The sequence below is a fragment of the Lynx rufus genome, unplaced genomic scaffold (assembly GCF_022079265.1).
Source record: "Lynx rufus isolate CCGP_SWC_20201006 ecotype Redwood Valley unplaced genomic scaffold, mLynRuf1.p SCAF_1, whole genome shotgun sequence".
Lineage (NCBI taxonomy): Eukaryota > Metazoa > Chordata > Mammalia > Carnivora > Felidae > Lynx > Lynx rufus.
The window spans coordinates 105,182,626-105,470,983 of record NW_025814823.1 but is presented as its reverse complement, the minus strand read 5'-3'; the positions used below and the strand labels follow the sequence as shown (position 1 = coordinate 105,470,983).

Genomic DNA, 288,358 nt, shown 5'->3' with positions numbered 1-288,358 from the left:
TGTACTAAATTGTAAACCTCCACAGAAAAATGAGGGTTTGTCTTCAAACAGGAGTGGGTATTATACTCCTCAAACAAAGTCCCACAACTAAGTCTTCTTTATTTACGTAATCAACATTTACTGAGCAACAACTACTGCTAGGTCATACCAGCCACAGTGTGTGTGTATGGGGGGGGGGTGATACATATATGAATAGATACAGTTCCTGTCTGCTATTTTGAATAAAAAATCATGTCAACTTCTACATCTGCTGTTTGTCCTGTGAAATTGCTGGTGTTCCTTAAATTATATTAAAATTATGTTTGGTGCCTTAGTGAATTCTTTTTTTCTTCTTATTTTAAATTTCTTTTCATATAGACAGCAGTTGAAGTAACGGTTTGGACTGGGGATAGGCCAATGTTTTGTTCACCTTCAAAGAGAAGAATGTGAGGACACAGAAAAATGTGCCTCCTAGCTAGCATAACCTCCAGTTATTGGTTATTGTGGTTGCATTCAATGTAAATCTTGCCTAACATTCCATCTTAGAAGACAAAGTGTTCCTAGTTATATGTGACAGGACCTGGAGACTTAAGTTGTACCTCAGGCTGCTTCTGAGTAACTTGTGAACTGATAACCTTGTTCACATTGCATAAGTAGATTCAATTGAGTATAAAAAAATGTCTGGATTTAATTAATGAACTAATTAATTTGAGAATGAGCACCAGTGGGGGAAGGGCAGAGGGAAAGGGAGAGAGAGGATCTCAAACAGGCTCCATGCCCAACACGGGGCCTGACGCAGGGCTGATCTCACAATCGTGGTCTCAGGACCTGAGCTGAAATCAAGATTAGGATGCGTAACTGACTGAGTCACCCAGGCACCCCCAAAATGTCTGGATTTATTATAACTCTTGTGAAGATTGATCAACAATGGAGGCCATTTTGTTGGCATTCCACAAAAGATGATTTTTTGTAAAGCTTGCTCTGCAGCAGATATTTGGGGCTGCCTTCCAAGATGACGCAGCTCGGTGAATCAGTTACCTGGAAAATAATGTAAATGATTCTTACAATGGTAAGGTACAAGTAGGGACAACTAGCAAACAGGTCATTAGCATGCAGAAAAAGCCCTATCTATTAAGGTAGGCATTTAGGTCAACAGGTCATGCTGTGGAGGCAGAGTTATGAGCTTATACTAGTATGCATGTGTGTGAGTGTGTCATGTTCCATACTCCTCACAATGCCTTGACCATAGGCGCTGACCACAATCTTAGCTCTGCTAGCTCTGGAGAGGGTGGAACAAGGTAAGTATAAATTTATGATCAATCCTAAAAAATAACTCCCAGCTCTCCAAATGCTAGGACATACCATGTGGCTAAACAGCTAAATTACATGCTGTGTCATGTTTTCCTTAACTTGTTCCACATAGGACAATATTTGGTTTCCAAATAGATAGTTAGAAGGCATCATTGGCGGCAAAACTTGGAATTGTGGGGAGCTCGTGTTACAGTCTTCCCTCCTCTCTCCTGGAATCCTCCACTATGCCCTGAGTCTCCCAGGCTTAATATCATTAGTTGTGTCCCCTTTCCTCTAGTAGGACACCAAACTCCGGCTTAGCCAGTATGACCTTTACAGTTAGGCACATCTGGTTAGAGTTTTACCTCAGTACGTACTGCATGACCGGTGGCAAGTTCGATGTCTCCTGTGTTTCCTCATCTGTATGAGGCTAAAATGACAGGGTGGTTGTGAGGATTAAGTCGAGTAAAGTATTGAAGTGTCTTATGCAACGCCTAGCGCAAGTTAACAGCAAAACAAATGCTACTCTCTTGTACCTCTCCTTCATGTCTTATTCTACCAGTAATATTCTACCAGCACAGCACGCTATACTCACTGGGTCCTTCCTTAGGCCAGCTCTCATAAATTTCGTCTAGTAAAAGAAAATGAAGTCTTCCTGGATATGAAAAGTCTTGAGACGACAAGTTTTCCAGGAGTATTCCACAGGGCCTCAGGTGCCTGGGGAGAAGCCTACAGCAATGCCCAAAAAGTAGTGGTGATGGGGCTCTCTGGCCCTTGACTTCCTTTGACCAGAGAAACCTTGTTTTCATCAGTTTTAAATAGTGACATTTTTGTAAGATTTCATTTTTTAGAAATTTTTTTTAATGTTGGTTTATTTTTGGCAGAGAGAGAGAGAGAGAGAGAGAGAGAGAAACAGAGAGTGAGTGTTGGAGGGGCAGAGAGAGAGGGAGACACAGAATCAGAAGCAGGCTCCAGGCTCTGAGCTGTCAGCACAGAGCCTGACGAGGGGCTCAAATTCACAGACCGCGATATCATGACCTGAGCCTAAGTCGGAGGATTAATAGACTGAGCCACACAGACGCCGTCATAAGTTTCATTTTTAGGATTTAAAAGTATTCAAGAGAAAGAAAGAGTTGAAAAAGCTGCTTTGGCCAGTAACTTCATTTTGTAGGTAAGGAAAAGGGGACTCAGAGAGGCTACAGATCACCACCCTGCTCCATGCACCCTGTGAAGTCACTGGACTCTCCCCCCTGGACTTCTTCCTTTGGGCTTCTTTGATGCCACTTGACCAGACTCTATGTTGAACTGCGTTCATGGAATCCTTGTTCAGTCACGATTGATGAAATTTAAATTCCCTCAAAAGTTTGACAACTAGGGGCGCCTGGGTGGCGCAGTCGGTTAAGCGTCCGACTTCAGCCAGGTCACGATCTCGCGGTCTGTGAGTTCGAGCCCCGCGTCAGGCTCTGGGCTGATGGCTCAGAGCCTGGAGCCTGTTTCCGATTCTGTGTCTCCCTCTCTCTCTGCCCCTCCCCCGTTCATGCTCTGTCTCTCTCTGTCCCAAAAATAAATAAACGTTGAAAAAAAAAAAAAAAGTTTGACAACTATCTAGCATTAAAGCCCGTCTATGAGTGTTGACATAATTCTTTGTAAGACATTGAGGATTATACCAGGACTCTAAGTGTCATTGATCATTATATTGAAATTTAAAAAGGTGAATGGATCTTTAAAATATTTTAAGAGAATTGCTGAAGCAATACATAAGTATATGTTATGAAACATTCAGACAATGTAGAAATGTACAGAGTTAAAAAGTAAAAGTGCTTCTTTACCACCAAGTCCCTACCTCACTGTTGAACCATTATTAAACATTTAACATACAGCTTACCAGATAGTATTCTATGTATCTACATATGGTCACATATAGTTTTATTCTGCTCCGCATAAAAAAGCCAGACTCCTCATAATATTTTATGACTTGATTTTCTCCCTCCTAACAACATCATAGAGATGTGTTCAAGCAAGTACATATATATCAATGTCACTATTTATGTGCTCCTTATATTTCTATTATATTTTATGATGTGTCACTAAAAATGCGCAAGTAGATGGTTTCCTTTCTCCCCCCATTACAAATATTCTTGAAATGAATCTTATTTTAAAATTTTTAAGGAGTTTTTATTTACTTTGAGAAAGACAGTGTGAGTGGGGGAGGGGCACCTAGAGGGAGAGAGAGAGGATCCCAAGTAAGCTCTGCACTGCTAGCACAGAGCTGGATGTGGAGCTTGAACCCTCGAAACCACGAGATCATGACCTGAGCAGAAACCAAGATTTGCACACCAAACTGACTGAGCCACCCAGGTGCCCTGAAATGAATCTTTTTTATCTCCATGTACACATTTGAAGGGGTATCTCTAAGAATTTTCCAGATACTTATTCAATTTACTTAATTAAGAAAATTAAAGCATGGATATGTTGCCCTCAAAATTTGCATATTTATTTAAATTCTCACTTATAGAGTATGAGAGTATGTATTTCCTCATAATCTCAACTATTACAGAAGAGATTTGCTTATTTTTCTTTTCAGTTTTACAACTTTACATTTTTTTCCAGTCAGAAAGACTAAAGTGATACTTTGTCTTTATTTATTTGTGGGGCTGAATATTTTGGCATATGTTATTACCCTTTCTAATTTACCCTATCTGTTTATAATGTAGCATATTTTTCTATTGGGTAGTTTATATTTTTCTTACTGATGTATAGCTTCTTTATTTTGGATATTAATCTTTTTTATACACTCCAAATATATTTTATCTTAATCCTTTGTTGTATACGTTACACATATTTTCTCTTAACTTATCATTTAGCTTTTGATTTTGTTGATGGTCCCTTTGATACACAAGATTGACATTCTCATACAGCCACATCCATTGATCTTCCCATGGATTCTTCTCCCAAATCCAAACACTTCTCTTCATTTTTCTTTTTCCCATTCTTGCCTAAGACACTCTCCCCTCTTTCCAAACCAGGGAAGTAGTCCTGAGCAGCCAGCTTTCACTCTTGCCTCTCTGCAGCTCATTCTCCACACCTGTTCCATTTGAAAATGTGTGCCCGATATTACTCCTTTTCTTAAAATTCTTCAACTGCTTCACATTACATTTAGAATGAAACCCATGCTTATTATCACTCGTTACCTATAAGTCCATTCAACTACCTGTCCATTCATCTATTTACCTATCTGTTCACCTCTCTGTGTACTTATCCACTCATCCATCGCTCCATCTATCCATCCACCCTCCATCTGTCCACCTATCCCTCACTCCCTCCACCCCTCCATCTATCCATCCATTCATTTATTCATCCATCTCTTCTCTTGGACCATGTGACTAATATTTAAAAAATGTATTTACTGCAATTTAAGTGGGGTTTGGGGAAGGAGTAGAACCAAGTATATATGATTCATTGTAGGATGGACAGATCATTCATCATTCAAACCGGGACACTTTGAGAGTAAAATAAATTATAATTACACTGGTACAAGAGATGTAACCTGCAACTGTGTTAAGTATATACTTATCTAATTAACTATGAGAAGTTACTTTGTTTAAATTATTGAAACTTCATAACATTTTTTTATATCTGGTATGCTTTTAATTCCTTTAGTCTTCATTTAATAAGGCTATTGTCTATTCTAACACATTCTTCATTATGAACTTTACATTAATATTATTGAATTCATATAACTATGTTGAGCCTTTTTTAGTTGGAATTAAGTTAGATTTTTTGGGGAAAAAATATTGTTAAGAAACATGATGTATTGAATTTGCTCAGAAATGACACTATGAAGAACCACAACATTATATAGCTCCCTTTTATTTTAGCTATCAAGCACATTTCAGAATATTTAACATTATCCTCATATGAATACTATATAATTAATAACTTATTTTAACTGATCTAAATTTGCCATATTTTTTCCACTTAATTTTTTTACCTATTATAGTTGATATGTAGGAAAACTCTTAATATTTGCTTATTTGTTTCATAATTATTTAGAGCCCCACTTCAGATATATTTGTCTTTCATCTCACGTTATTTGTGTAGAGAATATATTTGTGGTGACTGTGGAAGACGTTAGTTTTCACAGATGGCTACAATAGCATCTCCCATTCTGTGTACTCTTAGAGTGGTAAGGTCACATTCTTAAGAGTCCCATTCTATTGAATCTAGGCTTAATGACTCAGTTGGAACTAACAAAAAACACTGTGTACCATCTGAACCATTCAGCTTCTGCCTAACTCTTTGACACACCCTTCTTCTGGATATTCCCTTTTGGGATGCTCATCAATGCATAGATGGTATGCTGTGAGGAAGCCAAACCACATGGTGAGGCCATGGTGTATAGATATTCTCATTTACAGTCTCAGGTGAGTGTTGTAGTTATGCTGCTAGCGTGAAGAAGCTTCTAGAGAATTCCAACCCCAGTGATTTTAGTCACTCCCGACATTCTTTCTGGTTGGGGCCCCAGACATTAAGGAGCAAAGACAGGTCATCCCCTGCTGTGCCCTGTCCATATTCCTGATGCTCTGAATCTGTGAGCACTAAGTTTGGGGTTGTTTGTTATACAGCAATAAGTAAACAAAACACTCCTGAATCCGTGCATGGAATAAGAAGTTATAATACCTTTTTCACTTACTAGCCTTAAAACCTTCATCATATCAATTAAACTTTCTTGGAGTCCAGCATTCTTATCTGTAAACTAGGGACAGTGTTACCTGCCTTTCCAAAACCACAGAGAACTGGTGAGAATCAAGTGATAAAATGATGTCAAAGCACTCTGTAAAAATGGATGTGACAGTGTGAAGTGCTCTCCATAAACATGAAGAGATGCGTAAACATAAAGACTAACTTTGAGTCAAATATATAGATATTTTTTCTAAGCTCAAACAGGCTTACTGATTTCCCTGGGCACAGCTGGCCTAACAATATGGGACAGGAGACTTTGATCCCACGCAACTGCATGCTGTGTCTCCAACGTGAAAAGAGCTCTTCAGGGTATCAGAGAAACGCAGAAATTTCTTCCCAGAAAGTTAAGATTTGTGTGGGTCCACTGAGGATTGAAGAAATCCAGACATCTCAGACATGACCTGAGCTAAAACCAAAACTGCTAGAGAGACTGGCACCCGTGATGAGGTTTTTCTTGACACACTAAGGTTACCGCATTAAAAAACGGTCAAAACCCCTTATCAGGTGAGCTGCTTACTGTTGTTACTCCATGGCCAATCAAGGCCAGCCAGAATGGCTTGAATGTCTGACAGAAGTGCCAGACTGACGGAGCCATGCCCCCAAGGCGATCAGAGGTTCATAAAGAAAGCGTTTGACTTTTAGAAAAACCGTGAAAGAGGGATCTCCCACTTGGTTTGACTCCGTTTTCTTGTGAATCTAAGAAAGGACAGTGTTTACAAAAAGTACAAAGACTTGAACTTGCTGATTTTAATGCCTAGGTTGTTTTCAGGCCCCGATGTTAGTAACCCTCTTTTTGATGCTATTAACCGTGCTATACCTAAAACGAATGGAGCAGGGCACCTGGGTGGCTCAGTCATTTATGCATCCCACTCTTGATTCTGACTCAGGTCTTGATGTCACAGTTCCTGAGATTGAGCCCCATATCCAGCTCCACAATAATAGCACAGAGGCTGCTTGGGATTCTCTCCCTCCCTATCTCTCTGTCCCTCCCCTATTCAAGTTCTCTCTCCCTCTCTCAAATGAATAAATAAATAAATAAGTACTTTAAACAAATACTTTTAAAAAATTAAAAGGGAAAATGAATGGAGCATCCTTGCTAGTTGCTGGTTCATTTTAGAAATTTTCCAGCTGTGAATAGGCAAATGAAAAGGATTTAAGGCTTATAGGTGGTGTCACATACTGGAAAGGACATTTGCTTTTTAGCAAGACCTTGGTTCAGATCATATTGTACACACAGTAGCTTGAACTTCAGCTATCTGCCTAAACTCTTAGAAGCTCAGAAATGTGGTAAACAGGGGTAATGTTTCCCTCCTTGTCCTACTGTGAGGATTAAATGGCGTCTTTCGTTTGGGGGGGCCAAGTCATGTCAACATCTCTATTCCAACTTCACTGGATCAGGTCCTTTACAAACACTAGTGTTCAGTATTCTGATTGTCTCCTTCCTCTTTCTCGCTTTACTCTGGATATTTCTTGCATTTCTTGGGTGTTTGTACCTGTGCTCATGCATCGATGTCAGGCCTCATAAAGTTGAGAAAAAAAACAGTCTCTCAGCTTCAGCCTCTCAGACCATAGGCTTAAGGCTTAAGACTAGACATAATTTCCTCTCCATAATCCTATTTTGCTTTTCCTTCCTTGTTTACCTACATCCTCGTATTCATAACTCCCTCTTACTTGTATGCAAATCAATTCATGATATAGACTTGAGAATCACCAGACTTGCCAGTTCCTAAGCACAACCAGACCCTGAATCCTGACCTGGGCTTACTGGGATACCTGACACACAGATTCTCCCACATTGTCTCTTTTCACCCCATGAAAGGCCAAGTGACCCATCTAATATCGCAGTAATAATTCAAACTCCGGTCTTGGGGTAACCACAGAGCCTCATTGATAGGCAGGATTGGCTCTGGAGCTAGATTGCCCGGCATCAAAGCTGGGATCAGCCCTTCTGTCATCTGTGACTTAGGAAGAGTGTACTCTGTGTCAGTAGACTCTGAGTCTATTTTGAGGCTTAGCCTTGTAGCTGCCCTCCGTGATACTGACCTCTAAGGGTCACCCTGAAAAACCTGTGACACCTTCTTGGTAGGAAAAAAAAATCACATCTTTATTTTTCAGTCTCGGCAAATATGTGAGTGTACTTTTCCTGAGTAAATAACCGTTCTTTGTGTTTGATTTCTATTGTGTATTCAGTTTCCGTTTATGGGCAGAGTCATGGCTTAAATTAAGCCGACCTCCTAGGATTTCATGTTCAATACTTTCCCTTTCCTCTCACGTGTTGTTAAAGTTGCTGGGATATTTTTGGGGAACGCTGGCAGAGAAGCTAAGTAGTGCTGTCACACACATCCATATAAAACCATCTGGTGATTTTTTGACCCTCCCCCCAACCAAAGGAGCAGACCAGCTGGCTCCCAGATTAAGGTGCCAATGACATGGAGTTAGCGTTTGTAGGAGTTAGCTAAGAAGCGGGCTGACTCTCATGAACACTGCCCTGTAACTGGGGAAACTGACAGGTTGCAAATCAATAGAGCATTCCTTTCTAGTAAAGAAATTAGTAACTGTCAAACTGTCATAAGAGATGCAGAGTCAGTTAAAATAATCCTTGCAAGCCCCTCTTATGCGGGAGATCTGCAGGCCTCCCCAAGTCTCGGGCAGATACTTTCTACCTCCGGAGGGTGTGGACCACAGGCAGCAGAAAACGACATGAAGCTGTTGGCTCTGTCCTGGGGACTTCGGAGAACTTAGTAAAAAATCTCACTTGTACTACTTTGTGTAAGAAGAAAGAGGATTCATGTGAATGGAAAGACCATATAACTATTAAGTTATAACCAGGATGTTTATTATTAGGAATATTTGGTAGGAAATGTCTTCTGAAGAATTTATTTATGCCCTTCCTCATTTATATTAAGATGTCACTTAGTTTTTGATTCTTTTTAGACTTTTGGGCAGGAATTTAAACCAAACTGAAACTTACATCAAAAACCCTAACTTGTGGGGCCCCTGGGTGGCTCAGTTGGGTGTCCACCTTTGGATCGGGTCACGATCTCAGGATTCATGCATTCAAGTCCCGCATCAGGCTCTCTGCTGTCAGCACGGAGCCTGCTTCAGATCCTCTGCCACTCTCTCTCTCCATTCCTCCCCTGCTTGCATTCATTCTCTCTCAACAATAAATAAAATATTTAAAAAAAAAAAAAAAAACGACCCAACATGACTACCAACAAACTTGCTAACCCTGAACCAAAGATAGATCGGTCAATCAATATTTGCTTCAGATACAGGTGAAATGAAAGGGTTTGTTTTAATTTTTTCTTTTGTTCAAGAACATCAAAATATTTTCAGAAATTAACTGAACAAAACACAGGGAGTTTTAATTCCAAGGTCTGTAATCACAGGGACAGATTGGAATCCCTGCTTAGGCTTTCAGAAAGATACATCCTATTACTGGGAACGAGGGAAGATTAGTAAGTTTTTTGTTGCCATGGCTCATTTCTTGCTAGTGCCCCAACTTCAGGAAGTTGCTTATCTGAAATTTGGATTGACTTCTACAACTCTCCTTGTGCTGTCTTGACTAGAAAATCCTTGGAATGGCTAGGAAAGTGTTAACCAATGAAATCATTGTTCTAAGCATTCCTTTTAGCTCCTGAAGCTTATAAAGGAGATTAGGTACAGCTCCGGCTTTCTGAAAAAAGAGAAAAAAAAGTCTCATTTCAAAAGGTATTATAGGAAAGCTCTCCCTCTTAATGCTTGCATTATTTAAAATAATTACTGTAACACCTGCACTTTGCTTTCTCTAAGGAGACTTCAATTTTTTGTACTAGGTAAAAATAAATCCCAGGTCCACTTTGTATGCTGAAATTTGCAGGGAAATGAGACTTTCCGTTCAGCCTGACGTTTCCATTAGTGTTCAAATGAGTGATAGTCAAGCAGCTCACATTAGAGCCCTCCAGCCTCCACTAAATGTGATATGAAATTACCCCTGACACTTCAGGGGACAATTGTTCTCTACCCCCTACCCATCTCTATATACTGGAAGTCCCACTGTGTCATCACCTGTGTTGATTTTGGTTCAATTTGTGCCAGAGATAAGAATTTCCATTTTAAAATAATGAGAATGACTGACATCAATTGAGTGCTTACTGTGTGCCTGTTATTATGGCAAATACTGTGTATATATATTAACTTACATAATCTTTCACAGAACCTCATGAGGGAGGTGACATTACTCCCATTTATTTCACACAAGGAGAAAATAGAGGCGTGTTTTAAATTCCTTGAGTATGCTAAGCTCTGTGAGAGCCTGACTTGTTTTGTTCCCTGCTGTACTCTTTCAACATCTAGAAGAATGCCTGGCTCATAGTAGATGTTCAATAAATATTGCAGAACATGTAGGGGAACAAATGAATGCACAGACTGCCCCAAGGTTGCATAGCTAACTAGGACCCAGATGCACCCGTCTGACCCAACACCTGTATCCTTTGCAGCCTCAGCACATGGTTTCAGGCAGTGTGGCTGTCATGTGACCTTGTTCCGTTCAGAAGAAGAAAATGTGGCTACCTTCACACTGACATAGGCTTTTTGAAGTCACCAGCCAAAGCAAGAAGATTTAGGTCCTTAGGGCTGTCATTGCTACTTGTTTGGGTTTAATATAGCTGGGTGACCTGAAGAGATAACACCACATAGTGTGGTAGAATGAGATAGAACTCAGCATCTCAATGTTACTGTCCCATCACCTGTAAAACAGAAATAAGTATATTTACTTCATATAGGTATTGTGAGGAATAAAAGGAAAAAAATGTAGACACAGTATCTAGCACCAATGTCCTGCACACAGCAAGCAGCCAGTAATAGTTTACTTCTTTCTTCTATGCAATGTGAGACTGTGTCACCCAGTTTTGTGAGTAGGCAAGAAAATTGTCCGCTCTCTTCTTTTCAAGGAGAATATGGAGGGCAAAGCCTGAACAAGGACAAGGGCCTTAGCTTATAGAGGAGCAAATGTACTCAATTTGTACTGACTGTTCTCCTGCAGGTATGAATGTTCCTTTGCAGATATTTCAGCCTGTGTGTAAAATATTCTGAGATAATGCTGGCATTTGTGTAGATGGAAAAAAGGCCAAGCTGACTGAGGGGTTGTGGATGCTGGATTAGAGCCTAATTAAATAGGTTATGAAACTTTGTAGGTGATGTACGAAGGCCCTCGCTGTTTTGAGGTTAAGGAAGGCAGCCTTTTCAGAATTTTTATTAAGAGGGGGGATTATAATTAAACATTACAAAGGATTTGCATTTTAAGGACCTGGATTTTAAAAACTGTATTTATGGAGCTAAAAATACTTACCTGAAAATATACCTTACCAAAAAAAAAAAAAAAAAGTGGCTTCCTCAATTTAATGGAAAGGCCTTTGACCCTTTTCCTTGAAAACAACATGTGAGCCTGTATAGGACTGAAGAGGAAAGGAGAGGATTGTGGGGAAAAGAGTTAAGTGGGGAGTTCTTTGAAAGTGGGGTCACCTGTGTTGCCTAGTCCTGAGCCTGTCACCTGAGCTGAGCCCTGCAGTGGGAGCTGATTTGGGAAGTGATTTTGAAGACCTTAGTTGGGAAGAAAAGAAAAAGGATGCATGTGGAAGCGTAGACAGGGGCCCTGAAAGACCTGCTTATGAGCTGCTGCTCTGGCTCACGAGGGCGGTGCTTTGAGTTTGTAGCATGTTGCAGTCCAAATCCAGAAGAGAATGTTACATCCCCAAGAGGACACTCAGCCAGAACTGAAGCACACTTCCCCAGACTGGGAAACGAGCTCTCCCCTCTTTTCCTGTTCCCTCCACTGTGGTCACCCAAAGACTCAGCACCGTTGCTGGATCTCTTAAACTGGCTTGGCGAATCCAACAGCTGAAAGAAGGCCTGTAGTGGAATGTTTTCCCCTTGAGATGACGGGTAATAAAGCCAGATTTAGGAATGGGATTTAGGAATGGGAAAAGGAAAGTAAACACAAAGTCCCATTTGTCTCCTATCTCCCGCAGGATGACATCACGTAGCAGTATGAGTTGGGGGGGAATGTCTGCTGTGTTTGTGTCTCATTTCCATGGCTACTTTGTGTGCTGTCCTTTTGGCTGCCATCTTCTTTTATTCTTGTCTTTCCTTATCTCTGTCCCTTTTCCAACTGTTTAAATTTCCATTCTTCTCTTTTTCTCTAATACATTCCTGCTATACTTTCCAAGCTTGATAGTTTTAGTGATAGCCCTTTTCACCTCTCCCAAAGGGTTAAATGCAAGAGTTGTGGTTTTTTAGAGGTAATTTAAAAGAATACTTCTCTGAAAACTTTTTTTTTTCATTGGAATCCCTTTTGAGATAACTTAATATGGATTGGGGTGTAGCAAAAGGAGGGCCTGTGCATCCCAACACTGGAGATCTTGGTAGATCCCAAGCAAGGTAAAGTAAGTTTGTCGTCAGTTGGTACTCTGATAGCCTTAGAGAAGATAGAAGTGTAACTTAGATGGGGCTGAACATGTTTTCTGTGAAGACAGCAGCTGAGTAAATTATCAACTCTGTGCCTTCATAATATAATTATCAAGTTTAATAAGAATTTGAAAGATCTCTATTCATGTCTTAGTCCCAGGTACCTAAAACGAACTTTAAATTATTCATGTATAGTTAAACCAAAGCATTTGGCATTCTCCTATCAGCAAGCCCTCATCTCCTTCTATGACATATTTAGGCAAAATCCTAAATATGTTGCCAAATCCATAATATAGTCTCCATAATTCAACTGCACCTCTATTCATTATTTTATTGGCTGAGTAACTGTCTTTGGGGATTATACCCTTTTCTCTTTCCCAGTAACCTTGTTCACTTCTTTTTTCTTCCCAACCTGACTTGTTCATTTATTTCACACATGCTAAATGCCTGCCAGCACATGGTGCTCTGTGCTGGGCGTTAGTAATAGAGTGGTGAGCAGGCAGAAATGGCTAACATTGACGTGTTGCCTCCAGTGCATTGTTTCTTAAAGCGTCTCACTGACTTCAAATTAAAAAAAGCTCATTCCTTGACTTGGATATCAAGACTTTCAGACAAAGCAATGCCATTCTGCCAAATTCAATGAATATTACTTGGAGGATGGAACAGTTTGGCTTGTGAGAATATACCTTGAAATCAATGATTTATCAAGCTTTGTAAAATATCTACAAAAAGGGTGCGAATCACTGATTATGGTAAGATACACCCCAAGTAAAATCCAGATACAATTTTAGGGGAATGTATGGCATATATATGTATGTATTTGTACTTTTTTTCTCCTTTTGAGTTAGTTTCATTTTTAAAGTTTTTTTTAGAGATACAATTTACATACAACAAAATGGATACATTTTAAGTTGTCATTTTGAATTTTGATAAATGCATATGGTTTTGCAGTGCCTACCTCTGTTAAGATAGAAAACATTTCCATCAACCCAGAAAGTTTCTTTCCTCAATCTAGTCAATCCTCTACCTTTTCCCAATCCCAGAAACTACCTCTGCTCCAAATTCTCTCACCATGGATTAGATTTATCTGTCCTTCAACTTGATGTAAATAAAATCAAGATAGTATATACTTTTTGGTTTCTGTTTTTTTTCCTTTATATACTAAGTTTTTGAGATTCATCCATATCATTCAGTATATCAATATTCCTTTCTTCTGAGTAACTTTCCATTATTTGGATATACCACAGTTTGTTTATCCATCCAATTATTGATGGACATTGGTGTTGTCTTTAGTTATTACAGTAATGCTTCCTATCATATAAGTCTCTTTGTGGACTTTCTTTTTGTTTTGTTTTAATTTTTCTTGGGTAAAGATGTAAAATGGGACTCCTGGGTCATAGAATAGGTTTCTGTTTAACTTTATAAGAACCTGCCAAACGGTTTTTCAAAATAGTTATTTCACATTACCATCAGCACTGTATGAAAATTCTAGTTGCTCCACATCTTTACCAAGAATTTGTATGTCAATCTTTTTATGGCTGTTTTTATGAACACTTACATACCATGATTTAAGTCCTAAGTTGGAAATACTTACATGAATATTTTTTCCCAGTCTGTGGCTTTTTCTCATTGGTGTTCTCCCAAATCTGTTGCTATGTGCTACTTATTTCTATGTTTCATCCTCAATTAATTTAGGTTTTTGAAATAGAGAAGCTAAGAATTCAATTTTTCTTTTTTGAAGATTGTTGTAGCATCTGTCCTCTGAAGAAAATAAACATAAGATGCCTTTGCTAATTAAAATGAGGAAAGGCCAGGGAGTATAGAGCAATTAGGAGTTAAAATTTTTAATGTTTTCTTATCACATGGGGTTAGAAAATATTTATTTAACGTTTTATTTTTTATTTTTTTATTTTTGGGACAGAGAGAGACAGAGCATGAATGGGGGAGGGGCAGAGAGAGAGAGAGACACAGAATCGGAAACAGGCTCCAGGCTCCGAGCCATCAGCCCAGAGCCTGACGCGGGGCTCGAACTCACGGACCGCGAGATCGTGTGACCTGGCTGAAGTCGGACGCTTAATCGACTGCACCACCCAGGCGCCCCGAAAATATTTTTTTAAAAAAGAGAATGGAAAGACCCATACACGGTTGTAGACAGAGAACAAAGAGAGAGTGATGGGAAAGACTCTTGAGAGAGATTCATGAGAGGAGAATGACTGATGGAGCCATGTGGATGAAGAAGTGGGAAGAGATAATCCAGGAGATAGAGATGAGGTTTATTTAGGAAAGATACCTGGCAGTTTACCAGAGAAAGAGGAAGAGAAGGGAAAAGTGAAAATACAGAAATACATAGAAAGAGAAAAGGGAATTTGTAGGATATCCTGTCAAATGGCTCTGTACTAAGTAAAGTATAGGATAAGACTTTGTAGAGACAGAAAAAAGCATAGTTGGACTAGGAACTTGAAGATGAGGTATTGCAACTGTAAGTCTGAAAGAGATGAGGGAAAGGACTGTCCATCAGAAATTAAGGGCAGTAATTTAAAAGGTGACCCATGGGTTCACTGGCCAGACCATGCATAATACCTGTTTTCAGATAAGGAGAAGGAAGGGGGTTAGTGTAGATGTGAGCACTTAAACAGGTAGACAAAGTAGTATAGGACAAAATGGTGAGGAATATCAACCAATAAAATGGCAGACAAAAAAAAAAAAACCAATAAAATGGCAGACAAAAAGTCTGACTGTATCCTGAGGAAAGAGAAGTTCAAGAGCAGAAGAAGAATACAAAGTTCCTAAGAGCAAATGTGTTAAATGATGTTAGAGTTAGTTTGATTATGGGCAACCATACGTCTTGAAGCCCTATTTCTTTTTTTATGGGAAATTTTATGTAGGTGTGGCCGACTCAGACTTTATTATGGCATTGTGGACATTCTCTATTTCAAGAAGGAAATCAAAAATATATTTTTGGAAGTAGAATAGAGAAATTTTGCTGCAGTTCTATGAGCTCCAAGTTTCTCTATAATCTTTTATATGTAGGTCTAATAATTATATAAAAATGCAGTCAAGTGAATCTAGAAAAGGGCAAAAATCGTTTTACACCATGACCCAATGTTACTTATCTCAGGTATGCAAGTCTGGTTCACCATTCAAAACTCAATTAATGTAATCCATCACATCAACAAACTAAAAAAAAAACCTCACATGATTGTATTAATAGATGCAGAAAAATTAGACGAATCCAACACCCATCATGATAGAAAGCTCTCAATAAACTAGAAATAGAGGTCTCTCAATCAAATAAAAACTACAAAAAAATGTAGATCACACTTACTGGTAAGAAATTCAAAGCTTTGCCACTAAGATCAGGTACAAGGCAAGTATATCTCCTTTTACAATTCCTTTTCAATTTGTGCTGGAAGTTACAGCTAATGCAAGAAGATAAGAAAATACAGACTGGGAAAAATGACACAAAATTGCCTTTGTAGATGACGTGATGGTCTATGTAGGAAATCCCAAAGAACTGACCAAAAAGAAAGCAACAAAACAAAAACCTAGAGCTAATAAGTGATTTTGGCAAGGTTGAAGGATATAAGGTTAATATGCAAAAGTCAATTGCCAATCCTATATACCAGCAACAAAAAAGTGGCGTTTGAAATGAAAAGTACGATACCATTTATTTTAGCACCCCAAAATATGAAATATTTGGGTATAAATGTCACAAAATACGTACAAGGTATGATGTATGAAATCAAAGAAAAACTAAATTCATGAAGAGATACTCCATGTTTATGATAGGAAGATTTAATGTTGTCAAAATGTCACTTCTTTTCAACTTAATCTATAGATTCAAAGAAATCTTAATCAAAATCCCAGCAAGTAATTTTACAGGTATGGGTAAACTGATTCCAAAGTTTATGTGCAGAGGCAAAAGACCCAGAACAATCAATACAGTTTTGAAGCTGGAGGTCTAATACATGGTACCTGACTTTAAGATTTAGTATAAAGCTACAGTAATCAAACCAGTGTGGTATTGATGAAAGAATAGACAAATATATAAGTGGAATAGAATAGAGAGGTCATAAATAGACCCCTATAAATATAATCAGCTGGTCTGTGACAAAGGAGTAAAGACAATATAACGTAGCAAAGATAATCTCTTCAAGTGGTGCTAGAACAATTGGATATCCATATGCAAAGAAATGAATCTAAAAGACATCATACATTTCAAAAAAAAAAAAAACCTCAAAATGGATCATAGACCTAAATGTAAGACATAAAACTGTAAAACTCTCAGAAGATAATATAGGGAAAAACCTAGATGATCTTGGGTACGGTAATGCCTTTTTAGATGCAATACCAAAGCCACTATCCGTGAAGGAAATACTTTATAAGCTGGACTTAATTAAAATTAAAAACTTTTGCTCCACAAAAGACAATATGAAGAGAACTAGAAGATAAGCTGTGCTCTTGGGAGTTCAGGGGAATGTGTTTTCTTTATCGTTCCAGTATGTCACCCCTGTGTTCAAGCCTCCTCTTTTTTAGAAACAGCTTTAGTGGGATGCCTGGGTGGCTCACCTGGTTCAGTGTCTGACTTTGGTTCAGGTCATGATCTCATGGTCCATGGGTTGGAGCCCTGCATTGGGCTCTGTGCTGACAGCTCAGAGCTTGGAGCCTGCTTTAGTTTCTTTCAAAAAATAAACAACCTGATTAAAAAAAGGGGCTGAAGACGTTAATAGACCACCTCACTGAGGAAGATAAACAGATGGCAAGTAAACATGAAAAGATGCTCAATGTAACACATCATTAGGGAAATACAAATCAAAATAACAATAAGGTACAACTACATACCTACTAAAATAGCCAAAATCCAGAATACTCACACCAATAAATGCTGATGAGAACGTGGGACACAGGAGCTCTCACACTTTGCTGGTGGAAATGCAAGATAGTACAACCACTGTGAAAGACAGTTTGACAGTTTATTAGAAAACCAAACATACTCTTAGACCATACAATCCAACAATCATGCTCTTTGGAATTTACCCAAAGAAGTTGCAAACATATGTTCACATAAAACCTGCATATGGCTGTTTATAGCAGCTTTATTTATAATTGCCGAAACTTGGAAGCAACCAAGATGTCATTTAGTAGGCAAAGGTATAAATAAACTGTGGTGTATCCAGAGAACAGAATCCTTTTTGGCATTAAAAGGAGATGATCTATCAAGCCATAAAAAGACACGGACAAAAGTTAAATGCATATTACTAAATGAAAGAAGCCAGTCTGAAGAGGCTACATATTGTATGATTCCAACTATATGATAGGCTGGTACAGAGAAAACTATGGAGACAGTCAAAGATGAGAGGCTGCTGGTGTAGGGGGAGGGGCAGGGAGATGACTAATTGGAACACTAGGATTTTTAGGGCAGCAAAAAATACTCTGTATGATAATATAGTGGTGTTTGCATGTCCTTATATATATGTCCAAACCCATAGAATTTACAACACCAAGAGTAGACCCTAGAGTAAACTATGATAAATCAGTGCAGGCTCATCCTTGGTTAAAAAAATAAGTACCGTACTAATGAATGATACTGTTGATAATTGTTGATAATGGGAGAGGCTGTGCATATGTGGGGGCAGGCAGTATATAGCAAATCTATGTACCTCCTGATAATTGAATTGTAAATCTATAAATAACTGCTCTAGAAAAAAATCGAGTCTTTAAAAAAGCCAAGTGTGCCTTCCTGAAAGTGGTTCTCTCTTGCTGGTCCTACCCTTTTGAACAATCCTTTCCCGCTGGTAATTCTGTTTTATATTTGGTGCTAGTGAGCTTGCATATTAAATTTCCTTTTGCTCAGCGGCACAGCTCCGTATGTCTTGTAGAAAATGAGATGCTAAAAATAGAGGGAGAAGAAGAGGGAAAGCAAGACATATGGGATCTTTATGGGGCTCTAGGTGAAACAACTTTGTTCATAATGAGGCTCTCCTGGAAAGTTGAGAAGGTTCCTTTAAAAACTTCTCATCTCTTTAACATTCTTCATGTATTCATGTCTTAAGTACAAATTTCTAACAGTCATTGAACAAATTTCATCATCTGCTTGCTGCTTTTAATTTTCTCTCAATCTCACAGTAAATACACTTAATTATTCTGCCAAAACATAGTCCCCTGTGAAGGTAAGAATAAAAGTGAAGGCAGGAAATTGAACTTACTTTAGCTCTGGCTTGGTTGCAGGAGAGCCTCAATCTGATTTTCCTCTAATACTAGCTGACTATGCTTATTCATTACAAAAAAATTAATAAACCTCTGAATCAGTGTTTGACATGATAATAACCCAGAAGATTCCTTGACTAAATGTTTCCATTCCTCAGTCAATGGTTATTGTTATATGAACCCACGTTTTCCATCCAATTTATGTTTGGCCTAGGAGAAGTGGCTTGTCAGTTGTGTCTAATTTGAGAATTTTAGCATCTTTCTGGAGTCTGGTGTTATTATCTATCTGTTATTTATTATTACCCCTCTGGAGTCGATTATTATGTTTCCAGCTTTAATTATTCTTTCTATAGATTGTTTCAGACCAATGGACAAGTCTCCTCATCTCAAGGGAAGGACTTGGTGTTGGGATTTGATCCAGGGAGGCAATAAATTGCACTATTCCCGTTTAATAGTGAGGGGACATGCAAAGTCTGAAAATCTCAGTCTTCAAAGATGCAAGCATCTAGTTGGGAAGGCAAAACGCATGTGTGTGGAAAAAACAGCTAACCCATTAGGTTGTTAAGTACCTCACATTGGCTTTTATATATGTGCTGTAGAAATTTAAAAGCAAGAGAACTCAGTGACAGTTGGAGCATTCAAGAAAGATTTTGTGAAGAGATGAAGACTGGAGGACTGCAGTTCAGGTGGAAGGCATTCCACAAGTACGGCACAGAGAGGGAAAGGCATATGAGTACTTGGGAAATGATGACTGCAACAGAAAAGCTAGAGAGGAGCACCTGGGTGGCTCGGCCGGTTGGGTGTCTGGCTCTTGATTTTGGCTCAGGTCATGATCTTGGGTGCGTGATTTCAAGCCCTGCATCAGGCTCTGTGCTGATTCTGTGGAGCCTGCCTGGGATTCTCTGTTTTCATCTCTCTTTGCCCTTCCTATGCTGTACTCTTTCTCACTCTCTCAATATAAATAAATAAAAAATTTTTAAAAAAAAAGAACAGAAAAGCTAGAGAGCAAGATCAGAAATTGGGAGATGAGATTGAAAATCTGAAGTGAAATAAACAGTGGTGGATCTTGAATATTAATAGTCCAGGGGATTTGGAGTTTGTTGTGTGAGATGTAGGAGGCTATTTTTAAGCAGGAGAGAAAATGATAAACTTAAACCCACTTTCTGTAGCATTCTCAGTGGACAAAAAATTGCTCTTTTGTCTTCTGTGTACTAAAATCTTCATTTCCTGCAACATATTATTAAATTTTGTTTATCTGTTCCTAGAATTAGATGCATCTCTGAATCCATCTCGACTATTATTTTAAGGGTACATTCACCATAATGAGAGCCTTGAGAAGGCATTATATTTATTGTTGTGCAGCTGGAGGTGTTTATGTAAGAACATCTGAGTCAAAAGGCGCTTGGGTGGCTCAGTCGGTTAAGCGTCTGACTTCTGCTCAGGTCATGATCTCGCGGTTCATGAGTTCACCCATCAGGCTCTGTGCTAATAGCTCAGAGCCTGGAGCCTGCTTTGAATTCTGGGTGTTCCTCTCTCTCTGCCCCTCCCCCGCTCATGCTCTGTCTCTCTCTCAAACATTAAACAATTAAAAAAAAGAACATTTGACTCAACTGTCAGTTATTAAGCTGATTCAATAAGTCAGTGTCCCTGAGGCATGAACCATAGGATCCTAATGCCTGGTATTTAGTTTTATTTTACTATTGTTTTGTTATAAAGAAAGCTTTTTAAAAAAAATTTTTTTGATATTTATTTATTTCTGAGAGAGAGACAGCGTGAGTGAGGGAGTGGCAGAGAGAGAGGGAGACACAGAATCTGAGGCTCCAGGCTATGAGCTGTCAGCACGGAGCCCGATGCAGGGCTCGAACCCACGAACCCAGAGGTCATGACCTGAGCCTAAGTCGGATGCTAAACTGACTGATCCCCCCATGGGAGCCTATTCTATAGAAAGCTTTTTAAGGGGGTGCCTGGGGGCTCAGTCTGTTGAGTGTTTGTCTTTGGCTCAGGTCATGATCTCACAGTTCCTGAGTTCAAGCCCCACATCAGGCTCTGTGCTGATAGCCTAGAAACTGGAGCTGCTTCAGTGTCTGTGACTTCCTCTGTCTCTGCCCCTCCCCCACTCACACTCTGTCTCTGTCTCTCAAAAAATAAATAGGCGTTAAAAAAAAATAGAAAAAGGAAAGCTTTTTGAAGATTTGGTGAACTCTTCATTGGAAAGTAACAAATCAGTTTTCTTTGGTTGCTGTGAAATCCTCCCATATTGATGATACTAGTGAAACTCAGATGGCCCAACTGAAAACTTCTTGTGTCTCAGAAGAACAGAATTGTCTGAAAGCAGTTGTTCATGGGAAGGGGGGCAGGGAAACAAGGGCATACACTCTTTTGGACCTGCTATCTTTTGCAGTGACTCAATACTGGCAGTCGCAGAGATAAGCAACCTCTTGGTCTTAGCTAGAGAAAACTTCCTTTTTATTTGACCAGCCCTGTACTAACCAGGTCACTGCATCCTGTATTCATGGCTTCACAAAGCCCTGCTTTCATTCTTACTGTAGGCTGATCTCTATTCAGGACCTTTGTTGTTGATGACCACCGAAAGAAAGAACAGAAATCTGATGTTGGCCAGGCCAGTACCATCAAGTGGAAGCCTCTTGGTCTCAAAATGTGCCCTCTCCCAGCCCAAGCATTGCCTCTTGCTTCTACATCTAGTTTCTCCTAAGCTTCAGGTTCTAGAATAACGTTAACCCTGCTCTGTTTGATAGTGAAGCTATAACCCATCTATGTAATTTTGTTGAACTGATGCTCAGTGATTTAAAAATGTCTTAGATATTGGGGTTGCCTGTGTGGTTCAGTCTGTTGAGCGTCTGAATTTGGCTTGACTCATTATCTGACAGTTTGTGAGTTTGAGCCCCACATCAGGCTCACTGCTGTCAGTGCATAGCCTGTTTTGGATCCTCTGTCCCCCCTCTCTCTGCCCCTCCCCTGCTCACACTCTGTCTCAAAAATAAATAAAATATTAAAGTTTAAAAAAAAAGTGTTCTATGGCAGAGGCTGCATATTTGAGTAGATTGCTCTTTTGCTGCAGGGAAGACTGTATCATGCAAGCAGCCTCCTTTTTTTGGGGGGGGGCATGTATAATTTACCTGTCTTTTGACATTTTAGACCTGAGAGACTTTATAGGTCATTGATTCTAGTCATTACATTTTATGTGAAGAAATTAAAGTTCAGAGATAGCAACTATTGTGGTGACCAACCAACCATTATGATTTGCCCTCAGCTGCAATGCATTCAAATGCTAAAACTGGGGAAGTCTCAGGCCAATGGGAAGAAGTTGGCTATCCCAACAACCAAGTAATGAACTTAAAATCTCAGAGCAATTGTTGATACACTACAGAATAAAATCCATGATCTCTAACTTCTGATATACAGTCTTTCCCATGACAGCCTAATGCAATAAAAATACTTCGTAATTCATGAGAAACTTATTAAGATTCTGGAATATAATGATCAATTTTACTTTATGTTCTAGGATATTTAGGAAAGTTTTCTCCCACTTCTGATTTGGACCAGCTCATCCCTAAGAACTCAGCATTAGCACATACATTTTTAACCTAATTTAAATTTAATAAGGATAGTAGGCTATTTCTGTCTTTAGTGGAATGAGGAAAAAAAAAATCAATGAAGCATATTGAGGATAGCCAAAGGAAGCATTTGTCCTGGAAATTCATTTAGGCCTATAGTTATGGGATCTAAAATATACAAGGCTTGGATAAAAGGCATAAGACAATGGATAAGAGTTCTTCATTAATAAAAATGAGGACAATTAACCCCAGTGCTGTTACTAACAATTCTTCCAGCTCAAATTCTTGTGAATGTAGATATAAGTAGTGAAGGTGGTTGATACATGCACCTTTCAGATCACCTCCTGCAACTCTTGTGGCTCTTTGTGATAAGGATGGATGAAATGCTTCAAAACCCTTTCATAAAATGGTTGTTAAAACTTGCTAACCTATGTGAACGCCTTCTTTCATTCCTCCTTAACTATTGGTGATCCGTTGGAGTCCTCTTAACCACCATTTTCTTCTCATGCTATGTGCTGTCTGGGGCGCGACTCATCTTCACCCGTGACTTCAACTACCATTTATAACACGGTGAGTGAGTGTACAACCTGCTTGCTACCACACCTTTATCCTGTGCCAATGGCACCCATGGCTGATCGCTCCTCATACCCATTCCTGCTCAACCTTGACTTGGTCTCATAGTCCGTTCAAGCGTTTGCCTTCAGCCTGAAACACTACAGACTGCTCAGAATGGGCATTAAATAGAATCTTGGACCACAGTTAATCTTACACCCAGAATACACTAAACTTGTTTATCTAACTGAGACCTCCTCCACGCTGTGTATCTCAATGTTCAACAGCCCATCTCTGCCTGGATGACTCAAGAGTATCTCAATTCCAACATGCCCAAACATGAAATCCTCATTTTTACCGGCAAACCTGCTTCTCGTCTGTCTCCCTTACACCTACCTTCCAATTAGTCATCAAAGCCTGCACTTTATTCATTCTTGAATCTTTTGTGACTCCTGATACTTTCTATCCTGATTGTCATTGCTTTATTCAGGTTCCTACAAAACTTGCTCGGCTGCCATCTCTGACTTTATTTTCATTTTCCTATCTTCTCTGCACATTGCTGTATGAGGGATTTCTCTCAAACCGCAAATCTGACCCAGTCATTCTTCTCCTTACAAATCCCTATAGTGACTCTCCCATTGCCTTCGAAATACATGTCAGACCTCTTAGGTCAGCGTGAAGATTCTTGTCATTCATCGGTGCCTGTCTTTCCAGAGGTGTTGACATGTTACTCATTTTTGTATTTGCTGCAGTTTTCACTAATTGGCCTTTCAGAAAGACAACAGTGATTTATTTTACTACTCAAGTCTTCACTTACTAATTTGCAGTTTTGTATTTTATAACTATCTTCTTACATTCCTAATTTATTTGTATTTTTCCTCTAATAATTTTCTAAACATGATACTTAGATAATTTATTTTCAGTTTTAATGTTATAAATATTTTCAAGGCTCTGGATTCTCTTGTGCACGTTGCTTTGGCCACATCCTACAGGTCATTGGCATTCAGCTCTGACTTGTTTATACTTTTGAGTTTTACTTTGGTTTTACTCAGGATTTTTAATAGAAAGATATTTTTTTCCTTTGTTACTCTTCTTTTGTTGTTCATTTGCTATGCGTTAGGGTTAAAAAATGCACCTGAAATTTTCCATTTTGAAATGTATTGAATAGTATATGTGTGTATGTCAACTTAATACATGACCAATTTTTGAAAATATTCTGTGAAACTTAAAAAGAATGTATTTTCTCTTACTGTTAAGGATATTGTTCTCTCCACCACACCTTTCTCCTGTGCCCATTCATGGTGATATTCAGATACTGTTTTAGAAAGAGTTTGTTCAATGGTACCTTTTCTGAGTAGGAATACAAGTGCATGCTTCCCAAAAATGTACCTTGTTCTTACCTTTCTGTGAGACCTAGGTTAGGTATGGACTTCTAGGTTCAGTTGGCTTTCAGAATTCTGATGATATTCTTCCTTTGTTTTCCAGCAACCCTATTTTCAGATAAATTCAGTATTAATCTGATTCTGTCATCTTACTGATATGCTTTACGTCTCTCTGAAGTGTTTCCAGATAATATCTTTATTTTTGGGTGCTGAAATTTGACTAGGTTGAGCCTAGTAAGTTTTGCCATTGTTTTAATTTGGGGCTTTTCCTCTGAAGATTTGGTAAGTATATTTTTATTCTTGTTATTTTTATTGTTTCTTCCCATCCATTCTCACTCTTCTGAGTTGGTTTGTAAATTTAGAATTCCTACTAAATGGTTGATTGTTCTTCCAAATCTCTTCTTCTTCATGTTCCTTAGGTTTCCCCCCATGTTACCCACCTCTCTATTTTTTTCCACACTACATGGATGGGCAATTACTTGTCTCTACCACTGATTTTTGACTCTTGAGCTATGTACCTTTTACTATTTGGGCCATCCTATTTTGATCATATTTTCAGAGATCTCCTTCATTGCTTTTTCAATTCAATCTATTCTTTTGAACATAATATCCCTTCCAACCAATTTGAGGAAATTAATTATGTTTATTTTGCAGTTTGATTTCCTGTGTATATATGATTATACTTTAATTTGCTGCAATTCCATCATTTCCCCAGGATTCATCCTCCTACTTGTTGAGTTCAGAACTTTGTGATTATTATTATTTTTAAAAATTATGTTTGATGTCTTTTCTGTTGGTCTTCCTCAAACATGTAGACATTCAGGCTGTCTGTTCCCAGCTGTAAAAGTGAGTCCTAACTAGAATGAAAATCACTGCTTATGTAGCAATGAAACAGGTTCTGATTACAGGAGCCTAGCTCCAGCAGTGTTGGTGGAATGGTGGGGAAGCGTGTGTGGGATCTTAGTGCCAGGAGCCCCCGTCCCTCCAGTAACCACAGGCTGACTGGAGTATTGCTCTGCTTCTCCAGTCTCTGCTACTCTGGAATTTCCTATGCCTCAACTTGAATCTGCAGACCAGTCAAGAGTCTGTAGCTCTAAGAAGTAACCACTCCCTTCATGACAACAGGGACGTGGGTGGATACTGATGTAAATGTTTTGTCATTCTTAATTAGTCACCTTACCAACTGCCTTCATCCTGCTCTTTCCCCTAGTTCCCACTGTTACTGCTCTTTGGATTATTTTGGGGCACAGTTAGGAAAAACACACGGTGTTTGACCTTTTCTTCCATAGGAGGCTGTGACTTCCTTAATTCTCAAGTTTTACTTTCAACCTCGCCTGAAGTGCTGGGTGGGGATCTTCCAAAAATAGAGATGATGGTATCTCTTTCAAATCTATCAATCGAAGAACTATTCTTTTTATATGTACACATGTTTTTCTGTCATTTTAATGAGATTTTTTTTTTTAATGAGAGTAAACCTAGCATTTAGTTAGCCGTCTTGAACCTGAAAGCCAACTCTGTTTAAGCCTTTAGTATGTAACCACGATTTTCCATTTTATTGTTCCCTCTGTAGAAGACTTTATAACAAATGTCTCAAGGTCATGTCAGAATTATTTTGGGTTTGCTCCTGAATCTCTTCCCTGGTCTTGATCACTCAGAGTCCCTTATGAGGCACATTTTAGATGTCTTCCTCCTCAGGGTGAGAATTTGGAGACCTACATTATTTCACCATTTAAGGAATATGATTACAAAGGCTCAAATTCAGAAAATGTCTTTGAAAATCTACGTCACATTTATCTCAGGAAGTTTCAAGACCTTTATACAGCAAGGATTCCTGGTTATCTTTTCATCCCAGAGTTTCCGAGGAGGCTATACAGATCATGTTCCCCTTACTTCACTTCTGCTTGTGGAACACTTGTCACTTTGTCTGGACTTCCACAATGATATGTCATTCAAGCATTTTGACACATTTTCTCCATAGACATGGAATATTATCATTTAGCACATAAGGAAATTGATTCAGGCAAGTTATTCCCTAAATTAGACAAAAATGAGGATTCTGTCCTCAAATTGAAATTCTTTTTAAAAACATTTTTTAATGTTTATTTATTTTTGATTGAGAGAGAGCAGGGGAGGGGCAGAGAGAGAGGAAGTCAAAGACTTTGAAGCAGGCTCCAGTCTCTGAGCTGTCAGCACAGAGCCTGACACAGGGCTCGATCTTGTGAAGTACGAGATCATGACCTGAGCCAAAGTCAGATGCTTAACTGACTGAGCCACCCAGGCACCCCAAACACTGAAATTCTTTGCTTGAGTCCTCCTCATGTTGATTTCTTTAATGACCAAGATGAGACCAGGGCCCTTAGACAAAAACTGATTTCAAGTCTAGATAAGTATTCTTTAGGCCAGATGGAAATTAAACTAGACTGTAGGGGTTGAATTCAATATTTATTGAGAGCAATGTGTCTGACTATGACAGATTAGGTTTTTATATTATTCTAAAGAATCATAGAACCAATTATTCCTTAAAAACCTCCCCTGAGAAAAACAATTTCAAGCATGATTATAGGAATTATTTTAAGATGTTCAATTAAGTTCATATTTCTGTTCATTTTCCCTCTATTGAGTGTATCAGTTATTTATTGTTGTTTTTAAATGACTTTTTAAAGTTTATTTATTTATTTTGAGAGAGAGCACAAGCAGGGGAGGGGAGAGAGAGGGAGAGAGAGGGAGGGACAGAAGCCCAAGCAGGTGCCATGTGGGGCTTGATTTCACAAACTCAGACATCATGACCTGAGCCCAAATCAAGAGTCAGATGCTTAACACACTGAGCCACCCAGGTGTCCCTATTGTTGTTTTTAAAGCTTTTAAGGTTTTTAAACCCCTCAAGGTTTGTGGCTTAAGACAACCACCATTTACTCTTGCTCTGGAGCCTAACCGTTTCCGCGGGGCACTTCTGCTGACGTGTCTAAGCTCAGCTGATCTTAGCTGGGCTGGCTGTGGTGTCTTTGTTGAGCTTGAGTGTTGATTGTGAGCTGGCTGCTTCCCTCACGTGACTGGCGACGGGCTGGCAGGCTGTTGGCTGGAGCAGCGTCTTTAATTCTTTGGGCCTTCACAGTCTTGTTCACGAGGTGGCATCAGCATTGCTAGAGAGCCTGTGGAAGCTCACCGGGCTTCCTCAGCCTTAGGATTAGAACTAGCGCAGTGTCACTTCCACTATATTTTGTTGGTCAAAATAAGCCCGAAAGCCAGTCCAGATAGACAGGGTGGAGAGCTGCAAAGTCATATTGAAAGGAGCGCGGACGCAGAGAGGAAAGTAACTTCTTGCAAGCAAAAACAATAACATTTGTACGCAACCTACTCTCCCCAGCCATGGTACCAGTTCCTCTGCTGCTGAAGGCCTGCAGATGCCTCTCCTTTTCTGGAGAATTGCCTTCGGCTGAGGGTCTGCCTCCTTCTACCAATTATCCCCCATCTTTCACGGGAGGGGAAGGAGATGTGGTCCTCAGCAAATGACTGATGGACATTGGAACAAAAAAGGCCAACCCCTTCACCTCACACTGCAAATACTCTGTAGTATGATGTAAGCTTCGGAACCTCCCTATAGAGGCAAGACTAGACTTGACCTGAGACCGTATTTTTGCTCTGCTTTTACCCTTTCCCTGTCGTACTTTCTTCATCCCTTGGCATATTTCTCATGAAGAGTACTCCCTCGGTTTATCACAGTCTCCCAATTCCCTGACTCAGGCCCTGCATCTAGGGGTCCCTCCCAGGATAGATGTTAATAAAACATGATAATATTAATAAAATACAATAATAAAAGACAGCCGACCCTCACCATCAATACGTATTTATAAACGAAGTTGCATGCCTATTTTTAGTTTAGTGGCACTCTCGGGGAGAGATCAAAATGCCCTCTTACACTTTGGTGAAAGAGTAGCAGCTAATGTTTGCAGAGTGCTTATGATGTACTAGGCTTTGTGCTAGGTATGTAATATATATGATGTCATTTAATCTTTACCATGACCATATGAAAGAGCTGCTATTATCAGTTACTATACTTGGAGTGTTTTTGAAATCATTTCATGTCTGAGATGGTGTTGTACTATTCTTTAGGAACAAAAGACTTCTGAGCCTGCATAAATATAGCCTTTGACACATGACATAAGGAAACACCTGATAACTGTCACAAACCAGAAAGACAAACTTGACTCTCCCTCACCTGGGAGTATCAGGCTTCTCTGGTTCATCATTGAACAGTATTGATAGGAAAACCTGATAGGCAAGGGAACATCCCCGTTCACAACACTAAATCATTTTGTTAAAGTCATTTGATCATTTGCTGTGCAATATTGATGTTGCAGAGTATTTTGCTAAATCATGCATTTGTGGGTCCAGGAGTGTTCGTCTTAGTTTTAAAAAACTTACGTGCTGTCACATTTCCATTAAGTAAGTTGTGTTTACCAATAACAAGTATTTACTAAGTTTTCACCACGTTAAGTATTTTCTCTCTATTTACATTTGTCTATAGATATCTACATAGATAGGTATAGGTAAATATATACACAGGTACATATAAATATATATAACATGCAAGTAAAAATATTAAAAATGTATAAATATATAAAATAAGTATTGTGGATGTCACAGGAAGATGAGAAATGAGTCAATAGTAACCATTCATGTCAGTGGACCGCTAATTTCAGCAGCTGCAGCAGGAAATAGGAAATCTTATAAAGGGAGGGTCAAGGAACAGGCATTAATTCTTTGCTAGTTGCGTGGCAATGCTTTGTCTTTCTCAGTTTGGGTGGAAATGGCCTCTGACTCCAAGGGAAAACCCAGAGAGGAAGACCAGATAAGACTGTTTGCCATGGTACTGAGCCAGAAACAAAGGCTCGGAGACGTAAAAAGAACCATCCCCTTAGTCACACAGGTAGCAAGTGGTGCTGTCGAGATTTGAACCTGGCTGCTCTGTTGTCTGCCGAAATAGCAGGAAATGAAAGAGTTGGGCTAGGTGCTGTTGTGTGGGGGTGCCTTCTGGAGAGCCACTCATGCGGTGTGGTTTCTTCTATAGTAGTAACAGCGAAGAAGACAGCAACAGGTACCATCCCACGTAGCTGTTGTCATTCCACCAACCCGAACCATGCCTCTGCAAGTTTCATTTTTGGGAGATTTCAACTGGATTTAAAAGTTAACCATAAAAGAAAGTTAACCATACTAGTTACTCAGAAGCAGAACAGATACTCCAAGAGAAAGAGAGCTTGAGAGACAGAACTGAATAACGAATGTGTCTCTGAGTCCGGCTCATGTGAAACGTCTGTGAAAACTGACAAGAAACTTCTAAGAAGCTTACACTTTGGAACTTTGGTAAAGAAAGCTTCTCTGCAAAGTGCTGTGAGGACAAAACTCTTTCAGTGAAAACAGCAGAGCCTAATTGAGCAGGATCTTGCTTACCTTGCTCTGTAGGGGACCAGAGCTTAGAAGCTGCCACTGGGACTCCCTGGTGTTGAGCCCATGAGGGGCCCACTGGTTTGTGCACCACACAGGAAGGATCCACAGGAAGAACTCAAGTTTCCAAACACCAGTTGTTTCATCTAAGAGAAACACAGGTCTCTGTGCAGGTCGCTTCTATTACCTAACATGCAGGAGGAACCTGAAAGAGGAAAATGAGAAAAGAAGTGAGAGCATAAGGCAAAAGGACTGGAAAAGATCAAAAAAGAACAATAGGGGCCTGGTGAGCAATCCTTGGCAGGATGCCCAGAGCAGCTTCAGGAGAGGGACAGAGCTCAGAAAGAGCATTTCCTGCTCTGGGTTAAAAAAATAAACCCAACCATCCTCTAAGAGGTGGTCTATTCATCCTGGGCAGCATTAGGTCATGAATTTGAAAACTGCAGGTAGTAATAAAAACAGCGGTCGGTTTAACACCTCTGTGAATGACTTTCTCCCTGTATCACCCTCTGCACACCTGGGTTATTTTAATATTACCTTGTGTGTGAGCAGTTTCCCCAGAAAGTTTCAGTCTTGGTGACAGCCTGAACAGCCTGTTGCTTTCTCTAAAACCTCTCCTATGTTTCCTATCTTTTATTTTTCTCAGCCTACCCTTATCTTTGATAGAAAAGAAAGGGTAATCACTGCAAAGGCTAGGGAGCAGCAATTGTTTATGACCACGATTATTGCTGGATTTAGCAAAATCATAAGTCTGCTTTTGTCACAGAACCCAAAAATGACTTCATGTTTTCCCTGCTCTTTAAAGTTCATCAGTCTCTCTCATCAGCCGTACTTTGGAAGTTTACAAAAACGCTTCACCCTGTCAGTCTCAATGGCTTTCCTTCAGGAAGCTGGTAGGACTGGCTTTCTCTTTCCAGTTTGTCAGACCAAGAAAGAAAACTTGGACTTGGGGGGAGGATTTGCCTTCGACCTCCAAGTTTGTTACTATGAACCATTTTCCACGTAAAATTCCCCTGATGCTTATACAAACCTGTATAAGACCACAGTCCTTTGAACTCTGAGCAGGTGTATGGTTTTACAGCGCAATATTTTAAGATAGAATTTGTTTTAATCTCCCAGTTAAGCCTCTTTATGCAAACAGAACTGCCAAGAGAACAAATACAATTCACTTACAAGTTGTTTGTCTAGTTAACAGTAAGTACGCAAATCAGTTTCCTGTTCAGACAAAGGATTTTCTTGTGTTTGAAATCTTTGACCAAGGGGACATTGGCTTGGATTTTTATAGGGAATTCGCAATGTTAATGATCTATAGTACTCTGTGCACCAGGATGTGAGGTGACTTAGCAAGCAGCTGGTTAGCACCAAACAAATATGTTGCTGGAACTTCTGAAAAGGACCTTTGTGTGTGTGGTGCAAAGGCATCACAAAGGGTCTACATGGAAATAGAGGTTTAGTGCACAGTGAAAGATGTCAGGAAGTTGGAGGACGCACAGAAGAAAGGAAAAGGAAAGTCTTACTGTCAAGATAAAATTAAGACAAGGGTTTGCAAATGAATGGCCCATTTCCCTCAGGGTTTGTGTTCAAGGTTTTCCTCTTTTCTTTTCTTTTTTTTTCCACATGTATTTCTTCCTTTCTCTTCAAGAAGCATGAAAACATTCACATTCATAGGTATTTCAAAGAGTCTCTTCTGTCTTGAGGTTCCTGGCAGGGTTAGATTATTCTTGAAAGACAAACTGTATACAGCATTCACAGCTGAAGACCTGCCGGCTTTCAGAGGGATGGTGTCTTGGGAGCGCTGCTGAGTTATACCCTTGATACGATACAGTGCTACTTTATTGGTGTGATCCTCACCCACCAATGCATTAATTGATGTACTTTGTCCTTTTTGCTAGGTTCTTTAAATCTCTTCACTTGTTGACTCAAACATACTCCCCTTCAGCCTAGATAAGTTAGAAATAAGGTGCCTATTGCCTTGGGGAAAGGAAGATATATAGAACCTGAAAAACAAAGGTAACATATTTTTATTTCTTATATTCAAAACTGCTGGTTTTGATGGAAAATGGCAAATTTTACAAGCATCCATGTAGAACCAGTTTCTCTTGAGACCAACTCTAGGTGGATACAGACATGAAGGAACCACTTATAAATGTGCAGTTTGGAAAATAGAGACTTACAACCAGGATTCGGACCAGGAAACAGAAATTGTCAGGGCAGTGACACTTTCCCCCAACCATGCCATTTTCATGTGACAGCTGGCAGGTATCGGTGAAAACTGGCAGCACAGCAGATCTGGGTAGGAGCGGGGGCATGGTGGGGACAGTTTCCTCAGTTTTAGGTGCACTTGAAGTTGTGGATGAAGATACTCAAAGTACCCCAGATCTCCAGAGGAGATCACTGTTGTAAGCTGAGGGGAGCCCTTAGGTTCTGTAGGTCTAATGGCAGGAATGAGAGGTCATTTCACTACCAGGAGATTGAGGCCACAGTTAGCAGATAGATGCCAGGTTGCTATGTGGGAGCCAGATCAACATTTGCAGCCCCTCTAAGCCCCATGGAAATAAGATAGGGTGAGCAGGAAGCCAGGCCGGATGGGCCTGACACAGAAGTAGAAGCCTATTGCCTCCTGCTGCTTACATCCTCTCAGGGCTCATTAGCATCTGCCCCAGGAGGAGGATAAAGAAGAAACCATCCAGAGCAGACTGAGGTTTTTTCCTGTTAAATTTTTTATCTGAGATAATTGAAGATTCACATGCGATTATAAAAAAAAATACAGAGAGATCTTGTATATCTTCTATGCAATCTCTCCAGTGGTAACAGCTTGCAAAGCTAGTATAATGTCATAACCAGGATATTGACATTGGTACAGCAAAGGTGCAGAACATTTCCGTCACATAAGGATTTTCATGTTGCCCTTTTGTAACTATCCCGACTTTCCTGTCCCATCCTTAACATCTGGCAACCGCTAATCTGTTCTTCATTTCTATGATTTTGCTATTTTGAGGAAGCCTGTATTCCTCTGTCACCTTTGAGAATAATATTGCTGATATAAAATGCTAGGTTGGAAACTTGTTTCTTTCAACAGTTTAAACATTGCACTCTACTCTCTTCTTGCTTGTGTGGTTTCTGATGAGGAGCCCAGTGTAATTCTACTTGTTTCTTTGTAGGTAAGGTGTTTTTTTTGTTTGTTTGTTTTTGTTTGTTTTTATTTTTGTTTTTTTACTCTGGCTTCACTCAATGTTTTGTCTTTTTTTTTTTTTTTTTGCAGTTTGATATGACGTGTGTGTGTGCGCACGTGTGCATGCATGCACGTGTGTATGTTTTACATTTATCTTGGTTGGCATACTCTGATCTTACTGCACTTGTGATATGGTGTCTCTTGTTAATTTTGGAAACTTCTTGCCCATTGTTACTTCAGTCATTTTCAAATGGTTCCAGTTCTTTTCCCTTTACATATTTTAGAACAATCTTTTCTTTCTTTCTTTTTTTCTTTCTTTCTTTCTTTCTTTCTTTCTTTCTTTCTTTCTTTCGATGTTTATTTATTTATTTTGAGAGAGATACTGCACATGCAGGCAGTGTAGGGGCAGAGAGAGAGGGGAAGAGAGAGAGAGAGAGAGGGAGAATCCCAAACAGACTCCATGCTTCCAGCACGGCATCCAACACAGGGCTCGATCTCATGACCCATGGGATCATGACCTGGGTCAAAATCAAGAGCTCAATGCTTAACTGACTGAGACACTCAGAGGCCCCTAAAACAATCTTTTCTATATATCCAAAAAATCTTGCTAAGTTTTGATCAAAATTGCATTAAACCTGTATATCATTTTGGGGAGAGTTGGTGTCTTTAGTGTGTTGAATCTTCCAATCCATAAGCACAGTATGTCTCTCCATTTATTTAGTTCTTCTTTGATTTGTTTTCTCAGCATTTTGGTTTTCGCATATAAGTGTTATACATGTTTTGTTAGATTTACATGTAGAAATTTTTAAAAAATTAAGTAATTTTTTTTGATTTTTATCTTGTATCCTGAAACCTTGCTGAACCCAGGTATTAGTCATGGGAATTTCTACACATCTGCACTAAGGACAGTTTTATTTATTTCTTTCCAGTCTATAGGTCTTATATTTCCTTTCCTTGCCTTATTATACTGGCTATAACTTCCAACACTATGTTGAATAATAGTGGTGAGACTGGACAGTCTTGTCTTGTTCCCAATCTTAGGGGAAAAATGTCCAGTTTCTCATGACTAAGTATAAAGTTATCTATAAGTTTTTTTTTGTAGATGCTCTTAATCAAGAGAATAAATTCTTCATAAGAGAACAAGTTGAAAAGGTTACACTCTATCACTATATCTCTGAGAGTTTTTAATTGTGAATGGGTATTAAGTTTTACCAAATGTTTTTTCTACATTGGTTAATATGGTTGTGTAGTTTTCTCTTTGGCTTATTAATATGGTGGATTACGCTGATGGAGTTTTCAATACTGTATCAGTTTTGAATCCTTGGAATAAATCTCACTAGGTCATGGCATAATTATTATTCATTATTGCTAAATACTACATTGCCAATATTTTGTAAGAGTTTTCGAGTCATTATTTATAAAGGCTATTGGTCATAGTTTTCTTTGTCTGGTTTTGACGTTTTCATATAAGTATGAACTTTATAAAATGAATTGGAAAGTGTTCCTCCTTGTGATCATTAATTTCCTATGTCAATGTGGCTAGTCCCCAGCACTCTGGTATTTGGTCAAATATTATCTGAGAAGTTTCAGTGGAAGTGTTTTAAAACTGAGATTAACATTAGGGTGCCTGGGTGGCTCAGTCAGTTGAGTGTCCGACTTCAGCTCAGGTCATGATCTCGCGGTTTGTGAGTTCGAGCCCCGCGTCGGGCTCTGTGCTGACAGTTCGGAGTCTGGAGCCTGCTTCAGATTCTGTGTCTCCCTCTCTCTTTGCCCCTCCCTGCTTGCTCTTTCACTCTTTCAAGAATAAATAAACATTTAAAAAACTGAGATTAACATTTAAATCTATAGATTTTGAGAAAGCAGATTATTCTCCATAATATGGGTGGTGGGCCTCATTCAAACAGTTAAAGGCCTTAATGAAAGAATATTGACCTTCTTTAAAGGAGGTGGAGTTTTGCTAGTAGACTGCCTTTGAACTTTAATTGCAACATTAACTCTTCCTGGGTCTCCTGATTGCCAGCCTACACTGCAGATTTTGGACTTGCCATCCTCTTTAGTCACATAATTGAGTTCCTTAGAATAAATCCCTCCATCTACATACACACACACACACACACACACACACACACACACACACCCTGTGAATTCTATTTCTCTGGAGAACTATGATATACTCCTGTATTCTGGAAGAGATTGCATAAATTGGTATTGATACTTCTTTAAATATTTGATAGAATTTGCTGGTGAACACTTTGGCACTCCTCTGTTTTCTTTCTCTTGCTTTCCTTTGGGTTATTTGAACATTTTTTAGAATTCTGTTTTGATTGATCTGTACGAATTTGAGTATACCTCTTTGCATAGCTTTTTTAGTGGTCACTCTACATATTACATTATATATATAACTTAACAAATTCTTTTGTTTGAAGGGGGGAAAGTATTGCACATTATCAAATGCATTTTAGATGATAGTTCTCTGAATCATGTGTGGATTATTTTCAAAGTGAGAAGTATGAGAGTGCCATTTCATTATTGAACCCATTGTGGGTTCAAAATTCTTTCAAAGAAATTTTATCCATTGTGATTCTCTAAAATTCTTTTGAAGAAATGAAACAGAATGAAGACTCTGGTACTTCAACTGGAAGGAAAGTTAAGTTGTTTATTTTATAAAGCTTCCATAGTACTTTTTTAATTTCAGTAAAACTGAGGTCACCAGGAAGAATGAAAAAGCATCTGTGATGACCTAATACATATAAGACATGTTCTTTCTCAAGTTGTCTCACTTTATGGAAAATTCTAATTAACTTTACTCTGGGGAAAAATTCGACCAAATTCATCTTACAGCAAACCTCACTATTACTAGCATTGGCTGGGAGTGATATAAAACATGAAGTTTTCTCTTTCCCTATATGTGGGGAAGGGCTAAGAAGTTCAGATTGGCAGTTGCCTGTCCAGTCTTTAGCTATCACACTTAATTATGCATATTCAAGACACATCTGAAAGACCCATAACTTAATCAAACATATAGATGGCTAACTATGGTAGTGCCATTGGCTCGGAATTGGGGGGACTTGTATCTCAATTTGTCCTTTAGTAACCTAGAATTTCTCATTTCATCTAAGGACTTATTACTCCTACAGAATGTTCATTAAAGCAATAGAAAGTTTGTGGGGACTTAAAACTCTTACAGATTTGCCACACATTTTCTTGGGGGAAAAATAACACAAATACTCCAACCTGTTAACGGTTAACACTAGTACAAAAGAGAACAGGATTTTGGGGGAGGGGGTTCATCCTCTGAAAGGGCTTTCCATCCTTGGTTTGTAATTCAAGTATTTTTTTTCCAATTTTCATTACTAAAGAAAAGAAATTTCAATATAGACACAGGCTTACTTTTTAAATCTAATTCTCTTTTCTTAGTATGTGTTGAGTTCTCCAATTCTTACTAAAAAAGTTAACAGATGGGAATTTGTTCCCTGAAGCTATACATCACTCCAGAGGCCTATTCAATTTCAATGTTTGATTAGGTCCCAAGGATCTGTCAATATTCTCTGATGCTTGAAACAGCTCCCACCATTACAGATACCCCCTTCTCTGAGCCTGAGCTCCTGATTCTGATATTTTAGGAGATAACTGCTGTGTTCCAAAATTGTAAAGTGAATAACAAGATGGAAAAAAAAAATTTTTTTCTTTCTTAGGATATCCGTTTGTTACAGTTCTTAGCAAAAAGCAATCTAGAAAAACAACTGCATGGAATGGGTCTAAGTTTCTATGGTAAAATAGTAGGATTGATTATCCTCCCAGAGGATAATCAGATTAATTTAAATTCTTGGCATCTTTGTGAGGTTGGAGGTAAAGTGAACAAAGGGAACCACATCCCTTTTCCATCTGGAGACTTTCCTGTAAGCTTCTGAATCTGTAATCTAGTTCAGATTGCACATGGCCTGCCTCTCTGAAGGTCGTTCACTCCTGCAAAGGAGCATTCATCCACTCAAGAAAGTCCATGGAGGGTTTAAAAAAATACCTGCCACCAATTTCAAATGTATTTAGAAAAGGAACTGTGGCATAGGAAACCCGCCCCTCTCCTGATTTCTTTTTACCAGCCATTTCTTGAACTTATTATTTAACAAACTTAACAGGTACAGCAAATGCCTCTGAAGCAGTAATAAACTCTGTATTTTTCTGTATATATTTGGGCTAAATCTACACGTCTGATATGACTGATAGAGCATACAACAAGGAAAAGTTCATAAAAAGTATGCAGTAAGTGTCTGTTGAAGAAGGGAAAATATACTTTGGATATTAATCTATTAAAAAGTGGGAAATTTTACCAAAAATGAAATGTGGGGCGAAGATTTTGACAGAGCAGTGGTATTGCTCTGTATCGTCTTCTAAATGGGAGAGGATGGTATGGCAGAGAAAGAGACTTTGTTTTACTATAAAAAACCCCATCTAAATTAGCAGCTGCATTTCTAGTGTTAGAATTTTAGTTCATCTTCGGAGAATCCTTCCTGTATATTAGAAAAATCACAAAAAGGCCCTTTAATTATAGGAATGTAAAGCCAATACCCAGTCTTCTTTTTTGAGGATCAAGTCACTGTATCTATGACTATAGATGTGCAGGCTAAGATATGTAGCATTTTATGAAGTAGTGTATATATTTTTTTAGATTTTTAATGTTTACTTATTTTTGAGAGAGAAACAGAGTGTGAAAAGGCAAGGGGCAGAAAGAGAGGGAGGCACAGAATCGTAAGCAGGCTCCAGGCTCTGAGTTGTCAGCACAGAACCTGATGCAGGGCTTGAACCCATGAGCCGTGAGATCATGACCTAAACTGAAGTCCGACGCTTAACCGACTGAGCCACTCAGGCGCCCCTGTAAAGTAGTGTGCATTGAGAACATGTCCTCCTCAGGTATAGAAAGTTAAAAGCCTGTCAGTATCCCACAGAGAGTGTTATTTAAGCTTGAATAACTCACGTTCTAGGACATATGGTTGGAGTCCTTGGAGTCAGACCACACCTTGTAGGTGGATGGAGTTATGTCCAGAAGAAGAATATTGTCACAATTAATCATCCTGGGATTCCAAATGAACAGCTTTGGGTTGGGTGAACCGGTGACCTGCTCCTCTCCCTGAGGAAGGAACAGAATGTCTGTAGTAAAATGCCAACAGTAGTAGCAAAGCTGATGTCCACCACTTGGAAAGAACATAGCAAGAACTTGAACTAACAGTGTAGTATTTTGCACCATGTTTTGGTTATTCCCAAGAATTTAATGAAGTTTTGTTAAATACCCCAGCCTAATATATTTGTTTGTGTCTTGGAGAGTTGAGGAAGGTGCTTCTCTTTGAGGCCTGAGCCCAACCCGGTACCAGTGGAGGCCTGGGGGCAGGAGGCAGGCAGTCATAACATGGCAGGGGGTGACAGCCGTTCTCTGAAGCAGCAGAGGTTCAGGGTGAGGATGACAGACTGAGGTGTTGAGAATGGTGGGATCTTCATAAATTGTTAGGGGAACAGAACTCAATGGAATGTTGACTCCAGCAGGAATTTTTGGATAGATATATGGAGGCTTTGTGATTTGAATTTTTAATGGGGACTTTTAATAGTATGGCTCATGTGAATCTCAGTCTGCAAACTCATGTCTGGACTAGTTCCTTTTCTTTCTTTTCTATAAATTATTGGAATGTTGACTCTAAGTCCTTAACCCACTAGGGAGGCAGGAAGTTTAACCTCAGTCATTTTACTATTTTTTTTAATGTTTATTTATTTTTGAGACAGAGAGTGGGGAAGGGGCAGAGAGAGAGGCAGATACAGAATCTGAAGCAGCCTCCAGGCTCTAAACTGTGAACACAGAGACTGTGCTTGAACTCATGAACCACGAGATCATGACCTGAGCCAAAGTCAGATGCTTAACCGACTGAGCCACCCAGGTGCCCCCCAACCTCAGTCATTTTGAATCTTCCATTTCCCTGGCCCTATGCCAGGATTCTTGGTTCTGAGATCATTCTCTGTCACCTGATGATAGGAGTTCCCTGTCTTCCCAGTCAGCTTGGTCTCCTCAGGTCTACTGCTTGGTCATATCCAAGGCACACACTGGTATGGGCGCTTAGCAGGGCCTAGCATCCTGGGCCTTCAGAACCCAACCTCCTTGGTCCTTCTGAGATTCTGCTACATCCCTAAAGCAATGTCCCAGAGCAGGGTCAGGCTCCTGCTGCTGCTGAGACACACATAACTCTCTTGTTCTCCTTTCAGCAGTGACAAGAACTGCCTTCCCTGTCTCCCAACTTCCTGTCAGAGGCAAATTTTCAGTCATTCTTTCTTCAGTGGGCTTAGTCTTTGGAAAGAAAAATCTAGAAAGGAAGTATCTCAAGGTCAGCTTCTCCTTATACTCTGCTCCTTTTACACAGAGCTTCTGGGTCCTAGGCAAGTTCACACAGAGCAAGCTACCTGTCTATTGTGGGAATAAAATAGATCCATACTTGGAGAAAAATGTATTAATAATCTGAAAAGGCTTTCTGCTACAGGACAATAAAAGACATATGAGCCTTTATTTTTAGCCATAGTCTAGTGAGATTTGAGGACTCCTAGGTGCATACAGACACAGACACACACACACACACACATATATATACATATACATACACACATATATATACACTGTATGTGTGTATGTGTGTGTGTGTATACACATTTTTTATAAAGCCAAGTTGAGAATGAATCTGTGTAAAAGCATTAGTACTCTGATCACAAAGAATACTCCAACTAGAGTGAGAAAATCAGACTCAAGCCTCATTCTGAAACTTACTAGCTATATGACTTGGAGTATTTATTTAAATTTACCTTATTTTTATTATAAAGTCTCAGATATTTAGGCTTGCTGGCCATAGGTCTCTATCATAACTACTCAACTTTGCCACTATAGCAGAAAAAGAACCAAAACAGTATCTAAATGAATGAACATGACTGTTTTCTAGTAAAATTTATGGACAGCAAAAATTGAACATCATAGAATTTTTGTTCCACAAATCTTACTCTTTGATTTTTTGTTGTTGTTCAATCATTGAAAAATACGAAAACTATTCTGAACTCACTGGCCCTGCTAACAAAGGTGGGAAACTGTATTAGGCATGCTGACTTCTGTTGTGGACTCTAAGATTGTAATTCTAAAGTACAGAGTTGTGTTTCCCACTTGTAAATGAGAAACCCATAACTCACAGGGTTGTCAGGATAAACAGAAGCATAATTTTTTACTTTGATTTATAAATTTAAGGCATAATTGCTAAATATGGTAAATGTGCTGAGGAGACCTAAAGCCTACCTTTTTGTCGAAGAAGGAGACAAAAGCAGGTAGAGCTACAACCAATAATCTTTGCATATGTCACTGAACTGATGTTCTCTCTTTCTCCATGTACCATAGAATCCATGCCAGTGAGTTGAAGGGAGAATTTTGTTGTTTTAAAGAGTAGACTGTCTAGGGGCACCTGGGTGGCTCAGTTGGTTAAGTGTCCACCTCTTGATTTCGGCTCAGGTCATGATCTCACAGTTTGTGAGTTTGAGCCCTGCATTGGGCTCTACACTGACACCACTGAACCTGCTTAGGATTCTCTCTCTCTTCCTCTCTCTCTCTATGTCTGTCTGTCTGTCACTCTCTCAAAATGAAATAAACTTTAAAGAAAAAAAAGCAAGTAGACTGTCTATGTGTGGGATTCCTTCCTTTAGAAAATTTCAGTTCTGATAATCATTTACCTACTTACTTGTGTTGGTGGTGTGGACAAGATGACTTTTTACCATCAGTATTTCCTTTATCTACACAGCACACACATCAAAACAGAAAGATTCAGAAACTGTCTTGACCTCATGAGGAAAATGCAGTGGACTCTGGGTTAGTTACTTTCTTTAGGTCTTTGTTGTGTTGTCTCTGTTATGCAGAGGAGAACAAGCCTTAACACTGAAAGTGGGATATAAAATACTTTGAATGTATATATTAGATTATAAATCAAAAGATCAAGATGCTGTAATTTTTGGTGGCAACCACAAATTACAAAATTCACCTGGTATACACACTGTAGTTTGGGTAGGAATTCTAAACCCATTTACTTATAGGCCAGGTAGGTAAGATAAAGATGTTAAGGAGCCTTAAGGTATGTGACAACTAGAAATGGTGAGGCCTAGTGGGATCTGTAGAAGGCAGCCTCATCTTCTTAAAAGCATTTACTTTAAAAGAAACAAAGAGGGACACTTGGGTGGCTCAGTCAGTTAAGCATCTGACTCTTGATCTCAGCTCAGGTCTTGATGTCATGCCCTGCATTGGGCTCCATGTTGTGTGTGAAGCCTAATTAAAAAAAAAAAAAATGGAAGGGAGGAAGGAAAGAAGGAAGGAAGAGAGAGAGAAAGAAAAAGAAAAAGAAAGAAAGGAAGAAAGATAAAGAGAAACAAAGGAAGGAAGGGGGAGGGAGAGAGAGAAAGAAGGAAAGAAAATGAGCAAACAAAACTCAAAACCCTGTTCTCGCTAAACCCAGTAAGTAGGTCAGTTGAATACAGACAGCTTTTTGACTCTTTGTGTGGAATAAACCTGAGAAAAAAGGTACCTGTAGAAAATTCTTTTTCCTATAAATGGAAATGAAGACTGACCTGGGAAAGAGGTATAGATGGTGAATGTGTTTGTTTCTGTAACTACACAGAGATGGTGAGTGTTGGGAAAGTTCTGCGGTCCTGGGGGCCACAGGTCTTTGTTCTGACATCACCTAGTTGTAAATTTGAGATTATTTAGCTACAACCTACCTCATGAAGATTAAATAAAATCATCCTTTTGAAAATACTTTAACTATAAATTGTAATGTAAATGTTAGGTATATTCCTATACACATAATGGATGGCTAGTAAATGCAGATCCCTAACAAGACAGTAGGGCTTCCACTGTTTGTGGTTTCTTTCATACCAATTTGATTTAAATAGCAGCTAGGTGTTAAGACATACCTTGTTATTATAAGATCAACGCTTTTGTTAACAGCTTTTTTTTTCCTTTTCTTTCTTTTTATTAAAGTTTATTTATTTTGAGAGAGAGAGAGTGTGCACATGTGCACACTCAGGGGTGAGTGAGCAAAGGAGGGGCAGAGAGAGAGAGAGAGAGGGAGAGGGAGGGAGGGAGGGAGGGAGGTAGAGAAAATCCCAAACAGGCTCCGGACTGTCAGTGCGGAGCCCCACCAGGGGCTGATCCCATGAGATCAAGAGTCTGACACTCAACTAACTCAACTACCCAGGCACCCCAGCTTGTTTTCTTTTAACAAGAACTCACTGTTATCATTGTTTGCACCCCATGTGACAAAGAGTTAGTGCTAGGATAAGTCTTTCCTCTCCTATTCTATCATCCTTTGCCTATGCTAGCATCATACTGTGGAAAAGCTGATACCAGCTAATAAACTCTTGGCGAGACTTATTTGTGACATTTAGGAAAAGGGATTTAGGAGTTATTAGATAATATGTCATGTGATTTTCCCATCCAGGAATAAAGAATTGGGTGTTTTGGGATTTGAGTCCCAAAGGTCCTTCTTGGTTAAACAAAAAACAAATGAATATAAACCTTATAGGTGAAAATGATCAGACAATTAAATGTCGTTTTGCTGCAGGTTCATGTTCCTTCTTGGTTAAACAAAAAGCAAATGAATATAAACCTTATAGGTGAAAATGATCAGACAATTAAGTGTCATTTTGCTGCAGGTTCATGTTGGGAATGTATAGAGGATCTGACTCCAGATGTTCATTTTCTTTGGGAAGCTGGGAATAAGAACTGTTTTTGGTTTTGTTTTGTTTTACCATAAAAGTTCTCATTTCATTAGGTAAGGAAAATGTCATGGCCAGCCCTATCTTTGGCTGTGAACTTTATCCCAGTGTGCTAGTGCTTTTATTTTAAAAAGGTTATTTCCTACTTGAACTTGATTCTCCTCTGTTAAGCAAAAAGGTCTCTTGTGTCTGGGAAATCTTAATAAAAGATGTTTTTGTCCTAGCAGGGGAAATTGTTCATAAAGATTTACTCTTTACAATTTCCTTTTCCCTTTTTTTTCCCTCTAATTTTTTCAAATTTTAAGAGTCACACTTAGTCAATCTCAGGCGGTTGATTTACCAAGTCCTTTAAAAATAGTTTTCTTATATCTTTTGGGATAGTTTTGTCCCTGAATCCCTATACTTGATAATTGCCAATAAATATTAATTTGACTTAATCTGCAACATTCATGAACACTTCTCTACTTGCTGCATTAAACCAAAAATTCTTTGCTTCAGTGTAATGTAGAAGAAAATGATTGGATTTGGGGATAAGCAGGGAAGAGTGTAAGAGACAATGAAAACTTGATTCAATTCATTCTTTGCCAGGAATACATTTAGGCAGAAAGCATTATCGTTTCTTTGCTTTTGCTGAACTTCATTGAATCCAAGGGTCCCGCCTTCACATTTCTGGGCTGGTTTCTCCAATGGCTTGCCCTCTTGATAGTCCTTAACAAGTCCTTTGCTGTAACTGCAGCTGGCCATGAAAGTATTTGGGAGCACACCCACATAATAATGACACTAAATTATGAAAGCCAACATTTATTTAAATTAGACATGCCACACATTCAGTTGTACTTTCTCTCTGAGAAAAGTTAGTGACTGGTGGAAAAAAGAGCTAAAACTATGCATGCATTTCCATGAGTGTCTTTAGAATGTTAGAGAATGGCTTGAGTTACTTGTTAAATGTTTTAATTTTTTTGAAATCTAGAAAATTACTTTTTCAAGCAGGTATGTTACCTGATGATTCATCACATTTCCATTAAGGAATAAAGTCCTCAGCATGCTACTTGTCTCATGATATTTACACCAGATATTTGAAAGATTATCAGGCTATTTCAGCAACTTAGCATGTTTGTAAGCAAATAGACTTTGCTCCAGTGTAGGGGTATAATCTGATATTTAGTTCATCTGAACCAGGGGTTGGCTATTTGGAGGAATGGCAGAAAATGGAAATGAACTCTGAGGGCATACACTGGTGTAAATATCCAGCTAGGAATATGAATTTTTTACTTAGGAATGCATCAGAAGCCAGCAATACCCCATCTTAAAACACCCCTTCCCCCAGCCATCCCCATACCACCCCATAAAATTTGGATATTTAAAGAATCCTTGTTACTAAGATGTCACTAGTAGAGATTAGTCTTTTCATCTTTGGGTGGAATCTTCTCCCCACTTCGGATTTGGAGATCCCCTGGATCTGAGTCTAGGTAACCCAGATCAGCTTCTTGAAAGGATGGTTTTGCCAGGGAATGGGAGCCTTGATGCTTTCTTCTTCATTGACTTGTCTTAGATATTTAGAGGGGACAGGCTCAGTTAATTATTAACAGAAGTTCCAGTTCCATCTATTATTTTATCTCCACTATCAGTCTGCTTTCATACTGATGGCTAGCCAGGGCATTAGCCATGGGAAATTTACCTAGACGTTAATATCTGCCTATCTGGGATGTGATGGGATTTTCTTTTCTCTCTTTCCATATTTTCCTTCTATGTTACACCCCCACCCCACCCCCCATATCCCTTGGGATTAAGACAATCTCTGGTAAAATAAAGGGATGGAAACTTGATTATGATAACAGATCAAAATTATGGAGATAGTGGTTTACCTTCGAGACAGTCCACTCTTTAGAAACTGAAAGGTTTAAAGCTTTCTTACAGAAATACACAGTGAGGACTTGCCAACTGTCAGCCATGTTGTAAAAAACAATGGGCAAAACCTCAAGGCTGGAAAAGAGAGACCTAGTCAGGGCCAGATACATAGATCAAAGAGATCTTGGGGTGGAGGAGATGAAAAGGAGAAGGGAGCAGAGAAAAGGGATTTCTGAAATGAATTCGGTAAGGGCTGAAGCACACTCTCTGGAAAAGGTTCTTTTGGGACCATGGAAAAGTGCCTTGAGTCACTTTTTGGGGGAGGTGTGTATTCATGATCTGGGAGTTGTAAATTGCTTTTATTTCTGATCATGGAGTGCACCTGTACATACTTGCTGACCTTGCATGTGAAACTCTGAGATTACATACAAATACAGGAAGATTCTAGCTTTGTATGAATCTATGGTTTTTGGGTTTTTTTTTGTTTTTGTTTTTGTTTTTTGTAGTGAACATCTAGAGTCAATATCATAAAGCTATTAGGAGCCCAAAACTCAATTACTTCCTTTTTCTTTTTTTGAAGTCACATTTGGAATCTTTGTTTTGTTGATAGTCAGATCCATAATTAGATTATGGGCTGGTTGCATTTGGTAAGAGACTCCTCCCACTGGTTTGCAAGGAAAAATCTCCTTCCGGGATTACCAAAGACTGGGAATATGAATTTTTAGTGATTACTCATGTTCAGTAAATTTGAGGACTTTTACTAAAGCAGTGCTAATCAGGTTTACTCTGTGTTCACCCACATTCCCTCTTCCATTTCATAACTCCCTTACATTTGAGGAGACTCTTGTGTGTCTATAAACTCTTGGATGATAAAGATGGTGATTCTCATATTTGCTATGATATTTCTAACATCTATTGTTGTCTCTTGTAGATAGAAGTGTTTCAGGGAGTATTTGTTGAACTGGTTGAATTAAATCAAGAAATAGTGATACAGTCAGATTCACGGGAGAGCTGGAGCTATTTGTCTGAATCATACAGTTCCAGAACAGTAAGAATTAAGTACCAAAGTCTTCCCCAAAGTTAGTGCCTAGCTGCTCCCTTTGTGTGGGAAAGTTTATTTGAGGGGGCTGCATAAAAGAGGAATATGGTTTGATTTCTTGTAGCCCGTTAATTATAGGGTAGCTTTCCTTTGCCCATCCTCTATTTTTCCTGACATGACTTTGTACTGTCCACACCTCCTTGTTATGCTAATAACAGAACAGTATATTTTGCTTTGGTCTTAGTTTTGATCCAACAGGAAAAATCAGTGTTGTCTCTTTTCCCAAGGAGATGTCCCAGGACAATTTTCCCAAAGGACCACAGTACTGATTCATCCATTCTTTATTTATTTTTATTGCTTTGATTTTATGTCATTTCTACTCTTGCTAAATGTTAATAAATTACATGCCATGAAGAAATATATTCTAGAGGACATGAAAAAACAGATCTCATGGCTGTTTACTCTCTTGGCAATGATTCCACTCTTCATTACCCTAACATTCCCCAGTTTCCCAGTTGCAAGCTTGCCTTCCATGACAGTTTTCTGTTCACGATGAGCCACTTACAGATACAGGATTGGTGGTACCTTGCAGTGTGACAAACCTCTGGTAAGAAAATGATAACTATGTTCTTTAGCCATCTGTCTACTTGTGTGTTTTTCTCTCTCTCCTACAGTTATCTGGGATGTCTAAAAATGTAGTATTCCACAACTATGTGGGTTACCTGACTGCTAATGTCTGAAGGGGAAACATTCAGGCATTGGTTCTGAAAAGTTCCCTTTGTTTTCCAATAGGCACATTATAGGATACATTCAAACCCATCATCTTGAAGTTGAGTTCGACAATGACGAGACTAGCTGGGTTCTGGACTTCACACACGTGACCCTTAATAAACATTTATTATTTTCTTATTGGGAATCCTTACATATCCTCATGAGAGACCACAGGGGTGACATTATTGTTAAAGAAAATTGGGGCTTCTTGTAAACATTCTGGAGACTCCTCAACTTCTTGGAGAGGATGGGATCCCCGCTCAGCTTCCAGCTGCTGAATCTTCCTTTCCTTCTCCTCTAAAACTTCTTCCAGCTGGGTGATCTTTTCAGTCTGAAGGGAAACCTGCATCGACAACTCCATAATCAGGTTAATTTTTTGATCACCTTCTTCCACAGGCGGGAGACCGCCACAGGACTCTTCCCGAGGGTTGTCTTCTAAAGCAAACAAGAAAAACAAAATCTGAGCAGTTTTAATTGGATTTCCCAGAACTCAAAGACAGGGAAGATGGAAAAGCTTTATTTCTCACGTTCTTAAAAGGGAACACAGATGTTGCGTCATCTGGTCAGATAGACCGAGAATGGAATCCGGGTCCGGTGAGGGAAAAGATTCTGGGTCCTCATGAAAAAAGAACTTGGAAACCTCTAGAGAGGGAGGAGAATCAGTCTTTGCCAACTCTTTTTTGTACACATTTAACTTTTAATTAACCATGGGAATGAAGCGTCCTTGAAAATCAAATCTGTAAACAACAGCATCCCAAGTTTCATGGTATCCTTTTGCCTAAGAATCTCACAAGAGTGACAATCAAGTAGAAATGGACTTTAAATTGAATTTTAACTCAAATAGGAAAAAAAAAGTTGTCATTGCCCCTTCTGGGGGAAGTGATGAAAAAAGACATGTTACTTAACCCAAGTCAGCTTTAAAGTTGGCAGAGGTATAATTTGAGGGCATCTAGGAAAATTTTTAGCCTAATATCTTCCATAGAGATTCATTCTCTCTCTCTCTTCTCTCTCTCTCTCTCTCTCTCTCTCTCTCTCTCTTTTTCTTTCTTTCTCTTTGTCTTTAGGTCTGAAGGGTTTATAGCATTTCTTTCATAAAATCTCAAATATCCCCTGTATATAAAAGTTTATGCTTTATAATTTCTGACCCTTCAGATAAGGATAAAAGCCTGAATAAGGAGAGAGAGAGGCTTCAACAAAGAGATAAAATATTAGTGGCTGATAGCAAGGAATCCTTAAAAAAATTCTGGTAGACCATCACAAAATTTACCTGCTCAAAGAAGCAGGTAAATCCTATTAGACTTAAGCAAGACCACCCTCCTTACCACTCTCACCCAGAGAGTGAGATTTCCACCATAAAATCATTTCTCTGAGTTATATAGAGGGAAGACATCAACTATAAAAGGGATGTCAATGACTTGGGTATCACTGTAGGAATACTCGAACTAATGGTGTATGAATTAACGGTATTGACAGTTAATCAGTATAATTAAAGGTTCAGCATTTACTCAGTCCTCAGTGTAAACCAACCCCACAGCTGCACCCGAAGGCAACATAACTGCCAGTCCAGGATACAAATGCCTGCTACTATTGTATACCTATACACCTGCTAAAGATAGGGCACCTGTGCTGTGATTTTCCATGTAGGTGGGGAATCACCCCCTTCTCAGCAAATAAAACTAATTTTCAGGGTTTTTTTTTGTAATTTTCCCAAATGATCATGAGACAAAAGCTTGAGCATGGAATTACACAGTGGGCAGGATAGTTTTGGCCTCACAAAAGTGATAAGAGGAAAGATGAGATGTTTTCTGCTCTTAGAAATTGTTATTAGCAATATACTACATTTCAAGATTCCATGGAGATGTTTTTGTTCTGAATATTTGAACTTTTACCATAATATTGATGGAGATGGTAGTTGATGTACGTTTCTCTAAAAGCAATGAAAAACATCTCCATGTCTCAAAGGAGCATTTAGTTTGTTGCCTCTGCAATAGGCTTGTGCTTTTAGGCCCAGGAGAGTTAGTCCATTTGGCAGGAGGCCTTCATTATCTGCCGTTACACCAGGGCCTCACCTTTCGTTTCATCTGACCAGAGCTATGCTGTCCGATACAGTAGACACTAGCCACATGTGGCATTAAGCAATTAAATGTGGCTATATGAAATGAGATGTACTGGAAGTATAAAATACACATTTGAAGGGATCCTGGGTGGCTCAGTCAGTTAAGCATCTGACTTTGGCTCAGGTCATGACCTCACGACTCATAGGTCAAGCCCCACATTGGGCTCTGTGCTGACAGCTTGGAGCCTGGATCCTGATTCAGATTCTGTTTCTCCCTCTCTCTCTCTGCCATCCCCTCTCACACTCTGTCTCTCTCTCAAAAACAAAATAAACATGACAAAAAATAAAATGCACACTTGATTTTAAAGACTTAATTTGAAAGAAATGTGAAATATCCCATTATATTTTAAAAATTGGCTATATATTAAAGCAATAATATTTTGGGGATATATTGTGTTAAATAAATTTTATCTTATTTTTCAGAGAGAGAAAGAGCACAAGTGGGGGAGAGGAGCCGAGAGACGGGGGAAAGAGAGAGAGAGAGACAGAGAGAGAGAGAGAGAGAGAGAGAGAGAGAGAGAATGAGAATGAATCTTAAGTATGTGAAGCCTGATGTGGAGCTCAATCCCATGACCCTGGGATCATGACCTCACCTGAAATCAAGAGTCACATGTTTAACTGACAGAGCTATGCATGTGCCCTAATAAAATATATTTTAAAACAGTATTCACTCATTTATTTTTACTTTTTAAAAAATGTGACTACTAGAGAATTTAAAATACCAGTATCAAATGTGGCAGGCATTTGTGGCTCTCATATTTCTGTTGATTAGTGTTGGGCTAGAGTTTCTTTTGGAGGAACACTTTCTAAAACCCACATAGATGGGTTCCTCGTAGATGGTCCTGTTTAACATGTACAGTTGTTATTTGGGAGTGAGGGCTGTTGAGGCTTTCAACCATTAGCATACAGATCATTTCTCTGTTACCATTGAAGGTGGATGCATGGAAATCTGGGCTGGGAGAATACGTTCTTAGGGGTTGAGGTGAGTTCCTACAGAAGAGGAAAGAAAAGACAGGAAGTGGAAGTAATAGACAGTGAGAAGACAGGAAGGAAAGGAACAGTGGGCAGTATAGGGAAGGCTGGGCATTGGTGAGGCTCAGGGATGGAGAAGGTAATCAGGAGCCTCCCTCCCTGATAGATGTGCCTGTCCCCTTTCTCTTTGACCTCTTCTTCAATCATTTCTTGCTCTAGTTGTTCCTCTGTTTTCCAGAAGAGTTGTTTTCCACCAATTTGCATAATAAAGAAAGGAGTTTAGTGCCATTACAAAAGGTAAACTGGTCAAAAGTGCCTGTCTTGTTTTGTTTTGTTTTGTTTTTTAATAATGCAATATAGGTGGAATAATGTGTTCATCTAATTTCAGTGATAAAGGGGTAAAAATGCAACAGGATGCCATTACATAGGCCATCACTGTTACTAAGTCTATATCCTCTGTCTCTGCCCTCCCAGGAGAGAATAGTGTAGACAGAAGGTAGAACGAGAAACAGGGTGTCTTGGTCAGCCTAGGCTGCCATAACACAGAACCACACCATTAACTTGGTGGCTTAAATGACAGAGATTTATTTTCTCACAGTTCTGGAAGCTGATGGTTTGAGATCAGGGTGCCAGCATTGTTGGGCTCTGGTGAGAACTCTGCCTGGTTTACAGAGAGCCACCTTCCCACTGTGTTCTCACTTGGTACTGAGAGAGACCACAAGCACTCTGATGTTTTCTTTTAAAGGCACTAATCTCATGACCCCACCCTTATGACCTCATTGAAACCTATTTACTCCCAAAGGCACCATATCTCCAAATCCTATTACATTGAGGTTAGGGCTTCGACATATGAATTTTGTTGGGGATACAATTCATACTGTAGCACAGAGAAAAGACAACCGAAAAAGAGAGAACCTGAGGGCTTTGATTCCCTCTGTATTGTTTTCATGCATTACGTGAAAATGCTGATGAAGAGATAAGCCAAAGTACATATATACACCAGCTCCTTTAGATTCCACATTTAAGTGATATCATGTAGTATTTGCCTTTCTCTATCTGACATATTTTACCAGGAATAATGTACATAAGAGCTGAACTCATAGAAAAAAGTTGAGTGGGGGTTACTAACAGGATGGGGAGTGGAGGAAATGGAGAGGTGTTGGTTAAAGTGTGCAAATTTCTAGTTAGAAGCTTCCGAGTATCTATTGTGTTGTGTAATGATTATAATTAATAATACAGTATGGCATACTTGAAAGCTGCTGGGAGAATAGATCTCAAATATTCACTCCACACAATGGAAATGGTAATTATGTGATGGGTTGGTGTCCTTAGCTAACACTATGGTGGCAGTCATTTTGCAAAATACACATGTATCCAGTGAACACATGGTACATTTTAAACTACACAATGTTCTATGTCAATTATATCTCAATAAAACTGGGATGGGGGGCGCCTGGGTGGCGCAGTCGGTTGAGCGTCCAACTTCAGCCAGGTCACGATCTCACGGTCCGTGAGTTCGAGCCCCGCGTCGGGCTCTGGGCTGATGGCTCAGAGCCTGGAGCCTGTTTCCGATTCTGTGTCTCCCTCTCTCTCTGCTCCTCCCCCATTCATGCTCTGTCTCTCTCTGTCCCAAAAATAAATAAACGTTGGAAAAAAAAAAAAACTGGGATGGGGGTAAGTATATATACCAAGAAGGGAATTTCTCATACAGCTGTATTTTACCATTCAGTATTTTATCATTTAATGACCTCTTCACACATAGAATAAAAATATTTTTGTTCCATTTCTAAACACATTACAAATCACAAAAGTGTTTAAAACCTCTTCAGTAAAGTGGGGGACTCCAGGAGTCTCACATCCTATTTGTAGTGGAAATAGCCCAAGACCACCAGTGATTTGTCCAGAGTCCACCACTAACCTTTGCATGATCTGACCTGCTCTGTTCTCCTGGAGTCCAGGCTCCCTTATCTGAAAGCTCCCCACAGCTCTACATGTCCCCACATCTCGAACACTGGTGGTCTTTCCTAGATTTTCACTAGCAGATCAGATAGTCTTGCCAAGGTTGGGTCTGCCTGAAGCATGGAAGGTTCTGTCACCTGACCAGATAATCGAAGGTTTATCCCCATACCCAAGGGCTCCATGAGACAGAGAGCAAAGAGAAATTCTTCTGCCTGCCAAAGGGAGGGAGCAAACCTGATTAGCCACAGTCAGGGTATGAAATCATAATTGCTATAGTTGTAGAGGTTTTTACCAGCACATGCCATTTTTCATGATTTCCCGTTTTTCTGCTTCAACTTAAAATAAGTGTGAATGAGGATGATGGCTTAGGGTCATGGCAAAGAGGAGGCCAGAGAAAAGATGGTGACAGTTGTGCGTGCTTAAAAAGGTTCAGAAAGAAGACCGACAACAGGAGCATTCTTCTTTCCAGAGCTGGGGCAGACTGTGCTCACTATTTTTTCTTTTTTTCTTAAAATTTGATATAAATCAAAGCTAGTTAAGATAGAGTGGAGTAATGGTTTCAGGAGTAGAATTTACTGATTCATCACTTACGTGTGACACCCAGTGCTCATCCCAACAAGTGCCCTCCTTCATGCCCATCACCCATTTAGCCCATCCCCCCACCTACCTCCCCTCCAGCAACCCTCAGTTTGTTCTCTGTACTTAAGAGTCTGTAATGGTTTGCCTCCCTCTGTGTTATCTTATTTTTCCATTCTTTCCCCTGTGTGGATCTGTTTTGTTTCTTAAATTCCACATATATATGTTCACTTTTCCACGTAGCCTTGAAAAGACAAAAGGCCCAGAAGAAAATGTGACATTTGCCTTTGGCTATTTCCAACTTCTCCTTTTTAATACCCTTAAAATTTTCATGCTGTTAGCAAAGTGCCACATGACAAGTTATGTCAAAAATACTAATAACTAGGGGCGCCTGGTTGGCTCAGTCAGTTAAGCATCTGACTTTGGCTCAGGTCATGATCTCACTGTTCATGGGTTCGAGCCCCACGTCAGGATCTGTGCTGACATGACAGCTCAGAGCCTGGAGCCTGCTTGGGATTCTGGGTTTCCCTCTCTCTCTCTGCCCCTCCCCTGCTCACACTCTGTCTCTTTGCTCTCAAAAATAAACATTAAAAAAATTTTTTTAAATGCTAATAACTAAATAGATAACAGCAGAGGTATTAATTCTGTAGTTTGAGTAGCTTCTTAGAAACTTAGACTTCTCTTAGAATGTGTATTTTGGGTCCATCCGATCTCACCTGTGTAGGAATTATATCTGCAGTATCCCTAATTTCTGCTTTTCTAAGGGAGTGGCTCTCAGGCATTGGGGTCCCTCAAGCTCTTTGTAGGTCAGCTGCCACTTGTAATCAATGAGCAAAATTTGCATTTTACCTTCAGTGCAGCTGCACGTTGGTAGAGAAATATCTGGTGGATAGAAAGCTGTAATGGACAGACTGGAGAAGAACAGGATACAGCTCATTAATTAGAGAAAGGACATGGGGTGTAACGCTAGGATGGAAGACCTCCATCATGTGAAAACGTGGCTTCGTGCATCTGGGAAGTTAATAGTCTCATGTCAACAGTGATAAATTATTGAAGGTTGACCCAGTGAATGTCTGGGAGGCTGTTTTTAGATTTTCTAAATACTTGTATCTAAAAAGGGATGTTCGCCTTTCGATCCCTTTGCTAATGCCACCGCCCAAAAGCATTCAATGAACATAGAAATGCTAAGAACCACTGATCTAGTTTCTTTTTTCTTTTTCCTTTCTTTATTTTGAGACAGAGAAAGAGAGTGAGAGAGAATCCCAAGCAGGCTCGGTGCTGTTAGCACAGAGTTTGATGTAGGGTTCGATCTCACAAACTGTGAGACCATTACCTAATCCAAAATCAAGAGTCAGACGCTCAACTGACTGAACCACCTAGGCACCCCTGATCTGGGTTCTGCTTGACATGCCTCGAACAATGGGAAGCACACTTCTCCCTGTCAGGTACCCATGGTCATTTTAAACATTAATTCACCTGTAATTAGTCTCTGGGACCCTGCACATAGAGAATGAGTCAGATGTGTTGTTGACTCCTGTAATCACCATTCCACGGCTGGGTAGGGGAGAGGCGGCTAGGAGTAAGGCCCAAAAGGACATTCAGGATTTAGCCTAAACAAACATCTCCGCTGGATACTATCACGTGAACGTTTACTTTTCTCTCTGCTTTTCAAGCTAATGACCAAAGCTGCCAAGTATTTACTCAATAAGAGAGACTCTTCCCAGTGAGGTGATTAAATACCTTATTTCATCAGAGCCACCCAGGATTACTGTTTGGCCTAAAAGACTATGTCAGCTTCCTCCTCTGTACGAATGCCCATCACTCTGACTCACCTTCATGTGGTTTTGGAAGCTGTATATATTTCTCAGTAACCACACGGGAGTCCAGTTTCATCTATTGCCATACTTGGACTTGAAAATTGGCTCATCCTTGTAAATATATTTCTATCATTACTTGAATAATAAACAAAACTTCAACAATAACCTTCATAGTTTTCTGTCCTTCTATAGATGTTCACAGTTATCATCTGAGAATAGTAAGTCTCTAAAATAAAGGATTCCCGCCACCTTTTTTTTTTTCATTCTTATAGCACATGTTTTTATGTCTTAAAAATCATATTAGTCTTGGGGCACCTGGGTGGCCCAGTCAGTTAAGCATCCAACTCTTGATTTCAGGTCATGATCCCAGGGTCCTGGGAACAAGCCCTGCATCAGAGTGAAGACTGCTTGGGATTCTAGCTCTCTCCCTCTGTCCCTCTCCCCTGCTTGTATACTTTCTCTCTCTCTCTAAAATAAATAAAAAATAAACCAGGTTAGTCTTACTACTTGAAGTTTCCTCTCTTCAGTGTTTTTATTTATACATGAGATCATGATCTGAGCCTAAATCAAGAGTCAGACGCTTAACCAACTGAGCCACCCAGGCACCCCTGCCCATCTTAGTGTTTACTGAAATGGTTAATTCTCTCTTGCCCAGTACCATGTACTACAGTTTAAGTATTGCAATAGCTTTATGTCTGGTCAGACTGCCTCTGCTACTTGCCCTTTCAATTTGGTTTCTTTTCTGCTCAGAGAGGTCTCATTGAAATACAAGTTGGGTCTTAATAGTCTTTTGTTTAAAATCTTCCAATGATTTTTCATCTCATATAGACTCAAAACCCACCTGCTTATACACTATATAATCTGGTCCTCTTTTGCCTCATTGACACATCTGTCCTTCCTTTCATCATTCCTAATAGACCAGGCATGTTTCTACCCAGGGCCTTTATATTTGCTGTTTCCTCAGTCTGGATAATTGTACCTTTGATGCATACATGACTAACTTCCTCAATTCCTTCCAGTCTCTCTTCTCCAAAGTCAACTTCACCCAATAAAGCCTAATTTCAACCCAGCCCCCACTACTGGACAAGTCAAATCCCTGTTCCCTGCTTTGTTTTTTTCTGACATGCTATATCTGTTTCATTTTTATCTTCTTGGTCATATCTCCCTACCTCACTAGAACAAGAGCTCCATGAAGGCAGAATTCTTTGACTGCTTTGTTTACTACTGTAATTTCTGTACCTAAAGCAGTGCCTGGCACATGTGTTAGGTCATTTGTTAAGTGAATAAATGAATGAAAGTTAAGTGTATATATGATATAAAACCATTGTAGGAATGGCCAGTCCAAATGTTTCCACTGGTGCATCACTAGGATGGTTCCTAGATTTCCTCCCCAGGTACCTATTTTCTTCACACAAAGCTTTTCACAACTACATTTTCCCCAGATAATAAACTTTTGTGATTGGACAACATTGCACTTAACATCTATGAATTTAAGTTTTTGTTTAAATAGAAAGTTGGAAAAGTTAGAATAGATCTCTTCCAGATCTGACTTAGCTTCAATGAGCTATCAAAATGGTTCTCCATGCTGGCACCTAGGGACTTGCATCAATACAGAGAAGCCAAAGTCTCACTGCTGAAATTCTGCTTGAGCAAATCTAGGAGGGTGTCTGGGAATCTGTGGCTTTACAGGGCGCCCTAGGTGATTCTGATGATCGGCCAGGTTTTGACAGTTGAATTTCTGCTGACCTGTAATAGGCATGGCAAACTAAATTTTTGGCTAAATCCTAAAAGGTAAGTCGGAAATCTCCCAGGCATGCCTCTTCTTGACAAGGTTGCAGTACACACAACAGAAGAGCAATCACATCTTTTATACTCTCACTGCCTCTCCCTTGTTACCTGACAAGGCTCTGCCTGTGAATGTTACCAGCTGACAGGCTGTATCCGTGGTCCTCCCCTCCCTTCCCCCACAATTTGCTTAAATCTCAGCAACATCTTGCCAGTTTTCACTTGGCTGAGTCATCTCCAGAATCCAGAGAAAATGATGAATGTTTGGAAGTTTGTTTATATTTGTTTTTGCTTTTGTTTCTGTTTCTCAGTGGATAGATGGATATATTTCTTCAAAAATTGACCTGGAAAGGAAAAGTCTCTCTTAGGAGATTTCTCTGCTTGAGAGATCTTCCCTTGGGAGCAAGTAAAGTGAGTCACAAACTTTCATAAGAGTTTAACGTTTGCAACCACCACAGAGGGGGGCAAGCGAAATCCCCTTCTCTAGATCTGAATCCAGGATTTTCTTCCTGGAACTTGATGGAGTCAATTGATAATGCCCAAGAAGACTTAGAGAGATATGAAGGTACTAGCTTGGGAGGTGGGAGGAACTCGTTGGTGTGGAAAAGCAAGTGAGGACATCTCAAAGATGATGCCACAAAATGAACATAGGCTGCTACGTGATGGGAGATGGGGGAAACACCCAGTGGCCAGATGTTGGATGGTAGGCATAGTGCCGCTCTGTGTCTCACTTTCCGTCTATACCACTAGGGTAAATTGTTATATCTGGGTAAAGGTAGGACAATGTAGGACAACTTAGTCCATTGCTGCCTTTCAGGGCAGGTTGCCTTCCCACCCTCTTCAGGGTCTCAGATCATACCAGATTATTCTACAAGAAGGAGTTCTTCAACACGATTGGGGAAACAACAGAAACACTGTTAGCATCACAATGCATGTGAGTTATGCCAACAGGTAGTCAATCTAAGTAAAAGGAAGGTTTTTTTTGGAACCTCTTTTACCTTTTCCTGCAAGTAGGATCTGAAGTTCCCTCCTATAAATCTGCCTCCTTTGAAGAGGATAGTGGGTTAAGCACAATGACCGACAGCCTGGCTAGAGGCCCAAAAGTGAAAATGGATCCTGGTAGGAGAAAAGGAAATTCACAGGAGGGAGATATGTAGGAGAGTATGAGAAAAGAAGAAAAAGAAGAGATAATATTTGAAGGATTATTTCTATGCTTATCTGCAGGATAATCAGTATGGACTCGAAGTTAATTGGAGGGATCAGCATAAAGATGATTATATATCATTTGGACTACATTGTTGCACTAGGGTCTAACAGTGAGACTCTTCCCTACTTTTCTTCTTGATGCACAGAGGTTATATGAGGCTAATTCTATAGAATGAAGAATGCCAATTTAGTAGTTTACATTGATTTTCAAATAGTTCTTTGTTATAGTTTCTGGTATTGCATGGTTTTGGAAATTATATGGTGACATAGTAAGGATATTATTGGCAGTATTATTCTTGGAAAATGACAATAAAAATTGGTGATTTTTTTATGGAAAAAGATAGGATAAATAATTCTTCATTTCTGCAGATCAGGATTTTGCTTGTATAAACTATGCAGAAGAATGGGTTTTGTGGACAGGAGGTGCAGGTCATTTTGATAGAGTTGACGGTGCCATTAAATGTCCCTCACAAAAGGACGCTTGGATGCAGTCATTTTTCTGTAAAAGTTTGAGTAACATGGCAGCTAGACCTCATGACATAATGGCTTCTTCTCTTCCTTAAGTTTTATTGTGGCCCTCATTTTCTTCCTTTTTATTAGCCCTGGAATGATCATAATTGCATCACTGAATTTTACCAGCCTCCTAGGTCTAGACTCAGCCCTTGTTGGATGAAGATAAGAAATGTATGCTTAAGAGGTAATAAATTGCAAAAAATACTATAGTGACAAAGACTCTATTGACCAAACTTTGTTTAGGTTCTTCTGATCCCTTTTCTCTACTATTCCTCATCCTTAAACCTTGTCTTCAAGAGCCGGTGGCAGAGAGAATTCTGCTAAATCACTTTATCGAGAATCCCCACCCTTTGTGTCTGATCATCCTCCATATCTGATCAAATTCCTCATCCTTCACCACAGCCCAGGTGACATCTGGTCGCCTTGGCCTGCCTTCCCTCCCATTCATTTCCTCTCAACACCATGCCACCCCTCCGCTATAAATCCCAACTTGTGCTTGTCATATTCAGCATCCTCTCTCCTCCTATTGTGTTATTCTCAACACTAATTTCAGTAGTCCTCAATAAAGTCTTCCTTATTTTTTTTAACAAATGTCAGGATAGTTTTTTCTTCCTCCTTAAAAAATACCAGTTGAAGGATCACACAGGATTGATTTAAATCATTGATTTATTTCACCCTGGAACACTAAAAATGATAAAATCACCTGCTGCTGGTACTGGCCAGGTTGAATCTTTACATCATGCAGAATAGTTCTCCAAGCGGTGAATGTTCCTTCATTAGAGAATGACATTGATGAGTTTAATTACTGAGATTTTTAATTATGTAAAGCATCAACCAGAGGAAGCTCTGAGGGCTCCATCCATAATTCTCAGCAAGCTTGTCAGAGTACTTTAGAAATAGGGAGGTATGGTAGTCAGAATAGTGCCCTCCCCCCAACAAAGATGGCCACAAAGTTATACAGAATAAGTGACCCCAAAGATGTCCCCCAAACTGTGAATATGCTATCTTACATGACAAAAGGGACTTTACAGATGTGTATAAGTCAAAGATTTTGAGATGGGAAGATTATTCTAGATTATCTGGGAGGATCTTACATAATCAGAAAGTTCCTTAGAGGAAGGAGGTAGAAAGTCAGAGACAAAGAAATTCCTGAAGATGTTACTGCTGACTTTGAAGACAGAGAAAGGAACCACATGCTAAGGGATGCAAGTGGCCTATAGAAGCTGGAAAAGGCAAAGGAACAGGTTCTACCTTAGAGCTGCTGTAAGGAACACAGTCTGTTGATGCCTTGATTTTAACCTAGTAACATCTGTTTTGGACTTGTGATCTCCAGAATTATAAAATAATAAACTTGTGTTGTTATAAGACACTAAACTTGTGGTAGTTTGTTACAGCAGTAATAGGAAGCAAATATAGAAGGGAAAACTAACAAGTATCTGAGTAATGAGAAAAATCTATCCATTATAGGATTCCCAGAAAGCTCATTTAGGTGTAAAGTCACCAAAGACTTGGATGTCCACAAAGGGCAACTGAAGGTGTCCAAACACCCAGAGAGTTCTGGATTCCAGACCTTCTTGCATCCTCTGGAATCCTATACCATTGTTATTCTCTCTTCCTTACAAATGTCAACCTTCCTACTGGCTCCAAGCCATTATCGCTTAAATGTACTCATTTGGTACCATCTTAAAAAGGAAATAAAACCCTTTCAGTGCTTAATGCCCTTTCATCTATTGCTCTATCACTATTGTCCCCTTTACTGTCAGAGAGTTGTCTATACTCTGACTCCCTTTCCGCATACCTTTCTCATTGTTAACCCGGTGCACTCTAGCTTTTGTTTTCCATTACATTATTCACTTTGGCCTTGCTGAGCCTACTGGTGTTACAGAATCCATCGGACTTGCTTTAATGTTCATCTTGAATGGCCTCTGAACATTTGCAATTGTTGACAGCCTCCCATAACACTCTTCCCTTGACTTCTGTAATAGGACACTCTGTTTTCCTCCAAACTTTCTGGCTACTCCTTTAGTCTCATTTTGTGGGTTCCTCTTCAGAGTAATTACTGCTTGGAGATCCTTGAACTCTTGGTTTTAGGCTTTATTCTTACTCTCTATGGGTGTTCTCTGTGGCCTTGGTTGCAATCTATTTGCATGAATGCTCCCCAGTTTACAACACGAGGTGAGACCTGAGCTCTGAACCTGGGGCTCCCTCCATTGAACTCATTATGTTACTTCCAAAATTAATTTCCTTTCTGTATTCCCTAGCTGAGTAAAATGGCAACATCACACATCTTCCACTAAAATCAGAAATCTGAGCATTATTTTGGATTTCTCCCTTACTCTTATCCTCTTCCATCTCTCTTGTCACTAAGTCCTCTTGATTCATATGTCTAAATAGCTCTTAACTTTGTCTAATTGTCTCCATACCCATTAGATCAGACAATATACGCTTGTAACATCCTTCAGCTTGTACTTGTCATTCAAAAACTGTGTTCTTAATTTCCATAGAGTACTATTTTATGAAGAACTTTCCTAGACCTCATTATTTCTTCATGTTAGTCACTTTATGGAAATATAATAGATGGCCATAAGGAAATAACGGTTGGTGGTACTCACTTTTCAGATGATACAAATGGACTTTACAGTGACACACCTGAGAATTTGGACTTCTATTGTTGGGATCTCCAAGGTTCAGCTCAGAAGAGATCAGGAAAAATGTGGGTTTTAGAGAAGAAGTCCTGTAGTTAGTTGAAGTACATGAGAGACAATGGCAGAGTTGAAATGGGTAGGAAAATATCAAAGTGCATCCTTGAGAGGAATAGTTCACAGAAACAGGCACTGCTTATCAATCTTACCTCCTATACAAGTGTAACTCCTTTTAATTGTTTTTTTACTTTTATGCAACTTGCCTTTGGTTTACATTTCACAGTAAGAAGATAGCAGTAAGAAATGGACTCAGGGAAGGGTGAATGCCCAGGGATGTCTCTGCTAAGGTAAATTAGAAGCATGAAAAAGCTCTGTTCTTGGGGCACCTGGGTGGCTCAGTCAATTAAGCATCTGCCTTTAGCTCAGGTCATGATCTCACAGTTCATGGGTTTGAGCCCTGCATTGGGCTTTGTGCTGGTATTTCTGTGTTGGCAGCTTGGGACCTGGAGCCTGCTTTGGTTTCTGTCTGTCTGTCTGTCTGTCTCTCTCTCTCTGCCCCCTCCTTGGCACTCTGTCTCTCTCTCAAAAATGAATAAACATTAAAAAAAAATCTCTGTTCTTGATGACAGTGTATGGAACGAGGTTCTTTCAATTCCTCCTAATGGAATGCCATTCCAATTTTATCAGCTTGATTTCATTTTTTGAAATGTCAAGATGTAATTTCATCTTCAAATTATAAAACACAATTCAAAAGTGATGGAGAAATTCCCTATGAGGGAATTCAAACAAACTTTTCTTTATTAGGAAATCTTTTGATATTTGGTACAAATGTTAATTTTCATAGATATTTTCCCCACTAGTTACCTCTTTCATCACATAATTTATATGCCTTCAAAACATTATCAAAGCTAATGGCAAAGGAGTTATTTTCAGGGTGGGCTTAAACTGAAAGCACTATAGAGAAGCACAAAAAGATGCCTAGGCAACTATTGAAATTCTTAGCAAAATGCTTCTATTCTGATACTGGAAAGTTTTGTAATATTTTTTAAATGTATTATATATTAGTATTTGAAAAATAATATATATAATTTTTAGAGGTGTCAAATAAATTACATAACTATGATTTCACTTTGTCTCCTCTTTCCATATCACTCCCCTTCATAATTGTAAGAAATGAGGGAAAGAGAGAGAAAAGGTAAGTGAGAAAGGAAATAAACATTTACATAACACCTACTGTGTCACTTTACTAAGAACTTGCTCAGCAAATCACACAAAGCACAATAAATGTTTATATCTGGTTTTCATTATTACAACCAATACCACCACAATTCTTGGATAGGCCATGGGTATGAAATACATTGGCCACTTTTTGTCCTCATCGACCCACCTACCCTTACCATCAGGTACCCATGCAAGCCCAATGTAAGCCCTGTCCCATTGGCATCTCCTCCAGGTCTGGAGTCACAACTTATCCTTTGGGAAATATTCTGAGCATTTCTCAGTTGTTTATGGAATATTCCTGGCTTTGAAATAAGAAAGCAATAGGCTGGGTGTCTCATTCATTTTTGTTTCCATCTATTATTAATTTCTGATCCAGAAAAATGCTAAGATAATAGGAATGCTAGGAACTGGCAGCAGGATTACCATTAAGACTTGTGGGCATTTATTCTGGCTACTTTCCAAGATGGCCCTCCCAGTGTCTTCTGGTTCTAACCACCTGGATAAATAAAAGCTTAGGGGCACATTAATTTTCATCAGGGTAAGTTCTCATTTTGTCTCTAGCTTAAGATATATCATTTAATTATTATTTAAATTATTTAATGTGAACTAATTAGTCAGCTCTTTTCTTCACACCACTTGAAGTGAATCTTGAAGTGGCAAAGTATACCCAAAATTGTGAAAGTATTTGTTACTTTTTTCTTTTAACTTTTTTTTTTTTTACTGTTAATTTATTTTTTGAGAAACAGAGCGAGACAGAACATGAGCAGGGGAGGAGAGAGAGAGAGGGAGGCACAGAATGAGAAGCAAGCTCCAGGCTCTAAGCTGTCAGCACAGAGCCCGACGCGGGGCTTGAACTCATGAACCATGAGATCATGACCTGAGCCGAAGTGGTATGCTCAACTGACTGAGCCACCCAGTTGCCCCAAGTATCTGTTACTTTTTAAGACTCAGTTTGGATTTAATCAATTATGCAAGATTATTTTCACTAGGAATTAGACTCAAGGAATTAATATTATATTATGAATACAGATAGTACTCAAGTTATAATGGCTCACCTTTACAGTTTTTGACTTTATGATGGTGTGAAAGTGATATACATTCAGTAGAAACCATAGTTCAAATTCTGAATTTTGATCTTTTCTGGGGCTAGCAATATGGAGTATGATACTCTGTCATGCTACTGCGCAAGGGACTGTGAGTCATAGCTTCCTGTGAGCCACATAATCATGAAGGTAAATATCTGATACGTTTACAATCACTCATTACCCATGTAGCCATTCTTTTTTATTTTTATTTATTTATTTATTTATTTTTTAATTTTTTTTTCAACGTTTATTTATTTTGGGGACAGAGAGAGACAGAGCATGAACGGGCGAGGGACAGAGGGAGAGCGAGACACAGAATCGGAAACAGGCTCCAGGCTCCGAGCCATCAGCCCAGAGCCTGACGCGGGGCTCGAACTCATGGACCGTGAGATCGTGACCTGGCTGAAGTCGGACGCTTAACCGACTGCGCCACCTAGGCGCCCCTACCCATGTAGCCATTCTGTTGTTCACTTTCAGTACAGTATTCATTATATTACATGAGATATTACAAACTTGGTCATAAAGTAGTCCTTGTGTTAAATGATGTTTCCCAGTTGTAGGCTAGTGCAAGTATTCTGAGCACATTTAAGGTTGGCTAGGCTAAATAAACTATGATGGATATTCTGTAGGTGAGTTCTATTAAATGCATTTCTGACTAACAATGTTTTTAACTTAGAGTGGATTTATCAGAACATCATATCATTATAAGCCAAGGAACATCTGTACATGAGTCAGGGTGATTTCAACTCCAAGAAACAGATCAGGTGACTATCACCAACTTAGACAATGGAGAGTTTATTATTGCATGTAAGGTGAAATCTGGGGAATTGCAGGGTTAGCTCACTTTGTGGCTCAAGAAAGCCATGTTGGCTTCTCTTGTTTGTCCTTCCTATTTGCAAGATGGCTATATTCTTCACAGGATGTTGTCTAAAAGTTGGAAGAGAAAGGAGTCTTGGTCTGCCCTTTTTAAGTATTAAACTTTCCATGATGCTCTCAGCAGAATTTACCTTATTCACTTTAGTCCATAGTTATATCATATTCCTAAAGAATCCCTTGACAAGGAAATAGAATGACTATGGTTAAAACTGATATACATGTTCCTTGAAGTACATTATCTGCCTAAATGATGAATAAAATTGGAGTTGTATTAAGAAGGATGATGAGGGGCGCCTGGGTGGCGCAGTCGGTTAAGCGTCCGACTTCAGCCAGGTCACGATCTCGCGGTCCGGGAGTTCGAGCCCCGCGTCAGGCTCTGGGCTGATGGCTCGGAGCCTGGAGCCTGTTTCCGATTCTGTGTCTCCCTCTCTCTCTGCCCCTCCCCCATTCATGCTCTGTCTCTCTCTGTCCCAAAAATAAATAAAAACGTTGAAAAAAAATTAAAAAAAAAAAAAAGAAGGATGATGAATAATGTCTTTTATGCAGGTGACTAATAGCATCTACCGCAGTGAACAAAATTGTTAAAAATGCCATAGAGGGGTTCCTGGCCGGCTCAGTCAGTAGAGCAAGTGACTCTTGATCTCAGGGTCATGAGTTCAAGCCCCACATTGTGTGTAGAGCTTACTTAAAGAAAAAAAAAAAGCTAATAATAGTGTATTATTCAGTAGTATTTATGTGTCCAAAAAGCTGAAAGCCTAAGTCTAAGTGGCTTAAGTAATAAAGAAAATGTATTCACTCCAGATATAGGGCTAGTTTCTGAAAAGAATTGAACTAGTAGTCCCAGTGATAGAACTGAAGATCATCTGGTCTTTCTGCTCTTTCTTTACAAGGTCTGCTTCTTCCTAAGCCTAGCACTACTCTGGTAGCCAGATGACTGCCACTGTCTTCCTGGGATGACTCTCCTTCTTCTGTCTAGGGTCTCTACCCTATCTACTAAAGAAAAACAGGAGGCTTTTTTCCCCCTTAATCTTAAGCAAATATCCCTCACATCCCATTGGCTTGGATTACTAGCTCATCTCTCAACCAGTGGATGGGCTAAGCAATTGATGTTTAAGCTTATAACATTGTACATTTAAAGCAATGCTATTTATAACAGTAATTTTCCTTCTTTATTTTAAAAAAATATTTAGTTATTTTTGAGAGAGAGAGAGAGAGAGACAGAGCACGAGTGGAGGAGGGACACAGAGAGGATCTGAAACAGGCTCCAGGCTCCAAGCTGTCAGCACAGAGCCCCACACAAGGCCCAAACTCACAAACTGCTAGATCATGACCTGAGCTGAAGTCAGACGCTCAACCAACTGAGCCACCCAGTTGCCCCATATAATATTAATTTTCTGACAGAAGTGGAAAAAAGGAAGGCAAAATGTATGAATGAATGATGAATAAAGAAAGACCTCTCTCAATTATTATGAGTTTAATGTTGTAGCCATTTCCCTGGCAAGAGTTTCAATAAATTGAATAATTCTTGTCTGGAAGATAGCTTAAAATTAAACACATCATAAAAAATCAAATGGATAGGAAATATGTAGTAAAAGCACACCAGCATCAAAATTCTAGCAGAAGAAGAAGCTGGTTGTTCTGGATGCAATTTGTTGGTTTTGAGAAAGATGATGTTACTCATTGTGACATTTTGATATTGAGGAAACTGAATTAATAACTTCTTGGCTAAAGAACACACACAGAATTCAGTTAGTTTAGGCTTAAATTTGCCTTGGATACTTATCATTTGAAGAGACTTTTAAAATCTAAATAATAAGAGATATTTTTAATAGCGTATATTTTTTAGTGTGCAGTGATGTTTAATGCCCAGGATGTCAACATTTCTAAAATGACAGCTACACACATCACAAAGTAAAAATACAGATATATTTATAGTATATTATATTCATATATATATTTATACATTCTAAAATATACCCTTGGACAAATTAATAGTGTCCAAGAGCCAGGAAGTGAATTATATAATTCAGGGTGGGAAGGGAGAGTAGCTCCCAAAAGATGCAAGAGGAGGGTTTGGAGCCTACAACTACATAGATCGTCACTGTAATAAGTACTTAAACTTCTGGACAAATCAGCCCCTCTTTGTATCAGCCTCATCATTTATAAAACAAAAATATTAATCTATATAATCGATGAAATTTTTTTTTTTTTTTTTTGATTCTAGAGTCCTCTGATTGTATTAGGGACTTTGAACTTCTGGGCGTAAATTCTAAACTATTTTGCATTGTTTACATGTTGTTAGTTTACATGTTGCCATTTAAGCTCCTTATGCCTGGTATAACAGCCCATACTACATCTGTATTGCCCAGTAGCGGGTACATGATAAGTGCCAGATTCTTGCTGAGTTAAATTGGAAACAATGATGGTGACTATGACTCTGTCTTCTTTAAAAATGGATGGGTAGGAGTGAAGGGCTTATTTAGTATTCTTCTAATGTCACGATGACCCCAAAACTTCTCGTCAGTCTTTTCTTATAGAAAAATAGCCAAAAGGGCCAAAGTTGAGCAGAAAAAATACTTCTTAAGGTTTTTAGCTTCCTGGAAATTATGAGCCCTATTCATGGTAAACCACCAAGTTAGATATTTGCATATGAGCATGAGTCTCTCAAATGTGGAAAATAAGAATACTGCCAAGTAAGAATTTCAATTAAAACTGTAAAAAAAAGATTTTTAAAATTGGTTCTATATTAATAACTGCTATAATAAATGTTATTAAAACTTAAATCTTCAGATTATCTTCTCTCTGCAAGGATGATACAGGGATGCAGGTGTGTTTGTATCTGTGCTTGTATAAACAAATGTCTTTATGGTACAAAAATACCAAAGAGGAAGTAGATAACGTGACATGGGAAGTAATAGAGGGTAAGTGGCTGCTATCCAACGGGGAATCTTTCATCTGGAGTTAGCCCACCTGAAAGTCGAACTCTCTGTCTAAATAGCCCATGCTGCCTCTGTAGTACAGGGTATATAGAAGTACAGAGAGACAGAGAAATAGACAGAAAGAAGGAGAGAAGGAAAATGAGACCTAGCAAAGGAGCCTAGTAAAAGAAAAAGCTACAGGACTGAGCTTTTGCTGGGCAAATTTTGCAGAGGATGCTTTGGAAAATAGTGACTCTTTCTGGGTGTTGTATGGAAACCAATTTGACAATAAATTTCATATTTAAAAAAAAAAAGAAAATAGTGACTGTTTAAAGTCCCTGCACAGTCTTGTGCAGTAAACAAAGTAGAATCTGCTATAAAACTTCAGTGACAAAAAGACTCTGTGCCTTGAGAGAGAACCTGGTACAACTGCAGATAGGGAGACTGGGAATTGTATGCTTTGTGCACACAAGCTCTGATACAAGAGAGTGACTCTACCATGTACAGTCTGAAACTGTGACAGTGCAAGGGGTAGGAAAGAACAGGGAATCTTGCAGGTCAATGGTAATGGTGCAGAATATGGGCAGGAACAGGAAGGAGTTGTTTCCTTATCCACAAATTCCTTAAATTGGATTGGAAAGTAATACAAGAACTACATGGTTTGCCGGGGGGGGGGGGGGAGGGGGGCGCCTGGTTGACTGATCGGTAGAGCCTGTGACTCTTGATCTCAGGGTTGTAAGTTCGAGCCCCACATTGGGTGTAGAGATTACTCAAAAATCTTTAAATAAAAAAAAAGAACTACATGGTTTACTGAAAGTGACTTTAGAAAACTGTATATAGTGTGTCCCATACTTGGCTTTAGGCCTTCCCAATCTTTCATCTTGACAATGTTCTGAGTCAAAGAACCCTTTAGATGTTGTTAGAGATAGGCATGGGAACCAGGTGGAAGCATCTGACTCTAGCAATCAAGTATCTAGAGTGGTAGAACTGGATGAGCAGCATCATTTTCCAAATGCTGGTGGAATCAGTTGTGATCCTATCTGGATGTGTCACACATTCCGTGTGCATACGTACATTCTATATACACATACAGATAAGCGTGGCCAGAAGTCTGTAGAGACCAGGAGAATAATACAATCCACCCAATGCAAGGTTGTTAACTGCCTTTCCATCAGTGCTATATACTTCTACCCAAAAACAAATTAACATAAAAGTTTGATTTCATAAAACATTGTAATGGATTAATATTGATGAGGAGAGAAGTGTAAACAAATGGAATAATATAAATTAGCATTTCTGAATGGGGCTTATTTGTTTTGGAGATTTGGACAAAGTTGTTTATCCTGAAAAGTGCCTCTTAGGCCTTAGGGATAAAACAGTCACTAGAAACTAGTCTACTCTCAGGGGAAAATACAAATAAATGCTCATTTCTCCTTCTGTTATGTGTAAGAAGTTTGTTTGTATCAACAATCTGTTAGTTGTCTAAGTTGCAAGACCAAGAATTGCAAATATTCTCTAACACCACATACACTCCATGATGAAAGCAAGCATTTTGAGAAGTATTAGAATAATTTTACATGTAATATACCCACCTTCGTTTCCTATAGAGTTAAACAGGATTGTGGGTAGAATGATATGTAAGAATTGTTTTCTTTCTGTGGAACATAACACTATAGTGTGAGTATTTATGGAAAGGAGCAATCTTTCTTCAAACTGGGGCGCCTCCAATGAACTTGCTGTATGAGCTTGGCAGAATGACTAAAACTTACTGTGCTTCAGTTTCTTCATCTGTAAATAGGCCTATCAATACATCAATATAGTACCTCATAGGGGCGCCTGGGTGGCTTGGTCGGTTAAGCGTCCGACTTCGGCTCAGGTCATTATCTCACGGTCTGTGAGTTCAAGCCCTGTGTCGGGCTCTGTGCTGACAGCTCAGAGCCTGGAGCCTGTTTCAGATTCTGTGTCTCCCTCTCTCTCTGCCCCTCCCCGTTCATGCTCTGTCTCTCTCTGTCTCAAAAATAAATAAACGTTAAAAAAAATAAAGTACCTCATAGAACTGTAAGAGAATTATGTGGGTTAATAAATATTAAGCTCTTAAGATAGTGCCTGGTACATAATAGTTGCTAAAGAAATGTTAACTGTAGTAGTATTATTGTATATCTGCAGTTTCTAAGGACATTCCCTGAATGAAAGTTTCCTTGATTGTTTCCCTTTAATAGAACAGTCAAATAGAAGTTTCCATGTGTATAGGTTGACAATTCCATAGCTCTTTTCCCAAAATCCTAGAAGCTCTGGAGAAAGAAAGTTTTTCATAGCTCATCTGGTGGCAAAATCTGACCTGACCTGATCTGAATTCATTTGGCAGCAAAATCTGATCTGAGCTGATGGAAAGCTATTTATAGTATTTAGATAACCCATTCGGTGTAAATATTGTATGAATATATTTGATTGTGGAATATTGTCCCTGTTGGGATTACCTTTCAACTTTGAAAAATTCTGCATTTTGAAATATATTTGGTCTCCCAGTTTCAGATAAGAGATTGTAGACCTATACTAGTCAGGATAGACAGGATAGAAGAAATTTCCATCTGTGGCTCTGCAAGGCAAGATTTATTAAGCAAGGTTGTGAGTGTCTCCAATTATAAACATCCTGAACCAATCAGCCTTCCAGATCCAAAAAATGTGAAACTTATTTCCTCCATGACATTCATTATCACTAGATCAGTCTTCTCTCCTACTTGTCCTTTCTGCTATAATTTCCAAGGGGCAGTTATTTTGGTATTGGAACATTTATTCTAATAATTCTCCTTCCAATTGTTTTAGTCTCTTCCTTACCTTCTCTAACCTCTGTCCATATTCATACAAACACACCAATAAGTACAAGTCAAAAAAAATTCAAATGTGCAGTCACTAGTTTGTATATCTGAAACTAATATAACATTTTATGTCAACTATAGTTCACTAAAAAAAAAAACACCTCAAATTGTTGGTAGTAGGTATATATTCCCTCAACCGTATTCTTGATTGCCTTTTCCACCTTCCTCAACTTGGGATAAGTGAAGAATTTCAGACGGATGGGTCTTGCTAACCATATTAACTCCCATTTTGCCCTCTAGCAAATGTCCTATTAGTGCGAGCCATTGGTTGAAGAATTGTCTGGTCTTCAGGCAATTCATCTGGTTTTATCTCAGGAAGTTGCCTGGCGATCTCAATCTAAAAGGCCTGTAGTTGTTAATGACTCCTAAAATCTTCAGAGATGTCTAGGAGAAAATTCTACACCTCCTTCCTCTGTGTCTCCAGGGGACCTAAAGTCATGGGACTTACAAGTCTCCAAAATAGACCATCTCCACATCGGATTTAACTACAGTAACTACAGCTAGGTTTCAAAACTTGATCTCACAGTACTTATAGAAAGCAGCAGTCTAGGTGGAACTGAACCTGAAAATCTTTTTGTTCCAGTGTGCTTAGGAGGTGTTCTGTCTTTTGTGTTCAGAGAGGCCTCAGGATGTAGAACTACTTAGTTACCAACAGTAAAGAGGTAAATGTAGGCTTATAACAGTTACTAATTCAAAATAGTGAAGCATTCAAGCCCCAGTGAGGTAAAGACTCAGTTTGGAAGGAAGTATGGTAAAGTGTTGTCTGTATCTGAACACTCCCTGGGCCGTTTACCCGTTATGTGTCCTGGAGTAAATGACTTCTTCCGACCTCATTTTCTTGGTCTATATAATAGGCATCATAATACTGGTTTTATAGAAACCCGCCCCCCCCATCACAACAAAAAAATTACTCAGCTGGAATTCAAATTAGATCTGTTTTGACTCCAAAACCACTGATCTCATTCCTGCATCTTGCTATCTCTGGAAGGTTCACACATGAAACAGAACATTTCTTCTGCTGCTAAACACCATAGCTAGGTATTAATGTAGCATGAAAGAGCTTTTGGACAGTGTAGCTTTTGATGATAGGACAAGGTATTTGATGAAGGCTACATGCAGAACACGGCTTTACTAAAATTCAATTTACTTTTAAATTTCAAAGACTACCTTGTCCTAAGTAACAAGCTGACAGGAGGGACAATCTGGAGCTGGTTGTGGTTCTTTCATGGTTAGGTGTCAACCTGGTTATGTGGTACCACAGAGCAAGCCTTAGGAAGTCTTCTAGGAAGCATTGCGGAACTCAATGAGAACTGAACAGGGGAGAAGAAACCGTACCAGAGATTTTAGTTACTTATAAAAATCTAATCAGAGAGTGAAAAATCCTTCTTCCCGAAAATACCACGTATACTGGATATGACAGCTCCATTGAACACCTTATTTATTACCCAAAGGGATCAGATCCAGATAAGAGGCTGCACCCATTATCAAGGAGACAGTTTTTTTTCCTGTGCTTTCTGTAAATGCACAAGCCGTTGGCTTCCTGGAAGACTTCAAGTTCCACAATCCCTCTATATAAACTTTAGATACCATACTTAAAAGAAAAAAAAAATGGGGAGTACAATTATTTTTTTCCTATCCCCAGGAACTTGTTTCCATTGGTCATAATAGGAGAACAGCTATACAACCTGTTGGTAGACCCTGTCCATGAAAATGCACAACTTAGGCTTGATAGGGAGCCTACTGGAAGGGCAGCCTGAAGACACCACCTTATGTTAGTAGCATTTCCTTGCTTGATATTTTCTTGTTTCCTGACAAAAACTTTTTTTTGGTAGGAGGTGGTGGAGGGTGGGAGATAAGTGGGCATAGGGCTTAAAATAACTGGGTAAAGCACTTAAAATGAGGCAAGAATAGGGAATTGTGGTATTAATACACTCCCTCCTTCTCAGTTTTACCCTATGTAGTCATCCCCTCTGGGGTCCAAGAAGACAAAATTTCTCTATATGTGAATATCCGTCCATAAATATAAATCATGGAGCATTCCAACTTAGGCTGAGAGGAGTACCGTACATGCGTGCATTTTTAGCTTCCTACGATCAGTGTATGGGAGAAGGTGTAGGAAACGTCCATTTCAATTACAAGTAAGTGACTACCTCTGGAATCATGAAGAATTCCCAAGTTTAAATAATAGCAGCAGGCTTGTTGTCCAGTTTTTCTTCAGGCATCGGAATGCAGTGGACAGTCTTTAGTATTTGCTCATCTACGTCTGTGTCCTCTCCTCTGGCATGTAAACTCCTTGGGGATAGAGATACAGTGTCACCTGGCTTCCCGTCTTCAGGGCTTGCACACTTAGTGGCTCACACTGGTGTTTCACAAAGGTTGGTTGATGTCTTCACAATATTGTAGGGCTCAACGTATGCCTTGCGAAATTTAAGAAAGCGATCTCCGTTGTCGGATTTGATGATGGGACTAGTTGTAAAGGGGCATTGTTCACAACTATTTTGTGTCCTTGTTGGATGATGTGCTATATATAGCTTGAAGGTCACATTTTGCTTAAAAGTAAATATCTCAGCTGGCTCCTATAAGCCATTCAGAGCAAGTTTGTTTATGTCCAATAAAATTACACAATGCATGAAGCTACAGGAAACTCATATTCTATCTTCATTTTCCAGCTAAATTAGGCTCTAAGAAAGGAAATAGGCTTCTCTCTCACAGCCTACCACTTTTAAACAACCTCAAAGGCCTATTCCCCATGGGTTATACTTTGGCAGAACACTGATGTTAGCTTGTATATGGGGTCATGTGAAATAATGTGATCTGGACAGTCAGTGGTCCACTGTTTACTACTGGATACTACCTTTCTTATGGCTCCTGCATGAGAACAGAAAATCCCATGTTTACCGCAATGGGGAAACAATGGGAATGGTAGGGGGAGTTGTGTTACATACAACTATTTAAACTCCTGTATATTTATTCGGTTCTGAACAATTACTAGATCAATGCTGGGAGTTTACTGTTGTCTAGATTTCCCTATTACACACAGAATCATTTAGAAGCACAAATGGAAGGTTCCTTTTATATGACATCATTCTGCCCCACTCCCTTGCTAATAAAGATGGATACGTTAACCAGCAAATCTGAGAAAGGTACAGCATTGGTTCATTTGAACATGACTTCTTTGTAATGACTTAGGAAGCCAGTATCAAATGCTGGCAACCTTGTTGTCTTCTGAGCTTTTGAATTTTCTGTTAGGTGAGGTTGCCAAAGGCTTCTAGGGACCCAGTACATAAGGATCCAGTTTAAAGAGAAATCAACAGAGAATTTTACTGCACATCACCTTGAAAGCCATACAGGCATATGTCATTTTGCAGATGGACAAGCAGGACAGAAAGGGTCTAGCCTCTAGCTTCAGGGAGTAGGTGCAGACCTGAAATCACCTTGGGGCTCTGGAGACGCAGGAAGGTCAGCTTGTCTTTGTAGCACATGCTGATTCTCTCCATCATCTTAGCGTCACGCCCTCTGTGTGATCTGTTTGACGTGTCTCTTTCACACAGGTGTTTGGCTTGGCAGACCCAGCGGAAGTAAGGAAACTGTGCCAAAATTAAAATGAGCACGTTTTGAAAATACTGAAATTTGATCCTTGTACAGATGTTCTTTAATAGGAGAGCTAATAAAAAACATCTCAGAGATGAATTGAGATTTTGGTCTTCCGTAAGAAATGAAATAATATTTATAAGCCATTTTATCAAGGCTTGAGCTTTTCCATTTCTCTCTCTTGACCAGAAAAATAAAAAGAAACCATTTGTCATTAGTACAATAAAATTCAGTGTATCATCATCTTTGCACTTTATAACTTAAACTTAAAAACAAAACAAAACAGCCTCTTTATGAGAAGGCACCTTTGGACCTTCTGGTGTCAGAAAAATACAAGTGCTGCATCCAGTTCTTTCGTTAAGCAGCCATATGATGAGGGACAAATTGTTTAACTTTACAGCATGTACAGCTGTTGAGATTGGGCCCATCGAATACTAATGGCACAGAAGACTACAAAGAAGGCAGAAAATCAAAAAGTTGCAAACAGGTTCAAAAGGGAAAAAAGAAAATGTTTCTTATATGCAACCCATCTTGAAGAACATATTTATCCATGTCTAGTGTGGTATGCCTCAAAATTTAATTGATTTCTTGTTTTTTTATCCATCTCCCATTGTCACTTGGAAGCCAGGGGAAGATAATGAACCTGAACTTGCCCGCTCAGGGTTTTTACATCCCTGTAGTTGAAAACTGTCGCCTCTCTGTCCCCACAGCATTTAAGTCAGTTCTGGGGTCTTCTTGCCATTTTATCTGATACTTTGCCATAGTAAACACCACACTGCTGAGGTTTGACAAAAAGGTGCCTGATACTTAGGTTGTCCTGCTGTCAGGTCACTGTTGTCCCCATGCTTTCTTGTATCCTTTGCTGATTGCTTTCTGTTGAGCTGGTTTCAGCTGCTTTTCAAATGTCGCAGTGGAACTGGTCATTGAAGACCCTGGTGTCTTCTCTAGGTCTCAAACCAGTCTCCTTGCCCCAACCCTAGCTCTCATGGAGTTTCAGCTCTTTAGTCCCTCCCTCCTCCCCCCAGATGGGGCACAAGAGAATGCCTGTATTTCCTGGACTAGTATCTGAGATATGGGGAATCAGAGATGCTGGCCGGTCAGTAAGGGATACCTAGGAGGACAGACTCATCAGGCTATGTAGTATAGCATTGAATTCACCATAGTTCAGTGGGGTGTTTATACTACTGCCCATTGCTTTCTCCCAGGGGTTTGGCCTTGTGTCTTTGTGCACACATCCTTCTCTCTCTTCTCTCTTTGGCATTTCCTTGTCAGGACAGTAAAGTAAGAATTATTTTTATGCCACATAACCTAATCTCCTTTTTTTTTCTTTGGTGCGATCTTGAGCCAGTTCTCCAAGCTTCTGTTCTTAATATATGTTCTAGGATGAAAAATAATATTTCCTTTCTTATTGGTAAAAAATGATTGAATATTAGAGGTTCCAACCTTTGAAAAAATAGGATTTTGAGAGATTGAGAAAATTACTCTTCGTATTCAAAGCGTGATTTTCAAAACTACTATCTTCTTATGGAGCTTTCAAAAATCTCAGTTTGGGAGCACCTGGGTGGCTCAGTTGGTTAAGCATCTGACTTTGGCTCAGGTCGTGATCTCACAGCTTGTGAGTTCGAGCCATGTGCTGACAGCTCAGAGCCTGGAGTCTGCTTCATATTGATTCTGTGTCTCTCTCTCTTTGCCCCTTTTCTGCTCATGTTCTGTGTGTGTCTCTCTCAGAAATAAAGACTTTTTTTTTTTTAATCTCAGTTTGAAAGCCAAAGTTAAACAATTGCTCTTTGTACTATACAGTTGCCACTGCCTATTTTGTGGAATAAGTCTGAGTCTCAAGGTCTACACTTAATGGCAAAAGGAAATCCGAGGAGAAATAAAAGTAAATCACTAAAACTAGCACTTATATCAGGGTATTTCAAGCCACTTTTTTAGTACTACAAAAATTCAAATCAGAAACCAGTGTGATATTTCTAAGTTTTCCTTGAGCAAGTGATATGATAGCACTAATGTACTTAAATTTTATCAGGTTGTAGTGATGTTAAAACTTATTTGTGATATACTTGAAGTTTTTATTTTGTTTTGGGAAAGTGAAATGAAAGATGAGACAAGAATGACTGACAATGTTTTAGGAATAATTCTCCTTTATACTTCTGTAAAAATTGAGTTTAGAAAACCTCTTCTTGTAAACTTTATTTCATTTAGTACTTAATAGAAATCCTTAGACCTTTAAGTTTCTAAGGGAAAACCTGACCTGGCCCAAATCAAAGAGTTCTCAAATTACATCACCAGGGGAAATGGTTGGGCTTAGAGTATTAGTATGTTTTAAGTATTTCCCTCTTTAAAATAATCTGTCCTGAGAAAGAACCATAAAGTTTGCTGTTCTAGGGATGAACAAGCAGTGAGATGTGTATAGTCAGTGTGTGTGTAAGACGAGGCATCAGATGGCATGACTCTTCTTCAGAAGAGCAAAATGATGGCATTAAGCCACCCTGAATTTTGAGTATATTCTTACACAACACCAATGCTGAGTAGACAAGAAGCACCTATATTCCCTCCCAAATATACTTCCTAGTTATTACAATTTGATTGCCTTGTCTGCAGAGTTAAAATTTTTTTTAATGTTTATTATTATTTATTTTTGAGAGAGACAGACAAAGTGTGAGCAGAGGAGGGGCAGAGAGGGAGGGAGGCACAGAATCCGAAGCAGGCTCCAGTCTCTGGGCTCTCAACACAGCTCGACACAGGACTCAAACTCATGAACCGCGAGATCATGACCTGAGCTGAAATCGGAAGCGTAACCAAACTGAGCCACCCAGACGCCCCACTGCAGAGTTTATACACTGTTGCTATTATGTCTAGAAGCGCTGTGGACTATGAATCAAATATCTAGATTCTAACTTCATATTAACTGGTTAAACAAAAAAGGATAAGGATTATTATAGGTTTCCTTGGCCATGCTATTTAGAGAAGAGTCACCACAATACCAAAGATTTTGGTGACTTACTTTTTTCATGTTTTACCACTAGTAATAGATTTAATGGAAATTCAAAACCTCTTGAAGTAAAATTGAGGTTAAATATTTATTTGAGATAGCTAATTAATAGAGAGCCAATTTAAAGTAAAAACAAGGGGCGCCTGGGTGGCTTGGTCGGTTAAGCGTCCGACTTCGGCTCAGGTCATGATATCACGGTCCGTGGGTTCGAGCCCCGCGTCGGGCTCTGTGCTGACAGCTCAGAGCCTGGAGCCTGTTTCAGATTCTGTGTCTCCCTCTCTCTCTGCCCCTCCCCTGTTCATGCTCAGTCTCTCTCTGTCTCAAAAATAAATAAACGTTAAAAAAAATTAAAAAAATAAATAAAGTAAAAACAAGAAATAGTTGAAAAAATGTTTTCAATGTAAATTACTTTAGATAAATTTATAATCTAAATCTAAGGTTTTAGGTTAGATGAAACAATTTGTTCTAAAAGAGAATATTTGAAAACGAATGTTGCCCCGATATAAATGAATTATTTATTTGTCTCGTTTTAAAAAGATTAAAATGCTAACTTGTACATTAGTTCAATATTGTTCATTGGTAGGATTCCTCTTGTAAGCAGCAAGTCAGACATTTTTAATTTCAGAAAAAAAAATGGAACACACACACACAGCCAGTGGTAGGATTTCTCAATGGTAAAAAGATGTCATTTTTTCCAAAACCACAATGAGATAACATTTCATACCCATTAGGATGGCTGTTATGAAACAAAGAAAAAGCACCCCCCAGAATACCAGAAAATACCAAATGTTGGCAAGGATATGGAGAAATTGAACACTTGCACATGGTTGGTGGGGGTGCAAGATGGCACAACATCTGCAGAAAACAGTATGGCAATTCCTCGACAGGCAAAAAAGAAAATTACCATATGATCCAGCAATTGTGATTTTAGATACTTACCCCCCCCCCAAATTGAGGGGGAAATTCCAACAGATATTTGTACACAAGTAGTCATGAGCAGTGTTATTCATAACAGCCAAAACATGGAAACAACTCCAATGTTCACTGACTGATGAATGGCTAAACAAATATGGTAGATGCATACGATAGAATATTACTCAGCCTTCAAAAGGAAGGAAATTTTGACACCTGCTCCAACATGGATAAGTCTTGAAGACACTGTGCTTAGAGAAACAAGTCAGTCACAAGAGGACTAATAGTGAATGATTCCGTTTACAGGAAGTACCTAAAATAGTCAAATTTATAGAGACAGAAAATGGAATAGTGGTTACCGAGGGCTGGGGGAGAGGAGTGAGCAGTTAGTGGGCACAGAGTCTCAGTCTGGGATGAGGGAAAACTTCTGGAGCTGGATGGTGGGAATGATGTCATACCACAATGCGAATGTATTGTGATGCTACCAAATTACACACATGAAAATGGTTAAAATGGTGAATTGTATATTGCGTATATCTTACCACAATTAAAAAGATAGGACTTTTGCTTACTCTTAACAACATAACTACTTTCTGACTGCCCTTAGATTTGCCCTCAGGTATAATCTCTGTTCCTGTTGGTTGCTGGCATATATTACCCAATAGTCCTCAATTTTGTCTTCCATCCACTGAAGGAGAGGAATTGGGCAATCTTTCTCTAGCTCTTCTTAAGCTGTTATTATCACCCTGGATGATTAAATGGAAAATATTAAGTCATTACTCTATTTAAACTTGACTATATTTTGGGTTTACTTTTTTTTTTTTTTTTTTTTTTACATTCTGGTTCTCTTAGGAAAGCATTTCAGATTGAGAGTTTACTTTTTCTTGTCAGTTAAGACCTTTTGATGGCCATAAGTGTGCAGTTTTCCTGAAATTGATTAATATCTTTGTAAATGTCTTTTTTTAATTTTTAAAACGTTATTTAATTTTATTTGAGAGAGAGAAGAGTGCTTGAGAGGGGGGAAAGGTCGGGGAAGGGAAGGAGAGAGTGAGAGTGAGAGTGAGAGCAAGAGTGAGAGAGACAGAGAGAGAGAGAGAGAGAGAAAGGGAAAGAATCTTAAGCAGGTTCCATGCTCAGAGCTCTCCAATGCCAAGTTCGATCCCACGACCCAAGTCAAAATCAAGAGTTAGATGTTCAACTGACTGAACCACCCCAGGTGCCCCTTTATTTAAGACATAAATGTCTTAAATGTAAAATTTTGGTAGAACAAAAGCAATTTTCATGATACAAATACAAATCTTCATCGTATAAACTTACCGTGAAAGCATAGAATCTCCATTATCATTACCAGTCAATGACAGGAAAATGAGAATATTATTTCTCACTTAAAAAAAATACAAAACTTCTTTTTATTTTCTAAATTAAAATACATTATTGTATGATGAAAACAACACAAATAAGAGGAATATTTTCCCACATGCTATATAAAATTATATATCTCCTAATTGTATGTACAGAGAAATTGAAACATAAATGATACAGCTTAATAGGTTAATAAGAGAGAGGGAATTAGAAACTAGTTTCCATAATAAACTTGATAGGTTGGATCCTCTGTTTCCTGAAATAGCATTATTCCAAGTAACTATACCAGTCAAGATAGTCTTGATAAGTCTGCAGAAACAAACAAACCTGGAAATGCCGATAATTTAAAATACAGAACTTTATTTTTCAGTCGTGCAAAATCTTTTGCAAGTCTAGTGGTTCTCCAGGCAGCTCCTTTTTAGCAAAATCTCAGGTATCTGGGCATATGTTTGTGTCTTGGGGCACCACCGTTTAAACAAGAGCCTTCCAATTTGCCCGGGGAAGAGAACTAAAGAGCTGGGCAGGGGAAGAGCAGGGGCATTTCGTTGTCTCAGCCTAAGACGTGGAATATGTTACTTAAACTCAAAATCATATGACTCTCTCTGACTGCACAGAGCCTGGAAAAGTTTGGTGACACATGTGCATTCAGTGAGCATGAAATGTCTCTGCTAAAATGAGGTCTTCATTCGGAGCTATTCCAAGTGGTGTGAACTGACCACGTCCTGAGAATTTAGGCCACAGGATATGTCAGAGTGCCAGAATAATGGCCGTATTAGTTTTCTGTTCCTGCCTAACAAATTGTCACAAACAGCAGCTCAAACAACACAAAATTGCTGTCTTAACAGTTCAAAGGTCAGAAGACTAATAGAGGTTTCACTGAGCTCAAATCATGGTGATGGTAGGGCTATGTTCCTTCTGGAAGCTATAGAAGATTATCAGTTTCTTGCCTTTTCCATTTTCCAGGGACTGTCCACATGCCTTGGCTCCTGATTGCTATTCTCTGTCTTCATCCTCAGTAATGTTACATCTCTCTGACCCTTCATGATGACATTTTTCTCTGACCACAGCCAGGCACGGTTCTGTGTTTTTAAGGAGTCATGTCCGTATGGCCCACCTGGATAATCTAGTATAATCGCCTCATCTCAAACTCCTTAATATTAATCACATCTGCAAAATTCCCTTTGCCATGCAAAGTAACATATTGACAAGATCCGGCGTTTAGGATTAGAATACAATTGGCAGGTGGTGGGGATGATTCATTATCTGTTCCGGCCACTTTTTGTCATGATGAAATTCACTCATTTGAATTTAATGTTAATAACTGGTTGCCATCTTAGAACAAAACAGTTTTCAATAGAAGTTTCCATTCCTCTGGATTTTATTTCTTTTTAACAACGATCGGTTTAAATATGGTCCTGTAAATCAGGACTTGAGACCAAGTTTTTATCGTGTCTGCTTGCACTGTCTAGCTATTGTGTGTTTGTCTGTTCCTGTTAGTGCTACTATTAGGAAAACCATTTCAACTTTGTTGGGGTAATTTCCCCTTTTCTGCTCTCAGGCTATATAACTTGGGTGCAGCTGACCTTGCTGAAGGGTCCACTGATGCCCACATAAACCAAGCATACCCATCTAAAAATTTGCATTATCCAATCATAACTGTTTATCCAAAAAAATTCCCTCCAGAGAGTGAATTGCAGGACTTAGGTGAGACGGCTCTGAAAAAGGAATTCTTGTCCGACTGGGGTTGCTGAACATAGATGTTGCAGGTATGGAGCTGCTGGTGTCCCCCTCAATCCAGCAAGTGGGGAATGAACCCACTGTAGAGGAAAGTAGGGTTGGAAGACAGAGACAGAATCCTGAATCCCATTGACATTATCCAAACATCTCGATCTAGCCACGCTTGAGATTTTTATTACAAAAATCTATGCTTGAACTCATGACCCTGAGATCAAGAGTTCCCTGCTCTTCTGACTGAGCCCATCAGGTCCCCATTGACTCACCCCCTTAAAATAAGCCCTGAAGGACTGGGGTACTTCATAGCCTCTGCCTGCCCAGAATAACTAGTGTTACCATTTATAATTCTCTCTGTAATGCCACATAAACCCAATATTGCTAATAGTTCTGACAAGCAGCAATCTTTGTGGGTATTTACTTCTCACTTAATAGTCATGCCGGGTGTTGAATGCTCCGTAGACAACCAGTCCAACAATAGATACATCAGTTGGCTTTTACTGCCACGTATGATCTGTGTTCCACAAAGGCATACAGAGGTATGTGAAAATGGGGGAATCATCAAGTAAGCAATGCTTATGAAAGTCATTTGAAAAGCATTTAATAAACTGAATGATGGCAGAAAGGTTTTTTTTTGTTTTGTTTTGCTTTTTGTTTTTTTTTTTTTTCCCCTTAGTGAGCATGTTGTCCCTGTCAGGATGCAGCTTCAATAATGGAAAAAACTGTTATAGCTTCCTGCTGTTACTAGATTTTTAAGTTTTTGTTAAAAGAAAGATTTATATTCCTCAATGATTATGCTCTTGTATGTACATTTTATTCACCATATTTGGGATCCCCATAGTACTAAAGTTGGAAAGATTTTATTAAAGGGGCACCTGGGTGGCTCAGTAAGTTAAGTGTCCAACTTCGGCTCCGGTCATGATCTCACAGTTTGTGGGTTTGAGCCGCACGTCAGGCTCTATGCTGACAGCTTGGAGCTTGGAACCTGGAGCCTGCTTTGGATTCTGTGTCTCCCTCTTCTCTCTGCGCCACCCCCCCCCCTTGAGCTCACTCAATCTCTCTGTCTCTCACTCAAAAAAATAAACAAACATTAAGAGCTTAAAAAAAGACCTTAATAGCAGAATACAAAATAGAGTATTTTGATTATAAAACTATATATGTATATAAGTGTATTTACTTAGGTATTATGAACAAATAATTTGGGACAATAAGATGGGTTATTTTTATCTTAAAAATTTAGTTAATATTATTAATGAAATAGTCATTAGGTACTGTATTTTTGGTAGAGGTAAGAATAAGCAGCTTATCTGTAGAATGCTTATCTAAATATGCTCTGATTGTGTGGATATAGGTAAGAGTTTCATGGGTAATTGATTTTAAGTGGACTATCATTAATTTTCAAGCAGTGTTGCCTTTCTCTTACTCCTATGACATTTTCTCCTGACCTCTGTTTCCCAAGGGTCAGAATTAACATGGTCTTGGGAAAGAATCCTAAGGTCACCTCTGATATTCCCTAATGACTTCTCTCTCAGCAGTTGTAGAAGTGACATAAAGATAGCTTATATTGATCCCCTTGTTCCAGCCATCAAAGGATAAGGCTCTGGGAGTCACTTCTTAGACAGCTTCCTGACAGCAGTTTGGTGTAAAGAGAAGGGTCATAAGCTTTCCCCAAGTCCCAAGAGGCTAAATGTAGCCATCTGTCATATTAGAGTCACTACGTTTCTAACTTTTTTTTTTTTTTTTCCTGAACTGAAGTAAATTGGGCAGAAGAGGTTTCCGGAAACATCTCTAGCAAGTCTGATTTATCAGAGGCTGCTGATCACGTACCTCTCATCACACAACCAGGAAGGCTTTCAACCATGGGTTGAAAACACAAACTCCTATATGGACCAGTCAGATAAATGTGAGTGAGTCAGAGGGGCCAGTGAGGATTGTAGTGAACTCTGGAACACAGACCCAAAGAAAGGGGGCTATCCAGCCATGCCTTGCTGTGCACGAAAGCAGCCTCGTGCATGAAAAAACACAAAATCTGAGAATTGCTCGGAAGCTTGTTGAACAGGTGGATTCCAGGCCCACCCCAGATATTCTAATTTAACTGGTCTGGGATAGGCCCAGGATTCCACATTTGTGTCTCTCATATCCCAAGTTACTTTGATGAACACGATCCCAGAATCATTCTTTGAAAGACACTCTTAAATGATACAGACTGAATGAATGAACAGGAGTTTTCAGGTTTTAACTGGTAGCTAGTGAACACTGCTTTGGCATGTTGGTTATTTGGAACTGAAGGAAGTTGAGAAACAGCAGATGGAGGAAGGGCTTTGTCCTCTCCCTCTTTCTCACTAAGAGCAGAGTATAAATATCCCATGAGAAAGGTCCCTTCCTTGTACCACCAGCCTTATCACTGGGGAGGGAGTTGATGCTAAGCTGAATCTGTACCAAAAAAACTCACTACATGACCCTAATCCTTCATTAGTTTCCCATATATATTCACCTTCCCACAATTCACTGCTTCTCAAGGCCCAAACCCATTGTTCTTTGTCTCCAATGTATCACCCTTTGTTAACATGTTATCAAAGCTCTCAGGACTAACCACTTTGAGGTTTTCACTTCTTTCCTATGAAGCCCCGTATCACGTAAAAACATTAACATAAAATACATTTGTATGCTTTCCCCTATTAATCTGTCTTTCAGTTATTACTGAGAAACTAATCAGTTTATTTTTTAATATTTTTTAACACTTCCTTATTTTTGAGAAAGACAAACGCACAAATGGGGGAGGGGCAGAGAGAGGGAGACACAGAATCTGAAGCAGGCTCCAGGCTCTGAGCTGTCAGCACAGAGCCTGATGTGGGGCTCAAACTCACGGAGTCGAGATCATAACCTGAGCCGAAATCTGACAGTTAACTGACTGAGCCACCCAGGTGCCCCTATCTTGTTTCAGTTACATTTACACCCTCCAGTTACAAAACCTAAGAGGGTCGAGATATAGCTTTTCCTCCCCTATACTAATCTTCACGTAGTTAAGGAGTAAGCTATCTGCCAGCTCCTTGGCCACCTTGCCTAAACCATTTAAGACCATTGTCTACTTTTGGTGCAGCCCCGGGCCTCCAACTACCTGAGTAAGATGTGTGTAGGCAGGGAGGTCAGGCAAAACTGAATTTTCTTTATTTTTGCTGGTCTAAGGCTAGAGATGGTGCCGGTTGGGATTGTGCATTTAAATCTATGGCTTTGGTGCAGGAATGTGCTCCAAGAATCTTTATACAGACCACCTTGAAGGAATTTCATGAAGCAGATTTCATCCTGCTTGCCCTGATACTCTCATTTGTACCTCATTCCACTTGACACATTTCCATGTTTAGAAAACAAGGTTGCTCATCGCTCCTCTGACTGTGTGTGGTTGACCAACTAGTCCTAAAGATTGCTTACTTTGGGCACTGGGGAGTTGGCACAAAGCTTACAGATATGACAATTATGGAATGATAGAGAATCCAGCATAATCAAAGGCTAAATAGGAAGCATAGGATCAGGACTATAGGTCAATGAGGGACCAAGTTAAAATAGGATTGGAATGTTGGAATAGCTTCAGGGTGGTGGAGTTTGAGATGAGCCATCAAAATTGTGTGTGGTGGGGATACATGGAAGGTGAGGAGGGCCTGATTTAGAGTATGGAGGAAGATTCTTGGATGCCAGCCTCTTCTTGCCTTAGACTTTCTTTAAAACTGGTGTACAAACTCCCTCCTTCTCTTCTTTTATTCTTTCTGGTCTGGGACAAGTCAGGATTCCACATTTGTGTCTCTCATATCCAAAGTAATTTTGATGAAGGTGATTCCAGAATCATTCTTTGAAAGGCAGTCTTAAAAGATACAGACTGAACGACTGAACAGAAGTTTTCATTATTTTTGGCTTTATTTTTAATCGTGTTTGCCTTTCATATCTAAACTAATGATTATGATTTCTCTGTTAATTTTCAGACTGTTTATATTTGTTTACTTTTCTAATCAAATTCAGTAGGGATGTCAATATAGTTTTACAAGATATGCAGCACCTCACACAGATATTTTTTTCATCAGCAAAAATTTTACAAATCATTAATAAAAATGCAAATGAGACATCAATCTGGCAACAACCTCCTAAGCACTCTTTATTTGGCCTAGGTCTAGCCAGAAGAATGACAAATCATGGATGATTATTCATGCCATTTCAGTTTTTGGAATGGTTGATTTTGCCATTTGGAATGGAACGATTTTCCATGCCATTACCTATCAATGTTGTCATTTAACAAAATGGTTTAATTTCTTGAGGAATATTTCAGTGAAACAACACGGAATGAGTTTCACTACATAAGCTTCATGAAAGCACGGAACTTATTATCTGTTTTGTTTGCTTCAAGTAGATTTTCTTTTTTACTGTGTGAAATAAAATTGATGATAATCGTGTCTCATTGTTTGGACTATTTATATTTCTGCTTAAAAAAATAACCTATATAGACTTAAACATATTTTTAACCAAAGTATGTGTTGTCTGGGGAAAAGTTGTATTCTGAACCCAGAAGTTAAAGTTTTTTCTTAAATCTGTCCTTATGCAGAAGAGATACCCATTGTTTAGTTAAGACTTGAGCCACACAGCAATATCAGCTTTTATATAGTACTGCTTTAATAAAAAGTAATTTGAAAGAAAACCTAATTAAATAAAAGGAAATGTTCTATCTCTCGTATTTGATACCTAAGTCTGTAGGAAGCCAAGGAATTATGTACATGAAGTCATGGCTCAGAATCCGTATCAGTTTATCTGAGTCAAAGGTCCATTTTTGAGAATGTTTTACAATATTTAATGTGCTTTTCTCTTTTGTCTTCCTGAATCCAAAATCCTTGTACTCATTCACTCTAAGTATTTATCTTCCTGAGGAGAAATTGGAATTTGTTAAAAAGAAAATGCCAACAGACTATACTCAGCTTTTGACCTTCACACTTTGGTTATGCAACAAGTCATGTACCACTGACCATATTTGCCAAAGATGGCCACATCAGTATGTCCCATCCCACATGCTCTTCTGAAACATAAGCTGACTGGGGTGCCTGGGTGGCTCAGTCGGTTAAGCGTCCAACTTTGGCTCAGGTCATGATCTCACAGTTCGTGGGTTCAAGCCCCGCATCGGGCTCTATGCTGACAGCTCAGAGCCTGGAGCCTTTTTCAGAGTCTGTGTCTCCTTCTCTCTCTGCCCCTCCCCCATTCATGCTCTGTCTCTCTCTGTCTCAAAAATAAATAAACATTAAAAGAAAAAAAAAACATAAGCTGGCTACTCCCCTCAAGTAGAATCTCACTTTCCTCCCCTTGAAACTGTACTGGCCTTAGTGCCTCTTTTGTAGCTAGTAGAATAAACATAATTCCACTTGACCTGTACCACTGAGTTTGGGATGAGTTGAAATAAACCACACCACTGTATAGATGTAGCATCTCTAGGAGAAAGAGACTTCCATGAAAAGGAAGTGGTGTGGAAGTTTCCATATGTTTTTTTTTTTTCCCCCAACAAACTCTTACAACACTATTGCAGTTTTAGAGCAATGAGGAACCTGAGGCACAACCAAAATACTAAGATTAGCACAGCTGGGATTCAGATCCCTGTTTTTCATTTTCTATTCGTCTCCTGAGAATTAGATATTCCAGGCAAATGTTAATATGTCTCTGGCAAATAACAGGTAAAATTTCATATTATATTAAACAACCTGTGAATGCAGGTGCTTATTGGATCTGGATGGACAGTTTTCTCCAGGGATCTTAAGCCACTACTGATCATCAGTGGAAACATGAACTTAAGGGTAACCACTAAGGAGACCTGCTATCTCATCCAGAATTTAGAGCCCATGCCCCCTTGTTATGCCCATTGCCATCCCTTTGTGATGCACACATATCCATGGGATTTGGGTAAATATTCAAAGATAAACATGCAGGTTATTTTGAGAACTTACTATAATTTTGAAACCACTGCAAATAGTGAGTCTGCTCCTGCAAGATCATGATCAGAGCTGAGTCTTCAAGCTGGGTTATCACAAGCCCACAAGTGACACTTGAATCTGCAAATTCTCTGCTAGGTGATTGGGCTTGAATGGATAGTAGGTGAAGTCCCTTTTTTCTCATTGATCCTTTTTCTTTTTTCTTTCTTTCTTTCTTTCTTTCTTTCTTTCTTTCTTTCTTTCTTTTTGTGGGAGGGTGTGTAAGGCAACCTTTCATATTTATGGATGGCATTTGAGAAGCTGTGTATATGCCTTGTAAGTTCAGAAGCAGGCCTTATGCTCGTTGACATTGGAGCTTTATGACTAAGCCAGCCCTTTTTTGTTCCAGATACTCGCTCCAAACATTTCCTTTTCTACAAACATTGTGTGAGGTGATGGGGGCTCAGTCAGCAGCCTCAGAGCAGGGCCTGTGTTTCTGTTTCTGAAGGTATCTTAATCTTCCCACTGCTTGTCTTGTACATCTTTTCTCCTCAGGCAAATGTCTATTTAGAACGGTTGCTTGTTAGTCCTCTTTTAACCTCTGTCTGAAAGCATTTCATTTGTTTTAATGGAAAGAATTCTCCCCCACCCTACATCCATCTTCTAAAAAATGCAGAACAGAAAAATAAAGACATAATTCTTTTACTCCGGTGTTTAAAATCACCAGCATTCTGTAACATTTGGAACTAAATTTCAAAACACGTCTATGACTCATGACTCATTCATAAAATTTTTGCTTTCTTCCTAAAAAGCTAGCTGACTCTATGAAACCCACTCTCTGGATGTTATCACTTCCCTGGAATCCAGAGCAGGCACCACCGAGAAGGCACAACTGAGGTCAGGGACCCCTACTCACAGAGCGAGTCTGTCCTCCGTAAATATGACCCATGTGCCTGAGAACCCCAAGTCTTGTTTAGAAACCATAATTCTGATCTAAGTACTGAATTGCTATAGACTTACCCTGGAATCTTTTAAGCCACAATGACCTCCATCGTTCTCCCTCCTTGGCCTCCCCAGTCAGCTGGTAGGACAATGCTGAGGATGAAGCTCTGGGAAGGGGGCTCCCCTGTAAGTCTGGTCCTTCTGTATCCTGGGTATTTCATGGGTCTAACCTCTCATGCTTGCTGTGCTGTGTTAATGTCCATCTCCTTCCTGTCTATTCTACCTGTCCATTCTTCCCCCACTTCATCATTCAAAACAGGATTACTTACTGCTGCCTAAAGTAGAGCATATTTTTTTTGTCTTTTCTTAAATTTCTGCACCTATAAGTAAGCCCTCTATTATATAGGGAACTCTGATTCTAGGAACTAACCCACCTCTCCTTCTCTATTAACTAATATTTTGGACCATATTAGGATTCTTTCAGGCCACTAAAATATTTGCTAGCATGTTTTAAAGCTATCTGATTGCTAAGCTCCTATGTTAATGATAAAACTGAAATTATTTTTTTTTGATTTTTTAAAATTTTTTTAATAAGAAACTTATTGTCAAATTGGTTTCCATACAACACCCAGTGTTCATCCCAACAGGTGCCCTCCTAAATGCCAATCACCCACATTCCCCACGCTCCCACCCCCCATCAACCCTCAGTTTATTCTCAGTTTTAAAGAGTCTCTTATGGTTTGCCTCCTTCCCTCTCTGTAAATTTTCCCCCCCTTCTCCTCCCCGCTGGTCTTCTGTTGAGTTTCTCAGGATGCACATGTGAGTGAAAACATATGGTTATCTGTCTTTCTCTGTATGACTTATTTCACTTAGCATAATACTCTCCAGTTCCATCCACATTGCTACAAATGGCCAGATTTCATTCTTTCTCATTGCCAAGTAGTATTCCATTGTATATATAAACCACATCTTCTTTATCCATTCGTCAGTTGATGGACATTTAGGCTCTTTCCATAATTTGGCTATTGTTGAAAGTGCTGCTATAAACATTGGGGTACAAGTGCCCCTATGCATCAGCACTTCTATATCCCTTGGGTAAATTCCTAGCAGTGCTATTGCTGGGTCATAGGGTAGATCTATGTTTAATTTTTTGAGGAACCTCCACACTGTTTTCCAGAGCGGCTGCACCAGTTTGCATTCCCACCAACAGTGCAAGAGGGTTCCCGTTTCTCCACATCCTCGCCAGCATCTATAGTCTCCTGATTTGTTCATTTTGGCAACCCTGACTGGCGTGAGGTGATATCTGAGTGTGGTTTTGATTTGTATTTCCCTGATGAGGAGTGACGTTGAGCATCTTTTCATGTGCCCGTTGGCCATCCGGATGTCTTCTTTAGAGAAGTGTCTATTCATGTCTTCTGCCCATTCTACACTGGATTATTTGTTTTTTGGGTGTGGAGTTTGGTGAGTTCTTTATAGATTTTGGGTACTAGCACTTTGTCGGATATGTCATTTGCAAATCTCTTTTCCCATTCTGTTGGTTGCCTTTTAGTTTTGTTGGTTGTTTCCTTTGCAGTGCAGAAGATTTTTATCTTCATGAGGTCCCAATAGTTCATTTTTGCTTTTAATTCCCTTGCCTTGGAAATGTGTTGAGCAAGAAATTGCTGTGGCTGAGGTCAGAGAGGTTTTTTCCTGCTTTCTCCTTGAGGGTTTTGATGGTTTCCTGTCTCACATTCAGGTCCTTTATCCATTTTGAGTTTATTTTTATGAATGGTGTGAGAAAGTGGTTTAGTTTTATTCTTCTGCATGTTGCTGTCCAGTTCTCCCAGCACCATTTGTTAAAGACACTGTCTTTTTTCCATTGGATATTCTTTCCTGCTTTGTCAAAGATTAGTTGGCCATACATTTGTGGGTCCAATTCTGGAGTCTCTATTCTTTCCATTGGTCTATGTGTCTGTTTTTGTGGGTTTTTTTAAACATTTATTCATTTTTGAGACACAGAGACAGAGTGTAAGTGGGGAAGGGGCCAAGAGAAAGGAAGATACAGAATCTGAAGCAGGCTCCAGGCCCGAGCTATCAGCCCAGAGCCCGATGTGGGCCTCTAACTCACAAACCATGAGATCATGACCTGAGCGGAAGTCGCACACTTAACCGACTGAACCACCCAGGTGCCCCAATTTTTTTAACCTTTTTACAAAAGTATTACATACTACCCAGTACCTGAAGCATCTCCTTTGACATTAGGGAGGGCTAAATTACTGGATAGAATCATGTCAGGTAATGAATTCTGAAGCAGTTTAACCTGTTTTAGTATTATTTTAAGTTTGTTTATTTTGAGAGAGAGAGAATGAGAGTGGGCAAGCAGGGGTGGGGTGGAGAGAGAGAAACCTAAGCAGAGAGAGAAACCTCAGCACAGACCCTGACTCAGAGCTTGATCCCAAGACCCTGGGACCGTGACCTGAGCCAAAAGCTAGTCGGAGGCTGAACTGACTGAGCCACCCAGGCACTCGCCTATATTTTAGTATTATAAAAGTTACATTTGAAGTAAAACACATTAGAAGTTGAAAGACTCAAGTATTTTCATATTCTCAAGGAATTTCTTAAAGGGCTTTCCTAAAGTAAAACATCTATTCTAATGCAAAAGTTTGAAAGGTAACATGGGAATGAGAAAATTCTCTAAAGCCAACTCCTAGGATGAAAACTGAGAAAAGAAAACATTACATATGACCTTTTCTTAATACTCTATAATTCCATGCAGGCATAAGTTTGGTTTCCATTAAACGATATTAAAAAATGCTCCAAAGCCTTCCTCTCCTTAGAAGGGTGGCCTGATTAGATATGCCTGCTTTTACATCAAGAATTGCTCTGTTGTTAGCATTTAGAACCTGAGAACCCGAATTTACACTCAGAACTACCCTACTGGGAATACAGCTTCGATGAAATTTTTCTTCTTCTCCTTATCTGCTTTAATGTGGTGTTCCTTCTGTGGAATTTCAGTGTGGATTAATTGGCGACGGATACTATATCCCTTTTTGGCAACCTCTTCCAAGAAACTAATTTTTTTATTTTCTTTTTCGTTCTTTATTTTTTTTTTTGGACTGAATATAGAATTTTTCTCTTTAAAACTTAAGTGGATAAGCTTAAGTGGATTCTGCTATAATATAGCATATGAAATCTCGTGCAACTAGGTGGAATCAAATGGTGGTTACATGCGAGAGAAGTACTGTATAGCAGTTTGTATTTTGCTTGTGTGGTTATATTAAAACTATTTATAAAAACTATTTTCTATTTATTTATTTTTTATTGTTCCCATTTTTTTTAATATGAAATTTATTGTCAGTTTGGTTTCCATACAACACCCAGTGCTCCTCCCAACAGGTGCCCTCCTCAATGCCCATCACCCACTTTCCCCTCCCTTCCACCCCCATCAACCCTGTTTTTTCTCAGTTTTTAAGAGTCTCTTATGGTTTGCCTCCCTCCCTCTCTAATGTTTTTTTTAATCTATTTAAGAGGTGTAGGAGACAAAGTATGAACCCTTTAAAGGACACAAATTTTAGGGAAGAAGCACAAAACAAGTTGACATGAAGTTTCAAAGCATAGTTTCAAAAACTCATGGTCCACTTGGTTCAGAAAGGATATTTTTTTTTTCAACTCAAGTTGTATTTTTTCAATTCAAAGGAAGCATTCTTTAGAAAGAGGAGCCGAGTCAGTAGAGTGGGTGGGAGATACTGTAATTATTAACCTAGTCACCATGGAAAAAAACATTCCAATTGAGCAATTACATTTAGGCAATTATATTCAGATCCCTCATACTCTGTCAGTCACATCTTCTTTGGGTTTTTCTTTTATAAACCAACAGGCAGAGAACACATAAAAAATAAGGAAAAGAATGTAGGGACCACAGTAAACTTCTTTTCTCTGAGTGAAGGGGACAGAGGCACTTGATTATGGTCTGGAGCTTGAGACCAGAACTGAATATGTGAAAGTGACCTCTTACTCTGATGAGTAAGTATAATAAATTACCTGTGATAGTCATCAAAAATTCAAATTCCTGCATTTCACCATAGACACACTAAGTCAGGGCCTCCTTGAAAAAGGGAGGAATTAAAATTCCAGTAATTCTCCATGTGACTCCTAATGTATGGTGACATTTGACATCCAAATAAAGCCAGTTTAGAGATTAAAAAAAAATTATAGGAGCCAACTGCCTGATAGTAATTAGGACTCCTTCTAAGAATATATTTGTAACCTAAGATTAAGCTAAATTGCATCTGATAATCAATAGTATTTTTTCTCTGGTGCCCTTACTTTTTACCGAGGTGTTTCTTAGGGTTACCGCTCTGGATAGTATTTTATATGATCTCTTAGGAAGTAGCCAACACACTAATAGTCATGAAAGACTTTCTAAAAGGGGAAAATAGAAGATCTGGGTTCTGGAGCTCGCATCAGTCTTTTGATCTCTCTGGGCTTTGGTTTTTCTCATCTCTCAGATATGGTTTGGGCTTTATCAGGAGCTGTGAAGGTAAAGTCAGCAGGTGGAACTGGCCTGGTGAAGCCCCTGAGAAGAAGTGGAGATGGGGACACTGGGGAAAACTCATTGCATTGAAGTGGGCCACCACTGTCCAATTCTCACCAAAGGTTGGCAGGCAAGAATTGAGACCCAGGATTGCCACAGTGTCCAACTTTTCCAGAGAAGCCGGAAGTCCCGTTTATAATGTGAAATATCCTGATTGTGAAATGGCTGAAACTAACACAAAATATCTAACATATAGCACAGGCCCATACTTTAAGGGATAAATAGAGCACGTTGGTTCCCTTGATTTAGTCTATAGGCCTTAACATCCTTTCTAGTTATAAAATCCTTGGCATCTCATACCTTTCTCACCTCTCCCTAGATCTAAGTTATCATATTGGCAACTCTAGGCACATACATGGAGACAACCTAAATGGTAACTAGGAGAAACCAGTAACAGGGTATTTCCTTAAAGACTTAATCCTGTCTCAGCATAAAAGATTCCCATTCAGATTCCTATTCATTTTTTTAACATTTTATTTTATTTTTATATTTTTTTAACTAATTAGTTTTTTGAGAGAGACAGCGAGTGAGCATGAGTTGTGGAGGCGCAGAGAGAGAGGAAGAGAGAGGATCCCAAGCAGGCTCTGCACTGTAAGTGCAGAACCTGAAATGGGGCTAGAACCTGCAAACTGCAAGGTGATGACCTGAGCTGAAATCAAGAGTTGGATGCTTAACTGATGGGGCCACCCAGGTGCCCCAGATTCATATTCATTTTTAAAGGGATGATCCTAAGAGTGCATTCAACATGGCATAAGCCTGGTTGTAGAAACTTAAATTGTCCCTCCTCACTTAACATGTCATGGCTAATGACTCTGTCTGTACAGGTAAATTAGAATTAGGACTAAAAGGTCTCAGCAACCAGGTTGGCTGTGATTGATTAAGTCTATTGTGTCAGTGGTAGGGCCTATATTTCCACTTTATGTACACTTACAATGGAGATAGCTAAAGATCAATGTTTCAGCTGTGTCTCACTCTTTGGCAAATCATAAAGTCTTCAGGAATCTTCCTTTACCTCCCTATAAATTCATTCAATCTTTGAAGTTTTAGATTTTGTTTTTCTATCTTAAATGTTGTTGAATTAAAATCTTGTTGAATTTGGGGCACCTGGGTGGCTCAGTAGGTTAAGCAACTGACTGTGGCTCGAGTCATGATCTTCCAGTTTGCAAATTCAAGCCCCGCATAGGGCTCCATGCTGCTGGCTCAGAGCCTGGAGACTACTTTGGATTTTGTGTCTCCCTCCCTCTCTCTCTGTTCATTTCCCGCTGTACTCACTCTCTCTCTCAAAAATAAGGACAAAAAGATTTTTTTTTAAGTCTTGTTGAATTAAAAAAAAGGCCATGTGGGGCGCCTGAGTGGCTCAGTCAGTTGAGCTTTCGACTTCGGCTCAGGTCATGATGTCACAGTTTGTGGGGTTGAGCCCCATGTCGGGCTCTGTGCTGACAGCAAAGAGCCTGGAGCCTGCTTCAGATTCTGTGCCTCCCTCTCTTTGCCCCTTCCCCATTCTCACTGTGTCTCTCTGTCTCTCAAAAATGAATAAATGTTAAAAAAATTTTTTTAAAAAGGTCATCGTGTACTTACAAAACCTAGTTTGACATCCATATATGCAACATTGACACTCCATCCCCATGCATATTTAAGTATGAAAGATTAAGTTCAGAAAGATTCCTTCAGTAGTATTTAGAATGTTTTCACCAAGTTATTAGATTTCTGCTCCTTGTATTCAACTCTACTTTGCTATGTTGAAGAACTGGAAAAATTTGTAAGTTCCATTTGGCATTTTATACAATACTGACTCATTAAATATTTCCAGATTATTAAATGCCCAAGTGAATGAATGGTATCATTCTCACCACTATTCTTTACTGGGGGGAGGAAACCTGACTGGGCATCTCTGAAGGTATATTGAACATACACTTAGATTGAGGTGATCCAGTAATCCTAGCATGGGGGTAGTAAGATTTAGCATTTGTTGGTTCTCTCTGTATCAGATATTTTATGAATTTTATTTCTAAATTCATCACCACCTTCCAAAACAGTTATTCCCATATTATAGTTGAGGAAAATGGGGCTCAGAGATAGTAAGGCCCAAAGAAAGTAAGTGACTTCTCTGAGTCACTAAGCCAGGATCCAAATCTAATTCTGTATGGCTCCAAAGTCCGTATTTTGTCCATTACTTGCTGGTGTCTCCCAGTGCTACAGAGTGGAAAGGGTTTTCTCGGCCCCATTTTTCTCATTGGTAAAACATGGGAGTTGGACAAGATGATCACTACCTTCTGTTTGACTTCTAACATCCTATACTGATGTTTTAGGGCTTTCTGCTGCAGAGAGTATGACTCATTCTTAGGCGAAACCCCCTTTGGATGTTTTCAGATACCTCTGATCCTGGCTAAGATTTTCAAACAGGATGTTGACAGATGTACTTAGTATTAATCTTGTCTCCCGTGGCATTTGGATGTCTGCCAATTCTTTGTCACTCTGAACAATGGAGAGCATTATTTTCTCTGTTGGTTTATTTTCACGTCAACCTACTCTCTACTGTTTCTTTTCCTAACCCTGAGCCATGGGTTTATATTTAACTAGACGCTTGAGTTTGTTTTTTATTTCTTTTAATGTTTATGTGCCCGTTTGGCCAACTCTAATAAAGATTTCTAATTTTTTTAAACAAAATCCATAATTATCTAGGTTCTCTTTAGAATATCATGTAAGACAATGCCACATCTTCATAAAACTGGACACAAATGATAACATGATGTCAGAGGACCACTGCTAGTTGTCAAGTGAACTGTTAGATCAATGAAGATTAAGTTCTCTATATATCACAGACATAACTGAAATCTACATACACACTTGGAAGTACTTCTCATTATAATAGGAACACATTTTAAGTTCCCATAGATTATTTTAAGGCATTTGGAAATCTAAGCTGCATCTTCAACTAATGTAAGCAGCTTAGATACTAAACCAATTTTGATAAAAGTTAGAAATGACTACATCAATAATTTTCTTTACTGCTAGTTTCATTTCAGGAATTCTTCTTTGTGATGATTATATTTACATGGTCACAAAACTAAACAATGGACATAGGAAAAAAAAAAACAACCCCTTAATTATTTCAGTATTGTCTACCTTTTCTTTTGATGTAATAAGTTCCTATGATGTTTACTCTGTCACTTGGGGGCTGTCTCCACTGCTCCAAAACTGTAATAACATCAGATAATTATTTAATTCTGATATAAAGAACTCAAAAACTTCAAATTGGGGTGCCTGGGTGTTTCAGTCAGTTGAGCATCTGATTCTTGATTTTGGCTCAGGTCATGATCCCAGGGTCATGAGATCTAGCCCTGCATTGGGCTCTGCAGTGAACATGGAGCCTTCTTGGGATTCTCTCACTCCCTCTCTGCCCCTCTACCCTGCTCACACACACTCTGTCTCTAAAATAAAAATTTAAAAATCTTCAAATAATAATTTTTGGAACCCATCTTTATAGCCTCTTGCCTTGTTTTAGGCTTAGTGATTGGCATAACCTTTTTAATTCCTATTCTTCACAATGATATTCTGCTAAAACCAACACATGTTGACCATCTTTTTTATGCAGGGTGACAATACTGGGTATGGTGGGAGGATACAAATATACTAAAGATGTAATACATGCCTTCAAAGGGCTTATGGTAAATAGGTAAAAAATGGGCAAAAACTGTTATATAAGCCAAAGGAGGGTAAATGCTATTAAAAGAACATAAGTAAGTGCCTAAGGAGCTTTGAAGAGTTGGCATTTCACCTGAGACTTGAAGATCAGGACAATTTTAGACAGGGACATGAGGAATTAGGGAAGGATGTTCCTGGTAAAAGAAATAAAGCAAAAAAATCATGAATTTTACCATTTGATCCTTTCTTTGAATTTTCTTCTGTATCCAACCTCTTCCCATGCATTGCTCTCTATGTGGTTAATTCACATTTAGCATTTCAGACTCAATGGAGACCTATCCTTCTGGAATCCTCCTCCATCCGGTAGGTTATGAATTCAGTTTGGGATTAAGGAATGTCTTTCTCAAGTGTTTTCCATTTCCATAAATTAGTCTCCTACAACTTAATTTCACAAGCTGGAATCCTAGGAATCATCCTTTTTACCTTCATCTCCATCCCTACATCCAGTTCAACATATGTCTCACTAATTCTATTTCCAAAATAAAGATTAAATGGCGCCTGGGGGGCTCAGTTGGTGAAGCATCCAACTTTGGCTCAGGTCACAATCTCACGGTTTGTGAGTTTGAGCCCCAGGTCAGGCTCTGTGCTAATAGCTCAGAGCCTGGAGCCTGCTTCAGATTCTATGTCTCCCTCTCCGTCTGCCCCTCCCTTGCTCATGCTCTCTCTCTTTCTCTCTCAAAAATAAAAATAAACATTAAAAATATCAAAATAAAGATTAAATAAATTTTAGATAAAATATGTGTCAGATACATACAATGGAATATTATTCAACCATAAAAAAGAATTCTATTTTAATGTTTTCTATGACATGGGTTGACCTTGAAAACATTATGCTTAGTGAAATAAGCCAGACACAGAAGGATAAGTATCACATGATTCTACTTATATGAGTACTAATAATAGACAAATTCATAGAAACAGAAAGTAGAGGAGAGATTACCAGGGGCTGGAAGGAAAGGGCAGCTATTGTGTAATAGGTAAAGAATTTTTGTTGGACACAATGAAAAAGTTTTGAATATTTATAGTAGTGATGGTTACACAACATTGTGAATGTACTAAATGCTACTGACTTGTGCACCTATAAATAGTTAAGATGACAAATATTTTATGTATATCACAATCAAAAAATTTTTAAAAAGTTAATTAAAATCCTTTTTCTGAAATTCTACTTGTTTGGTCCCAGTCACCACTACCTCTCACCTGGACTACCGAAATGCTCACATTGGATCTAGTCTCCACCTATCTGTACACACTCATCGTCTGCTACCTTTCCCTTCATTTACTTCTCTCTAGGGATACTCAATTTGTTACTATTATGAAAATACACAAAACTGTTATTCTGAAACAGTTGTAAACTTGCCATTTCCTTTTGGAGTATGCTTTTCTTCTGCCTCTCTGTTTGCTTGACTCTTTAGCATAATTTGTATTTCAGTTGAAACATCCTTTCTTTCTTAAGGAGGTTTTTGCTGACCTACCTCATCAATGTGTTCTCTACTTCTTTTCCAACCTTTATTTTATATCACAGAACTCCATTTACTACTGCAGTGATCTCATTCTGTAGCTTTTCTTTTTACCAATGTATTTAGCTTGAGTAACCAAAAAGGTGGTGATGCCATTGCCTAACATGGGAGGAGATAGGGAAAGACCATGTTTGGTGCACAGTTAAGTTGGAAGGTTAGATAAACAAAAGGAAGGCTAAAGTTCACCTTTATGAATCTGGAGTTCAAAGAGCAAAAGATGGATTGGAGATACAAATGTGAAAATTATTAAACTCTCAGTGATGTTTAAGGCCACGAGAATGAACAAAATAATCCAGAGAAAAACTGAAGATTCAGAAGAAGAGGAGGCCTTGAACTAGGTCTTGAAGATCTTTAGAGATCCTATAAAGCAGAATTCAACAAATTAGAGAAGTAACTATTAAGAACAAAACCCAGAACTCTGTGGTTTGATGTAGGCCAAGAATGGAAATGTGTCAAGAAGAAAGGAGTGGTCCTTTGTGTTGTATGAAGCTCTGGATTCAATTAAGGTGAACACAGCAAAGTTTACACTCAGTCTAGTGTCATGAAGATTGTTGTGGACCTTGATTAGAGTGCTTTAGTGGAACACCATCATCTGAATAGGGTGGACAGAATAAGACCATGGTGGAGTATAAAGCAAATCGGAAGGAGGTAAGGAAAGGAAGACTGTGTGGAATTGTTTACCTTAGAATAAGAGTGGGGAAAAGTGAGTGATGAGAAATCACAGGCTTTTGCACAGGTGTGAGACACCAACCTGTTCCTATGAGAGGAAGGAGCTGCAAGTGTGAGGTAAGGTAAATAAGTGACATACCTAGAAAGGTGACAGCCACAGGCTTGGGAGCACTAGTAGGAGAAAAGAGCCTTGAATGGGAGGAAGCACGCTTTTTCCACTGATACAGAAGGCAACCAGCAGAACATGTGACAATATGAAGCAAGAATTTAGATTTGATAGTGGAAAGAGGAGGGAGTCCCCATTTGACGACCTGTGTCATCAGTGAATTGTAGGCGAGGTCATCAGCTGGGTTTACATGTGGAGGAGGGGAGTGAAGTTTGAGAAGAGATATGAGGATACAGAATAGTTGTCTTGGAAAGTGAGAAAGCCATCTCCTGGAAAAAGAATTGTGGCTGTTTTGCTGGGAGTTAAATGCTCATGTAAGGTCTATAATCAGGTGAAGTGAAACCAATCAGGCAGGTTTTGCTACTTTGTAGGCAGGAGTGGAAACCAGAGATGGAGGGCTTCGATCCCAAGTTTTATCAGGCAAGTGATGGAGAGAGGGAATACGAGTACGTAAAAGAAAATTTTAAGAAATAAATCTAGAAAGATGAGCTGAGGCCAGTTCATGGAGTGCTCTGAATGTCAGGCTAAAAACATGAATTTTATTTCATAGGCAATGGGAAGCCATTGATGTTATTTCTGACTATGGAAGTGACATTACCCAAACTGTACTTCTTTATAATTAAATCTTCTTTTAATGTCAAGTGCTGAGATGGTTGAAGGACAGGAATAAATAAGACCATTTGTGAAGGACCAAAGATTAGATAATCATGATCTAAATGAAAGTAAGCAAGAGTTGACTTGAGCCAGACCACTGAAGGATAAATTCCTAAGAGATCTTGGTATCTATCTTACATCTTGGTATCTAAGACCAGCTTTATGGGAGCATTAGGTCACTGGGGAGAGAATCATAAGGGCTAGGGTAGGATTAGGCAGGATATTATCTAAATATCTGTCTGGAATCTGTCTGTTTATTAACTAAACAAATGTGTGGAAGCACATAGGCATCAAGTGGTATATTGATCAATCACTAAATGAATAAGAGCCCAAGATGTAATCTGGAGTATTGAAACAAAATTAAAAAATCATACAGTTGTTGACCAGTAATGAAGCCACAGGATGTCAGGAAGAATTCAGGTAATGGTATGCAGGATGGGCAGGGTCAGGGTGGCTCAAGGCACAGAGTATGGCTAACACAGAAATGCTGGGTACTGGTCCAAAGTGCTAAGTGGAGCAGGGAGACCAGCCAGGTTAAAGAGTAGATGTAAGGGACTTTGGAACTAACGTTCAGTTCAGTTGTACAGGATTGGCCAATTTAATGACAAACTTCTGACGTGAACCATGAGTGTGCCAGATTTTAAGCCATCTAAGTATATGTACATGCTAGCGGTAACAGTTGAAATGCTAAAATGAAAAGTCACAAAAGAGCACAGTTGGAGATACGTCAGAATCAACTGGCTATGATACAGTGTTCAACAATCAGTAATACTTCAAATCATTCCTAGGATTTGACACTCTATTTCAACCTTGAATCCAGAAGCTGAGCTAGTGTCTGCATGGGTATCACTGGCAATCTGAAAGTACAACTGATTTTCTGGCAAATCTGTGATGCAGGTTGGTTTTGAATTTTTCATTTAATAAGCAAACTCATTCCATAACCTAGCAATTCATGAACATACTAAACAATAGAACACCAGGACAGACTCCCATTAAGTTTTATTCAGGATCCATTCATCCATCCAACATTTCATGACTATCAGGCATCAGGCACTGTGCTAGGCTATGGATACAAAGAAAAATAACTATCTCTTGTTTCTCTTCAAGAAAGCTCTAGTCTGTTAGTTAAAAAAGAAAAGAATAAGCAAAGAGATGTTTATAATAGATGTTATGACTTTGGTGTACACAAGTTTTATTGGTTACATAATTCATGGGAAGGCCAAGGAGTGGTTGGGGAGATAGTAATGGTGATGGAAATAGTTGCAAAAGACTTTGTGAAGAAGGATCAGAAGAAAAAGGGAGCAAGGGTAGGGATTTGGGTAAAAGGTTATGACATCTTATGAAAAGGATATAGCTGGTGCAAAGCCTTTAGGTACAAGCACAATGGTAATTTGTGGGGAGGGAGGGAAATTCCTAGTAGTTGTATATGGCTATAGTATTTCAATTATGTTCAAATTTGGCTCATTCCATGTAGATTTTATTTTTCTAGTGTAATCTTTTTATTATGTTTTTTCCCTTCCTTGATTTGAAGTTCAATCAAGATTTTTTTCACTCTTGCTTAACTTCCATAAGCACCAAATAATGTTTAAAATAATGGATGCATATAATAAATCCAGGAATAATATAAATAAAATTTCACCAAAATAGAAATATACATGTGAAACCAGTCATTAGAAATGGTAAGAGTATTTATTTATTACTTTAAATTAACCAGAAGGGAAGCTCATGTAATTGAGGCAATAAAAGACTGTCGGTCTATCACTTTTCTTTGGGAATGTTTTCAAAGAACCAAAGCCTTTGATATAACATAAATAAGAGTGTTCATCAGCATGTGCTCATGGGGAAGGAAAAAATAAAACCTCAAACCAGTTTCTATTTCCTTAAGAATTTATTCTGAACTGAATTCTTACCATCTTGGTACTGCTTTATTGACAAATAAATGAAGGTACTTTATTTTGTTTGCCAATATTCCCACATATACATCATTGTTTAGAGGCCACAGCTTCTGCTAAATAAATTACTTCCCTTTGGCTTTAGATCAAAAGCAACTTCAAAAGAACGACATCTTTTCTCAAATTCAATTACTGGCTCTTGGGACTTATATGGAAAAGTTATGATTATAAAAAAGAAAAGATAATTTGCTTGCATCTGGAAATGTTTATAGTATTAAGATAGATGGATTGTATAAGGTCTGGTTCTAATATCTTCTTAGGATACAATTAATGAAAGAAAAGCCCAAGCCTCACTTGTAGAGTAGGGAACTCTGTATTTCTCTCAATGTCTCCTGACATTCTCCTGGATTTGTGGTGTTAATTACATTCCACTAACTTTCTCTTCTAAGACCCCACTACTGTTAGCTGAGAAGGTCCTCAAGTAAAATCAATTAGATAAATGTGGCTTCCACTATCTCATGAAATCCTTTTTGAACCCTAGGTATGGTGATCATATACCTGGGATTCCATAGCATAATCTGATTTCGCATATTTTTTGAGTATGAATATAAATTTATATACTAGATCTTATGTCAGTCAGTATCTTGATTTTTAGTTCCAGTAATAAGATCATTATAGATAGGTGAGATCTTACAACTTTGAAGTTAAAAGTTTATTTTAAAACTCTAGGTAATCTTTGAAAGATAGTAAACAAAATTAATATATGGATTAATATTATATGTAGTCTTTAAATGAAACTAGTGTCTGGTTGTGGCATACCTTATAAAAAATAAAAGCATATTGAAAATCATCTACCTTTTTATCAGAAATTTACCTAGCAACCTAGGATAAGACCGAAGATTTTGGCACTCATCCAGAATCACAAAGACGTTTTTACTATACAGTGCCATCAAAATTGTTTCTCTGTAGAGCTGGGATAAAGAGACTGGAAGGGCCTGTTTGTCAAATAGTTTGTTGACCTACTGGGATTGGCTTAGAGGATGAGACTTTTACTTGAAGTCAGAATCCTATTATACATAGCTCAGTGTGATAAAACTTTTATTACCTATTGTGTTATAAACTTAGGAATATTAGAGTTAAAGAAATGTTAGGATTTTATACAACTGAGAAAGTTTTATCCTATTGACCTGATTCTTTTAAGCAATTTTTCTGCTCTTGAGGACTCATAATAATTCTTATTTTTGTCCATACATGGTGTCTGTGTGTCTCTACACCATCTCTCTTGCATCCTTTTATTTCCTTGGCCTCAGAAATTGACCTTTTTGAATTCTAATCAGTTTATAACAATACAAGTTCAGTTTGTGACTGAGAGATCTTCCCACCTTTGTTTGCCAAGTTCTTTTCAGAATCCCCTGGAATGGGAACAGAGCTCTTTCCTTATTCAATAGGGATGGCCAATTAAAAAATGGGCCCTTGGACCATGTTTAGACCATCTTTGTGGAGCAGATGTTCTTTTCTTTTTTTTTTTTCATTATATGAAAGTTATTGTCAAATTGGTTTCCATACAGCACCCAGTGCTCATCCCAAAAGGTGCCCTCCTCAATACCCATCACCCACCCTCCCCTCCCTCCCACCCGCCATCAACCCTCAGTTTGTTCTCAGTTTTTAAGAGTCTCTTATGCTTTGGCTCTCTCCCTCTCTAACCTCTTTTTTTTTTTTTCTTCCCCTCCCCCAGGGTCTTCTGTTAAGTTTCTCAGGACCACATAAGAGTGAAAACATATGGTATCTGTCTTTTTCTGTATGGCTTATTTCACTTAGCATCACACTCTCCAGTTCCATCCACGTTGCTACAAAGAACCACATTTCATTCTTTCTCATTATCACGTAGTACTCCATTGTGTATACAAACCACAATTTCTTTATCTATTCATCAGTTGATGGATATTTAGGCTCTTTCCATAATTTGGCTATTGTTGAGAGTGCTGCTATAAACATTGGGGTACAGTGCCCCTATGCATCAGTACTCCTGTATCCCTTGGGTAAATTCCTAGCAGTGCTATCACTGGGTCATAGGGTAGGTCTATGTTTAATTTTTTGAGGAACCTCCACACTGTTTTCCAGAGCGGCTGCACCAGTTTGCATTCCCACCACAAATGCAAGAGGGTTCCCATTTCTCCACATCCTCTCCAGCATCTATAGTCTCCTAATTTGTTCATTTTGGCCACTCTGACTGGTGTGAGATGGTATCTCAGTGTGGTTTTGATTTGTATTTCCCTGATAAGGAGCGACGTTGAGAGCATCTTTTCATGTGCCTGCTGGCCATCCGGATGTCTTCTTCAGAGAAGTGTCTATTCATGTTTTCTGCCCATTTCTTCACTGGGTTATTTGTTTTTTGGGTGTGGAGTTTGGTGAGCTCTTTATAGATTTTGGATACTAGCCCTTTGTCCGATATGTCATTTGCAAATCTCTTTTCCCATTTTGTTGGTTGCCTTTTAGTTTTGTTGGTTGTTTCCTTTGCTGTGCAGAAGCTTTTTATCTTCATAAGGTCCCAGTAGTTCATTTTTGCTTTTAATTCCCTTGCCTTTGGGGATGTGTCAAGTAAGAAATTGCTACGGCTGAGGTCAGAGAGGTCTTTTCCTGCTTTCTCCTTGAGGGTTTTGATGGTTTCCTGTCTCACATTCAGGTCCTTTATCCATTTTGAGTTTATTTTTGTGAATGGTGTGAGAAAGTGGTCTAGTTTCAATCTTCTGCATGTTGCTGTCCAGTTCTCCCAGCACCATTTGTTAAAGAGACTGTCTTTTTTCCATTGGATGTTCTTTCCTGCTTTGTCAAAGATGAGTTGGCCATATGTTTGTGGGTCTAGTTCTGGGGTTTCTATTCTATTCCATTGGTCTATGTGTCTGTTTTTGTGCCAGTACCATGCTGTCTTGATGATGACAGCTTTGTAGTAGAGGCTAAAGTCTGGGATTGTGATGCCTCCTGCTTTGGTCTTCTTCTTCAAAATTACTTTGGCTATTTGGGGCCTTTTGTGGTTCCATATGAATTTTAGGATTGCTTGTTCTAGCTTTGAGAAAAATGCTGGTGCAATTTTGATTGGGATTGCATTGAATGTGTAGATAGCTTTGGGTAGTATTGACATTTTGACAATATTTCTTCTTCCAATCCATGAGCACGGAATGTTTTTCCATTTCTTTATATCTTCTTCAATTTCCTTCATAAGCTTTCTATAGTTTTCAGCATACAGATCTTTTACATCTTTGTTTAGATTCATCCCTAGGTATTTTATGCTTCTTGGTGCAATTATGAATGGGATCAGTTTCTTTATTTGTCTTTCTGTTGCTTCATTATTAGTGTATAAGAATGCAACTGATTTCTGTACATTGATTTTTTATCCGGCAAGTTTGCTGAATTCATGTATCAGTTCTAGCAGACTTTTGGTGGAGCCTATGGGATTTTCCATGTATAATATGTCATCTGCTAAAAGTGAAAGCTTTACTTCATCTTTGCCAATTTTGATGCCTTTGATTTCCTTTTGTTGTCTGATTGCTGATGCTAGAACTTCCAGCACTATGTTAAACAACAGTGGTGAGAGTGGGCATCCCTGTCGTGTTCCTGATCTCAGGGAAAAAGCTCTCAGTTTTTCCCCATTGAGGATGATGTTAGCCGTGGGCTTTTCATAAATGACTTTTATGATGTTTAAGTATGTTCCTTCTATCCCGACTTTCTCGAGGGTTTTTATTAAGAAAGGTTGCTGAAGTTTGTGAAATGCTTTTTCTGCATCGATTGACAGGGTCATATGGTTCTTATCTTTTCTTTTATTAATGTGATGTATCACGTTGATCGATTTACAAATGTTGAACCAACCCTGCATCCCAGGAATGAATCCCACTTGATCATGGTGAATAATTCTTTTTGTATGCTGTTGAATTCGATTTGCTAGTATCTTATTGAGAATTTTTGCATCCATATTCATCAAGGATATTGGCCTGTAGTTCTCTTTTTTTACTGGGTCTCTGTCTGGTTTAGGAATCAAAGTAATACTGGCTTCATAGAATGAGTCTGGAAGTTTTCCTTCCCTTTCTATTTTTTGGAATGGCTTGAGAAGGATGGGTATTATCTCTGCTTTAAACGTCTGATAGAACTCCCTTGGGAAGCCATCTGGTCCTGGACTCTTATTTGTTGGGAGATTTTTGGTAACTGATCCAATTTCTCCACTGGTTATGGGTCTGTTCTAGCTTTCTATTTCCTCCTGATTGAGTTTTGGAAGCGTATGGGTATTTAGGAATTTGTCCATTTCTTCCAGGTTGTCCAGTTTGTTGGCATATAATTTTTCATAGTATTCCCTGATAATTGCTTGTATCTCTGAGGGATTGGTTGTAATAATTCCATTTTCATTCATGATTTTATCTATGTGGGTCATCTCCCTTTTCTTTTTGAGAAGCCTGGCTAGAGGTTTATCAATTTTGTTTATTTTTTCAAAAAACCAGCTCTTGGTTTCATTGATCTGTTCTACAGTTTTGTTTTGTTTTTTGATTCTATATTGTTTATTTCTGCTCTGATCTTTATTATTTCTCTTCTTCTGCTGGGTTTAGGCTGCCTTTGCTGTTCTGCTTCTATTTCCTTTAGGTGTGCTGTTAGATTTTGTATTTGGGATTTTTCTTGTTTCTGGAGATAGGCCTGGATTGCGATGTATTTTCCTCTCAGGACTGCCTTCACTGCATCCCAAAGTGCGTGGATTGTTGTATTTTCATTTTCGTTTGTTTCCATATATTTTTAAATTTCTTCTCTAATTGCCTGGTTGACCCATTCACTCTTTAGTAGGGTGTTCTTTAACCTCCATGCTTTTGGAGGTTTTCCAGAGTTTTTCCTGTGGTTGATTTCAAGCTTCATAGCATTGTGGTCTGAAAGTATGCATGGTATGATCTCAACTGTTGTATACTTATGAAGGGCTGTTTTGTGACCCAGTATGTGATCTCTCTTGGAGAATGTTCCATGTGCACTCAAGAAGAAAGTATATTCTGTTGCTTTGGGATACAGACTTCTAAATATATCTGTCAAGTCCATCTGATCCAATGTATTATTCAGGGCCCTTGTCTCTTTACTGACCGTGTGTCTAGATGATCTATCCATTTCTGTAACTGGAGTGTTAAAGTCCCCTGCAATTACCACATTCTTATCAATAAGGTTGCTTATGTTTGTAATTGTTTTATATATTTGGGGGGCTCTGCATTTGGCACATAGACATTTATAATTGTTAGCTCTTCCTGTTGGATAGACCCTGTAATTATTATATAATGCCCTTCTTCATCTCTTATTACAGCCTTTAATTTAAAGTCTAGTTTTTCTGATATAAGTATGGCTACTCCAGCTTTTTTTGACTTCCAGCAGCATGATAAATAATTCTCCATCCCCTCACTTTCAATCTGAAGGTGTCCTCAGGTCTAAAATGAGTTTCTTGTAGACAGCAAATAGATGGATCTTGTTTTTTTATTCATTCTGATGCCCTGTGTCTTTTGGTTGGCACATTTAGTCCATTTACATTTAGTGTTATTATGGAAAGATATGGGTTTAGAGTCATTGTGATGTCCGTAGGTTTCATGCTTGTAGCGATGTCTCTGGTACTTTGTCTCACAGGATCCCCCTTAGGATCTCTTGTAGGGCTGGTTTAGTGCTGATGAATTCCTTCAGTTTTTGTTTGTTTGGGAAGACCTTTATCTCTCCTTCTGTTCTAAATGACAGACTTGCTGGATAAAGGATTCTTGGCTGCATATTTTTTCTGTTCATCACATTGCAGATTTCCTGCCATTCCTTTCTGGCCTGCCAAGTGTCAGTAGAGAGATCGGTCACGAGTCTTATAGGTCTCCCTTTATATGTTAGAGTGTGTTTATTCCTAGCTGCTTTCACAATTTTCTCTTTATCCTTTTATTTTGCCAGTTTCACTGTGATATGTCGTGCAGAAGATTGATTCAAGTCACGTCTGAAGGGAGTTCTCTGTGCCTCTTGGATTTCAATGCCTTTTTCCTTCCCCAGATCAGGGAAGTTTTCAGCTATTATTTCTTCAAGTACACCTTCACCTCTCTCTTCCTCTTCTGAAATACCAATTATGCATAGAATATTTCTCTTTAGTGCATCACTTAGTTCTCTAATTTTCCCCTCATACTCCTGGATTTTTTTATTTCTCTTTTCTCAGCTTCCTCTTTTTCCATAATTTTATCTTCTAGTTCACCTATTCTCTCCTCTGCCTCTTCAATTCGAGCCGTGGTTGTTTCCATTTTATTTTGCAGCTCGTTTATAGCATTTTTAGTTCCTCCTGACTGTTCCTTAGTCCCTTGATCTCTATAGGAATAGATTCTCTGCTGTCCTCTATACTGTTTTCAAGCCCAGCGATTAATTTTATGACTATTATTCTAAATTTACTTTCTGTTATATTGTTTAAATTATTTTTGATCAGTTCCTTAGCTGTTGTTATTTCCTGGACATTGTTTTGAGGGGAATTCTTCCTTTTCGTCATTTTGGATAGTCCCTGGAGTGGTGCGGAACTTCAGGGCACTTCCCCTGTGCTGTCTTGAATAACTTGAGTTGATGGGCAAGGCCACAATCAGACCTGATGTCTGCCTCCAGCCCACTGCTGGGGCCACAGTCAGACTGATGTGTACCTTCTCTTCTCCTCTCCTAGGGGCGGAATTCACTGTGGAGTGGTGTGCCTCATCTGGGCTACTTGCACACTGCCAGGCTTGTGGTGTTGGGGATCCGGCCTATTAGCTGGAGTGGATCGGCAAGGTGCACAGGGGTGGGAGGGGCAGGCTCAGCTTGCTTATCCTTCAGTGATCTGCTTTGGGAGGGGCCCTGCGGCACCGGGAGGGAGTCAGACCCACCGCCGGAGGGATGGATCCGCAGAAGCACAGCATTGGGTGTTTGGAAGGTGCAAGCAAGTGCCCTGGCAGGAACCAGTTCCCTTTGGGATTTTGGCTGGGGGATGGGTGAGGGAGATGGTGCTGTCGAGCGCCTTTGTTCCCTGTCAAGCTGAGCTGTGTCGTCCAGGGCTCAACAACTCTCCCTCCAGTTGTCCTCCAGCCTTCCCACTCTCTGAGCAGAGCTGTTAACGTATAACCTTCCAGATGTTAAGTCCCGCTTGCTGTCAGAACATACTCCGTCTGGCCCCTCGGCTTTTGCAAGCCAGACTCGGGGGCTCTGCTTTGCCGGTGGGCCGCCCCTCCGCCCCGGCTCCCTCCTGCCAGTCCGTGTAGCGTGCACCGCCTCTCCACCCTTCCTACCTTCTTCCATGGCCCTCTCATCTGTGCTTGGCTCCAGAGAATCCATTCTGCTAGTGTTCTGGCGGTTTTCTGGGTTATTTAGGCAGGTGTAGGTGGAATCTAAGTGAGCCGCAGGACGCAGTAAGCCCAGCGTCCTCCTACGCCGCCATCTTCCTTTAATCCCTCTGGAGCAGATGTTCTAACAGCGGGCCTCGCTCAAGATGGCAGCTTGACGTTGCAGGACTTCCGGGTCTTACCAGAAAAGCAGAGCAACATTCTCAGCTCTAATTTCTGGGATGAAGGAAAGCACCTATAGAAGAGCTATAATGTTTTCAGATCTTATAGACACGAATTATTATGCCAGCATAATTAACACCCTTCTCCTGGTTCCAGTTGCATATTAAGCAAATCAGGACTGATGCTGTTCCTCTTACATTCACTGTTTATTTCTTCTCAGTTATATGGGTTTTTTTTGTTGTTGTTGCTGTTGTTTTTGTCTAGCACCAAATTGTGGTTTTATTTGATTGAGGATTTAGTAGGATAATCTGGTACAAGGCAGTATATCTTTAAAAATAAATATTCTTACAGACCACCACAATATGCATGGGGCTATATATCTAATATATACACAAGTGTATGTATCTAACACTATCCTACTGCCAGAAATCAATCCTGTGCCTTCAAAGAGAAGACACCCACTTTGTTCAGCAGACTCTCGTTCTATGCATTCTTTCTAGAGTATTCATTCATTCCTCCAAAGTTATTCATATTACCAATATAGTTATTCTCTAACTTCAGCCTTGTATCAGGAAACACTGGGTCATCAAAAGAAATAATATTGAGGTTTCTGGGGAATGCAGGAGAGAACATCATTCACTTTTTCTACTTTGGCATCAAGATGTTTGTACCAGGAACAGCTCCAGTGGTGTTCCAACTCTCTGACAATTGTAACCCACAGATTCTCCCATTTATCTTATGTTGACAAATATCCATCTGCCAGTGTTTGATAAGGGTTCAACTACTTCTCTGCAAATTTCTAGGAGGAAACACCTTTCTTCTCAGCTCTAGTCTGGGTTCTTTAACAGCATTGCCAAACAGCACATGCCCTTCTGGTGATCATAGCAGTCTCCATGGTTAAGTAGGAAAACTTTGAAGTTGATCAAGTTCCAATTCCCATGTGCCTTGTTTGACATTAGCTGGCGGTTTGCACTATTATCCCACCTCTCAGGATACAGAAGCCAGGAGACTTAAAAAAAAATCCTAAGGGATGGATAGAAGGAAGGATACCATTTCCTGATAATAGTATAATTCCAAAATTAGTCTTACAAACAAAGGAGGGAGGGAACCTTGACATCATTGAATTCCCACAGCTGGTATAGCTACAAAGGTCCAAATTTTGGACCCCTACCAAAAATTTCAGAATGGATCTTCTTACCCTTTGTTAATTATAAAATAAATATATTTCCAGACCTTTTGCAAAGGAAGGGCCTAAATACGCAGTTGGGAAATGATACAGAGAGAAAGAAGATACATTTTGTACTTCACTGACAAGATAGACCTTATCTTCATCTCCTGGGTATTTTCTACAAGTTTGTAAGCATAACTAAGGTAGATTAAAGAGGACAATGAGAGGTTTTTTTGGTCTTCTGTCCAGAATGTTTTCCCATCTTTTTTTCTGATACCATTTCCTAACCCTTGACCTCTGGCATGTGACACACTTGTGGTCCATGAAAAGATCCCACTGTCTTGGCCATAGCCATCAATCCATGGGTAAGAATATGATATAAGTAGGGTCGATAAAATTCCTGTGTAAGATTCTGAATAGATTCTGTGAGAAAGAAGTTCTGTTCCCTGGAGTTGGAAATAAATTTAGGTTCTTTAGCTGCAAGTATTATAAGCCAATACTGACTACTTAAAGCAAAAAAGCAAAAAAAAAAAAAAAAAAAAAAAGAATGCTTATTAGGAGAGTAAGATGGCAAGTCACAAGGATCTTCCTGGGCAGGAGGAAAGGGACATTGTGATTAAACAGTCCCATAGGACTTCAGAGAATGGGAGAGGAACACATCTCCCAAGGAAAATCATGCTTCTACCAAAGACAGAAGGAAGTGGCTGTGAGCAGTCAGAAACAGATGTTCACTATAGACCAGGGCAGCCAGGGCGTCTCCGGATCTGTGCCTGCAGTAGCTCAAGTAGAGCTAGTATCAAAGAAGAGCCGAATGAGCAGTCCACGAACCCTGTGCTTCAGCCTGCTGAAAATAGTTACAGTTTGGTTTTTGTCACTTGCACCCAACAGAGTCCGGAGCAACACCTAGTTTTCATGGGAGTGATTTTCAGGACTAGAGGTTTCTAGAATGTCCTTTTGAAAATTAGAAGCACCCTAAATTTGCACGTAGTTAATAAGTCACATTTCTTGGGATCTTCATGATGCATCCCCAGCTTTTCAGACTCCTGGCGCAGTTGCTTGTCCTTGAGGGGACTTCTGAAATCAGACTTCGGCTGTCGAGTTCTATTTAAGGAAGCCAGCCTATTTCAGGAAGACTTCAGTGGACAAAGGAAGAGACAAACTGACAGGCAATCTCTGAATGAGAACTAGAGATTATAAAGATGAGTATAAGCTATTCTCTGCCATAAATAATAAAACTCCTTAGGAACTTCTTAGAAAGTACATCTCGAAGTTACCACTCCTACACTCTCTCACTGTCCCTATTATGACTTGCTGGTGTTTCCTGGTCTACATGTAAAATATCTCACCTTGGAATAGCTTCTGGTATTTGAGGATTCAGTGGGAGTGCTTAAGAGAATACTCTTTTCTGCAGATGCGGGGATAATCATGTGTATGTTTGAGGGGGAAGATATCTACTTTTTGTTTTCCCAAGTTCTTGTCAGTTTCTGTGATGGCAGTAACACCCTTGACAGCAGTAGGGAAGTACAGGCAGTCTGTTTATGCTTTGACCAAATATCAGACTGAACCCCATGCAGCCTGATGAAATGGGTGGTGAACAGTGCATTTCGACAATGTTCGAGCATTTGCAACAGTGAGATCCCAGGGCCTTCTTTGTTACATTCTTCGAAAATTCTGGTAAGATAAACATCTGTGTTCAGTAGTGAAAGAATGTTCGTGTAGAACTATCGATTAAGTAATTGGTTCTTAATATGAGGAAGGACAGGCTTATGAAGAGCTGTGCTGAGAGAAAGTCAAAAAGGGCAGGATGGCATTGTTGAAAAAAATCTGGACACAAATGGACAGCTACTCAAGATTGGCCTTACTCCAGCAAATCGGAATATAACCTCTCTCTAAATGCTTGGAACTCCACCAAGTCAAGATTTTATTTGGGCCCAAAGCACTCTCATTAAAATACACTTAAACTTGACAAGGTGTTAGTCATTACATCCCAGTGAGGATTGTTTTAATCACCGTTTTTTTCCCAGTTGAGATTTCATAGAACATGAAATACACCACATTAACCACCTTAAAGTGTAAAATTCATTCATTTTCCTATATTAACAATGTTGTATAACCACTGTTACTATTCAATTCCAGAATGTTCTTATCACCCTCAAATCCCAGGGTTTTTTTTGTGTTGTGTTGTTGTTGTTTTGTATTGTTTTTAACACCAAGTTTCTATAGGAGCTTTGATCCTAAGGAAGTTTACAGGAAGAGAGAGAATAAGAGGGTTGAGTCCTTGGGGTGGACATCATGATAAAAGATACTCTTGAAAATTTTGGTCCCAGTTGACTGATACAGTTGGTTGATAAAGAGATAAATCTCTTAAATTTTATTTGAACAATATAGAACAGCAATAGTCTAATCATTAAAATGACTAGTGTTTAAAAACAGCCTTGTGCCAAGTGGGTGATGGGCATTGATGAGGGCACCTGTTGGGATGAGCACTGGGTATTGTATACAAACCAATTTGACAATAAATTTCATGTATAAAAAAAACAAACAAAAACATCTTGTGTCACTGAATATCACTGAAATGTCATTCCTTTTCCATGCCTGCTTGAACACAATGGCTAGCTCTATTCAGACACTGAGTCCTGGATAAGCTTGTCCTGGGATCTACCTGCACTAACTGGGAGAATCTTCTGAACAGGAGTAAAATTGAGAGATGACTTAGAATTGATATTGCTGTCACTGGGGCAATGGCAACTTGTATGTGTAGGCTAGATACCTTACTTGGTATACTAGCTGTGCATATTAGGAGAAAAGAATGAAAAGGAAAAAAAATCCAGAACAGTACATTTGTACACTGGCTTGAAATCTCTGAACCAGGTCTCTGATGTTCTGTTAAAAGATAGGTGTTCCATCACAGCAAGTGATTTCATGCTCATGTACCAACAAGGGGACTTAGTCACCAATGTCTTTTGCATAGGAGCTTTGTCCTTTTAAGCAAAGGAAGCAAAGGACACAAAGATTGTTTCTGAAACTTAACTTTAGGTTCTTGTGTACTAAGGTTTACCCAAAGGCGAGTCTTAAGGGGTACAGTAGGCATTTTAGTGAATTATGGTGGTAAATAAAGCTGTAAGCACTTCAGATGCAGGCTGTGGAAATGACGGAAGGAATCTGCCTTGGGCTGTGATTATTTGCACAAAGTAAAATCCACAAACAACGCTCAGGCTGTAAGTTTCCTGCTGTGCCAGTTTTATAAGAAAGGTGTTTTTCTTTTCGGTTGAACTTTCCATTGACTTAAATCATTTATTTCCTTGGAGGTAATTTAAGTACACAGCCAATGAAGTAGTTTACTGTGTTGATGTAAAACGAAAAGGAAAAAGTTTGGTAACTCACTGTTTGATCCGTGAGAATATGCTTAAAGGTATTCCTAATATTCTGATCAGGAACATCCCTCTGATCAGAAGAGCTGAATGCCAACCTACTGTAGATACAGATTTACTTAGAAAATGAACCAAACGAGGAAAAAAATTGCACACTTGGGTAAAAAATATTCTAATTTATTTGGAAATATCTCCATCTGCTTGTTAGAACTACAGACATAATCTGTAATTATAACAGAGAAGTAGGTTTACGTCAATCCAAGTAGCATGTCATTTAGAATAAAAACTGTTTTGCCCTCTTGCAATTTCAGTTGTTACAATAAGGCAGGCCTTTAGAGTAGGCACCCATGATGACACTTGGTGGAGGATGGAAGGGGATTCCTTTCCCATAGTAGTTTGGTTCACTCTCCATTTTTATGGGGTCTGAAATTGTACCATTGGGCATTTATTTCTTGGGTCATGAAGTCCTTTTGTTCATCAAGAAGAATCTACTTAAAAATTGCCACTACTCATGGGTGGGTGACTCATGAGGCAAGCATTGCATTATATTTTAACTTGACCACTAGTTGAGACTCTATTGGACACGTTGGTTTTGTCCCTTACTCTTTCTTTCTAGTAATGGGTTATCACTTCCTTTAAGGGAGTGCTTCTCTCCCAGACCAGCCCAGTGCTTCTGTTGGGAGTTGCCAGTCAGAACATTCTTCTTTTCCACCCTGATTTCTGTCTATCATGCCACCCAGTGGCAGGGTGCATGACCGGAACCTTGCCCAACCGTAGTACCCCACCCTTGGCCACAAAGATTGGGTCATGTCCCTGCATGGGTATCCAACTCAAGCTAGGAAAGAATGCTTTATTGTACTTTTTCTAACTGGGAGTTGGTGGAAAAATGCTTTCTTTTCTCTCTGGAGGAAAGATGGGGACAGCCTCTAGTTGCTTATGGCCACGTTTCCAGTCTCTTCTGACATCCCACTTGAGAGAATGAAGTCTCAATGGAGACAGAAGCAGAGATGAGTGTTGTCAGAATGTTTTGATAGTGTCTGAGACTCTGTATCCATTGGACTATAAGGCTAATAGCATGCCCTTTCTTAGTTTGTTTATGCCAATAAATCACCCTTTCTCCTTAAGCTATTATGACTGGGACATCTGTCATTTGCAAACAGAGGTCTGAGAACTGAAAACAAACATTTTATAAAAGGATACAAGATAACTAGAGGAGGGCTATTGTTCTGGTCTAGACATGTGTGTGGGAGGTGGGTCAACCCTAACTGGTGTGTGTTTAAATGGAGGGCATTGTGTGTTAAAGCTACCGACATCTTTGCAGACTTTACTTTCAAGTGTGTTAAGACGTAGGACAAGGTGACCACAGTCTCTGCGAACGAAAGCCAACATGACTCTGGGGCCACAAGTGCTTTGACAGTCTCCTGGACTATTGAATTCAGGTTGAGGAACATGGGAGTAATGGGAGAGCAAGAAAGTGCAAATATTTGATTTAAGTCAGTCCACTGACTCACTTTTTCGGCCAAAAAAGGAAGCAACATATAGGTCCAAAACGAGTCACTCTTTTCATCCCTGATTGACCTTGGAATATCTGCCCTTATTTAAATTTGTAGCTGTTCCTAATGCATTCAGGTTTTGTGGATTTTTCTTCTAGTAGCTTAAAAAAAACAAATACAGAGAAAAAAATGGGCACAGAAGGTGGGACTTAATGTTTTCTACCCTCTTTGAACCGTGAGAGTCCCAGTACCTCAGGATAATTTAATTTTGACCTACTCAAATATCAAAAGGACAAAATTAGACAGGATTTTTCATTAGACAGGATTTGTCATTAGACAGCAAATGATATTTTTGTCAACGATGAGAATTATATACCTTGCAGTATTATCTCTTTCACTAGATGAAAAATATAGTCGATAAGTTGAAAGCTTCTCTCAGGTGAATTGGAGAACTTTCTCCAATGTGCTGTACAATTATCAGTTTCTTATTACACAACTAACCTGAAATCTGGCTATGGTGCCCTAGGATAAAGACCTTTAAATGGATAATATCGTTGAGTGGATTTTATTCCCTAGGTTTTCATGGTGGCAAAGCAAATTCATAAGCTATCATTATGTTTTGTGGAAAGAGAAAAACAAATTGACCTTCAGCATTTTTTTTTTCAAGATGACTGTGTTCCATGCCATTTCATCCCCAGGATAGCACTTTTCAAAATAGAAAATTAAATCCAAACTCATATTAAAAGCTTTACCACATGGCCGGGATGCTGATGTGTCTCCCTTTCTGAAGCCACCACATCGCCTACTTTCCCCTCCTGCATTTATTTCCACGGTCCTCCTCTTTTTCCAGAATTATTTATGAATAATAAAGGAAACCAGAGGAAGAATAAGAGCATGTTTCTGGTTTTACAAGAATGCCACACACGAGAGGAAGACATTTATCCAGGGGCCCACGGTTTTGCAAGAGATCCACCAGCAGAATGAGGATGGATAGCCCTTCTGTAGAAGAGAGACAAAATAACCTTCTGTTCAGAGGTGCATAGGCACACTGGGTAGTGTAAGTGGCTGTCTGGAGGCTGATGGCCTTAGGTGTTGCTCACACTAATCTGGGGCAAAGTAACCAACATCCCTAAGCCTCTGTTTATTCTTTGGGGATCCATAAACGTACTTACTTCAGAGCTTATTCTGAGACTTAAATTCATGTGAAGTGCTTAGCAAAATGCCTGGCATAGAGTATTAAATGGTAACTCATATCATGGCTAATGATGACGGTCTGAGAGGTCTTTTTCCCCCAATGTGTGTTTATAGTCTCTTAGAGAAGACTTGTTAAAGATCTACACCAAAGCGGCTATTAAAATCTTTCTAAACCACCCAGATTTCCTCCTCTCCCAGCCTTGCCTGCTTGGTTCTGGCTCATTCACCTATTGTTTAAATGCTCTTTTTTTTTTTTTTTTTAACTTCCCTGGGCCTGCCTTAGCCTACAGGCCTGTCCACACTCATCTCCTTGCTCCACTCAAGAGCTTCATCCGTCGGGTCCCCCTTTGGCTCACCTCCCTCCCTGCCGCCCAGCTTGTGCAGAGACGCTTATCAGTTCTACCAAGTCCAGCTCTTCAGCCTCAGAGACTTTGCTTTAAGGAACTGCTTATTCATTCTCTGCCTCACTTACAGTGAAAGTGAACCCAGCCTGGAGTCAGTAGTTTGTGTAATATCACTATTCATGTGGAAAGGAGGTCAGGCCAGGCCAGACCTGCATGCTGTTGGGTCAGTATGCTGCCTGGCACTGTGGCCCTGCTTTTAGCTCTGTTGCCAATAAAAACCATATATCTTGCAGGATCGAGGACCGGCGTGCAACTGTCACGTGGTAATACTGACCTCTAGGGGCTGGCTTTCCTTCACACAGAGTCTTTATCTTCTCATTCAGTTCCAGGACTGTGATGGCAGCCTCTTGCTTAGCTGTTGCCAAATCAGTTTGCAGCTTTTTCAGTTTCCTTTTGTGCTTTAGTTTCTTAAAAAAAAAAAAAAAAAAGTTTCCATCACTAGAGACCGATGGATCAAAGGAATAAAAAGAACTAATGAAGTCAGGACAAACATGGCCTCGAAGTCCAGCTTACATGAACTGCTCTTGGATTATCTAGCTGAAGCCCTTTCTGAGGTCTGTGACGTGGAGTGCTTGTGACCCTGTTGAAGCATTGCGGTAATAAAAGCCACTCTCTACATTCGAGTATCTTTTACCCTCTTGAAAGGTTTTCATGTGCATCTGAACCTTGTATTTTGGTCACTTGTAATAGAGGCAATTGGAGATCAACTTCAGTTGGCGGTTGGCATTTTACCACTGAGGTGCCAGTGCCTAAAACAGTCTGACTTTTTTTCCCAGTCTGCAAGTAAACTCCCGTGAAATGGAGACTTGCTTCTGTGTCATGTTCCACCCTAACACCATAATGGTTTGCATTCAGATAAACTCTGAAGAGTGTGATGCTAGCATGAAATGCTGATGTTTGCAGATATTTACCATGGTATCTATACAGGGAAAGTGATCAGGGGTACAAATGGTTAAGCAATAGAAGACAGGAATTGCTTGCTATGAAATAATCTGATTGATGACATCTAAACCTTTGAAAGAACTACTTTAGGAAGGTGTTACATAACCCAAGGGTTCACCTTGAGACTTTATGACTACTCCTTTTATGGGTGGCAAAATGAATTTGATTTGTCAAAACCAAATGTAGCTGTCACTACAGAGAAGCCGTCTATTGTGAAAAGTTTCATATTTGCACTTGGGTGATGCTATCTTTCCACTGATGGGCTTACTTTGCCAAGTCTGTATGGACTGGTAATTAGGAATCCCAGAAAATAAATGACTAACATTTCTTATCAGACCTAAATCTTGAGATAGAGGAAAAGAATGGCTTTTGCACACCAAGGAAAACTTCACATAGAAAACATCGGGTGGTAGGGAATGGCTCCCTTTTTTTTTGAGAGTGAAGCCAGTAAAATCAGTTTTTCAAATATGGGATTAGATAGTCATGGACATCCCATTTCATTCATTCATTCATTCATTCATTCATTTTTTTAGAGAGTGAGCTGGGGAGAGGGGCAAAGAGATAAAAAAAGAGAGAAAGAATCTCAAGCAGGCTCCACGCTGAGCCTGGAACCCAACACAGAGCTTGATCCCACAACCCTATGATCATGACCTGGGCTGAAATCAAGAGGTGGACACTCAATGGACTGAGCCACCCAGGCCCCCCTAAGCCCCCCATTTTAAAGACAGATCGTCTTTTGGACTGAAGCAGGATTAGGATTTCACGAAAGCTGAATTAACGACATACATATGGCTAAGACAGAATGTGTTATTCAAATGAGCATGGTAGTCATGGAACTTCTAGGGAGTTGGAAGGGTAGAATCTGGCATGGTTCCCCAGCATGGTTCAGTTGAGAGGTGCCCTGATCCACAACGTGAGTTCCTGGTTGGTTCAGCAGTTCTCCTAGAGTGTAGTTAGTAATCACAGACTCATTCCATTATGCTAATTATGAAGCACCCTTGTGGTGTCAGTCATGATGCTGTCCAGTTGTTGAAACATCATTGCTGATAAGGCTCCATGGCACTCACAGCTTCTAACTACTTCCAAGCCTCTGAGTCTGTTCATCAAAAGCCTTCACCATCTGGCCCACCCTTAGGGTTAGTTCAGGGAGAAACTGAGCTGATCAAGAAATGCCTGGGTTATTTGATAGCTTTGTTTCCCAAAGTAAGTTATTAGATTGGCATGTTCATTGTTACCTCCTTATCTTATCAGTTGGTTTCTGTTTGTTCATGAGGACCTCATCCATTGCAGGTCTGGGGTGATAATGCCTCTGAGGCCCTGTGTGATTTTCCATGTCCTGTCCTGATGCTGCTTCAGGACTGTTCCATGCTCAGATTTTTCACCCTTTGTTTTTATCATTTAGAACTTAGGGGCTAGAAAGTGGGAGGAATGATGTTGAAAGTGAGAAAGTAAAGGAAATGAGGGAAAGAATGGCAAAGGGATTCTTAAGACAGTGTTAACTGAAAGAGTCAGAAAAAAGGGCACGTGGGTGGCTCAGTTGTTTAGGCATCTGACTCTTGATTTTGGCTCAGGTCATGATCTCTTGGTTTGTGGGACCAAGCCCCACATCCAGCTCTGTGCTAACAGTGGGGAGTCTGCTTGGAATTCTCTCTAACCTCTCTTTCCTCCCCTCCCCCGCACTCTTTCACAGCGCACATGCTCTCTCTCTCAAAATAAATAAACTTAAAAAAAGTGTCAGAAAAGAACCAATAATGGCATGCGTGCTGACACATTAGAGATTAAGTGTGAGGGTGAATGTACCTTACACTGACCTATATAAAAAAGTTAGGGTGATAGATAGAAAGAGTAACCAATAGACAAGTGACAAATCAGAGTTAGCAAAACAGTAATTTAATCTAGTTATTAAGTATATAGATGTTTACTGTAAAAGTCCTTTAACTTTTCCATGCTTGGAATTTTCTATAAGGAAACACTGAGAGGAGTAAGAAGAAAAGATTTCATTTCATCACATTGCTTCTCCCTTAATTCTTTTTTTTTTTTTTATCACTTTAGGTTGTTTTATTTTGTGCCCCCCCCGCCTCGCTCCCTCCCCACCAAAGAAAAAAAAAAAACACCCCACAAATCCTCTAGTAAGAATTGCAGGTGGTTTTCTTGGGAGGTAATGAGAAGCTGGAGAGGATGTGGAGAAGCAACACTTTGAAGATACATAACATAGAAAGAAAGTAAAGGTTGTGCTAATGAATGGATTTCCACTGTTGTCGAATTGGTCTCTGTCCTACTGGAAAACTTCTTTTTTTTAAATTCGGGTTAGTTAACATATAATGTAGTATTGGCTTCAGGAGTAGAATTTAGGCATTCATCAGTTAGATACAACACTCAGTGCTTATCCCAACAAGTGCCCAAACCATTGCCCATTTAGTCCATTCCCCACCCACCTCCCCCCCAGCAACCCTCAGCTTGTTCTCTATTGTTAAGACTCTGTTATGGTTTGCCTCCCTGTTTTTATCTTATTTTACTTTTCCTTCCCTTCCCCTATTTTCACATTTTGCTTCTTAAATTCCACCTTTGAGTGAAATCATAGCATACTTGTCTTTCTCCGGCTTAATTCACTTAGCATAATATACTCTTGTTCCATCCACATTATTGCAAATGGCAAGATTTCATTCTTTTTGATTACTAGTAATATTCCTGTGTGTGTGTGTGTGTGTGTGTGTGTATCATATCTTCTTTATCCGTTCATCAGTTGATGGACATTTGGGCTCTTTCCATAGTTTGGCTGTTGTTGGTAATGCTGCTATAAACATTGGGGTGCACGTTCCCCTTCTAATCAGCATTTTTGTTTTCTTTGGATAAATACCTAGTAGTACAGTTGCTGGGTCATAGGGTGGTTATATTTTTATCTTTTGGAGAACCTCCATCCTCTCTGCCAAAGGGACTGTACCAGTTTGCATTCCTACCAACAGGGTAAAAACAGTTCCTCACCAACATCTGTTGTTTCCTGAGTTGTTAATTTTAGTCATTCTGACAGGTGTGAGATGGTATCTCATTATGGTTTTGATCTGTATTTCCCTGATGATGAGTGATCTTGAGTATCTTTTCATGGGTCTGTTAGCCACCATGTCTTCTTTGGAAAAGTGTCTATTCAGGTCCTCTGCCCATTTCTTCACTGGATTTTTTTTTTTTTTCGTGTTGAGTTTGATAAGTTCTTTATAGATTTTGGATATTAAGCCTTTATCTAGTATTTCATTGCAAATATTTTCTCCCATTCTTTTGGTTGCCTTTTAGTTTTGTTAATTGTTTCCTTCACTGTACAGAAGCTTCTTATCTTGATGAGGTCCCAATAGTTCATTTTTGCTTTTGTTTCCCTTGCCTCTGGAGACATGTTGAATAAGAAGTTGCTGTGGTCAAAGTCAAAGAGCTTGCTTCCTGTGTTCTCCTCTAGGATTCTGATGGTTTGCTGGCTTCTCCCTTAATTCTTAATAGATGGTATTCACATTCTGAAATTCATTTTGCAATGATTTATATGCAGATAAGTATTATTTTTTGAAACTTTTCTCAAAGTAGGCATTGATAGTAAATAAACCTAAGCAAAAACTAAATGTAACTTGGAAAGACTCGGTGAGGTGGCCAACAGGGGCTGGCATGGTGTCACCAAGAAAAAGTCTTTATCAAGCTACATTTCTGTTCTGACAGGATGAATTGGTGGATAGAGTGACTTGATGAATATGTGTCAGTGGAAAGACATAATGCTTCTCAGTATCAGTTAAACATTTCACCTTTTCAGTTAAAAGAACTTCATTCCTTAAAAAAAATCAAATTTCCAGACCACCTTTTTATCTTCCTCTTATGGTGATTGTATGTTTTGCCTTTATTATTGTTATGATATTTGTATATTTGCCTTATGATCTGAAAAAGTGAGAATATTTAGTTTGGAGAAGACAGTATACAGGAGAGTCATGACATGTGACTTCAGTGATCTAAGGTACTATTCAAGAGGAGAGGAAGTTGAGTTAAACAGTATTATTTTAGAGATACCTGGGGAACGATGAGTAAAGAAGTCAAGAGGAGGCAGATTTTGGCACAACGTGAGAAAGCACCCTCCAATAATCAGGGCTGCATTCATAACAAGGTAGGATGGGTCCTGGCAAAGGCCTCCTGCTCTGGGAATGATCAAGCAGAGACTGGATGAACATCTTCAGGCAGGCCCATGGTAAACTCTGGGACTTGGGTCGGGAGGTAATTAGAGGTCTGGCTTACCCCCAATTCTTTCCACCTCTGGCTTCCTCCAGTCTCTTAGGGGCACAGCACATTTATGAATGGACACCTCAGCCCTCAAAGTCTCTAAGATGGGTACAGTTTTCAGGGATCCCTTAAAAACAGCTCTGGAATTTGTGAGATGTTCTGTAGGAAGGCCAAAAAAGGCCTGTGGGGCCCTTATTCAAGGATATTATCCTTATTCAAGGATATCCTTATTCAAGATAATGTGACCCAAAATGTGCAAACTTTATTATTTAGCTATAATGGAAAGGGGAAGGGAAGTTTAGATTTAAACAAAAAATTGAATAAAGAACCTTGATTTGTTCTATTGGGATCTTTTGGTTGTTCAAACCAGTTGTTAAGAGTTTAACAACTTTGTCTTTTTTTTTTTTTTTTCTTTTCTCCAGACAGAACTGCTGTATGCTATTAATTCATAGATCTAACCAAGCCCTTTGGGCATTTCTAAAAATTCAGTTTGCCAACATGTTTTTTATTAGTCATAGACATCAAATGATTTCAGCAATGATAATATTTTCCTTTGCTTTTTTGGCATTCTTTAGCCAGGCAACCCAAGTGTTGTACTTGAACGTAATTGAGTCTGTTATTGTCTCCTTAGTAACTAGGAACTCCTGTCCATGATTACTGAAAGGACAGGAAGGCTTTATAGCTTGGAGGTAAATTCCTATTACCTTGCTCTTTTCCTACTTCTCCTACAGGGCGGACAGAAGGAGGAAATCATGTATTTGTGCAATGTTTTGAAAAGGAAATATCTATCCATATCACATTGCTGAATAGCTTGCATTATACCAAGTCATCGGGAATTAGAAATCATCAGGGAACTATTTATAGATGAGTTTCATCACAAAGTTGCCAGCATTGTTTAAAATTTCTTGGTCGTTGCACATACTTTGAACTGTGGCCTCAGATTCTAAGCCCAGGCTTTGTCAACTATTGGCCATGAGAAATTGGGCTGGGCTTATGACATTTCCAGGTCCCTAATCCCATGTCACATAGCTGGTGGAGAGTCATTGACATAGCATACAAATGACAGTATCCAGTTCTATATTTGCAAAGTAGTAGATAGGTTTTCCTCTTTTGTCGTTATTCCTTGAAACACATCAGGGAAACTCTCGACCCTCCACTAAAAACACTAAGGTATCCTTTCTAAAGATGTCTTTGTCACACTTTAGAAAATGAAATTTGTTCTTTAACAAGAGCAAGATTTGTCTTCTTTCAAGATTTGTCTTCTTTTCTTTCTCCTTCCCCATCTTCCTCCACTTCCTCCTCTTTCTTCTTCTAAAACAAGCTTTCTGCATAATTGCAGTGATCTTCTCCTCACTTTGGATGGGTAGACAAAACTTAATGTCCTGAAAACAGATATGCAAATAACCTTGATCCATTCCACTGCCAGAGCTGGCCCGATGCCTGGCAGAGTAGGTGGCTGCCTTGGTGGAATGATGTGAGCAGCTTTCTAAAGCCCTACCGCTTGCTGCCTGTGGCATCTATGTCAGGCTTGCCGGAGCATAGCTTCTTCCCACCTTGTCTGAAATCCACCCCATTCAGTCCCCTTCGTTACTTAGCAGAGATAACAAAGACAGGTTTTGTCTCCAGAGGCCACCGATAAAATGCTCACTACCAAGAACGTAAAAGAGAATTTGGTTTGAATACAGAACATGGAAGCAGATTTCCCCTTTCATGCCTTTTCTATAATAGCCCATTGTTAATAACAAAACTAAAGTGATGATAGTAGCTTTTGGGTACAACTCGGCCTAAAAAAATCAATTTTACATCTCTTGTTTTGTATTAATGCCATCCTTAGGTAAATATTTTAGAAGTCTAGGAATGGCAAATAGGTGCCTTGTAGTTTCCTTTCTACTCCATGGCAGGCCCTCACTTTGGGGATTTTTTCACCCCAGTTTGCATCAGTGACTTCACAATCCTTAATCCACAGTCCCAGCAGCCACTGCTCATTGATGAAACCTAATTGTTATTTATGATCTTGTCTCTGTTTTGTAGGTAAGAGAGTTGAGGGCCCAGGAGAACTTGAGTAGATCATGGTAACCATAATCTCTTAGTAAGTAGCTAATTTGACTTGAACTGAGTTCTTTTGATTCCAAAGACTGATTTTTCTTCTCAGTGGTAGCATAAAGGTTCACTAATCAATAGCACCATTAATTTTTAAGTTACTTAAAGCTAACTTTGTTAGTGATACTGAGTGTGAGTGGCTCTGCTTAGTGGAAGTAGAAAGGCAACAAAACAGACTTGGTTATAAAAGAGTGATGCTGAAGTGTGATGGTGAGGCACTTATAACATGGATTGCTATGATATCACTAGAGAACCTAAGAAATAAAGGAAAGATGTAATGAACCCAACTAAGGGCTGTCTGTGCCAGGTGTTGCTCTGAGCTCTCCTAGTGTCTTTCAAAAAAGGATCTTGGATTGATCCTGGTGATTGTGACCATTTTGTTGGGTCATCTGAAGTGACAAAGAGTAGATGAGATGAAACTTATTCACAAAACACCTTGAATGAAAGACCAATCACAAATGCGAAACAGAGCATAGTCTCCATTCATTTAACAAGGTTACGGGGATTAGTTAATACACAAACCTTTAGGCCTCATCTCAGCCTTGACCAAGAGTCCGGCCCCACGTAACCACTGTTGATGTTTCATGACCAATAGTCAGACTTGGGAAATCATAGCTGACACTTTACAGTTCTCTAAAGTATTCCTCCCATCTGAATAGCTTATTTTGTGTTAAAGCATGCTATAGAAATAAATTTTATTTCTGTTTCCTACTCCCAGAGGATTTGGAAGTTGTAATAAAAAGAAAACAAAATCCCAGTAATTAATTAGACAAACATCTTGAGTCACTACAGAAGAGTTTACCTATAGTTGGAGCCAAGTCTCAGTTCTTTCCCTCTATGGGATAAATAATTCTTAGAGACAGAGGCAAAGTTTGCCAGTAGATGTCCTAGTTTCCAGAAATGCCTGTGCACGTGTTTATGTAAGACAAGTAACAAATTAATACAAGATAAAGAGAGAACTTAGAATTGAAATGAAATCCAATGATAAGGTAGACATGTCTAACAATAGAACTGTCCAAAAGTTGAAATCATTTTGCCAAGGACCATGAGCTACCCTTCCTTGCATGTAGTACACAGACTTATTGAGAATGTTCAAGAGAGAAGCTAATGCTTACCATGTATAATAAGCCAGGCATAGTTCTGAGAAGTTGGTACATTTATATGTTACTACTTAATTTCTTTTTTTGTAGCAAACCACTGAAGTAGAACTATTACCAATTCCATGTTTAGAGGCAAACGCTGAAGTACATAGATCTTTAAGTAACTTTCCCAAAGTCAAATGGTGACTCACAGTTCAAATCTGAGCAGTCCAGCTTTAGACTGTCCCTTCCATTCCTATGCCATGCATGCCTCAATATCCTACTCAGGGTCCTACATTGTGAACTGTGTAAATGAGATGGCATTTTATCTTCTATAAGTCCATTTCTTAAAGCAAGAAGTGTTCAGTTTCTGATCATGAAGCTTTGAGACATGGGCTGACCCCTTAGCACAATTTAGGAAATCAGAATCACTGAATCCTACATGACACAGAATTGAGTACAATATTTGAAACCAAATTGCCCAACCCTAGCATTTTAAAGATGTGGGAGAATAAGCAGAGAAAAATGACATGATTTGGCCAGTATCATAGCTAATAAAACTGCAAGAGGCAAGACTCAAAGTCAGATTCTCTGACTCCTCATTTCAATGTGTGTGTGTGTGTGTGTGTGTGTGTGTGTGTGTGTGTGTTTCCCCACTATATCATGTTGCTCCTTGGCCATACAAGCTGAAGGGCAGTGAAATGAGTATATGATTGAAACTTGGAGCAGTAACTAAAACCCCCAAGGTATAAGATCCCAGCGTCAAAAATAGCAGTTATTTAGGCACGTACTTTACCTTAAGTCTCTTGTCACACAGAGAGCTATAAAGGACTGGATTCAGGTCACTCTATACAGTACATATTGGGGTTACATTTGACAGAAAGCAGAATTGTTAGGGGTGCCTGGGTGGCTCAGTTGGTTGGGCATCCAACTTGAGCTCAGATCATGATCTCACAGTTTGTGAGTTTGAGCCCCACATAGGGCTCTGTGCTGACAGCTCAGAACTGAGCCCACTTTGGTTTCTCTCTCTCTCTCTCTCTCTCTCTCTTCCCCTCCCCAACTTGTACTCTGTCTCTCTCTCAAAAATAAATAAACATTAAATATTTTTTTTAAAAAAGAAAAGAAAGCAGAGTTGTTAGATAATTGAGATCCCTTTCACTTCAAAGAAACAAGCTGGACCCATAAGAAAAACTTGCCCTCATATAGCATTAGAATATCTGTACTCAGTCAAACAAACTCACTCCTAAGATTAAGGGGTGCTGCCTGCCTGTAAGCTCTTTTTTGTGTGAGTGTAACCCTGCCTTATCATTCTTACCCAGTAAACATTAATCAGGCTGACAACCAAGAGTTTTGAGAAAGAAAGAACCTACAGTGCAATAATTCAATAAACAAATTTTCATACTGGCTGAGCACAGCACAAAATAAAACTGAGTGTTCACAAGTTATTTCTCAAAAAGAAAGTGTAGCCAGTGCTTGGTAAAGCCCAATCCGATTTTTGGTCTTACAGTCTCAAATCACACCCTGAGAACAGAGAGAGAAGTGCCTTGTCACACCTAACAGAGCCTCCTAGGAAGCTGTTTTCCAGTCCAATCTTCCCCGGGGACAGAGAGAACCCAAAGGGCCAAAGCTGTACATGAAGCAATTTGACTTTCTCAGCCCCACCTCTACAGGTATTGGTATCATTGGCAAACTGCTATAGAAAGTGACGTGGGTGGAAGAGAACAGAAGCCAGAGTACAGAATATATAGGTGGGGGAAAAAGAATTCCCATGTCTGCCTTGTGAAAGTGCTGCTAAGCTCTTCCAACATGATTATAAAAATTATGAAAAGGCTTTTCTCTGCAATGACTTTATAATGGGGCACATGCTTGTTTTTGTTTTCTTTTGTTCTGTTCTGTGCCCAGAACTCCTTTTGAACCTGACTAAGGCAGCCTTCTGAGTGGAAATTGGCAGCTATTGGCCATATATGACTTACCCTGAATCATAAAGCAAAGACATGTGTTTGAAGACTGGAAAATTGAGATGCTGAAGCACCAAGGTGCTTAAATCACCTTGAAGGGTTTTCTGGTGTGGTAAAGAGAACCTAATTAAGTTAACCTTCTCAGTAAATCTCTCCTTCAGAAATCCCACTCTGCCTGGAAAGCAGAGAAATGACAGGGGATACAAGCTCAGTGAGTGTAAGAGTTGGCCTTAAGATAACTGACAAAAATGATAAGGAACTCTAAATAGAGGAAAGGAGAATAGTCATAAGAGGAGAAATGATTCTCATATAGCATGATCAAGCTTTGTACAGTGTGTAAGAAAATAGAGAAAGCAGCAAAGTGGGAAGATTTCTGCAATATGTATTTTTCCCATGAAATACCATATTCAAAAAACTGCTCTCTGAATACAGAATTAACACATTTTTACAGCATAAACTTGTAAGTTTGAAGTTAAATGGACTTGATTTCATGTATAACAATGTTAAAACTAATAAAGTGAGTGCATGGCTGAGTGTTTTGTACGTTGTTGAGTGGCATGACATTAGTTAATATTGTTACTGCTATTATTATCTTAGAATCTTCACTCTGAGAACTTCTGAGCTAGTGGTTCTTAAAAATTAATTATCGAACATAAGTCCTTACAGTAATATCTGTTAGTTGAGTATTATATAGCTGCAATTAAATAAGTAATTTGTCTATTCTTTAATTTTTTTCTTTTCTTTTTTATATTTTTATTTTAGCAGTGGAAAAGGGCAAAAGGAGAGAGAGAGAGAGAGAGAGAGAGAGAGAGAGAGAGAGAGAGAGAACCTCAAGCAGCATGGAGACCAACACAGGGCTTGATCCCATGACCCTGGAATCATGACCTGAACCAAAACCCGGAGTCATCCACTCAGTGCACTGAGCCACCCAGATGCCCCTCTTTTCTTTCTTTCTCTTCCTTTCTTTCTTTTCTTTCTTTTCTTTCTTTTCTTTTCTTTCTTTCTTTCTTTCTTTCTTTCTTTCTTTCTTTCTTTCGAGAGAATGTGAGCATGAGCAGGGAAAGGACAGAGGGAGAGAGGGAGAGAGAATCCTAAGCAGGTTCCATGCTCAGCACAGAGCCCAATGCAGGGCTCAATCATATGACCACAAGATCACAACTTGAGCTGATAATGAGTTGGACACTCAACCGACTGAGCCACCAGGCACCCCTATTCTTCAACTTTTCAGTTGCTTTAATGTGGTGTATGTCTAGAAACAAAAATGGTTTCATAAGAGTCAAAAATCTCAAGCCAAGTTTTCCCCTAAGAAACTTTGAAGCGTCCAATTAGGTTTGTTGTTAACAATGTTTGACACTTAGTTTGATCAAGGACATTGAAATATGTGTGGAGAAATCACCAGAAATTAAAGCATTGAACTTGGCTCCTTGATCAAGATGTGATTTACCTTTCTGACTCTTTCATTTAAAAAAAAAAAAAAGGATTCACTTGAATATTAGACTAATTGGGCAATATAAATTCAAGTGAATGGAATAAATTCATGAAGCAGATGGTGGGAAGTCACACACATCTAGCACTACTGGCCCACAGACCAGAACCAATGATAGAAAGTCTTGCCTATGTTGACACCAACTACTTTTATCTAGAACATAAGATAGTGTTTAGCAGTTCAGTTGATACTGCTACTCTAAAAATTCTCTTTTCTTGATTTTCCTCGTCTCAGTTTCTTCTCACCCAGTCACTGTTATAAAGAGGAGGTCATATTATAAGAAAGACTCCGACAGCATAGCAAGGATCACTAAAACAGTGTCTTGGCCTTCAGTTAGAAAAACCAAGTTCCTCAAGATGCTGGAGATACAAAGCAAACAGTTGGTAATCATATAAATTACAAACATACAGTCTTGACAACACCTATAACTATAACCCAGTGACTAAAACTGAACTATCTAGAAGTTCCTTTGCCCATGATTTGCAGGGCAAGGTCACTCTGCTAGTCTGACTGCAAAGACATTTTGTAGTCTCCTCTCCAATTCTGTTCACATTCATGCCATCTGATGAATGTCTACTGAGGAGGCATGCATAATAGGTGACATTTTATCTAGTAATGGTGACATTGTAGACTGTGTCCATTTGATCCCACGCACACAAAACTCATTTCCAACAGTGCAACAAAATCTCTATTTTCTTTTCTCAGAGAAAACCTTTCAATCTGACAATGTTAGCTTAGTATCTCTGTCAGGGTTTTCCTGCAATTCCTGCCCCTTCACCACTGAGGCAATGCACCATAAACCTTTAAAGATGAAAGAAGAAATAGCAGTGGTTTGCCACATCCGAAGACTTCCATACTGAAAAGTGTCAGTCCTGTTCTGTGGAGGGATCTTTTCACAGACCCGGGGAAATGGTCTCAACATTAAGCAGTATTTGCAACCCAGATCTAGTTTCATTCCTCATACACAATGTTCCAGCTGTGACTTTAGTTAAATATTTTTATCTTGTCCTTCTTCACTATTTAGAGAAGCTGTCTCGTCTATGTCATGAAGCCATATTTCACAGGTAGAGAGACAAAGATATTTAGATTTATTTATGGTTCTTTTCAATATTCCTTAGAACAAAAGATTAATTTCAGAATCTGACCTTATGTGTGAATTGGGTTATATGTGTGCAAGACAGGGTTGTAAAGGCATAACCCAGTAAAGGAAATATTAGATGCTTGTGAATCATATGTAGAAAGTCAGAGAGGGAGGCAAAGGTGTGGTGATTATGTAAACTCTTGCTATGTAGATATTAGCAAGTTTCATATTGCATATTTTAACAAGTCTAGACAAACGTCCTTGTCATAAAACAAGTCATCAAATATAGATCGTTGCTTGGTTTTGTTGGACTCAAGAATCTGTTACTCTCATTTCACTCTTTAGCAAAATACTTTCTCTGCTTCCATTAAGAAAGCTAGCAGTGAAAAGACAGCACCTGAATCTGAACTCTCAAACAGAAATCTTTGATTAGATTGAAATCCTAGAATTGAGTCCTATCTGGTAGACCTCCAAGCCTGTTCCCATCAACATACCTGCATCTCAGATATGCAAGGATAATGGGTAGGGAGGGGAATATGTGGACTGGGCTTAAAGCCACTTTGCCTCATGTCTTGCTAGTGACTAGTGGTGTCACAACTTCCCAGAGTCTAAGATTGTAAGATTTAGGAGTAATCAGATGAGTTGTTAATCAGGAACAGGTTGAAGGTGTCCCAAGGTAGACAAATGGTGAGTTGTCTATTCTAGTCCTGACCCAGAAAACGTTCAGGAGCCATATTTGATCAGTTCTGCTTTAGAGAGGAACTTTCAGGTCATTGTTAGTGATAATAGGAACAACGTTGTACTGATAGGAAACCATTCAGATTTGAAAATGTCAGGACCCCAGAAAAATATATACTTGGGACACCTTGGACTGAATCTGATCCCCACCCCCAGGTAAGAATGAGGCTGATCTGGAGCCAGACAAACTTCTATAAAACTAAAGTTCAGGAGATACACAAGAAATAAATCTTTTTGACAGTTTGAAAGAATGAATAGATAAATAATATGCTTCCTAATTTTGCTCACATACCATGTATCAGAGTCTAAGCTGACTTCTCCTTCCTTTAATTTCAATTCTATAGTGCCTTATGTCAACTGACAATATCAATTACTGAGTCTAGGCTTTTCCACTGAAGGTATTTTTTAAAAAATTTTTAATTACTGCAAAAAAAAAAAAAAGCATGGCATGAAATTTACCATAAAACCATTTCTAAATGTACTGTTCAGTAGTGCATGTACCTTGTTGTGCAACCAACTCATAGAAATTTTTTTCTGGAAAAATTGAGACTCTGCACCTACTAAATAACAGCTCACCATCTTTTCAGACCCTGGAAACCACCATTCTACTTTCCTTTGTGTAAATTTGACTACTCTCATACCTCGTATAAATGGAAACATATAATATATATCTTTTGGTGACTTATATCAGTCTAGTGTCCTCAAGGTTCATCCATGTTTTAGCATGTGACAGGATTTCCTCCCCCTTTTTTTTTCTTTTAAGTAGGCTCCATGACCAATGTGGGACTCCTTCCTTTTTAGGGCTGAATAATAGTCCATTGTATGTCAATATCAAATTTGGCTTGTCCATTCATCTCTTGATGGACACATGGGTTGCTTACACTTCTTGGGTCTTGTATGGAAGACATTTCTTGAAATAGTGATCATAGCTATACAATAATTATAATACTTGCCTTTCCTAGGTGACTGAAACTTTTCATCTTTTCATTACAGATTGCATTTTTGTCTCCAAAAAAATGTTTACTTTTGTTTTTATTGTCAACAAACTACAGTGGTTCTAAAGTGAGAAGACATTGAGAAGCCATCTCAGGTCTTACAAAGTATTTTGGTAAGACAATTTCTATAATAGATCTCTAAAATTAGAAATCGAATCCTTTCCAATCCTAAAATCACTCCTTTTATGTCTGACATTGGGTCTTTTTTTTTTTTTTTATGAAGGAAAGGTCTATACTAGTATCATTATGACTTACAATTCTTTTACTAGGAAATGGAAAATTCCCCTGGCAGACAAACGGGCCTGGAGTCACTAAGCATACATAATTCAAGAAAGCAATAGCCTAAGAAATGGGTAAAAGTTGATACATATCAGTTGTTGTTAGAAAAGAAACACATAGGGGCGCCTGGGTGGCTCACTCGGTTAAGTGTCTGACTTCAGCTCAGGTCATGATCTCATAGTTTGTGGGTTTGAGCCCCGTGTTGGGGTCTGTGCTGACAGCTCAGATCCTGGAGACTTACTCTGATTCTCTGTCTCCCTGTCTCACTCTGCCCCTCACCTGCTCACACACACACTCTCTCTCTCTGTCTCTCAAAAATAAACATTAAAAAATAAAAAAGAAAAGAAACACACAGGAGAAGGTTATTATCAGAGAAGCCAAGTCAGTGATGAGCTGCTCTTTTTCCTTCACTGACCTTGCAGAAGGGGGCTGTTAAGACTTCACCTCCTGTTTTATACTTTGACATCTGCACATCAAATCCACCTGAGAAGTTCTTGAGCTCAGCTCAAGTTTCTTTCCAGGTCTACTCAATCAAAATTTGAGAGAATTTGGAACTGGCTGGGTCATCCAGCTTTTAAGCTTTTTGGTTGGTTCTGATGTGCACATCTATAAAGGTCAACTAGAGGAATATCTACAGACAAGAGCCAGGTGCTGTTTACAAAGACAGTATGAGTGTCCTAAGGACATATGTGTGTTGTATGCATGACGCAGGCATGAGTGTGAGTTGGGAAAAAGGGGAAAACAGCAGAAAAACTCCAGAAAGATGGAGAAAACTTCAGAAAGTTGCACATGTGGAGGCTTGGTCTATGTAGGCTTGGTCTATGTAACATGTCTGCTATTTTTTTCGTAGATGACTAATTTCAGCTGTAGAAAGAAAGGAATTAATTGGAGCAAAAGAGTATCAGGTTCGGGGAATAATACTATGATATGGCAGTGCAGTTAAAGAATTTGTGGAGTATATCAGCTTCCTTCCTTAGGGTACATGTGAAGAGATTGTAATCACAATGCCACACTTTAACCAAGCCATTCGAAGTTCCAGCACTCCTTCTCTCTCTGACTTGGAAAAAAAAAACTCAGTCTTTCTGATCCTTATTTCTTACCCCTGAGTCCTTTAGAACTCTTTTCAGGTCACAAAACTAAGGAAAGTTCCCATCCCTGCTTTCACACTCATTGCATCATTCAAAGTTATTTCAATGACTTTCATAAGCTTCAAAGAGTTCTAGCAGGAACATTCTAAGTCCTGTTCTCAGTTCTGTCAACAACACAGTAATGTGAGGCGAGTGCCTGGTGTTCACTTTCTCTAATGACAAATGGAAATTTTTAAACTACCTCAGGGTTTACATATGGATGAATTAACTCATCCTGATTAAAACCTCTGAGCCTCAAATGTTCAAAATGAGATGGGGAACAGAGACAATAAAAAGGATACTTCAAGAAAACCTTTTTTTTAATCTTTAAAGTCATATTTTATATTTCTTGTATAAAAGTAACTCAAGATGTTTAAAAAAGGTAACTTGTGCTTATTAAATGCTTTAAGTTCCTTGATAATCCCTGTGAGCACTTAACACACACACACACACACACACACACACACACACACACACACAGAGCTGAAAAGGAAAAGAATTGTCATTTTTGCAGCATAAAATATCTCAAAGATTTTTAAGAGGTAGCCTAATTTTGTCCATTATGGGTGGAAAATTTTATAGGACCTCAAAGTACTCCAAGGCATTCCAGTATATGAAAAAGAGGAATGTAACGTAGTCTAAAAAGGTTTGATGTGGAATGTAGTTACTATCAAGTCTTGGCTCATTTGTGTTATTTCAAGTTTTTTTTTTCTATAATATCACAAACTGGAGTCACACTGTGCATATTTTTAAGGAGATAAAATATCTATTGTATCTAATTATTTCTTTATTACTTTTCTCAATTGCTTTATTTTTCAATAGGACTGTTATTACTATTTTCTATGATAGAGTAAATGGGGAAAAAACTGTAAATTAGATAAGGAATTATACTAGAAATGCTATTTCTATAAACCTGGCAGAGCCAAGAGAGCATATCAACAAGAGTTGAAAATTTCTACTGGCCTGATCCCAATTTTCCAAGCACATAATCTACTAAAAAACTTCTTAGATGAAGACTTTTGAGGCTATGTTTTTCTGACCAGGTTAAACATTCCAAATCAGATAAAAATTTAAGAGAGAATCCAGCTCATTAGAAAGAGCTGTTTTTCTGTGATTCTCAATAATTTAGTTTTGTTCAATAAACACTGTATTAGGTGCCAGCCTCTGAGGCAGATTTTGGGAATGGAGTACAGCATAATCCCTTCTCTTTGGAAGCTCTTTGTCTTGTGAGAGAGACAAGTACATTAACTTCTAGTGTAATATTTGGTGGCAGAGCATGTATAGAGTTGGAGGGGGTCCTTAGCCCTCCCTTGGGGGAGGGGGTCAAAGACAGTTTCCTAGGCGAAATATTGCATGACATGAATCTTAATACATGTATTGGATAGATTAGAAAGAAAGAGGTACAGGACAAGGTCATTCCAGTATGCATAAGACTAGTATTCATAAATATTGTCTATATAGGAAACCTCATGAGGTCAAGTTCAAGATAAAAAGCAGGAGACATATAGCCTAGAAAATAGAAGATCTTTTATATGGTTCTAGGAAGTTTGGCCTTTATCTTGCAGGAAATGGAAGAATTTTAGGCTTGGAGAAATACATGCTATAGATAGATCACCCTGGTCATATGAGGTGGGTACAGTTTCACGAGAGAATATTTAGATGCAGGAATTTCAGTTATAAAAGCATTTCAGTTGTTCCAGTAAATTGGGGACTGAAAGACAAGAATATTTAGGAAGTAAATTGAATCTGAGTGATTGGTTACGTATTTGTGAAGTGGGGAGGGTGGGAGAGTGGGGAAAAGGAAAGTTTTGGATTCCATAATGTTGTGATTTTCAAGCTCTAGTGTGTGTAAGATTTACCTAGTGAGTGTTAAAAATGTGAGTCGAGACTGTTGATCAAGATGACAGATTGCATTGATTTGGGGAGACACCCTTCCCACACAAACTGTATGGTAACACAAAACAATATATTACAGATCCAAACACATATGTAAAAGCCCCAAAGGAGAAATGTGAACTATCTGGATATTAAAAATGCAATGGAAACTCAAAGCAAGTAATCTTGAATAAGAGTGGAAATGAAGCAGATTACAGGGGTATTGTAAGCAGACTTCAGCCTTAGGGGTAGCAGTTTTCATGGTCATTTAGGAATGGGAGTCAACCCTATAGGCCTTGTGCCTAAAAGGGGCTGGGATAGGGTTGCCCTTCTCCTGCATACAAACCGAGCTAGGAAGAGGCTTTTCATTTGGCAAAAATGGGTAAAAATACATCCCTCATCAACTCAGGGACATCTCAAGAATGCAGGAAAGACATCCTGGAGAAATGTACATCTCAAATCCATGTTGTGTATGGCTTGTGGTTCTGATTCGTATTTATCTTGTCATACAGAAACCATTAGCCAAAAATATATTTTAAAAATGGTTCAGAATTAATGAAGCATGAAGAGAGGCAAACTTGGAACAGTGTATTAGGAGCTCCCATGGAAACAATCCCCACTAAAGATAAGCTCACAGTCTAAAATTACAAAGCACGGAAGTTGGCTCCCTGCAGTGAGAAAGAAGGAGAGTGTCAGCATACACAACCAACAGAAGAACCATACCTAGAAACTCTTAATGATGGAGGAATCTGAAAGGGTTTTAATGTCCAAAAATAATTTTAAAAATCAAGAATAAGGCATTATGGGGAAAAAAGAACAAGTATGAAAAAAAAACAGGTAAAAATTTGGAAATAAACATCATCAAAAAATATATGGGTTAAACCAGAGAATAGATAAAGCAGATAAAAGATCTAGGACATTTGTGGACAATCTAGGGGAAAATCATGAGAATCTACAGAAGTGAACAGATAGAACATATGGAAGACTTTTAAGAGACATAGAGTACAGAGAGGAATCTCTAAGTCTAAGATGGTTTCCAAAAGAAGGACAAGAGAGGTAAATTTTATATTTGAGGTCATTGTTGAAATATGTGAGGTATTTGAGGTAAAATGTGGACAAATTTCCAGAAATGAAGGAAGACCTAATTCTCCAGACTTACAAATTACATTGAGTTCTGGAAGAAAAAGTTTAAAATGGGCATCTTGGGTCCTATTCTTAGAGATTCTAATTTACAAACAAGTATTATCACAAATCTTTGTAACCTTCAGTATCTCATGGCACACCGGGAACCCATTCTTGGAACACCTAGTATTCTGGCACTCCAGTGGGTAAATTGTGGGATAGATCGTTAGCTCAGTCCTGTGGGCTCAAGGCAAATCATTTTATTTAACCAGGAGCTTTATGGTCATATACAAATGTTGACAGAAAGGATGTAGTTGAGAGGAGTGGTTTAAATTTACCAGAAAATAATGAATAGTTGAATTTCTCAGATTCCTGAGATGGTGGGTGAGGATTAGCTCCCAAACCAGGTAAGTGTTGGCCCAGAAGAAGCAGGGATGCCTGTGTGTGTGCTGGTAGAAAGGTAGAGTCCTGTCTGATAACATTTCTAGGATATATTTTAAAATTTTTTTAATGTTTATTTATGTGTGTGTGTGTGTGTGTGTGTGTGTGTGTGTGTGACAGAGAGAGAGAAGGAAAGAGAGAGAGAGAAGGAGGGAGGGAGGGACAGGGAGACACAGAATCCAAAGCAGGCTCCAGGCTCTGAGCTGTCAGTACAGAGCCCGACACAGGGCTCAAACTCGTGAACCACGAGATCATGATCTGAGCTAAAATCGGATGATTAACCAACTGAACCACCCAAGCGCCCCATCTAGTATAATTTTGAGCTCAATACGATGGATGTACCAGCATCAAAGCACTCCCATCCTGATCCCCGCTCAACAATCTTATTTGTAAACCATTGAGAACCAATGTAAATACAAAAAGCTTACTACTGAGAAACTTGGAGAAAATCAGACTGTGAAACAACCTGGACACTAGGGAGGCTTTGCAGCAGCCAGCACAACAACCAAACTCACTGGCAGTACTAGGCTAGAGTCGTAGGCAGCGCCCCTCTTACAGAGCCTTTACTGTGGCACTGGGTGTTGAATGCATCCTACAGCTCCTGCTACTTTTGCCTCTGCTTCTTTGGAAACTGGACTTTGCTCCTGCTCTGAGGAATTCTCCCTGCCCTTTTCTGTGCATCTCCAACCCCCAGTTCACAGTACAGGAAATGTGCATGTGATTTGTCATATTACTTCACCCAGGCTGCAGGGCGGCCTGGAAAGTTATCTGGCCTGCTGTGCTTGGTGGGCTCCATTTCTCTTGAAGATCTATGTACTGGAGAATTCCCCCATTGTAGGTAAGGGGATCAGAATTCTGAGCAGTGCAAAATGTCCCCCAAGGTTACTGCTGCGTCCCATGGAGTACCTACCTGTGTGGGAGATAAATAAAGGTGCCTACGGAGGGAGATGCATGTTTGTGCATCAGCTGATGGAGTATCTTTGAATGGATTTTTAAAACTTTTTTAATGTTTATTTATTTTTGAGAGAGAGAGACAGAGAGTGAGCAGGGGAAGGACAGGGAGGGAGGGCGACACAGAATCCGAAGCAGGCTCCAAGCTCTGAGCTGTCAGCACAGAGCCGGACGCAGGGCTTGAACTCATGGATCACGAGATCATGACCCAAACTGAAGTTGGATGTTAAAATGACTGAGCCACCCAGGCGCCCTGAATGAATTTTTTTAAAGTATGCTTTCCTCTAGAAGGGTCCTTTCCTGAGCCAAGGTGCTCAGATAAGCAGAATATAACTGGAAGTTAGTCCCCACATGCCCTTTAGCTTGGCGTCCTTGTTTACAGCATAACCTCCCCGACTATATATGATGTTCTTCAAGGCTCCACAAGTGCCAAAGACAAAGAGATTAAATGTGATCACAAAACCACATGCACAGAAGTGGCAAGTTTAGGTGACAGCTCTGATCCCAAACTGTATAATCAATAAGGCCTTTATTTTACAACTGTCCTTAAAGCCATAAACAACTGCTCACAGTCACTTGGCAGATGTAATCACAAAAGGCAGATAAACTCTCCTCCCTTTGTTTTTCCTTTTGTTGTTGCTGTTTCCCAGGTCCTGATCTGAGTAAGTGCAGAAATCTCGCCAAGTATGATAAATCCAAGTGGTCTTGTTTTCACTCAAGATTTGAACGGTCTTATTTGAATTTTCTGAGTCTGTGTTGACAGTGTCTTCTTCACAAGCAATTTCTTTAGCCTAGGAAACGCTGAGCTATCAACTGATTGAGTCTGGGAAACAGGACTGGCTTTAGGAAAATGTATGCTGAGAACCTGAAGATTTGTTTCCACTCGCTCCACTTTCTATGTCTCCCCGGCCCTCATGGGTCTTATGTGTATATAAACCAAGTCGAGTATAAATTAATTGTATACCATGGGCTGGCTGGACTCTTTGTGACTGCCCTAGATCAGAGTGGGCCCCCAGCAATGAGCCTGATTCAGTCAGTATCCAGCCACTATGGGCTGTGGCTGAACTGGAAGGGCATGCAGGTGAAATTGTAGCTAGAAATTCTGTCTATAGCACTAGGGCACAGTAGGGTAATGTATACTTAACTGATTTCAACTCAATTCAATGCAAGATGTCGAGAAGGGTTTCTAATGTTTATCCAGAAGCCTTTATCTCTGAGTAGGTGGTAAATTGCCCCTATTGTATATTCCATGTGAAAGTTACATAACTGGAGTTATTGCAGTTGAAACAATGGATACTGCCTTTCCTCCCAGGATGAACTAAGTGTCTCTGAAGTAATAATGAGAGTTGACATCTCTTCATTATATTCTCTGTCAGGTACTATCCTAAGCCTTTTACATATATTAACTCATGAGAACCTCCTAAGAATTCTCCATGGTAGAGACACTTCTGTAATCATCCTTTTTTTTTTGCACTTGAGGAACCTGAGGCACAGAAGACTGTCTAAAGTGAGTGGCAGAGTTTAGGTTTAAGAGTCATACCTACTAAGTGGCAGGGATGGGTTTTCAACCCCAGAAGGCTAGCTCAAGGTCTAGACTTTTAATTGCTATGGCAGATTGACTCCAGGAAAGAAAGCACCTGAGATTTTTCAGGAAGAAAGGACAAAGGCTAACGGAGGTGAGTTCAGGTGCTGGATAGCCAAAAGGTGTGTGGTAAATGTGGACAACGAAAAGGAGAGTCTTGAAATGGAAACCCCCTCTGGGAGCTAGGGGATTTAGAGTTCACTGTCAAGTTCACTGTCCACTTGGGTGATGACTGAACTCCTCTACAGCCCACCTGTTGTGAAATTGTATGATGAGCCTCAAAACAAAGGACTGGGAGTGTGTAGCCATGTTGAGGGTTTACTACAGGACCGTTCTACAGGACCTAGAAATGTTTCCTGGTCTGTAATCACAAGAAAGAATCAGGTCTTTGCTCAGGAGAAGCCAGGGTGAGGTGCCTGAGCAATCACTGAGCACTTCAGCCATCAAATGTATGAGAAGACGATCCACTTAGAATAGAAAAGAATAAAAGAGATTTGTTTTATTTTACAGTCAAGTTAGTAAAAGAAAACCAATTACACTGATACATGTTTTCCTTCTAAGTGAAAGCCCCTATGTTCTGTGCAAGTCAAGTTAAAAATAAAACACAACCAAAAAGGTCAGACTTCCCTCTGTCGCTTCTCTTACTTCCTATGATTTGACCCTTTGGTGAAGATGTAAAACTCAGGTCCTGATGAGCCTTAGTACTGGCTCCAGAATTTCTAGTTTAGAGACTTTGGGGACAGGAATCCAGATGAGGTCTTTGGCCAGGACACTGGTCTAAGCCTGTTTGTATAGAAAGCACACTCTTTTAGCTCATGTATTTTTCATGGGGGATTTGAGGGGTGAGGAAACCACTCCCCAAACTACCGTTTGCTGCTTCCACTGAAAAGCATACCGTGGAAGGAGCGTCTTTAGTTTCCCCCTGGCTTCTTATAAATCTTCACAAATATGGTCAGCACATATGTATTCACGCAGGTTGCCTGAAGACAAATCCTGTTTCATGTTTCCTGACCAGCCACTACAAATGTTCTGGCTGTGGATAACTTACTCATTTGAACCCTTAATGGGCCTTTTACCTTTTTTTTTTTTTCTTGAATCATAAACTACATTGTCCAGAAGCAACAAATCCACGGCACACAACCAAGATTTATTTACTGAAGCACCTACCATTCCCATTAAGACCCCATTCCTGTCTGAATCTCAATTTCTAATAAGGAAAACATGGGGACAATTGAGGAGTTAGACACTTGGGGCCCATCAAGGGGCAATTTCATAAACAGCGTCGATATCTGCATCAAAACATTTTAAGGGTGTTAATTTTCCTTTCTCAAAGCATATACCAACTTACATTCTTTTTTTTTTTTTTTAATTTTTTTTTTCAACGTTTATTTATTTTTGGGACAGAGAGAGACAGAGCATGAACGGGGGAGGGGCAGAGAGAGAGGGAGACACAGAACCGGAAACAGGCTCCAGGCTCTGAGCCATCAGCCCAGAGCCTGACGCGGGGCTCGAACTCACGGACCGCGAGATCGTAACCTGGCTGAAGTCGGACGCCTAACCGACTGCGCCACCCAGGCGCCCCCCAACTTACATTCTTGCAAGCTATTTAAGAGTGCCCATCTCCTAGCCTATCTTGTTTTTTATTTTTTTTTTAAGTTTGAGTTTCATTTAAGTAATCTCTGCACCCATTGTGGGGCTCGAACTCATGACTGTGTGATCAAGAGTCACATGCTCTTCTGACTGAGCCAGCTAGGCACCCCATCCTGTTTTTTAATTCAAACTTGTATATTTTGCCAACAGGAAATGTATGAAAGAGTTTTTTGTCTTATTGAAATCTAATTATAAAATCAAATATCCTATCTGCTAATATTTTATGTCCATTATTCTGGGTTTAAATATTAATTTTAATTTTGATTTGCCATTTTCTCTTAATCTTTTATGACTACTATTGTTATATATCTTTTAAAAGTAGGGTTGTTTCTTTTTTTTTTTTTTTGAGCAATACCATCAGCCATGAAACATTATCTAATTAGTTACTGCATGAAATTCAAGTGACAAAGTTTGTTGGAAGATGAATTAATAATGGTTGGAAAATGTGAAGAATAATTATGATTTTATCATACGGGGTAGAAGGCAAAGAATTCTCAACAGAGCAAGCCGTACAAGAAAAAGCATACAATTATGAAAATATGGGTCAGTTCTGTACCGCACAAGTGCAAAATGGAAAGAGACAAAACCCAAAGTGTAGTAACGGGTTAGAGTTTGAAAACTCTTAAAGGCCACACTAAGGAAATGTATTCTGTAGAAAATAATGGGTCCTATTTTTAGTCAGTGAATGGTTATTTGGAAATAACACTGGACCAGCAGGGGGGAAAATTTGGGTCAGTGAACCTAAATATAGGAGCAATGCAATAATCAAATTGAGAAATGATGAAGGCCTGCACAGAACAGGACTGTGGGAATGCCGGAAGGGGAAAGTGTTGATCAAACTTGTTCCAAGATAACATTGACAGGACATAGGAACCAGCTAGTCCTAGAAATGAGGCATGGCAGACGGGGTGGTTCACTGGTCTTTCGCTGTTTTGTCACTTTTGTTGACTAGGTAGATGGCAACATCATTATTTGAAATAACTAACACAGAGAAATAGCAGATTCTTTTGTGGGGGTGGAGGTGTGGGGAGGTGAGAATGAGTACAAAGTGAGACCCATTTTGACTTGAAGGTATCTATAGGAGGTCACGGGGAAGACTCAGCTTTATTTAATGTATTTGCTCATTCAACAGATATTGGAATGCCTACTCATCCAGGTTTGGTTCCAGGTTCTGGGATACCGTTGTAGAAAAGACAAAGTCTTGGCCTGTACAGAGGCTATATCCTAGTGAAAGTAGCTAGAGTGTTAATTTCAGATGCACAGTGTACTCCCTATGTACATGGAGGTACATGGAAGCCTTTTGTATAGGTAATGTGTATACCACGTATATGTCCCTCTTGACTTAGCATATTTTTTTGTATATTAAAATGTTAGGAAGATTCATAGTTTTATCTCCTTTTGTTACATGCTGCTTCTCCATATCTGTTGATGTCTTTGAAGCCACGGTTTTACTCAGCAATGAAATCCTCATTTATTACAAAGTTCACATAGGAAACTGGGAAATGCATTATAACGATTTGATGACAATCTTCAGAAAATCAGAGGTTAAACATAACCTCCCTAAGCCTCAGTTTCCTTATTTGTTAAGGAAGGGGATTGAGTGCACAGATGATTGCAAATCCTACCTCCCTGACATCAGATGAGTGTGGCTTCATGTCCTGTCACTTTACCTGTCTTCTCAGTGTCCTCCACACGTTTCCTCCATCATCCCATGCTTCCTTTGGTCCTTGTCCCTCTGGGACCAACAATCATGCTGCTGAGTTCTGTGGGAGGAGAACCTCCCCGCCTTGCATTTTAATGACACTCCGTAGTCTTGGTTTCTAGTATCAGTGAGTTCTCAAAATAGCCTAACAATCCTTCAGAGCCCTTTCTGCAGCTTGCTCTCATTTCCAACAGTGGCTAGGTTAGGCCCTCATTACTAGTCACAAATCTCCTAAACAGATTGACCTACTCTCAATCTCCACAGATGACTTTGCTCATCTGTTACACAGAGAAAAGAAAAAACTCACTTAGAGAAACAACTGAGACAGGAGGTGCCTCAAATTCAGGTCCCAAAGTCCACGGTTACTTGCTTTGGCATCCGTCCCTCCCTCCTTACCTTGCAGTCACAGAGGAAGAGGTGCCCTCCATCTGTACATAGCTCATCCCTCCTATTGCCTTTATATGCTCTGGATCCCATCTCCTCCCACCTTCACAGGGACTCTTGCTGTCTCCCATGCTCCTTCTCCCACATCTTCAGACAATCCCTCTGTAGGGTCATCCTTAACAGCTATAAATATGGATAGTATTTCCCTTTCTTAAAAACAAATTAACAAATGAACCATCTTATTCATTCCACATCTCCCTCCACCTGTCACCTTCTATTTTCTTCCACAATCAAATTTCTTGACAGGCCCACACTTACTGTTTGTACTTGACATCTCCCACTCAGTCCTCAACCCTCTCCAGAATGGTTCCACAATCCGTGACCCATCCATAGGTGTTGAGTGCATGAAGACATGTTTGACTGATTGAATGAAATTAAATATCCCTGGTTACTTTCCGATTAAAAGAAATGACAAGATTCTAAGTTAACAAGCTTGTTCCATATAAAGTATACAAGAACATCATTCTTCCTTGGGGACAATTTACATTGGGTAAGTTGTCCCAAATACTCCATTGCATTCTTTTATCTAAACCATTGCTTCTCTCTGAACTGTTCATTTGATGAAATTCAAATGGGGTGAGGGAGACTATCCTTTGATAGAGCAGGTTTTGACTGAAAATTGACTCCATTCCATAGACCCAGTATTTTGAAGTAAATATGGAAATGAAGTTAAACTGTGGATGGTTAAAATTGCTTTTAACCTCAAGCGATTACCTCTCTAGTAGAAGTCACAGATAAGCCCACAGAATGCTCTTATTTTGCACTGCGGTATTTTTCACCAACAGAACAAGGGTGAAACATGTAGGTAGATAGGAAGAGTCTGCTGGTCATATACACAATGACTTCCATCTCCTTATCGCAGCCGGATGCTGAATGCAATCTTTCTTACGAGCTGTGTGCGAACACCACGCTTCCCTGAGGAATAACACACTTGCTACACCAAAAGGTCCTAGACAGGTGCCATAGCGAAGATAGTGGCTATTCCTTAAAGTGAAAACTTCTTCTTTTCTGCTTTGCTTGGATGTTGACGTTCACTTGTTTTATTCCAAAAGTGGTCTTTTCAAGTCAGTCCAGCTCCCTCTTAGTATCTTGGGGTTATTTACCTTCTACACATAACCCTTAAGAACAGAGAAAAGCAGTGGAATCTTGCTGTCTTCAAAGAACCACAAAGAATAGGGTGGCACCCTTTGGTTTAAAAATAATAAACAAATAACAAAAGCCAATGCCCTGTGAAATGATGGCACAAGGCCCTATGTGACCGCAAACATTACTTCCTCCTGCCTTCCCAGGCCTACTTGGTATTTTAGGGGCACCTGCTGACGGTATCAGCTGGCAGAATATTGCTGGCACTGCATGGTACGAAACAACAAAGGAGCAAACATAGGGCACTGTTGGCCTGGTGGCCCGGCAGTCTGCCACCATGAATGCACAAAGAGTAGCCACGCCATCCACATCCTGCTGTGTTCCCAAACATCTCACTTGTCTGCCACACAGCCTTTCCTCCCCAACCTTTGTCTCTGTAAGAAGGAAATCCAGTCTAGCGCTGGGCATAAAAAATCCACTGGCTTGCTTAGAATGACCTGGGGAAGAACAGACACCCTTACAAGGTAGGGTGAACATACCAAAAAATAAAACAAAACAAAACAACCCCCCCACCAAAAAACAAAAACAACACCTGCTTAAATTAAATCAAACCCTGAATCTGGCTGGGACTAGGCCTCCATTATATTTAAAGCACAGGTTGCTTGTTTTTGAGAGTTTGCTTGGTAGTCTGTGACACCTGTTCCTAAAAACACCTTTCTTATCCACCACAACCTTTAAATTTCTACTACTCCATTAAGTTGTTTAATCTGTTTTGAAAATAAGACTTTGAGGTATACAGGGATGACCTGGTTATACTAGTGGCTTCAGATATAAAACTTCACTATTAGAAATGTAATCATTGCCTGTTGCAGGATCTGTCCAAGTACTTATGCAATAACTTATAGTCCACCAGAGTTCTTGTAGGCCGTAGAATACCACAGAACAGGACAGGGAGAAAGATCTAGAAATGGCAGCATGAAAGCAAAGAAATAGAAACTGGGGAACTCTTGAAAAGAGAGGACGTTGTTTATTTCACATTCTTAAAAAATAAGTCTAGATCCACACACAATGAAAATTCCTAAAAATAGTCAGTCTCTTTACTGTCTGGCAACCTAGGAATGCATTCTTTTCTAATGTACTGATGATAACAGAGATTAAACGTCATGGTGGAAAATGATTATACATTTTCGCATGCTATTTTCCCTGCCTCTTACATCACATAGAGTGTTACCAAAACTGGTGGCGTGAAAAAAAAAGAGGAAAACAAGAAATTGCCCACATAAAAGTCTGCAGCCTTTGGGTAGGATCTGGTGGTGTTCATCCTGCAGTAGACTGGGTCCTAGAAGTATACAGACTAGGACTTGGACTTGACTTGGCTAAGTCAAGAGGTATTACTTGGAAAAATGAGTATGTAAATCATAATAAAATTGATGGTGGCTTAAAATCACTTAGGAAAAAGTATAAGTCACCCAAAGATGAAACAAACTTTCTTGGCAGATCCACCATCCAAGAAACCGAAGTTCCAAAGCAGAAAGTATACACTCTTACAGATGCCAGAAAACTCACATTCCTTGAGTATGGGAAGTATGTCCAGGAAAAGCTCCCAACAGACCTAGTAGAGTGGGTGTTCTATATGACAGCCTTTGTTTCTATTTTCAGTTCTTGTGACTGTTCCATCATCCGGAGGATAAGGGGATTGACCAGGTTGCATCAAAGTTCTCACAGCTGCAAGTGCTAAAAGTCTAGGATAATCCCTGAGGTGAGGATCTACAGGATTAAAGTCTGTTGCCCACTCCTAGGAGCAGTTAGTTTGCAAATGTGTACCATTCACTACATTTTGAAATTTCAGTTGCCAGTGTTTAAATACTGGAATGTATTACAGAAAACTATAGATGCACACACTGATTTTCTTGGAAACAGGACATGCTACATCATTTGGGAAATCCAGAGCAAAAGGAAAATTCTTACTCAAAAGAATAAGAACACACTCTTTCTCAAAAATTATTATGAAATTCATGACCGGGACAAACAGAGTGTGAAAGCAGGTGTGGGCCCTTCTAAGAGCAGGCCTGGGGTGACCGCACAGGTTGCATGCCCTGGAAGCTGGCATCAGTTGAGAATTCAGAGGAGCCCACAACAGGTGCACACTCCTCAGGCAGCAACAGGAAGAGCCAAGGGGTGGCTGCCCCTTTAAAATGGAGCCTGCCCTCTCCAGCCACCACAGCCTCCTTCAGCCTCTTCATCTTCTCCATTGAGGCCAAGTGTTAGTTAAAGTTTGTCACTGCCCTTGCCCGATTGAATTTTTAACCATGACTTCACTGAGCTCATTTGTACAACCGGCCTAGGCACTGTAGAAATAATGAGTTTGCATCCTCTGGTCCAAAGGTTAAAACTGCCCACACAAAGTCATGCTTACTGATCACCCAGTGGGGGCAGTGACATTGTATTGCTAATTGAGAGTGGGAGTCACCCACATACAGGTTGGACAACTCTTTTTGTTGTCAGACAGTGCAGTCGAGGGAGGAGGGTGGGAAGATACCTTAAGAAGGATCTCAGCATGACCCACAGTGGCCTCCCACCTCCATGACCTCAACATGCCTTTCTCCCTCTAGGAGAATCACAGGGAACAATGTAAGACTAGAAGATGGGTGAAGCCCCTTTCACTCTCAGATTTGCAAAAATCTCTCATTTTATGAAGACCCTCAAGATTGTTCTGAAAAGAGAAAAAAAGGAAAAAAGAAAAAAAAAAGCCAAGCACAAATACTTGATTTAAACATTACCCTTTTGGGACCAATACCCATACAAAGTGTTGAATACTAGTCATTCTCATTGACCCCATCTGATGTACTTTGATGAATCTTTCTCCTTCTGAAAAGAAGAAATCATGCTCTTTGGGAACTTGGAGGATAGATGTAAGGGCTTAGCTCTTCCCAAATGGTAATATATACCAAAATGATGTGTTTGGATCTCTTGAGCCTCAAAATTCACCCCAAGCTTGAAGTTTGTTACGGATCCCACTATAGCTGCTGTTCTGCACTCTAAAACTCACATGACTGCTAAATGCACATAAAAACTGAAGGAATATCTTTCTATCAGCAGTTCGTTTTTCCCTTTGTTTGACCTCGATATGATTCCTGGCACCACAGAGTATTTCATTTTTCTGGACCGTTTCCAGGCCAGACCTTGTTTCTATACAAAACCTGAAAAGGTTCAGTGGTCAGGGTTCTGGTTGACTCATTCGGCCAGATTTCTCCCACTTGGTCAACATTCTTTCTTTCCTGGCAGTAGCTTTTGCCTGCACTTTTGCACTCACGTAACTTAAGCGTTTGCATGGTAAATATTTGCTAAGTACTTTATATGTGAGTAAATAAAAACAAATAGATTTATCCTTCAAGTGACCAAAATGATGAAACATACTGGTGTTTAATGTGTTTAATAATTCTCTTTTGTTACTCTTGCTCTTAGGCCAAGATCATTATGAATGCTCTTTACATTAAGTCACTATAGGTTCTTTTAAGAAATATTTGAAGAAAAGCATTAATTTCCTAGAGCTTTGTTGCTCCAGAAATGTGTGACAATTTAATAAAAACTTATTTTCAGCCTATCTCCGTTTTTGCATTTGTCTTTATTCAGTACTACTGTAATATACACAGCTAGGCATGTAAATTCCAAGTATTCCTACATGCATAGTTTAATTTTGTTCATTTGTTTGGAAGGTCTCTAGGAATAGAGACCATGAACATACTTTTTTCTTGTGGCTTTCTGTCCACTATACCCATGCAACTGCAAGGCTCTCTGTGTCCTGTGGTGACTTAATAAATATTAGGGATGAATAAAACAATTTGATGACTGCAGTACTTAAAGCCAATCAACCTCAAATTTTCTGCCTCTTCGTCGTCCCCCTTTTCTCTCTTCAAACCTCAACTTCTTACACAGTTATTTGAGAGATTCAAGTTTTAGGACCCTATGTGATATTGCTTTCTAAAACAATGGCCCTATTTTCTACTGGTGGCTTTCACACCTACTTAAGCAACAGTAGGGCACCTGGCTTGCGGTCTTCATGACTAGGGTCATTCTCCCCTAGTGTTCAGCTACCTGCACCCTTTTCTGCATGTCAGTGTACTTGCCATCCTCAGACCTCTCAAACTAAAATCTCTGCCTTCCCTCTCAGGGTCTGTCTTGGCTATCTTAAGTGAGTCTGCCATAATGGCTTACATTTGTTAAGCATTTATTAAGTGTCACTGACTTTTTTAAAGAACTTTATGTAGATGGTATTCAATCCTAACAAAGGTATAGGGAGTAGGTACAAATACTACTTTCATCGGTGCTCTGACACATTTGTTTCACACTCTTTTCTTTCTTTCTTTTTTTAGAGAGAGAGAGAGAGAGAGAGCACAAATGGAGGAGAGGGGCAGAGGGAGGGAGAGACAGCCAGACAGCCAGACAGGCTGTCCATGCTCAGCCTGACATGGGGTTTGATTCCACAACCCTGGGATCATGACCTGAGCTGAAATCAAGAGTCGGATGCTCGCCCAACTATTTGAAATTTCCTAAATAGGAGTATGGCTTAAAAATGGAGTATTGGCAGCATTTTAAAACCTAATATTGGCACATAAAATGGTGGTGTATGTGTCTCAGAATCCATGGAATCTTAAATTTGATGAAATATAGTATCCTCATTCAACTGACAAGGAAACACAAATTCAGGGAAGTTAATCTAAGGTAATGAAGCTGTAGGGTGTTACTGCAGAGCCCAATCTCTTGACCACTTCTCTGTAACCAGGGCAATGATCCTTTGTTGTGTTTTTTTTTTTCCTTTTCTCTCTAATTTCCTTTTCATAATCAGATTCAAATGTATAATGTTATAAACCAGTGATTATTTTCATTTTGTGATTTAAAAGTGAGCATACATTCATTGTAAACATTTAAAAAGCAGAAATTTAAGGAAGAACTACAAATCGCCTTGAATCCTACTAAGATAGTGCTATTGCCAACTCTGGTGTATATCTCTCTGGCTTTTTTTTTTTTATATATAGCATTGGTAACATACCAGCGATGCAATTTTGTGTCCCTCTCTTTACATTTAGCATTATATGGTGAGCATTACATGGTGAGCATGTTATTACATGTCCAATGAGCACATGACTTTGGCCATCTATCTTACTATTGTACGGTTGTACTATAATTGAACACTTATATTGTTGCCAAGTTGCACTGTAATATATGTGGTGGGCAGCCTTATTATTGCCCTAGGGTTTCAAGAACTGTTGACACTTCCTGTTAAGTTATCATGTTATCCTTAGCTTATCAGTAGAATTAAGGAAGGATATCTGCCTTCTATACAGAAGAAGAGACGGGAGCCTGAAGTACCTGAAAACACCAGAGCTCAGTGGGAAACATTTCCCTAAAGAGAACACCGCTGGCTTCTTATAGAGCTACTACTTGGCATTGTTTGGCGTCTTTGGGAGGGGACTTCATCAGTACTAGAAAATGCCCAGGTGGTCAGTGTGTTTGAGGTTGAGTTACCATAGCAAAAGGGTCTTTGCTCTATCCAAGTTCTGGTCGTATCCCTGAGGTGGAGGCTACAAATGACACTGCTTTTACAGCGTTGGGTTCTAGAAACTAGATATGGGAACTAGTGACTAGGCAGTCTGCTGTAAATATTTTTAGGGTTCTTCATTTTCTTAGCCTCATTTCCTTTTTCCCTCTTCTCAGTACTGACAAGAGAGAAGGAAAATCAGCAATAAATCATCATAGCCAAGCTTGGTCTTGAGAAAGGTCATAGGGAAATGAACAAAGAGAGGTGTTAAAAGGCCCATGGGAGGACTGAGCCTTCCTGACAGCACATCCACTAATCCCCAGAAAGACATTTTGTACATAGTCCCACCTTCAGAAAATAACCACTTCAATTGTGGCTTTTATTTCCTGGGTACATTCACGTTTACTCCCGTGATTACAGTGTATCTTGAAAATTAATGTCTCTTCAAGACTTTGGTATTTTCTCAGTATTCCTAATTGAAAGTCTTCAGTAACAACTTTTATTTTTCAACTGAATGATCTGTACGCAGTTAACTAGCCTTAAATTCCTCTAAATGAAAGTAAAGCACTGCATTATCTCTAACTATTCTTTTCTCGTCAACATTTGTTACATGTCACCTCTGTGTGTGACCCTGTGCTAGGTGGCCTATAGACTAACAAGTACAGATACTTCTTCCCCAGAGGCTGTCATGTGAGGCGAAGTTTGAGAGTGTGTTAGGTATCAGAGAGATGAACCAGAAGAGTGAATGGAGTTGCTTACCTAAGTCGGGGTGACAGTCAGATAACATGAATTTGTGTACGAAATGCTTTCTAGAGTTCACATTTCAGAAGCCTCAGTAGGGATTCTGGCCTAATTCTTCTTCTTCAGTATCAAATAATGAATTTGTTTTGCCACGTGGATGCCATTTTCCAAGGTGACTCTTAAACACAAACAAAAGTGTAATCCCTATGCGCAAGGTATTTACATTCTAATAAGGGGAGAAAGATTTGTTCAGAAGCTCCATAAGCCAAGGTGTTATCTGAATTTTCTCTTTAATATTTTAATTTAAGTAAGTGTACCACCTATTTGGAAATCCCTCTGAATTTCCTGTGGAATGATTTGGGGGTGTATGTATACATAATAGGGATCATAGGACCAAATAAAAAGAAGTAAGGTTTTGTGTGTATGTATGATTTTTTTTATTTGTTTGTTTTATTATGTCTGTTAGCTTAAAGAGGATTTAAAGGCATGATCCCTATTTATAATCTCTCCTTTCAAGTTGCAGATGCTTATTGAGACAGCTGGTAACTGGCTGGAGAGAGAAAATGTTTTGGAACTATGTAGTTTTAAATTTTTTATAGCAAGTTCACCAGTAATTTAAAATCTGCTTTTCTCTGCTTTGGGAAAGAAAATTGTACTTGGGCTCCTTTAGGCTACTGGGATGCTGAACAACACATTTACCTGCATTTTATTATTATGCAATCACATTTTCTTCACTCATTAGATGATGATGTTTTTATGGGTTCAAGACACTCACAGCTGTTGTACTTGCACTGGAGACTCAAGCAATTAGCTGCTGACCCTCAGGGTTGGGATTGTTTGACTCTACCCAGGAGAGGGAGTTGTTTGCACAAAACAGTCAATCCCTTTCAAAAATTCTTGTGCTAATGATTTTGTATTGTTTTTCAGTTTGAAATCCTTGCCTGCAAAGATGCTGTGGTTACAAAAGGGAACATGTTTGTATGGTTTATAAAGTTTGAGCAGTGTAATAGTTCGCTGACATTAAAGTTTCATTTTTTTGTTACGGTGATTTCCATTTCTTGGTTTCTAATTAATTTTCTCTTAATTTTGACTGCATATTAAAATACGTGTAAGTCTTTTGGTTTGTGACAGAAGAGACACTTTCTATCTAAAAAAAATGTTTATTTGTTTTGAGAGAGAGAAAGAGAGAAAGCACTTGTGCATGAGCAGGGGAGGGCAGAGAGTGAGAGAGACAGAGAGACAGAGAGAGAGAGAGAGAGAGAGAGAGAGAGAGAGAGAGAGAGAGAGAGGATCCCAAGCAGGTTCTGTGCGAACAGTGAAGAGCCCACATGGGGCTCAATCTCACAAACTGTGAGATCATGACCTGAGCAGAAATCAAGAGCTAGATGCTTAACCGATTGAGCCACAGAAGACACTTTCAAGGTCTCTATCTTGGTTGGAAATTAAGACATTTCCTGACAAAGAATTCAATTTGTTTTTACCCAGCTTTATTCTAACACTGTTATATAGCTAAGTATAGTGATTTGATCTTACGTGGCTAAAATATCAGCTTTTTAAAACAGGTTTATTAATTTTAGGAGTACAAACAATAGATCATCTGCAAAAAAACGTACTGGTTTTAAGCACCAGAACTCTCTGAAGGCCCGTAGATAGAGAGCTTTGCTTTGGTGGAGAAAAAAAATAAAAATGCTCTTCTGCCTAAGCAATCATTCAAGCAGTATGAAGCAATTGCTCTATGTAGATAAGGAATAGTAAAATGTGGGAGCAGAGTACAAAGAAGATAATATCCCTGCCCTCCAACAGCTTGCTATTCTGTATTTATAATGTAGTATAAACAGAGACCTGAAGAAATAAATCAAAGAATCTCAAATCATTATGTATTTATTGAACACCTAATGTGCATAATATTGGATTCTAGGGCAGTGAATTAGAAGCTTAAATCATTTTGAAAGAGATGACCACTTTAACAAAATACAATTTTAATGAAATAATCCAAATAATAAAAGTACTAGAGTACAGGGATAAATTAGGTGCTATGGGAGAATTAATTAGCTGAATCATCTACTACCAATTTATCAGTGAAAGAGAACAAGGCAGGAATGTGCAACAAGAAAGAAGGGGCAGATGAGAATGTTGACACTTGAATTTTGCTCCAAGCCATATTTTCTCACTAAGAAGTACAGGGGGTGGGGGCGGAGAAGGAACAACCGAAGAATAAGATTATCTCTTAAGAAAAGGGCAAAGCTTATAGAGAAAGACAGGTACCATATGTTTTCACTCTTATGTGGATCCTGAGAAACTTAACAGAAACCCATGGGGGAGGGGAAGGAAAAAAAAAGAGGTTAGAGTGGAAGAGAGCCAAAGCATAAGAGACTGTTAAAAACTGAGAACAAACTGAGGGTAGATGGGGTGTGGGAGGGAGGGGGGGGTGGGTGATGGGTATCTGTTGGGATGAGCACTGGGTGTTGTATGGAAACCAATTTGACAATAAATTTCATTTAAAAAAAATAAAAAGAAAAAATAAATAAAATAAGAAAAGGGCAAGCCTTTTAATGAAGCCATAATTAAATTTTTCCCTCAAATTCTATCCGCCTGCAGAATAACCCCTTTCTTTGTCTGATTGAGAATCATCGCTTGAAAAGGGTAGCTATTTGGCCTCCATTTCAGCAGTCAGAAGGTTCAAGCCCTAAGAGGGCCCACAGTGGCTTGGGGTTTGGACAGAACATGCTGGCACATTTGAGATAACACATGTGGTCTCCAAGATAATTCAAAGATGCCTAGACTCTGAAGAACCCTGGCTTGGCTTGGAACCCCAGCCTTGGCCTGGCTTGGCTCTGGTGTTCAGCTAGATATGAACAAGACATAAATATGTAGCTTGGTTTTTTGTGATTTGGTTCAGAGGCGATATAAATTACCATCAAGATGGATGTATCATTTATGAATATTACCAACAAGTTTGAAATTTACCATGTTCCAACCCCCTAGTTATATGTTCCAAATTCCTCTTTTCCCCAGATGCAACTACTACTTGGAATATCTTAGTGATTCTTTCAGATTAAAATTTTTTTATTGTGTTATTTTATTCTTTTACATGTACTTTTACTGTAAGCATTTTTATGCCACTGTTTTATGTGGTTTTTTAAATTCCACATTAATGCGGTGATACTATCTGTAAAAGCATATGTATGGCTCTATCTTTATGAATCTCCTATATCTTCAGTGATTTTCCTGGTGCAAGAGATTCTTTAAGAAATATATCTGGAGGGGGCGCCTGGGTGGCTCAGTCGGTTAAGCCTCCGAGTTCGGCTCAGGTCACGATCTGATGGTTTGTGAGTTTGAGCCCCACATTCGACTCTGTGCTGACAGCTGGGAGCCTGGAGCCTGCTTCGGATTCTGTGTTTCCTTCTCTCTGTGCCCCTCCCCAACTTGTGCCCTGTCTCTATCAAAAATAAATAAAAATTTAAAAATTAAAAAAAAAAAAGGAATATACCTGGAGGAGCCACTTGGGTGGCTCAGTTATGCATCTGACTCTTGATACCTATTCAGGTCATGATCTTACAGTCAGGCATGAGATAGAGCCCCCATAGGGCTCTGCACTAGGCACGGAGTCTGCTTGGGATTCTCTCTCTCCTTCTCTCTCTGCCCTCTTCTCACTCTCCCTCTCTGCCCCTCCCCACCTCAAAATAAATAAATAAACTTTTTTTTTTTAAATATACCTGGAAGTGTAATGGGAGGGATTTGGACATAGGCATTTTCATCTGTATTAGGTATTGCCTGATGCTTCTAGCATGAATACACCAATGTAAACTCATGCCAGCATTTTGTGAGATGTTGGGTTTGTCACAACCTCTCCAATATCTGATGCTTTTTCTATTTTATCCAATCACATGAGTATGAAATTGTATCTTATTGTATTAATTTTTATTTTCCTAATTACTAGTGAGATTAAAGATATTTTCATATATTTATTGGCCATTCAGTTTTACTTGTAATTTTTTTCATACCTTTGCTGATTTTGTTGTCTTTTTCTTTAAGAAAAAATTGACATGTAGGAGTTCATATTTTTTTCTATTTTTTATTTGATTCCTTCTCTTTACTGGAATTTACAATTTTATTCTTTATCTAACATTTTAATATTAAAAGTTAACTGATATTATTTTTAGTTTTTAAGAAATAAATGGAGTTAAAGTTATGATTTTCCTTCTAAATATCACTTTAAGTTATATTCATGGGTTGTTAAGTATACTATTCTTACATTAATAATTTTCTAAGTGTTTTGTGTCTTCTGTGATTTATTTTAATCTCCTATGTTGATGAGGAGGAAGTGAGTGTGTGATGTCAATGTGCATGTGTGTGTATGGTTAGTTTTCAAATGTGTTTTTAACTTTTTTTATTAATATATTTGAATTTAATTCCATTTCAGTGAGATCATAGCCTACAGGATAACTGAATCATTGGAACATTAGCCACTTTTTCAAAATGTTTTGTGCATGTTTGAAATAATATACTTTTGCTAATTTATAGATGCAGAGTTCTACATATTAGAAAAAGTGTGTCGGGGCGCCTGGGTGGCTCAGTTGGTTAAGCATCTGACTCTTGATTTCAGCTCAGGTCATGATCTCAGGATCATGAGATCAAGCCCCATGTTGGGATCTGCACTAAGTTTGGAGCCTACTTGGAATTCTCTCTCTTCCTTTCTCTCTGCCCCTTCCCCACTCCCTCTCTCTGAAAATAAATAAAAAAGCATTAAAAAAATATTTTTCAACAGTCAGTACTAAATTGTATATGCCAAAATCTGTCTGTTTCTTTGCTCAGCTCACCATTCATGTTTTCATTCAGCTACTGCTTTCTTGATTTAGTTTTCTTCTTGATGTGGAACTTGAGAAGTTCTTTCCATGGGAAAATTACATAATCTTTCTGATTCCATTTATCTTGTTTATTTCACTTTCACTTGAGTGATAATTTAGTTGTGTCTGGAATTTGGAGATGACAATTATTTTCTCTTGGCCCTTTAAGGATTTTTTCCCATTGTTTTCTTACAATAGTCGTTGATGAATAGTCTGCTATCAGTTTGTTTCTTTGCAGGCAATATATCTTTTCTTTCTGGTGGCTTCTGAGATTTTCTCTTTTTGACATTGATATGTTAAAAGATCACCTTATTATCTTTTGCCATGCCACTACAATGGGGACTTTCATTTTTTCTGGCCAAAAACTTGACGAAATCTTTTAATTTGGAGATGTACACATTTCTTATATGCTAAGATATTCCCCTGCATTATTACTTTGAATATTGCTTCTCTACTCTCTTTAAATGCTGTGAGCTCTTTCATTCTTTTTGCCTTATATCTTAAATTCTCTTTTATATTTTTTTCATTTACTTATTCCTCTGTGAAGGATTTTGCATGATTCTTCTGGATTTCTTTCTAATTCACTTAATCTAATTATATTACTCTACTATTAAATTTGCCCTTTCGAACTTTAGAAATTATAATAACTGTTTTTATTTCTAGATTTTCTGTTATGTTTCAAGTCTTCCTCTTCTTTTTTATACCATCCTGTTTTTGTCGTACAGCTTTCTTTCTTTCTGAACATTGTAAATACTTGGAAGTCCCTTTAAAATTGTTTCATTTTCTCCATTACCAATATATTATATAAATCTTTCATTTGTTTGTCAACTCATTCTTATATGGTTAAATTATTCAGAGAGGTGGTCATTTTTTTTCACTTATAAACTCTTCTTCCATGGGGTTCAGCCCAGGGCAGTCCTATTTGCGCTGATCTCTGGTAAATTTTTTATGTTAATTTCTCAGTTTGAAGATTTGGTACCTTCTGTATCACATGAATTCAGACCTCTATCCTTGAACTCTGTTAGGCTTAGGTTTTCAATTTCTTGTGGTTGGTTATATTTCAACACACAGCAGTGGGTAAATAGCAAACTTCCTTCAGTTATTCCAGGAATTCCTTGTTTCCATTTCATTTATGAAACAGTATTACTTGACTTCTAGCTTTATGCAGGAAGCTTAGTTACAGGTCCCTGCTCCCAGGATTCCGCGGTCTAGTGTCCCTTCCCCATGTAATCCAAGTCCTTAGCCATTAATCGATAATTTATTCCTCATTTCCCTTAAGCCTCTTGGCATTGACTCCAACTTAGCATTCTTATTTTGAGGCACTCAGCATGTCTGGTATCTGAGAATTTCCCTCTTTTGGTTTCAATCTAGACTATGTATTTAAACCCTTTTGCGGAGGTGGGGAGATTGTTAAATATTACCCAACATTTCAACTTCTGTACAGCAGCTTGGGAGATTTCCTTATCCAGTATGTCATCTACAAATGCTGAAAGCCCTGGGTCATTGTGGTTGACAGACCACGTCTTTGCCTTAGAATCTGCTAGGAGAGTTACTACTAAGATAGGTGGACTAAGTATCTACTTATTTGATAATGCCCATCTTTACTCATTCAATATCCTTTTGTAATGAAGGGAAATCTTTGGAGCACTAGGAAACTTGAAGCTTTGACAGGTGTCACTGACAGAGGGAGGACACCAAAGATAGAATTTCTTCCAGTATGCCATAATATTTGAAATTCTACCACTAGGAAGTACTTTTACGTAGTTATTTTTTTATTTCCAAGATTCTTAAAAATCATTATGTCATAATCAGTGATTAATACTCACTAAATATTTTCCTTATTGGCATTATCTGATTATTTTCTAGTAACTGTCCAAAAACCATGCACATGCACACAATATAGGAGTGTTGATTTTGATGAGAAGAAAGGTATGTGAGAAAGCTCTTACTGTAAAAATGCCTCACATGCAACATTATTTGCTCATTCCATGATTGAAGACATACACGCACACACATACACAAATGCATGCACAATATTTTTTAATTTGAAAGCATGATTTCTTATATAATTACAGATTTTATTTTAAACTTATTTCATATTTAACTGTATTTAGTGCTAAATACTTGTGAACTTGAAAAAAATAGCATTTCTTAATATTTGACAGAACAAGAAATACAAAAACTTTGGGACATAAGAAATAATAGAAGTTTTAGGTGAAAAATATTTATTTTGCTGTTAGGACTTACCTTCCAAACTGTCAATGAGATTTAGAAAGTTTTTAGTGCTTTTAAAAAAAACATGAGGTACAGTTTGTACAATTTTAGAAGTGACATCCCTCATTACTAAATGTAAACAACTCACCAGCCCTGGAGGTTTTGCCTCTTTGCCAAGTTTGCTTGGTGAGTTTGCTGAAAACCGTACATTAACAGATACTCTATTATGATTTCCATAGGTTGCCAAACAATGTCCTTAAGCTGTCATTTAGCATTCTGTATTTAGATAAATTTAAAGTTTTACTTTTCCATAAAGACGAATGTTTTTATGGGAGACTGAGTGGCTTAGTTGGTTAAGTGTCTGACTTTGGCTTAGGTCTTGATCTCATGGTACATGCATTGGAGTCCTACACTGGGCTCTGTGCTGACAGCTCAGAGCCTGGAACCCGCTCTGAATTCTGTGTCTCCCTCTCTCTCTGCCCCTCCCCCACTTTCTCTCTCCCTCTCTCTCTCTCTCTCTCTCTCTCTCTCTCTCAAAAATAAATAATAAATATTAACAAAAGTTTTAAAAAGAATCTTTTTGGTTAATTTTTGGATTGTAAAGTTACAGGCATAGGAGGAAACAGTGTTCATTTCTTCTTGCCTGTTGGTGTTCTTACTCCTCTGCCTGAGAATTGGAGGCAAACAAGGTATTATGGGCTCAAATGTATATTCCCAAAATTCTTATGTTGAAGTCCTAATCTTCTCAGTATCTCAGAATGTAACTGGATTGAAGCTTAAAATGAGATCTTCAAAGAGGTAATTGAGCTAAATGAGACCATCAGGGTAGACCCCAACCCAGTCTGCCTGGTGTTCTTATAAGAACATGCATTTGTGAAAAAGAAAGACAATGTGAGGACACAGTGAGAAGGTGAGCAATGCAAGACAAAGAGAGAGACCTCAGGAGAAACCAACTGTATGCCACCTTGATCTTGGACTTTTAACCTCCAGAACCATGGGAAAATAAACTTCTGTTGTCTAAGCCACCCAGTCTGTGGCATTTTTTTTTAAATGGGAGCCTTAGCAAAGTATTACTCAAACTAATCACCCCTTTTGTTCAGTCTCTGTAGTAATAAATGAAAACCCTTGCCAGATGTCACTTTCTTTAGTGGCATTAACGGCCTGGTCAAGACAAGAATGTATCTACCAAACTCTTGGGGAAAAAAAAAATTCAAGACTAAACACACAAGCGCACTAAAAGAATCCTTTATTTTCTTGAGAATGCAGAAGGCACCTGTGTATCTTTTGCATATGAGTAGTTTTTTGGTTTTTGTTTCTTTGCTATATAGAATATATTACTGATCTGACATTGTAAACTGCTTTAAAAACCGTTTGAGTCTCAGAAATAAATTTGGAGTGAATCAAAGGTAGATGAGAGATACAAATTCATAGTTTATTTTTCATTCCACTTCACAATGTAAATTTAAAATTTTTCAAGGAAATGAGTAATGTCCTGAGAAGAAAGTCCATTTTTTCATGATTCTAGTCAAGCCACCAATATGTTATTCTCCGTTGCCAAAGATCCCCGTTTGTGTCTGAGTTATCATTAGTAAACAGTTGTGAGGGCTACAGAAAGGCTACTGCTACCCTCCTTAAGTAGGTTTAGTGGCCACCACAGAAATGCACAAAGATACAAAGCACTGATTCTGAAAATTATTAATCTGAGAAGTAGAGTAACCTTTAAAAAACTGAAGAATAAAAACCCAGTAAAATATTGTACTTCTTTCATGCATATAATTTTTATTGCAAATATTTTATGAAATTGGAAATATTTCATTTTTTATATGTTTAAAATACATCTCACAGGGTAGCTGTTTTTCACCTAATTCTCCTATAGCAGTCTCTCTTGTTCCCTGCTGTTTTTTCTCTTTGGTTACAGCAATAATGTTAAAAATAAACAAATAAACTCACGAGAAATTATAGTGCTGTCACAGATATTTGAAGGACAAAGGTGGGAGATTGTTTTCTTCTTTGCAGATTCAGAAGTTTATAAAGTTAACTACCATAAGCCAACTCTAAAAATACATATAAAAAGGGGATCTAAATTTCGCATTTTGATTACTAGCACTTAAAACTGTTTCCAGGCCTGTTCTCATTTTTCACCTTAGACCTGCTTTCTCAACTTCAATCTTAACCATGTGCATTTTACATGTCCACAGGAAAATCAAAGGCAGTGTGTTTAAAATCAAGTGAATCATCTTGCCCCCAACCTGTTCATCAACAGCTTCCTCCTCCAGTGACTGTTACCAGCTGCTAGTTCCTTGCCCAAGCTCTCACTTTGTACCAGTTTCTCCTGTGTGCCTTCTGTACATTTCCAGTCTCTCACCGTCCAATCTATGTTGCCTCCATTTTTGATCCCCATGGCTCCTGTCCGAGGAAGACCATTAGCTTCCATCTTTGGGCCGTATTCTCCAGTTCACTTTCTACACTGCCCCTAGTTTGACATTTCTAAAATATTGGTCTGATTATGTCTAAAGCCATTCAGTAGCTACCAACGGTTCTTGCCAGCCTTTGGTCTCATTTCTGGACACCTTTCTATTCCAGAAAATGACCATTGTCCTTTTTGAAGAAATGAACATCATACCTATCTGCATGATAGTCTGTCTCACCTATATTTCTATGTACACTTTGGATCTCAATTGTTAGGACATTTCTTCCGGGAAAACTCTCACCTGCCCTCAGCCTCAGTTAAGGGTTCTTCTCGGATGTTGTCACAAAGATGCATATTTACCCTATCTTACCGTTTTTCACTGCATTGAAAATGTCTTAATTGTGTCTTCCACCAGTCTGAAAGTGCCAGAAAACCAAGGCAGTTTTTATGTTGTTCATTGTTGTATGTGCACAGAGCCTCCACATAATAGATGATTAGTAAGTATTTATGAAATGAAGAGATAAAAATTAATCAGTAAACAGAGATTACACTCTCTCTGATGGACCTATTATTTTCACTTTTTGTTTGAATGTTTTACTAATTAATATAAGCGATTATTCAAATATGCTTAAAAATCCAAAAGTTACCTTAAGTGAACCTTTATCCAATTCCTCCTACAACTCTCAAGGATAGTATGATGATAGGGAAGGAAAGTTAAATGGCACTGACTCCAAATGCATCAAAACGTTGACTCATTAGGCCATTTCTGTTACTTAATAATAGAGCAAATAAATAAGTGCCGTGACTCATTGTTCTTCTCCAGTGTAATGTGTTTTTCCCAGTGGTTTCTAATTACCCAAGAGAAGTCAAGCCTTTTCCAAAGTTCATGTATAGAAGGTGAAGGATACTTTAAATTTCTCGAAAAAAGGAATGGATAGAGATTTTAAAATGACTTGATTATAAAGGTATATACACACCTCTTGTTTTTCTGTCTGGAGCAGTGGGGATTACTCCGAAGGAGTAAGAAGTTACAATCTGAGAGAAAGATCAAGTTGGAGGCAAGAATCCCTTTATCCTTTATTGTGTTGACATTTATATGTTGGTCCAGTATTTTAAGACAGGCCTTGTGTCTTGCACAGCTGTGTCCAGTGCAGGGAAACTTGCCAGCATTAATGACAATTACTAGCACAAGGCTCTCTTCTGCTGACCACACCTAATTCTTTTACCCTGATTAAATATTTAAAACAGAAAGGTTCTGCGTTTAAAAACACAGTAAACTATGCCAGTCTAAATCAAAGTTTTAAACCGTCGGACAACTCCAAGACTTGAGGCTAATCATTCACCAGTAGAAAGATAAAATTTTCCTAAACTGAAACTGAGTTTGTAGATGCTGCGTTAACAACATCTGAAGTGGAAAGAACTTCAGGGCAACATTTTCTTCTTGCAGGATTTATTCCCAAAGGACACAGTGACTATTATGTTGGGCCTCAAAAACTGAAAGCACTAAAAATTACTCTTTGAAGTTTACTACCAGAATCCAGCGTCTTGACAGACCAAATCGGTAGGTGGTACCTGGTACCTTCTTTCTTAGAAGAAATGAAGGAAAAAATTGACTTTTCTGGAAAAGGCTTTGTACCTGAGGAAATTTTATGGCTTACTTTGTGGAGCTTCCCAGCCCGACACATATCTTGCCTCTACCCTTGCCAACATCTTGGAACACAGGCCTTGGAGAGACTGCATAGGTGACTCTGTTCATCCACCTCACTAATAATGATGTGTTCAGCCTTTCTATTTTACCTTGATTCACCATATCTTAAAAATGAATATAAATATTTTAATATTTGATTTCAAATTATCTTTACAAAAGTACACTGATCATATTTCTTTAAAAATATTACTTCCTTAAAGTTGTCACCGAGATGTCATCAGGACGTAAAAGGTAAAAAAAAAAAACCTGAGAAGCAGTCTTTATTCTTGTTCTCTAGTAAAAGGAACTTATCTCGAAGGTCATTAAAAAATTAAGTTCATGGGGCCCCTGGGTGGCTCATTCTCTTGGGCATCTGACTTCAGCTCTTGTGTTTGGGCCCCACGTGGGGCTCTGTGCTGACAGCTCAGAGCCTGGACCCTGCTTCAGATTCTCTGTCTCTCTCTCTCTCTCTCTCTGCCCTTACCCTGTTCAGTCTCTCTCTCCTTCAAAAACAAATAAATGCCAGAAAATTTTAGAAACAAAATTCAGTTCATGATTACTGTGGGCCAATTTTTGTTCAACATAGTATTGGAAGCTCTAGACACAGCAGTCAGACAAGAAAAATAAATTCGATGCATCCATATTGGTAAAGAACAAGTTAACCTGTCACTATTTGCAGATGACATGATACTATACATAGAAAACTCTAAAGATGCCACCAAAAAACCACGAGCAATAATAAATGAATTCAGTAAAGTTGTAGGATACAAAATTAACACCCAGAGATTGGTAATGTTTCCATATACTAATTATGAAGTAGCAGAAAGAGAAATTAGAGTAACAATTGTATTGATAATTGCACCAAAAAGAATAAAATACCTAGGAATAAACTTAACCAAAGAGGTAAAAGACTTGTACTCTGAAAACTATAAAGCCCCGAGGAAAGAAACTGAAGATTGCACAAACAAATGGAAAAATATTCCATGTTTGTAGATTACAAGGATTAATATTGCTAAAATGTCCATATTACCCAAATCAATCTATAGATTCAATACAATCCCTGTCAAAATAACACCACCATTTTTCACAAACTAGAACATATAATAATAAAATTTGTATGCAACCACAAAAACCCCAAATAGCCAAAGAACTCTTGAGAAGGAAAAACAAAGCTGGAGATATCACAGTCTTAGATTTCAAGACATACTGCAAAGCTGTAGTAAAGCAGCATGGGACTAACACAAAAATAGACACACAGAATAAAGAGCCCCAAAATAAACCCACTATTACATAGTCAATTAACTTATGACAAAGGAAGCAAGATACACACTGGGGAAAAGACAGTCTCTTCAATAAACTGTGCTGGGAAAACTGTACAGCTACATGTAAAAGAATAAAAGTAGACCACTCTCTAACACCCCCCACACACCCTCAAAATGGATTAAAGACCAATATGTGAGACCTGAATCCATAAAAATCCTAGAAAAGAACAAACAGTAATTTCTCTGACATTGACCATAGCAACATTTTTCTAAATATGTCCCCTAAGGCAAGGGAAACAAAAGCAAAAATAATCTATTGGGGTACATCAAAATAAAAAGCTTTTGCACAGTGATGGAAACCATCAATAAACAAAAAGGCAACCTTCTGAATGGATAAGGTATTTGCAAATAATATATCCAATAATGGGTTAATATCCAAAATATATATGAAGACTTTATACAACTCAACACCAAAAATAAATAAACTTGATTAAAAAATGGGAAAAGACCCTAAATAGACATATTTCCAAAGAAGATATACAGATGGCCAACAGACACAAGAAAAGATGCTCAACATCACTAATCATCAGGAAACACAAATCAAAACAACAACGAGATATCTGTCTTATACTTGCCGGAATGGCTAGAATCAAAACGACAAGAGGTAACAGGCATTGGGGAAGATGCGGAGGAAAAGGAATGTTCACACACTGTTGGTGGAAATGTAAATTGGTACAGCCAATGTGGAAAACAATATGGAGTTTCCTCAACAAAACTGAAAATAGAACTACCATATGATTCAATAATTCTACTTCATATTAATCAAAGAAAGTGAAATACTAATTTGAAATGATATATGCACACCTCTGTCTATTGCAGCATTGCATACAATAGCCAAGCTATGGAAGCAGCCTAATAGTCCATCAATAGGTGAATGGATAAGGAAGACACACACACACACACACACACACACACACACACACACACACACTGGAGTCTTACACAGCCATAAAAAAGATGAAATCTTGCCATTTACAACAACAGGGCGGACCTAGAGGGTATTATACCGAGTGAAATAAGTCAGAGTGAGAAAAACAAATACTATATGATTTTACCCATATGTGGAATCTAAAAAAAAGAACATAACAAATGAATAAACAAAAAGAATCAGACCTGTAAACACAGAGAACAAACTGATGGTTGCCAGAGGTGATGGTGGTAGGAGGGTGGGCAAAAAGAAGTGAAGGGAAGTGGCAGTTTCAGGCTTCTAGGTATGGAATGGGTAAGTCACAGGCATAAAAGACACAGCATAGACAATATAGTCAGTAATATCGTAATAGCAATGGATGGTGACATATGGGAGGTATACTTGTGGTGAGCGTAGCATAGCATAATGTTTAAACTTGTTGGACAAATATGTTGTATGCCTTAAACTAATATCACATTGTGTGTCAACTGTGCTAAAAAAATGATTACTATGGGCCAAAACTCCCCAAGGAGAATGACTTTCGGAAGACACACAGGTTGGGCACAGGGCAACCAAAAGAAGAGAAGAATTTTGCAACTTATTTGATTTCACCTATGCTAAAATGCTCTTTGGCAATCTGATGATGTCCTTGATAAAAAAGGAAAAGGCTCATGGTTACACGTCTGTGACTTTAATACATTTCAGGGTGTGCTGTGGTTGAAAGAAGTGATTCAGAAAAGTGGTTCTTCCACTTTTTTTTTTTTTTTTTAATCATGGCCCACTTTAGTGATGGAGGATAGAGAGAAGCTAAAATTTCTAGTCCATCTACCTGGTTGCTTCCTCCTTTTCAACTGAAAATAACTCCTTGATAACAAAAAAAAGAACAATTTTCAGCTTGAGCTTATATATGTGTGCTATAAAACAATGCCCCCTAAACAAAACAAAAAATCCATTTTATCACATTTATCTTGATAGTATATTGAAACTCACTCATCTGTATAAATTCAATTAGCGCATCTACCAAACAATGTGTATGTTATTAGCCATTTGGTGAATGTTGGCTAAAGTGGTGGTGTGCGGGTTATATCCATCTTCTTTAGGATTAGTGACCTGGATGATTCTTATTTAAACCTTAACTTGCACATATTTTAGTAACTATCTCTAAAAGATATTGTAAGCCAAAAATACCACTAATGCAAATACTTGTTATCAAATAATAAGCAAATTATCTCCAACCAAATGATCTTCAATAACCAAAAAAATGTTCAGTAAATTGAAAATGATAAAGATAAGTCAATATCAATTTATAAGTACAAAGCAAAAAAAAAAAAAAAGCAACCATCAAAAACCAAAAATCAGCCACAAGAGTAACAAAGTTCTGAGGACAAAGCATCCTGACTGTTTTCATGCATACCAGTAGCTTTCCAGTAACAGACTACTCATAAAGTACCTCCTTTCTTAAATTATTTTTTTTATTTATTTTATTTCATTTTCTAGAGAGGTGGGAGAGAGGGGCAGAGAGAGAGAGAGAGAGAGAGAGAGAGAGAGAGAGAATCTTAAGCAGGTTCCACGCACGCTCAGCGCAAAACTGGCGAGGCTCCATTTCATGCTCCTGGGATCATGACCTGAGCCAAAGTCAAGAGTTGGATGCTCAACAAACTGAGCCACCCAGGTGCCTCACCTCCTTTCTTAAATTATACCAATGTGCTGAGTTGAGTTTATGAACTGCTAATATTAGTTATCTATAATAACTCATTTTTTATTTAACTAGTGAAAAATCATAGTTCTATGTAAAGGTGAATATATATAGAATTACACATTTTGTAAATGAAAGAAAGGATTTACATTTTTGGATCACTTGGAAGCCCACCAGAAGGTCTTCCCCAAAGCACCCGGGGGTGTGAGCCATTCCTTTGGGCAACAGCTGTAGCTTCTTTTACTTTGAGTTGAAGGGCTGCTGAACTGCTGAGCACCAGCCTATTGAATAGAGACAAGCCTATTGAATCATATCTGGTCATCCTTCAAGGACTGGAATGGGATTCTTCAAGAGCATGGACTTTGTACCAGATGGCCTCTAAGTGTCCTGCTGACCCTGGAAATCACCGTTTATGACTGATGAGGAGGTGATGATGTGTGTTTCTGCTCAGAGTTTCAGGTACACATTTTATTTCAAAGACAGTACTCTTTATGTTTCAGAAAGAGTTACCACTAATATGACTTGTTGGCTTCTGGGCTGTGTCTCTGAACTGTTACTCTGATGCCAATGAGGGTTTTTATATTCGTTCTGAACTGGGAATGAGTTTTAGTAGATAAAACAGAGGTAAGTGCTATTAGCAATCCCTTTCCGAGTGACTAACATTTTTAGTCAATCCTCCATAAGGCTTTTCAAGCTAATGAAGAGCTCAAAATGAAGGTACTTTGATTTTTAGGGTTTTTTTTAAAGTCTGCTTATTTGTTTATTTAGAGTACATGCAAGCGAGGGAAGGGCACAGAGAGAGAGAAAAGAACCCCAAGCAGGTTCTACACTATTAGTGTGGAGCCTGACATGGGGTTGGATCCCATGATTATGAGATTATGACCTGAGGCGAAATCAAGAGTTGGATGCGTGGGGAGCCTGGTTGGCCAGCATGGTCAGGCTGAGCATGAAGTCTTCTTGGGATTCTCTCTCTCTCTCCTTCTGCCCCTTCTTCCTGTGTGTGTGTGCTCTCTCTCTCTCTTTCTCTTTCTCTCAAACATTAAAAAAAAGTCAGATGCTTAACCAAGTGAGCCACCCAGGCACCCCATTTTTAGTTTTATAAGAGTATCAAAATCTGGTCAAAGAGCTGGACAGCTCTGTTGTGGTGTTCCTGTCTAGATCTCCAGATTATCTGAAAGAACCCCCTCATGTGCTTGAAAAACTACCAAACTTATCTTCTCCCATATTAAAACCTTCTCATGAAAACATTCATTGTTTCTCTGGAAATGAGTGTTTGGCTTCAAAGATTTGGCATTAACACAACCTCATTTATCTCAACATAGGTGGTGAAAAAATAGGCTATTTCATAAGGACCTCTGTGACTTCCTGAACATTCTCTTTTCATTGAGGAAGTGACCCTAACTGGAGGACAGCATCTCCCATGGCAGCAGGAGGAGAGAAGGCAGGTGAGTAATGAGGTGACCCCTTATTCTACAGAGCACACAAGGGCTCTGTCTCCATGAATCACAATAGATTTCCTAACACAGACTTGGATATCATCTTAATCTATCTAAGACAGTGGTGAAATTAAATGGTGTCCAAAATCTTGGCAACAGTATTTTTGTCTTAGGGTCTGTGAAATTCCATGAGAAAAGTGTTCAGAAAGAGCTGCATTGAGTGAAGGATTTGGGAAGTTGAGGAATTATTCAAACAAAACCAGTTTAACTTATATGAACCCCCCAGTGAGGAAAGCATTGAGAATGGGAATTTTGAAATAAAAATTTTCCACATTACTTCACAGGTTCTGCTTCCTTACTGAATGTTGCTTGTTTGCTTTTATAAATAATATTTCCTCCAGCTGGCACCCTTAGACAGGATCCATTCAGATGAATGTCATGGGGCATTGAGCAATTCCAGTACCTTTCTCAATGAAAACTTAAAGGTTATGTTATTCTCCCTATCCTTTCCTTTTGAGTGGCTATGAAGGAAGTTGTTGATATTATTGTTAATGTTTCAAAGAAAACTGTAGCTGCTAGTTATTTTCTTAAGTGAAGCAGAGCTCCTGGCCTTGGAAATGCCCTTGAAGATAGATTTTTTTAGGTGTTACTACTACTTCTCAAAGAGTAAAGGATGGGAAAAGAAGTCTTTAGTCTTCCATTAGTTTGCTCTCATTTCTTTCCGGAGTGTGATTATGGTTAGGTATCTTGCTCTTGGGTGGAGGTATACACAGCTAGTTTGACAACCTGGTTGGCCTGAGGTGCTGAGGGGCACAAAGAGTCAGAATTTTGGAAATGCCCATGATTTCCATCAGCAAAGAAAATATTGGCTAGTTGGCAACTGAGGGTCAAATCAATAATGATTCTTTTGTGTGGGCACAGTTGGAAAGGAATGCCTTTCACCAATTTTAATAAAACCTCTGAAACATAATTGTAAAGGGGCATTGGGGAAAATCCTGTGACCTATTTGGAATGTATAAGAAGGACTCTCAGGGTGACCCTGGTGGTCAGAGAGAGAATGGAGCTCTGGGGATGGATCTAATGAGAGCAATCCTACAAGCTCATTGACTGAGAAATAAAGCAGAGACTTAAAGAATTAAAAGAATTTATTGGCTAGCATGGGGCAAAGTTAGACAAATATAGGCTTGTAGCCTTTAATCCATGTAGTGGAAAGAGACTGATTCATTAGGAAAATCATATTTCGTATGGGATTGGGAAAATAAGTAGAGAGAAGAAGAATATGTTAAGGACACAGTAGAATGTGAATTTCAATACTAAGGTGGCCTAATGGAGACTTCTCGACTATCCCAAGGGCATATGGATCAACCAACCTGGCACTCAGTAATAAAAAACAAAGGGACTCTTTCTGACCAAAGACCTTGGCAGATGGTAGGGGGAAAGAGGTGTGGTTGCAAACAGCCCAAGGCTTTTTCAACATCAACTGTATCCACAGACTTGAAAAGACTGACTTTGCCCAAACAAAATGTGAGAGAGACATCTGTATGATCAGATTACCATCTACTATTGCTGTCAGGAACTACCCAGAGGACAAGTATAAACCAACCAAACACCATAATAGACACCTTTTGGGGAGGGCGAGTGTGGGAGTTTTTCTATGGCCATGCAGAGCCGATAGGCAAGGGGTTTTGCTGGATTCGGGAACTTATTGAGGAATATTGACGGACACTGGTTCCCCCTCTCCTTGGAAATTTTACCTTCCAGCCCAGCACCAAGGAAAGCATCCAGCATGCACCACAGACATAGTCTAAACCTGAAACTGTCATTCACTGTGCTTGGAGACCTAAGGGAGTTTGAACATTCTCTGACTCTGCAGGAGCACTTCACACTTGAGGGCCATTTTATCTGTCACGCTTCAGAACTTTTCATCTGTAGAGGTCTGTGCTCTGAAACCAGGCATGTGGCCTTGTCACTTCCTGGAGCCTCTAGTAGAGTGTCCTTTCCCAGACAGTCCCAGAGCTCATCACCTGCTGTCTCTGCCCTGATGACATCTTACCAAGTAAGGCCTTCTCCTGTCACTCTGTATAAAATAAAACCTCTCTCCTAGGATCCCTATCCCCTTTTCATATTCTGTTTGACTCTTTAGCCTTTTCACCCTCTGTTACTTTATATATTGGCTAGTTTATCTGCTTGGCGTTTTTCCTGCCCCACTAGAATATAAGTTCCACGAGGGCAGGATGTTGTCTGTTTTGTTTACTGCTTCGTCCCACCACAGGTATCCTGTAAATATTTTGGAAATAAATGAATGAGGCCTTAAGCAGAGGTTTTAAGTTTATCTGGTCTCTTTCAATTTCTTCAGCCCTGTGGGCTGTTTGGGCCCCATGGGGGAGTAACAGATGGAAAGGGCTTTTTGCGAAGGGTGTAACTGAAACTAATTAATGTACCCAAGCACAAAATGAAAGTTCTTCACTCTGAGAAGGACAAACAGTTGTCAGTCATTGTTTCTTGATTATCTTTCCAAGGCAGGGTCCTACCAAGTCCAGAATGTTGTCTTTGGAGTGGCCATGACAAGTTTCTGGTCTTTAAGGAAAAAGTAACAAGACAATTGTTTCACAGGTGCCTCTGGCACATGCCAGCATCTAGTAATGATTGACTTGTCTCTGGATTTTAATGCCTTTAAATCATCCTGTTACTGTCCTTTGAAACCAAGGCAGCCAAGAGAGCTTAGGAAATACTTATTATCTTAAAATTAAGTTAACAGAAAGATTCATAATTGACTGTTAGCCCTTCGGTTCCATGGTTTCTGAGTATCATCTTGTATCTGAAAGCTTTTCTGGCAGTTGCATTCTGCCACGGAGAAAACTTGTCACCCATTAGAAAAGCTTCTTCAGACATCAGTGGGCTTGAGGACCACCTGAGTAGGTATTTGATCTCTCGCGTTCTTTCTTCTCGGTAACTCCAAATTCCAGATGTCAGGGACAATCGATTTGAGCTGGGTTTTATGACCTACTGTGGGATTCTTGGACAAAGTTAGATTCAACACTAATAAAATGGAGAGAAACACATCAAGTCTGTGAAAACCTGTTTGCCAACTCCACATTAATTGCAGAATTTAGAAGAGATTCATGGGATCATTAGAAAAATGAGTTCTCCAATCTTTTGTCAACTGTGGATCAAGAAAAGGAGTTAAGATAACTTTTTGGATTTCTTAAAAAAGAGGCTGGTCTTTAAATGAATCTCTCTAACAGCCCCAGGATGCCCTATACAAGCCACAGCCCTTTCTTCTCTCAGTACCATAGCCTCCGTCTGTGACATTGTGGAGGTAGCTCATACAGGCATGTGAGAGCAAGTTGTCAGAATTTCAGGAAAGTTGGGAGCTGGTTGATCTAACAGTAGTAGCTTAAAAAGGGCCATGGCGGGAGGAAGTAAACCACTGAAATAGGCCAACACTGGGAATCAGGGTTCCTCCAGAACTCCAGGGAGCTTGTTGTTAAACATTCACTAGCACACCACTAGCCCTCAGTATCCTTCAACACTGCAAGAAGTCCTTTGCCTGCCTGACGTGTGTGTGTGTGTGTGTGTGTGTGTGTGTGTGTGTGTGTACATATACACATGAAATAAAAAATATTTAAAATATTTTGTAAAAACAAAAAAGGATAAAAGTTTCCCAGAAAATGGAGATGAAAGTTGCCCGACAGAGTACAAACACCTCATAGACAATGGACTATTCATCTGTGCTGAGGAACTGGAGCCTAACCATCGTTCCGCGACTCCAGGTGTGACACCAGTGACTTTTCAATCTTAGACCAGCTGTTGAATCTCCCTATAAGTTCTGGGGATCCAAGAAGAGAGTAAACGTCTTTGTGAAAAGGTATCAGCAGGCATGAGGCCGTATACAATATACACATACTATGAATAGATCTAAAAAGAAACAACCATCAGAAGGCCTGGGTCCTTTGTGAACTTTCACTCTAGAGTTAAATATTTGCCAAGAAGTAAGCTTCTTCCACTTCAGATCTTTAAAGTTACGTTATAGAAGTGACCACCCAGCCTCAATAAAAGAGAATATGGATTATCATACCAATGACTACACCACGTGAGATAAAGGCAATCTCCCTGCAACTTCAGATATTCCTCTGGAAATAACCCGCGCATTGTTTACCCTACCTGAGAACCACCTGTATTTGTATAGCAATCACACTTGAAAGATACTAAGAGTACAGGGCCGAGCCCCAAAGGCAGGGTCTGTTGACATAATTAGGTGGTAACTCTCCAACTCCCAAAATTCTTTTGACGATAAGAAAGAGACACCTCTTGCTCTGTAGGAAACTCCTTTTCAGTTTGTTTTCTAGTAATTGCCTAGTTTATTCCCTTCCTGCTGTTCAGTGGTTACTTTATTTAGGGACAGTAGAGGATTTTTACCTGGTGCCATAGGCTTAAACACTTCTGGAAAAGTGGCTTTGCACCTGCACCCGAGACCAGTAGATGCGTATTAACTATTTTACAAAACAAACAACTCCAGGATGCGTTGCAACTGCTAATAACCTCCCTGGAACAGCCCAGCACTGCTGGATTGTCCCTTTCCACTGTTAGTTCATACACAAAGTGGTAGGATATTGCCACCTTTGCTCAAATGCAAGAAAATCAGAAGATGCTGCGGCCTGAAAGTGCTGGTACTTCCAGCTCCAGTTGGTTTCAGAGGAAACTTCCGGTGGCTGTCACCGGCTACAAAACAGATGACGTGTGTCTTGTACTCTTTGACTTATTCCTTTCCTCAAGATAACTCTCAGGATCTTTCACCTCTCCTTGCCTCTGAATAGGCTGCTCCCTCTGCTTAGATCTCTCTCGTGCTCACCTCCATTTTCACTTGGCCATATTGGAATCGTCATTCACTTCCCCATATTGTAATCCTCAACTCAGCTATCATGCCATGCCTGAAGGCTTCCCTGAGGAATCCTCATCTCCAGCCTGGGTAAGGGATGGTTCCTCTGAGTTCTTACAGTAATTTTTGATGATTGCCATCATCCCATATGGCATAATGTGCAATATATCCTAGGTATGGTTAGCCTCTTTCTTAAAGCAGTGGTTCTGAATTTGGGTTATATGTTAGGATGATGTCAGTACATAGCCCTTTACATTATGTTGGGCTCATCACAAGTGTAACTACCATCTGCCCCACCCAAGACTATGACAATGTCATTGAGTACATTCTTTATGCTGTGCCTTTTATTCCCGTGATTTACCCATTCCAGAGTGGGAAGTCAGTATCTCCAACTCTCCTGCAGCTATTTTGCCCATCACCCTGTTTCCCTTCCCTCTGGACACTTATCAGTTTGTTCTCTATGTTTATAGTCTGATTCTGCTTTTTCTTTGTTTACTCATTTGTTTTGCTTTTTAGATTACGCATGTAAGATCACATGGTAGTTGTCTCGGTCTGACTTATTTCACTTAGCACAACACCCGTCCATCCATCATCCTTTCTTATGGCTATGTAATATTCCATTGTGTGTGTGTGTGCGTGTGTGTGTGTGAGAGAGAGAGAGAGAGAGGGAGACAGAGACAGAGAGACAGAGAGAGGGAGGGAGAGAGAGAGAGAGAGATAGACATATATCAGTGGACACTTAGGTTTCCTCTATATCTAAGCTATCATGAACAATGCTGTAATAAACATTGGCATGCATAAATCTTTTTGAATTACTGTTTTTGTTTTCTTTGAGTAAATACCCATTAGTAGAATTATTGGATTATATGGTATTTCTATGTTTAGTTTTTCACGGAATCTCCATATTGTTTTCCACAGTGGCTATGCTAATTTATATTACCACCAACAGTGTATGAGCGTTCGTTTTCCTCCACATCTTCACCAACACTTGTTATTTCTTGTCTTTTTGATTTTAGCCAGTCTGACAAGTATAAGGTGATATCTCGTGGTTTTTATTTGGATTTCCCTCATGATTGGTGATGTTATGCATCTTTTCATGTGTCTCTTGGCCATCTCTATGTGTTCTCTGGAAAAATGTGTGTTTAGGGCCTCTGCCCAGGTTTTTTTTGCTTGTTTGTTTGTTTTTTGGTTGTTTGTTTGTTTTTGAGAAAAGCAGAATAAAGCACTTTTATAGTGGTAATTAAAACTTGAAACTCTGGTGTAGTTCAGGGAGGTGGGTGTGGGAGGTAGGCAGCAAAAATTTTCCTCACCAAATCATTACAAGGGAGAGCAAAGTGTTGAGAGGGGGAGGAAAAGCCAAGAAACACTGAAATCAGCAGGGGGAGCTGAATATCAAAAACCAGGAGATACTGAAGCTGTGATGACCAGCATCATTTTCTCAAGACAGCACTCAAGGGTGTGTCAGGATGGCTGGGCTTTCATCGGGTGTTAAGTGTCTACAAACAACACCTTCAATTTAAACTTTCCGATTAAAGTTCTTAAAATTTAGGAAGCAGAGCTTGGATAGCTACGAGATTACAAAAGTCCTGAATATCCATTAGAAAAACCACAAGGTGGGAGATAAAACAAAAAGTGAGGCCAAAAAGGCGGCTTCAGAGGTCCCTGCAGGCCAGGGTGCAGATCCGTGTAGTTTCCAACACTGCAGTGAGAACTATCTGTCTTCAAAAGGCAGAGGGTTTGGGGCACTTAGGTGGCTCAGTCAGTTAAGCGTCTGACTCTTGATGTAGGCTCAGGTCATGATCTCATGGTCCGTGAGATTGAGCTCCATGACCAGCTCCAAGCTGAGAGTACAGAGCTTGCTTGGAATTCTCTCACTCCTTCTTTTTGCCCCTCCCTGCCTCCATCTCTCTCTCTCTTTCTATCAAAATAAATAAATAAACTTTAAAGAAAAAAAAGGCAGAGTGTTTAAGGGGAGGCTCGGGTGGGGCAATGGAGGCAAAGGCTCTCCCCCTCTCTGCTTCAGTTTTGGGTAGGGCTTTTAATTCAACCTATGTACATCTGTCAACTTAAAGAGGAATTTGTCCCTCAACAGCATCTCAAAATCTACTACAGCTTTGTATGGCAGCAGCAAGAATGTTTAATGAATAATAGATAAAAATTTCAACCAGAAAAACAAAATAAAATAAAGATTTTTGCATCCTCCCTCCCCCACCAATTCCTATTCTGAAGTTAACCCATTACTTGTGCTGTTAATACTTGAACTAATACTTAAATGGAAACCTAGATCTAGAAGATTGAAACTGAAACTTCACCCCAACAAGAAAATGAAATAAAATGAATAACTTGAGGTTTATGGCATATAGTTTAGGTCAACACACGTATGAGGAGAAAGAGAAAGAGCAAAGCCATGGGGACAGAACACTTTCATTCGGTATCAATGCTTATCTAAAGAATGTAGTGGATGGGGCTCCTGAGTGACTCAGTCGGTTAAGCGTCTGACTTTGGCTCAGGTCATGATCTCACAGTTCGTGAGTTCGAGCCCCACATCGGGCTCTGTGCTGACAGCTCAGAGCCTGGAGCCTGCTTTGGATTCTGTGTCTCCCTCTCTCTCTGCCCCTCCCCTGCTCATGCTCTCTCTCTGTCTCAAAAATAAACATACATTAAAAAATTTTAAAAAATAATGAAAGAAAGAAAGAAAGAAAGAAAGAAAGAAAGAAAGAAAGAAAGAAAGAAAGAAAGAAAGAAAGAAATGTAGTGGAACAATCAGGAAAAGCTCCACACGACTGACAGATTTGTGTGTGCACCTCTGGAGGCACCACATCCCTCCATGGCACATCCAAGAATGGGGTGCCCAGGGAAGATGCCATTCCTGTCATTCCAATTTCAGAAGCTCCATGTCAAGGACAAAAACAAGAGTGGCATTTGGTGGGGTGATGCCTGGGTGCCTAGGAAAACTGTAGTCATAGTCTGGGGAGATATTTTGGCTCTCTGACCCATACTTATGGGGGCAACGCCTTCTTTCTAGCCTCAGATCACCTCCTGCTTCCCTAGCATAAACTTAAAGCACTTCTTTCTGTTCTGGAAGGGATCAAATTTCTTTCTATCTTCAAGAATCCCTGTGTCGTGCACCACACAGGTCTGGCCATGCTTTGGGACAGTAGCCCATCTCTGGGGGAGATAGTCTCCACCTGCACGTTCTAAGACTGCAGTGGTGAGGGATGCTGGAAGAGCAGGCGAGCCACATGGACAGACAGCAGACCTGGAGGTGATTCCTGGCCTCATGACCCATGCTCGCTTTTTAATCATCTAGTTGTTTATTTTTTCACTGTTGAGTTGTATACATTCTTTATATATTTTAGATATTAACCCCTTACAGGATATATTATTTGCAAATGATTTTGCAAACCTTCATTCAGTAGGTTGCCATTTTGTTTCATTGATGGTTTCCTTTGCTGTACAAAAAAATTTTATTTTGATGTAGCCTTTGCTTTTGTTTCCTTGCCTTAGGAGACATATCTACAAAAATGTTGCTGTGGCCAATGTCAGAGGAATTACTGCCTGTGTCCTCTTCTAGGATTTTTACGAATTCCAGGTCTCTCAGGAATTTAGGTCTTGAATCCATTTTGAGTTTTTTTGTGTAGGTATGGTGTTAGAAAGTGGTCCAGTTTCATTCTTTTACATGTAGTTGTCCATCTTTCCCAGCACCATTTTTTGAAGAAACTGTCTTTTCCTGCAGTGTATATTCTTGGCTTATTTGTCATTGAGCATAGTGTTTTCAAAGTTCATCCTTCTTGTAGCATGAATCAGTACCTCATCTCTTTTTAGGGCTGTTACCAAACTGGTAACTACTCAATTAGTATAAATAACTGATAATATCACACTGTTGCCTTTCTTTAACAGATTAAATTCAGGCATAGCAAAGGACAAGATTTAAAGAAACAAATAGCAAGGAGTAACTCAATCACTTTTCCCAGGCTATGGTTGAATCTCCCTCAATTTCTTTGTGTCTCAGAACCAACAGCTGACCTAGTTAAGCCCGCCGAAGGACCCAGATTCTGGGTTTGGCAGGTGTTGTGCTATTCTTTTTGCCTTCCAGGCATTTTGAACAATTTCCTTAGGGTAGAAGTTTCCCAACTTTATGGGTCCTCACCTCAAGCTGGAAATCTAAAATTCTCTTGCCACTTTCCTTGCACCCTCAGGTCAGACTTGAGACCTCCTCTTCACCAGTTAGAAGCATCCATGCCACAATTCATGTCAGAACCGTTTCAGATGCCCTCCACTCACAGCAGAAATATCCTGTACAGAAGGAGGTTCTAGTGGAAGCTTCCAGGGCTAGCCTCAGAGTTACTAGGTGGGGTGATGCAGTGGTGGACACTTCCACTGGGACAGTTCTGTGGTACGATTAGAGCATCATCCCCAACTTTAGTTTCCAAGCCTGGTCCTCTGGAGAGAACCTTCCGGAGAGTCTTGGGAGTTACTCCTGATCTTCAGTTAATTCTTTTTTTGCTTAAATTCATTAGAATGTGTTTCTGTTAAATGAGAGTAGGATTGCTATCACAGGACTCTACCTTAGAAACCCTGTTGGTGTTGAACTGTGAGGAGAAGATTGCCCCCTAATTCACTGATTAGCTTTAGGGCCATGACAGACCTCTTTTGCAGAAAAGCCCTTGTTTGCATGGCTTAAGTTGACAAATACTCTTTATCTCTCAGAATGTAAAAAATTTCACAGGTGCAGTCTGAATGATTGTGATTGTGATGTTTGACACTAGTAAAGTATTAATCCACACAACAGTATATTGATTTCTGAGATACTCTCAGCTGACCACTAACTCTGAATCATAATTTCTTTGCCAAGTCCATCAGGCTTATAAGTTCAGGTAGTCTTATCTCTTAATCACCCTCCTCGACCCACTACCTTTCTCAAACACATATGGAATGTACCACAATGGCCTTAAAATGCATTGTCTAATTGCTATATCTGAGCATCAATGATGGATGGAAAGTTTTGAGAAAAAATATAAATCTGTAATTTTTGAACTTTGTATGGACATGTTTTGTAGTTAATAACATCTGATAAGAATATGCTGAACCATTGATTTTGACAAATTTCTTCATATACTTTTCTATATGAAGACACTCCCCAGACTCCAATGGGCAATGTAGAAGGCCTATAAGGACATAGTTTTTGTGATGCTAAAGGTAAATTCCATGCAGGAACCTGTCAGTATATGGAAATTATGTGAAACCTCATTATCTCTCCACCCCGCTCCATCCTCAAATGGACTACTGCACTGGTCTAGCCTTATGTACCACTTTGGAGTCTCTTAGAGCATTCAGAAATGAAATCCAGGAGGAGGAAGGTAGTATTTCAGTTGATGTTCTGGTATTTTCCCTTTATCTACCTTAGGTTTATTTTGCTTTGGCATGTGTGACAGTCCACAGAAAATGTCAAAAATATCAATCAGCTCTTCCTAAAATATATTGAAGATGATGATACAGTAGCTTTCAAGGCACATGGCATATGCATATACCATATGAGCCTAAGAATACACCTGTGAACATACCATTTCAGAGTGAGAAACACTTGCCTGAAGTCTTACTACCATGCATTTTTAGGGTGACATGTGGGCATTGCGAGAAGAGAGACCCTGTTGTCATAATATTTATTCATAAGGCTGTAGGAAATTATGTTTTTAGGCTAGAAGTTTTCTCAGATCATGGTCTCAGACATAAAAATAAAACAAATAAAAACCCATCCATGAAGAGGAATCAAAATGAAAGCATCTTAATAAAATGAATTTGCCATACTTAAAGAAGATTTTGAATATGGTTGTTTATCCTTAATACTGTTTGAGGCCACACAGATACATAAGACATAAACGGGAGAGCAGTGGGAGCCAAGTAGCATGTGATCTCATTGGCATGAATTTCCAAAGGGGTCAGACTTGGAACCAACCAGCAAAAGATCAATTTGCTAGGAAGTCATTTTGAAGAGTAAGTTCTTACTTATCCTAAGATCTATGGCCAAATGGCAAATTAATGCCCCAGGGAACACACTTTTGGAGAGGTCATGGAAGCATTCTCTGAGTCCCTCATCAACTAAACTTTGACCTTGTCCAAATCATACATCTCTGAGCATTTAACATGCTAGTTGGTCAGGCTAAAATCCACTTCAATCCTAGGTTTCCATCCAGGGTAACTTTTATCTACAACAGTGACTAGCTGAACATAGCGGCCCTTTAAGGGTTACCGTGATCCAGCTCTTTAATTACTTTGGTTACTGCATGAGCTCTATCTCTGGGGATAAGTATGTTTCAGGCATGGAATACTGTTGAGGGGGAAACATTCCCATGAGCTCAAACTGGACATAACTTGTTTTTAACACTGAATGTAAACATCTAGCTGTATTCTCATTAGCAATTCTGCAAAGCAGAATAATGCCTCCCATTCTCATTTCCACCTATTCCCTCCTCAGAGCTTCCATTCTGACTGTATGCATTGTTCTGGCCCCCACTTCTACCCTGGTGTATGATGCATTTTCCCCAAGGCCAGCAAGAGCCTCCCTGTTTGATCGCCAAGCCTCCTCCTCCTGCTTCTCTGAATCCTTCCTCTTAACCAGTTCTTCCATGAGGACAAACCATAACAATTTGCACCCAGGGCTCCCTGCACCCATGAAGCCTGAAGCATATGAGACTGGCTTGTACGATTAGCAAAAATAGTTGAAGAATGAACAATTAATAACTATTTCTTATGGTTTTATATCCCCTAACCTCTTCTTGAAGTCTTGTGACTTACTTGTATCCTTTATAGGAGAAGCTCAAGTCTTCCTTAGATCCTGTAACACAATATAGCCATACATTTTTAATGAAAAAAGTTTAAAAGGTGTGGAGTTATTATTTTAGGTTTCATTTTTGAAATGACTCATACCTAAACCATTTAGCAACTCTGTGGCCTGTTATCCTTCTTGGAGAAATCACACCCATTTAGATGAGTCTGTGTAAATCATTTATTTATATGGTTGCTAATTGTTGTTACAGGTTCCAAGGCTATGACAATACCTTTTCATTTATAAAGGCTAAAGAGAACTCTCCTGGACATTTTTTCCTCCCTGCAATCTCCCAGTGGGGTTTATGTCAGCTCTCAATTAATGACATTTAAAACAAAGGGAAGAGATTGGGCAAAAGATAAAATTATTTATATTTGAAACATTACGAATGATAAACATCTGCACATAAGCAGTTACTTTAATTACCATTTAAAATTAGAAACAACTTCCCTTTTTTATTTTTCAAAATAGGCTATTGACATCATCAGTAATTTCTAGGAAACTATATTAAAATTTATGTTTAAAAAGTAAATTCTTAATAATTCTGAGGTTTCTCATTCAACTCAATTGTGGGTGCTTCTGTTCTAGCGGAATTCTTGGCAGTTTCTGAGAAAGGGAAGGCTAAACAGAATAAGGACAGACTAAAACAAGGCCAACTGGTGAAATCAGAAAGTAAAGAATATAACATCAAAAAGGTGTGTGTTCACTGACTCTCCTCTCCCCTCCACTGGTTTTCCCACTAGATTTACATTAATGTTTCCAGAAATGTGCATCCAAAAATGAATGTCAAAGAAACTTTGGCTAAACCAGTTGCATTTCATTTAGCACTACACAGGAGGAATATGCATACTCAAAACTCCCAGTTGGGATTTTTTCCTTAAGGGGTCAAGCAAAAATTGGACAGAATCAGGTAGGATGGCATTTCCTTGGGGGCTGAGAAAGTAAAGGTTAGAAAGTCAAAGGTGGAGGGACAAGAGTGTGGTCAGAATCAATCGCCTCTAAGCTTCATAGATGATCTTTTCCAGTTGCAAAATTTCTCAGCAGTAGTTTTCCATTCCCTATGGCGTTGACATCTGCCTAACACAATCACTGTGTTCTTGCTCAAGCAATGGTGAACAGAAATGCCTGTATTAGTTCCTCTGGGCTTCTCTAGGCACATGAAGAGGGTCTCCTACATGCCCTCCTCATGCACAAAGAATAAGTTCTCACAAGTCCTTGTAAGAATAAATTCTTTTTTTCATGGACATGCACACACACACACGTGTGCGTGTGCGGAGGTGGGGCACAGGGGGAGAGAGCATCTTAAGCAGGCTCCATGCTCAGCACAGAGTCTGACACAGGGCTCCATCCCATGACCCTGGGATCATGACCTGAGCCAAAATCAAGAGTCGGCCACTCAGCCAACCGAATGAGCCACCCCAGCACCCCAAGAAAAAGTTCTTATATGCATTAACACTTCTTTGGGTCAACAGAGACATGTATTTATTGTGAATACCATGGAGTACTTAAGAGCTAAACTCAACAAAATGGATTCTGGTACTGTTAGATAAATGTCAAAAGCATATATTGCAAGTAATGATAGGATAATCAACAAGAGCAGGTGCAGTAATTAACGTCAACTTTAATGAGGGTGGGCTATGCCATAGGCACAATTCTAAGTCCTTTTCTTTTATCAACTTACTTTGTCCTCTCAATAACCCTATTAAGTTGGGTTCTGTGATTATTCCATTTTATAGATAAACAGGATGCTGAATTTTCCCACCAAGAATGCCATTAAAATTTAGCACTGAAGAAGCCAGAAGAATGTTCGCTGGGTTTTGTTTTTTGTTTTCATTTTTTGATGCTGGTGTTGTTTTTGTTGTGTTTTGTTAGTTAGCAAGCACTTATATAAAATTTACAGCATGGCAGTTACTGATCTAAGAATTTTCTAAATATGACACTAACTCTGTTAATCCTGATGACAATTTCATGAGCTAGGTTCATTTATTACAACCCTTTTGAAGTGGTAGGAGTTGAGACTCATGGAGATCAAGCAACTTACCCAAGGTAACATGACTAGAAAGCTAATAGCATGGTGTCCTAATCCCAGGTAGTCTGTTCTGAGTGTGCAGTGGGAAAAAGTCCTTACAGAAACAGGTGATGCTTAAGCATTTCTTGAATATTTAGCCAACATACCCAATTTATTGGAGGGAGGAGGAGTGTGTGGGTCATGTAAAGGAGAAGTTGAGGAGAGAAGCATGAGTGCTTATTCTCTCTCTCTCTCTCTCTCTCTCTCCTTAGACCTTGCTGGTGACTCTATCACATCTCATGATTGGTGTGAGAGCTCACATTTTCTCTTTTGGATGTTAATGCCTAGTATACCTAGGAATGTTGAAAGACTAATCTCTGGGGATTAGAAACTATCTGAGATATGAATGGTCAAAATCAATTTCAATGCTAACAGCTACAGTTAACAGTTCAGATTTTATTTTAATCAGTAATCATCATACTTCTTCACATTTAGCAACAAAATAAACTACACAATTCATGACTTTTCTACTTAACTATCCAAATATACATTTCCCTAGAACTCTTTAGGTAGTCTATAAATTTCAATAAATCCAATCTGAAAACTCATTCAGTCTCATAAAGAGAAGTCACCACTATGCCAACACCGACAATACCCTTGATCACTATAGAAAGAGAGGGAGTTAACATTCATTGATGAGGTTTTGAGCGTCTGGAAAGCTTTTGGTTGAGAAGCCTGGTCTCATTAATAAAAGAACCTAAAAATAACTCAAGTAGAAAAGGAGTAGAATCTGGTGCTTTGAAATGGAAAAGAAAATAAACAAACCTGAAAGCAGGAAGTTGATTCATCCAAAACAAAGAGGGTGAGGTATTGGGTGTTCTTCAGATGGCAGGGAGAGTACTCCACTTCTACCTAGGTCCTTTGGGTAATATGACCTCAAATAGGCAGGTGTGCCAAGGGAGACTTGGCCCTGAGTGCTATATATAACACAAGAGTTCCCACAAATCTTCTGTTAAAACTTAGCACTGAACGACAAGAACCATAAGTCTTTGAATGGGTCCATAGGCATTCAGAACAGAAAAATAGCAGCCACAATGAACTAGAATATAGTGTCTGTCCCCTCTCCACTTTGGATAGTAAAATCCTTGGGGTACCTGTGCAAACCTCAGGGAGGAAAGAAGACCATTCTTCCTAACAATAACGGAGACCAAATTTCTGGCTAACAATCACAGTAGGGGCCTGAATCAGACTAGATTTTATTTAAGCAAAAAAAAAAAAGTTATATTTTGTACATTGAACATCGTGAAATTAGGCATGGAGGCAAATTGTACATTCTCTTCAGACCTTTTGATTGTCTGGTATTTATTGCATAAACTTTAATCTCAACTTTTACCCGGTTTGGTGATAGTAGTGGTAGTAATAATAATGAACCAATTTCTGATTCCTCTGGGGTCCAATTGTAAATACTTACAGATCCAGGTGAAGATAAATGACTTAAACCCTGGTATGGCAGAATCTGATCCATACTTCCCACTTCTTCCTGGGTGTACAGCCAGACTACCTTTCCTGGCATTCCCTGCAATTACTGTGGCCTCACAACTAAGCGTTAGCCAATGAACGTGAGCAGAAGTGAGGTACACCTATTGCAGTTTTGTAGTTCCCCCGTATCTGTGGTTTTGTTTTCCATGGTTTCGGTCACCTGTGGCCACCCATGGTCTCAAAGAAGCTGATCCTCCTTCTGACATATTGTCAGAAGGTCAGGAGTAACCTGACGTTACATCACAATGCCCATGTCCATTTACTTCACTTCATCTCATCATGGAGGCATTTTATCAGCTCACATCATTACAAGAAGAGGGAGTACAGTACCATAAGGCATTTTGAGAGAGAGAGAGGGAAAGAGAAACCATATTTACATAACTTTTATTATATTATTGCACTTGTTCTTGCTATTAGTTATTGTTGTTTATCTCTTGCTATGCCTAATTTATAAATTAAACTTTACCATAGGTATGTACGTATTAGAAAAAAACGTGGTATATATAGAGTTCATTACTATCTGTGATTTCAGGCATCTACGGCAGGGAGGGGGGTGGTCTTTAAACATATCCTCCACAAGATAGGGGCGGGGTGGGGGTGGGATTACTCTGTAGACCATTATAAGCTTCTGAAGCACACACCTCCATGATCTCCTCCCTTCTGGCCCACTAGAATAGAGACGATCCCAAATCGGAATCGGATTCTACATGTGGAAGATGTCAGGGGCTTCATCAGTCTTTCAACAAGTGACCCTGAAGAACAATGAATGAGCAGAGCCTACATACCAAAAAGAGTACTCACAATAGAATGGAACTTGAATAGGCAAGAAATTTCTCTTGTGCTAAGCCACTGAAATTCTGGGGTCTATTTGTGACAACAAGTAGCATTGTTGTAATAAAATTTGAGTAGTTAAAACAACAACTACAAAAACAAACTAACTCCTTCCCACCTACAGTCACCACACAATCATGTCCTCTGTAGGGAACATCTTTCAAATTATAGAAAAGATGTAAGAAAAGAGTTGTTTAAAGTCAAAATCCAAGGTAAGGTTCATACTTAGTATACCTATAAATATGTTTCATTTGCCACACAAAGTAGTCTATTTTATTTTAATTAGTTGCCAACATTTATAAGTGGAAAAATTTCCCACAAAAATCTAGACTTTCATCTTCTGAAAAACTTGGTAAGTTGAGCTTTATTCTCCTTCTTATGTATGATATGCACCCTGCAGACCCACATGACTTGTTCTGGCCATACTCCCTCTTTTGCATTACTTATTTGGCCTTTGAATGTAGTTTTATGTTACTGCTGGATTATCAGAAATAGCTGGGGATTTAGGAAACACACAATACCAACTAGACTATAACTACAATGAGGAGAGCCTACTTGAACCATTTACATGTTATATCCTTGGCTTCTTTTGATGGGAGTCCTAGAAACAGTCACATAAAATTTATAACTGCATTTGTTGATTTGAGATTACTGATATTTTTTGCCTCATAACTATCTCTCTCAGTATTCCCTATATGAAATCCAACATAAAGTCTCGTTTCAGAATTAGCTCACTAGAAAATAATTAGTAATATGTCCTCCACCAATACAATAAGAACTACTCATCTGTTATTTTCTCCATTTTGCCTTTAGCATTAAGAACATCATAGTTATATTTCTTTCAAGTATACTCTATGGAAAGTTATGACTTAAACTTGCAGGTTCTACTTTTTCTCCTTTCATTGCTATTTTATTTCAATATGTTTGTTCTCATTTATAGTTAGTTATGTACTTAAAATTCATCTGTTTCATACATACATTTATTATAGGCCACCTCAAATTCTTTCTGAAGTTAAATAGAGTATAAATAAATAAGTATAGTTAAATTAAACATTATCGTTAATGTTTAATAACAGTATAAAATTATATCAGGAGAACATAAAGTTTAATATTCGTATCCATTTGAGATACATTTTTTGTTTTTGTTTCTTGCCTTTTGAAAATAGGGTAATATTATTAATAAATAATTTCTTAGAATCTTTTCTAGATGATTTGCTGCCAACTAGAGGAGCATACTTAATTTGCTGTTGTTTCATTTGTTTTCTAAAATGCACATAGAGAAGCAACTATCATATACACATAGATAGATTCTCTTATTTACTTGGTCATTTGTTTAACAAGGCATTTACTGAACACTTACTTTGTATCAAGAACTATGTGAGACTAAAGCCAAGTCTCAGAACTTGGGGACTCAACTATTACGGTGGAATAGAGAATAAAGAAAAGATCGGTAGAATATGCACTGGAAGAAAAGACAGTTTCTGCCTGAGGAGTCAAGAGAAGCATGTCACTTGAGGGAGATGCACCCCAGGTTTTGAAAGGCATGCAGTGGGTGAAGCACAGGGAAGGGTCCACCTTGGGAAGGGATGGAACCTAGAACCTAGGAGAATCTTGAGTGAATTCCGGATCCTCAAAGCATGTCCTTGCTGAATGTCAATTGTCAGTAGAAGGCAGGGGACAAGGTCAGGAGGTTAAACCATCAAAAGAAAAGTGGTAGGGATCTGGTCAAGGTCCTTTCTTGACATGATGGCCAATACCCTGTTATTGTTAATAAGCAGTCATTGAGAGATTTAAGTAAAATACTTATATTATTGGATCATTGTAGTCAATGGAGCCAACTCTGGAATCAGTCTGATTACTTCCTTTATGATCCATTGATTTAACTTCGTAATTATGCATATCAGAAAAAACTTAGAATAGCTTGAAAAGGTAAATATATTAAATTAGAGGCCACTAAAATAAATTTGAAAGATGTAGTTAAATGAATTTAACAGCAAGAAAATAAGATGGGGCAAGTGAGAAGTTTGGTTCACATTGTTCATGTCCTGACATCCTACCTCAATATTTGTTAGAGATGAGGCACAAATAACTTGACCCTAGACTTTCTTGGTAGTTAAAATAACCATTATAGAAACAAGATCCATGGAGTAAAAGCAAGCCCAGTGCTTAGTGAAGATACCAATATTCATACAGAAGAAGGCATCCTCTCTGATATAATAATAAATGTCCTCAATAATAGTCTGACACCAAGTAATAATAAACTTGATAGGACAATTTTCTTTATTTTTCTTTTTTTTTTAATTTAAATTTTATTTGGTTAACGTCTAGTGCAATATTGGTTTCAGGAGTAGAATTCACTGATTCATCACTTACATACAATACCCACTGCTCATCACAACAGGTGCCCTCCTTTGTACCCATCACTCATTTATCCCATCTCCCACCCACCTCCTTCTGTCAACCTATAGTTTGTTCTCTATCATTAAGAGTCTCTTAGGATTTGTTTTCCTCTATTCTCTTCCTCCCCCACCCTTCCCATATGTTCATCTGTTTTGTTTCTTAAATTCCACATATGACTGAAATTGTATGGTATTTGCCTTTCTCTGATTGACTTGTTCACTTATCACAATACATTCTAGCTCTATCCACATCATTGTAAATAGAAAGATTTCATTCTTTTTGACTGCCAAGTAATACTTTATACACACACACACACACACACACACACACACACATCTTCTTTCTACACTTACTGTTTATGGATATTTGGGCTCTCTCCATAGTTTGGCTGTTGTTGATAATGCTACTATAAACTTTGAGGTGCATGTATCCCTTTAAATCTATATTCTTGTATCCTTTGAGTAAATGCCTAATAGTGCAATTGCTGGATCGCAGGGTAGTTACATTTTTAGTTTTTTGAGGAGACTCCATACTGTTTTACAGAGTTACTGCATCAGTTTGTATCTCCACCAACAGTGCAAGAGGGTTCCTGTTTCTCTGCATCCTTGCCAACACCTGTTGTTTCTTGTGTTGTTAATTTTAGCCATTCTGACAGGTGTGAGGAGGTATCTCATCATGGTCTTGATCTGTATTCCCTTGATGATGAGTGATGTTGAGCATCTTTTCATGTGTCTGTTAGCCATCTGGATGTCTTCTTTGGAAAAGTGTCTATTCATGTCTTCTGCCCATTTATTCACTGGGCTATTTGTTTTTGTCTTTTCGGTGTTGAGTTTGATAAGTTCTTTATAGATTTTGGATACTAACCCTTTATCAGATATGTCATTTGCAAATATTTTCTCCCATTCTATAGTCTGCCTTTTAGTTGTGTTGATTGTTTCCTTCCCTGTGCAGAAGCTTTTTATCTTGATGAAGTCCTAATAGTTCATGTTTGCTTTTGTTTCCCTTGCCTTTGGTGATGTGTCTAGTAAGAGGTTGCTGTGGCTGAGGTCAAAAGGTTGCTGCCTTTGTTCTCTAGGATTTTGATGGTTTCCTGTCTCACATTTAGTTCTTTCATCCATCTTGAATTTATTTTTGTGTATGGGGCATTGTGTCATTCAAAGCCATTATTTTCTTGTTGATTTTCTGCTTAGATGACCTGTCCGTTGCTGTAAGTGGGGAGTAAAAGTCCCCTACTATTATTGTATTATTATCAATGAGTTTGTTTATGTTTGTAGTAATTAATTTATGTATTTGGGTGTCTCAGGTTGGGGGCATAAATATATACAATTGTTATATCTTCTTGATGGATATACCTCTTAATTATGATATAATGCCCTTCTTCGTCTCTACCTACAGTCCTTGTTTTAAAATCTAGTTTGTCTGGGGCACCCAAGTGGCTCAGTTGGTTAAGTGCCCAACTTCAGCACAGGTCATGATCTTGTGGTTCATTAGTTTGAGCCATGCATTGGGCTCTGTGCTAAAAACTCAGAGCCTGGAGCCTACTTCAGATTCTGTGTTTCCTTCTCTCTCTGATCCTCTCCTGCTCACACTCTGTCTCTCTGTCTCTCAAAAATAAATAAAACATTAAAAAAATAAAAATAAATAAAAGCTAGTTTGTCTGATAGAAGTATGGCTACTTCAGCTTTCTTTTAATGTCCGTTAGCATGATAGATGGTGTTCCAACCCCTCACCTTCAATCTGCAGGTGTCTTTAGGTCTAAAATGAGTCTCTTATAGTCAGCATATAGATAGATCTTGTTTTTTTTATCCATTCTGACAACCTATATCTTTTTATTAGAGCATTTAGTCCATTTACATTCATAGCGATTAATGAAAGATATGAATTTAGTGCCATTGTGTTACCTGTGTTTCTGGTGATACTCTATGGAATGGGACATTTTATAAATCTTCCAAAACTAAGTCATTAGCATCATGTCAAACCACTTCTCCCACATTCAATGAAAGCAATTCTAGGGCAACTTGATACAGTCTAGGAATTGGCTCTCTGCTGACCTCATTTACTTGAAGAATTTTAGGGTAGCTGTGTAAAAGAAAACATGAACTATATTTCAGGTACTACCCTGTGATATACTTTCTCTCATCCAAGCTTTTTATAAAGTGAAATATCCAGTGACACTCCAGGTTAGACCCTAGAGTACAGTTAAGCACAGAGCTCTCTGGCAGAAATGGCCAGGTAGGCTGGGGCTAGAACTGATATCTGCTTTTGGAAATTGTGGGCCCTGAAATGATACTTTTTGAATTGAAAGAAGTATCTGCCACGTTTTGCCACTTTCATTCATCCATTCAGTCATTGACTGACTGACTGAGTCATTTAACACATACTTATTGAGAACATACTATGCGGAAGACACCATGAATTAGATGCGGGCTCTACTATTAAGAAATTTATCATGTTGGATAAATACAGAGAAACAGAAAAATTACAAGGAGATGTTTCTACCAAAGGCTTAAAAAGACATTCACCAGGGGGAAGAAATGAGCTGAGTAAATGTTGATAGGATGTAAGATTGTCTTCAGAAAGTAATTTTCTCTTTAACTTCCTATAAAATAGACTGAATGTAGGCTAATATGAGGTACTTTATTCCATAAGTTTATTAACCACAACCCTATAAAAATTGTGGATCAGTTTTACTGAAACAGTTCATTTTGTAATAACTTTTAATAAATTTTTTGAACCTTTGTATGTGTCAGGCACGTTGCTATTTCTTGTGTATCACCCCACTTCACCCATTTGTATACCTTCTTAAAGCACCCTGTGAAGCTAAGTAATGTTATTAGCTTCTTACCACAAATAAGAAGAACAGAACTTGCAGAACCTTTGTCAGGTCCTTCAAGCCCAGTGCCTAGTTCTCCATTACTACCCTTCTCTCTGGCAGGAAACAGATAATAGGACCTTTTAAACTGCCCTCATGATCTATAATGATAGCTTATCTTTCTTTTCTCTACAGTGGGAAGGCATGATACTCATCTTAAATCTTAAGTGGTTTTAATTCTTAAGAAAAAAATGATTAAAATATTACTTGTATTAGATTCTTTTAGCAATAGTATGAGTTCTGTGTGAGCATTAATGGCTAGGTTAATGCAGCTCAGAATCAAAAGGGGGAAAATGCTGTGAATAATCTTGCACTATTCTCATTTGATTTTTTTTAAGTTTTTAAAATGTGTATTTATTTGTTTTGAGAGAGAGAGAGAGAGAGAGAGAGTTGGGAAAGGGCAGAGAGAGAGGGAGAAAGAGAATCCTAAGCAGGCTCCACACTCTGAGTGGAGCCTGACACAGGGCTTGATCCCATGACCCTGGGATCATGACCTGAGCTGAAATCAGGAGTCAGACACTTAACTTCCTGAGCCACCCAGGTGCCACTCTAATTTGATTTTTTTTGAAAAGCAAATGGAGATTATAATAATGATCTGTACTAGAATATTTGGGACTCTAAAATTTGTACATTCCTTTAATAAAATGTTGGTGTGAGAAGCCTGTGATTATCAAGTAAGGCACCAAAATAAGTACTTGAAGAAATGCATAGGTAACTAATAAATATTCACAAAAAAGTGAAAGGACTATACTCTGTGTCCAGTTAGGTGGCTAGACAAAGATCAGGCACATGCAATGGTCCTAAAGAGCTAGGGTGGTTTGGGTGTTTATTCAGCTTAAACTTAGTCATCATCTATAGAAAATGAAGAAACAGCATGCAAATCTGGTTGAGGAGAAAGTGAGCCTCCTGGGTGTTGGCCAGAATCTAGGCTTGGAAGATGTGATTGACCAAATTCATGCCATAGGTCTATGTGCCTGCATCCGCCCTCACTAGGAGATCCAACAGCTAAGATTAGTGCCTCCCGCAGTAATTTATTGTGCCTTGGATTTCTAGGCCATATTAAAAAAAAAAGAGAGAGAGATAAGTTTAATAAGATCCTGATAGAGTTCCAAAGTTTTATTTTGAATATTGCCTTGTCAGTATGCTAGAAATTAGCTATTTAGCCACGTCTTACTGGGCCAGGTCTGCTAAATGGCTCACAGTTCAGAGAGCACCAATTCTAAGTTATGAGCAACTTGCTGGTATGAAATGAGAGCCCAAACCCTTTCCTCTTCCAAGTCCTCAGAGAAGTTTGGCAGTAACACTCACCAATGGGATTTGAAAGCCTCTGTTATTCTTCTCTTTTAACCTCTCCAGATCAAGCATATAGGAGATGAACCATGGAATAACCACATACAGGGTTCAAATGAGGGGCCAAATAGTCATCCATTCCAGACAAACTAACCAAAGAAGTTAGACTGTAGAGAGGGGTTGAGTAAAATATGATCAACTTATGCAATAAAAATATTCCTGAGACTTATCACACATGGAGCCATGTTGTGTTCATAAATAATCACTGAGGGATCTTCCATTTTGATAAACATGTCTGCCTCTAAAAGAATGGCTCATAGGGCAAGAATTTCCCCATTCCTCATTGGCTTCAGGTAGGGCACCATTAGATCCTACTACCAAAGTCCCTCAGGGTGATTAACAACCACGAGGTCTATAGAGTACAATAAAGTTAAAAGATCATAAAAACCAATTTGTTGACACACTGGCTTATGTGTATGTGCATACGTATTCAACAAAAATTCTGAATTAAAAGTGAAATTAGGGCTGCCTGGGTGGCTCAGTCAGTTAAGTATCTGACTCTTGATTTCAGCTCAAGTCATGACCTTACAGTTCATGATATTGAGCCCTGCGTGGGGCTCCGTACTGAGAGCATGGAATCTGCTTGGGATTCTCCGTCTCCCTCTCCCTCTGGCCTTTCTCTGCTCATGTACTTGTGTGTGTGTGTGCTCGCTCTCTCTCTCTCTCTCTCTCTCTCTCTCAATCAATTGATCAGTCAATCAATAGTGAAATCAAACTTATGAAACAGGGGTCCTAGAGTCAAAATATCTATAATTCGAGTGTTTGCTTTGCTACCTACTAACTGTTGGCTGTGAGCAGGCTTATTACTGTCTTTAACTCTCACTTTCTTCATCTGATAGAAGAGTAGTAATGCCTGCTTCACAGGATTGTTGTGAAAAATAAATGACATAATGTGGTGGGAGCATTTAGGAAACTATAAATTGTTAAATGACTCAAAGCTGTTATTCATTACTGTCACTTTATCGTAGCATTAGTCATGACAAACTTCAGGAATGAAGTGATACTTTTAGAGTACATGGAAGTCTGGGCTTTGGTTGAGAAGAGCAGGGAGACTGTTTCTGTTTGGCTCATCATTTGAAGAAACATGTCCAGTGTGCCACATTCCCAGCTTGCTGTACTAAGAATCAGGCCTGGAGATGTTTCTTAGAATCAGGAACATGAGGACAGAGAAGCTGAACCCCAACAACAAGATGCTAGTCAGGACCCATGGTTTTGGTAAGAACAGAGGGTCTAGGCTGGAAGTGGGGGTTTTACTGGACGATACAGCACTTTTCAGACATCAGCCATCATCACAATTACTGGTAAGACTTTAAAAATACATACTGCTGGATCACACTCCCATTGCTTCCGGTTCTGGAGGTATGAGATGAGGCCTCAAAATTCACAATTCAAACAAGTACCAGTGAGTCTGATGAATCTAGTCCAGGGACCACTCTTTGAGAACTGCATGGACAGCATAAGAATTACAGCTTCTCACCTCTAAAACCCTGATCTGATTCTCACAAGTTTAAAGGAAAAGGGAATTTCCTTTAAGCTAATTAGGATTGTTGAATGGTTCCTAAAATGGACAGGAATCAGATGCATAAGTAGACAGGAACTAGAACAATTCTGGTCCCAAGAGCACAAACCCCTTCATCATGATGCCTGGGCATCTCTGGTAGGATCTATCAGTTCCAAATGTTCTTCATCTCTTGCTTCACCTGAATTAATATTCAGAATCCAATTGGCTTAGAGAACATGCCCACTCCTCAGCTACTAGATGATAGGGTAGTTTGAATTACAGTTCCAAGACGGTGCATCATGGAAGAGACACAGCTGAAAAGGATATCAGGGTACTGTTTCCAAAGATGTTAATGTATGCTCATGTAGCCAAGAAACAACATTAATAATGAAAACAGTCCATGTCTTCTATCACAGTAGGAAAAGATCAATTAACAGAGGGCCTGGAATTCTAAGGAAGAGGAGTTTGCACTTGATCTAAACTGAGGACTCCTGTAGATTCTTAGAAAGTAGTTGATAGCTTCCTTACTGGAGGAAAGGAAGAAATGAAATAAAGTCTTCAGGAAAATTCTCTTAAGTACTCATGTTGGCACCCTCCACCCCATGCTTTATTTTCCTGACTCTGAGCTTCACGACCATTGCTTCCAGGTTTAAATATGTCCTCAGGAACTATAGATCAGGAGCTTCTGTTTTCAAAGACACACTCATCTAACCTACAGCTTGAATCATGCTGTACATTTCATTGGAATGGCTCCTTCTTCTAGATATTCTTAACTCTTTTACTTTATTGGAAATATTTCAAGCATACAAGATAGTATTAAAAATAACATAACACTCAAGTGTCTATTTCCCAGTTAGCCAGATTTCTCTTTTCGAAATAATCCCATTGAATGTTGTAGAACTTTTAGCCATGGTCGGGTCTGAGGAGTAACCAGATCAGGAGATGGGCGGGCCATTGAGATGGAAGTAAGGCAAAGGGGCAAACCTCTGGGTTACTGCAGATATTCAGGGCGTCAATGACAGAGTGCATAGACAAGGATGACTACTTATACTCTCAAATACTAAAAATAGTGAAGCAATGGATTCAACAATTTGGAAGACATTCATTTTAAAAGGATATTTTTCCTTAAGATACCTAGTCCTGGCTCAAATGGCCCTAACATGAACAAGTACCTTTGAGCAGTTATAAACATTTGCTTCAAATATTTGTTAATCCTATGTAGGTTTCTAAATAGATAAGTAATCGTGTGGGAAGGATTGATAAAAACACCTTGGGCAGACTAGCCCTGTGGGTGCCTCTGAGTAGGTACCTATGTGTGCACTCATGACCGTTTGTAATCTTTGAGAAGTATAAGCTGTAACTACATAAAGTTAACGAGATGAGATTTTAATCTTCAAAATATTAGCAGTGATAACTCAGTCTGAAATGTTTAGGCTTCTGTCTTCTCTCCATTTTATAGCTATGAATTTAATTGTACAAAAATATAGTTCAACTCTTGGGTTTTAGACAAGTGAACTCTGAATAAAAGGAGGCCTCAAGGTTGTTACTTTTCATGTAAAGATCATCATTTCCTTTAGGTGTTCTTTTTACTTCTTTTGAAATAGGGGTTTCCCAGAATGGTGTTTACTTTTGCTGCTGCTTTTTCATTCTATTTTCATTCTAAGATATCATTAGCTTTTGTCCCATCCATGTTACACCTTGAAAGTATCAATTTCAGATTACAGTAGCACCTTATGTAACTGGCATTTTTTTAAGAAATACAATTTCAAAGCAGGCTCCTATCAATGCAAAAATCACTTTATTTTTAATTTAGCCATTTCAGTTATTCACTTCAGTGAAATATGAACAAGGCATTGAGCCAGACACTGTGCACAGCATAAAGATAAACAGACTTGCTCCCTGTTCTCCAGGAGCTCACAGTCTTGGGGAAGAGCTAGCTCATCACTCAATTCTCTTGTGGGCCATAGTGTGACAAGTAACAAAAAAGAAGTATAGAGATGTGCTGTGAAAGTGCCAAAGAAAGGGAGATTACTTCTGGTTTGATGGTCAGGAGAAACTTCCTGAAAGGAAAAATTTTGATGAAGAATGGGGAAAATCTGTCATTCTTCATGAAAATTGTTGGTGGGGACAGACATTCCAGGCAGAGAGACACCACGAGCAGAACCCCTAGGGCAGGAATGCATGGGCATTGCTGGGAGTCATAGATGTGTGATACAGAGCAGGAAGGAAAAGGGGACACGCTCTCATTTTCAGTGTGATAAATGCCACGGTCAGGAGGATGGACTTTGTTCTGGAGTAATGGGTGACCATTGTCTTACTCTAGGCTTTGGAATAGGGGAAATTACATGATTAGAGAAAAATTCAATTCACTTTAGCAAATGTATTGAGTGGCTGCAATGTGCCTGGCCCTCTACTTGAGATAATGGATGCAGAGAACCATTCTTGATGGTTACCTCAGTGACCTTCAAGTCTAGTAGGAGACAGAAATATCAACAGATAATGTCAATAAAAAGTAGTATTTTGAGCTAAAATAGATGTATATACAAGAGGCTGTCAGAGCCCAGAGAAGGTTTTCTGGGGGCTAAGGGAGAGCTTAATCCCTGATATCAGTCTTGCAAGAAGGTAAGAATTATTTGGATAAAGAGCAGAGGGAAGGATAGTCCAAAACCAAGACAACACAGAAAGCAAACTCACAGGGCACCAACTGACATGGGATGTGTAAAGAGAGACAGCAGTGCCATTTTATTGGCTCATTCAGTGGGAGGCAGAGAGAGGTTGGGGAAAGAAAGAGGGAGACGAGAGGGTAGGGATGGTCCTTTGGAAACCTCTTTCAGAGTAGAGGCAGGGAAGCCAGTGGACTACTACACGATCATATCCTACAGTAGTGTTACGTTTAGGAGGTACGGTCTGAACAGACATTCCACACTTCACACATGACTCCCGAACAGGGCAATTCAAGTTCATACTTGAATAATGTATTCTTGCTATTAATAATACTGTATTCTCAATATTAAAACTTCCAAGAAACTTCCAGTGTCCTATTCCAGAAGGACCCTTCTCCATCTACAGAGTTTCATTCTACCACCTTGGTCCTTCACTCCCTGTTCTCTTGTCTGGTACTCCAAAAGGTTTCATCCTCCCTTTCAGTGTTACTCTTTGGCTCTGTTTGGTTTTCTGCCCCCACCCCGCAGACTCACACATGGATTTTATCCTTTCTCTCCTCTGCAAACAGAACTTGATGGTGTGAAAGCAAGAGGGCTATGTGGTGATTTGGGTTGTGGTGAGGAAGAGTGGGAGGTCCTGAACTCAAATATGTTAATAATGTGGGGTCAGTAGCAGTAAGATATAAGATGATCGTGAAGAGTTAGAGATAAGGCAGTATGATGGCAGAGCAGACACAAAAGTGAGATAACTTTTAGAAACATACTCACAGCCTGACGACTAACTAAATGGGGAATGAAGACAGAGAAAGGTAGGATTTTAATACTGTTTGGTAGTTTGGATCTAGAATAAATTACAGTCATGCGATATTATTTGCAGTGACCAGGTTTCCAAAATAGGGGCACATTTAAGAGATAGGATTAGAAGATGATAAATTTGACTTTGTATATGCTGAGCCTAGGGTGTCAGCAAGATATTCAAGTCATATTTAGCAAGCACAGTGCTTTAATTTGATGCAATATGCTAGCAGTCTCCAAACTTGTGTGATTAAAACAGCATTTATGGCCATTGGAAAACAACATACTATTGCCCTTTCTTTAAGATTGATTATACACTGGTAAGTCTTACAGCCACTAAAACCCATCTAATTTAACTTCATTTCCAATGTCTCTCCCATTTATTTTCCAAAATACCTCTTAACATCATTTGGAATGTTATTTTCAGGAACACTGTCTTAAGAAATGCTCATTACAGCACTAAGGAGGTGTAATTAGGGGATAATTAAGATAGAAAGAATTTGATGGGGGTGGTGGGGGTTGTTTATTTGCATGGAAGTGAGAGTTGAAGCATTATGAACTGATGAATCACTCAGAGTGAATGGAGAGAGAAGGAAGATTGCAGAAAGAACCTCTATAAACACCATTTGATATGTGAAATGGCATGTGGAGAACATAATTTGGAAAGACAGCAAACTGTAATAGCAAAAGCATGGGTTTCAGAATTGACATGTGTGACAAGTGATCTAAGCTTGAATATTCAGTTTTATTACCTGAAAATAATGCCCACCTTGTTGGGTTGTGTCAAGATTTAAAATAGAAAATAGGTGAAGCATGTACCACACAGTTAGACACATAATCTACTCTCATAAACACTATTAACTAATATTTTCATTTAAATCTTCTTGATGAGTTGAAGCAAAGCTTCTGTGATCACACTGCTCTATTAAAACCTGAACATGGAGCACTTACACAGAAGAGATCTCAGTTGTTGATGTTAATACCCTAATACAAGAAAGAAATCCCAGCTCAGACAAACCTGGGCCAGGAACAGCATGGTACAGGAATAGAATCTGCAGAAGCTAGGCAACGGAGGAAGACACCACAGGAATTTCCTGAAGGCGTCTGTGACTATGTTTCTTTAATCAGCTTTTCATGAAGAGAGGCTGGAAGCTAATATCAGAACCTTACTGAACAATCTGCTCTCCTTAAAAAATTTCTGAACTCAACCCACCCTGGGCGAATGGCTGTAGGTATCAATCTGGCATGAGGAGACATCCTCTGGCAATAGTAATTATCTGTCACCCTCAGGGTCAGCTGGGGGAGGCATCTGCAACAGAACACTGAGCTAATGAGATATACTTGTATTTGAATATGTCACCATGTCACAAATGCAGGCTGTAATCATTTTTACTATTGGTCAGTTGGACATACAAGGCCGAAAGACATTCTGAGGTCAGAGCTAAAAGCAGATTAGCTTTTGTCTATCCCAGAAAAAAAAAAAAAAAAAGGCATTTACCGTGATTTTATCCTGATTAGCTCATTTCAAATTTCAAAGGGATGGTGACCAGAATTTGTTATTTTGCAGTCTTTTTCTGCAGGACTTCTGGACTGTAGCCCCTCAGGTCTCAAATGGGTCTGAAAAGTTTATTGTTCAAATTGGCCGTTTAACATGACTGGCCATTGTTGTTTTGTTTTTTTTTTTTAATGTTTATTTATTTTTGGGAAAGAGAGAGACAGAGTGTGAGTGGGGCAGGGGCAGAGAGAGAGGGAGACACAGAATCCAAAGGAGACTCCAGGGTCTGAGCTGTCAGCACAGAGCCCAATGCAGGGTCCGAACCCATGAACCGTGAGATCATGACCTGAACCAAAGTCAGAAGCTTAACCGACTGAACGACCCAGGCGCCCCTGGCTGGCCAATGTTCTTGATCAAGAAGTCATCCCCCCTGGGATGCCTGGGTGACTCAGTCTGTTAAGCATCTGACTCTTGATTTCAGCTCAGATCATGATCTCACAGTTCGTGAGTTGGAGCCCAGTGACAGGTTCTGTGCACTGACCCCTGAGGACCCTGCTTGGAATTTTCTCTCTCCCTCTCTCTCTGCCCCATCCTCACGTGTACTCTCTCTGTCTCTCTCAAACTAAGTCATCTCTTAGCACCCAAGATAAATAGAGGAGATTGCTGAAAAGAAGGTGAGCGAGTCTTTGAGGAAAGGTATAAGGCATCGGGATTGTTCAGATCCTTGGGAAAGGAAAGAGGCAGGGTGACAGGTGGTTTATGTGTGTGAACACACAAGGGTATTGTGGCAGATGTTCGTTAGTTGCTCTCTGCATGAAGATAGGCTAAAATATCAGTGAAATATACCCTAGGAGTTCATAGAGTCTCCCTCAGGGGAGTACTTGCAGGGAAAATGAACAGTTGTGTACCTGATTTGTTTATATGGTCATTTGCCTAAAAATCACAAGACTTGGGCAGAATGAATACATGCAACGCAGTGCTGCTTGTAATATGGTCCAAAATTGGCAGCATCAGCATTACCTGAATGTGGCATTGTCTAGAATTGTCAATTCTCAGGTCATATCCTAGGCATGCAGAAAACAGAATGTCCAGGCAATTTGTTTCTAAGTGTTTTCTAAGTAATTCTTGATATACTGAAGTTTAAGAAGCACTCTTCTAGGCGTGTATTCGATGTGCCAGTCATTTCCACTTCCATTCACTCACTCCACTAGCCTGGTTTCCACGTCTTTCTACCCTTAGTTTCTGGTTCTCTTATCCTGATGGTACCCGATTAGACCATCTGGTTGTATGTGAGAGATAAGTTTTGTAATTTTTATCCTGAGCATAAATCAGAATTCTACTTATGGAAAGCAACTTTGTAGAGGCAATAACAATACTGATTTTTAGCCTGGTGATTTGGTTAGCAGCAAGAAGACCATGGTTTTAACTTCTGAGGAATTACCCTTCATTCCCAGGGTAACAGTGGTATAAATTAAGGGATTTTAAAAAAAAGGGAGAAAAACACTTACATGGGCTGTAAGTTGCTCCTGGGAAGCTTTCACTTCAGCTTGTAATTTCTCAATGCACTGAAAAGGAGACACGTTTAGAAACAAAATGTATAACTCTTCGTCTAATATAAAGTATTTCAGATATATGCCAGTTCTCAAATCCTGTGAATGGCAACACTGTCTCAGCTAGGTGCTTTGGCAATCATCATTGAGAAATCCTCACTCCCATCCCTATCTCACTTTGATTCTATGAAGAGCCCACCAACAAAGAACACAAATATGTTAAGACTTAGGAAATGAGTAGGAAAATAATGTTTCCTTGATGTACGGAAGGTAATGCCAACCTATCTTATAACATATATACATATCTATATGGTATCAGATGGGTCTGATACTGTCTTTGTAACATATACATATGTTTTTATGTGAATATATATAGGGATAGATAGATAGATAGATAGATAGATAGATATCTCAAAGGTAGTTACAAACCCATTTGAGTTGACTAAGAAAAAAATTTATGTAAATGCCCAGAGATTCAGAGATTAATAACTTTTTATAAAATAATTGATTAAAGCATATGCTGAATTTTTGATCCACTCATTTTACTACACTGAAAGAAACTATTCCTTGACTAAGTTCAACCTTAAAAACGAGGAGACATTTGGGGGCACCTGGGTGGCTCAGTCAGTTAAGCGTCCGACTTTGGCTCAGGTCATGATTTCCTGTTTGTGGGTTCGAGCCCCCTGTCAGGCTCTGTGCTGAGCGCTAGGAGCCTGGAGCCTGCTTCGGGTTCTGTGTCTCCCTCTCTCTGCCTCTCCCCGCTCACCCTCTGTCTCTCTCTGTCTCTCAAAAATAAATAAACATTGAAATATTTTTTTTAATGAGGAGACATTTGCATAGTTAATACCACTTACAAAATAAATAGCATATTCATATAATATGATTCAAAGGATACATATGAAACAAACTTTTAAGATGCTACTAACAAAATTAATTATTATGTGTGAATATGCATCAGGGAGTAGTTCTATTTAGCCGACACAAATATTATTTACCATCTTGAACTTAAATTTGAATTTCCAACCTAGCCATAAATGACTGCAGAATTGTCGTTTCATAGAAGTTTAGGTAACTTTTTGAGATAAACATTATTTTTTTCTTCTCCAACCTACCTGGTCTTTTGCAAGAACCATTTTTTCGTATGGCTCACCACTGTCTTCCTTATGATCCAGAGCCCCTAGTTTTTCTTCCAGCCAGGAAATTTGCTCAAGCAGTTTTGATTTTGTTCCTTCAGAGGCTGCAAGCTAAAGACATTTCTTGTAAGGGCATGTAAGTACAGTGATTTTTTTAAAGCTCCTTTCAAAAGCCTAATTGATACATGAATTACCTACCACCAATATCTATTAAACATGAAAATGGATTCTGGAATATTCCTCATAGCTGAAAAAGATTAGTATAGAGAGAAAATGAAATAATGTTGACTTTATATTCAGTAATAAAGATCTTTCTGGGCAAGAGATGAGACTACATAATTACAACAGGCAGAGAGATTTCTAATGCAACAACCTCAATGCTCACCCTTTTATGTTTCAAGAATGTACTTTGTTTGTACATGTGCAATCTGTACTGTTTTTTTGTATATAGTTCTTGGAACTTAACTCTTGGGGGACCTACAGCTCTTGAGAAAAAATAGGAATACCGACACCCTTGAATGTTCACCCTTTAAGCAGCTGAAGGGAAATGCAGGAATTTCAAGTTAAAGTCTGATTGGAGGCAGATCTAGGCTAAACCATCACTAGAAAATGTCTAAGGATGATGAGCTTTGTTTTACTGTTTGTAGATTCCTCTTGAGGAAAGGGGAGTTTGATAGTGTCTCATTCTTGAATTCCCTTGGAGAGCCCCTGGACTAGCATTTCCTTTCATTCAGACAGCTTATTGTGCATTTTTTCTATAGCTCAGCAACAATTCTGAGAGTCTCTGGAAAGGGACACACACCTTGTATTCATTCCAGTTCCCAGTGTGTCCTTGGAGGCATGAATTACCTTTAAGTATCTCTTTCATACTATTCCAAAAATTCTTGCGAAGCATGCTGTCTCATCTTGAAAAGCGCAGTAAGTTTTTAAAGCTAATTTACCAAATGGGGAAGCCTAAAGAAGTTGCTCCGTCACGGAAATAAAGTGGGAACGTCATATATAAAATGGCATTGATCCACACAATCATTCACTTGCAATTATTTGTTTAGTTGGTGCTTCGCAGCCATTCTGTTATGTTCTGGAGATTATAAAAGCACAATGTGAGAGCCAGAGGGAACACATATGTCATGAACTGTTGGCTGTGCCTCTCAGCTCTCAGTGACCTTGGAGACCTGTTGGGCTCCTCATGGACAGTGACAAATTTCAACCGAGTACATGATAGCTTGGAGATGTAGCCTGGTTGTTCCAGGCACCCTTCTATTTTATTAGACAGTACAGAGTGTAATGGCTAAACACTATGTGATTGAGGCGAGTTTCTCAGTTTCTATGGGCTTGATTTTCCAATCTGTAAATGGGAACGGGGATGAAAAGAATAGTACTTAACTCACAGGTTTGTTTTGAGGATTATATGAGTTTATGTAGAATAATACTTGAAATATTTCCTGTACTTAGTAGCTATTATTATTATTATTATTATTTCTTCTACCTCCTCTAGATTACAGTATTGATAAAAGTCTTCTTCAAATATTTATCAAACTATAAAACACAGTGTCTGAAGACATCACAGCACCTTTGAGCTGGTTACCGTAAACTCAAACTGTATTCGGTTCACTTACTTCCTACAGCCACTCTAGTGTTTAGGGAAAAGTCCTCTCTACATCTGGCATTTTTTTTCTCTCAAATACAGTCTTTCTCAGATTGGCCAATTTTGTTCCCATATTCTACCTGACTTATAACTCATCAAGTTCCCATCTGGTTGTCTTTCTTTTATATCTGCCTTCTATTATTTTCAAGCTTTCATTCATTCACTCAACACTCATTTATTCACTCATTTATTATAGAAATATGTTGGGCATTTATTAAAAGTAAGCCTTCAAAGATAAAAAATGAGAGTGACATTGCTTATATGCTCAAAAAGCTTACACTTTACCCAGAAAGGCAGAGAATTTTAAAACTATTATGTAATATGAAAGTATGCAGTTGAATAATAGTAATGACCCTAACAATTTACTGAGTATTTACTATACACCAAGCCTTCTGCAGAACCTTTTGTTTTCATTATTATTTGTGTATCTGAATTCATCTTCATTCCCCTTTTGCAGATAAAGGAATTCACTAAGTTTAGTAAAGTTGTGTAACTTGCCCAAGCACATAGCGAGTTATGTGTTACAACCCAGGTTTTCACTAGTGGACACTGGGTCTGATTCCCTAAAGCCCAAATTTGACCCCAGCTCTCGAAGTGGGACCTGAGAATCATGAAAATCCCATCCTGTTTTCTGCTGATTGGTTCAAGAATCAAAGTCTTAAACAATCAGAGTCTGGCTTTTCTTTGGCCACAGTTAATAAATGCGGATATGTGATCCAGTCGTACTGCTCAGCAGGAATTTTGATGATTTGGGGAAGCATTCTCTCTCACCTACCAGATATGAATGCTGATGTAGCCATCCTACAAACATCCAGGAAACCCGTATATAATGAAGCTACACTCTGAATGGAAGAGTGACCAACATTATTGAAATACTGTATCAACAAATCTTGAAGCACATCCTACCCTGGACTCACACATAGTGAGCTAATAAGTTTCCTTATTATCTAGAAATTGAATTTTCTGTTACTTACTACCATAAGCATTCTACTGATATACTGTCACATTCCAAAGCCCCATGCTCTTGACCACAAATAAGTAAATTCTATGGACAAACAGCAGTAATTAACATTTATTTGGTAGTTACACCATACCACTCATTCTGGGTGCTGTCTGTACACAAGCTACCTTAGTCCAATGCTCAAAACTCTATAAGGAGTTTGGTTTATATTTTTTATTAATTATAACCATTTTAAAGAATAAGAAACTAGATGCTTTTAGGAGTGAATTAGCTTGCCCATAGCTAATAAGAAGAGGTTGGTTTTGGATCTTCAATGGCCTGCCTCCAACTCTGGGTCTTACATTATTTCCAACCCTAATTCTAAGGCTGCCTATAAAGATGAGGCCTGTGGTTTTTCCCTCCAATAACTACACGGCCTTCAGCATTATTTCTCACATGTTTACCTATTTACCTGAAAGAAAATTTTTGTCTTTTTTTCCTAAAACTCAAGAATTCTGTCCTAACATCTTGCTTCCTTTTTATATAGACATCAACCCCATCTCTTTCTTGCCCTCTTATAAAAGGTCTTTGTCTCAATATCCCTTTGATTCAGATATATTTACCTCAGGCTTAGCTTTCCTCTAATAAATCTTGACTTGGAGTCAGGGATCTATGTGTTAGTCTCAATTCTACAACTCACGGACACTAAGACCTTGGTACCCATAATAGGATTTTATATGCTATGTTGCTATGTTTTTACAGAGTATTTCTCCAGTCATAGGTGTTCAAACTGGACTGTAAATTCCCCAGAAGGAGGAATGGAGAATTCTGTCAAAACTTACAAGACACACTCAAACTGGTCCGGAGCATTCTTTGCTAAGATCATTCCACTTATTAATTTTATAAACTTAATTCTCATATGTATGTATCATCACCTCACAGCAGCCTGATACAGGGATTGTATTCTTTCTTCCATATATGGATACATTAGGGGCAAGATCTAGTAATTTCTTGTTGCATTCTATTTTACAATGATGAAACTGTTTATTTGCATAAGGTGATACTGAGTCCCCTTTGAAAATAACCCATCAAATAGGACTCATAATCCAAAAGGTAGAAGAGAAAAGAGATGAGAAGAAAATAAAATAAAATGAAAATTATACATCAGAGTTTTTTTTTTATTATTCTATTTTAGCACCGTCTGAAAGATTGTGCTCTATTGCTGAGTCACAAGATGTTAGTTGCCATTTTTTTCACTCCATTGTTTTGATGGATGTTTTAGGACTTTTTAATATCTAATTTTCAATTCAGGAAGGCTTTAAGAATGCTGCCTAAATCCAAATTCAAATTATGAGATGAAAAAAAAAGGCATCAAAGTAAAAGGAAATCCAAGTTAGCCTGAAAAATATCATAATTGAATTTTAAAACTCTGGGGACCTTGGTCATTGCTTCTTCTTCTTGTTTTTTTTTCTTTTTTTTCTTTTTTCATAAGAATGGCTTGGTTTTATAGAGTAAAACCTTGTTTGGGGACGGATAGAAAAAAAGTTTAGCCCAACTTAGTATCTACTCACAAAAAGAGATTAGAAATACTGGACATCTGTTCTTGAAATGACTAATCTTCATATATCCTAACTAGCCACTTTTTAAAAAAAATTTTTTTCAGTGTTTATTTATTTTTGAGTGACAGAGAGAGACAGAGTGTGAGTAGGGAAGGGGCAAAGAGAGAGGGAGACACAGAATTCAAAGAAGCCTCCAGGCTCTGAGCTGTCAGCACAGAGCCCGACGTGGGGCTTGAATCCATGAACCGTGAGATCATGACCTGGGCTGAAGTCGGACGTCCAACAGATTGAACCACCCAGGTGCCCCCTAGTTAGCCACTTTTGCTGGAACATAGGTTCACAGGATGCTGGAAGGCTCATTTTCTACCTCTGACTCTTTTTGTCAAGCAGATCCCCTTCTCTTCTACCAATAGTGTCAAAAAGTTTGGAGGGAAGAAATGACTTAAAAAGTATGTACAACAACATTTGTCTTCAGAATTAGGTAAAACAAAGAAGCAACTTCCATGTCATATCTTCAAGGCTGTGTAAATCCACTAAAAAAAAAATTCAACTTTCAATATTTACCCCAAAGTTAAATAAAAAATCATTATAAAAGTATTGTAATATACCTAAAAGTGAAAGAAAGGTAAAATTTTATCCATTGTACAGTTTATTGATGGAGTCAAGAAAGGGTACTGATATATTTTAGAATTGTATTCAAGATTGTGGTTAAAGCAAAATGACTTGGACTTCACAGAAGATGGCAGGGTGGTCCTTCCATGTAAATAACTACTAAGCTGGCAAGAACTGTCAGAGCCAATCAGTTCAGAACTCTGGAGTCTAGTAGGACACCTGCATCTAGGAAAATACTGGAGGAAGAAAGAGACTGGCATTGAAAGAAATCTCTGTCAGGTCAGTGGCTAACTGCAGAGATAATGGCACAGGAGACTTTGGTGACCACATGTGAAAAGAAATATAATCTTTGGAAAATTAATTAGGAAAACTAAGTAAACATACAACTGCAGTCTTCAACAAGCAACAATGGCAATTCTTAGAGAGGAGTGGGTGGAGAATCCGATTTCTAGAGTTACCACATTACAATACTTGTCTAGTTCTCAATGAAAAATTACAAACCTCACATAGTTAAGTATGGTGCATTTATTTAAAAATGATTAAAACTGTACCTGAAGAAACTCAGACATTGAAATTTTGGACTTACTGGACAAATATTTTAATCTTTTTAATGTTTATTTTATTTTTCGAGAGAGAGACAGAGCATGAGTGGGGGAAGGATAGAGAGAGAGGGAGAGACAGGATCCAAAATAGGCTCCAGGCTCTAAACTGTCAGCACAGAACCCAACAGGGGGCTCGAATCCATGGTCTGCGAGATCATGACATGAACTGAAGTTGGACCCTCAACAAACTGAGCCACCCAGGTGCCCCTGGTCAAATATTTTAAATTAACTATGTTAAATATGCTCAAACAGCTGAAAGAAAAAATGAGGAGAAAAAGTAAAGAAAATCAGAAGAGTGATGTATGAGCAGATAGAAGATATGAATAAAAGGGATAGAAATTATAAAAAGAAACTAATTAGAAATTCTGAAGTTGAAAAGAAAAATAGTTAAAATGAAAAATTCGCTAGAAGAGTTTAACAGGAGATAGAAGCGGCAGATGATAGAATCAATAAACTTGAAGGTAGACCAACTGAAATTTCCCAGTCTGTGGAGCAGGAAAAGAAAAGTAGGAAGATAAATGGACAGATCTAAGGGACCTGTGGGATACTACCAGGCACATTAACATACACATTATAGGAGCAAATAAATTAAAAAGATACAAAATAAAGTGAATCGAAATGGTATAAAAGGGGGGCATCCGGGTGGCTCAGTCAGTTGAGTGTATGACTTCATTTCAGGTCATGATCTCGCAGTTCATGAGTTCAAGCCCGGCATTGGGCACACTGCCTTCAGTGCAGAGCATGCTTTGGATCTTCTGTTCCCCACCTCCTTCCCCACTTACACTGGCTCAAAAATGAACATTTAAAAACAAAAAACAACAACCAAAAAAATGATATACTAGGAAAAATCAAACACAGAAGAAGGCATCATTGGAGTAATTAAGAGTAAGAAAGAAGTAAGATATATAGAAAACAAATAGTAAAGTAGCAGAAGTGCGTCCTTCATTATCAGTAGTACCTTAAAAGTAAATGGGTTACAAGGGATACAGGAGTACTGATGCATAGGGGCACTTGTACCCCAATGTTGATAGCAGCACTCTCAACAATAGCCAAATGATGGAAAGAGCCTAAATGTCCAGCAACTGATGAATGGATAAAAAAATTGTGGTTTAGGGGCACCTGGGTGGCGCAGTCGGTTAAGCGTCCGACTTCAGCCAGGTCACGATCTCACGGTCCGTGAGTTCGAGCCCCGCGTCAGGCTCTGGGCTGATGGCTCGGAGCCTGGAGCCTGTTTCCGATTCTGTGTCTCCCTCTCTCTCTGCCCCTCCCCTGTTCATGCTCTGTCTCTCTCTGTCCCAAAAATAAATAAAAAAACGTTGAAAAAAAATTAAAAAAAAAATTGTGGTTTATATACACAATGGAGTACTACGTGGCAATGAGAAAGAATGAAATCTGGCCCTTTGTAGCAACATGGATGGAACTGGAGAGTGTGATGCTAAGTGAAATAAGCCACACAGAGAAAGACAGATACCATATGGTTTCACTCTTACGTGGATCCTGAGAAACTTAACAGAAACCCATGGGGGAGGGGAAGGAAAAAAAATAAGTTAGAGTGGAAGAGAGCCAAAGCATAAGAGACTGTTAAAAACTGAGAACAAACTGAGGGTTGATGGGGGGTGGGAGGGAGGGGAGGGTGGGTGATGGGTATTGAGGAGGGCACCTTTTGGGATGAGCACTGGGTGTTGTATGGAAACCAATTTGACAATAAACTTCATATATTGAAAAAAAATAAAAGTAAATGGATTAGACCCACCAATTAAAAGAGATTTGTGGAATGGATAATAAACATGATCCATCTATACAGTGCTTACAAGAGACTAACTTCAGACTTGAAGAAACAAATAGGTTCTAAGTGAAAGGATGAAAAAAGATATTCCATGCAGATAGTAGCCAGAAGAGAGCTGGGGTGGCAGACAAAATAAATGCTGAATCAAAATTATTACCAAATGCAAGGAAGGGTATTGTATATTGGTAAGTGCCACTTAATCAAAATTATATACATACATTCACCAAACAGCAGATCTCCCAAATATATGAAAAAAACATTAACAAAATTTAAGGGAAAATATTACTAATAAACAGTAATAGAGTAGTTCAAGACTTCACTACCCCACTTTTAATAATGGATAGAATGTCTAGACAGAAGATCTAAAGAAATCAAATTGAACAACACTACAATCTAAGTAGACCTAATAGACATATACACGAGAATTCACCCAACAACAGCAGGATACACATTCTTCCCAAGTGCAAATGGAACATTCTCTGGGATAGACCACATTTAGACCATAAAATAATTCACAGTACATTTAAAAGGATTCAAATTATACAAAGTACCTTCTCCAACTAGAATGGAATGAAGGTAGAAATCACTAACAAGAGGAAAACTGGAAACCTTGAAAATGAAAGGAAATAAACAACACATTCTTAAAGAATAAACAGGTCAAAGAAGAAATCAAAAGACGAATTAGAAAATACTTAGAGACCAATGAAAAGAAAAGCACAACATACCAAAACTTGGGGGATGCAGCAAAGTCAGTACCAGAGGGAAGTGTATGGCTGAAAACAGCTGCATTAAAACAAAACAAAACAAAACAAAAAAAACACATCCAATCACCAAATTAACTTCACACCTGAAAGAAAAAGAGCAGACCAAACCCAAAGCCAGTAGAAGGAGCAAATGATAAAGACTAAGAAGAGATAAACAAAACAGAGAATTGAAAAATAATAGAATTGATGAAACCAAAAGTTCGTTCTTGGAAATGATCCACAAAGTTGACAAATCTTTACCTATATTGACTTTTTTAAAAAGAGAGAAAAGGCAAAAATAACTAAAAAGAGAAGTAAAAGTAGGGACATCTCTACCAACCTTACAGAAATTTAAAAGTTTAGGAGAACGTACTGTGAACAGTTGGATGCCAACAAATTAGATTATCTAGATGAAATGGGAAAATTCTTAAAAAGACACAAATTAGCAAAAGTGAGTCAAGAAAGAGTGGGAAATCTCAACTGATGAACAAGAGAGTGAATCATTCTAACAAATATAAGGAAGAACTTATTGAGAAAATGCAGGAATGAACATAGCTTGTGCAACCACAGTTCACCTGTAGAGTTTTAGCCCAGTGGAACTTTTCAAGATGTCGTACGTTTCATTTCCTTCCTTTTTTGTTATTGATATGTGACTTTATACATCTGCTTTTGTAATTTTGGTTAATAATTGTGTGGGAAAACATGGAAATGTTTCCTAATTCCAAAAAAGAAAAGAAAAGAAAAGAAAGAAAAGGAAAAAGTTCAAGAGCATGGCATTGTTCAATGCAAGTCAAAACTGCAATGAGATTCCACTTCAAAGCCACTGTGATGGCTGTAATTTAAAAAACGGAAAATGGAAAGTACTGGGGCGCCTGGGTGGCTCAGTTGGGTAAGCGTCCGACTTCAGCTCAGGTCACGATCTCGCGGTCGGTGAGTTCAAGCCCCGCATCAGGTTCTGGGCTGATGGCTCAGAGCCTGGAGCCTGCTTCCGAGTCTGTGTCTCCCTCTCTCTCTGCCCCTCCCCCATTCATGCTCTGTCTCACTCTGTCTCAAAAATAAATAAACGTTAAAAAAAATTCAAAAAAAAAAAAAAGAAAATGGAAAGTACCGGTGAAGATGTGGGGAAACAGGGACCTTGTACATTGGAACATAAAATAGTACAGCTGTGGTGGGAACCAGTTTGGTGGTTTACCAAAAAGTTAGAGAATTACCAATATGACCTAACAATTACACTTCTAGATACGCACCTGAGAGAAGTGGGAGCATCCATCTACCCATAAACTTGTATACAAATGCTTACAGCAACATCATTCATACTAGCTTAATGATGGAAACCAAATGTCCATTAACAGATGAAGGAATAGAGAAACTGTGTTGTAGACATATAACGAATATTATTCAGCCATAAAAGAAATGAGGTACTGATACTTGCTATACCTTGGATGAACTGCACAAGCATTAGGCTAGATGAGAGAGGCCAGACACAAAAGGTCACCTACTGTATGATCCTTTTCATACAAAATATCAAGAATATCCATATCCTTAGAGGTATATCCTTAAAGACAGAAAGGAAATTTATGGTTGTTAGGGGATAGGATGAGGGTTTGTGGGGAGCAGTTATTTAAAAGGTACATAGTGTTCTGGGGTGAAGAAAAAGTGTTGAGACTTGAGAGAGGTAGTGTTTGCACAATATTGTGAATCTGTTAAATGCCACTGAATTGCATCCTTCAAAATGGTTAATTGTATGTTATCTGATTTTCACAAAATAAAATGACTTTCTAGTTAGCTCTCAGTGGTCAAGAAAATTATTAGGATTATGTCATTTCCTTGAATGCTATTAGAAAAAATTAACAAAATTGGATTGACCGTTTTCATTTTAAAGTAGTGAACATAAACCTCGGTGTTGAGTACCCCTCCCCTGAAATCAAAATATCATTCTATTTTTCTTTTAGTAAAGTTTCTTTCCTCTTTTCCGAGATAGTATGATTCTCTATGCTTTCCTCAAATATCATTTCTTACTTTCTCTCTCTTCAAAATTCCACTCTCCCCCCTCACCCCAAATGGCTACCTCATCAATAATTTACTGAAGAGCTAGAAGCTGCCAGATGGCTACTTCCTCACCTTCCTACCAGCCTTACTCTATGAACCTTACTGCAGCAGGCACTGCTAATCTGTTTCCCGACAGTTGTTTACCCATTTATCCCCTGCTACCAGGCACCCAATTTGGATTAGCTAGCAGCCATGTGTTTAGGGAAGCTTGGCCTTGTCCAGCTCCAGGGAATGAATCACAATTAAACTAAACCAGCCATGTTGGTCTCATTCCCAGGTATGAAAGATTATTTTAAGCATGAGCCTGCCATCCAGGAGAGGCCCTTGGAGCCCCAGGAAAAGGGTTTTACCAGATTTTTTTAAAGACCCATGGGAGGAAGTATGTCTCTTTTTTTCAGTATCTTTTAACTGCATTTAATTCTTGAATTAGGACACAGTTAACACTGAGGATGATGGGGCAAAGGGTAGCACCCCTGTTCTTGGTGACTTTCTTGAGCCACTGAATTAACCAATTTGGAACTGTTCTACCTCAAAACCTATGTTTTGCACATAAACTTATGTTCTGCACAGCTTCTGTGCTGGCCTTATTATAAGACTTTAACTGGGAAAAGCATCCTTATTAAACAAATGGAGAAGATATTCTTTTGTCAAAGCCCAGCCCTTTCACTTGGCTTTGAAGCCCATCTTCTAGATCACAAAGCCTTGACCCCTGTAATTTCTGACTGCGCACCCCCCCATTCATTTCTGCATTATCTATCTCACCCTTTCTGGTCGATCCTTTTTAGCATATAAACATGTTAATAGTAATTCTCGTGAACAAAAGATATCCATTGATAGCTTAAAATAATGACTTTTCTTAAAATAGTTGCCTACCTACCCTGTTGTCACTTTTTTAGAATATTCCAACGATTTTTGTAAGGAAAAAAAAACTATTGGCTTATATAACTGGGGACACAGAAGTAGATTTTTGTTTCACTCACAACTAGATCCACAAACTCAGATGAGGTAATCATACTCTGTCTCTTTTACCTCTGTATCTTGGTGCTGTGCCTTTATGTTGGTCTCATTATTTCCCAGTGCAGACAATCTTTCTTCACACAGTGGGAAGAAATGTTACCTAAAGCCTTCCAGGTTCATGACCTCAATAGTAAGACAATTTTTCCTCTAGTAACAGACTGAAAAAGGACTCTGTTTAGCCCATCTTAGTTCATGTGACCTCCCCTGGGTCAGTCTTTATGGCCAGGAAAATGGAGTGCCATAATTGATTAGAACGTAGGTCATGTGCTTAATGATCATTTCCTGTAGGTAAGAATACTATGATTGACAACCACAGAATTATGATAAGATTGGAGCCAGGAAAAACATTTCTCCAGAAAAGGTAGACATAAAAACAGAGGCCAGTTAGAGTCCATGCTGTAGGTGTTAAGTAAGCACAATTATTTTTTTTTTCAATGTTTATTTTTTATTTTTGGGACAGAGAGAGACAGAGCATGAACGGGGGAGGGGCAGAGAAAGAGGGAGACACAGAATCGGAAACAGGCTCCAGGCTCTGAGCCATCAGCCCAGAGCCCGACGCGGGGCTCGAACTCCCGGACCGCGAGATCGTGACCTGGCTGAAGTCGGACACTCAACCGACTGCGCCACCCAGGCGCCCCAAGTAAGCACAATTATACCATTATGCTCAGAAGCATATGCATTTCCCAAAATGTACCTGCATAATATGATGCATCTGTTCTACATGAATCCTAAAATGCACTCACCTCTCCACCAAAAGGAGATAACCCAGAGTCATATCAAGTTACTTCATTTGTTCCACATTTAGATCTCCAAATTATGTGCATTTTCCCTCAATCGCATGCAGATGAGACACATCATAATATGATACCTAAAGATTAAATAGAAAACATACCCTCCCTAAAAACAGGGTATTTACAATATAATTCTCCTTTTTTAAAAAATGGAAAAGGAGAAACAACGTCTAGCTGTCACTGGCCACTGCAAACACCACCTTGTACTGGGTAGAGGCAACAAGGCCTGTCGTGGCCGTGCAGTGAGTGAATGTTTCTGATGTGTTTGTGTCTGCTTCTGACCCCTGGGAACGTTCATTGTCCTTTTGTTCCGTGACCACAATCAAGAAAACATCTAGAGGATGTTGCTTTGGTGGGGAGTGGTACTGAGTTTGTGTTTCGAGTATGTCACCAAATTCCTGTATTTGTCAGAACCTTTTTGGTTATGTTACAGAAACCCAATGCAAATTGGCTTAAAAAGAGAACTAATTGGTTTTTTAACTAGAAAGTAGAGGCACTTCTTGAGTCTTACGTTAGATTCTCAGAATTCTCTCACTTCACCATCCTTGGCGTGCCTTCTCTTTCTCTCTTTCTTTTTCTCTCTGTCTCAAACTACAGGGAAAAAATTTCCCCAGGGGCTGGGAAGAAGACTACTCTGAATTACATTTCTCTCCTAATCTCTTTTTAAATTGCCTTCTGCCCTCCACTATGCTATTGACACTGATCTTGTCCAGATTGCCTAGATCCTCATTTTACCAAACATAATGCACAGATTTCTAGCCATCTCATTCAATCTCCCAGTAAAATATTACACATCTCAGTACTCCATCTAAGTACTTCTTGAAACACTCTCCTCTTTCTGTTTCCAGGACATGATTCTCTGGATTTATTCCTGATTCTCAGTTTCCTTGGCAACATTTTTTTTTCCTTTCAATTCTTTAAATATTGCAACCTAAGAGTTTGGTGTTGGGCCCAACTCCCTCCTTTATCTATGCTCATTCTCCAGCTGATCTCATTGGATGCTATGGTTTAAACACTAGCCATTAGGTGCCATAGTTTAATATTTTTAATGTTTATTTATGAGAGAGACAGAGTGCAAGTGGGGGAGGGACAAGAGAGAGAAGGAGACACAGAATCCAAAGCAGGCGCCAGGCTCTGCACAGTCAGAACAGAGCCCGACGTGGGGCTCAAACTCACGAACCGCAAGATCAAGATCTGAGCCAAAGTTGGCTGCTTAACTGACCAAGCAACTGAGCCACCCAGGCACCCCTAGGTGCCATAGTTTAAACATGTTGGTTACTCCCCCCCCTTTTTTTTTTACATACAACCACTTAGCTTCAAGCTAAAGTATATGTATATCCAACAACCTACTTAATATTGGCACCTGAATGTACACTAGGCATCTAAAAATTAATGTATTCAAAATGAAGTCCACATATTTTATATGTTCCCCAGACTTCTGTCTTGAATCACCCATCTATATGTGTAAGCCACAAATATATTCCAGACTTCCCTTTCTCTCATCATCCACCCAATCCATCAATGAGTGCAATTATGGAAACCACCCCATTAATTAATTTGAATTCTCATCTTTATCTCTTCTCATTGTCTTTTCTCCTAGATCTCCGACACAACACACACACAGACACACAGCAAATAATACTGCAAGATAGGTTTCCAGGGTCATTCAAAAACAAACTGAGTCTCAACAAATCTTGCAGAGCTCATACTACAGAGAGAGGAGTGATTTCATTTAAAAACAAAGTCTTCCCTTGTGCTAAATGCTCTGTAAGCTGACTTGGACTAGTACTAAAAACTATGAAATTCTTTGGCAATAAATAACAGATGTAAGCACTTTATAAATTACCTCTTCTACCTGTGGAATGGGCAGGAACCCCTATGTCTGAAGATACACTTAGTTCACAAGACTGGTTTTGTCTCGTTTCAGTTTTATAGCTGAAAACAAACAACACATTCCTCATCCTACCTCCATCCTGGACAAAACAGACTTTTACATTTATTAATATTTCTGCCTTTAAAAATCTATTTCCAGCCATTTCTAGGTTCATGCACATCTTAAAATAGATCTGCAAAGGCCTATAATTTAGAAGCATAGTTACCCCTATATAAATTTGCTAGGGTTGTTGTAAAAGAGTACCACAAACTGTGTGGCTTAAACATCATAAATTTATTATCTCAGATTTCTAGAGGCTAGAAGCCCAAGATTAAAAAGTCAGTAGGGTTGGTTCCTTCTAAGGAACCTTCCGAGGAACTTCTTGTACACCTCTCCTTCAGTTGCTGGTGATTTGCTAGCAATCATTGGTATTCCTTGGCTTGTAGATGCATCACCCTGGTCTCTGCCTTTGTCTTCCTGTGACTTTCTGCCGGTATGTCTGTGTGTAAATTTCTACTTTTTATAAAGATACCAGGCATATTGGATTCGGAGCCCATCTTACTCCACTATGTTCTCATCTTAACAAATTACATCTGCAACAACGCTACTTTCAAATAAGGTCATGTTCTGAGGTACTGGGAGTTAGAACTTCAACAGTTGAATCTGGAGGGGACATAATTCAACCTTTAACACCCCCAAGTTTTGGGGGGAAAGAAACTCTGAATAATAGACGAAAGTTTAAGCTCTGAGTGAAAATAGAAATATTTACCAAAGATCAATCAATAATTGAAATATAAAGTTAGGGTTGCAGGCACAGAGATTCCTAAGATTTCTTTAATCTCCAAAAAAAACTCTCTGGGTCTTATGAATGGATAAGAATATCAGAGAGAAATGAGACATGGGAAAAAGTGAGGCAATTAATCATTGACTTGGGTATAAAGGTCAAATGTTTGGATGTAAAAGTCAAAAAACAATAATATCAGGTTCTGAGAAATTGAAGTCAACAGCTGTAGTGGCCTAGGACTGACTCATTCCTAGGATACCCCCAGTCTGTCCAAGTTCCAGCACATTCTTAGAGCTCTTTCATGGAACAGAGCTCAGACTCCCCCTGCTGGTCGGACTCAGAGTTGACTCTGCTCTCTGGCTTGGGGGAAATGCATTCTGCCATTATTGAGTTTCTCTCAGGAGTTTCCCTTTCTTCCCTGACCTCCTCAATGTCTAGTTTAATACAGGGCAGCTGGTTTCACATACCTGCTCTGCGTTCAATCTTTTCTTGTAACATCTGGGAAACATCTAGTTGTTAAAGAATGATAATGGAAAATGCCAATAATCTGTTAGTATTATTATGCTCATGGTTTTGACTTTGAACATCCTCTAAGGAATGTCCAGAACTGCCCTGTGACTATACATCCATTCAATGATGGCAAGAGACTTGCATTTATACAACTTGAAGTTTAAACGTTAAACTGTTCCTGAGGTTAATAAATAAGATCTTCATACACAAACCACATGGCCATCTGATATTTTCACCTTAAAACCCCAGGAACTGACAAATGAGAAGAAAAACCTATTTCAAAGACATAGATCAAGGGTCTGATGTAATATTAAAGGACTACAACATTCATAAGACCTAAGTGAGGAAATCCAAATTACAAAGCTTTGAGAAGAATCCAGAACATACGTGGGGCAAATTGAGCTTACATAGACCCTTCCAAAGGAAATGAACCACCTTTAATATTTAATGATTCAAATATTAAGGTAGTTGGGGTAACGATTGATCACCCAGTCACCTAAAGCTTGAGATTTGTCTTGGGTACTACTTTTCCATTAGTTAATCACTAAATCCAACCCTTAAGTATTTCTTGAGTCTATCTTCTCTTCACCACTGATGGGCACTTACCATTTCCAAATTGAATTTTTTCAAGAGCTACACACCGATGTGCCTGGCTCTGGTCTCCTCACAAATTTGTCCTTATGAGTACCCTCAGAATTTTTAAGTGCAAATATGAATATGCCCTATTTAAAGGTTCCCCATTGCCTATCAGTCAACTCAAATTGCTATATTGGGAAGGGCATGAGCTTCGACATCAGAGAGATAAAGTGGATGGATTGTAACTTGATTTGAGACTTCAGGGAAGTCACTGTCGGGACTTCTTCCATGAGGCATATGGTAAAGTAAGGTAATTATAATTGGTGGTGGTGGGGAAGTGGGTGATGGATTATGAAAGAACCTATGAAGGACATCTAACCCAAACTTGAAGGAAGAAGAAAAGCATTTTTGAGGAAGGAGCATCTAATTGAAGATCTTAAAATAGGAGTTTGTTGGGATTTTGTGGATAATGGGAAAGAGGGTAAGAGGAAGTAGCGGGAGCAATTATAGGTAGAAGCAGAGGAAAAAGAATATATTAAATAAAACTTGGCTCTGAGGAACAAAGCCTTTTGTTTCTTCTTAAATGAGAAAAGTAAGGGAGAATATGGCATGTACAAGGAATCAAACGTAGTATGCAGGGAGTGGTGTAAGATAAAACTGGAGAAACAAGTAGGGGGTATCTGACTACTAATGATGGAAGGATCTGTTAAGGAATATAGATTTGCCCTTGATGGTGTAAGGGGACTAATTTGAGATTTAAGCCAAGGAGAAATATGCGTTGTGGAATCTTCCCTCTGGGTGTGGTACTGAGGACCATAATGAAACAAGGACCATAATGAAAATTTCTGCAGTTGGTGGCCTGAACCAGGACGATGATGGGAGAGATAGAGAAAAGAAGATGTATTCAAGAACTATTTGAGAGGCATCATTCATAATGCTTAGCAGTTGACTGGATGTGTGGAATGAGGAAAAGGAAAGAATCAAAGCTGTCTAGATTTCTAATATGAGCCACAGGGTGGCTGGGGGCACCTGTCCCAGCTTAGGGACAAGGAGGAACAAATTTGAGAGAAGGAACAAATTTGAAGCAGGAAGCTAATTAACAGGTAGATTTTGAGTTGAATGAGAACTTGGATGGCACTATGCAGTAGGCAGTTGGATAGTCAGGTCTGGGATCATGAAGAAGATCAGGACTAATGATGAGGAGGTGGCTCTTCTTGGCACATTGTGTGCTTTAGGGCAAGTCACCAAGGAAGAAATGTATAGAAAGAGCAGATAAGGGACTGCAGTTCCACAAAAGAGCTTTCGTCATTTGCAAAATGGGGATAAGACTTTCCAGGGCCTTTGGCTAACATACATAGGAGTACCTAGAAGAATGCTTTGCTCACAGTACAGGCTTAGTAAACATTAAATGAATAATTTACCAAAATCATATACCTGATTTACTAATTTTCTTATAAAGATTAAGGAAAGTAAAAGTTTACCATCTCTGCGAAACCTTATAAAGAAAATGTCCACACAAAAAACACCTGTTCTTATCAGCGGAGTCATGACTCATAAGGGATAAGGCATTTTGCTTTTTCTTAGACAAGAAAGTCACATTTATTAGTGCCCGGTCAGCTATTTAAAACTGACCTCTATTTGATCTTGACATTTATAAGCAAAAGGAAGTCTTTAGTTATGTAACAGGCCAGCAGTCCATGTGTCCCTCCTGTAACAACAATAGTAACAGAAGCCCATTTTTCATTGTGCCTGACTCTATTCAAAACAACACATCTCTTCACTAGCTCATATTTTTTCCCTTACATTCTCTGAAGCTCTCACTTAATGCCCAACAATCCAATAAGCGGGCGGTGGGGGGGGGAATTGGCATCTGCTTCAGTAAGAGGGAATGTGGTTGTGTGTTAAGAGGGAATTCTGCTGTAAAATCAACCAGAAGCAAAGTGTTAAATGAAATTTCCAGTAACTAGGTTTCATGGTGTAAAGAAACCCATTCCAGGTTAAACAGACTGCTTGTGACTTTATGGCATTAAAGTAGACTTCTAAATAGATTGGAAAACAAAAACTCATTCACAAAAACTCATGATTTCAGATTGGCACATCAAGCATAATTTCTGAGCATTTGCAGAAATGAATACTCCTACCAAGGGCACATTACTTATTTCAAATAAACTTGACATCAAGGGATCTACTGTTGCATTTCAACAATGAAAAAAGAACCAGAACATTTTGGGAGAGCAGTCTCAGTATGTATTGAATCACTTTTAGCCATTCAAACACATATCTAGCCTCTAAAAACTTGCTGAAGATCTCTATTCTTTTTCTATTCCCAAAGTTAAAGAAAATATAGATTGAATACTAAGAAGCAAATAATGGGAGTTTATTTTAGAGTCTTAGGTATAATATGAATTATTTTGGGTTATTAGAGTGAAACATACTAGTCTTTTGTCTTTGCTTGCCTGCTTGCTATACTAAATGCTTAAGGTGAAGGATCACTTAGACGATTCATTCTATCTCCAGCTATTGCATAAATAAGAGAGGTCCACTACCTTCTCACAATAAGAAAGTATCTTGGTAAAGTACCCAGAAGACCGAATCTAAGTTTCCACTCAAAAATTTACCTGGGGTTTCCAACCAGAGAGTCCCTGTTGACAGTCACAGAGGTACAGAGCAGTGGAACAGAACTGAGAGTCTACAGACTCATACATCTATGAACAATTGATTTTGACAAGGCTATCAAGGCCACTCAGAGGAGAAAGAATCAGCTCTTCAACAAACGGTGCTGGAAAACCTGATATCCAGCTGTAGAACATTGAAGTTACCAGGACAAAGCACTATGTGCAACAGAATGGTTAAGGGGTTGGATGAGCAAGGCAGAGATCTCCATTTGCCAGCCTAATCTCCAATACTCCCATTCTTAGTAAAAGAATCCTCATACTCCTAGGGTGGCAATGCACCTAGCTAAATATTCATATTTCTTAGCCCCCAGGTAAATAGCAGTGGTTAGGGATATAAGAATTTTTTAACTGAGTTTTTGAGAAAAGTTCTTAAAAGGGGTTGCACAGGTGGCACTTGTCTGCCCTATTTTGCATTTGCTTTTTCCTTCTTCGTATTGCCTGACCTGTGTATAGAATGGCTGCCTCTGCAAGTACGTCTTGGATGTTGGAAGCCGTGTTTGTGAATGCATGAAGAGACTAAGCCCAGGCTTTTGAGGGTTGTGAAGCTACCAGGCCTGTCCTGGGCTGCTTGTGTCTAGACTTATATTCTATGAGTCTTGTTTAGGCCACTCTTTTGGGGGGTTGTTTGTTTTATGTACCCAAGATTAATCCTAATTGATTCAATCAGTTTCTTTGCTGCTGGGACATGGGACAGGGATGAAGAGAACCCTTTGCCCACAGATTTGGATGAGGCCTGGAACTTCAACTTAGAGTGGGAATTTGTAAAAAGGAAAATCCTTGGCCCCACCCCAGATCTACTGAATCAGAAACTCTGGGGGGTAGTGCCCAGCAATCGGCTAGAGCTCTCCAGGTTCCAGTTTGGGAACTGAGATAAGTTTTTGTTCAGTGCTGCTTGAATAGGAAACTTCTTTTATTTTCTAATGTTTTTTTTTTTTGAGAGAGAGAGAGAGAGAGAGAGAGAGAGTGTGTGTGTGTGTGTGTGTGTGTGTGTGCGCAAGTGGGGAAGAGGGGCAGAGAGAGAGAGAGACAATCTTAAGCCCGCTCACACTCAGTGCAGAGCCCAACTTGGGACTGGATCCCACAAACCTGGGGTTGTGACCTGAGCCCACATCAAGAGTCAGACGCTCAACCAACTGAGGCACCCCAGGAAACGTCTTTTAAACTGTTTTGGCTTATGACCATATGTTCTTACGAATAGGAACCATGATGGGGTGCCTGGGTAGCAGAGTCAGTTGAGTTTCTAATTCCTGATTTTGGCTCAGGTCATGAGCCTCCTAGCTCTTGCATCAAATCACATCTCTTTACTAGCTAGAGTGTATGGCACACTTCATATGCAACCAATATTTTCTAGGTATGGTATCCCTAAGACACATGAAGCTAATTCTGACTATGTAGTTGTTAGTGGGTTCACCTCCCTGGTGAAGGAATGATCACAGATTTCCCCCATTCCTCAGTTTCCCCATAAAACCCTGCAATGACCACATACCACCACTGCCCATTCAGCTCCCACTCTGAGCAAAATCAGAGAATGGGCGGAAATAAAAGACCCAAGAGATGAAGCAGAAAGGATGGAAAAGGTTAAAGGACTAAAGTCCCTTTACCACAAGAATACCTTGAAAAGAGTGGAAGAGAAAGCTCGATCCTGAGAGAGCCAAGCTAGGACAAGGGAACTGGGGTGGGAGGGGAGGTTTCCTGCTTGAGAGACTCTAAGAGGGTGAATGCTGAAGAACTGCTATGTTGCAACTTGGGTGTCTTTCGAACTTTTTGAGACACACCAGTAAAAAAAGAAGCTCCGTATACACACACACACACACACACACACACACACACACACACACACACGTTAGCCCATGACATGTGACACAGAGAACCACTCAGTTTTGTTTTCTTTTGAGAGGTAGTGGGGAGGTGCAGAGGGAAAAGGAGAGAGAATCTTAAGCAGATTACACACCCACTGTGGAGCCCAACATGGGACTTGATCTCACAACCCTGAGATCATGACCTGAACCAAAATCAGGAGTCAAGAGTTAGAGGAGGCTTAACCAACTGAGCCACCCAGGAGCCCCTATATGGTTTTGTTATGACCACTAAAAGTGGAGATAAATGAATCTTTATTGGGAAACTACTAAGAGCCAGATACACTTGTCTCATTTCCTCTTCACAAGTGCCCTATGATACCAGTTTGTTTACCCCCTTTTAGATAAGATAGCTGCGACTCAGATTATATAAATTGCCCAAGGTCATTAATCTAGCAAGTAGTGGAGCCTGGGCTCCTCTGGGTCTGCTGCTAGGAGCTGGGAACTAGAAGCTGCTGCTGAATGGGAGAGACATGGGCCAAAACTGTTGCCTGAGGAAGTGTCTCAGGAACTGCCCTGCCGAGTCGCTCTGCACTGGGAGACCTCTGGATCTGGGTTCCATTGTGAAACTGTGGCTTTTCCTGACATTTCCTTTGCACAGGAAACAGTTGGATCTCAGCACAAAAGTTGTGGGATCTATTTGTTTGTGTGTGGTCACAAATTGCAGCCCACCCAAGCCCCTTTTTTCATCCCTCCCATCTGCACTGCTGATAGAAACCAGCACACATGCAAAAACTGCTTTTTATGATCCTCCAGAAGCATTTTTACTCCTTTCTCTCTAGTCCCTAACACTTTCCCTTGCTTCTACTTGGTCCTCTTGGCCCTTTATCTACTACCTAATTTCCAGGCATTTCCTCCCACTGATCTCAACCTACTGGAAATATAATCAAGTATTTTCTTCAGCAAAACTTGGTAATGATGAGTTATTTACTGTATTACCTAGGACAAAAGTTTGATTCTCATGCCCCTTTCTCACTCTGGCCAACTGAGTTGCTGCAAACTTCTTACAGCTGTAAATAGCTCAGATTATAAATCTTAATCGCCGATTATCCTGATCTCATATTGCTTTTATTTTTATAACAGAGACATGACTGCAGAGAAATAAAGAAAAATTGTTAGCTAGAGGGAAACCAACAAGGAATTCTGTTTACTGTGTGATGTCACAGAGGAAGTGGACACAATCTTCTTATTTTGTCACTGTTTGTAGGTTTCTTCTTCATAGTGAACCAGTAGAAACTCTGCTGGAAGGGACCTTAGAAAGTTTCACTATAAGTAAACTGAGGCACAGGACCAAAAGATGCTTTCGTGTAGATGAAGCCCTAGGCATCTATACTTTCCATTCTCAGTAAATTCTATGTTCTTCTCTAAGAGGCAAAGCCAGGAGGTAACACTTTGGCTAACGGTGAAATTTACCCTTTTCTCAAAGGCAGGATCTATTAGTTAACAATACCATGAGCTTCCACTCCTTGGTTCCAGCACAAATCTTTGTCCTCGCCATTACCTCTGCTTCCTCAACCTGTTTCTGGGCCACCAGACCAGCCTGTCTGGCCAATATTCAGCCATAGGACTGACAAAAATAATTTGGACTACCAGTGAAAGCCGGCTAGTATTTTCCACTATCCTTATGACAAGTCCTAAATTAGTGATATTTAAAAGAAGCTTTAACAGGCATACTTGGATATAGGAGAAAATAGCCACCCCCCCCCCACACACACACACACATCATTGTCTTGAGTACTAATGACAACTTCTGTTTTTGTAATCACTCAGTGGCATAGCCTGGTAAGGAAGACAGTGGCACCCAGTGGACAAATGTTTGATTGTTTGACACAGGTGTTCGATTCTGAACTATTTTCCTATCTCAGCCTCACAGAAGGTCTTTTACTTCCCTTGCCTTTCCCTATTCTTCTGTCATCACATTTTAAAACTGTCTACTGAATTTAAATATGGGGGGAGGGGAATGTTCTCATATTTTTTATGTTTTCAAGAATAAGACTAAAAACTAAAGTACTGGAGGAAGCAAAATTTTCAGGATTGAGTCCTCTCAGCAGTGTCTCTATTTGATTAACTCTTCAACTCTAATAGTAGAGACAGCCAAATCTAATAAAACACTCAATTAAAAATGTAATGTTGAAAATGCCTGTAATATGGTTATTTTTTTTTCAATGAAATTCACTTGGTTATACAAATTTGGCAACTCCAAAGGCAATACTTCAGGAAAGGAATACACACAGACCCTGCAATTTAGTGCTATTGTAGAGTTTATCTGGAGCTATACAAGTACGTATTTTCACTCACTTGCTCTTTCTTTTTCTTTTTTTTTTTAACATTTATTCATTTTTGGAAAAACAAAATTTATTTTTGAGAGACCCAGTGCAAGTGGAGGAGGGACAGAGAGAGAGGGAGACACAGTATCTGAAGCAGACTCCAGACTCTGAGCTGTCAGCACAGAGCCCGACACGGGGCTCAAAATCACGAACCAAGAGATCATGATGTGAGCCAAAGTCTGACACTTAACCAACTGAGCCACCCGGGCACCCCTTACTTCCTCTTTCAATGATTCTTTTGGTTGTGAGCTATTTGGGTACAGAAGCCCTGTTTATATATCTTTCTTCCCCAAACATCTAAGTAGCATCTTACTTACTGTAGGTACAGAAAAGTTGAGTAACATCCAGTTAGCATTTTATATACTTAATCTGCAAATACTTTAAAAAATGGAACTAATTGTTTGATATTACAGAAAGGATCATGGAGCTAAGAATCTTCAGTGTTAGTGGCTGGTTGTTTTTATTGTAAAATAAAAATATTTTATAAAGAACAAACGGAATGATTACTTTTATGGGCGAATCAAATTTTATTGGTTTAAATGTGAAGACATTAAAAGGCCTTCAGTTACAAAATAAACATATATCTTCTCCGTGCAACCTAATACCGGCCAGGGTGCCCTCTTTTCATTAGCCATTCAAAATCTCTTCCAGGTTTGGAGGCTCTTGTCCATCATTATATTCTTTATAACTCATAATTTTGCTACAGTTTGAGACTTGTTTTTATTTGTTTTAGAAGCAAGACCCATTGGCAAGCCAGGGTTATGGCATGTGGCTGACATAGAAACTTTTCCAAATGGGTCTGGGCCTAAGGCAACACCCTTTCATTAACTGACGCAAGTTTTTACATCAACCACACTTAGTAAATAATAAACACATCCCTAAGGAAGAGATGCACTTTTTTGGTAAATTGGAAAAAGAAATGGAGGCCATTTGTGTCTGTCATTACATTACATGTTAATTATACTTTTTGTAATATATAACACAAGCACCATCTACCCTAGTCTCTCCAAAAAATCTTATTTATTTATTTATTTATTTATTTATTTAGAGAGAGAGAGAGAGAGAGAAAAGAAAGAATGAGAGAAAGAGAGAATGTGTGCATGCGGGCGCATGAGCAGGGGAGGGGCAGAGAGAGAGGGAGAGAAAGAATCCCAAGCAGTCTCTGCACTGTCAGCGAGGAGCCTGATGTGGGGCTCGAACTCCCAAACTGTGAGATCATGACCTGAGCCGAAACCAGGAGTCAGACGCTTAACCTACTGAGCCACCCAGGTGCCCCTCCACAAAAATTCTTATAAAATTCTGATGTAAGCAAACTTTGCTAGACAGACCTTAGTATGTAAAAAAAACTGAAAACTTCTTCAAAAGTTTCTAAAAATATATAACAAAATGTATCAATTCACAATAAATCAATAAATGTTTATAACATTTCTGTCCTTTTTCCTCTACTCACTATCTCCGGGAGTGACTTTGCTCTCAGGGGCCAAACCCCACTGCCCAGGAGGAGAGGCAACAATTAACATTGGGGTTTGTGCTGTGCACTACACTGTTTACAAAGTATAATATTGGGAAATGGGCCAGTCCCTGATCTGAGCTTTGCTGATTCCCACAGTCACCGTGTCTGACATGAAAGCCCTGCTAGGTCATCTCTAGAGCTTCGAGTACAGCCCACTACTGGTTGGGCTCCACCGCTCCTGTGAGTTTTAAAGACCCAAGAGGGAAGCCAAATCTCTGTTTCCTCCAACAATTTGAGAAAATTGCTCCTCTGTGCTCCCTGGAGGTTTTATCTGACCTCTGGACTTATCTGATGTTTGCAATGCAAATATGCTTCACTGATTCAGGAGAACTACTTGCTTAAAGATGGCTTGCCTAACTCATGGGCTAGGGTGAATGGAAATCAAAATACAAACGTAAAAGGAGTTTTAAAGGCCGGAAAGATCCATGAAGACTGAAGTAATTATTGTTATACCTAAAATGAATGAAGCCCTCTGTGTGCGTGTGTTGGTGTGTGTATGCATATGCATGTATGTGCATCAATAGGGGCAGAGGTCAAAACACAGACTTATTTAGGGGCGCCTGGGTGGCTCTGTCGGTTAAGCATCCGACTTCAGCTCAGGTCATGATCTCCCAATTCGTGAGTTCGAGCCCCGAGTCGGGCTCTGTGCTGACAGCTCGGAGCCTGGAGCCTGCTTCAGATTCGGTGTCTCCCTCTCTCTCTGCCCCTCCCCTGCTCACGCTCTTTCTCTTTCTCTCTCAGATACAAAATAAAACATAAAAAAATTTTTTTTAACAGATTTATTTATTTGTTTATTTACTTTGAGTATAGTTGACACACAATGTTCCATTAGTTTCAGGTGTACAACATAGTGATTCACCATCTCTATATACTGTGCTGTGCTCACTATAAGTATGGCTAGCTTCTGTCACCATACCACACTATTACCATATCACTGACTTTATTTCCTGTGCTGTGCCTTTTCTTTCCATGACTTATTTGTTCTATAACTGGAAGCTTGTACCATTTTGCAACACCCCACCCCCAACTTTATTTTGGGAATTAACAGTTTGTTCTGCTTCTGTTTTTTTTTTTAAACAAGTATTTAGATTTACATTTGTTCTCCGGCACCCTTAAGGAACATACATTTCCAGTGTGAACGACAGGTATTACCTGTTCAGATAAGGTTTTAGCCTTTTCTTCTGCTTCCTTCAGGCAAATCTCCAAGGCCTCAAGTTGTGCCAAAGTAAACGCCATCTGTCCAGTTTCCAGGGACTCTTTCTTTAAAACAATAATCAAATATTATTTTGTGATACAGATAGCTTCCTGAGTGCATCTCAAACAACTTTATGGGCTAAGGATAGAGTTAATAAACTCACACAAATCATCTCTTTTTCTTCAACACAGTAATTTAAAAGAGTGAAATGTTATAAAAACAATGGTCTTACTCAAGAGTTTAGTGTCTAAAAGGAGGGTAAAAAAATGCTTATTAAATTGTGACAATGAACAGCTTTAGAAAGTTAGACTAAAATTATCCACACTGGAGTTTGGTTAGTTTGCAGCTTTTTTTTTTTTCTTGATACAAACAGAACTTTCCTTCAAGAGGCTAAGACCAAAATTTCACATTCCTAGTGAGAGATGTCACCTAGAGTGCCTCTATTTTTAGCATTCACCTCTCCTGAGGAATAGAACCATGTAAACTCAGAGAAACCTGCTTCCTCTGATTGCCACCTTCCCATCCCAAGGTTCATTCAAGCAAAGATACCACAGGGTTTGGAATCGGCTCCTTCTTGCCCAGAATATGGCTAATAGGACTCAAGTCAGCAGAGGTATATGTAGACTTTGCCTCTCCAAGTTGTTCTGAAGTTGCCCTTTCTCATCCACAAGCAGGAGAGTATACCCAATTGGTAAGGAAGTATCAGTCACAGGCCCTTCCCAGACAAGAGCACTTCCTAACTACTCTGGCTATCCCGACAATTAATAATTACACAGCAATATGAAAACTTGAAAGGGGAGGCCTCATATGTGCTAGGATTGTTACCTTCCTTGTGAATTCCTTATGAATGCGCAGGCTCCTCTAACTGCCTCCAATTCACCCCATAAAAAGAAAGAACTGTGTTCTTTTTTTTTGACTGGTGCTTTGTATTTTTCCTTTGGTCTAGGATCCCACCATTTTTATATGTGTGTGCATTTCCTAATGATACAATAGAGCCATCTGGTGGTAAATGGAACCAGCCATAAAGATCGTACAATTGTTCATACAGTACTTTCAACCCTAGGACCCTGCCATGGGCCTTTGATAAAATGAAACTCCATAGGATCCAGGGCAAAGAAATGGTGCTATGTTCCAAAACAGCCTGGTTCCTAGATCACACACGGCTGCGTAATCCCCCTCTCACACACCCCCTGCACCAATCAGACTTTGGGGGATGAACATCTTGGGCTAGAACAATGATATTTGGAATGAATCATTGATCCTCAGCATCCCATAATGATTCCAATACATTTCAAAAGTCAGTCCAGAAACAAAATCTTAAAAAATTAGCCTCAAAACAATATTCTTATATATCTACACCTGTAGATAATTCATGCTGTGAAACATTTTATGCAGAAAGGGGAAATTTCAAGAGGCCCAAATATTCCAAAAAGATTGGGATTTCCAGATCTAGTTGCCATTTCCAGGGACACTCTTCCTGTCTAACATTTGATCTCAAAAGGTAGTTTCTTAAATTTTTTGTGAGTAGATCAAGTAAGATCAAACTAATCTGTTTCTCTGGGTCTTTCTCTCCAAACATCCCAAATTTCCCTAGCCAAAAAGGATAATCATTTCCAGTAAGATAAAAGCATTGTAAGTCAAGGCCAAATGAAACAGAATTGATTGAAGACTGTTATTAAGTATCATAGGACTTTTTATGCAGATAGATTTAAGAAATTGCCATGTGTTGTGAAGTAGGGACAGTCCTGAGCAAACTGTGAAGAAGGCAGTCTATCATCTGCATCCGTACTCCAGTGTAGCTGTCACTCTCCTGCCTTCCTATTCTCCTTCCCCCTTAAGGGCAAGAGCCATAAGTGTTTCTACACAGAGGTAAAAATGGTTTATATAAAGGTAAGCAGTCTTTAATGGAAGGCAACCCCCACTTACCAAACAAAGGAATACAAATTCAATCAAGAATAATTTCAGGAATAAGCACATACGTAGGGTTAGATGTTTTAGAGGTGTGTGTGTCATTTCAAGGACCCTAAAGAAGTTAGGTGTCATTAGTCCTTATCCTAGTTTTGCAGGATACAAGGGCAGAAGGCCAGCAGATGAGATTTCTACCATTAAGTTTATTCTTCAGGCACTTCTAGGCACACCCTATCTAAAGTCATTTGTGTTTATTATGAACGCAATCTGTCTTGGTAGTTAAAGTAATTGATGAGTGAATTATACGAGTCAAAAGTCTGTTAAATGCTGTCACATGTATGATTTATACAGGTGTTTGGGTTTTGAACCTGTCTGTGGATTTTCAAGTGGTGAATTCCAGCAATTCAATGGGAGTTCCAGTTTTTAACTTCTGCTTTTTGCCTTAAAAATGTCTACCTAAATATCAAACCAGTCATTTCAGTACATGGAACTAAGATAACCAAGATGATTAAACTAAAAGAATGGGACAGATTAAAAATCCAGTAAACTTTGGGGGCACCTGGGTGGCTCAGTCGGTTAAGCGTCTGACTTCAACTCAGGTCATGATCTCACGGTCCCTGAGTTTGAGCCCCACGTCAGGCTCTGTGCTGACAGCCCTGAGCCTGGAGCCTGCTTCAGATTCTGTGTCTCCCTCTCTCTTGGCCCCTCCCCTGCCCATGCTCTGTCTCTCTGTCTCTGAAAAATGAGTAAACTTTAAAAAAATTTTTAAATAAAAAATAAATTTAAAAATCCACTAAACTGTGATTACAGTAAAGACACTAGAGCATTATGCATGTGTGTTCAAGTTAACAGTCTTCTAATTGACAAATCTTATACAAAATTATAACAGTCAATTCTTGTTTAGTTGTAGAGTTTCCTCACTTGAGGATCTAGAGGAAAATCTATTCTTTTTTTTCTACTTTAAATTTTCTCGATGTCACTAAGCCATCTCAGTATCTTTTCATCATCCCCTTCCTTACTTTTTTTTTTTTTAATTTTTTTTTCAACGTTTTTATTTATTTTTGGGACAGAGAGAGACAGAGCATGAACGGGGGAGGGGCAGAGAGAGAGGGAGACACAGAATCGGAAACAGGCTCCAGGCTCTGAGCCATCAGCCCCGAGCCCGACGCGGGGCTCGAACTCACAGACCGCGAGATCGTGACCTGGCTGAAGTCGGACGCTTAACCGACTGCGCCACCCAGGCGCCCCCCCTTCCTTACTTTTAAGTACGTCAGTATTTATCTTCGGATGACCTCCCTCTTCTTCCTCAGCCATACACACTCCTTCCCCTCCTCAGGACTGGTTCAAGGTCTCTGACCCAAATCCTTCCCCTGAATCCATGTGCAATATGTAGAAAGGCCCATGCCTGCAGAAACCAGTCTGAACAGCACTGAGCATTTAGTAGGAGCCCAGTAAATAGTCATTGATGAAGGCGTAGCAGGCAAAGTTGGTGGTTACACCAGAGGGGCAGCCCTCTCTGCTAACAGTGGCTTCTTTGGGGAATATTCTCCATGTATCTGGTCTGGGACGCTGACAGGAATCAGAGCACTGGGGAAATTCTGTTTGCCAAAGGCCAGGTACAAGCTAGGGTAGCAGAATGCAAGGAGATGGCCATGGAATTGGGTGATGGTTTTTGTGCAGACTAAATATGGTAAAGCAGGTAACTTAGACAGATGAAACGCTCACTTAATGTGATTATTGGTCATTCCACTGCCCCAACTCCTTTAAAGAGAATCATGTGCTATTAAAACTTTCTAGCTTATTTTTAAACCCTAATAAAGAGAATGTCCTCAGAGATACACTTAAGTAAGAGTAAATGATGGAATGATAACAGTGGGAAATTCAAGTATGCGGCGAGAACAAAGTTAATAGGTTAAATATGTGCATGTGTGTTTATTTAAAAGTAACATGGCTGATTAAAGGTGTGATTATAGCAAATAGCACTTTCACAGAAGAGCTTTTTGACATGGGTCCAGTTAAGACGATTAAATATTTCCAGCAGTCTAAAAGTTGTAATGTCCAGGGTTCCAACAGCGGCCTCTCCTCAGTGACGCAGTAACTTCATGCCCGATAAAACATGCTTTCAACACATTTCACAGTGGTCAAGCTTCAGCTCAACGTCTCTTCTATTTACTACTGCTTTCCCCCCTGCTTAACAGGCCCTGGAGGCCCTAAACTTCTTTACACTTCTACAACCTGCTCGTATCTCTCATGCTGATGAAACTTTTTCCCTAGGCTCCCACCTCAGCCCCTTACTCTGGACAGTTTATGTCATCCCTACCCCCATCTTCGGTGATCAGCATTCATTTTACAGTGGAAATTTCATCATCCTTGTGTCCTTTTGTGCTTAGCTTTTGCAATAGTTTCTTAGTCTCATTTGCCAATTTCTACTTAAGCAGCAATTTAAAAAACTCAGTTTTTCCTGATTCCAATCCATTCTAATGGAAACAGTATTCCTCTGTTTTCGAGTTGCTGAAATAGTCTGCTAATACGAGGTTTTTTTATTTAAAACTTGAACAAACTACAGTTATTGCCAAAGTCCAGTGAAAAGATGGTTCCAGAAAGTGCCTATCAGTATGACTGGGAAGAAAATAGCCATCGGGAGGATGACAGATGAGCAGTGACTAAGGACAACACCGTTTGTAATCTGGAAGGCCATATTCTGGACCTGACCACGTGACCTGAGCTGTGTGACATCTGGGCTTTACTTCTTGGGGCCTCAGTTTTTCATTTTTAAATGAAAAATGTGTTGGGCACATCTCAGCAGGAAACAGAAAGTCATTCCAAAGGAGCGATTAAGGGGAGTTTAATGAAGGGAGTATTTACAAACATGTGGGCACAGTTAAGGGCATGAAGAAAGGATGGTGAGACACTCCCAAGAAGTGCCAAAGATTACCTTTGCCTCATCTTGACCTGAAGGGAGTCAAGAGCCTGAAGAGATAATGGCAGAGTATTATTAGAGAAGCTAGAAAGAGAGCTTGAGCAGGGGGCCATGTCTATGAGCTGACGGCCTGGGTAGAGAAACAGAACCACAGCCAACCTGTGCTTAGTCAAAATGGTAGATGGACCAGTGGAATAAATAGCCTGACCTCCCCTTCTCTCACCCTGTGCTCTTCTCTGTCTCCGTTGGGCTGAGTCTACCATAAAACCAGAGGGCAAGAGCTCCTGAATGACAAGTTCAGAGAGACCAGCTTCCCCAGAAAAGAGCAGAGTGGGGGGAGGGTGGAGAGTAGATCTGGAAGTGGAAACAAAGAAACCTCAGACCACATGAGTTTAATTGTATTAGCGCTTCCCAAATGCTAGCCCATTGATCGGTATTGGTTTGTGATAACATTTCCACCAGGAGCAAGAAAAAGACGGAAGTAAACTTCTTTAAAAAAATATGAATTTTTCATGAAGCCAAATGTATTCCATTTAAAGAACTGTCCTTTATTCTGAGATTTTGATCATTCTATATATTTTGGTGTTAAGAGCATGTTTCTTTAACAAATGATGGTGATAATATATGGAAATTATTCTTTTAGTGTTTTTTTCTTCAGAAAAATTGAAAAGTTGGCAGTGCTGTGAGAACTAATCCCAATTATGTTGGAGGTGGAAATTTGTGTGGGTTTAGGAAATCTAAAAGTATAGAGACCCTCTGTGTAAGTCATCTTTGTTAAATTATGAATTGAATGTTTTATAAGGCAGCCTTTCCTGAACTGTGGTCTCTGAATTCCCCAGGTCTAAGTCCAACATGGACCTGTACAGTCTATCAAGTTGCCATCGCAAAGTTCCAGGATACTACTTTTCTAGAAAAAAACCACATTTCTAAAGGTCAACCTTTCTTCCTGTGTAAGGTTTCACTACTTTTTAATTTCTATAGCATCACTGATAGAAAAAAGAATAAAAAAAGAGGGATTCAAAAGGAATTGTTGACTCAGATATTAACTTATAAAAAGACTGTTGCCCTGGAAGTTAAAGAGAAATGACCATGTGACATTTGATAGCTTCATAAATAACTAAATAATGGTTTACCTGAAACTCTTAACAAGCTAAAGGTGTCATTTTAGTTCAGTTCAAAGCATTTCAATTCATTAAATTCAAAAAATATTTATTAAAGACTCACTATTTGCTGGATACTATGCTAAGCAATGGAGAAACTGGTAGTAACAAGACCGACAGGATTAATACCCTCACCAGATTTCTTAGGCTTAGAATTTCTCTCCAATACAAAAATCGAAGGATTTTAGTTTTAATGTAAAAATCAAAGAATGTCAAAAGTTTGGTAGTTAATTCAATATTTTTATGCTCACTCATAATATACAGTTCTTTGCTTTGGGGACTTGCTCTTTTCTCTTTGATGAGGACTCTGATAGATGTTAGAAGGAGGTGAGTGGCAGTCCTAACCTTTTTCAAAGATTCTAGATCCATCAGAAATCACATTGCTTTATAGCTTCTTACCATCAGAGGAGAAAAGGTCCCTAGTAAACAGTGTATCTACCATTGTTTAAGGGAAAATTAGCCGGAAAGCAGGGACTGGGTATGAGGATACCTAAATTTGGGTTCATATTATGTTACAGAATTTGTTCTGTGACCTCCACCATTTTGATTTTATGGGACAATTTCTTAGAAATGAGAGCATCACAAACCTCTTTTAGAACCTAATAATATCTATGAATTCTCTTATTAGAAAGAAAAATGTACATGCATGTTTTGCATGCATGTGCACGCAAACACACACACACACACACACACACACACACACAGAGCACACATGACCACCATTTTGCATGTAATTGTAGACTGTTGAAGCCACATTCTCAATGCCATCCCTATAGCCCAAATTAGGGATTCCTTGTTTAGGAATTGATTTATCTAACAGCTACCTTTAATTTTTATTCTAAAATAAAATACCAAATTTTAATGAATGAGAATATCACTATGTTCTTGCTGCCTCTACTGTACATCACACAGGTGAATAAAAAAATAATCTTTTTTTTTTATGGGACGCCTGGGTGGCTCAGTCGGTTAAGCAGCCGACTTCGGCTCAGGTCATGATCTCGCGGTTCTGTGCTGACAGCTCAGAGCCTGGAGCCTGCTTCAGATTCTGTGTCTCCCTCTCTCTCTCTGACCCTCCCCCGTTTGTGCTCTGTCTCTCCCTGTCTCAAAAATAAACGTTAAAAAAATTTTTTAAAAAATAATAATCTTTTTTTCCTAGGGCTAGGGAAATGCCCCAAACTCAAAACCTAGTTTCTCTTTCTGGAAGGTAGAGCAGGAAGCATACCTTCCCCGGAAGGCCTGGTTCTGGCAACTGCCGACTCACAGCAGCCAGTGTTCACCTATCCTACTGAACATTTTAAGTTTAATAATGACATCGTATTTCACTCACAATAAAAAATTTTAAAGAACATAGGTAATTTGCTATTAAAAACAGATTTCGATTTCTTTAAAAAAATGAGTGAGAGAAAAAATAGAGACTTATTTAATGGATATAGAGTTTCAGCTTTGCAAAATGAAAACGTTCTGGAGATTGGTTGCACAAAAATCTCAACATGCTTTGCACTACTGCCCTGCACACTTTACACATCATTAAAATGGTCCGTTTTATGTCATACATATTTTACCACAGTTAAAAATAACTTAGTATAAAACAAATGTATAAACAGATAAATAATGGAGTAAAGAAATTAGTTGATGTTAAAAGTGGTTCAAGTGTTGTTTACCTGCTTCACAGGATTGTTGGGAGAACAAAATGAAAAAATTTGGATGTTTATTTCTTTAAGAAAAAATGCTCAGAGGATACTGTTTGTTTCTAAATAAAATTTTTGTTAAGTGGGACATGATACAGATACCTTTCCCAACAGTAAAGATAGTGTTTTGAATCATTGAGTCTTTCTGTGACAGGATTATTTAATTTTTTCGCACATCAGATGTAGGTTTAGACTTTGAGTACTTTGAAATATTAACCGACAATGTTTTCATGTCCCCACTCTATCCCAGTGTTTTAGGAAATGCACTTGCATTTTCCGGTTAGGATTTTTGGGCTAGCTTATAGGGGAGGTGATAGCCTTTTACTGCCCAAGTTAATTGTGGCTTTCACACTGTTTGGTGAATACATTATTGCTATACCATGTAAAACAAACAACAACTGTCTCAGAGTTGAAAGTGTTGGGTGTGAAGGTAGTTTTTTTTCCACCAGTGAATTTTAGGTTCTAAATAAGTAAACTTTAAAAAAAAATTCAAGAAAAGTAACTGTAATGATCAGAACTTCAGTACTCTAATGATATTGTTCCAGAACCTAGCTAGAAAATCCTCAGCTGTACTTGATGTTCCATGAGAAACCTTTTCCATGAGAAGCCTTCCCCTGCCCCCACCATTTGTACACACTCCTCTCTTTACCAAGATCTAAAGGAGAAATGTCTCACGGATCCTTTTAGATCAGATAAAAGTTCAGTAACAGTTTCCATAGTACATTCCAACATGATAAGGTAAGCAGAGGACAGATGGGAGAGCTCTCTTTTGCTGTGAATTTCCACTTCTTTTAAGGCCTCTCAGTCAAAATATGACTAAGGAGCATGGCCAGAATATCTAAGAAGAGGGCACAGCATGGCCAACATTAGCTACCCAGTAGGCTCCAGCTTCCTCATCTATGAAATGAGAAGACCATTATAGCTAATTCATCTTGCACCCTGAGGTAGCCATTTATCATGCTGTCTCGATGGCCGAGTGTCCTTCTGTTTTTGGAAAATTTCCCATCTCACGAATCCCATCTCTCCAAAGTGTAAAAGCCAGGAACGCCCTCCCAAACATCCTTTGCATCCAAGATGTAGGCGTGTGACTTAGGCTCCACCAGTTAGACGCACCAGCCTGAGCCTTCAACGTAGAGGAGAGTGGTATGAAAAGGGTGCCAAATAGAACAGAGTCTGGACAGGTAGACAGGGTCATCCTGTTTCCAGAGGCAGCGATGACAGAAGACTTAGAAGTAATATCTCATATTCAGGGGAAACGACAGGTGAGGTGGGGCCTGTGCCCAGTGGCAGCAATAGTAGGTACCTCAGCAGAATCTGGTGTGATTAACTGACCGTGGTTTCCACACCTAGTTCTCTGACTCTCCTGGACAACCTGTTGAAATACCTAATATCCTTCAGTAATTCATTTTCCACTTAACACTAACTAGAATGGATTTTGTTGATTTGAGATGTGGATCTGACTGATTATTACTTACCGTGCGCATGACTTTAAGTGAGCAAGTTAATTATTCTGAGCCTCCATTTCCTCATCCTTAAAAGTGGAGAAAATGATAACTTGGTGGAGGCTGCTGTGATAATTAAATGTGGTAATTCAGAAAAAATACTTAGTGTAACCCCTGAGCCATAGAAGGTTTTTTCAAAAATCATCCTTTTTTTAATCTCTGGGTGTTCTTTTGTTTTGTTTTGTTTTGTTTTGTTTATGTTTTTCTTGTGTAGCTTCTGGAAACTTACAGCCTAGGTAAGTTGCTGAGGTTTGATTGTGAAGGCCAGAAACTCTTAGAAACTAGACTGGTCTTGGTATTATATGACTGTACCTAGCCTGATTACTCCTCATTAGAAAAAATAAGTCAGTATGCATACTGTAAGAGCAAAAATTCAAAATGTAGTAGAAGAAGGCTCTGCCTCTATACCCTCTTCCACCTGCTAAAGCAGGTTTTTACTTGGCTGTCTCCATTTCTTCCCTTTTTTGACTTTCTTGCTAGCCTTTTCTGAGATGAAAAGCAGAGAGAAGAAGAGAAAGAATGTGGACTAGGACTATGCAAAAAAGTTTTCCAAGGATTATTTCTAAGTTTATCTTTTGTAGTAATCTCTACACCCAATGTGGGTCTTGAACTCATAACCCAAGATCAGGAGCCACATGCTCTTTTGACTGAGCCAGCCCAGGCACCCCTCAAGGAATTGTGGGGGCAAAAACTTGAGACAAGCTGTCTTGTGAGATAGAAACTTATGGAAAAAGAAAGATTTAAAAAATATATTTAACTGTGAAATTTCTCCATATATACTAATTAATGCAATTTCATTTTCAATATACCATCAGAGTTCATTAGACCCAATAGTAGTTTTGAGTTTCTTTTTTTGAGCTCTTCTATTCTTAAAAAATCTATACTTCGTGGTTTTTATCCTATTTTAGAGATTTTTACAAAGAACAAAGGGAATATGTACATTAATTTTTAAAATAATAAAACTCATTATATCTGGCAATTATCAACACATCCACTGGAGCCTTTTATAAAGCTAACATATATTGTGTGATCTTAGTGATCTTGTTTTTCCTGCATTTTAAACATATTGCTACTGAATCATTGTGGGAGTTATTTTTTATCATCATTTATCAATTACTTCCAACTATGATTTAAAAAAAGAAAAGGCTAAAAAAGGAAGCCAAAGAATTGTGGAATTAACTGGAGGTACAATGCAATGGTAGAATTAATAATCATCCTTCAATTTCTTACTGTGATGCCAAAATCATGGCATCAACTCTCAAGGTATAAAAGGGGAGATGCTATTTCTATATTTTTGGCTTTCAACTAAACATGGTTGAGAATGCTGAATTTTTCGTTTTCCATTCATAATGCCCAAACAAAAGAAAATTGACAGAAGAGTGCATTTCCTAGTTCTGAGACAAGTTAGAAGATGAAATAAAGAGCGACACTCTTGATCAGCACTGTCCATTGCGCTAGCTACTAACACTATGTGGTTTTTGAGTACTTGAAAAGCGGTTAGTTTGAAATGAGATGTAAGTGTGAAATATACCTAAGACTTTGAAGACCCAGCCCAATATATGAGAATGTAAGATATCTCAATACATTTTTTAAATAATTTTTTAATGTTCATTTATTTTTGAGAGACAGAAAGAGAGCAGGGTAGAGACATGGAGAGAGGGAGACACAGAATCCCAAGCAGGCTTCAAGCCGTCAGCACGGAACCAGACGCGGGGCTTGAACTCACAAACAGTGAGATCATGACCCGAGTCGAAGTTGGACGCTTCACTGACTGACAGGTGCCCCTCGTAATAAAGTTTTTAACTGAGTACGTGTTAAAATGACGGTATTTTGGATATGTTAGGTTAAATGAAATATTACTAAAATTTACTTTCACCTATTTAAGTTTTTAATGTAGCCCTTAGAAAATGTAAAATACATAGATAACTTGCACTATATTTCTATTGGACAATGTAGCTCTGGACACTAATGTTGACAATGGAATTAATCATGTAAGTGAAATAGACTGTACATTGTCCGATCGTGACTTCTAGAGACTCAGATGAATATCCTCAAACTCATGAATCAGTGAACGATAAACCACATTTCTAAGGACAAAATAGGAAATAGAGTATTCTCATAAAAGAGTAATATCACACAATGTCTTGTGACAACTTGGACTTTCCTTTTTTGTTAAGAGGATGTGCAACCATATTTTTCTTTTATGATTTTTACATGCCAAAATTTTTTCTGGATAACAAAGGTATTGACTATGTTCAAATTTTTATCAAAAATTTTAGTGAGTTTTTTAAGTATTCCTTTATTCTTCAGTAAATTATTCAAAAAATGACTTTAGGGGCACCTGGGTGGCTCAGTCATTTGGGCCTCAGATTTCGGTTCAGGTCATGATCTCTCAGTTGGTGAGTTTGAACTCAGGTTCTGTGCTGACAGTTCAAAGCCTGGAGCCTGCTTCAGATTCTGTGTCTCCCTCTCTCTCTGCCCCTCCCTAGCTTGTACTCTGTCTCTCTCTCTCAAAAAGTAAATGAATATTAAAAAATGACTTTAAAAGTAAAAAAATTTAGTTGGGTTTATTTGATCCAGATGGTAAATGATGATGACTATTTTCCTTGTATACTAAGGGTTAGGAACCTGAATAATTTGAAAGTTACCTTGTGGGTACTAGACTGTTTCTTTTAAACCACAAATTAGTTTTGAGATTGGATCATTTGGGTCTCAGCATTACATGTTAAGCAGTCACAAAGAAAGTTATTATGGGAGGCTTTTTTTCTGGATTTTCAGAGACATGATCATCAGAAAAGAATGTCAGAACACATCTGAAAGCAAAAATCCCAAATGCTGTTTTATTCAGAAGGAGAAAAATTAATAGGATTCAGAATATAGTCACCATGGACCTAGATATTTCTATTTTAAGGAAGATTCCAAGTAGAAGTAGCCCCTAGGGAAAGCGGGCTGTTCTAGAATTTATAGCATTTTCCTTAGGCATTTGAGGGAAGCAAAACAGAGCTTACTCCTTTCCAAAGAATGTTTCTGAACCACATTTAGTTTAAAAATATCTTACAATTTAATTTTCCTTTGCATTAAGTGTATGATTCAGGAACATTTTCTTCCCTAAGTGAAAAAGAAACTATATGTCCAGTTTTTCAATAACAAACACATGAGAATCATTCACATATTTATTGAGCTCCTTTTATGTAGAACCCAGAGCTCAACCCCAGGGGATAAAGATGAGTTAATCAAATTCCCTACCCTGCAGGAGCTCATCATGTGATAGAGAGTGAGAAAAGGAGGAGAGAGAAGGTAGAGTTCAATTTTATAGAATAAGAAAGGAGAAAGGAGAAAAGACATGTATTGAGATCATCTCTGCCATGGATTTTTTATATATTATGTCCTAAAACTTCAGACATTAGAAAAGGTATAAAAATAAAGTGAAAATTACCCAGATTCTTACAACCCAGAGATTGCTGCATGTTGTGGATTGAAAATGTCCCCTGCCCAGTCAAATTCATAAGTGGAAGTACTCACTTCCAGTGTGATAGTGTTAATAGGTGGGGCCTCTGGGAAGTCAAAGGATTTAGACATAGTCATCAGGGTGAAGTCCTCATTATGGGATTAGTCTTCTTAAAAGAATGTCCATCAACTGATGAATGGATAAAGAAATTGTGGTATATATACACAATGGAATACTATGTGGCAATGAGAAAAAATGAAATCTGGCCTTTTGTAGCAACGTGGATGGAACTGGAGAGTGCGATGCTAAGTGAAATAAGCCATACAGAGAAAGACAGATACCATATGGTTTCACTCTTATGTGGATCCTGAGAAACTTAACAGGAACCCATGGGGGAGGGGAAGGAAAAAAAAAAAAAAAAAAAAAGGACGTTAGAGTGGGAGAGAGCCAAAGCATAAGAGACTGTTAAAATCTGAGAACAAACTGAGGGTTGATGGGGGGTGGGAGGGAGGGGAGGGTGGGTGATGGGTATTGAGGAGGGCACCTTTTGGGATGAGCACTGGGTGTTGTATGGAAACCAATTTGTCAATAAATTTCATATATATATAAAAAAAATAAAATAAAATAAAATAAAAATGAAAAAAAAATAAATAAAAAAATAAAATTTAAAAAAAAAAAAAAGAAGAAAGCAGAATACTCTGTCCCTCTTGTACTTTTTCTCTCTCCCTCTCCTCTCCTTCCTTCCTTTCTCTCCCCCTGCCCTCTTCCCTCTCCCCACCCCAACAGTAGGAGAATACAGCCACGAGGCCGTGATCTGCAAAGCCAGGATCTAACCATGCTGGCACCTGTCTCTGACTTCTCAGCCTCCACAACACTGAGATGAATGTTGTTTAAGCCACCCAGCCTGTGGTATTTTGTTATGACAGCCCAAGCAGATGAAGACCACATTTGGCACATTCCTTTCCTTTTTTTTTTTTCTTTTTTTTTTTTGGTGCATTACTTTCTGGACTTGTGTGTGTATACCTGTAATATGCACAATGTGTAAAATATCGATTCACACTATACACGGTTAGACATGGTTAATTTGGAATCTTTTGCAATTAACACTATGTCCTAGGTATAATCTATACTTGAACGATGATAGATGTTATATTCCATATATTTTTTAAGTAAGCTCTACAGCCAACATGTGGCTTGAACTCACGACCCTGTGAACAAGAGTCACATGCTCTATTGACTGAGCCAGCCAGGTGCCCCCATATTCCATAATTTCTAATTTTAAAAAGACCACATATTTCAAGGTCACAATAAATTTTACTGTGTGCATATAGTTTTCCCTGCTATTAGAGAACCCTGTACTAAGCATATTTATACATCTTTATGGATTTGTTTTTTATTTTCTTAATATAACTGAAGAAGTGGTACTGGGTTTTAAGGAGTATATACTTGATACATATTTCTGATTATATCTCCAAAATTAACACTCCCCCCAAGAGTATATGAGAATCATAGTCTTCTTACAACTTTGCCAATAATGACATCTTCAATACTTTTTTTGAGGTATAATTGACATATGATATTAGTTTCATGTGTACAATAAAGTGATTTGACATTTATAGACATTGTCAGCTGGTCAGCACAATAAATCTAGTCACCATCTGTCACCTTACAAAGTTAATACAATGTTATTGACTGTATTCCCCATGCTGTACATTACATCCCCATAACTTATCTATTTTGTAACTAGAATCTCGTACTTATTAAACTTCTTCACCCATTTTACCTACCACCCAGCCCTCATCCCCTACGGCAACCACCAATCTGTTCTCTTTATCTACGAGTCTGGGTCCTGTTTTGATTGTTTTTTTAGGTCCCATAGATAAGTGAAATCAAATGGTACTTGTCTTTCTCTGCCTGACTTACTTCACTTAGAATAATGGCCTTGAGATCCATCTGCGTTGCCCAAATGGCAAGATTTCATTCTTTTTAATGGCTCAGTAATATTCCATTGGATATATGTACCACATTTTCTTTATCCATTCATCTGTTGACAGACACTTAGGTTGTTGCCATATCTTGGCTATTACAAATAATGCTGCATTGAACATGGAGGTGGTATATATCTTTTTGATTTAGTGTTTTCATTTTCTGTGGATAGATACCCAGTAGTGGAATTGTTGGATCATATGGCACCTCTGTTTGTAATTTTTTGAAGACCTTCATACTATTTTCTATAGTGGCCGCACCTATTTACATTCCCATACACAGAGCACAAGAGTTCCCTTTTCTCCACATCCCCTGCAACAGATGTTTTTATCTTTTTTATATTAACTATTCTAACAGGTATTAGATGATATTGCATTGTGGTTTTGATTTACATTTCCCTGATGATTAATGGTCATCATGTGCCTATTGGACGTTTCTGTTCTTCTTTGGAGAAATATTTATTCACATCCTCTGTCCATTTATTAATCAGTTATTTTGTAATTGAGTCTTATGAGTTCTTTACATATTTTGGATATTAAAACCTTATCAGATATACACTTCACAAATATCTTTTCCTCCTCAGTAGGTTGTCTTTTTATTTTGTCTTCTTGTGCAGAAGATTTCTAGTTTGATGTAATCCCATTTATTTATTTTTTGCTTTTATTTCCTTTGCCTTTGGAGTCAGATCCCCAAAAAATCACTAAGAATGATAGCAAGGAACTTACCCGCTTTATTTCTCCTAGAAGTTTTAAGGTTTTAGGTCTTAGATTTAAATCTTTAATCTACCTTGAGTTGATTTTTGTATTTTGTGTAAGATAAGAGCCCAGTTTCATTCTTTTGCATATAGCTGTCCACTTTTCCCAATACCATATATTGAAGAGACTGTCTTTCCTCCATTTTATATTCTGGCTTCTTTGTTATAAATAAACTGACCATATCTATATGGATTATTTCAGGGCTTGCTATTCTGTTCCATTCATCTCTGTGTCTGTTTTTATGCCATTACCATACTGTTTTGATTACTGTATTTTTGTGGAACGGTGTAAAATCAGGGAGCATGATACCTCCAGCTTTGTTCTGCTTTCTTAATATGGTTTTGGCCTTTTGGGGTCTTTTGTGGTTCCATACAAATTTTAGAATTTTTTGTTCTAGTTCTGTGAAAAAAGTCATTGTAATTTTGATTGCATTGAATCTATAGATTGCTTTGAGTAGTAGGAACATTTTAACAATATTAACTCTTCCAATCCGTGAGCATGAAATATGTCCATTTTTTGTGTCATATTCAATTTCTTTCATCAGTGTCTTACAGCTTTTAGTGTAAAAATCTTTCACTTCTTCGGTTAAATTTATTCCTAGCTATTTTACCCTTTTTGATAAGATTGTAAATCAGATTGTTTTCTTGATTTCTCTGTCTGATAGTTCATTATTAGTATGTAGAAATGCAGCATATTTCTATATATTAACTTTGTATCCTGCAACTTTACTAAATTCATTTACTGGTTCTAACAGTTTTTTGGTTGACTCTTTGGGTATATCATGTCATCCACAAATAGTTTTACTTAGTCCTTTTCAATCTGCATAGCTTTTATTTCTTTTTTGTGCCTAATTATTGTGGCTAAGACTTTCAATATTCTGTGAGTAACTTTGGGAATGTGTCCATCCTTGTCTTGTTCCTAATCTTAAAGGAAAAGCTTTCAGCTTTTTACTGTTGAGTATGATGTGAGCTATGGGTTTGTCATAAATGACCTTTATTATGTTAAGGTACATCCTCCATATCCACTTCATAGAGAATTTTTATCATAAATGAATGTTGAATTTTGTCAAATGCTTTTTCGGCATCTATTGAGATGATCATATGATTTTTATCTTTCATTTTGTTATCTTTTATTCAAATTGGTTTGTGAATTGGAACCATTCTTGCATCCCTAGCTGGAATAAATCTCACTTGATTATGATGTATGATACTTTTAATGTATAGCTGAATTTGCTTTGCTAAAATTTTGCTAAGGATTTTTGTATCTATGTTTATCAGGGATAGTGGCCTATAATGTGTGTGTGTGTGTGTGTGTGTGTGTGTGTGTGTAATCTCTGGTTTGGGTATTGGAGTGATCCTGGCCTGCTAAAAGGAGTTTGGAGGCTCTCCCGCCTCTTCAATTTTTTGGAGAGTTTGAGAACGGATAGGTATTAAATCTTTGAATGATCAGTAGAACTCACTAGTGACGCCCTCTGGTCCTGGACTTTTGTTTTGGGGAGGTTTTGATTATGGATTCACTCTCCTTACTAGTAATTGGCCTCTTCACATTTTTTATTTCTTTATGATTCAGTCTCGAAAGATTATAAATTTCTAGGAATTTATCCATTTGTTCTAGGTTGTCTAATTTGTTGGCATTTAATTGTTCATAGTAGTCTCTTTATGTTCTTTGTATTTCTGTGATATCAGTTGTAACTTCTCCTTTATCTCTTATTTTATGTATTTGAGCCATCTCTCAATTTTTCTTGGTGAGTCTAGGTAGATTGTCATTTTTGTTTGTCTTTTCAAAGAACTAGCTCTTAGTTTAATTAGTCTTTTCTATATCATTTTAGTATCCATTTCATTTATTTCCACTCTGATCTTTATTATTTTCTTCCTTCTACTAACTTTGGAGTTTGTTTCTTCTTCTTTTCCTAGTTGTTTTAGGTATAAAGTTAAATTGTTAATTTGAGATTTCTTTTGTTTCTTGAGGTAGGCCTGTATTGTATTGCTATGCACTTCCCTCTTAGAACTGCTTTTGCTTTATCCCACAGATTTTGGTGTTAATTTGTCTCTAGGTATTTTTTTTTTATTTATCCTTTGATTTTTTTCTATGACCTGGTAGTTGTTCAGTAACATGTTGTTTAATACCCGTGTATTTGTAGTTATTCCAGTTTTCTTATAATTGATTTCTAGGTTCATGCCATTGTGGTATGAAAAAAAAATTCTTGATATGATTTCAGTCCTTTTGAATTTATTGAGAATTATTTTATGGCCTAAAATGTGATCTATCCTGAAAACGTTCCTTGTACACTTGAGAAAAATGTGTATCCTGTTACTTTTGGATGGACTGTTTTATACATTTATATATTAAGTCCATCTGGTCTAATGTGCCATTTAAGGCTGATGTTTATTGTTGATTTTCTGTCTGGATGGTCCATCCATTGATGTAAGTGGGGTGTTAAAACCCCCTACTATTATTGTGTTGCTGGAAATTTTTCCTTTTAGATCTGTTAATATTTGCTTTATATTTTTTGGTGTTTCTATGTTGGGTGTATATATATATTCATAAATGTTATATGTTCTTACTGAATTGACCCATTTATCATTATGTAGTGCCTGTCTTTGTCTTTTATTACAGTCTTTTAAAAAGTCTCCTTAGTCTGATATGAGTATAGCTACACCAGATTTCCTTCTTTTTTTATTAACACAACATATATTTTTTCATCCTTTCATTTTCAGTTTCTCTGTGTCTAAAGTGAATCTCTTGTAGGCAGTACACAGATGTGTCTTGTTATTTGCCCATTCAACCCCTCTATGTCTTTTGATTAGAGAATTTGGTCCATTTACATTTAAAGTAATTATTGATAGATATGTACTTACTGCCATTTTGTCAGTTGTTTTCTGGATGTTTTTGTAGTTCCTCTGTGTTCCTTTCTTCTTTCTCTCTCTCTTCTCTTCTGGTTTGATAACATTTTTAGTGTTATTTTAGATTCTGTTTTCATTTTCTTTCGTGGATTTACAAATAAGTTTTTGCTTTTTGGTTACTGTGAGTGTCGCATATGTCATCCTATGTATCTAACAGTGTATTTTAAATTAGTAGCAATTTAATTTTAAGCACATCCCAAAACTTTATATTATTGCTTCCTCCACATTTTATGTTTTTGATGTCACTTTTCACAGCTTTTTCTTTTATGTAATGCTTAACTAATTATAGTTTTCATTAATTTTACTACTTTTGTTTTAATCTTCTTAGCAGCTTTATAAATGGTTAGTCTACTACCTTGACACTATATTACCTTTTCTAGTGAGATTTTTCACTTTTGTATGTTTTCTTGTTTTTAATTAATGCCTTTTCTTTTTAGCTTACGGTACACCCTTGAATACTTCTTGCAAGGCCAGTTTAATAATGATGAACTCCTTTACCTTTTGCCTGTTGGAAAAACCTATTTCTTCTTCAGATATGAATAATAGCTTTGCTGGGTAGAATATTTTTGGTGAGGAGTTTTTTTTGTTTGTTTGTTTTCCCATCACTTTGATGTCATAAGCCATTTCCTTCTGGCTTGCAAAGTTTCTGCTGAGAAAATTGCTGATAGCCTTATAGGGTTTTCCTTTTCTCTTGATGCTTTTTCAGATTCTGTCTTCATCTTTAACTGTTGACATTTTTATTTTAATGTGTTTTGGTGTGGCTGTCTTTGGGTTCATTTCATGTGAAACTCTCTGGAATTCCTGGACCTGGATGTCTGTTTCCTTCCTTAGCTTAAGGAAGTTTTCATCTATCATTTATTTCTTCAAATAAGTTTTCTGTCCCTTTCTCTCTTCTCCTTCTGGGACCTCTATAATGGAATGCTATTCTTTATGTTGTTGTGAAGGTACCTTAAATTATTTTAATTTTTTAAAATTCTTTTGTCTTTTTGGTGCTTTGTTTAGGTGAGGTCCACTACCCTCTCTTATAGCTTACTAATCCATTCTTCTCCTTTATCCAGTCTGCTATCAAATTCCTCTAGTGTATTTTCCCATTCAATTATTGTGTTCTTCAGGTCTGTGACTTCTATTTGGTACTCTATGTTTTCTATTTCGTTGTTGAAGCTCTCACTGCATTCATCCGTTCTTTTCGTGAGTTCAGTGAGCATCTTTATGACCATTACTTTGAATTCCTTATCAGGTGGATTAATTCTCATTAAGGTCTTTTTCTTTTGTTTGGAACATATTTCCCTGTTTCTTCATTTTGTTTGACCCTTTTGTGTCTTTTTTTAATGTTTATTTATTTATTTATTTTGAGAGATAGAGTGAGCAGGGGAGGGGCAGAGATAGAAGATGAGAGAGAATCCCAAGCAGGCTCTGCACTGTCAGCATGGAGCCCAACATCAGGCTCGAACCCCATGAGATCATGACCCTGAGCTGAAACCAAGATTCTGATGCTTAACTAACTAAGCCACCCAATCACTCCTACTCTTTGTGTTTATTTCTATGTGACGCAAAACAGCTACATGTCTCAGCCTTGAAGGGGTGACCCTGTGAAGGTGATGATCCTTCTCCTTCAACCTTGTCGAGCTCTTGGTTGTCTCTTGAACCTTTTGATTCTCTTAACTGCCTGATTTATTCTTGACATACCCCCAATGTTAGGTGTGTATGAAAACCTGTCAGTGATCCAAGGGGAGGAATCTTATTTAGCACCTAGTTTCAGGTTGATTGGAAGTCAGACCCTTCAGCAGCAGGTTTTAAAGTATGCAAGTATGCAAGTCCTGTGGGACTGCAATTGTAAACTCTGCTGGCTTCCAGACCAGGAGGTCTAAAGGTGTCCCCTGGACAAGAGTTGCAAAACTCAGGCTTCCAGACAAGCATTTAAGTCCCTTTCTGAGAAGTCTTATCAAGCTGTAGTGAGGCCAAGGGGATACCCAAGGATGGTGTCCCCTTGCTTAAATTCCCTGGATATACCTCCTTAGCTCTAGATGAGAAACTCGAAGCCTATTCTTCAGGCTGAAGCTCCAGAGTAAGAAAATAGGCATTTTTCAGGGACGACTGGGGCTGTCTTTGAACCTGCTGTTTGTACAGTGCCCTGAGGATGGTGTCTGACCAGCACTGTCTTTCTGATTGTTACAGTCCCTTGGAGCTCTGGAGCATCAGTCTTCATGTGCCCCAGGTGATCAAGAGGTGTCCCCTGTCTGAACTGCACATACTCTCTGGCTTTAGCATGGCTGCTCAAAAGTGTAGTAGACAGGGCTTCAGAAGGGCAATGGGAAAATGTCTTAACTGCATGCATTTATGGGCTTCAGCAATACAGCAAGAGAGTGCCTTGTCTGTGAGAGTGTGCTAGCTTTAGGCTGGGAGTAAGAGAACAGTACAACTGTTTGTGCTTACCTACTCCAGCTAGAGGTCAGGGAGCCTGCAACCAACTGTGCTTTCCGGCCTCAGCAAATGTCCCAACTGCTCACCCTTGCCTATACCACTGGGCATAGGAGAATAAACCTGCACTAGCGGGCCATGCCGTAAGTGCAACAATGGTGTCCCCAGTGCCTCCATCGCTGAGGGACGTCCCAGCCATCCCCTACCCCTCCAGCCAGTGCCCCTAGGTCAGCAAGTGAATCTGTCTCAGATAGAGGCTAGGTACTTTTCAAGCTATATTTTCATTGGGTCTTGGGGTGAGTGAGACCACATGTGAGCTCTCCAAAAGCAGAACCTCAGTTTCCCATGGTGCTTTGGGACTCCTGGACATCTGCCCTGTTGGTTTTCCAAGCCACATATACTGGGAGCTCATCTTTCCAGTGCAGATCCCAGGGGCTGGGGTGCTCAATGTGGGGCACCAATACCTTGCCCTTCTAGGAGATGTTCCTGTCTGGTGAGATTCTTCCCTATTGTGTTTGTGGCTAGGGGTGCGGGGCTTACGAGACTGTTTCTGCCTCTCCTACCCACATCATGTGGTCCTTTGATGCTTTGTTATAGAAAGCAGTGCATCTAGTTTTCACATCTTTTCAGAGGGAAATGATCCATAGTAGCTATAGATTGGGTGTCTTTGGGAGGGCCTGAATTCAGGATATTCCTATGCCTCCATCTTGGACCCCTTCCTCCTAAATACTCTTTGTATCTGTCACACTTAGAGATAAAATGTGGTATCTAAGTTTTAAAATTTTTACTTTGTTTGCCTTCTATTATTTGGACATATTATTTGACATTTGTAAGTTTGGACAGCTTATTAGGTATCGGTATGTCTTAAGACTTTTGTAAATTTTGATATGTGTCCTTTGTCCAATTTCTTTTTAAAGGCTAATTTTTTCTTCATTGATTTATATGTGACCTTAATATTTTAAGGATGTTGTAATAGACGTGACAAATATTTTCTATTACTTACTCTGAATATTTATAAATGCTTCATAAATGGATTGAAATAGTGGTAAGTGGTAAGTTTTCTTACAAGGTAAAGAATTTTCAGAGTCTAAATTAGCTTCTCATTTTTGCATATTATGCATAAATTTGTCCAAGGAGTCAACTTTTTGAAGAAACGAACTCTAATCAAAACTTGGAGAAATATTTGATTTCTCCAAGCCTCATTAAGTACAGATAACACATCACATTGGTTCACATTATTAGACGTATTTTCAAAGAACCAATTGACTCTGATACTTGATCTAACACAAACAGCTCTGCTATTGACATGACGCCCTGGGGCTATTATTCCCAGCCGCAAATGTCAGTTATCAAAACAAATTAAACCAATGTTATCTAATCTGCCTGACGAGATTGAGGGTAGCCAGAGGCCAAGCTTAATCCCCGAGATCCTGAATCCTTTCTGCTTCTTCCTCCTGGATCCCTCTCCCTGTCTCAAGGAGACTTACTTCTTTGGGAAAGGCTAGATTGAGTAGCTGTCCTAGCCCTTTGGGAGGATATTCTCTCTTGGGGCAAATCTCAAGTTTTGAGAAGTATTTTTCTTCAGCCTGCAGCAACCGAAGTGTGTTCTCAAAGTCAGACTCATTGATTAGATGGTCCCAAAATACACTTCCCCTTGCCTGTCTTCCTTTGATCTAAACATTCAGGTTTTGGAAGTTGAGCAAATTTTACGTGAAACTTGAGTTTATTCAGAATATTAATTCAGAGTAAACCTGGAAGCAAATTAAGTATATGTACTTAATTTGTATCTATTTAAATATATATACATTTAACTTCTGTCCCCTTTCGGTATTTCACAACATCCTTCTTGCCACACATACAAACTTCTCAACATTTCCACCCTCACAGAAAATAAAATGTGTCAGCACTACACAGCACAAATTGGCGTGCTTTCCCCAAATAATGCCTGTTGTTTGAAAGTTTTTGCCATTTAAAGGAGCCAAGTGGAGGGGAAAAAAAAATGTCATGGGCATTTGATGAAACAAATTTGCAGACATTCAAATGCTTTAGTTTATAGAGGCCCTTTGCGCCACTGATGCCTCTTGGGGAAATTCTGAAAAACATCCTATCTGTAAACAATCTGTTTCAGTGCCACATGTTTTCTGAATTTCTTTGCCTGCTGACATTTATAAAAACCAAAGGAGCACATTTGCATGTGAAAACAGGACCTTTTGTTTCTTATACATTTACTCTATCATAGAAATTAAAATGAAATAGGTCATCCTGCCCAATTGCTTGTGAAGGATCATTTTCTAAAGAACACTTCCTAGTTCTTTGGCCAACCTCATTTTGAACTGCTAACATCTTTTTTGTGGCCTCTGTTCTCAAGTTAAATAGAGCTTATTATTAAAATAAGAAATTCTAGAACTAACGTTTTCTTTTGCATCTATCTCTAGCATTTCTTTTTATTTTCCTTAGGTTTAATTCTTTTTTTTTTTATTTTTTTATTTTTTAATGTTTATTCATTTTTGAGAGACAGACAGAGACAGAGTGCGAGTTGGGGAGGGGCAGAGAGAGGGAGACACAGAATCCGAAGCAGGCTCCAGGCTCTGAGCTGTCAGCACAGGGCCCGAGGTGGGGCTCAAACCCACGAACTGCTAGATCATGACCTGAGCCGAAGTCAGATGCTTCGTCAGATGCCGAAGTCAGATGCTAACTCACTGAGCCACCCAGGCTCCCATATTCTTTTTTCTTTCACATCTGGTTTCATAGTGCTGTAATTTTTGTCCATCAAAAAACATTTTTGAAACTTCTTCTAGGCTCAAGATGTGATTTTACTTCCTCAGCTTTTGAAGCTGTTTTAAGCCTTGTGTCTTCTTTGACTTAATGGCATAGCAGTGGAAGTAGTACATCTAAACTCCAATTTACCCCTCCTTCCATTGCTGCCCGCCCAGACCGAAGAAATGCATTCTGAGGGAAGCTTCCATCCAGAGGGTCTCTTAATACCTATGACAAATAGAGTGTTGTGAAGAAGTAAATTCTTCAGTTAAACAAAATAATAAGCCATTTGCCCACTGCAACTGATAACATGCGTAAATTTTAATGATCATCAAATAAAATGAAGTTTTGATCTTTCTTGATAATAACCAAAGGAAAAAATACCTTTTTCACCAGTTATAGGTCTATGATGATTACCATCATTCTATGCACTGCTAGACCCAAAATCTCTGTTGAAGTTGCTTCTGTGATAGAATTTAGGCTATAGATTTAGGTTAGATGAACTAGAGTTGATTGCCCAGGGACAGAGTGGGGATGGGAGCAGGAGAGCATGATACGGATCGGCCCCTCATTTATTGCAAGATGTCAACATGAAAGAAGCTATACGAGAGGTTGAACAATGGCTAAACACTCCAACTATCATCTCACATCCCAGCATCTGGGAGATAGCATCACTCTTCCAGAGTCATGTTAGATACCATCTAGATAACTAGCAGATATTGCTAGAAGTAAACATTCAATTTCTTTACTATTTGTGTTCTTTTGTGGGAAAAAGCCAATTTTGTAGATGGACTAAATAGACAGCATCGTACTTTATTAAATGCAAACTTTTGCTTCCTTAAAGTCTGCAAACATACATTCATTAAATCTTTTATATGAAGAAAGACTGCTCTGAAGGGGTATCAGAGTCACAGTGACAATTTCTCTTCACATCTTTTGCCGTGCCCTTAGTGACAGCACAGTAGCTGTTTTGCATTTCTTATGAGTTTCCATTTGCAAAACCTTATTCGTTCCCTTAGACCTATTTTGACTTTTTAGGTTAGGGCCCCTGGGGAGCAGCTTACTGGAGGTGGCTCTTGGGAGCAACACCTCTAAAGGAAAAGAGATGCAGAATGCAACAGCAGCCTCAGAAATTCTATGGGGGCTGTGGATGGGGTCTGACCTTTCAGAATTGTCCTCTGTCTAAAGAAGGGGACCTGGTCCTGAGGCCCTGCCACAACCATTCATTGGATAATGGTTGATCCCATGAAGATGGATGGCCTTAGAGCCTTGGAGCTCCTTTAGCTGAGGGAGATTCCTTGAGAGAGACTCAAGCTTTGAGTCATCATCAAGCATGATGAAAAAATAAAGCCTAGATCTAAATGTAAAACCTAAAACTTTAAGACTGTAGGAAGAAAACAGGAGAAAATATTTGTGACCTCGGGCAAAGAATTTTTAGGTAGCAAACACATGAGCCATGAGAATACCAAGTGATAAATTAGACTTCATAAAAATTAATAACTCCTGCCCTTCTAAAGACATGTAAGATTAAGAGTAACCACAGGCTGGAGAAAATAGTTTCAAAACATATATCTGAAAAATTTCTTATCTCTAGAATACATCAAGAGCTCTAATCCAATAATAAGAAACAAAACAACTTAAACACAAACTAAAGATTTCAGTAGATCCTTCACCAAACAAGACATAAAGATGGCAAATAAGTACATGAAAAGGTACTCGACACCGTTAGCTATTAAGGAAATGCAAATTAAAACCACACTGAGATACTACTACTATATTAGAAAGGCTAAGACTTAAAAGACTGACCCTACCAAGGTTGGAGAGAATGTGGGTCAACTAAAACTCTCACACACTGCTGGTGGAAATGTAAAATGATGCTATCACTTTGGAAAAACTGTTTGACAGTTTTTAAGAAAGTTAAATTATCATATGATTCAATCACTTCACTCTTAGGTATTCACCCAAGAGAAAAGAAAGCATAGGTCCACACAAAGACTTGTTCATGAATGTTTAAAGCAGCTTTATTTGTAAGAGTCAAACACTGGAAATAACCTAAATGTCAGTCAACAGGTAGAGGGATAGACAAACTGATGGGTTCAATACAGTGGGGTCCTATTCAATAAAAATGAATTATTGATACAGACTACAACATGGATGAATCTCAAAATAATTTTGCTAAGTAAAAGAAGCCAGTAAAAGGGGGTACATACTGTATGATATGTTAATATATCACTCATGCTTTAAACCAACATTTCAAGTGATTTAAAGGAAATCTTCCTATTTATTCTTATCATGAGACCAATATAGAACTGCATTAATATATCACATACTCCATTTATATAAAGCTCAAGGAAATGCAAAATTATAGACAGTGGCATAAGGTATATCAGTGCTTCCTTGAGAATGGTATATAGGCAGGTGTGGAGAAGTGGGTGGGAGGGATTAGAGAGGAGCCTGAGAAACTCCTGGGGGTGATGGGTAGTTTCATTCTCTTGACTGGTTTGTATGTGTATGTCAAATTCAACTTGTACATTTCAAATTTGTCAAGTTCGCTTCAGTAAAAGACTAGAAAGAAAGAAAGAAAGAAAGAAAGAAAGAAAGAAAGAAAGAAAGAAAAGGAAGCAAGCAAAGGAAGAGACAAGGAAAAAAGAGAGGAAGAGAAAGAAGAGGAAAGAAAGAAATCCAAAACAAAAATTTTGACACATCATTTCTCACCTATTAAAGTGGGAAAAATAAATACCTAAATACTCCATTTTCTAGAACATCCACAAATCTTTATATTTAAAAATGCATAGAGATGCGGTTCTATATTGATCTTATTCTCAGAATAAATAGGAAGATTTCCTTTAAATAACTTGAAATGTTCATTGCAAACACACGTGATATATTAACAAATAATTTGAAAGTTTTCTCCGCAATGGGAAGGATTTTCTGAAAGCCATTTTAGAATATAAAAATTTAGAAATATCATAATGAGACCAAATACATGCTTCCTGCGAACATAATACTATATCATACCAAGTACTAAAAGAAAAACAGAATTTATACAGTTTGGCACAATTTAAGGCATTGCTTGCCTTTCCCCATTTATCAGATGCAAAATATTTCAGCTCCTTTAAGTTAGTTTTGGAAAGCTGACGTTCTTTGTAGTGTGCTATGAATTTGACCTCACCAATTACAAATAAAAAAGTGCTTTCATAGTTTCGGCACCTAGAATAATGATTCTTTAATGAAGTCATCGCTAAATTACGACTTGAAAGCCAAATGGTTTCTGAGGTTTTCTAATAAGCTTAGTTTTGCACAATGAGTGAAATACTTCATACATATTCTAGCATTAATGAATTCATACCCACACCATCACTTGTGGATGTGCCCCTCCACATAACAACTGACATCATATGTTTTACATAATTCATTTCTGTGTGTCACAGTGGGTCAGGAATAGTTCAGAGGGAGAAATTCGGAGCCAGGTATCTGGCGCAGGCCAAGCCTCCTTTCAATATAATTTCTGTTTCCTAAACAGTTTCAAATGAGGTTATTTATATGCACTAGCTGCTCTCTGCCAGAAGATCTTAAAATGCAGCAAGGCAACAGTTTAAATAACATTCTAATCCTCCAACGGGCCCAAAAGAATAAGGTGCAGATAAACAGGGACAGCCTCGCACCTGAGATGTGGATCTAAAGAAAGTAACACTGCATTATCCCGTAATGTTCCCGGTATCTGGTGAACACAGATTCATTGGTCATTCAACATCTGAAAACTTTCTCAACCTCCCCAAATCCCAATTTCTTAATTTCTCCAGTGTTAATAATAAGAAGAAAGGTATCAATATGATAGTGATGATTCTGAAAACCATGGCCATCTGGTGCTGTAGGAATCGGAGGGATAGCATCTGTCCATCACCTAATACCATGCCTGGGGCTCAGTCCATTTGTTCAGTCCAATGGACTCAGACAGTAATGACTGAGTGCTATTTTGGCAGCAGAGACTCTATCCTGGGGACACAGAGATGAATAAACAAAGGCCAGTTGATACTCTAAGGATGCAGTTTACCAGAAGAGTTCAAAAATTAAAGGCGCAGAGAACAGTGTAGTAAAGGCGAATAGGGAACCACCATTTTCAGACAGGTAGCACAGGTTTCATTGCGTTTGGGTGGTCAAGATATCTTCACAGAATTAAACAGGTTTCATCCTTCAATTTCCTTCTCTTCTGTTACAGCAAACTGCAGCTATTTTAAAAGAGGCTTCTGGGGCGCCTGGGTGGCTCAGTCGGTTAAGCGTCCAACTTCAGCTCAGGCCATGATCTCACAGTTTGTGAGTTCAAGCCCCGTATCTGGCTCTGTGCTGACAGCTCAGAGCCTGGTTCAGCCTGCTTCTGATTCTGTGTCTCCCTCTCTCTCTGCCCCTCCCCCACTCGTGCTCTGTCTGTCTCTCTCTCTCAAAAATAAACATCAAAATAAATTTTAAAGAGGCATCTGAGATCTACTTGCAGTTTGGTTCCTCATGATACATAGCAGAATCAGTTCTGCTGAGTGACCGTCCAAGAGTTCCGAGATTCGAAAGGGATTGTCTGATGAGGAGACAGCACTAACTGCGGATATCTTATGCTCTTGAGGTCCCTAATTCTAACCTCCTTCAGCTGAATGTATTCTTTTAGAAATGTAAAAACACAGCAGAACACAGCAGAACCAACTACTTCCAACCCTGGGGATCCCAACTGTATTAAATGTAAATTGAAAGAAGTAGATTCTGAACTCCAGGAAGCTAATTGGGAGCCCTGAACAGAAATCCTAAATGTGGTAATTGGCACCTTGTCCTTTTCAGTGTCATATGCAGCCAACTAGAGGGTTACCTCTAGGGTGCTAATTGATTAGCCTTGTTAGAGGGAAAGGCAGTCAACAGAGATTGGTGAGCTGAAGTCTCTCCGAAACTGCAATTTAACTGCTAACCCAAGGGTTCCAAGCAGAGAAAAAAATGTTTTTATACGGTGCCAGTGAGGGATACTTTCTCTGTGGGCAACAGAATTATAAATAGTTCCAATATATACATTTAAAAACCTTCATTATTAGGCTTTTTTTTTTTGCTAGCTGAAAACACACAATATAAGATTAAATAACAACTACACTCAGAGAGAAGATTTTTAATAAAGTTCATATTCTACCACTCTAGATTGGTCTCCCTTGACTTCTATTTCTTTAACAAAACCCCTCCTGCTGAAAATAATTATGGATTTGAGAGACAAGTTCAGTCTGTTGGGAGTCAGGTTAAATGAACGTGACTTAGAAAAGAGATGTTAAAAATAATATAAAAATGGAGGGACAAAACAGAAGAGACTCATAAATATGGAGAACAAACTGAGGGTTGCTGGAGGGGTTGTGGGAGGAGCGATGGGATGGGCTAAATGGGTAAGGGGCATTAAGGAATCTACTCCTGAAATCGTTGTTTCACTATATGCTAACTAATTTGGATGTAAAGTTTAAAAAATAAAAAAATAAAATTAAAAAAAAAGAGATGTTAATGTTGTGGAACAAAAATAACTGCAGGAGTGAGATTCTGGATATACAGTTCACTAGATCATTTGTTCTTAGCTGGGGATGCTGAGATGGGATGGGAGTGGTAGAGTAGAACTGGTGAATCCAGAAAGAAATAGAGAAACCAAAGAGTGGGGTCCCTAGCCCATAGGGGAGCCCATTTGAATGCTGTCATTACCGAATAACTCTATCTCCATTTACTTGTGTGACTTCACCCACCATTTTTATATCCCAAACGTCTTATTTGAGGTAGACTATTAAAGTTCATCATCCTCATTTCATGGATGAAAAATAAGATCCTGAGACTTTAAATGACTTGGTCATTATGACTTGGTTCTTGTCTGGGTTTCAGGATTGTTCTAGAAACATCTATGGTAGAGTCTAGGGGATCCCCTTACTAAAACTGAATCATAGGGCGCCTGGGTGGCTCGGTCGGTTAAGCGTCTGACTTCGGCTCAGGTCATGATCTCATGGTCTGTGAGTTCGAGCCCCGCGTCGGGCTCTGTGCTGACACCTCAGAGCCTGGAGCCTGTTTCGGATTCTGTGTCTCTCTCTCTCTCTCTGCCCCTCCCCTGTTCACGCTCTGTCTCTGTCTCAAAAATAAATAAACGTTAAAAAAAATATTTTTTTTTAAAAAAACTGAATCAGGAGTACACAGATAGCTTATTTTTTCTTTAGGGGAAATCCTCAAATTAACATAAAAATGGAGGACTAGTGAAATGAACTCCCATGTCCCCATCACCCAACCTCAACATTTCTCAACAGCCTGTACTTTGGCTACCCGAGGCTTGGGCAGGTACTAACTGAGGCTCAGGTAAAAAGGACCTGACTCTCCCAGGGTGTAACAGAGCTCATAGAAGAGACAAGACCTCAAGGGTCAGACCTAGGTCTGTCATTTGCTGATTTGTAAGGGTGTGAATTAGAAATATCTGGAAAAGACTGTGATTTAACCCTTAGCCTAAATAAACCAAATAATGTGATTTACCCAATCTATACCTTTTTTGAATACCAGAATTTCCTCCTGTATAAGCGAATACTTTGAGGTAACCACGATGTTCATGATATTGGGGGGGCCACACCATTGCTCACCTAACTTCCCTACTGCCCAGTAGTATCACTTAGCTGGCACTCTACCCACTTTGCCTCATTCTACAAGATCAAGAACACTCCATGTTTTGTTTTTAAGATCTTTACTAATGAAATGTGAAAACAAAACTTTGTCAGGAAAATCTCAACATTCATTAGGGAAGTTAAAGTTCTGTTAACTGTAATGCTTAAAACAAAGAATCAAGAAAGAATTTCTGCAAACTTCATTTCTTACCAGTGTCCTGTGTCTTTGTTGTGTGTTTGACTCTGAACTTGCAGATGTGGTGCTGAAATAAAATAAGAGTTTAGAATTCCAAAATTTTATTTCAGAAGTACACACAGTTGTACACACACATACACACCCTACATCAAATAGATCCCTACACTGTGACATTGAAGATAATTGTTCTAAAGTATTTCCTCCAAATGTCAATTTCTGAACATTTCTAAAGGAAATCAAAACTATGGAATGTAAACTTCACTCAAAGAAGATAAAATAGCCTTTAAAGGTTCTCTTGAGAGTAAGCAGTCTGAACAGTACAGTCCGTTCTGAAAACCTGCAAAATCTCTTCTTTCAACTAAAAAAAGAAAAAGAAAAAGTGGAAGAAAGCATACCGTCCTGTGGAAACAGCAGACTTGGGGAATTCTTTGTCTCCTACACTGTTCCTCAATCAATCTCTCTTTCTGGGATCATTTCCAGTAGTTTACAAACATGCTGTTATTTATTGCATCTCGAGGTCTCTTAACCCTTTTCTTTCTGCTTGATTACTCTGACCCCCTTTATAACGAAGCTATATCCTCATTGTCTCTAATTCCTTTCCTCCTTGCAGCTCCATTCACATTCTCCTAAGTACCACGCATATAAATTGCACTTAGTTCATCAGCGATCTCCACATCGCTGTTACTGCTATGATCATTTGTCACATTTCACATTACATGACAGCTTTTGACATGATTCATCACTTCCTCCTTGACATGCTCTTTTCACTTGGCTTCCTAAGGTCCCAGGTTTTCTTCCTGGCCCACTTGCTGCTCCTTCTCAGTTTGCTTCAATGGTTCTTTGTCTCTCTCTGAGCTCTCACTTTTGGCATGTTCCCAGGCTTCCTCTCTCCTCTACCCATATCTGCTCCATTGTCGATGTCACCCATCCTCATGGCTTTAAGTTCATCAATATGCCGATCACTGCCAAGGACACATTTCCACACTTCTCCCTCGAATTCCAGATTCATTCGTGCAATTGCCTTCTTGACATCTCCACTGGATGCCTAATAGATATCTCAAGTTTCAACATTTTCAAACCTACCTCCTAATTCTTACCCCCAATCTTCTGCTCACACTCTTCCCCATCTTAGTTGATGATGACAATATCCTTCCACTTGCTCAGGCTGACACCTTGACTCTCTTTCTGTGTCAGATCCCATAAGCAATTTTAACAGGACACTCTTGGCTCTACAATCAAACTATATCCAGTATCCGACCAACTCTTACCATCTTCTCTCAACACCCTAGTTCAAGCCTCAAGCTACTATCAGCTCTTGCCTGGATTATTGCATGAACCTCCAAGATGGTACTGTCTACATTCTATTTTCAGTACACCTACAATAACGAATATCATTCCACTCCTCTGCTCAAAGTACGGGATCTCATTTCACTCAGAATAAAAGCCAAAACCTGTACAATGGCATATGAGGCCCTACAGGTCTCACCAAACCACCCTTCCCATGTACTGTAGGACTCCTTCCTACTCCCTCCTTCCCCTTCCCATACAAGTCCACCTTTGCCTCTCTGAATTCATCTGATACTCTCCTCAGTCAGTCATGCTGGCTTCCTTGCTTTTCCTCAACCTTCTCATCTAGGCTCCCATTTCAAGTCCTTCTGCCAGGAACACGTACTCCATACTTGCCTGCTTGGCTCTTTTCCAGTCCCTTCTTGTCTTTGTGCAAATATGCTTTCTCGCTGAGGCCTCCCATATGTGCCTCCTTTAAAATTGACCTCTCCACCTTCTCTCCATCCTCATCACCTTGTTTAATTTTTCTTTGCTGTACTTACCACCTTCTAGCATCCTGTGGAACTTGTTTGCTTATTATATTTATTGTGCCTCCTCCCACTTGAAAGTACAAAGTTTTTGAAGATAGAGAATTTTTTTCTAGTTTGTTACCCTTTCTTTAGTATTTTGAAGAAGACTAGAATGGTCCATAAATATTTATTTATGAATGAATGAATCCATGGATGATTTAGTAAATATCTAGTCTTAATAAGTCTTGTTCTTCTGCTGTAAACCAATAAGCCTTACTCTAAAATCCTAGGGTACTTTTATTATTTTCTGTCCTACTATCTCCCTCGTGAATGTGTTATTTTTTTCCATGTTATTGTGCACGTCTGTCACTTTTCAAAACCATATAAAACCTTTTAAAATGTTCGCAAAGTAATCAGTGACAATTGAGCAAAGTTAATTAGATTCCCACTCAGTGGAAGGACACACTGGGGTTTTGAGAGATGTAATTGCTCTTCTCACATCATATCAAATCAGCAAAAACCAGTATTTTGGTGCTTTGTACTTGACAGTATCTCATCATCACGAAATGGAAAACAAAGTTTTGCCATCATATTGCCGGGCAAACCAACAAATGGTTTTGAAGGACCTTACTAAACTGCCCCCTCTTACCATCTAATTTTATCATCTATCAGTGGATCTTGCAAAAATGCGACTTTCATCAAACTGTACTCCTCAATACTTCCAGAATATATGTTTATCCTTTTTGTTGGTTGTTTCCTCAGACAAGAATGCTCTTACTCTCTTCTCTGTTTGTGAAAATCTTACCTGTTCTTCATTCCATGACTCAAATTCTGGCTCTTCCTGACGCTTCTTTGATCCTACCAATCAAAACTGTTTCTTGCCCCTGTGTCCACAAGCACTATTTGGATATCTGTCTCTTCAAACCCTGATGACATTTAATCATGTAAATAATTATTTGTCTACCTATGTTTTTGTACATCTCAGTGACATCTCCTAGAGGACAAGGAATATCCTTGTTTCTTTTTCATTCACCCAATGATATACCAAGCAAGAAATTAATAGTTGGTCACTGAATGAAGCCAAAAAAATAAAAACAAAAACAAAAACAAACAAACAAAACATTGTGGGTACAGTACCCTTAAGTGCATCTTCAGATGTACAACAAATGTTCAACTGAAACCACCTTCTTTTAATAATGCCTGAAGCAAAACTACTGATTTAAAAGTGAAGGAGCTTTGGCTGCCTGACAATAATATTTAAAGGTCATGAGTCACGGCCTCAGAGTAACCATAGCTACTCAGCATACACAGCACAAGTCATGTTTATAACATAATTCAGGAGAAAAAAGCTTTAGAAAGCCTATTAGCCTTGAGAGAAAACAAATTAGAATTAACAAGTGTATTTATGAAGCTTGTTTTTATTGCACTGGTTTTGTTTTACTTCAGGGTTCATGGAAAAACTGAGAAAATTCTTTAAATTTCTATCAGCAGGGAGTATTAATATGACATTTCGGCTTTACAGTAATTTTTTTCTTAGTAATTGATAAGAAGTTAAGTATTTCCTTCCTTTAAGTGAAATATCTATCTGTTGTCCAAACTTTGTACACTGTTTGTTTGTTTGTGTTGGAGTAGTAATCAGTTACCACTTAATCTGTGTGATGAACAGATGTTGATAAAACTGGTTTGGAAACAGCTATTGAGCAGCCGAATCTTATGGGGAAGAATTTCCTGGGAAAATGCCTTTTTTTAGTCCCTGGGTTAATTGCATCCAAGGCCTAACCTTCTTTTCTCAGACAAGCAGAGGAGCAAATTCCCATTTGATGTCTATAAACTATAGACAGCATTTCCCCCAAGGGCCTGAGAAGAAGAGGGGAGAGAGAAGTAGGGCAGATGACCAGGCACATGTGACCATTTTGCTCCTGCTTAGAAGTGAAGAAGCTGGACTGAACCCATCTAAGGGTTAACCAAGGTAGCATGTCCTCAGCTGTGTCCTACATCAAAGCCCTGCTCTCTACTTGCACAGAACACTCAGTTCCATATACCAGGAGAACAAAAACACCAATGATAATTTGCAGTGAGAGCAAAGTCCTGCTTTTCACTTGGTTTCCCTGCTGGTTGTACACTTGGCTGTTCATTTCAAAGTTGTTAATCACAGGGCATTTTCTCTTCAGTTGGTAACATTATGTTCACCTCTCCTATTGTCAGCACATTGACATATTATCTCTTTAGGTGCTGTGTTCAGGGAAATTAAAAGAACATAGGTGTTTGATAAATTTCATTTTCTCTAGCAGACAAAAGACTCCCTCCTCCCAAAGATTGTTCATCTTTTGAAGGTCACAGAACTTCTGCACCTAGAAAAAACATTTCACATAAAGTTTGGGGGGATTTGTGAATATCCCACAGCATCTGTGGTCCATAGACCCAAGGTTAAAAACAAATAAAAACAAGACCCACACCTTTCATGCAATAAAAATACGTTTTAAAGCCTAAGCAGTACTACAGTTACATGTGTACATATCACAGGACACCATCCTCCACAGTCCACCTCTTTCTACAGAGGAGGCGTGGTCATCTCCTATGCTAGGCTTAAAAGAAAATGCTAATTGACAAGGTATTTCTATATTTGAAGGGAAAATGAGTAATGTCCCAACATGCAGATTTTCCAGTGATTAACTGTAGATCAGTTATAAAGGTAAATTTTATTTCCATATGTGTAGCCAGAGTTGGTTTGGGTTTTTATTTGAGAAGCATTGGAATGACCTAGCTTCTTTTGTGGATATCTCCTGGCAAGGGAGCAGTGAAGGTGACATTTCATTACAGTGGTTCTCAGCCTTCCCCTTCAATGCCAATAAAATGGTTGGGGTGAGTATGTGATTCTGAGAAGAGCAAGTAAGGGACATTTTATTCATTCAACAAATATTTATTGAACACCTATTGTGTGTCAGACCCTGCCCTATGAAAGCACCGTTCAAAGAAAGGGGTCATTTCCCTGGAACAGGTGAAAAGACTGTTTGATATTTTTCCTCAGGCTTTAAAGAAAGGTTTCCTTTGAAGCACTGAGTAAAGTCCACTCTATCTAGAAATTTCCAAGAATTCTTTGGGACAGAAGGAGCTGAGAACTCACCTGCTTCTCCCTGGGGTTTCATACCCTGGGGCCACAGATTTCTTGCTGTAACATTCTCCCATCTCGTCAGGGCCACTGGGATACCCTGTCCATGGGACAGACATCAACTATCTCCATGCCTTAGTTTCAGAATCCCTGTTACTGCTCTACTGTTTCCTGTTGCTAGGCAACCACAATGGCTGTGGGAAGAACAGTTAACTTCCCAAAGGGAAAAAAAAAAAACTCAATTACAAAGCCACAGTAACCCCTCACAACATTTCACAAATCAGATCCAGGCATGAGTATTCATGAGGAATCACCACATATTCATCATTTCTGGAAAACGCATTCAAAGTGGGCCAGAAGCAGTGGTTTTGTGCTCAAGCCATGGCCTATTTGCATCTGGAATCAGTGCTGACGGTCACACTGCTTGTCTAAGAGGGGTGCATACACAGAAACGGGTGGGTTTACAGGCTAGCAGTAGTTTTGGCACAGACTACCCCCAGCTTGTGATGATATTCTTTACCTGGGACCCATAGACCCCAGACAGAAGATCCCACCTGGCCACATCCTAACTAAGGCTTCTTTCCTGATGCAGGATTGCAGAGGTGGTAAATTGTGCCTGCTTAGTTGGCATTCTGCTCACTGTCATAGCTCATCTGCACCACTGCTCCTTCTTTCCTTTGCTTGTCTAAAGGCAAGAGCCTTTTTCTCCCAGACAGTTGTTACATCTCTCCCTGGATGTATTTGTGGACCCTGGTTAGCCCGTATTCTTATTTACTCCTCTTACTGCTCTAGCAGGAAGTACATGTAGGACTTCGGCAGTCTAATGATCAGAATCACTCCGGGGTTTGGATCCCTTATGTCCTAGGCTTACCCAAACCTCATCACACAGCCCATCTCAAAATAACAGACTGCAGGTTTTCCAATCACAGAATTTGTTTCTAGAGATAGAGCAAATTAGATCAAATAACTGCAATAGTAGTGAAGATAGTTGGACTTAACTAGCTAAAAAGTGTAACTATGAGCAAAATTATAAACTATGGAGCTATGGGTGCTCTGGGTGGAAAAATCACCACTAACTAGGTAGGTGTGGAAATACAAAGATTGGGTATTGGCTTTGTATGCAGTGTATAGCCTCTGTGGAATATAGAAAATCTTACCTTTCTCTTTACACCTTGGGGTTTTTATTTACAGAGGACTTACATGAGTTGTTTCTGTCATCCCTTCCAACTCTAGTATCCTGTTATGTTCCCTTAGCCTATCTTATTAAAAAAAAACCACAAGGTGGATTATATTTAAGTGCACCTTAGAGGAATGTGCAGATGTTCAACATGTAGTTGGTTCATACCAATTTATGAAAAGAAGGTCATCTCAGTGATGGCTGGTGAAAGGCAGTGTAAGCACTAATTATTTATAATGGTTATTAATCTTATCTTACATCTCACTGATCAAAAAGAGAGGTGGGGAGATATGGCTGGTACAAAAACAGTCTTTCGAAAAGTCCTTGAAAAACAAAGTGACTTTTCCACTGTTAATCCTCTGTAAATGAATATTATCAGAGAAGGATTTCGGAAGGAGGTGGTGAAGAACTTAGCAGGTTTATTGAAGACATATTGGTCTGCAGAATTCTTGTGAACAAGCTAAATATCAACAACAACAAAATGATCCTGGTTTTTATGATTAAGTTACGGAAAAGTCCCTACGCATGAAAGTCCTTGAAATGGCCTCATTTTTAAAAGCTGGACTGAATTTTAAGAAAAACCATGATTTGCCCTGTAGTTTCAAGAAAAAAAAGGAGTGTTTTAACAAAACTTCTAGAAATGTATATAAATCATTCGTGCTCCCACCAGCAACAGTATTTTAAACTAAAAAAAAACTAGAAGCTCCTCAGGGCTCTTATAGACTACTACAGACCTTTTTCAAAGTCACTTTGTGATCCGTCAAAAATGCCTCTTTCCCTAGAATCAGAAATCGTATATACGCATACAACAAGAAGGCATCTTAATGCTTATACATACTTTATGTGCTCTTGTGCTACCGCTTATCGGGAAGCCTTCTACAGCTTTGATGAGTAAGTGCCAGTAAGACCAGAAAGGAGGGCAGAAGAGGAAACATAGCAATGAGGAAAGAGCTCGAACAGATAGTGATACAGAAGTGGTACAGCTGTAGAGCGGAAAGAAAGCCACCATGGAGGTCTTTACAGTCCCTGCTGGGGATATAGCCCTTTGGCCTTCATCAGTCCCCTCACTTTTAACTGTTTATTCACTTGTATGCCACATATTTTTTTTTGAAAACCCATTGTCTGCTAGGAATGGTGCTAGGCATGAATGAAACTGATACTGTCCATGTTCTCATGGAGCTGATCATTCTATCAAGGTTATGGTTCTAGTAGGCATGAATGTCCTATTGGGAAAAGAGTAAAGGAAGCAGATCTTAGATTTCCAAAGGGTTCTTCTGACTGAACAGATCCCAGGCATCCAAATGAATAAACAAAGGAAAGCAAACAGAAATACCTCATAGTTATTCCTCTTCCAGTGATACAATCCTGTGGAGATAAATGACCGCTTTCACAGAGCTGACACAGGGAGGTTCACTAAGCTTTCACCTTGGGTGTTGGACTCAAGGTGACTGTGTCGATGTCTGAGAGTCTGGGTGTGTCTTTGTTAGGAGAGGACAAGGGGAGAGGGAGAAGATGAGACAGAAACCAAAGGAACATCACAGAAACAAGTACACATCAATCCATGAACCAGAACAACCAAAGCATCTTTCTACTGATTGCAAAGGCTTTCCTTTGTTTCTCTCAAGAATTATCCAGCTCTCTTGTCATTGTTTTTTGTGACCTCTTCACTGTTTGCTGATTGCTTGACACAGTGGGTCTAATTATCTCTAGGCGTCCAACCTGTTTTAATGGAGGGGAAAGTTTATCTGTGTGAACGGAAAGACTCACCTACCAGTTGGTCCTAAAGTCTTTCCTCAGGAAACACAGGAATAAATTTGAAAGCTGTTCAATGGTGAGTAGGAGTGTAAACTTTTCATTTATGGCTTTTTTTTATGGCAGGAAGTAAACATTCCTTTTTCTTCCTTACAGTTCGGTACTGCAGTAAGCATTTGTCATTTGGGGATCCCAAATAGTGTCAGGTTTCCCTGTGGAATTGCCTTTCTCCTCTCACATTCAGTTGTAAAAAGACAGTAAATTCAGGCAATCAGCCCCCAACATAGAACCCAAGACAAGGCAGGCCCTGTCCAGGCAAAGGGTCTGCAATTGGCTCTTTGGCAACTTGATCCTGAGACTTTGAATCTCAAACAGGTGATACCAGAATGAAAGAAACCACTGAATTTCTAGTTATCCATTTACTTATTTATCCCACAAAGATGTCCTGAGAGTATGCTCTGTGACAGGCATTTTTCTAGATGCTGGTGGTACAGTACTAAGAAAGACAAAGTTGCTGTTCTTCTTAGTTTCGTATTTCAGTTGGTGAAGGTAACCAAACAAATGAAGAAGATATTTTCAGATAGGGACAAGCAGTGTAGAGAAGATGAAACAAGAAAATATGACCAAGAGCAGGAAGTAATGTAAGAATGAGATAGAAAGGAGGAAAAGGAACCAGCCTAGGGACACTTGCAGGGTAGAGTGTTCTAGCCAATGGTTTAGTCCCATCATCATAGAAATTTACTTAGTAGTAACATTAAAAAATAAGAAAACCTCTCTTGATCTAATATCTTTCTGTGCTTCCCTTCATAGAAAAATTCATCAAAAACAGTCACTTATTTTTCTATCCCTCTCTAATGTCCTCCAACCAAAGGTTCATAGTCTCCGCTGAAATGACTTTCATTCAGGTCACCATCCACCTCCATCTTGTCACCTCCCTTAAATAGCTACATTCTGACTTGGATTGTCCTTACTATGAGTCCTGCTTCCCAGTGTCTGGAATGGCCCTTTATTGCTACCCATTTCTAACCCTAACTGCAGCCTCGGCTGATTTCATGAGCCCTGGTAAAACACCAATTAATTCCCTTTCTCTTTTCTTAGCCAGAATTGGCTTCTATTGCTTCCAACCAATAAAAACCTAATCTTTGCATTTACATTTTTCTTTTCTTTTTTTTTTCTTTTGGATTTTTACCTAGGAAACCCAATTGTTTAACTTACAGCACAATCCTCATTTATTCTTTTGCTTACATTCATTGCTTTCCTTACAATCCTTCATGTTTTTCTCATGCTTTGCTATTCTAGGCTCTGTAGAATCCATGACCTTTGTGTCTGTATTAAAATTTCTTAGAGATTTGTTAGCACTAAAAGTAAATATAATGTATCCAAACATATTTTCTTTAGTTAATAATTTTCTTATACTTCCCATAAAAAATTTAGTCACAAGTCAGTAAAAGCAAACAAGGTGACAGTAGGGAAACCTAAGAAGGCTTGTATCAGAAAAGCCATCTTCATCAGGATTTTCTCCTGGCTCACAGTCAAATGGATAGCCATGTTTTGGTGGATATTGTACTCTGAAGGATATTTTCAGCTACACGTACCGGAAGAGGGAACTCATAGGAGTTAACTCATAAGGGAATTTGCACACTCATGTGACTAGAAAATCCAGAGGTTAAATGTTCTTCAAGATCAATCAGTGATGTTATCAGCACACAGTATGTTTCCATCTCGCCAGTCTTTTATTAACTAACTGCCTTGGCCTCTTCTGAGGGCTTGTTTTCTTCATGGGCAGAGAACGGCTTCCAGTAGTGACTGGGACTTGCGGTGACTTTGTGTCCACTGCTGAGGTGACAAAAGTCCAATGTTTTGTTCTCACTGGGAAATTTGAAATAGCTGGATCACTATGGCTGGAGAAATGTTTGGGGTTTTTGTTTGTTTTCCCCAGGTGCCACTGGGAAAATATTGATTAGCTTAAATATAAACTCTATGTTCTCCCCCAAACCAAGCACTGTCGCGGTGGGAAAAAGATCTCTTAGAATCCATCCTTAGAACTGGGAGTCGGATCAGTGCCTTTCAGATTCCATGAGTACTACATAGTAGGGAAGTGTGGTAGATTTTTGAGGGCCTCTAACACTACTCAATGCAGGTGTACCTTTGCCTATAATTGGTATATAATTCAGATATGTATTTCTTATTTTATGATGGATTAATAATCACATCTTACTAATATAGGGTATTTCCATATAAGTGCTTTTTCACATATTGTTTTTCATATGATCTAGACTAGGAAAATATTCAGCAAGATTGATTTACTATTATAACACTTAAGATCATTATTTCTGTATAGTTTTACTATTTCTTGGTAAAGTATATACCAGCAAGGGAAACAAAATGTTAAAGAAAAGGTAAGGAAAATACTTAAAACTCTGATATGAAATATAATTGGAGAATCACAGTCTTAAAACTATGAAGTTTAGCAGTAATCACCTACTGGTGATTTATATATAATTTATATATATATTAACTGGTGATTTATATATAATGTATATATATATAATTTTTATATATAATTTATATATAATTATATACAAACTGGTGGTTTACATATAATTTATTTTTAGAATATATTTATATTTAAAATACTTTGTACTCACTAATCTAAGTACATTCACAGAATTACAAATCACCTTGTAGCTATGGCTTAGAAATTATTTTGAAATTTTTGTATGTAATAATGTGTTTATTTAACTTAGAAGAGACATCCATCTTAATCTCTCTATCCCAAAGAATGATGAACATTCATGTTTACCTTCATAAACCAATAACAAATCAAAACATCTTGATCAGCCTGAAAATTCACTGAAATCTTCCTTCATATTCTTTCATACTTCAATGTAGTTCATTTCATTAGTTATTCCTTTATTTTTTCAAGTATTCACTGAATTCATTCACTTGAGTATTTCCTCTGCACCAGGCTCTCCACCCAGTACTAAATATGTATTTGTGTGTGTGTGTGTGTGTGTGTGTGTGTATGTGTTTGTGTGTGTATTTGGGTGTGTGTGTGTGTGTGTGTGCGTTGCTTGCACAAATGGACAAGGATTTTGAAAGGTTTCTATAACCTTTCTGAAGTACATAGAACATTGAAGGAGAGGTCAGAAGATTCAGTTGGGATAAAGACAGGAGAGAACAGACATGTGATAAAAGTTCACCTATTTCCTTTACCAAAGTGCTAATACTAGGCCACTGAATAACAGGAAAGAGTTCTTGACTCCATATACCAGAGTCTGAACTTGACAAACAAGTCACATCTTTAACCCGTAGGTCATATCTTCATCATTGTCCTTCACTAAGAAGACAGCACTTTGGAACTTGATGTGAACATAAGTTGAAAGCAAATGACAGGTAGGAAAGACAGTCAGCTCCATTGGTACTTGTTCAATGCAGGGGACAGAAGATTTTGCTGTCCTAGAAGTAGGAATCAGCATGAGACATCAGTGTGGTGTGTGGGAAATAAGCTTAGAAATTCCCTGAGCTTATACCAATGGATTAACAAGGCATAAAGAAATTCAAAGCCATAGGATGCTCACACCTGAGTTTGGGTAAACAAGATTGGCACCCCAAGAACACTGAGGTGCAAAGGCACCAAAAATAGAAAGGTGCAGAGCCCCCACAATAGAGAGGGAGGGGCAAAGGCCCCAAAATAAGGATGCAAAGCTGCCCAATACATAGGTATATGAAACAAACAAGATTAGATATTCAGGGTGGAATCACCCCCAATTTAGTACTATAGCAGAAAGCTGCTTTCAACAGGAAGAAAGGACCAAGTTAGGTAAACAGGTAAATTGGGCTATAGACCGCTGAGTTGTAGGTGAAGCAGCCCAGACCTGGGATGATTAACAAAAGAAAGGTGCCTAGTTAACTCTGAGGTTACTTCCCCTACCTGTTTCATCCCCTAAGCTAGCTAAGATAAACAGGTGTGGTGCCTCATGTCTTCTGTAAACAACCTTCTGCCAGACTGCCCAGCATCAGGATTTTGTTCTGTATTAACCCAAACCCCTAACCCCGAATATCTTTAAGACCGTCTTTCCCTCATATCCACAGGTTAATGTTCACAGATTCATTGTCTCTTTGTGCATATCCATTGCCGTGTTTGTAAGGCTTCTGATCCTAACAAAAACGGGCAAGTACCCTTATTTGGAGCTCTTGTCTTTTCCCAGACATTAACCATCTCTCGTTTCTCATCCTGAGTCCCGCTCTTTTGCTACACAAGAGAGAACTTTAGACCCAAAGTCTATGACAGTGGTGGAGAAATGATTCCTCTTAGAATCTGCTCATTTTAGTCAGCATCAGGCAGTATTTGATTCATAGACAACTTGGGAAAATTTTCAAAAGTTCAGGTCATCCTGAATGGCTAAAAAGTCTTGAGAAATGTATTTATGGTTTTAATTTGGGGGAAGAAAAGAATTATTAACTGCAATCTAAGCCAAAGAGAAAAAATTTGAAACTCAAGATGTTGAATGTGTGACAGTTCAGAAACAAGAAAAGAATTTTTTAAATAGTCCAACTCAAAAAAATCAGTTTTGTCATTGTTCTTAGCATTAAGTAGGAGCATTCAACCTATACCACACAGGGAAAAAAAAAGCTCACCGTCTGCCAGTGAATTATTGCTTGTCCTTGTAAGACATTGATGATTATTTTATTATTCTATGAGAAGGTTTGTGAGATAGTTGCTAAATCTAAAAGCAATTCAGCAATTTAGAAGTGGGTAAGATAGAGCTACCTACCCACCTTCAATATGTTGAAGGATTATTTGGGCCATTCTGACTTGCTTTAGCAAAAGAAGTTACATGAATAGTAAATCTGAAGATTGGGTAGAAATTATAAATAAGAGAAGATAATTCAAGAGAAGTGAAGATGAAAAGCATAATTAAGTGCATTCTTTTTAAAAAAAATTTAGGTATTTATTAGAGAGAGAGAGCGTGCGCACACAAGTTGGGGAGGGGACAGAGAGAAGGGGACAGAAGATCTGAAGCAGGCTCTGCACAGACAACAGAGAGCTTGGTGTGAGGCTCAAACTCACAAACCATGAGATCAAGACCTGAGCTGAAGGCAGACGCTTAACCAACTGAGTCACCAAGGTGCTACATCGTCTTAATTTTTATCTACAATTAACATTATTTGCTTTCATGTAAATGCTCTGGTAAAAACACAGTATCTTCTGAATTAATTTCTATATTTTAGTTACTAAATAAATTTTGGCAAACTATACTACAAGTATAATGATCACAAATATGTAGAGAAATAGCAGTTATATTGCCAAGCATCCTTCTGCAGAAGCATATTGTAGGGGAGCCTGGGTGGCTCACTTGGTTAAGCGCCGGACTCTTGATCATGGCTCAGATCATGATCTCACGGTTCCTGAGTTCGAGCCCATGTCCAGTTCTGTGCTAACAGTGAAGAGCCTGCCTGGGATTCTCTCTCTATGCCCCTCACCTGCTCATGTTCTCTCTCTTTCTCTCTCAAAATAAATAAATAAACTTTTTAAATAAAAGAAGCATATTGTTTACAAATAAAAATGCCATATACATTATTACAAAGATTTACTATTTAAAATTTATCAGTTGACTATGCCCAGCCTTCCAGGAAGCATCTTGCAAGCTGTGCTGGTGGAAACAGACAACAATCAAATATTTAACAGTAAAGTATCTTCTTTACAATAGAAAACATTGACAATAATAAAACAGCATTGTCATCTGAAGACCCCTCTCTATGTAGCAGACATTAGCTGTCCCTTTAATCAAAACACAGTTTGATAAGAGGGAGGCTTTCTGGAGACTACTCCAAGAACAAAAGTACCCTCATGATAGAATGGTTCCCAAAATAAGCTGTCATGTTTGGCTGCTCTCTGCGGGTGTATCGAATTTCCTGAATGATCTTGCTGTCATTTCACCATGGCAGATGCAAAATGTCAGCAACCAAACAAACTTCCTGCCAGTGGAGTTATTTCTCTGCTGCTGAGGAACTGCTTGTATTTGCCTCTTGATTTAGCTAATGCCATTAAAAGCAAAAAAATAAAAAACACCGTAAATATCATATGGATTATCTAAATCCTATCGCTTATGAAAAAAGAAATGGGGGCACCTTGGTGGCTCAGTGGGTTAAGCGTCTGACTTCAGCTCAGGTCATGATCTCACAGTTTGTGGGCTCCAGCCCCATGTTGGGCTCTGTGCTGACAGCTCAGAGCCTGGAGCCTGCTTTGAATTCTGTGTCTCCTTCTGTCTCTGCCCCTCCGCTGCTTGCTCTCTGTCTCTTTCTGTCTCTCAAAAAGAAATAAATGTAAAAAAAAAATTTTTTTTTAATGAAGCTAACAATCAGACTCCATTAGTTGACGTTTGGAGATGTAGAGGAGATCAAAATCACAAATGAGACGATAACTCAGGTTATCCTAGGGTGAGAACCTCTCCTTAAATTACTTCCCTGGCTAATTTAAGATTTCAGAAATGAAAATTTTAAAGTTGCCTCATAGCTAAACTCTATCGCCTCAAAATTTTTTTTATGTCTTGCAGAACATAGCTTTGGACATATATTCAAAGGTATCATTGTGATTTGTTTTTATTAGCAAGAATATCAAATTTTGCTGGCAGAGAAGTCTTTAGAGTCTATTAACCATTTGTTATTTTCAAATATTGAACCACCAGATTACATTAACTTTAATATGATATCCAGTCCAGGAGCGAAGCCAAGTATTTAGTGGTAAACTTGTCACCTTACTGATTGATTTTAAGATCCAAATGTTCAATTACTCCCAGTAGATACTGATATGCTAGGAGAATAAATACCTTACTGTAATTCTGGAAGATACTTACTGAAAATATAAAGTTAAACAAAAACTCTTCTGAGAGAAAAACTTCACGGTGTTTTGCGCTTTTTTAGCATAGAAAACGCATTAACACAAAGTATTAATCAACTTGTGTGTTTCGATCGTAGCCCCTGACAGTAACACTGACAGTATACCAGTGAGTATTCACTGGATAAAAATCTGCTCCGTACAGCATGAATAATAAGCCTGGGTTTAAGATCATTTTATCTAGCAAACGTTGTGACATTAACTTCGCTTCAGACCCCATTAAACAGCAATAGTGTATATAAGGTACTTCACTAAAATTCACTTTTTGAAAATTTGAGTTTATACAACAGAAAAATTAAAGGTTGACTTATTTGCAATATTGAATGTTTATTCATTTCATTACAAATCTCAACTTTGCTAGGGGAGGTCCATGTGTCCCTTTAATTATACACAAAGTTTTGTGCACATTAAGGATTTGTGCTTTGGGTCGGAAAGAGGACACATAGCTATCATGAGATTTTCAAAAGACTCTATGTTTCAATAAAGTTGAAAAATTCTATTTCTTAATGTAATGCTCAGCCTTCATTATCAAAATGATTTGTTTTGCAAGAGAGAATATATCCACGAAAGAGGAAAATGCTGCCATAAAATGAGAAATACGTATGTGTCTTAATTATGAAAATGAATGGAATCAGAACTTTAGAAATATCATTAAAATGTATTCCACGATTTCTATTTTTAAACAATTAAAGGTGCATCAAAATTAGCAATATAAGCAGAGCCATGATTTATTGAGATCTTACACTGTGCCAGACTTAGTTCTTTTTATTATTACTTCATTTTAAGTCTTAAAACTCTGTGGTTGACAATCATTATGATATTGCCCTTTCACATATGAAGAAACCAAGACTTGCGCGAATCTTTTACCCAAGATCTCACAACTAGGAAATAAAGATCCTGCAGCAAACATGTACATTTCTGGAACTAAAATCCATACTCTTCACCAAAAATCTATAGTGCATTTCCTCTAGCCCACCACACACTCAAAATAATGTGCACATCGTAGGTCATGAAGTAGATAGAGTACTCAAATTCATCCACTGAATGTTTATAAGAAGGTCTAACTGTCTCAGTATATACTTCGGGAAACTGACAAAATTCTCCTCCCCTCCCATCCGACTGCATCACATCTTTTCCAGAACAAATATTAGTTAGTCTCCCCTCATACTTAACCTTTTTTTACGTTTACTTTCTGTAGAATGCAAAAAACTTGGTCACCTAATTCAAAGGTTGGTTTCTCCTAAGACTCATGTCATCAGAAAGGATTGTCATTTATGTAAACATCTAGCCAGGCTTATTTTAGTTGTGTGTGTGGTAAGAGAAAATGAAAAAACTTTGCAAGGCTCTTCTGTGCCAGGCATATCTTTAGATGTATCCTAAGGGAATGGAATGGAGATTCAAATCCTTCCTGCTGCCTATGAGTGGCAGAGTTACAGTTCTGTCACGGCATCTGTGTTTGGACAACTGAGTCATTCTGCTTCTCTTAAAATGTTCTGGAATTTATACACACGTAGCAATAAAAACTGCAAGTGTAATGTAGAGAACAAGATAGTTCACACTTTTTATCTCCATGGATTTCAAAACAACATGGTGATATTATTACTGGTGAGGAAACTGAGGTGTCAAGAGATTTAATGAGTTGCTCACAGAGGTGGAAATACTGGGTGAAATCTAAGTGTTCAATTCCAAATTATGTCTTCTGTCTCCATCATCCTGTGTGACATATCTGTTCATTCTGAAAGTCCTCAAAAGAAGAAAGTAGAGGTAAAACCCTGACTTGTCCCTTCTTAGATATTAATGACGCCTCAGGGAAATTCCCGGAAAGCCCATCCTTTACTCTGTAAGTGCTCTATGAATGAGGACCTCAGCCTCTCTTAGTGGATCATTCCCCGTCTTCCTTCTGAGATGTGTATTCTGTTGAGCTTTCCTATGACACCAGTCTTTCCCCTTGTACTTATGGCGTATCTGCAAGTAGACTAATCTCTTCATTCTTCCATGGGAAGCATCATAGGTTTTATTTCTTCTGACTTGCCAAGGCTGAGAGCTCTTTTAGCCTTTAACACCGGCTTTTGGACTTCTCTTAATAAAATAAGATGTTAAGCCAAAAAAAGATGGTACAAGTTGGTAAGAAGAAGAAGGACTCTGACTTTGGGCAGAAAGGAAGCAACCACTCTGTTTTGTTTAAAACACAGTCGGGCGCCTGGGTGACTCAGTGGGTTGAGCATTGGACTCTCGATTTGGGCTCAGATCACTATCCCAGTGTCACGGGTTCGAGCCCAGCATCGAGCTGTGCACTGACAGAATACAGCCTGCTTGGGATTCTCTCTCCCTCCCTCTGCCCTTTCCCCCATCATGCTCTCTCTCTCTCTCTAAAATATAAATTAATTAATTAAAAATAAAATAAAATAAAATAAAATAAAATAAAAATAAAATAAAATAAAATAAAATAAAATAAAATAAAATAAAATAAAATAAAACAGAATGTATAGTGGTCACTCAGACATGGCTTGATTGGGGTGAAAATTGTGAATGAGGTTGAGGCACCTGGGTGGCTCAGTAGGTTGAGCGTCCGAGTTCGGCTGAGGTCATGATCTCACGGTTCATGAGTTCAAGCCCCGTGTGGTGCTCTTTGCTGACAGCTCAGAGCCTGGAGCCGGGATTCTGTGTCTCCCTCTCTCTCTTTCTCTGCCTCTCCACTGCTTGCACTCTGTCTCTGTCTCTGTCTCTCTCTCTCTCTCAAAAAAAAAAAAAAAAAAAATGAATAAACTTAAAAAATCTTTTAAAAATAAATACATAAATAAAAATTGTGAATGAGGTGATATGTTCCCCCTTCATCCCTCTCCCTTCTGAACTCTTCTCTTGGCCCACATCAGTCCACCTGTAGCTCTCACCCTTCAAATTCATGTGTTGTCCCCTTCCTTTGTATGAGAAAAAAATACTTGGCAGATAAAAACTTACACTTGTTTGGTTCACTGCTGAATTTGCCATTTTGTGATTTTCACTTAGTGAATGTGTGAATATAGTCCGTATAAGGTGTTATTAAAATTTTCCTCTAACTCTCATAATTAATAGGCATTTAACGGAGTAGAAAAAAAGTTACCCTTCCCCATGACAAAGGAATCCCTTGAAGTGGCATTTTAACGTGGTGAAGGCAGAAGTCAAGGAGTCAAGAGAGGTGGAAACAGTGTGGAAGGGGAGGACAGTCTTTCTCTTTCCCCGCCTAAGTTACAATTTCAAGATCCCTTACCGTGCCTCATAGACAGAGGGCCAAATGAGACAGTCGTGATAAATTCCTTACATTAATAAAACTCTTTAAGTTTTTAAACACCTTCACACACATTAACATAGAAATGTTGAGGGACAAGTATTGTTATTCTACAGGAGAAAACAGAGATGCCCTCAAAATCTTTGGAGACACAATGGGTATGCCTTTATACAATCTAGTTGCTCCCACAAACATTTCCCAGAGGAATTATCACCCCAGGATCAAGAAGTAAGATATTTACCTTTTTTATCTTTTTTTTTTAAATTTTTTTTTTCAACGTTTATTTATTTTTGGGACAGAGAGAGACAGAGCATGAACGGGGGAGGGGCAGAGAGAGAGGGAGACACAGAATCGGAAACAGGCTCCAGGCTCTGAGCCGTCAGCCCAGAGCCCGACGCGGGGCTCGAACTCACGGACCGCGAGATCGTGACCTGGCTGAAGTCGGACGCTCAACCGACTGCGCCACCCAGGCGCCCCTTACCTTTTTTTTTATCTTTCACGAAATCTAGACAAGTCTGGACGTATATAAGTCCATGTTCAAACCTATATGAATACAAGTACATGCAGATATATTTGGTATAGAGTTTCCAATCTTTATTGTGAAATCAAAGCAGAAGAGAATCATTAAGAATCCCAGCGACAGCTGAAAAGTAAAATGTTGAGAGGGTATCCAATAAGTCCTGTAACAAAAATAACAGGCACAAACACAAGATTTGTTGTGAAAAGTAAATAAATCCCAGACCACATTTCCTTTTGGCTATTCTAAAATCGCCGTATTGTTATAATAGTCTATGATAACGTGTTTATACAGGAATTTCAAAATAAATATTTGATCTTGATACTGTAAGATACAATATGTTAAAGTCACATTTCTGTACACCAGAAAGTCCACATTATAAACTTGGGAGATAAAGCGGGCCACGGAGGGAAGCTCATCGTGAGACAGGATGATAGAAGAAGGCACGGGTATAGCTGTGGCTGGAATCAAAAGCGTTGGCCAAGCCTCAGGTCGCATCGGAAGATGTATCTGGGAAAAGATCCACTTTCCAGCCTGCGTGGTTGTTGGTAGGAGTCACTTCCTCCAGGGCTGTTGGACCGAGAGCATCAGTTCCTTGCTGGCCTTGGCCAGAGCCTCCTGTTGGTTCCTTGTCACACTGCCTCTCCAGCATGCAGCTGCTTCATCAAAGCAAGCAGCCAAGGGAGGGAGAAACTGCTCACGAGACAGAAGTCACGTTAGCTCATAACCTAATCACAGACGTGACGTCTACTCCCCTTTGCCACACTGTACTGGCAATACAAAGAAGGGAGTCACAAGGCCAGCTCACCCTTAAGGGGAGGGATTTCAGAAAGTTGTGAATACCAGAGGGCTGAGATCAGTGGGAGCCACGCTGCTTACCGTACTAATGTATTTTGGAAATTGTTTAGATAATGACTTAAATATTTATAAGAGGTCAAAAATATAATTTCTGGCAAAAGAATAAGAGATAATGATGTCTAAGAGGCAGCTTTAAATTTTTTTTAAGCTGAACAGAAAAATAAAGATGTTAAAAACACAGGCAAATTAAAACAACATATTATTTTTTTACGTGTCAAGTTGGAAAAGCTTAAATATTGAATTGTTAATACCCATTGTTGGTGAGGATCAATAGGTACTTTATAATCATTCTGCTTGTGGGTTAACTATTTCTGAGGAAAATCTGGTAATATCAAGTTTGGCATGCTTTTTCATTTATCACTAGTACTTGGACATACTTATTTTACAGATATAATGAAGACAGAATACAAAGATTTATGTACAGGTGGGACTGGAGGTGGTGGTATTACAATGAAATGTATACTTCTAGAAAAATGGAGATGATTTAAAAGTCCACCAGGAAGGGCTGACTAAATAAAATATGTTATTACAACCACATAAAAAACTATATTACAGCTATTAAAAATAATGTTTCGTATGTACATTTATAGTCCTAGAACTCTGTCCACGGCATACTTTTAAACAACAGAGACAGTGCAAAAACTCTGTATAAAATTATCTGCGAGGAACTGTACCTGTATGTGCTGGTATATTGTTACCCAGGGCTGCAGAGGAAAAAAATCTGAAAGATATATATCAAAAATATTAATAGTGATTATCTTTGAGTTGTGGGATTATGGGTGATATTTATTTTCTTTTTCCTACTCTTCTGTATTTTTCTTTTTTTTGTATTTTGAGCATATTCACATTTTATAATAATAACAATAAAAGTATTTCCAAACTATTCTTTAATATAATTTCCTCCTATACTCCTATGTGGGAATGTTTTCAGCTTTCATCATAATATACATTAACTGAAACATAGCATCATAAGATTTTTTTCAATCTGACTGCATTAGCTGGTTTTATTGATCAATGAATGTATTCCAAGTCTTCTTGGCAAATTATACTCACTTAAAAAAAAAGAAGTCTGGACTTTTATATACACACAAATATCATCAATCAAAAGGGAACTGAATATTAACTGTCAGGTTTCCCCTTAACAAGGCTATTCTGGAAGAACACGTCACTGAGGGAGCAGCACTGAAGACTTTGATTAGTTAAATAAGAAAATAAATCTTTGGTTGTCAAAGCTAATCATTCACTTATTGTTTATTCTTCATACCCTCAACATTTCTGATTATCTACTCTGTGCCAGGAATTAAGGTGAGTGCTGGGAATGCAACAGTAAATCAGAAACACACAGTGCCTGTTTTCACAGCCTAATAAAGACAAATCAAAGCATTTCACTGCTGACGATGTTTCAAATATTTTAGTCCAGAATTCCCCAACCCCCAATTCACACACTCAAGAGGCACATTCTTACCCTTCCTTCTTTACCCATATTGTTTGACAGTGACTCTACATATTTCTCTCTTCCATCCTGTGCCAGGCAGAGTTCTAAGATGGCCCCCACAATCTCTCCATCCCCCGCCCCATTATTATTCCCCTGATTGTGTTATGGTGAAAGCGATTTTGTAGAAGTGAAGATTACCAATCAAGTGATCTTAAGATAGAGAAATGATAAGGGTGGCCTGACATAGTCACATGAACCCTTTAAAAGGAGAATGTTTTCTCTAGATGGTAACACAAGAGGAAGCCAAAGAGATTCAAACTGTGAGAGGGAGTCCATTTGCAGAAGTCTCTTTCTCCATTGCTGAGACAGAGGGGGCCCACAGGACAGGAACCTGAGAACATTCTCTAGCAGCTGAGAGCAGTTCCCAGCCAGAAAGTGGCAACGTCAGTCCTGTAACCTCCAGGAACTGAATTCTGCCAGTAACAGGAGTGAGCTTGGAAGAGGACACCCCAAGAGGACACAGTGAGAATTTGGAGAGCTGCCATCTGGATTGCAGCCTTCGGCAGAGAATCCCGCCATGCCATTCTGGACTTCGGGATTTCAGAACCGTGAGATAATGAATGAGTATTTTTAAGCCACCGAGTTTGTGGTAATTTGTTACACAACAATAGAAAACTAATACATACTCTTTTTCTTTTGTATGTCATTTTGGGAGACTAGGTAGCACACTGTAGTATAAATGGAGCTGAATGAAATATATGGGTTTCAAATACCTTCCCTATTGTTTGGGTGGTGAAATTGAGGGCCAGGGTTTCTAGCTATATTGGCCTTTTGCTCTCTTTTTTATTAATTGATTTATTTTTTGTTTTGCAACAATCTTAATCAGTCAAAACGATCTTCTAGAAAAGTTGGAAGTATAGAACACAGAATTTTTCCCCTTAATTATTGGGGTGCATGTATTTCTGATATGGTGCTCCATTACCCCCCAAAACCTTTAGTGCATTTCTTATAAACAAGGGTATTCCCCTCCATACTTAAAAGACGACCATCAAAATCTCAATTCATCCCTTGGGTCCCATTCAATTTTTCTGCAGTATTCAGAAAATATCCTTTATAGCCAAAGGTCCCGTTTGGAGTTCCACATTGTGTTTAGCTATCACCTCTCTTTAGTCTCCTTCAACTTGGAACAATTTCTCATTCTTTTGTCATCTTGAAATTTGGAGATTATAGACCAATTATCTTGGAAAATCTTTCTCACTTTGGATTGGTCTGGTTTTTCTTCATGACGGTTGTGCGTTTACGCAAGAATCAGAAATGGTATTGTGTTCTTCTGATTGATGGCTAGAAAACACGTTATTTCAACTTTTATGATTACTAATGATGTTAACTTTGATTCCTTAAGGTAGTATCTGCCAAGTTTCTCCATAATTTTTTTCCTTTTTTAATTGAGAAATATTTTGTAAGAAGGTCTCAAATTTAAGACTATGTAAATATCTCATCCTTCACCAAACTTTGAATTTATCCATGTATAGTAATTACATCACTATGTGCTTATGGCTTCCTGTTTCATTCAATGTTTTATAATGTACTATTATCATTATTTTGATATTCAAATTGCCAGAAATTTGGTCACATTATTTAAAGCTGGCTTTGCTTCAGTGTAATTTTGACAAGTCCTGTGTATTTGTTGAGCGCTTCCTTACTGGTCTCCTCTTGTACTTGTCCTTCCCCAGCCCTGGAATTGGCCATTTTTCCAGGGAGTCCTGGTTTTTGTTAGTAAAGAATGACATTTAAAAAACAAGAGCCACACCATTTTTAGAGTTGTTGCTGCTTCCAATCACATTGTGTTTTCTTTAACTTTTTTAAAACACCATGCTCTCTCCTGCCCAAGGCTTTTGTACATGTTATTCCCTCTATCTGGAATACTCATCCTTCCTCCTCATACAGTGAACTCTTCCCATTCATCATCCTTTAGGTCTCAGCTTAAATCTTGTCCTCAAGGACACCTTCCATTAGTGCCCAGATTGGTTAGGGTCTCCTGCTATAGCATCATGTCCCTTTAGAGAAGTTTATAGTGTAGTTATTATTTGATAGCATAGGTTTCCTCCTCACTGGACTAGTAAGCTTTGGAGGACAAAGGCTGTTTTTGTTTTTTTTTAATTTTTTAATGTTTATTTATTTTTGAAGGAGAGAGAGAGTGTGAGTGGGGAAGGGGCAGAGAGAGAGGGAGACACAGAATCTGAGGCAGGCTCCGGGCTCTGAGCTGTCAGCACAGAGCCCAACGTGGGGCTCAGTCACAAACTGCGAGATCATGACCTGAGCCGAAGTCGGACGTTTAACCCACTGAGCCACCCAGGTGCCCCTGGCTGTTTGGTTTTAATCAACATGGTGTCATTAGTGCCTGGCACAGGGCACAGTACACAGTAGTTATCAACAAATATTTGTGGAAAGAATGGGTGAGTGAGTGAACAAATGAATGAGTGAGTGAGTGAATGAATGAATGAATAAACAAATTAATGAATGAATCCATAACTAGATCCCATTACTTTCCCAGTTATTCCACAGTGGATACCTAAAACCTTTAAAAGTAAAGAACTCACTGAAATAGTCCTCAGTAAATCCTCAGACATAAAGGCACAATTTGATTCTTTCTGACAAAACCCTGAATTTTGCACACTGGATCAAATAATTTTCCACATTGTTTCTGAAGTTAGTTCTTGGAATGGATTCAGACAAAAATGGAAAACTCAGAACGCTCTGAAAAGGTCATAGAGTTTGCCACCATTGATTTAATCACTTGGTTTTATTCTCCATTGGATTTATTATATTCTGAGTAACTTTGCTAAGTTGTTAAGAAAACAAAAAGCTGTAGACGAATATTTAATTTGATTGCATAATGCTAAATCTTGCCACCTCCTGGGTCCCTAATTAAATCTTGTTTTTGCACGGCGCCTTGTCCTTGAGTATGGGCTGCTCTGAGAATCTCAGGAAGGGAATTTATGATAGAGGAAATCTAGAAACTTGCTCTGAGACGATGTGGAAGTCTAATAGTACTACCATTGTCTCTACAGGAAGGCCAAACATACAATTGTCCTCTTGGCTTGATGCTTTTATGGTTTTCCTCTGGTTTTAAGTCAGACCTAGACTCAACAAAGACGTACCTAGGGTTTCTGCCTCTCACCAGTAGTAACTCCATCAACTGTGCCTGGGAATTATGTCAGACCTTTGGGCATCCCATGAAACATTTGATTACTGAATTCTGTTGACTCACTAGAAGGAAAGTAGGGTCAGAAGGACAAGGCTAAAATAGCTATAGTTCTTTCAGTCCTGAGAGACACATTAAGAGAGTTTTCAAAAGACTTTTTCTGATTTTACATTTTCTGAGATGGTCTTCTGGGATGTTTGGTAATTTCTCTTCCATTCATTTTATATTATGTGGTATTTATTATAAAAACAGAAGCTCAGAGCAACTTATACGAAAATGGTCATTCCACTCTTTTTCCTTTTCCCTGACTTGTGCTGTGGTTTTCTCCCATTCTGAGATGTCTGGCAAACGTGAAGATCTCATTGAAAAGAACTACCTGTGGTTCTGTTCAGATCATCTGAGATATGCAGAACACTACCCCATGTGAATTAGGAACCTCCGCCTTTCTAAGATTGCAGTAAAAGAAAGATTGTTGGTCCCATTGAGTCTCCTGTAACTTAATATTTTAATACTTCCCCACCATAGAACCTCACCAGTATTTATCAGTTCAAGAAAAATCCCTCTACTTATTAGCTCCCTTCCAGGAGTATATTCTCCTCGTTCACTTAGTCATGTTTCAGATGGTTTGGCACTTACTCATGACCCATTTAATGTGGTTTTAAAAAGGAACTATTATTAGTATATCACATCTCAAAAATAAGTGTGATGGTAGCAATTCGTGGATGCAGTTTCATTTACTAGAACTCTTTACCTGCACTGAGAAAACCATAACGTGGGCTTTACTAAGCAAACCAAACTATCCGCACCAGGACCCAACTGAGTATTCAAAGAATCAAAGGCAAAGAATCAAAGCAAGCTTACAAAAATCTCCTTTAACGAGAATGCTGTTTGAAAATACATTGTTTGGCTTTGAAGTAAAAAAAAAAAAGCTGAGCAGCTAGGCTCTAACACTGTCTAAACAGAGATACATTTTAATTGTGGGATCACTTTTGAATTTTCCAAGGGACATGGATTGGCAATTTATGTGCCGTTTCTAGCACAGGGAAAGGGAAGGTCTTCGGGATCTTGTGCACCACGCCTTCGGTAATTGCCCAGAAGAGGCAACTACAGAAGGCCCATTCTTCCCTCTCATACTGTGTTTCATTTGTCAAAATAGGATATCAAGTCATTCCTAATATTTAGTAATATTCTCCCAGGTCAGCAGAGCACCACTGTGCAGCAGACCTTAGCAGAGTAGAGCACAGTGCCAAGAACAAACATGCTGGTAATATTCTAGCCTTGTCAAATGACCATCTTTGGCCATGAGGAATGTTTGGTGGGGTTTTGTTAAATCACCCAAAGAATTATTAGCTATCTGGTTTGTTTGTCTTTCTAGAGATCCTTTTTGACATCCTACTGAAAGCTATTTAAAGTGAAATTATATCCTACAAATGGCATCTTTCTGGGAGGACTGTAAAATTTCTACTACCTGGGGTGCCTGGGTGGCTCAGTCGGTTGAGCTTCTGACTTTGGCTCAGGTCACGGTCTCATGATTCATGCGTTTGAGCCCCCCAACCCCGTCGGGCTCTGCGCTGACAGCTCAGAACCTGGAGCCTGCTTCGGATTCTGTGTGTCCCTCTCTCTCTCTGCCCCTCTCCCACTCATGTTCTGTCTCTCTCTGTCTCTCAAAAAATAAACAAATGTTAAAAAAATTTTAAATGTCTGCTATCCACCAGGGCAGAGAGGCAAAAGTGATGTTACTAATGGTAAGTTTGTATGTTTCTGGCAGAAATGTTTACTTGCCTCTGCTTGTCAACAGTTGAGCTGCTTCTCTGACTTCCCGCTTGGAGTCATATGATAGCCAGGGAACATCACCTCCCTTGGAGGCTGCGGGTGCTTACCTTCCAAGTGCTAATATTAAAATGAAGCTCTTAATTCAGATGACAGTGAGTGAGCCAGGGGATTTCCGAGGATCATTTCTTCTCGTCTAGTATCTCAGAGGCAATTATCTTTAAAAAGTATAAATCATTGTGCTATGTCTTTCAACACAAATCCAGGTGTCTTCGTGGCCACAAGTGAAAATGCAAATACATATTTAAAATCAAAATAAAAAATATTCGTATATTTTTAAAGTTCCATTGCCCTTTTGAGCACGTTCACAAAATGTTTTTTTAACTGTTATTTAAAATGATTTTTAAAAAAATGTTTACACAAATAGAACCAGTGAGAGAGTCTCTCAGATGCCTGAAAATATTCTTAATTTGATTCTAGTCCTTTCTTACATAGAAAATTAAGTCATTCTATAGAATTAGAAACTCAACTTTGTAAGTTCTATGAGAACAGAGACCACTATAACCTCAATACCTAGCAAGTAGTAAGTAATTAATAATCATTTGCTAAATGCATAAATAGAGTATTGACAAAATCTTATTAGTAAGATACAAATAATTATAGATTAATGGTATAAGTCATTTTTAAAGTTTTTTTAAGTTTTTTTTGAGAAAGAGAGAGGGAAAACACAAGCCGGGGAAGAGAAAAGAGAAGGAGAGACAGAATCTCAAGCAGGCTCTGTGTCGTCAGCACAGAGCTGATGTGAGGCTTGAACTCATGAACAGTGAGATCATGACCTGAGGTAAGATCCAAGTTGGATGCCTTACTAACTATGCCACCCAGGTGCCTCTAATATAATTCTTTTTATAATTGAACATAATTTTGATTTACCCAGTGGTATTTTTAGTGAATTTATCTTTATCTGAAAGAAAGACATTCTGGAAAATTATTATGGTTGGTATCAGCTATGTATCTAATTATTCCTTAGCACAAGTCTCCGTATGAATGCTGTAGTGGCCTTTCTTTACTTTTTAAAATGTATTTTCATACCTATATCTCATAAAGAGAACTTGCAAATGTCAAGGGCAGCAGACTCTGAAAACAGTGTGAACATGCTGAACATGCTGAAAAAGAGTAGTAGTAAACACAGAAGCCAACCAGACTGTTTACCTGGCAATTTTGAAAGCTTGTCACATCTGTGATCATCATTTTGTTATAAGTCATGTGGTCAAAATTTAGAAAATTAGCAATATTCATTTCTGTTTTTCAGAAGCCTGTTATGTCTCCAGGAAACAGAAATAAAACTGTTGTCAAAACTTAGGAAAAAATTTCAAACAGTGCTTAGGCTTCCATATTTCTTTTTAAACCATTGTAGAACAGTGAATCAGTATTTAGCATCAACTCTGTACCAGCACCATGCTAAACACTTCACGGTGTAGGGCATGATCACTACATTCGTGTAACATATTTCTTGTATGAGAAAAAATAAAATGTTTAAAAAAAAATCCCTGAAAACCAATCGAGTAAATTTCAAGACCTAATTGCCTTTATTCAGTGATTCATGAGTTGGGCAGCATCTCTGTCTAACCAGAAGGAGCTCCGAGGAGCTACACAAAATGGAAGACTTTTCTAGGCAGAAGGAGGTGGAACAAGGAATTATTAATGAAGAATAGATTATTTCATGCAAGGTCACCTTCCTTTGGGGGACTGGAGGGGTCTATCTGGTGGATTACTTCACTATCGCTGACCAGGAAGTTCCAGACCTACTGGTTAAGATTACATTCCTTGGGCTAATACCAAAAAGACAATGGATAACGAATATGTGATATGTGTGTATGTATGTATATATATGTATATGTATATGTATGTATATATATACATACATACACACATACATACATGCATGCAATGAAATATTACTCAGTCATTAAAAAAAATGAGATCTGGTGACAACATGGATGGACCTAGGAGGTATGTGCTGAATGAAATAAGTCAAACAAAGAAAGATAAATACAATATCATTTTACTCATATGTGGAATCTGAAAAGCAAAACAAATGAACAAACAAACAAAAAGCAAACAGACTGTTAAACACAGTGCATAAACTGGTTATTGCCAGAGGAGAGATGGATGGGGGAATGGGCAATGTATTAGTGGGGATTAAGAGGTATAGACTTCCAGTTATAAAATAATTAAGTCATGGAGATGAGAGGTACAGCCTAGGGAAGATAGTCAGTAATGTAGTAAAACGTTGTATGGTGACAGGTGGTGATTACATTTAACATGGTGAGCGTTGAATAACGTATAGAACTGTTGAATTGGTATGTTGCACACCTGAAACTAATATAACATTTTGTTAATTATACTTCGATAAAGAAAAGATTAAATTCCTGGTGGAAATTAGGTTAGGTGTTAAGTCTTGGTTTGGAGATGTGGGATTAGCACAAGTGACCCCATTTCAGGACTCTTGGCTCTTTTTTAACACTAACAGTTATGAAACAAATAATAAATAACTCAAAATAGAAGGAACTACATCTTAGTTAGAAAAGAAAGATGCATGGAAAGATGTCATAAGGTGCTTAAAGCTGACCTTATGTCTTATAGATAAGATCCAGAAAAATGAAGGGAGGTTGTGAGCATGTGCAGTCTGTGGACAACAGGGGCCTGTCAACAGAGGGGAATGCACATTGAATGAATAAAACCAGAATACTGGCCCAAGGAGAACGTGGTGCTTTATCAGAGGAGTGTATGACATAGGAGAATCTTTTTTAGGGCAACCTACAAGTTACTGTCAGCAGAAGTATGATAGAAGGCAGGATTTCTATTAGAGGCCAAGTCAAACCTGAACAGCATTCACTTTTCAGGGGGATAATTTGAGATATCAATTTATTCTTTCTTCCTGTACCCCTTCCATGATGGATCTTGAGAGATGAGCCTGCCATTTATCTAAGATCTGATGGGGCTGGAGAGCAGATTCCAAAATCACGGCTCCTAAATTCAAAACCATTGATGCAAGTGTAAAGTATGACCAGAAAGATTTGAAAGGAAAAGCAATCTGGTGAAGTACATCCATGCTCCTCTCCTGTCCCCAGACCAGAAAACCATCCAAGCTGTGCAGGAAAGGGAACAAATGTGGAAGAGAATCAAGAACCTATAGACTTTTGTCTGTCTTGGTGCCTGACCCTGACCCTCCCTGTCACTCTCCCCACACCCAAAGCTGGGGAAGGGTACAATGGAAATGTCATTTAAATTTTGGTTTTTGATGACAAAAGGTAACCTCTCTTGTATCTAGGTGAGGTTCAATGAAAGAGCAACATACATGGAGAAGTCCCTGGCACCATAATGATGGAAGAGAATATCTCCCTGGTCCAGTTTGATTTCCCAGAATTAGTCATCAAGTCAGTGTTCTGCCTGAGAACAGAGTTTGCAGATAATAGAGCAGAGATGGGTAAGAGACAGTGTAGGGGACAGAGTGAGAGCCTCTGAGCATCCCTTAATCTTGAATCTCAAGATTGGTGGGGGTAAGAACTAGGCCAAGAGAAAACAGAGCAAAAGAAGCCTAGAGATTGGGCCAACAATAATATAGCGTGATAACCAGAGACCATGGAAACATCACAAACTTCTAAATGGATAAACCCTGGGCAGAGGCTGATGTACAAATGACCACACTCCAACTGTGAAATCGTATGTTCTGGCGGGTACTAAAACATGAGGTGTGCCTGAAAATCAAAGCAAATTAGTTACAGCTCAAAGGACATCTGCATAGGATCAAAACACATCAAAACTGAGAAGGATCTGGCTTCCTTCCCAACAATATTGCATGGCTTTTGAGCTAGTTTCTTTATCAACCTACCTTAATCCTCCAACTTAGACTCAAATCCAGGGAGAAAAGAAGGGAGAAAAGCCAAAGAGAAAGCTTTATGCAGAACGTGTTTGGATTATAATTAATATAATGTGCTAGCATTGCCAGAGAAATCACCGTATTTTCACTGACTTTACCTAGAATAAATTACGACTATGTTTGTGCATTTGAGCAGATGAAGATGTGAAGCCTCAAAGTCAGAAAATGTATTCCATTGTGATTATAGAAAATTGTGTTATATATTTGAACTCCATTCCATGCCCTTGAAATGCAAGCTTGCTAAATTCATCTTCAGGGTCTTTCAATTGCTGTTGACTTTGCTCTCCCCTTTGGCTTTCCCCACCCACCCATCCTTCAGAGGATCAGGGTTCAGAATTATTTGACCCAAAAAATCAATAGTGCTGCTGTTGAGAAACCATGATGTAATGAAATCCTCTTCATTTCCTAAGTGATAAAATGAACATATTAGTTCTACTTCTATCTGTGAGGCAGAGAAAACAGAAATCGTTTTGTTGGATTCTTCCAAGGATCTGCAATGTTTGAGTGGAACCCCGAAACTTCCAAGGCTCACCAACCTATAATTTTTGCCCTTAAACCACAGAATGTTGACCATTATCCTGAAAATTCTTTTGATTTTTTTCTTTTCATCTGCCTTGTAACTCAGTGTCTTCATAGGACACCTGTGGCCGAAACCCACTGTGCTTAGATGCAGCCTGACATCATCCTCACTGTTATCATGATATAAACAGAAGCTGCCATTCACTGAATGCTTACTCTTTGTCTTTTGATATACATTTCTTCATTTAATTTCCACAATAACTCTATGAGACAGGTTTTACTACTCTAAACCAAGGATCAGAATTAATAATTAATATTCCAAAGCCCACATCACTGGTGAGGGGCAGAGACAGAAACTGTCTGATAAAAACTGTTCTAATGACTCTTCTATACTCCACTATTTCCTGCCTACCATTTTTTCATTAATTATTATAATTAACACATCATGTACCACACTCTCACAGTTGGCTACACTGGATGCTTCATATTGCTCTAGCCCCTGTGATATGACCCCAATTTTGAATCAGACCTATCTGGAAATGCCTTTGGTTTTGCACACTCACCAGATTGGAGATGAGTGTATCCTTGCATGTCAGCACAAACCTCAACTACACACACCCCAGTTTACACATTCCTGTAACAGTCGAACTTACAGAGCCCCATTTTCTGCCTCTGTCTCCCATCCACACTCCACACAAGTTTTTATCTTCCCTTGCCCCTGGAAAACACAATCCTTAACCTGAATTTGTGGCCCAGGTACCCATTCTTTGTTTTACTTTATCTAATTTTGTATAAGACGGTGCTATCAACATTCTACTGGCATAACAGCATTCCAGTATCCAAACCTACAGAGACAAGACATTTTTTGTTATACCATTCCTGCTTATTTGGATATATCATACTATATATTTCTTGGTCTGCTGTTTAATAATTATGAACATAAGTGGTCTACAAATGAATATTTTATCCCAAATTTTATGCATATTAAATTGGCATCTAAATGATAATAATGAGAAAGACATTTCTATCTGTGTATCTTTACATATCTATCTAGAAAAATAAATAAAATGAGCAAAGTCAACATAGATACTCGGTACCCAGTATTGACCGTATTTTCATGACCACGATTAGTTTAATTTGGTGGTCCACAATCTGGAATGGTTAAGATTGGCTGTGATACATTCTACCTATTACCTTGTTCTTCAGACAATTCCTCCACTACTGACCACTTCCTGCCCTACTCTCTTAAGTCCTGTGTCTTCTCATGTAAATACTCCTTGGACAATATACCAATAGGTTAATATACTTTTACCCAGCCTTTTCATATTACTATACTATTAAATAATCTACATATTTTGTTCAAATTTTGCCAGGTTTCTCTTAATGTCCACTTTCTGGGCTAGAATCCAACCTAGGACCCCATGTTGTATTTAGTTGTCACATCTCTTTTGTTTCCTTCAATCTGGGATGGTTTCTCAGGCTTTCTTTGTCTTTCATGACCTTGACTCCTTTGAAGAGCATTGGCTCATTGTTTTGTAAAATTTCTCTCAGTTTGGATTTGTTGGATGTTTCTTCATGATTAAATTCAGTTGTACATTTTTGGCAAAAATACCGAAGACATGATACTGCGACCTTGGTCTAGAGATGAAGCCAAGAGTGTCATTGCAAAATCTTTTAAGACCTCGGGAAGATCAAAGCTAGTGCCTCAGAGTAATAGAAAAGGCACTTTGAGATTAAAAGATGTACAAAAAGGATAGAAACAGTGTAAAAGTACAAAGAAGAAGTTGGATCCCCCCAAATGTCAGAAAATAGGCTGAGAAAGCTACTCACTGGCAAATACATGAGATCTTTCATGAAAAAGGAAGGATGACTCAGCAAGCAGAACCAAAAGCCCTGTTATGGACTCAATTGTGTCCCCCAAAATTCATACATTGAAGTCCTAATCCTCAATGGGACTATACTTGGATATGGGGCCTTTAAGGAGATAATCACAGTTAAATGAGATGATAAAAGTAGAGCCCTGATTAGATAGGCCCAGCATCTTTCTCGGAAGAGGCACATGCATTAAGAGAGGAAAGGCCATGTGAGGATACAGTGAGAAGGTGGCCATCTGCAAACCAGGATAAAATATCTCATCAGACACCGACAGTGCTGCTGCTTGATATTCAACTTCTGGCCCCTAATTGCGAAAAAATAAATTTCTGTTGTTTAAGCCACCCTGCCCATGGTATAGTTATGGCAGCCTGAGCTGACTAATACAAGACCAGATAGCAGAGCCAAAAGCCATGGAGAATGATTGCTGGACCCAATCACAGAATTTCCAACATTCTGTCAGTTAGAATTCAGAATCGCCGTGCACCAAAGTCTCCTTTGTGGCTACCATTTTTCTCCTTTTCGGACCACAAATGTTTATAACGGTTATCCTATACCTATTCCACCATTATGCGTTAAGTGTATCAGTAGCAGATAACACGGACCTTTAGTTTCACAGGTCTGTATGTGAAAGAAACTGCACACAGGATGCTATTTAAGAAGCTATATCTGAGAAGCCTCATCTACACCTGGATTTGATTTAGATGATGAGACTCTAGACTTTGAGCTGCCACAATAATGGAATGAGACTTTGAGGAGCGTCCAAGGGGGTGAATGCATTTGGAATGTGGAAGGAATGTGAATTACTGGGGCCTAAAATGCAGGCTGCAATAGGCAGCCTCTCTTACGGCCCCCATTGATCCTCAGTTCCACATATTTTCACCTTGTGTAATCCTCTCCCTTGTGGGCTGGACTTAGGGATGTGCCTCTAACAAATAGAACATAGCAGAAGCAATGGTATGTCATCTGAAACTGGGTTACAAAAAGACTATAGCCTCTGTCTTAAGTTTGCTCTTCATTCACTCTCTAAAGAAAGCCACTACCGGGGCGCCTGGGTGGCTCAGTTGGTTAAGCGGCCGACTTCGGCTCAGGTCATGATTTCATGGTCTGTGAGTTCGAGCCCCGTGTCGGGCTCTGTGCTGACAGCTCAGAGCCTGGAGCCTGTTTCGGATTCTGTGTCTCCCTCTCTCTGACCCTCCCCCATTCATGCTCTGTCTCTTTCTGTCTCAAAAATAAACGTTTTTAAAAAAATTTAAAAAAAAAAGAAAGAAAGAAAGAAAGTCACTACCATGTTGTGGAGCTACACAATAGAGAGAACCATGTGGGCAAAGAACTGATCTCTCTGGCCAACAGCCAGTGAGGATCTGGCATCTTCCAGGAGCTGCATTAATGAGTTGGGAAGCAGATACTCACCTAGTCAGGCCTTGAGATAATTTAAGCCCCCGTCAATAACTTGATTGCAGCCCTCTGAAAGACCTTGGTCCAGAGACACCCAGGTGGGCTGTGCCCAGATTCCTTTCCCGTGAGACTTTAGGATAATAAGTATTTATTGTTTTTAGCCACTAAATGTTGTTCGGATTTGTTGTGCACTGAAAGATAACTAACACATTTGTTATCGCTGCACCTCCCCATCTTAAAATATCTCTAGGGTGCCTTTAAGTTTGTCTTTCATCCAGCATTTGCCTTTATCCTCTGATTTTTAGTCTACTAATCTTAGATTGACTTATGTTAATTATATTTAATTATATACAGTATCATTATTAATTATATACTATTATTTATATATTATAGAATGTATTAGCTAATTTTACGTAAATTAAATATATGTATATATGGTAGAACAAAAGTAGTTATTATCAAGTATTTTAAACATATGGAAAAGTAGAGTGAAAAGTACAGTGGACCACCCTGTACTTGTCAGCCACCTTCAATGGTCATGTTCAATATTGACCCAACACAACCATACTGACATAACGATTCATCCTCATCATTGTTTCATCTCTTCCTCTACCCATTCCTCTCCCCCACATTATTTTCAAACCCAGACATATCATTTCTTCTGTAATATTTCCCATGTGTATCACTCTTTAGAAAAACATTTTAAGTTTATGAATTAACCACACACATCATATCACGGGGTGTTTTGATGACAAAGACGAAGTCTCCAGAGCAGAGCTTCGTACGGCCACTTTTGGTAATATTCTTCCACTTGAAGATACAGATAAACTATTCTACAGTACTGAATTTGGGGGTTACACACCGGTAAGCTGAAGAGAGAGGGGAACCCAAAAACATGATAGTAGAATGCAGCCAAAGTCAAATATATAACCAGTGAAAATCAGCTGCGGTGGGAATGATCCAGTTTAAGAACAAGCTTGTCTAACATGGAAGGTTGGATTCCATCAAATATGCTACATATTTTACATAACTCTCCTTTAACCTAGCAGGCCTTCCGGAAAACCTATTACACACATAGCCTAGGTCCAGAGGTATTTTTCTAGTGGAGAGATTCAGAGAGTGCAAAGCAGAGTGAAGTAGTGAGAAAGGCCTGACAGCAAGTGAAAGACTGAGAAGAGATTGAGAATTCAACAGCGCAGGAACCAGAAGTCAGAAGTCCTCAGGAAAAAAACTAAGTAACGTCACTCACCAATCGACCCCAACAAAAATCAATGTCACTGTTGGAAAACATGCTACGTTTCCAACCACATGCGAAGAGTCCATGAACTTTTTGCCTAAATATTAAGACAAAAGTGACTCTAGAAACCCAGAGTACGTGTGATTCCTTCAAGAGGTGAATTTCTTGGTTACACACCCAGGCACAAAGACTCTGATACAGATGTACCTCCTTTTGATGGAATCAGGAACAATTAGTATTACTTATTACTTTTATAACATCTATAAATTCATAATGTGTTTTAGAAGAGAGGAGAGAATCAATTTTGCCACCTGGTTCTCATGTTAGTGAAATCCCAGATATGATAGTGCCCAAATAGAATTGCCCAGTTAGGCACATCCACAGAATACAAATGCGCTGTTCCTTCACAGATTGCCCATGGAGGGTTGTTAAAGATACAGTAACAGAACCAGAATATCATACTCGATTGACGTGAAATAAGATAGCTTTTAAATCCCAGTCTGTGTATTACAGTGGTTTTCAGTTCGCAGTGAAGCAGTATCTTTTTACCAGTTGTAAAACTGTGGCAAATCAAATCCAATTTACTATGTCTCAAATTTTTAAAAATAAAAGCAGAAATGTTGGTCCCTCTGTTTTACACAATCAACGCAGCAGAAGATACTGTGAATTTTATGTAGGAATTCCTTGTCCTGGTCACAGAAAGTAGCTTTTTTTAGTAACAGCATTCATGATTCACAACTCTACTTCAACCCATAAAACTGGAAATTTTCATCTCAGTCCCCTAACTCACTGTACTGAAGGAATATTTTATTTTTCTTGGATTTTATTGCCGAACACAGAGGGATGATATTACAGAGCAATTTTCTTTCTATTGCTCATAGCAATGGTGAACCAAAAAAATGTGTACAAGTGAAGAGTCAAGTATGATGTCAATCAAAAGACAATCAATTTTACCATATAAAGAGTTTTTTTTTTAATAAAAATATCTTCTTAGTGTAAGAATTGGCCTATTCTTGATTTCTGAAAGAAAGGTGGTTTTGCTGGATATTATTTCTCTCTCATATCCTCTCATTTTTATGGGTTATCTACTGCAGATTGAAAGATTATAAATTGTCGTCTCCCAGAGACCCATCACGTTCAAATTTATCAGAAACATTTTAATGTTTAATGGTTAATGTTTAATTACTAACATTTAGGGGCGCCTGGGTGGCGCAGTCAGTTAAGCGTCCGACTTCAGCCAGGTCACGATCTTGCGGTCTGTGAGTTCGAGCCCCGCGTCGGGCTCTGGGCTGATGGCTCAGAGCCTGGAGCCTGTTTCCGATTCTGTGTCTCCCTCTCTCTCTGCCCCTCCCCCGTTCATGCTCTGTCTCTCTCTGTCCCAAAAATAAATAAACGTTGAAAAAAAAAAAAAAACTTAAAAAAAAAAATTACTAACATTTAATAATACTTGTGTAAGACAAGTATTATTTGGAGTTACATCTATGTGTTTATACATACTCTCCTATGCACCCGTAAGCACGTATGTATGTAGCAATGTGTGTGTATACTGAGAGTGAGGGAGGGAGGGACAAAAGGAGAAGGAAAGCGAGGGATAAAGACTAGCAAACACCATACCGTCCTCATTTCCTTCTCCGAGCTTCCATTCATCTTTATCTTGCTCTTCTTGACTGTTGTATCCGTCCATCTCTTTTCCTAATCCAGCTTCTCTCTATCATTTAAGATCCTCTGTGAGTCTTTCCTAGCCCACGCTGGCCCTCTGCCTTCTCCCTTCGTCCTTCCAGTATACAGCTTAATACACCACGTGACTGGCCGTTTAACTACACACTTTTATTGCTGTCTTCTCCACGTGTCATTTTGTCTTCCCAACTAGATTAGAGATGACTCAAGGGCAAGGACTATGGATGATGAATTTGCATTACAACATTCTCTCTTGTGTGCTGTATCATAGATGCCAAATAAATGTGCATCGATAAAATGAAATAACAAAATTTCCATTTAGCTTGTAAATTTGGTTAAGAAATTACAATCCGTTCTTAAAGTGGGGCCTAAACTTTTTAGACTGTTTCTTTGCGTTCCAGACATCCATGCCCTCTGGTTGAAATATAATATAACTTAGTGGTTAAAGCCACACTGTCTTTGGGGTTTTTTTTTTTTAGTTTTTATTTTAATTTCTATTAGTTAATATACAGTGTTCACAAATGTCATTGAATTC

At 38.9% G+C, this 288,358-nt stretch overlaps 1 protein-coding gene, 1 long non-coding RNA gene and 1 pseudogene across 2 annotated transcripts; 1 reads left to right on the top strand and 2 right to left on the bottom strand.

The window, feature by feature from the left end:
- Positions 1-46,363: 46,363 nt before the first annotated feature.
- CCDC192 (coiled-coil domain containing 192) lies at positions 46,364-256,419 on the bottom strand. Its single transcript, XM_047084148.1, has 7 exons — positions 256,316-256,419; positions 251,411-251,462; positions 221,071-221,178; positions 196,040-196,171; positions 194,886-194,942; positions 114,817-114,949; positions 46,364-46,650 (listed from the first exon to the last, which is right to left on the bottom strand). Exons 1-7 carry the CDS (start codon positions 256,417-256,419, stop codon positions 46,364-46,366), a joined length of 873 nt encoding a protein of 290 aa, XP_046940104.1.
- On the top strand, positions 129,183-164,523 carry LOC124515352 (uncharacterized). The gene is made up of 4 exons (XR_006962798.1): positions 129,183-129,276; positions 158,618-158,731; positions 163,113-163,241; positions 164,105-164,523. It is a non-coding gene; the product is annotated as an uncharacterized LOC124515352 (long non-coding RNA).
- On the bottom strand, positions 171,970-175,725 carry LOC124509329 (peptidyl-prolyl cis-trans isomerase FKBP1A-like; annotated as a pseudogene).
- Positions 256,420-288,358: the final 31,939 nt, after the last annotated feature.

Coding starts and splice junctions, on each gene's coding strand:
- CCDC192 (XM_047084148.1), bottom strand. CDS start 256,419: ATGTCTGTCCCATGGACAGGGTATCCCAGTGGCCCTGACGAGATGGGA. Junction 196,172..221,070: donor CTAAAACCTTATCTGAACAG/GTAATACCTGTC, acceptor AAATGTCTTTAG/CTTGCAGCCTCTGAAGGAAC. Junction 114,950..194,885: donor AGGAGCAACTTACAGCCCAT/GTAAGTGTTTTT, acceptor TTTTTTTTTAAG/AAACTAAAGCACAAAAGGAA.